The sequence below is a fragment of the Idiotropiscis lumnitzeri genome, chromosome 15 (genome assembly GCF_059441095.1).
Source record: "Idiotropiscis lumnitzeri isolate Australia: NSW breed Sydney's pygmy pipehorse chromosome 15, RoL_Ilum_1.0, whole genome shotgun sequence".
NCBI classification, from domain to species: Eukaryota; Metazoa; Chordata; class Actinopteri; order Syngnathiformes; family Syngnathidae; genus Idiotropiscis; species Idiotropiscis lumnitzeri.
This window is the reverse complement of record NC_142405.1, coordinates 11,648,814-11,937,171: the sequence shown is the minus strand read 5'-3', so window position 1 is coordinate 11,937,171 and position 288,358 is coordinate 11,648,814. Positions and strand designations below refer to the sequence as shown.

Here is a 288,358-nt window from a genome sequence, read left to right as displayed (position 1 = left end):
CTAAAATAAACACAAAATACATTAAAATACATTTCAAACATGAAATGCAATCAATCATATACAAATATACCTAAAAAGATTTGTTCAGTTTTTTTAAAAAGTTTGCGTGGCTATTCAAAACTGTTGGACACAATAGAGGAAGCAGTCTATACATAGATCAATTGTATTTTACTTGAAAGTAAATTTGCATTTAATACTGAACAATTATTTTTTTTAAATCATTTATTCATTTAGTTTTTACGTACAACTGTGTTATTATTTTCCTATATTTAATGTATATAACATTGACACCGTCACTGAGTGGGGACCAGACCCACTGTTACAACAACGGGTGTTTTTTGTTTGTTTCCCAATATTTATTTTAAATTTCATACAAAACAGTCATTCATTAGCCTGGTGAGCATTGCTGTTGTGCTTTGAGAAAAAAAAACAAGATTATGCTCCACATAGACTGTTCAACCATTGACTTGGCAAACATGTGGGCACATTTTCGTGTTGGGGCAGGTCAAGTTTAGCGTCTTTGGGTATTTGGAAGACCGCATCGCACCCTGATAGGTGTTCCGGCAGACCGAGGGTGTTTTCTACTACACACACCGATGCACCTGATAATTTGGTGACAGAAAGTTGACTAAATTTTAGACCAACTAGAAGCAGGTCTAAGTCGTGGTGGAAGCACATTTAAAACATCAAATAATATATATCAATATATAAATATATACAGTCCCAGCACAATATATATATAAATATAGGGCAAGTTTATGTTGAAAAAAAAAAAACGGAAAAAAAATTGTTTTCTTATGCGATCTTTTTTAGTGCTTTGCAACTTTTTCCATTTATAAAAACACCACATTATATAATCTATCATAAGACAAGCAACGCAATTAACAACGGCGCTCAAACATTTGATAGTTTAACATCCTAAGGTCGTTTCAGGTCATTGGTCTAATAACTTATTTTAGTCAGGGTTGGTCGCTTTAAACTTTTATGAGACGCGTTATCTCCCTCGGAAGCAATTAAAAAGTCCAACATATCCTAGTAAACGTTTCTGTTTCTCTCCAGTATTTCTAATTAGAGTGTGTAATTTCGACTGGAGTTGAACCCAACACAAACAAACTGTTTTAAGCTCCCTCTCAGGATGCTGAAAATCCCTTCGAAGATGATAGTCATCAAATGCACCCCCCAAAAAAAAAAATAAATAAACGTTGAAAATCTGACCTTGCTGTTGGCAGCGTCAAACCTGAGAGCTCTACCGGACCAAATACTGTGATCACATCTTCACTGGAAAAATAAAGTAGGATAGTGGCCTTGCTCCACAGCAATGTGAAGCACTGACGCATACATACATACATAGGTGTTTTCTCCACCTTGGAGTTAAAAATCGTAATGTAACAAATTAAAAAAAAAATAGTGTAGTTAGTGTACAGAGAGAAGAAATCGACAGGTAACATGGCAGCCACAGACATGAAGGAGACAGTGTGAGTTAATATAGTGTCAAGTGCAATTTTGCCTCCTCGAGCTGGAGGCCTTTGTCAAAATCACATTTCTGAAAGTGCGGCAATTGAGGTCTTCCCGGCAATTACTTGACATCCATCAGCGGTGTGAATCACTCTTCGTCTGAGCATGAGAGCTTTCATGAACATGTGTCACTATCACGTAAGGGAGAGTGCTTACAGATTCCATTTGCCATGTTTCTCTTCCTCTGACTCATTGTTGACTATCACCACAATATTATGATGAAAGTTCTCCATTAAAAGTCCGGATAGAACTGACTTCATTTCAAATTCACACTGACGCTCCCACACAGGTGGATGACAAAAAGTGTGTGGAAGGACACACATTCAGACAGCACAATGCTTATAATAATGCTAAAAAAAACATTATTCACAACGGTGAATGGTTGGAAAATCTTGTTGAGATGGATTTGAAGTCAGAAATATCATCCGTGGACCTTAGGGCCGCTGCGCATCAAGCGATGTGACCGAATGCGATTGAAATGAGCAATTGCGATCCAATTACAGTCGGCGACTGCCGGCCTGCACGTCCCCTGAATAATGGAAAAACTGCAATCTCTGCTGTTCTTATTGGTTAACAATGTTTTGAAGCTCCACATAAAGCGGACTGTATTATTTTTTTATTAAAGCACAAATAACATGGCACGGTTGTCAGGAAAGAAGTTGATTGCTTTTGCCGCTGAAGCTATAAACAAAGCGAGAAAATGGGCGAGAATAAAGGAGAGGGTGGAGATATTTCGGAGGATGTTGACAATGATGACACCATTCATAAACTGCACTGGTGGACTTCAGTGACACAGACTCTCCACGCTTTGCTTTTTTTTGCTAGTTTTTTTATGCACTCCATTTAGAGCATTTGGATGATGGAGATTTCAGATTTTCAAGTTTTCTGGATTGCGGCATTATAGGTAGTAAAGTAGTATATATATTTTTTTGAATCCTACATATTTTTTTTTTTATTACTGTCCTGTTCAGAATGGGTTACGGTAAAGACATACTGGTATGAGTTTTACATGTGAAGGGAGCATACAATTCAGGGCAGATTATTAATTTTTAAATTTAAACCTTGTTCATCATTTTAATAAGGCACCTTGACTAACGTCTTCAATTTGTTCTATAACCAAGCTAGTAATAAAGCCAAAAGTCAGACCCAAACTATTTACTTAAAAGCAGTGTTAATGTTGAAAATGTGCATAATTTTACATTGGCTTCAACTTTTTTTTGTGTCTACTACTGCACATTTATTATCCACAGTACAGTGCATTTTTAAGTACCCTTCAGTTGTACTTAATTTTTATTGTGTCGTGCAACTTTTTGAACTTTTTGTTTTCAAGGAAAGAGGAAACAGTGTCACACTTGTACTACACAAATTTGCTGTATAACAAAGATCTTCGTGCACTTCGTACAACACACAATAAGTGGTCCAAACAAATATTGCGATACTCAATCTGACTGGGGCATTTTTAATAATAAAAAAAATAAAATAAATGAATACAAAAACGAGACATGGGTGCAATTATCCAGTAAATTGAAAAAGAAAAAAAGGCAGTGTTTGGAACAGCCACAAGAGTAGACGTGGAATGGTATCGGAACACTTGATTTTTTATTTTTTTTTTATCCCCTTCTCACGATGAGTCCCATTCTGCTCTTTAATTTGCCTCAGGGGGTCAATAAAGTCTGTCTGCGGTATATATCCATTTTATGGTGTTTGCAGTAGCAGTGGAACTGCATTGGAACATAGAGGAATTTCCATTTTTTGTCATCTTATTTAGCAAAATAATACAAACAGCTGACTCATATGGTCAAAATAATCCCTCAGATGATTGATACTTTTCTTATTGGATGTTTTTAAATGGAAATTTGTGCAGTTTGACTTACTGAGGTTGACTCGACTAGAATGAAAAAGATCAACGCCAACTCTTCTGAATGCATTCAGTTTGTGATTAAAAGAACAGTATGTGTGACGTGTTGTGATAATTGACTTTTTGTTGGAACATTGCCCTCTATTTACCCAAAATGATTAAGAAGCAATACAAGTTTTCCAAACTAAGCCCCAAAGTAAGTTAGTCTCATTTCCGGAATGAAATGTGTCAATAACTTCATGAAAGTTTCGAGATGACTGTCAACTTCTCAAGGATTGAATAAAATATTGATGATTACGCCATCAATATTTATTGATCATTAAGTGGCTTCCATTTCAAGGTTGATGAAAGTTTAATCCTCCAATCAAAGACTCCTGTCCCATTTCCTAACAGCACCGCACACAGTTACCGTGAACATTTAAAGAGGGATTTTGCAATTTCCCCCTCAAAAAAACAACAAAACGCTTTGTCATATTTGCTAAAACTGTCAGTATGACCCGACTGTAGAACAATAGTAAAATGATCTGAGTGAAAAAAACAAAACAAGTCAGCCCTCTTTGGCCCCATCTCCCTCATTAAATTTTTAAGAAATCAAACAAATATCAACTAGTCAGAGGCAGACGATATGACCAATAAAGTGTTACTCATTTGCCGTGCACTTGTGGGAGCTCTCAGTGGACACACAGCCTCAGTGAACCAGTTAGTCTGGGTTCCAGGGGCTTTGCTGAAACTAGAGTGGAATAACCACAACTGGAAAAAAAATTCCCACCGCTCATAAACCAATAATTTGACATTAGCCTTGCAAACAGAACTAAAGCCAAGGGACCTAAGCCACTTGCGAGGATTCAGAGGGGTTGTTAGTGAAGCGAAGCTACATTCAAGTCTTGCGAGCGGTTTTGAGCACACACCTCATAAATCAAATAGATGTGCTGTATGGTCAGGGGGGTACTATTCAAATATTTTTCAGACGATAATGGTAATTTGTTCAATTAATAGATTTCTGCAATGATCCAGAGGATTTGTTCCATGCTGTTTACCGTATTTAGTATAAACACACACATCCGCGGAGTGCCAAATCTGTCTGCCTGTCTTGATCACATCCACCAAAATCGAATCACACCACCTGCTCCTCAGTTTAAAATCTATATCACTTTTGAAACCAAAGCTCCAGCAGCTCCGCCCACCAGAACGTCCAGCAAGGCAGCTACCAAATTTACAAATAAGCTAAATTAGACTTGCCCTGGCAGGAAAAAGAAAATGCGCGTATTTTTACACCCAACGCCTGTCTTTTAAAATAGCCCCCCCGCCCCCGATGTCCTCGCGATGACTCATTCCCCTTTGTGCATGAAGATGTGCAAATGAAGAATCCAACTGAAGAACTGAAGAAACGACAAATCTCTGGTGCACGGTTTAAAATACACAGACACACGCACACACGGTGGGGACGTTTCACCACCTACAGGCTGAATTTTGGATGAAATTTGCATTCACCCTTGAGGATGCCTCCACACCCTTTTAATATTCTCCCTGCCATTAAGATGTGATTGCATTCCCAAAATCTCCCCCTCTCCCCCTCTCGACATCCCCGTGTTCCCCTCCTCCTTATTTAAATAAGTGTTTCAGGTAATAACTCTCTGTTTTGCATAGACTGGCTCTTTTTGTCATCAGAGAGTAATTACTGGGGCTCAGATGAGTGCCTATTTTGTGCGTTGTGCACAGTGTGTGTATGCAAGGCTTTATTGCTCCCAACTCTAATTACATGCTCCTGCTCCACTGGTGGCCTTGTTGGGGATACTTTCCATCCTGATTAGCTTGGACATTGGTCAGCTATAGCTCAACCTCCGCCTGACATGGTCTCCCACGCTTATTTACAGTCCCAGAACAAAGCATCTGACAGCTGCAGTCCCAGACAGCGGCAGCAATAATCAGGGTCGGAGGAAAAGGTGGTTATAATTGACCTAACCTGTGCCTCACTGGGTGTGGAATGAAATTATTCACTGTCTTCGCACTGCTCCCTCTGCCCCATCCCGCACTCATTTCCTGCCACAGAACTGCCAATCCAGCACTTTGAGACTGTTAGCCTAAGTTTGCCACATGCTCGGTCCGTACCTGCTCAGTTTGACATCACCTCAGGGACCGCAGCGAGAGTAAACTGAAAATTGCATTTGAGCACTTCTTTCATGCCCGACATAAAAGTTGCAAATCACACTGGAATTGACTGTAAGAACCAGCGCATTATTGCTTAGGAAGCCTAAAAATAAAAATACTCAATTAAATTTAGACAAATTAAAATTCTTAATTTGCATAATCAAATTAATTGATAGCCACTGTTTTACATTTATTACTTCAATTTATATGACGACAGAGTAAAAAAAACATCCTCTTATCTATCTGTCTATCAACCTATCAGGTTTTGGTTTTGGCATGGTGGAGGAGTGGATTTGCCAAAACGTGTTTAATTACCAAAAGAAAACTAAAAGGCGAACCAGAGACGTAGAAATATAAAAAATATCAAAGCATAAAACAAAGATCAAAGTAAGCAAGCAAACGAGAAAGGAGCCACAGACAACTGACATGGACAGCAGACATTGACGAGAACGGAAAGGAACCAAGGAACTAAACGAGCCAACAAGGAACACCTGGACAAGACACAGGGGTCAACAAATACAGGTGAACACAATAAGCATGACGAGACAGAAGACGCAAAGGAACACAAGGCCAAACAACCTAAATCAACAAATCTATCTAGCTAGCTAGCTTTATTAGCTTCAATTTTAGTATCACTTTGGTGTTACAGTTTCATAGTTCCATTAAAGATTATGCAAAAATCTACATTTTTGGAACGATATACCGCATTGTAAGAAAGCAAGTATTGTATAATACAACATAGCCTGAAGTCTTTGTGTCATTGTGTATAGGAAAGACACATTTATTTGTCAATATAACAGTGTACTTTGGAGAGTTTGTCCTGCTTTTTGTTGACAGACCATCTCATTATAACACACACACACAAAAAAAAAAAAACAGAAGTAGAAATGTGAACATCATACAGCTGACTTGGGGAGACTAAATACATTCTATGTTCCTGACCTTTAGGCCAAAAATTCTCATCCACATCACAACATATATCCTCTCTTGTGAGCAACTTTTTTCAGAAAACTAGTTGATCGTTGGTTGATCAAATGTGAATCTTGATTTTCTCAAACAAAGGATATTTTTTTAACAAATTTTCTTTCGTTAGGGAAAGTCAACATTCAACTGGGGGGGAAACATATTTGACAAAATGTTGTGAGCTGTGAGACAATTAAACAGATCCCCATTGTAGAAATTCATCTGCTTGAGACTCACTCTTGCCAGCCCCATTCAGACTTTAGTCGAAGGACATTTGTACTGCTCATCTGACATTGAGTTGTGATTCATTTTCTGAATATCTTCAGTAAAACGCATGAGAGTGGACACGTCCCGTTGAGACTGTTGGATGTTCCTCTGTAAATCAGCTAAGTTCACTCCTCCTCACGTACCTCTTGGAACTCAGTAGCTTTTATTTTATTTATTTATTAATTTATTTTTTTTTCTTACAAGCTCTTCATTGTCTGTGATTAAATCCTAAGCTTTTAAGAGTTTGTTGGAACTTCTCCGCCTCACTGTTTCACCATCAACTGTCTCCATGTGAGGTCTTCCATTTCCCTGCATTGGAAATCAGCCTCCCATTTCTCTCACCTTGCCTCACACATAGTTATGTTTTGTTTGATTCTTTTATTGATGTGCCAGTTTTGTTTAGCACCCTTGTCAATAACAATAATAATTGCCGTTTTTTTTACTATATCCGGGATTGGATCATCATTCATGGCAGTGATGACAATCCAAAGTGGCTTGCTCAATTGGGAAGCCTTGTCCACATATATAAACAGCGACTGAATCCTGTTCTTTCGTGGTTGACACGCACACGCACACATGCACAGACACAAAAAACAAAGAAATTCTGTTAAGCATTGTTGTTGTTTTTATTATGGGTTTATTATCCAAGCATTAATTCAAAGATGAATAAAAACAACAGGGACTCTCCTCAGCGACAATCTGACAATGTCATATCGATCATATTTATCTTTCTTAGTGGAAATAAAAATGACATATAGATAAATGAAGAAGGGTAGGAGGCAGTCACAGTTTCAAACTTTTGTGTGAAAGAGGTTTTCATAAAATCAATAATAAAGTACGGCAGGGTGATATAGCTCATAGCGGCGAGACAAATTATTTTTACATTTCAAAAAGCCAACATGAGAGCTAGTTCTCATTGTTGTCAGACAGAATGAGTCACATTGTTATCACAATGACTTGTCGTTCCTTTCCTTATTATAACCACCCAATCAACATATTTTTCTACTCTACAGAATCAGTCACTTTGTGGAGCATGAAGCATATACTCTGATACGGCAGCAGTCCAAATGGAAAAATGTGCAAACGAATATACCGTAGTTCAAATACTGATACTCTATAGAGTTTAATAAAAGACTAAACAGATTCAGAACTAAAAGAATGTGGCTTATGATATCTTCCATTTGCATCTGAGATCTTGCGCATTTGCGAGCAGCTCTCTCCGTTGACACCAGATGGCTCGAGAAAGACTGAGGTGCGAAGAGAAGAAAGTCAGACGTGATGAAAGCTGATTGAGCTTATTCACTCAAGTGGTGCAGAAAATAAACGAGTGGATGCTTCGGAACACTTATTGCCTCCATCAAGGACGTTTTCATCGATGGTTTGCTTTTGTTACTTTGTGATTACAGTGGACGTAAAAAGTCTATATACAATAGACATACGTTTTCAAGGAGCAATTCTTTACAGGATAAAGAAAAATTTAATTTGTAATTTCCTTTGTGTTGCGTGTTTTAATAAAGATAAAGATGTCCTTTATTAGTCCCACAATGGGGAAATTTGAGGTGTTACAGCAGCAAAGATATAGATCACACAGAGTCGGCGGCGTAATGTTGCCGTTATTGTATAACATTAGCAGCAGACATTCATAAAAAGCATGCAAATATACACAGTATAAACGTATCTAAGTGTAAGGAAACAATGACTGTCCATTATACAGAGGGAGAAACGCTGTAATGATAAAAACTACTGAATGATTGAAAATACTGCAATCATAAAAATATTACAATGATAAAAGTACTGTAATGGTAAGAGTACTGAAATGATAGAAAAGTACTGCAATGACAAAAGTACTGTAATAGTGAACGTCCTGCAATGGTAGAAATACTGCAGTGATAGAAGTACTGTAATAAGAATACTGTAATGGTAAACAAAATACATCATTGGTCAATATTTAAGTACACCATTGGCTGAAAGTACAGTAGTAGCGTATATTGCATCCTAGGACTGCACAATTGCACTAATGCCCTCCCGTTTGTAGGCCTGACCCAATGTTCTTGTTAAAAAGTCTGACAGCAGTCGGCAGGAAGGAGCGGCAAAATCTCTTTGGTACCGTGAGGGTGTAACAGTCTATCACTGAAGGAGCTGTGGAGTGTTCTCAGAATGTCATTGAGTGGGTGGGCTGGGTTGTCCAGCATTGATGACAGTTTTGCCGTCATTCTCCTGCCCCCCACTGAGTCCACAGAGTCCAGGGAGACGCCCAGGACAGAGCTGGCCCTCCTCACTAGTTTGGCCAGTCTCTTTTTGTCCCGGCCCGAGATGCCTCCTGCCCAGGAGACCACTCCATAGAAGATGACTGATGAAACCACCGAGTCATAGAAGTTCCTGAGGAGTGTTCCCCGAACGCCAAAGGACCTGATTATTAATGATTATTACCTCGTCCAATAATTTTTGGATTCTTTTTGTATTTATCTTGCCTGCCTCCTGCACACTTGCCTTAACTTCCTGTTTCCTTGTGCTTGTGATCCCCGTCTTTTGCCACAACTCCAACATATCATCCTTCGCACCGGATCGGGATAAAAATTTCACTTCCTTAAACTATTAACCCTTAATAGAGTCGGGGGTGGAACATAGTCAACTCATTGACAAATCGATACATCCCCAAATGTTTACAAACCTTTTATTAGCATAAGGTAAATAATATATACGACAGTTTTAGTATTCAAGTGTACTAAAAGTCGTCTGAAGAAGAGAAAGTTTCATTAAAAACGTTTTGCTGGGAACTGTAGGGAACTGCTTCCTGACTTGTGATATATTACATTTGCAGCAATAAAGTCTGATATCCTTTCTGGAGTAGTTATTCAATTTTTGCAGTTGACTGAGTTTTAGTGTTGAGACATCCGTTTTCTTGTTGTGCGTGAACATTTTTCAAAATAAAGCGAGGTGAGGCTGAGATGTAGCCACACGCTGCATCAACTGTACCGTGATTCTCTCAAACAGTGCAAACACATCCTATATACAGAAAAAATCCTTACTGATGCCGACTTATTTTGCTCCTTGAAAAAAAAATGCAACGTATTAAGCACATACTTTTTAAAAGAAGAGCTTTTGAGAGGGTACTGTTTGGTTTGCTTGATGCACAGCCGTGTCTCTCTCCAGAGAGTGACGAGGACTGCCGAGGAAATAATTGGGACTTCTCTTCACCCAGTTAAGGACATTGCTGACAAACGTTGTGTGGCCAAGACCACTGATGATCACCAGGGATCCAACACACCCACACCATGTACCGTTCAGCCTGTCTCTGTCAAGAGGCGCTGAAGTATTTGATGCAGACCCACAAGGTTCTGGAATAGCTTTAATTCCACATGCCACCAAACTTTACCCCTGGTTCACCCCAACACATGCACCCAATTTTCACTGACTGACAGAAATCTGGATATTTCATGTACTTTTTTAATTTGGATGTGACTGCAACATTGTATACCTTCTTCGTATCCATGAATACATTTGCTGTTGTTTTTCTAACTTACTTATAAACTGCTAGTTTCAGCAAATATTTTGTTTGTAACAAAAAAAAAGTCAGTAAAAAAATTGGTCAGATTTACATTAAGGCATATATATATATATATATATATTTTTTTTTTGCAGTTTTGCTTTCTCTTCATCAGTCATCTGGAATTTAATAACGCACTCGGGTTGACATCTGACTGTTGTGATCGGGAAATAAATTAGTAAAAGTATCCCCGTACCCGCAGCAAGGCCCGCTGGTTGGGATACACTGCAGTGGACTAAACTACACAAACATGCACGACGCTACACACACGCTGACACACACAGTATGGTAAGCGTAAAAAAAAACTTCTGCATCAGTGAGCAGGGAGGACATGATGTGTGTGATGTCTACGTTTGTTGTGTACCGCAGGAATGCATTTGGGACATTGTGTTAATCTGTGGCATGTATGTGTTTTTCCAGCGGGTATTCTTGTTACGTCATGCTGAAAAAAAGTACGGTAACACTTTTTCTGTTCTGATGTCCAGACCTTTATGTCACTCTGTTCTTGCGTGTGCATATGTTCCTGTATGTGTGTGTTTGTGTTTACTACGCATCTCTGGGCTGAGGAGATGCTGCAGAGATACGCTAATGACTTCTATGGACAATCCAGAGGCAACTTGGCAATGTCTGTACCCACAGGCCTTGTGCCTGAAGAAAGCAGAAACTGTCAAGTAAATTATTAATTCTCTAAAGTTTGTCAATATTTAATATCAGATCTAATTGTGTTTATCATCTAAAAGCAGCTCTTTCTCGTCTGCTGGGCTGTCTCAAGACAATTTTTATCTTGATTTTTAGTTCGGTGCAAACAAAATAGAGGCAAGCAAAACGGTTCTTTTCAGTTCTGTTTTTCTCCTTTTGCATGGCTGACAGAAGCACTCCATCTCTTTTCTGTCATACATTATTATTTTAAGGGCTCAAGGTATACAAACAAATGAGAAAAGCATGTATTTGCTTTGCTATTTCTTGTCTTGTAATGTCAGTGATGTACACACATAAGCTTTTACTTGACTTGCGTTTGGAAACCTCCCCGGAGAGTTTGTGTTAAATAAGTCAACTAAAAATGGAGAATAATAAAAAGATGTGAGGAGGGTCGCTGATGCGTGAGTAACTGTCAGAGTCTTCCATTTCACTTCCCAAATTTGACTCATTTGGATATTTTCCACCGCTTAAGTGTGTTTAGAGGCGTCCGCTGAAACTGCCTGCTGAGGTAATGCGTCTTTTATCAGTTATGCTCCATGCACAGCGAAGGTTAGCAGCGTAGCTTCACAAAAGACAAAGGGAGAAAATATACACTGACAATCAGTGTTGTAGCCACCTATGTCGCCTCAGTATTGTTACGTTATACAAGACATGCAATTGATGCAGAATGGAAAACTGGTCAAAGGTCTACTATGTATCTATATTGATCTATCTATCTATCTCTCTCTCTCTCTCTCTGTCTCTCTCTCTCTCTCTCTCTCTCTATCTCTCTCTCTCTCTCTCTATATATATATATATAAATATATATATATATATATATATATATATATATATATATATATATATATATATATATATATATATATATATATATACATATATGTATATATATATTAGGGCTGGCAAAATCAAAGGGTTAACTCAGGTGATTAATCAAAATTTTTTTAAGTCAGTAAAATATTTTAACTCAGTTAACTCAGTTTGGTTTATTTAAAAATAATTTGCATACTTTGCAAATATTGTGCCATATTAGCTGTCTTTAGCACGTCTCAGAACAAAACACCACGTTCTAGTTCCCACTGGGCCTTGCAAACCAGCACCGCTGGAGTGTGGCACTTGTGGGCAGTTTTGAGAAATGTTTCGAAAATAAATGTCGGCAAAGATGTCTCCATTTAAATCGTATTCAAGAATCACAGAACGCTATTAGAACAGTCTTTGAATTAAATCTGCTTCATCTTTGGTGATTTTGCATCAATTCCAAGATATTATTCAAGTAAATATCTGTGACAAGCTTCACAAAAAATAGTAGTTGAAAAATGTGATTAATTCCAATTAATCATGGAATTTTTTTGTGACTAATTAGTTAAAAAAATAAAAAATTAATCACTTGACAGCACTAATATATAAATATATATATATATATATATATATATATATATATATATATATATATATATATATATATATATATATATATATATATATATATGTATTTAGGTGCAAAGTTACATTTACGGGTGAATTAAAATTCAAATAAACTAATTCCGTGAATTTGAACAAAATGATTTCATGATTAATTCAGAGTCGTGCTTTCACCGCATCTTTTTAATTACCTTGAGCGAGAGGTGCTTTATACTATAAAATAGTCACCAGTTAATCACAAGGCACCTTTAGACCGTCGCTTTTATTATTGGCCTTAAAATTAAATGGAATATTCAAACATTTCAACAGGTGATTCAAGGTCACAAAAGTCAACTTCCTCATTGATGAATACAACATTTTGATTAATTATGAGTCATAGAGAAAATAGTTTGAAATACTTTCTCTGTAACAAATCTTTGAACCTGAATGGAAACGTGGTTTGTCATTACTCTCTTAAAACAATTACTATGACACTGTTAGAAATAACAAACATAATGCCTCAGAACTGTCTGAGTTTGTTTGGATTTTTCCAAGATTGATCCGGCACGTGTTTTGCTGCACTAACTCATCCGAAGCTACTTGCTTTGCAATGCATTTGACTGTTTTGTACAAGCCTTATTACTCCAGCAATAAAAACAGATTGGTGTTATACGATTACAAAATAATCAGCGCTTAATATCCATGCAAAACACATTACTCTGACCCCCTTCCAATAATATTGTGCTGCTCAGACAGCCCTAATGGCAACACTTTCAATTGCATTAACTCATTACAAGGCTCATGAATTAGAAAAAAAAGTGTGTAATAGCAGAGTGACTTTGGCAGATGTTTACCAACTTGAACCAGTTAAGCTAGCTCAACGTCAAAGTGAACAGCCGTTTCTCTCCTTTGCTGGAGGCAACGATCCATTCGTCTTCATCGGGCGCTATGATAATGTGTTTCGGTTTCAAGTTCTAAAGTGCTGTTTGAGCACGATGTTGAACCTGGAGCGGGTCCATCGATGATGTTATCCAGGAGAGCCCTGCTGACCTTCTGTGAGGCGAGATCAATACTGTTTCATAGTCAAGCCTATCAATTGTGGGTCATAGCTGTACTGTGACCTATGGTCTGTCAACAACAACAAGCTCACCCTACCAAGTGTGCAGCGGCCAAAAGGTTTAATTTGATGCAAATGTGTTCCAGACAAACTTTTTCAATTCACTGTTGATGCTTGTGTGATTATGATTGGGACTGTAGTCTGAAATTATGTCCAATTCCTCTACAACATAGCATGAGGTGTTTGTCATATTTTGCCTTTTTCAATGCAAAATAGAAATATTATGCAGGATCTTGTACATCTATAATAATAAATATACACCTAAATTAATAGCTGGTGATGTCATCTTCATTTGAGATAACTTAACACTATAATACTCTCGTTTGTGCAAGTTAACTCAGTGACGTTACTGTGCGGCGTATTTCCATGTGAACTTAGACAAAGTAAGCTCTTCTGATTAAAGCTCTTTTTTTGTGTGGTGCATCTTCCCTCAGACTGCAGCTTTCAAATTTACAGATGGAGGGGGGTGGGCTGAAATAGCTGGGGTGAAATAACAGATTTTGAGCAGTAGAGGGCCCTTGGTGTCACTGGCCGTGTGAGGAGGAGGAGGAAAACACTTGGATGGGTCGTTCATGGGCTTCATCAGAGGCAGGGGCGTCACTAGGTTTCATGGATTGGAAGTGGGGGGTGGCGACAGTTGGGTGTGAGTCCTCATGAGTGGCACAGATGGATTGATTTAAAAACAAATCAATACTGTGTAAAAATTTAAAGTAGTCATTGATTTGAAGTGCCTTTTTTTTTATACGGTAAACAAACACAGGAAGTAAGTTTATAACCCCCCCCCCCACATACACACACACAAACTAACTATGCACACATTTTATTCAGTGGACTATATGTCTATAATGCACAGCAAATGAAGGAAACTTACAGATTTATGATTAGATAATGAATAATCGATAATGATAGCGCAGTTGAATATTTTATTTAATTTTCTGATTGAGTTAAATGTTTTAATTGTATCTATTTTTTTGCTTTTATCATTAATATATGTACTTTAAATGCAACCAAATAATTTAGGGTGGCAAAAAAACATTCAAAGGCGGCTTTTGTCCTCTAAAATAGGTCTAATGATACGAGGTGTAAGCCTTCTTCAAAATGACATATTCATCAAGATTAAATAGACTAAAAATGTAAAAAAAAATATCTGTGCATATGTTTTCATGTGTTGGTAAAAGAGAAAGACTGAAAGACTGTAACAGAAATCTAAACTTGATGCTTGACAGATAGGCTCAGTCACTTCGCTCATTATGCAAAACCTGCATTGAGGTGGTTGTTTTAAAATGAGTAGGCCTTCAAAGTGAAGCTTGTGGCCTGATCCAAGTGGGCCGCTTCGCTCCAGTATGGAGTTTTAGCATTTCTCAATTTTAGCCACAAGTAGACCAAGACTTTTTACTGCGTACCGAGACTTCACATGAGCCCACAGAACTCTCTCGATCCAGTTTTGTCTTGCACTTAGTGATCCTCAAATTCCGATGGCTATCCGACATTACCCATTGTGTACTGGTACGCGCCACATGCCTGTCCCTCCAACTAATTTAGGACAAGTGACAGCATTTACATTTGTCCTCCAATGATTGCCCATTTTTGAAATGCAGTTGTGGTTGATGAAACACTAAATCAAAACTGCAGCGAAGGTCTTGTGTGCATAGACTATTAAATGGGGAAAACGATGGCAGTGGGCCATCGTGGAGTGATGCAGAGGTTAGTAACTGTCCTGTAAATATGAGCATGGGGGATATCAGATATGAGAATAGAAAGTGCAAAAAGTCCAATGAAATATGATAAAGCCAATTCGAGAGCTGCAGAGCAAATCTAAATTTGAAGTTCGAAGACTTGCGTTTGAATCGGGGCTTATTTTCCTACACAGCAAACACCTCTTTAATTTTAAATAATGAGAAAATCACATTATGGAATTGTACTTAGTAAGTACATTTTACATACAAAGACATATTCTTTCTATAGATTTATACATACTGTTCTGTTTTTTGAAAAAGTAAACGAGAGAGTATCATACCTCAAATGTGAGTTCATTCCATTCCATTTCTCGTCCCTTTAGCTTTTAATCCTGTGTGAGGGAAAGTAAGAAAAAGGCAGACCACAGTGACCTCACAGGACATTAAAATGACACCAAATCCGCCAAGTATGGAGCAGCCTGACCGTTAAAGGTTTTGTGTCTGTTAAAATTTTATACTGAATCCTAAAATTAACTGGGAAAAATTTAAATGCCAGGGAGAGCCACCATTTTCTTTCATCAGAGCTACATAGGATGCATATACACTGACAAAGCAGATGACAAAAATGCTATTTAATTTTTTTTACCTTAATATGGTCACTATGGTAATGTAACAGACACCACAGGATGACTAGAAGACAAAACAAAATCTGTCCTTTTGTAGATGACAAAAAAAGTGAAGCCACATTTTTAGGAAATTATTTTAGCTGCGCCTTATTGAAATGTGCTAACATAAGGCACCACAGAACAAATTGATGAACATAACTCACTAAAACGCTTTATCAAGAGCCGCTTGTCGAATATTGTCCAGAGCGCGCATCGTACGTGGTCTGTTTTTGCATTCATTTTGCTAGCTTGTGGGTTTAAGATTAGCATAATGGGCCCGAGACAATTAGCATTGTGACATGCGTCAAGAGTCCATCATAGACGGATGATGAAAAAGAATTTTTTTTCAGCCGTGAATAATAAATAAAATGAAAGTACTGCAATTTCTTTTTTCTATCATCTGAGCGGCCGCGGTGGTCCCCAACCACAGGGCCGCGGCCTGATACGGGTCCGCAGCCCGGTGGTTGGGGACCACTGGCATTGGCCATATGGACCAGATTGCTTGTTTCACAAAAACATCAAAGGAAGACCCAGGAGAAAAATATTTGGAATCAAAGTCAATTTTAGAATCAAAAGATGAATCTAAAAACTCAGTCAAGAACTGACCTAAATTGGATCATAAATTTAACATGGGAAATTTGCATACAGACATTTTTATGCATATTTAGTACCTGTATCCAGATACATCAGGAATTTTAACCACTCAAGGAATAAGGACTTGTACTCTTTTTCCATCACTCTACTATTATCTCACACGTCATCTTTCTCCCGCAGCCTCTCCCTGTGTTCATCATGATTTCAGGCTCAGCGATTGGAAAATATCCCAATCATTATGGCTGTAAGAATTGATGACAATTCCCATTCAATCTACCTCCCTTGCTCTTTCTTATAACCACAGAGCAAATATATTCATTCCTCCATTACATTTGTATGTCAAATGTATCTCAAAGGCAAATAGAGGAAAATGATAGTTCCAATTTATTATACAATACAATACAACTTTATTTATATAGCACATTTTACAACAGCTGGCGCTGTAACAAAGCACTTTCCATACGGTGTAATACAAATTAACGGGAAATTAAAAAAAGCATAAAAAGAATATAAATGGATCTTCAAACGAGTTTTAAAAGTGGACAGAGAGGGGGCTCATTCTGTAGGGAAGGCCGGGCAACAGAAAAGGCGCAATCCCCCGAGGCTCTGTTTCATCCTCCGCACCTGCAGCAGCATTTGGTCCGCAGACCTTGAGGGAGCGGGCAGGTGCGTAGGGGTGGAGGAGCTCGTAGAGGTACGCTGGGGCGAGGCCATTTAAAGAATTGAAGACCAAAGTGCACTGGGAGCCATTGAAGAGAGTTCAAGATCGGGATTATGTGATCGAGCAGCAGCATTTTGGACCAGTTAGAAGCGCTTTGAGGGAGGACTGGCTGACTCCAAAGTAAAGTGCATTACAGTAACCTAGCCGAGATGTAACAAAGGCATGGATTACAATTCCAGCTCCTGTCTCATTTTTTTGTGACTTGAGAGTTTTGTGTGTACGCCCAACCCTCACCCTGCTCTCTCCAACTATTATTCAAGCTATCCTTTGATCAGGCAATACAAAGAAACTGATTGCTTGACTTTGTTTCCACTTATTGAGTTGCAAAATGTGTCCTGTTTTAAATGTTTTATAAAAACTGATATTGTCCATAAAAAGAAAACAAAAAACAATAAGTCTCAATGTGCATGAACTGATGTGAGTTGTCTTAAGCGGTTGCAATGAGCTCTTGACAGCAGTCTAACAATCCACAATGTGTCACAGTCTGACCCATTGGGATTGGAGCAGTTAAATTTGTAGTGCTTTTATTTTTAGCATAGAAATTGCTGCCACTGCCCATATTTGAGCAAGCCTGCTGCTTTCAAGAACACTTTTTGTTTACCTACTTAGTTTTTCCCCAATGGCTGCAACTCACATAGTGAATATTGAATTACACTTCAGGGATGATAATTACTCAAATAAATAAAAGAAAATAGTAAAATGGTTGTTTTTATATGGAAGACCCAAGAGTTACAATTCAGTTAAACTTGCCAAAAAAACAACTCGGTGCCTGATCTGGCTTGTGGGGTAAGCGGGATAGCGACAGGCAAGTTGCATCAACTCTGCCATTAGTGTGACATCACACGACACAACTTTGAGGCACATTCAAGGGATTTTACAGCATTGGTGCTTCATGCTCCCTGGCCCAGCTGCTCCGCTCATCTGCTCTGACGGCCCTCAGGTTTTAACTCTCATCATGTGGGAGTGGGCAAGGGCTGGCCTGGGGAAAGGCGAGACCAGGTGTGGCCTGCTCATGCAATCTTACACTGTTATTACACACACACACACATGATTGAGGTGCTGGGTGCTATTTGTTAGGGTGACGGGTTATGGTTCTCAGGTGTCCGCTAGGAGTGCTGGAGTATCCCAAATAGAGTACCAAAAAGTGGTAAAGATCAGTTGTTTTGGTACCTTCGGGACAAAGCAAACTGTCCTGATCTAATTAATGCTTTTTCTAGCCGTTGGCACTTGACTCTGTTTTTGTGCTCACTCATCTTCACTCCACTGCTGCATCCTCTGATTGTATTTACCACTCCATAAACCAGGGGGTCACTTTTCCAGTTGGTTTGTGCGTGTCAGTTTTCCATCAGGTGGCTGATGTATGAGCCACCTGCATGTGCGCGTGTATGTGTGAGTGGGAGATGGACAGGTTCATTTGTCAGTTTTAGTCCTCTCTTGTCCTTTTGTGCCATGCTGTTGTGACCCAAGACGACACTGACTGGCAGAAGAATGATATTTAAGACGTTCTTTCTCACGCACAGCTGAAGGAACGAAAGCAATGAAAATATGTTTTATGACATTGCGATTTTGAGTTGATGACTGAATTAATGCAGTTCAAATTGGGGAGTTATTTTATTGCAGCTTGAAAAATGGAATATGATGATCTTAATGTAATGATGACAATATGAGCTCGTTGGAAACATGCCTTTCTAGCTGCAGTGACCATTTCCGGTTAAAAAACGGCCACTATGGTTGGTGGTGGCTTGGTTTGACGCGTAATTAAATTACTAAATTGTCCACTCCACTGGTTTCAGTTTAAAAATAAAGATTTATTTACTTCAAATTAGTAGAATTTTCTTTACTGTTTCAATATGACTATGAAATGAAACAGTACCAAACGGCCACTTTTGTCTTTTCTCTACTTTCCAATATAAACAAAGACCAACTCAATGCCAATCTGGTCCACGTTCACGGCCACGGCCACACCACGTCACGATCTAAAAAACTTTTGCCTTTCCCACTAACAACAATCGGGTCACATCATCTTATTGATTATGTAGACCTGTGGCTAATTAACACCACGCTGCCCCAAGTGGTGTTGAGGTTTAAATACAAAACATAAAAATCAACATAGAAATGGCTCAAACGCTACCGTTTATGACAAGCTAAGAAGAATGAGAAAAATTGGAACTCTGTAAAAACATATTAAAGACAGAATAGAACAACCACAAGTAGATTATATTTTACCTGGCTATGGTCTATTGGTCTATGCAAGGCATTTGTCATGCTGTAAAACTGCCAATGCACATTTCTCATGTTAATATATGTAAAATTATGCTTGTTTGGAGGTATAAAATCCAAAACTAAAAAAAAATAAAAAATTCTCCCTTCTATAAAAAAATAAACAAACTACGCGCTATGCATATGAAACAACTTTTTTTCTACACCATCTTTGAGTGATATATAAAGTGTATGTAAATATGCAATTTACCAAGCTGTCAGCTGCTGAAATAGGCATGATATTACTTGTCCCTTCTGTGTCCTTTTGTATAAATCATCATGGGCGAGCGCGGATGGTCCACCCAATTTAGACTACACCAATATGTGTTCAGTGCAGCTTTAATAAGAAAGTTATCAGGAGTTATTATCTGGCTGTGGAAGAGCAGGAGGTGCAGCAGGAGCTGAGAGGCTCTGTAAAGAAAGTAATCCAGTGTCCATAATGTTATCTCCTCACCACTGAGGAACTGTGGGTGGTGGAGGTGAATGTGTGCTTGTAAAAAGAATAGCAGCTGTCATTTTCCTTGCATGGAGGGTTGTGAAAATGATGAACGGTGCATATGGAGGTGAGAAAAGTAAAAAAAATAAATAAAAAAAAAGTACCTAATTAAATGTCAGAACGCTAGATAAGTAATACTTTCATGATAAGATGGGATTCCTGATTTAAAAAAAAAAAAAAAAAGTAACTTGACATTAAAACAAATATAGCCGTTCCGTTGACTGGATATTTTGGTCTAACAAAAATAATAAATAAAACATTTTCTCCATCTCTCAGAAAACTGTAGTCACAAACAAGTGATTCATTCAAGTTACTTTATCCTGAAAAGAAGAAAGGGAAAAATAAACTGGACCCAACAAATAATGTTGCAGGAGAGAAGTCATCTGACATTTAGGAATCAGCCAGCCATACCCAGTGCGGCGAGTATGCGAGTATTTGTGTACGTGTGTGTGTGTGCGTGCGTGTATGTGTTTGTAAGGGGGCAGGAGAGCCCAGAAGGCATGCGGCTCAGACAGAGTCATTATTTAGTGCCACACAAACACAACTGTGGCCTGAGCAGGGAGGGACACACATACAAATGCAAACACACTTATGCAGACATGCAAATTGTGTACGGAATTAAATGTTATGTTCCGATGTATATGTTACATAAGATCCACAGATCACCTCTATAATGCAAAGAAACTAAGAAAGACTTTTTTATTTTTTAATATCTCAACATAGTCCAAAAGCAGCATCCCCTTAAAAGAGCAAAAGGCTTTTACCGGATTTTATTTGACTGTGCTTAATCAATGACTTCTACAAAATATTTTACAAACCAAGCTGTAAAAAAACAAAAAATCCGCTTTCGAAACTGGAGGTTAAATTAGATATTGCTTATAGTGAAGATGGGCCCCACTTTAGATTATACTCAAGTGTCTCACTTTGGGAAAACCTTTTTATCTGAAAAACAATTTCATCTCATCAGAACAATTTTTATGAATTCAGATAAAAGAGGAGAGTATTAAATTAGTCCTGCAAATGCCCAAGATGTGCATTGTGAATGAAGCCATTAAAAAGTCATTAAATATGTCAATTTCTATTCATTTGTGACATTCTTTCCAGCGCCTTTTTCTAATTTGCAAAGGTCACACAAAATCTATAATAAGTGAAAAGATTATTTCCCATTAAGAAATAAATGATGTTCCACTGCAATTGTTTTGCGTTTAGTGGAATTAAACCAACATGGAAACAGTTTAAAAACCTACTTACCTCCAATATTATTTGTGGAGTGCAGTGTTCAATAAATTTTCCATAATACATTATTTTATGCGCTTAAATGTTTATTTTATTTTTTGACACTCTTATATAAATTGTGCATTGTGTGTGTGTGTGTGTGCAAGGGGTAAAATAATAATTTTCCATATAACTAAATAATGCTACTGTGGCTCATAACTTTAATTTAATCATAAATCAAATCCATTTTTCCTGCGTGAAATTGATTGAAAAGCCATTCTCCATTCCAGCCCTCCAAAGCACGATTATTATGTTTTTAAAAACAAAACCACACACAGAAATAACCTAGTTTTGTGAAGTGTAATTATTTTATGTACTCCAGTATATATATGATGTGAGGGGCTGGAGTTGAGTTGTTGTGACCTGCAGCAGCACCCTGTGAGTATTCTTATTTTCCATTTGTTCTTTTAACTGTTTGCATCAGAACATTAGAAACCTGAGAGTGTATCAGCAAATGTGACTCTCCTTGCCCAGATGTCTGCAAGAGCATTACAATAGTTTCATTGTTCATTTTTTTTTTTGACTATGTGAATTTGAGGTCTGTTTTGTAGAGGTGCAGCTGAGTTCGACCTGTCAAAACAATGTCAGTTAGTTGGCGTGGAGGTTGAGGAAGAGGAAGACCCAAAAAAGCAGGGAAGCGAGGCAGAGGACACTTAAAGAGTATTTAATTGATGACATCAAAAAAGGGAAACAAGGAACTGGGAGAAAAACTACAATATTTATAAAAAAACAACAGGGACCAACGAAAAACGATGACTTGACTTAACTTAACTTGACTTGGCGAGACAGGCAGGAAGAAAACAGACGTGGACACTGACAGGGACATCTGACACGGACAATGCACCGACAAATTGACGAGACAACGAGGAGCACCTGGAGAACACACAAAGGATTGGAAGGACCAACACAGGTGGACACAATGAACATAATGAGACACTCCAAAACACAAGGAAAAAACATGAAAACAAATACAGATCATGACAAACAATATGTATTATAACAATACAAATGATTTTACTCGTTCCAAAATCAGATGTCACTTCAGAATAATTTTTCTAGAGAACCCAAGGTTTTCTTAGTCTGGCATGGAATCGTGTAAATTCACTCAGAACCTTTCTCTCCGACTCCTTACTAACCTTCTTCCTCCCCCTGCAGCAAGGAATGCTCTCTCCCTGTCAGCAGTCATCAGAGTGTACTTTTGTTTTGTTTTTTCAGTGCTAAAATTTTCAGGTCAATGTTCCAATGTTTTTTGCTGCTTTTTTTCTGCGTAATTTTCGCTCCAGGATGCTCCTTAAATTCTACTTTTAAAGGGTAAAAAAGGAGGTGCCTATTTGAGGTGTGGTGTTTATTCAATGTTCAATGATACAATACACTCAGTGACTATTTGAGTCAGGTTGTCTGTGTGTGGGGTTCCCTATTTTATTTTCTGGCACGGTAAATGTACAATGCTGTATGTGTAAACAATTTTTTTTGGAAGTTACAATAAGTGTAATCCTAATATCAACTGTCACCATATCTGCCATGATGATCTCTAATAGCTGAATACTTAAAAAAAAAAAGTTGAATTCACAGCTCAAAAGTGCCCTTGTAGTGATTATAATGCACCACGAGATATTGAATTGGATTCAATTTGATCAAACATGTTGACACGAACACACACACACAAAAACAAGTTCTCATGTGACGAAAAGACAGCCAAGTGACGCCTGAATAACAATGACGCGTTTGGAAATCGAGTTTTGAATAAATTAAGCACTCACACCCCAAGCATGATGTGAAGACCTTCTGACCCGACCCAGGGAGAAGCGACATGGGAAACACACAAACAAACAGACTTTGCTGAGGGCAGAGGTTGACGTAGACCACCCTGTGATCATAAACCAGAGGGGTACGGGGGAGAAGGAGAGATCCCCATCGAGTCAGCAGAGCTAAAATTACAGCCTTGTCACTTTCATTCACTGTTGATGACCGCGTGAGCATGTGAACACTTGTGTGCAAGTGCGAGCAAACATGTTGAGTTTGGCTTTGCCCACGAGACATTGGGAGAAACGTAAACAAACAATAATACACATTCACCTTGCCTAATGGTGCAGTTTAGTCAACGGAGATTTGGTGATAGACAGTTGGTAGTGGAGACAGTTGTTATGTAAGTAATCAAAAGCCGGGATATGTAAAAGTCATTTCCCAACAGTTTACTGGCAATTCTTTCATATTCAACACAACCGAAATGTGGTCGGGTTGAGCAGTGGTTGTCAACCTATTCTGACATTCCTGATCCTTGGAGTATTTTGACCAGCGAGATTGTTTTAATTTGTGAAAAAAATGGCATAATATTTCTTCTTTAATTGGGAATCCTCCAAGGATCTGGTTTAGGTACTTAATTGTTTCTTATAAGCTCGCTGCAGTATAGCGACCTTCACCAAAACAACCGTTGGATGAACTCTCAGAAGTTACCAATTGTCAACTATGAGACAAGTTGGCACATTAGATCATCAGTGCTTGCCTAGACGACATTTTCATTATTACTCATTAAGGCGAAACTAATACACCAAAGTTAAAATTTTAATTTTATTAGTCTCTGATCCGCTATTAGTTATACGATTAATTTTGGGGTATATATATGCCAATATAAGAAATGCCATTATGAAAACCAAAATATCTGTGAAATATCATTTTATAAATAAACTGTTAGAATGTAATTCTAAATATGATATTTGAATTAGCTTAAAAAAAATGTTAAATACTATCACAAGCCCCCAACTCTAATAGTAATTAAACAGATAAGTATATTTTGTGACTCAATTAATTAAAAAAAAGTGAGAAAATGTTCCCTACCTACCCACTGAGAGCTGGTGTATACTCAGCATTAGAACGTAATGAGTATCGTCAAAATAATCGAGTAACATGCTCATCTCATGGTGCATAATACAAGCCAACATGCACATTACTCAACCAAGCAGCAACTTCTCTAACGACTTCACTCTGATTGTCTTCTAAAAAAGCAATTTATAAAACTACAAAATCCCAGCAGATTTAAAACAAATCCGCTGCGCGTACAAAGTTACACAAATAGCTTTTAACAACTACAAAAAAGTAATATTTTATGAATACGCAGTGATGTAAACATTCATTCCCACTTTCACAGCTGGATTGTCCGACTGTGTCATTTTAAAGATAGCATCTGCCAAAAAGATGGTACAACTTTCCACTTTGCTGCGTGCACAACTTCATTTCTAACATCTGTCTGATGTTCCCTTCCACGCTGGCCTCTGCCTCGGCTTCCACTTCTACGCATTGCCATTTGACAAATACGCACGCACCGCAGAAGCAATTTTGGGGATAATGTGAAACCATTCAAGCAGAATTTTCAAAGGCTTGACGTACTGTGCTGCAAAAAGGCCGCATTTCATCCACATAATCCCGAAAAGCCATTTTGGAAACAGATCATTACTGCAAGTGCGAACACATTACATTGTATTAAAACCCCTGATAAAGGAACTTAAATGAACTACATAAGGACTGGGAATTAATTGAATTGGAATTGCACGCCGGAGATGCTACAGTATGCAATGAGGCAACCAAGATGTGTAACATTGGTAACAATCGGTATCATTGAAGTTAAGGCTGTTTTTGTTCGAAGGTAGTGTGTCTCTTAGCATCTATTTATCGTTTGGCAAAAACATCCACCAACCATTAACGATGCAGATGAAGAGGGCCGATGCAGGTCTAAAAGTAGAATGAAGCGTGCAATTGACATTTCCTCTTTATGACCTCACAAATCACCACCTTTGTGTATGCCTGCCGCTCATTCGCGGTTCATTTATGAAGTCTTATATAATCAATTTCAATGAAAAAGGACCTGCAAATCCTTTTCAGCCTGAGGGCCCCGTAGACGCTTTTCCCAAGACAACGTATTTCCTTTTCCTCTTGTATTTGACCTACACACTTCCCGATCATATAAAATGAAGAGTGCTGACAGTAATGAATTGAAGAGAACATAAAGCTCCCTCTTCCATGGGAGGTTATGTCATTGGTTGCGGAACAGAACGTTATGGTTATTTGAGTTGAAATTTGACAAAGATTAATCTCCGTTGAGCGAGTTGAAAGAGGGCCATCCAGATTATATAGAAATGCTTGGAATTCTTAAAACTGAAAAAAAGGGAAAATGCTACCATTGAGAAAAGTAATATAAATGAAACAGTAAAAAAATGGTAATTAAAAAACAAAAAGAGGGAAATTAGCATATATGATCAAGTTGAAATTCTAAAATAAAAGTGAGTTGGTGAAGTCAAGAAATAACATTTTGAAATAATTAAAGCAGTTGTGTTTTGAATGTCAGGAACCATCGAATGATACAAACTAAAACAACCCAGAAAAAACTTTCCGTGTAATTTATTAAATGTATTATTTTTAGTGGATACAACTTAAAATCAACGGGATCCAGATCCACATTTTTTGACTAGGTCTAATTTTTTTTCTGCGCAACCACTTGATGAAATAAAATTGCTCAAATTCAACTAAACGCAGACATTCCAAAAATTTTTTGCCTTTTGCCATTAATTTTATAAACATCAGACTGGCAGTGACTTTTGCCAATTTTTTCCAATTTTGCAAATCACTGCTGAGACAATTTACATAACTTCTATTGATCAGTATTTCACACTACTAGACAATGTAAGGTACTTGAGTAGTGTGTCATTTGCATAATCGTCATTGTGTCAGCATTACCGACCCATTGGTACTCTTACATCGGTCAAGGACTCTGCTCCTATGCGTTTATGTCCTAAAAGTATATTTTTAGTCCTGGTGCTTTGCCGACTGGAAACTACCAGAGACAAATTCCTTGTACGTTCCTCAACATACTCTGCTGATAAAGATGATTCTGATTCTGATTAAAGTGGCTACTGTGTTTCCAGATCTATAGGCGTGTGAGTGATTCTGACAGTTCTAGTTTCCTATCGCATCACAATTGACAATCATTCTGAAAGAGGATCTTAATGTGCGTGAGTCTGTGCCACTATTTGTGTGTCTGAGCGTGTGCGCGTTATGCAATAAGTCACTGACAATGAGAATGGATAGTGTAATTTGCTTTGCAGTTCAAGCTCTGCTGTTAGCTGCTTATGATTATTACACTGCCGCTGAGCTCTTGAGTGACAATTTGATTCCGCGTAATTTATATATTTTAGATATTCACATTGACACTCATCGGTTCACCGAGCGTGCGTACTGGTCCTTAATGAGAAAGAATATGAAGCGAAGCTCTTTTTATTGTATCTTTTTAGGTAATTTCTGGAATTCCAAAACAAATTGTGACATGAATAAATCAAAGGTGAACATGGTGGTGATTAGGCATTCTATATCATTTGCATTCAGCTCTCGTGAACCGCAAGTGAAAGTGCGTGACCTTGCAGGGGAGAGTCAAGAGAACAAAGGCGCGATGATGAAGACGATGTCAGTGACGGAGACATTCGCTCTGCCCACTTTGGAGTGAACTCACTCTCTCGCATTTGCTGCGTTGGTATTTTTTTTTTTTATTCCAAGTGAACACACAATCATTGATTTGCCTCTTCAAACAGTTAACTCTCGGTTAAGAGATCGTAGACATTTCGATGCTCGTCACATCACTTCCAAGCGTCCAAGCACTGCATAGGAAAGAGGGATAGAGGGCAAGTAGAAAAGAGCGCATTGGTAAGAAGGGAAAAAAAAACTGAGCCATGGTAGAGAGATTATCTTTTCATCCACAAGCCTCCTCCTTCCAGAGATGCTTGCGAATAAAAGAGGGCTGGCATGATGGGATGCTCAATGGGAGGACAAGAGGCTGATGAGGAGAAATGTGCTTGTGCATGCTGTAATAAATGAACAAATGTAATGTGATTCAGAATCAGAATCAGAATCAGAATCAGAAATCCCTTTATTGTCATTGTACTCAAGTGTGCAACGAGATTAGAGAGCTCCCCTCTCCAGTGCAATACAACAATAATTCAGCTTGTTCTAGGCAAATTTTGCATACGTATATTTACATCTCATTTTATACTGTGAGTCTCATACTCGTGTACTTAACCAACTGTCAAAGTTTTACACACTATTGCATGTAGCATTGTTTTTATTATTTTTATATATTTGTGTATATTTTGATATTTTTTAATATATTTTCATATATTTTTCTATATTTTTATATATATTTTTATATATATTTTTTTTATATATATTTCTATATATATTTTCTATTATTTATTATTTATTATTTATTATTTATTATTTATTATTTATTATTTATTATTTATTATTTATTATTTATTATTTATTATTTATTATTTATTATTATTAATATACCATTAAGCGTTTAGAAGTGGGGATCCATATTTTAATGACTAGAATAAGGACTAGAATAAGAATAGAGCAGCCCTACTTACACCGCCATATTTTATTTATAATTTGTATTTGTAATAGGCAAATTTTCTTCAATAAAATGCACTGCTAGGTTCAATTAAACAAATCATGGAAGTAAATACATTTTCCATATTGGGCCATTGTTGTGTTTTTTTTTCTTCAAATCTTTTTTGTCGGGTTTGTATATAGGTTAGAATTGAACTCGCTCAGTATATTGATGAACTTGATTGATTATTCATTTTTTTCAAAATGTGTGGGAATGGCACAACATAGAAAAAGAGCAACAAAATAGATACATTAAAAAAAAATAAAGTTGAATAGTTCACGTTAGGAAGAAAAGTAGGAAATGGCCTACCATCTTTATTCCCTCACAATTCTACAACAATTACTTTATATGAACATCGATGCTGTGTTATAGTAATTAATAATAATAACTATTAAACGAACCTCACTTTCGGCCAAAGTGTGAATGAATGAATATGTTTTCCATTTGGAATGTGCTTCACAATTTTTTTTTTTTATGTCAGTGGTGTCATCAGCGCTTATTTGAGCACGTGGACCATGTCGAAAAAAACAAACACCTGCGTATGTGTAAACATATACTGGTGATGAACTCCTAATGCTTTCTTTTTTTAAGATTTCACTTGACAGCTGTTTGTGATCTGTTTGTGTTTGTGCAGTTCTGCCAGCAGTAATCCCAAAAGAAATCTCTCTTTTCTGTGTCTGTCAACAGTGATTCTGCTGTCGAGCAATGGTTAAAAACAACACCAGATTTTGCTCTCTGCCTTCGTAAGGTTGAGAGACACACGCACACATACACATGCAACACATGTACAAAATTATTCCAAATGTACACTTTCACCCAAAATTTTGCGGACATATAGGTTTGTGATGAATTTATAAATGACGTCAACCTCAATCTGGTTGTTATGTGACAATATAAAAAAACTGAGATGGTCTCTTTACTCTATTTTGTCGGTCCATCCTCAAGGACGGCCAGTGCTTTGATGCCCTTTTTGACAATTGCAAGCAAGAAAGATCACAAACATTTACAATAAATGTACAAAGCCACCTTCTCGAGCACATCGGCCGTATTGGATGTAGCAAAGTGAAGCAAATTGTGACGAGGCCTCATTCGCTTGCTCCTCCGAGCCACTTCATCAAGGAACAATTCAGAGAATTAAAACCAGATTATTTCTTTCGATTGCATTATGTTATTCTAACTCAATTGTTAGAATTGAATTTGACGATTTTAGTGTCTGATGAAACATTTATTAAAAGACAAAAAAAAAAAAAAAAAGGCAAATGACCTTCATTGTAGAAGTCCAAATAGTTGGTTACTCCCGTGGAATCCTTTGTGAAACGTTTCAAATGGCTCTTTGGTTGACGACATTAATGTAATATGTGCCTCCTCACTTTGCCATACAGGGACGCACCATGTAGTCGAAACTTTTAATGGAGGAAACAAAAAGTCCCCTAATGGGCAAAAAAAAAACCCCAACAAGAATTATCTTGACATCTCTAGTTATTTTTAGTTTTTGCTCATCGCCATCGTCATTTATTTGATTTTTTTTTTGACTCACTGTTGAAGGCCATCCTCTGCTCTGAGGAAATTGTATTATAGTAGCAATAACATTTGATATAATTTAGAATTATTTTTTTTTTTCCTGACTTACCTAATATCACCTTTGCTTGCTTTGCGCTCCTTTGGCCGGCGTTATTCTTAAATGGCTCCCCGATTGTCATCCCTCGATGTCACGTTGACCTATCATGCGTTTGTCATCCCTCATCTGCTCTCCCTTTCTCGAACCTCTCAGCATTGTTCCCACCGCTTGCTCTCGCCCGCCTCGCCATACTCTTGTCTCATCCTCTCATCTCTGTTGATCTTCCACCTCATCCATTGCCTCATTTCCTTCTTCCCCTTTGGCCAACTACTGCTCAAACAAAGTTCCTCCAGAAAGTTGAACAGAGTCCGATGCATCTAAACATCAAATATCCGGAGAGACAAAAAATAAATAATTGTATCCAGAGGCCAGAAGATGCGTCCGTTGTAATTATAAGACAATAAGCATTTACAATTTAAACTATTTCCTTCAAGTGAGCAAATGAACTCAAAATACAGACCAAATGTGCCATATGAGCACTGGAAACTGCTTTTTCTAGTGAGGCACGCAAACAGGTAAGGAGATTCGGGTGATCTTTTGAGGTGTGACAAAAAGCAACCGTGTAGAGGTGTGAGACAAAAATGGTGTCTGCAAACCAACCTCAAACACTTCCTTTTTTCCCCAGCCACTCTGTTTGCTCCTCTTCCCTTCCTTCTCCTTCACCCCATTCCTGATGTGATCTTTTGTGACACTGCCACTGGCGGCTGGTTCTGAAAGCCATGTACAACACATACACAGGATCCACGCACACACACACTCAGGAACGCTCCTGAACAACACAAATTCCAACACACATCTCGTGTTACGCGGAAACAAGTCAGCCACATTACCAAATTACCATTATTTCGCTAGTAAGGGCTAAAGCAGGTGTGGGCAAACTACGGCCCGGGGGCCGCAAGCGGCCCGTCAAACGTTTTAATCCGGCCCGCTGAACTTGAAAAAAACGAAATGAATAAACCTTGTTAATGTTTTATTTTCTAAATGCTGTGGTTTTGCAAAGACATATATATTGTTGTGATGCTTTTCTTCACTTTTATTTAAAATTCAATGTATTTTTTTTCTCCGATGAGGTGAGGTTCCCAAAACAGAACCCATTGTGGCCCGCCATTCAAAACGTTTGCCCACCCACTGGGCTAAAGACACTTTACTTGGCCATCACTGTGGATGATTGGCTTGCAGGTCGGGCTCACAGTTCTCACTTGGGGCGTTTGAATCCGGTGTCCACACTTTAAAAGACACAATTTGCATTTTCCATGTGGGCGGGGGCTGTGGGGGTGTTAAAGGCATTTCTGACAACAATGTTAATTAGCGCAACAAATGTACAAACCAAAACTTTCAATTTTGACTTCACCCACTTTTTTTCTTTACAGTGTAACCTGCATGTGCTTTGCATGTTGGGTTGGGTACGGTATAATGAGGGATCGATATCAGCTTTCTATCACTGCAGCAAAGTTGAACTTCTGAAGTCAAAGCTCTGACAGTCTCGCAGTTTGCAATCAGACACTCCAATCTATATGTCCCCATAGCTCACTTTTTGCCCCTGTTGTTACTTATTCCACAGACCATGCAAAATATGTCGATGACCATAGAACTGCAAATGGAATTTACAGTCAATTTCTAAAGTGGTTGATGTGCACACGTCACAGGTGCGTCTTCCTGAGATGAATAGAGCGTGCGTATTAGAGAATTGCTCCCATGAGGGATGTGAGGAATTCAACACTCGGTGATGGGGTGCGCACTCTTATTTTTCCTTACGATTATTACCATTTTACAACTGACTGAAAGACTCTCGGCGCCACTGTGTTTGCGCTACAGCAGTCTCCTTTCCTCCGGCTCCATAAAACCTTACACGGGCTTTGATTATTCTCTTTTCGGTGGTCCAACAAGTGATATGCTTGACCATCAATGTCATGAATAAAATTTTAAAAATTAAATCCCACAAAATATGATTATTGTCTTTGATGAGGTTATTACTCTACTGTACTTTTCTTTGATATCCTATTAAATTTCCTTGTTTTTATTCTCCAAAACTGAATTTTTTTTAATATTACCTAAATTTCATTATGCAATTTGGAGGTAAGGCTGCAGAAATGTGCCCCTCCTAATTAATTCCTGATTTTCTCCATTGTAGCCAGATACGCATTCAACACATACATTGTTTTCACAAACAGGCACGATTCAACTTTCTTGGTTTTTCGACCCGACTGTGGATGTGCAGGTTGAAGCATATCGCTCCAAATGCATGTCTTACCAACGCCAGATGGAAGACAGCTCAAATCATCCTGGCGGCATCTGCTTGTGGGAAATATAGTCATCCTGCCGACCCAAAAGCAGATGTTCCATTTATCTGCTTCCATCTTGTGATTGGTATTGTGCAATGTGATGACCCTTATTTAGTAAAAAAAAAAATGCTGTCACCTGTACATTAATTTTATATAAACCTTGACTGCCCAACGTTCAAGCTGTCATCAGCCTTGAAAGAAAATTCATTATGGCATCAAAACAACCCCACTGTTTGTATACAATTAATTGCCACACCTATGCAAATATATTTAATTTCAGGATTTGGCATATGGCCGAATGAAAATGATGCACTGAGCCACCAGCACATACTCTCAATCGCACACAAGCATGCGGAAAAAAAAATGGATGTCCGCATAAAAAAAGTGTTGATGGCGTCCTGTAATACAATGACGTTTAATTTATAAGGTTGCACGTTCCTCCGCGTAATATCACGGGTGTCAACCCCATCACGATTATGTGCACATTTCAAGTGAGCGTTGATATGTGACTCACCCATCTTGTATCCGGTGAGCGATTTTGCTGACTCTTGTGTTGTGTCGAGAAGCATTGTGCGTTTGTGGTCACATCATTTCCAGCATATTGTTTTGATGTCTTGAACCGTTTTAGTTTGGGAAGATTTACTAACACTGTCCACTGTTTACGCTTTATAGTGAAGATGAGCATCAGGTTTTCTACCCTTAATGCATTGTGGTGCCATGTAAAGACAAAATCATAAAAACTGTGTTGTTGTCTGCATACTTCTTGATGTCTGCATAGTCGGGCCTGTATATATCCATCCATCCATTTTCAATGCCGCTTCTCCTCACTAGGGTCGCGGGGGGCGCTGGAGCCTATCCCAGCTTTCTTCGGGCAGTAGGCGGGGGACACCCTGAACTGGTCGCCAGCCAATCGCAGGGCACACAGAGACGAACAACCATCCGCGCTCACACTCATACCTAGGGGCAATTTTAGAGTGTTCAATCGACATGCCGTGCATGTTTTTGGAATGTGGGAGGAAACCGGAGTACTCGGAGGAAACCCACGCAGGCACGGGGAGAACATGCAAACTCCACACAGGAAGACCGGAGCCGGGATTGAACCCACGACCGATGCTGTCTCTCACTGTGAGGCCATCGTGCTAACGAGTCGCCCACCGTGCCGCCCTTTCACTATCCAGTTGTTGTTAATAAAATAAAACTAGTTGACTGTTACAGAAAAAAACAATCCAACATCTTCAGGCATTATTTGGATTTATTTATTTATTTTATTTTAGGTTGCAGCACAGTATTTTTTTGAATTACTCGGTGTGATAGAAAGAACTGTTTTGAGGTTCAAACAATTAAAAGAGCAGAATTGAACTATGAGAAAACCTTTTTTCAAGAGGATCCAAAATAAGAGCAGAATTTAGCAAAACTTTCATCACATTGCACATAAGGAAACTACATTAATCCATTTGAAAAAAAGTACGGATAAGAATACAGTCACTTGGGAGCACAATATGTTCAATTGAATGAGAGTTCATGAATCTTCCGCTCTGTGGGAGTGATTTTTCTTCCATGAATTAAATGCAGCGGTGCCCTGGTCAAACCAGACGGGGCTGGCACCACTATTGTCCCAAGATGCAAAGGGCCTTCTGGGAAAGTTTGGATATGACACAGTTGACAGCACAAGCATCAACACAGCTGCACGGTTACTGACCGTCTGTTGTTTACGATCCATCAGCCCACTTAGTTCTTTTTTTTCTTCTTTATCCTAAATTGTGGCAATTTTAGTTTTTAACTTTGCACAGAATCATCACTTCAATGAGACCCACTTTCTTTTTTTATCGTTTACTTTAAGCGATACACATTGTTAATATTTATTCCTATGCAGCTCACAAATACATGAATTATCAACAACATACCAAACCATGATGGAAAAATACTGTGGGAACAATTAGAAGTGACTTACAAAATATAAGGTCCCAAACATTTGCAACACGTTGGTGTCTTGGTGACTCAGAGGGCCCGATTTTTGTGCAGAGAGCAAGTCTAGTGCAAAGCGCAATCTCAATGTGCATTTGGGTGGAGTTTTTCGTTCTTTTGGTTATTTCCTGGATTTTGCACTGGTAAAAATGAGTCTAAACACGCAGACAAAGAAATAAGCTCGCTGAGGTCCATGCGTGACATTGGCACACGTAAAGTACAGATAAACTGAGGGATCTCGCCTTGCGGAATATGTAGTCTGTCGTGACTTTGACGTGGGCAATTGAAAGAGCATCTTACTCCCACGACCGAGCCCACTTGGCATCTATTGCAACCTAGTTTTCTTGGGGAGTAGATCCCTCTATCTCTGGCGCTTTTTAACGTTTTTCTCAAGATTTCAAGAACAGGTGATGTCACTGATCTTAGTCAGCTGTGGATGTTTGAAGCCCTTTGGGACTTGCCTTGATAAAAGGATCCCTGCCAAAACAGCTGAGTCATCACCTTGAAAAAATAATTTGTCACAATAGGCATACTATCTTCACAACATTGTGAAAAAAAGGCTTTTGTACTCTCAAACAAGGCTCTAAAGAAGTCCACAAGAGCAGATATGCGAGCGACAACGATGTGAGAAATTCACTCCGCTTTGACAGGGATGCAAGACAGACCACTGGAATTGCAAAGCGCCACTTACGGCGAACATCCTCACTTTCTACAAAGACCTGTTTAGTGCATTCAGTGCTCTGAAAAAAGAAAAAAAAAGCTAGCTGCTCATCCATGCTTACTTTGCAAACTCATATGCATCAATAATTGTTCACACACATGCGCTGGAGGACGGGGGGGGGGGGCGATTTAATTTTGCTTCACTAAATCGAATTTTGCACTGAGAATAATTAACAATGCAAAATGTTAAAAAAAGAGACGTTACTGACGAACGGTTTTCCGATGCAGCTCCCACGCCACCCGCTTGACTTAAACCATGCTCATTGGATTAATTCAAGACACGTCAAGTAAAGTCCCAGGTGTGACCTCATAGAATACAATTGTACACTGCTAGAAATGAACAGTTCTTCTCATCACCTTTTACTCATCTTAAGTAGCTTTGTTTTCTTTTCTGCCTCTCCTCAAGAAAAACATTTGAACAATGTCCTTTTTTAATGTGCTTGATTTGTGTCAGGTGGAGTAACTTCTGCTCGGTGAGCATCCTGCCGTTTCTTCCACTACCCTGCACTGATACTAGTGAAGAACACCTGACACTAGATAAGATCATGTGCACGGGCATTAATGCACACAAGCTGTCATGCACGAAGGTATGTAATGTACACAAACTGCAGTCAAGTGTGTGTACACAACACGTGGTAATTTACAGTAGACGGCCTTTGATGCAAGGCTCGAGGAGCTATTTTAAGTGGCCCACTTAGGCACTGAGGCAGCTTAAATCCATACATTCTTCTGCGGCACTGAGACACACACAAACACCAATATCATTGGCTCGCCAATCAGAAGCACACACTTAGTTGCTCAGAAAGCGGTTTTCGCAGTGGTGGGCGGTCAAAGCCTTCAAGGCCTTCTCTGCTGGCCTAACATAATCAAGAAATCCTGATTATATTCTTCACATTGATGTCGTATTATATCCTTGCGTTGAATTTAAAGGGTTTTTATCCAATCAGAATTCAGCTTGCTCGTGTTGCCAGGCAATCTTCATAATACCAACACGTACTATTAATCCAAGGCCTTCAGATACAATCATGCGGGCCTCTGTTCTGTAGGAGTTAGGGGGCTTTTACCGTTGATAGGCAGTTGTGATAGCCAATCAGATCACGAGTTGATGACAGTAAGGCCTTCTCGCTGGACTCACGTTGAAGGTGATGAACGTGGCTTGTGATTGGATACTGACTTGTGAGGGGGCAGCGCTATGCGGAAATAGCAAAATGTAAAATATATTCTTTCTTTTTAAACCGCAATGGCCGAAGAAGGGAATAGTGTGGATTTAATTGCAGATACACTTGCAAGGCCATTTTTGCTGTTTATCATACACATTGCAAGCAAATTAATTATTTTAATAGATAGTGATGATGATTGGTTATTTTTTTTTCAATTCGACATACTGGCTAACAATAGGTCTATCTTAAACACCCACTAAAGGTAAGACTTGTGTATGTATGTCCTTTTCACTGGAGAGTCTGCTAAACTTGGAAAACATCACATACATACAGTACTTCCTCCTCTGGGGCTTGAACTTAATGTGAACTTAAAACACTGTGCTGCCCTTTTATCTAAGCAAAATTACAAAGGGGTTGGGGAGGCCGACTAGGAGAGGAGGCACGAAAACAAACAGAGGGAGGGGGAAATTCACAAAAAGTAGGCTGTTAACCGTGATAAGAAACGAGTAAGCAAAGGCGGAAGGAGGAGGGGAAGGATGGGGCAGTATGTGTAAAAGCGGTGACAAAGGTTTTTGGAAAGAGGAGGTGAAAGTGTTGATGGCAATCGGGAGGGTGAAGAGGATGAATGTTGCTCCCGGATGGAAACAAAGGGATGACGAGTATGGAGGAGGCAGCCAATGCAGGGAGTGTAAGAGTGAATGTGTGCCTGGGATGGGCTGAACGGAGCAGATAAAAGGTACAGGACAAAGGCAAAGTGAAACAGAACAGAATGCGCTCGTGTGTGCTCGTGAAAAAGCACCTGCATGCCCTAATAAGCTTTTTCATCACTGTAAATCTCTGTCGGCACACATATACTTTTATTTGTGCCTCATTGAGTGTGTGTGTGTGTGTGCACGTGTACGTGTGAGAGAGTGTGCATGATGGCCTAGAATAGTAATGTATGCCTTCTCCTCAGCTGGGTTGATCTCATTGTGTCAAACTCAGTGCTTTGACTAATCACTCTGAAACAAGAGGACTCAGCAAACAGACACGCTCGGCCCCTCAATCGCAAATCTATCTTGGTATTTTCCCGACCAGTCTTTTCTTTGTGTTTTGCTGCGTGTGAGACAAATCTTTATTCTTTCCTATGACTCAGCAAATGTTTGCCTGCTGTCTCGCATCCCAACAATTTCCTTTGGCCTGTTGTTGCCTCTTGGCATTCTCCATCTGTTATTAGTTTTAAAATGAAAGGTGCAAGGTAACGGTTAGCACATCAGCGTCACAGTTTTGAGATTCGGTTTGAATGTTGGCTTCGGTCTTCCTGTGTTAAGTTTACATTTAGCCACTTCCACTTTTCATTAAGGACTTCCTCCCACATTCCAAAAACACGCATGTTCGGTGGTGTTAAAGCATTAACGGCCAACCAAAAGAACAATTTGAACACATGGCTTATCTTGCTCTATTAGAGGATTTGGAGGACCAATGTGCCCGACTGGGAGTGCGTTTTCAAAGAGCGTGTTGATCTATTCATTGAGAGCGGCTTCTCGGCAGGTACCGCTTTCCCCAAAAATATATTGATCAATTTATGCCGTGAATTGGAACCAGCGTTGGAGTAGGCGACAAAAAGCACTAAAGTCAACCTAGTGTTCATCCAGATGTTGTCTACCTTCAGATAAAACTGAAACAGTGTTTTTCTACCCCCGATTTTCATCCATTTGGCTGATGTCACAAACAAGTAAAAAATTCTTAAACGTGCATTGAAATATCTTAATCATAGCTATGGCAAACGAACAAAGTTTCTCATTTGGATTTGATAGCATTTATGCTTCACTACTTTTGGCAACTTATTCAATTTGAGTGCAGCATAACAGCCAACTAATGATGCACCATGTTTGCTCTGCTAATTGACCCGAGTCTGCAGACACCCGAGCCCCACCGGGTTTATATAACATTAGAATTTCTTTAATGTAATCCGAACCCACCATAAAACATTCATTGATTTATACTCCGGTAGTAGAATTTTAAAATCTATCCTACAGCTGACAGCATTTTAATGTTTCACTACGTAAACAGCCGTGATAAATGGTTCTTTAATCACTGAAAATTTTATTTGTGGCACTTTAGGACATATATTTGAGTACGACGTCTCTGGATATGTGAACATGAGCACAAAATGACTCGCTGTCCATACGTGCCCTGCAATTGTTTTGCGACCAGTTGAGGGCGTAATTCGTCGAGTCCAAAAGCTGCTCGGATAGGCTTGACCCTACCCGTGAACCCAATGAGGACAAGCGCCAAAGAAAATGGGATGAAGAATGCATTTAAATGAATGTGTCAGAATTCATCCAGAGGAACATTAGTGATGTCAGAGGTCACGCCGCCGACAAGGCCTGGCTCACAGTCTCTGTTGCACTTCATATCGCTAATATGTTTGATGAGCCTGAAATCAAAGCGGTCAAGTTCCTCCAAACCAAACTATAGCCGATCTTCCAGGCTTTTACGGACCTTGGTTTGTGCCTCAATTTAGTTTTTTTTCCCCTCTCAGAGAGAAAAATAAATAAACATTGTCCAATTAAGAGTTATTGATATTTGCCATGACCACTGATCAGTACCATTAAATTCTGATTCTATGTATGATAATATCTTTACAATGTATTGACGGTTTTTAAAGTAAATAAAAAATAAAATAATTAAAAACTACTCTTTGACGCTCAATTTAAGATGTGCCTCCTGAAATTAGATTAAAGTTGGAGTTTCCCACTCTCTTTCTTATTCATTGTTGCAAACTACAGGCTATTTATTTAGCTCTGCCCCTAGAAATTTCAGATTATAACTCAAAAGTATCATAATTCAAAATGTTCTCACAAGGTGGAAGTAAAGAATTGTCCAATATGTCTTATAAAACAAATAATTAAGATTAAGAGGGGACCAGCCCCCAATTCATTAGCTAAGTAATGAAGGTAAAGTAAAGTAATGAGGGGTAAATTATTGCATACTGCCAATGGGAATTTAATAAACTCGCTTACTTTGGTCATCAAGCTCTGCAGATATATTTTAATAACATGTGGGGAAACAGATGCATGACAGTTGTGCATACAAGTCCAAATATGTACGTTTGTGTGCGTGCGTGTGCGTGCGTGAGGGTGGGGGGGGGGGAGTCTACAGGGGGCGGCTAATGAATGATTGCAGTTCGACCTTTGCTGTTGGCAGCCTCTGCTGGATTGTGTTCAGATCAAGATGGCGAGTGTGCGAGTGTGCGTGTGTGTGTGTGTGTGTGTTTTGATGGATCATGGCTGTTTGCTTTATGGTAAGCCAGGCCAGCCAAGTCATATCACATTAACACGTACGTCCTCTCTCTCTCTCTCTATCTCTCTCTCTCTCGCTCTCTCTCCCTCTCTGCCACATACACACACATATCCCTCCAATAGGTGAATGAATGAAAGCTGTGTTGATGATGATGATGATGATGATGAATGATCGGAAAGAATTCTAGTGAGGGTAATTTCATTTCACCGTGCAAGTTTGCGGGAGCTTTGCAATGAAATGAGTAAGTGACTGCCTAAGCTCTACGCTCATATACAATCTAAAATAATGTAATAGACTAAACCGTTTATCTGGTGTCTGTCTGTCAGAGTTAGCTAAATCACTCAGTCTGTCCTCACAGTACTGGAGTGGCAGTACAGGTACTCATACTGTAAAAGATTGGTAAAAGTGCTGATTCAATTAAGTAAAAGTAAAAGAGATAGGATCTATCTATCTATCTATCTATCTATTGATGATGCATAGAATAATAAATAACATTCCCTTCAGAAGAGAGAGCTCCCTCTATGGCTTAATGAAATCATATAGAAACAGTATTCACCATCATTACGTCTTTATCCATCTATGATCACCTATGGGGCTATTTGGACCGACTTCTGAGATGAATCCAAAAGCTATCATTAAAACATCAGATGATCTGTTGGAAGAATGCTGTTCAATCCCGCCACTGGAGCTTTGCGTCATCCCACAGTGGGGAAGTCACGAGTGTTGCTGATGCTGCTGCAGCTGGCACAAGCAGGCTGAGTTGCAATACATCCTGGAACCTATTGGGGGCAGTGTGAGCCACATATCAGTGCTGCTCAAGTGGAGCAATCAGCAGCTTTGGCAGAGGCAATGCAAAGTTGTTGTTGTTTTTTTTTAAGAGGGGGCTGCGTGTCTGAGGCTGATGAGTGAGGTGTCGTTGTCAATCAGAATGTCAATATAAATTACGAGAATAAGATGTCAAGGTGCAAATTGCTGGCACGATATGTTAGAAAGTATTAGTTGAGGCAGTCACGGTTATCTGACTTCAAGCAATCTAACAAAAGGCTCCTTTGAACTATATAGTTTAATATTTGAGCAATGGGTGGTGAAGACTTTTGTGAATAATGAAATATAAGAATTCATAGTGTGGATGTTGCTTTGATGATTATGCACTAAAGCGTCTCTTCTTGGGTGCACAAAACACAGCAATATGCCAGTTGTTGGCTGTTCGCAAATATGGGTCAATATGTGTCTGAATTGTCATCCTTTTACCTCCATTTGCATCAAGTTTGCCAGTGTGTGTGCATGCCGGGGTGTGTGTGTGTGTGTGTGTACTTGAGTGGCGTGCTTGTGGAACACAGAGCGCTTGGATTCCGCATCAAAGGGTCAATTCACAGTCAAGTGGCCAATACAGTCTTTTTCTGTGATGCCACAAGCAATAATTAGTCATTCAAACCAACTATTGGCCATCAGCACCCTCCTTGGCAACAACTAATAATGGGGATGTGGCATTTTTATTCATTTGAACACGATTTAATTAAGGCAACAGATCTGTAATCAGTTAGAAAATGAAGAATTTTGTTTGACACTGACAGGGAGGAAATTTATTTTTGTGGTTTGTAGTGTTACAATAACACACTACATTGATCCATTTTATTTATTTCATCAGTGGTGTCCAAACTACAGCCCGGGGGCCATTTGCGGCCCGTTTTTTCAGCCCACATGGGTGCGTGGCACTTGATAACGACTACTACTAATACATTTGATTTTGAGCCTTTCTCGATATACAAAGAAATTATTTACAACTAAAACAGTGACAAAATTTGGCTTTTTTAATGCCTCATGAATTAAGATATTTCAGTTTGAGAAGCAACAATGTTCTCCTCCATTATCTGCTGTCCTCGTAAAGGCCTGAGTGGTGACACATTCAGATCGTCATTTAAGCATTACAATTTAATCTTATTTTATTTTCTTTGGTTCAGAATATGGATATCTGCACAGGGCAGAGGCGGATCTATTCTAGCCGGATACAGTAATGGGCTATGTCCAAATCTTGAAAAACCCTAAACTGTTTGTCTTATCCCTGTTAACTGGTGACAAAAAAACAAACAAATGAAAACAACAAAAAAAATAAAAATAAAGACACATTTTTTTTTTCGATTGATTTTTGCTTGTTTTATAAAGTCAAACAATGTCAAAGCATTCTTCAATTTCTCTATTCGGATCTTGAAGGAAAACGTTTGGACACAACCTCATTTATAAATATCCTAATATTCTACATAAGAGGGCCTAACTATTCGAAACACTCCTCGTCAACAAAGCCTAAAGGAACGAGTGTAAATTGTGTACGAAAACTTAATTTGCATGTGAGTTTGTGGAAAGGCAAGTCAAAGGCTTTTCTTCAATTCCAGGGGGAAATTAGAATTCACAAAGAAAGTGAGACAAAAACCTATTTGGAAATGAATCCTTACTCAGGAAGAGACTGAGAAAAAGAGGCTAATAAAAGAGAACACACACACGCACACACACGCGCGCACACGCACAACAACGCGCTCATTTGGGAGTTGGAGCCTGGTCATCTCTTTCCAGGTCAGTGTCTCCACTAGCAATCACTGAATGCCATCAGCAGTGAGCATGTGCACTTGCATCCATGATGGGAAATAGCCATGCATGGATCAGAGGAGAGAGACATAAAACTACGATGGTGGAGGAAACATCCATCTCTTCTTCCCTTCCAGCTTTAGTGGTGTCATTTTCTTTCGTTCTTTTTGCCTTTCCCGCACTCACACAAATACATTCAACGTCATCAGGCATCAAGAGCAGTTTGTCACATTAGCTAGTTGCTCTGCTCTGAAGTGAGAGGGAAAACAAGCGGTGACCTTGCTGAAGACGAAGCTTTCTGCATCTTAAGCAGCGAGAGTTCGGGGTAAGCCGAGCTTGCAGATGGTTGCTCTCTGCTTAGGCGGCCAGGCAATGATCATGTTCGGAGCCACTGTCACTGCGGTCACTGCTCATCTCAGGTGTACACACATATGCATACCTTCATTAATATTGAAATTTCCAAGGAGGGGCGCATTTTCATACCAACTGTAATTTGCATGCATAATTACAAAAAAGACAAGGTGCTGAAAATAGAAGTGGGAAAAAAAAAACGGAAAATGCTGATCATTACCACTTGTGTGTGCACTGTAGGTGCAGTTCTATCTACCTAGTTATGGTTGAGCACTTCCCGACTGGGAGTCAATACAAGTGGATGATGTCATCAAATAGTGAAAAGAAATTGGTTTCACATTTAAACAAAGTCGGAAGCAGATGCTGTAGACCAGTGGTCACCAACCACCGGCCCGTTGATCGGTACCGTGCTGCAGGCCACATTGGACCGGTCCGTGGCAGGTCTCACCGATTTAAAAATAAAAATAAAAATTGCAGTTGATGCAAGTCAAGATGCTAATTATCTCAGTCACATGACATGCAAGCGAAATGAGTTAAGAATCCATGTGCGAATCCTGCTCATCACATATGCAAAAATCATGGAGTCGTATGAACGGGTCCAGTTCACTGCCTGTAGACCAGGCGTGGGCAAACTACGGCCCAGGGGCCACAAGCGGCCCGTTAAACGTTTTGATCCGGCCTGCTGAGCTTGAAAATAATTAAATGAATAAACCTTGTTCATGTTTTATTCTCTAAATACTGTGGTGTGTCAAAGACACATATTTAGTTGTAATGCTTTTGTTCACTTTCATTTAAAATGAAATGTTTTTTGGGTTTTTTTCTCAGATGAGGTGGGGTTACCAAAACACTCAATCCATCTGCTTCTGGTCCGTGGCCCCTCTGTCAAATTTTAGGACCCATTGTGGCCCGCCAATCAAAAAGGTTGCCCACCCCTGCTGTAAACCAACAACTATGAGTCCAATTCTGGAGGCATCTGGAAAATGCTTATTCATGTAAATATTATGTTATATACTAACAAGGCCTCTATATTTATATATGGAAATACCTGCGGCTCAACTCACCATAGCGAGACTGATGATTCAGATGTGAATTATTTCATGAAGGCTTGCATTTCTTCCATCAATCAGAGGAATGCGCAGCTGTGTTTCCTCTCAGTTTTCGCGATAAACATTGAAGTCCATTTGAAGTTCAACGAAACTAAAGCGCCACTCAGCCAGGTGTTCTTGTCTAATAGAGGCAGGTAAAATAAGTCCATGAATTAAAAATGCTAACATCTGTTAGGAAGTATGAACATCAATCGAGGAATAAAATTACCTGACGACATGCAACGGTGCAGAGCGTATGTGATGTTTTTGATGCAAGACACACACGCACACACACGCGCGCCCGCACGCACGCACACAGGCGCGTGCTTGGCATTCTGATTTCGGAAGTATCAGTTTGTGTGGAGTTGTTTTGTTTCTAGAGAGGGTATGACAATGCTGATTGAACCGCAACTGGACAATGAATACCAATCTCTGGTCTCCAAATTAGTTTCTCCTTTTTGTCCTTTTTGTGATGAGACTTTGCAGAGCAGCAGATCAACAGCGACTCCAAGTATGCTTTCGGTGTCCTTCAGGGACATACAAAGTCTGCATCTAAAGTAAGCATTTTGTAAAATCCCCTGCACCAAAACTTTGCAACTGCATTATGCATAACACAACATTTAGCTTATTCTTTAGTGATGGCCATATACATGTTAAAGAAAAACACAAAATGACATATTGTAAAGAAATGACGGCAATACTAAAAGAAATGTAAAGAGTGCCCATGCTGCATTGATCGCAATATCCTGGATAGGTTATGGTGTGTTTGCTCTTAACTGGTTTCGGTTTTGATTCACAAGAGTTTCCTCATGTTCCTTTGTGTGTCTCGTTAGTTTATAGTGTCCAGCTGTGCTTGTCATCCCAGTCCATGGAGTTTTCCAATCAGCTCCCTCGGCCACTTGTGTTTCGTCCAGGTGTTCGTCATTGTCTCGTCATTTTGGTCGTGTTTTGTGCCTTGCGTTCGTTCAGTCCTTGTCCTTCACTGCAAAAAGTGAAATCTTAAGTAGCATATAATTTCTTAAATTTAAACAAATTTTGCTTGTGTTATTTTTGCTTCAAATAAAAATTGTAAGACAAGATCATTCTGCTTGTTTAATACTGAACAGCTAGTTTAAAGTACGGTAAAAAAAAAAACACTTTCAACATTTTAAGATGGCTGACTAATAATCAAAGGACCTGAATTGAGTTTTCACGTATCAAATTTTCTTGCTTTAAGATTTTGTATAATCTAGTAATAGGATAAATGAAAAACACAAGCATGAAAACAATTTGTCAAAATTGCAGTTTAGCTGTTCGTTTAGATTAAACACGTGTTATAAAAGTTTAACAAATTATTTCCCGATACGTATGTACACTTAGTTTTAATTGCATTACAATGTTCTCGAATGATGAAGATCATAAATTGATCCAATTTGAAACAGATAGCCTGAGTCAAAATTTGGTTCTTGCATACCCGGACTGTTACAGAAGACTGTGCCTTTCTGCAATAAAAATGTTGCGAGATATGTTTAATTTATATATTTATTTATTTTTTTAAATTTTATTTTACGAGAATTTGTCTAATGAGTTCAAACGCTTTGGCTGCTCCAGTTTTGTTGACTGGTTAGCAAAAACAGTGTACAGGTGCAAGGTTTGACCCTGGGCTCCGCCTTTCCTGTGTGGAGTTTATTCGAAGAAAATAGTTCTAAATAATTCAGTTTGAAAAATGACAAGATTGCTTGTATTTAGTTAAAACTACAAATTTCAAGACCGCCCTGGTTTAAATGGGCCGCGTATTATTTTCTTATTTTTCAAAATCTTGAAAAATCTTGTTCTGTTGGCCGATAATTTTGCTTATTTTAAGTATTATTTCTCTCAGTTTAATATATTTTTTGCTTAAAATTTCTAGTGGCGTTTTTGCAGTGTTGTCCTTGTCCTTGTCTCAAGTCTTAGCTGTTCTGGTCAGTGTTTTGGTTTTCCAGTGTTTATTTGTTACTTTGAATTTTGATTTTGAGGACTTAACTTGGTTTTTGTGTACCTCTGCTAGTTTTTGTGTTAATAAATTATTTTTTTCAGTCCATCGTGCACTCCTGCTTCCCTGCGATTAGTCCTTCTCCATGACAAAACCTGACAGGATATTTGCTAATGTTCTTGTCACGGTCGTATTTTGGCAGAGCTACAGTGGATTTAAAAAAGTATGTACACCTCCGATAAAATGCCAGCAAAATGAATCATTTCAAAACTATTTTCCCCAATTAATGTGACCTGAAAACATTACAATTCAATCCCCCAAAAAATAGGCGAAGCAAAAATACAACTGACAACAACTGAGATGTAGTTGCATAAATGTGCACATCCTGTGCGTTTTGAATTAATCATTCACAAACCCACGGTAAATGGGAGTCACCATGCAGCTACCATTCTTGTCTTATGGGCTTTTTTTGTTGTTCCATCTTTCAAGCCACAGTCTGCAAAGAGCTTCCACAGCTCCTGAAGAATGTCATTACTCTAAAGCAGAGGTATTCAATTAAAAGTCACAGAGGTCCACGACTAAAATTTCTTCCAATTAAAAGGTCCGAACCAAAGTCCAACTCCCCGAAATGTCGAGCCTATGTTTACATTTTTAGTTTCAATATTTCGTCATTTTCAACAGAGCGCACTTATATACTAAATATTTAGCAATGTTCACATTAAACACCTTTGCCAGTCAAACAAATATAAGGCGTTTATTTCACATTCAAGAAAATGTGGCTCCAGGAACTTAAGTTTGCCACTTCCAGAAAAAAAACAGTCAAATATCTCCTGCAGAAATATATCAAGTCCTAAGCATTGAGTTAACATCTTTTACCTTTTTTTTCTCAAATCAAAGAGTTATCAGCCTAAAAAAAACGAAAAACAGGTCAACATGTTCAGTACACAATCAATAAAAATGGCTGTCCTCATGAATTCAAAATGAGCTTTGACACCACTTTTACTTTTGAATATTTTTTTAACATCTCTTAATGAGAAAAATGAGTTTGTGACTGCCCTGCCAGTAACTTAAATCTGGATTGGAACGGAGTGAGGGCCATTGGGATTTGGTAGATTATTTCACACATCTGGGTTTTGTCTTTTCCTTTAAATAATGTTTGTGCAACCGTATTTAAGCACTCCTTCACAACTTCCCCATCACTGAATGTTTTTTTATGTTTCCCCAAAATCCATGATACTTTTAGTGAACATTCGTTTGCATGCCGCTGGGCTGTAAACGAAAATGTAAAAAACCGTTATACTGCACTCGTAGTTCGATGTTTTTGCGTACGCTCACCTCAAACTTCAGCGGATAACTTTGCACAAAAGGGCGGTGCTTTGTTTCGTAGTGGCGTTTCACAATGTTGCGACGGTTTCTGAGTATATGATGCACACTGGTTTTGAATCGGCTGCAGCCAGAACGAAACTAAATTTCTCCGTCCATTCATTTAAAACAAGATGCATCGACCTCGCTAACTTTTTAGCAAGGCATACTGTCAGCAGCACTCTCTTCCGGTCTGCTGCACAATTGGCAGTGGATCGTGAACAAAAGATTTGATTGGCTCAAATCAGTGACGCCTTTTCCGTATTTACTAGAATTGCAGCGCCAACGTTTGCGAATGCGCCCTGAAAAAAATTCATCGTAGAGCGGTCATCGGTCCGGTCCGAACCATCGCGCGGTCCGGATCCGGGACCGCGGTCCGCCATTTGGTGATGCCTGCTCAAAATTATCAATCAAGGGAATTGTGCAAAGTGCAAACGAAGGCGTTAAATCTACCACGGAAGGCTTTATAAATGCAACGTAAGCAATTAAAGACAGTCAGCGTCAAAAGTGACATTGCCAAGAAGTGGCTTTCCCTCCAAAATTGATTTAAAAACAAGAAAAAAAGAGGCTTCCTAGAGACAGTCAGCAACATTCAATGAGCTGCGGGTAATTTCTGGCAAGTACTGGTCTAATTCTTTCTTTTTTTTTAAAACGCATATCACTGCGACACGGTGGCCTGACTGGTTAGCACGATGGCCTCACAATGCAGAGGTCATGGGTTCGATTCCGGCTCCGGCTTTCCTGTGTGGAGTTTGCATGTTCTCCCCGTGCTTGCGTGGGTTTCCTCCGGGTACTCCGGTTTCCTCCCACATTCCAAAAACTTGCATGACAGGTCGATTGGACACCCTAAATTGCCCTTAGGTATAAGTGTGAGCGCGGATGGTTGTTCGTCTTTGTGTGCCCTGCGATTGGTTGGCAACCAGTTCAGGGTGGACCTCGCCTACTGCCCGAAGATAGCTGGGATAGGCTCCAGCACCCCCGCGATCCTCATGAGGAGAAGTGGTTGACAATAGATGGATTGATATGTGTCACAATAACCAGGAATTTGAAAAGGTGTGTGTAAACTTTATGTATTCACAGGATATAATCACCAGATAATTTCACCGATAAAAACTTACAATGCAATACAATGAATTCTAACAAATTAATCTGAATGACTCTCAACATTATACAACATCCAAATGATGTCATTAGCGGATTAAAAGCAGAATATGGTGTTTGATTGCCCTAACCTGAGTTGACCTTTATAATGTAAATATTAGTCCAACATCCCAAATCTTCCACGTATATAAAGGATGCTTCTTGCTTTAAAGTTTATAACAATTTATTCCAACACGAACTTCTATGACATTACATTTACAGTACATTAGGTCACAGTCTCAAGACGGATGCTAGTTAATTTTTGCCCGTTTGAGTTTATGATCGCACTTTTACAAGAATATTACATGCAGTTGTAAAATGTACTCATGGATCTCGCCATTTTTTGGCTGTTTGTTTTGAATCTTTAATGGGCATCGTGTTAAAGCTCTCTCTCCTTTCAGTCCGCTCTTCGTCTCCATCCATTTCCCGTCATACCTTTTAGCATGTCAGCCTTCTTGTGTGCTTATTTTTGCTCCTTTCGATGTCAGAGCCACGAAGGACAATGTGACATACAGTACGCAAATCCAATGTGAATAGATATTTGGGGGTAAAAATAGAACAACTATAAATATATCATCCCCCTTTTTCATTTTCCTTATAATTTTTTTTTAAAACAGCAAGATTAGTACTTTCATGCGGTTTAGTTCGGAAAGACGAGCTCATGGTTTTGCCCTACGGGGGAGAAATGCAGACGGCAAGATGCTCCACTCCTGTTTCATCCCTCACTTGTCCCAACTAGCTGCCTTTCTTCTCCATTCCAAATTAATAAAGAGAATTAATTAGGGAAAAAATAGGTTAGATGATTGAGAAAGAGAGGGAGGAAATTAAGTCGGGAGCAGAAAGTGACATCAGAAGGGCTGCATGTGCTTTGTCTAAAAATTGGGGAATTTGGAAGAGCCTATACTGTTGGTTCTGTGAATAATGAAGATTTTTGAAAAATCACATCCTTTATCTATTCATCCAGAAGCAAAATTAAAAGTCACATTGATTTAACCAACTTAATCTTTACATACTCAATCTGGGTGTAAATTGTGCAAAATTGAACAGTAAATAGAAAAAGTGTGTGGGAGCTTTGATGTGAAAATTAAGGTTGATGGAGAGTGTTATTTTTTCGTAAATAATTCCCCTTTATATTTAAATACCCATGAACAAATTGTTAAGGCCACACTAAAAAGAGTAAGAGGAATAAAGTTACATCTTCATTCTTATGATATTACTTGTTTTTGTCATAAGTGTTTTTAAATACGAATTAAATAAAGTCATATTATTACAAAAAGTAAGTCAGCTCATATAACAACCAAGCATGACTCAGTTTCAGAAAACAGGTGAGCTGTGATTGGTCGTAACCTGAGCCCTGGGCAACTTGTGATGTCATTTTCAGTGAACAGAAGAGACAAAATGGCCGCCCACTGAGTTGGCTAAAAATGGGTGGATTTTACTGCTTAACTCATATTTTGCAAACGCAATATATAATATATGTAATACAATAAATAATATATCATAAATAATAGTGGGGCTGCATATTATTATTATCATAGATAATCATATCATTAGAATAATTCCAATAAAAAAATTATATATATATATATATATATATATATATATATATATATATATATATATATATATATATATATATAGGCTCTCACTCCATTTCCCTCTCTCTCTGTCTCTCGCTGTCTCGCTCCCCTTTTCAGTTGCTGTCAGTCTGCTGCTGTCTGTCGTGCTCCCTGAGGGGATACAGTACAAGTGTTTTTGATTTGGAGCCAGGCTAAAGATGCATCCGACAGCAGCCGCTGTGTGTCTGTCACTCTCTCTTTTTCCCCTTAACACACACAAAAAGTCCTGCACACTCACAAACGTGAAGGTGTAGTGAGGCGTCTGCTGCTGTTTCACAGCAGGTAAGAAGGAAAGTGTACTGCCACGAGTTGAAAAGCAGTGACAGAATCATTCCGCCACCTCTTTTATCGCAACACACGTTAATATATTTATTTGTTTTGAGTATGTGGGTCGTTCCAGAAGTGGAGCGCAGTTTTTGCCCCCCACTCATTATGCAATTCAAAAGTCAGAAAATGCGATTTTAGTTATCTGACCAAAATGTAACTGTTGGCTGTAGTAAATTAGATTCCTAAATATTATATACATGATCAAATAGCACTTGAGCAGCCATTAAAAAATAAATAAATAGGATGCGCCTGTTTTTGTGTTGATCGATTATATGACGTCCCAATAAAAACAGTTTGTAAGGCGAAATGTGTTATATAAGGCTTATTAATCATTTACTTGTGCCGGTAAAATGACATCTAAGAACAAATATATCTGAAGAAAGCAAAAATAAAAAAAAGAAACAGCTCAGTTTAAAGAAAATGGGAAAAGAGGAGGGTAACATAACGTCTCCTATTACCAGACTTTAAAGTCGGCGATTAGAAGATAATTTCTCTAAACATGCATTTCAATTCTGGCAGAAGAACAAAATTGATTATTCTTAATTAAATAAGGGGATGAAAATGAGGAAGCAATTTGAGCAAATTAAAGGAAGATGGAACAGAAAAGGAAGTGCACATTAATGGGCATGTCAGAGAAGTAAAATCTTGTTTTATAAGACTATATTATGGAAATGCAGGCTAATAAACTGGCGTGATTGGCAATTATATTCTAAAGCGTAATAGCTAACATTATCAGGATTGCGTATCTCTTAAGGATAATGTCTTAAAAGAATATTAAACTATAATAAAGATGAACAGGCCAAGATGCCTACTCATTCAATTTATTGGTTGTTATATTAGCTTTGCAACCACAAAAGTTCCTACCTCATTTCATGATTTATTTTAGTTTAAAAAATAATTGATTCAGGCTTCAAAATGACCATTTTTCTTTACTTTGAGTTTCTCATTACTTAACCAGCGATTTTTAATTTACATAGTATTGACAGTTCCCACCTTGTACCATTGTCATCCATATGCAAATATGATCCTATTAAAAGGGGAAATAGTTTTTACAAGAAACTGTTTTATGCACCTTCACGAGTCTAAACAGCATTCTGATTAATATTACGTTTGTGAAATATGAGTTCAGCAGCAAAATCCACCCATCTCAGGGGGCGGCCATTTTGCCACTTTGTGTCAACTGAAAATGACATCACAGTTGCTCAGGGCTCTGACATCAACCAATCGGGGCTCACCTGTTTTCTGAAGCTGTCCCGTGATTGGCCGTTACCTCAGCCCTGAGCAAATGTGATGTCATGTTCAGTTGACAGAAAGTGACAATATGGCCGCCACTTGAGATGTATAAAAAAGGTGGAAGCACAATATTAATCAGTAGGGTTAGTCAAGCAGGGCTGCATAGAACGTTTTTCTTGTAAAGAAAATGTTGATCTTGACTTCCCCTTTAAGATTTAATTTGAGACGCTTTAATTCATAGTTGACACTTTTCTGCGTGACTCTCGTCATAACTGAAGAAAAACATTTGACAGAAAACATTTAACGTTGATTATTTGCATCTTCTAAGACAGTCATCTCGATTGTATGCCCGTGTGCTGCAAGTTTACATGCGTGTCCGCGATCATGCTGTTTACAACGCATGGATGTACAACATGGGTGCGCCAGCGTGTACTTTTATGCCTTGAAAACCGTCACATCATCTCCATACCATATAAGGTCACATATCACGACTCGGCCCGCTCCCCACAGCTGAATGTGTCGTCGGTAATTACATCACACAAACACAGATACACAAAGGGACAGCGTAACACACACGCGCATGCACTTACATATTACACGCACACACGCCAAACTATGTGTCATAATGTTATCATCCTGCTTGAATGTGCAACTCATGCGCTGTTGAGTGCAGTTCTATATTTAGATTATGTTGATTCTATTTGACTATACATTGAACTCTGAAATGCTGGCTTTTAATTATTGAAATCCTAATTTTTAAACAGATTTAATACAGAGTATTTATGGAGATTCTTCCTGTTATGTTTACAATGTTCTTTGCAATAGTCATGTTCTTTATGGCCTTCATCCAATGAAATTGACTTTTTATTTTTAATGACAATGTTTTTTTTTTTTTTTTGTTTTTTTTTACCCTTTGATACATACCAATTAGTCTTATCAAAAACCGCATAGATGCAAGTTTTTGAAAAGTTGAGTTAGTCAGGGAATAGCTTCTCAGTCCCACCCGGTCTTGTGAATTCTCACTTATGTTGCGCAGCGTATTAGTCAGCAGTCGACTAACATGCCATGACATCCCACGCGAGTAGCTTTAGTTAACACATACTAAAAAGTGCACAGCTATTAAGGGAAGCCAATTTAAAATAAAATTATTTCATTTGACTCACCCTGATTCTGAGGCTTTGACTCCTGGAACTGTGACCTGAACAAGCCCTGCACTACATCACGTAAACTAAAAAGGAGGATATGACATTTGGGTTTTAATCGTGTCATTATTTGTTTGTTGCTTTGTTATTGCGCGTGGGAATAAGTGATAAGCTTCTGTATGTTTGCGTGTGTGTTTGTGTGTGCGAGAGACCGCTGGCGAAGCGCTATAGAAGCATGAGCATCATAACGCGTGACATTGCTGTTTTGTCTCACAGTGATAAAAGCCAACACTTCCCCCGCACCCGTATCTCCTTAAAGCGATTCGCCTCAGTGCTTTTACATTCTCCTCAATTGTTTCCAATTATCTTTCTTCTTGGCTCGCACACATTACCGACTTTTAAAAGGGAACAGCAGACTGCAAACAGATACGCCGCATTGTTGAGGCTAAGCATTAACACAAGTCTGGCGGGAAAGTCTAAAAGCAATAATGCAGCTTTGTAGCAACTGGGAACTTAGGTCAAACCCCGAAACGGTTAAGACGATATGTTGATATGAATATTTGGTCAAATCTAAGGAGTGATCATCCTCTAAAATTATTCGCTGGAAAGAAAACCCCTAATAATGTATGCGCATATTAATTCATGATGTGAACTTTTTAACATGGTCACTGCATCACACTAAAACAATAGCGAGGCTGACTACACGACTCAACATTACACAGATAAAAGCCTGTTAAAACAATAAACTAATCACAAAACACATTAAAACATACACCAAAAAATGCCAAAGAATAAAAATGCGTTTTAACATTTCTCAACTTTACAGATACTTGTGGTTACTCAATTCATCTAACTGATTTTATTTATGTATTTATTTATTTATTTATTTATTTTTTTTTTTCTGAATTCTGCATTAGTTTTTTGCTTTGCGCATTGTCAATTATTGATATATGTATTTCCTAACCATCACTTACACATGCACACATAGCATACAATCTACTGAATAACAAACGTAAGAAGGATGCAGCTATGTCCAGCCCCTTCAGAAAGTGGCAGCCTGTCTTACGAGTCATCGGGCTAACAAGTATTATTTTTTATTTTTTAATTAATTTATTTTTTGGTGTGTGAGCAAAAAAAAAATGTTTTTATAAAGTACAATTGGATTAAGTGCTGTTTTTTTTTAATTTTTTTTTTTTATTAAAAAACACATTACAAACAGTTTTACCTGTCATTTCGGGGGAGCTGGAATGGATTAAATCCATTTGCATAAATTTCAATGGGACAAGATGATTCGGGAAATGTTTAGATATTACATATTCTTAGCCTTGGCAAAACAAACTTCTGAACCAACAAAGCTTGTCGCCAGCTTCTCAAAAGTGGTGATACAATATTCGGTGTCACCACTGTATTCAGTCCTTCACAGGGTAGGGTCAACTTGTTAGTCAGACCTGGTGCAAGAAACGTCTTTAAACCAACTTACCCAAAAGAATGTAGCCAGTGGGGTTTATTCTTTACTGGAGGGCATGTGATATCCAACAGTGTTGAGGCGGCAACATCCTATTCTGCTGCTGTTGTTTCGCATTCTTTGGAAACTTCACACACCTCAGATATACTCTGGTACACACTTGAAGATTTTAACATTAATTTATTAAAACATGAGAGACTCCACACATAATACAATAAAATTAAGCTACCATGTTTTTTTTAATTATTCTAATTATTTTTTTTGTAAAAATATAAAGTATTTGTTGTTGTTGTTAGTCATTTGCAATCTGTTTAAATGATAATAAAAAGTAAAAAATAATCACTTGCATGTGTTAATGTGTGCACTTATAAAAAAAAAAGCAAAAGTGTACAATGCACAAATAAAAGCAATGGTCAAAAGCTTTGACCCGATCATGTAGGAGTCAGACCCAGGTGTTGAAAAGTGTTCACTGACAATGGGCAGCAGGTGTAGCTGCTTCCTCCTCCTCCACCTTCCTGTGCACCTGCCTCCACTCAGGCACTCGGTGGCATGAGATACGTGTACCATTTGGAAGCCTGACTTGATGCCATCTGCTGCTGTTGTGCGACAGCCATTAATTGCAAAATAACTGGGACAAAGTAGACGCAGCAAATGTGCTGCTGACATCTTGATAAAATGCAGATTTTCATTGATTACCACTGTTTACATCCCTTAATTTTTAAATCTCTTGAAAGGGCTACAGAAATACACTCCATCAGTTGATAAAGTGTTGTGCTTTCGTGTAAGGCAAGTGTTTGTTTGAGTGTGACTGACTAATCGCTTTGCTCTTGAAAATGCAATTAAGCATCCAGCTTGACGAACAGTGAATTGTGCAAAACACAAAATGCAACGAAAATCCGTAATAAATCATCATTAGAGCAAAACAGATAAAGAGGAGAAATGTGGCTTTCCAGGTTGATCCTCAAACAGCAATTGACTGGGCTGCTCACTTCCAAAATGCTATATAGTTATAGACATTCAACTTTTGAAATGGATGCCCTTTATCAAGATAACAATGCAGAAACAAACTTCTTTAGTCAATTCCCTAAAATTGTCTGTCATAGTTCATCAGACTGTCAAGGTGTGTTTGTTGTTGGTTGATTTTAATTCAGAATTCATGTCTTCTTATTCGTGTTCCTTTGTCCGGTTGTCTTCGTTAGGTTATTGAGTCCACCTGTGCTTGTCATCCCAGGCCCAGGTGGGAGTCAATCAGCTCCTTCCAACCCATCATGTCTTGTCCTGGTTTTCCTCGTCAACTTGTCTGTATTTAGTTCCCTGATTTCTTTCAGTTCATCGTCAAATGTTCTCTTTCATTTTTCCATGCCAAGTTGCTGCTTTTGCTTGTATGCAGAAATGATCAAGTCTGAGTTCTTTTTCTGTTTTTTTTTTATTTTGTTTTTATTCTGTGTTATTTTGGTTTTTAGTATTTTGTATGCATTATCCCACTACCTTGTTTGCCTTTTTATTTTATTTTTTTTAATCATTCCCCCCTGCACTCCTGCTTCGACCCATTTGGATCCCCAACTCTGTGCTCAACCTTTTAAACAATCATCATAAAAAAGGTGTTTAAAAAAAACCCAAAAAAAACCACCCAATGTCAAATACTATGATTGCTGTGGATATATTTTTCTGGAAGTCGGTGTGGAGGTTGAGGAAGAGGAGGACCCAAAAAAAGCAGGGAAGCGAGGCGGGGGCAACTAAAAGTAGAAAACAAATGGGAGCAAAAAGACGCAAAGACTAAATTGGGCGAGACAGGCAGGAATAAAATGGACACAGACAGCTGACAAGGGCAATGCACTGACAAGAACTGAAAGAAAACAGGGAACTGAATACAAACAAATTGACGAGACAATGAGGAGCACCTGCACAAGACGCAAAGAGTTGGAAGGACCTGATTGGTCAACACTGGGGCTTGGATAGACGAACACAGGTGGACATAATGACCATGACGAGACACACCAAACACAAGGAAAAAAACATGACACTAAATACTAAACCAAAAACGACAAATACAGATCATGACAATATGAATTAATATACTAATATTATAACTAATATTTCATCAGCGGCATTTTCCATTCCAGTATTAGCCACATAGTCATTATCCTGCCATTGCAATGCATCCATCAGTCCATTTTCTGTTCTGCTTGACATCATGAGGGTTGTGAAGTGAGCTGGAGCCTATTCCATCTAACCTTGTGCAAGATGTGGGGTACACCTCGGTCTGGCCTCTCAAGTCATATCAACACACAACAATAATGTTGACAAATTGCGTGATAGATCGTGCGAAAGGTATTGGACATCAGTCCAGGTTAAGTGGGCCTTGTCTATGTAATAATAAAACATGTGTAAACGTCCCGATGATAATAAAAAAATATTGAATAAAACCACAATCCTGAAAGCATTCAATCTGTTTGTGCTTAGTGAAGGGAACGAAGCGGTAGACGCAGAAAGATGAAAAGGGTGCACCAAAAAAAAAAAAAAAAATCTATGAGGCGTTGAAGGAGGGGAGGGTGTGTTTGCTGCGAAGAATGAGCGACAGTGTAATTAGTCACAAATAATAAAGCTTTAGTTATCTGCTCCCCCTCTGGCTTGTGTCGTCGCACACACCGATACAATTTTGTTCCAGCAAACCCACAGAGAGCCATGATGATGATGAGAGTATTGACTGCACACAGACCGAGAGGTGTGATGATCAAGACATAATGTGAGACTGTGTTAAAAACAAGTGACGCAAAAATTGATTTACAAGTGAAGATTTGGTCATTTATCCCGCAATTTTCTTTTCAGCTGTGGAAAGATAGCGGAAAGACTGATAAGATAGGGGGGTGGGTGGGTGGTTGGGCTGGTGGAGGGGGGTGGGGGTCACTTGTTCCACAGGCAGACTTGGCTAATTGAATCCAGAATCAACACTTCTCCGCACTGCTTACACGCTGCACATGCTAAGTAGCTCCATTAGAGAGAAAGCCAGCATTGAAGAAATGGATGCAGCAAAATGTGGGAAAGAGATGTAAAGGTTTTTTTCATTATTTCCATTTATTCCCATTAAGCCTTTATTATGCACATCCATTTAAAACGTCCACATCATGCGCCAGGGCACTGGAGATTGAGCTGATATTTTATAAGTTCTTGGACACTTTTGAGGACTTATCGTTTCATAGCAGGAGTGTAACATTTCGCAAGGTGACATAGATTTTGAGGGTTAAGGGTCAAAGTTCAAGGTCAATGTGAGTCCACAAGGAGAGTGGTCCCCAACCAACAGGCTGCGGGCCACTTTCGACTCCAAAAATTTGCAATTGACGCATGTCAAGATGCTAATTGTCTCGGTCGCATTACGCTGATATTGAGTAACTTTCTTTACTTTGCCTTTAAATATCTTTAATTTTTGGGGGGTTTGTAAATTGTTTTAAATGCTGTCCATTTAATCTTGTCAATGAACAACAATGAAATGCACTAAACTGTATAAATAATGCAGGCTAAACACATCATTGTCCCAATTGTAATCCTTGAGAATTTCCTCAGTGGAATTCAAATCAATATGTTACAAAAACCTTCTTATAATCAGCGAAACTCAAACGTTTTAATCCGGCACATTACAAGTGAATCTGCAAACATTCTCAAGTGCAACTGCAGAGGTGACGATGTAATTACAAAATGCTTGGCGCGTACCACATGGGGTGCTGTTTGGGTTCTCAGATGAGAAAAGCATTTGATGGATGGTCTCATCGTGACTGCTTGATGTTACTTTCATATCGCGGCAAGCCAGAGTAACATGGGCATGTTTGAATGCGATACCGTTAGATGCGAGTCCAACAATGCTCAGGCCTACTTTGGTCTGCCAAGTACTTAGAAAAATATCTGTGTCTATTTAGTTGGCAAAGCGTCTGTCTTTTCTTCCCAGCCACTTGCTCACTTTGGCTCTCTGCCTTGTCGCTGGCCAGGTATCGCACAACGGATTTGAATGAGCGTGCGAGCAGGGTCACATGTATGCGGAAAGCTGCAGAGGCGCAGAGTGGGAAGTGAATTCTCCACGGCTTTTCAGGACTAACGCTTTCATATTGACGATACACACGATCGTAGCGCAGTAAACAAATTCCTTGGATGTTGTCGGCTTTGCTAAAAACAACACGTATAAGAATTGTGGAAGGTAAAACGTGTTTTAATCTCGATTCAGGGGATCCAACATTGGACACACTTCCTACACGTGTGTGTGTGTGTTTTGTTTGCTTAATGTATGTGGGCAAATATTGTTGTCTTTGTTGTCCCATACTAGGTCATATGCCAGACATTATTGAGCATTTTATTGAGTGAATAATCATTAAACAGCTCATTATTGATCTCCCCCAGCTAACTGAAATGCTGAATAACAAACGTCCATCAATATTAGTCTTTGCTTTAATAATCTCACACAATTTCCCAGTGTGTTTTTTTATCATTCATCCGCCATATTGGCTAGCCTTGATTTTGTTCTTGTTACAAACTACTGTTGCTAATTAGTCTTTATCCTCATCTTTTCAAATACAAAAAACTCTAATTGTAAAACTCAAGCGCAGGTTGTTTATTGTTTTGTAATTACCAAAACAATGAATTCATTCTTGCAGTGACTTTAAACAAACGTGCAAATGGAATTTATTTTACACTCGCTATAACAAACTCAAAATCCTGCAGAGGGCAGTTTAAATTATTGTACCTTGATACTTTAACTACACTTTTAACTTGTGTGACGCACATTGAGTTATCTTGTGTATGAAATGAGTCTTTTGTGTTCGAAGTGCTGCCTTGTCAACTCCTGGCACTTCGAACTTGTGCAGCTCAATGAAATTTCATGACTTTTAAAACAAGTCTAATGCCAATGCATCCAACCATAACCTCCGGCAATACTTCAAGGTTACAAACATGCAGGTGACAAAGAAGACAGCCAGAGGACACAGATCAGGAGCAGGAGCTGAGCGACAGAGGCACTGAACAGGCAACACGTCAACACGGGCAAGGTGACTTTTCGTCGGGTTGTCGTTAGCACTCAACAACACGATTTGAGCAGGAAAGCTGCAGAAAAAAAAATAGTAAAGTATTACTAGTGAAAAAAACAAAACACATTTTGTCATTAATGACTGAGAAGACAAACACAAGCACTCTCCTTTGACGATCACAGAGAGTTTTTTTTTTTGTAATTTTGAATATCGACTTTAATTCTTAATTAAAAAACTTTTTCTGTTTTTGCGGATGGGCGTAGTGCGCCGTTGTTAAAGCAAACACACATTGAAAGCGGCTCTACTCATTTCCTTTAAATTCAACGCAGCAGAGGTGCACACAGACTTTGACATTGCAGAAGAAGAAAAAGACGCACTGATTCGTCACAGAAAGTCCATACTTGCAAAATCTGTTTTTAAGAAACTAAGCAGACCTCCATGGGTGGATTCGGTAAAGTTGGCCACGGTGAACAAAGATCACCACTGTGAAGTGGGTACTTGGACCTCACTCCAGCCCATAAATAAGCGATAAGACTGGTTTTTATATATATATATTAGTGCTGTCAAGTGATACCATTTTTTAACTAATTAATCACAAAAAGTTCCATGATTAATCACATTTTTTAACTACTATTTTTTGCGAAGCTCATAACAGATATTTACTTGAATAATATCTTGGAATTGATGTAAAATCACCAAATATGAAGTATATTTAATTCATAGACTGTTCTAATAGCTTTCTGGGATTCTTGTGACGATCTAAATTGAGACATCTTTGCAGGCATTTATTTTCGAAACATTTCTCAAAACTGCCCACAAGCGCCACACTCCAGCAGTGTTGGTTTGCAAGGCCCAGTGGTTACTTAAACACAGTGTTTTGTTCTGAGACGTGCTAAAGACAGCTAATATGGCACAATATTTGCAAAGTATGCAAATTATTTTTGAAGTAAATGAAAATGAGTTAAAAAATTTAACTGAGTTAATATTTTTGGGATTAATCACCTGAGATAATGCTTTAATTTTGACAGCCCTAATAATGAGTTAAATGATTAATTTTTACAATGATTCAGAGGGCCCAATGGCCGCCGTTGTCATATTTATGCAAGAAATACGATGACATCCATCACATATCTGAGTCTCTGCATGCGTCTCCATCAAAACACAATCTGCGCCACAACTTAGACGTTTTACCTGGTCTAAGGTCGAGTCTACTTTCTGTCATTCGGTTCACCGTAATGCCCAGCAGAGTAAACTAGTCTTGCCCTTTCACAAAAATGAAGCGACGCCAGTTCTTATGGTGAGTGTACAAAAATAGTGTCCTTAGCCCTAAAACATTGATGATCTTTCACAAGAAAATGCCAAAACAACAAATTACAAAAGATCTTAAAAGCTATACCTTCCAATAATTTTTCTTGTACACTGTCATAAAATTGAACATGTTTTTTTACAGCCACAAATAAAATTAAAAAGGCAGTTGCTAAAATCACATTTCACTTCCTGTGCTTTGCATTTCCAGAATATGCCTTTTAGTTCCAACTCAGCCTTTGACCTTATTCAATTCATTTGACTAGCATTTTTATTCAACGTAAACAACCGATGATAATTTCTTTGTCTAATGACTTCCAAACACATTGCGTGTCATCATGACCAATCAATAGCTTCGCTGTAATGATTGACGTACAGTAAAGCCGTGTCTAATGATGCTTTGGCACTTGCAGTGACTGAAAAGGCAGCCACTCTTGAAACATTCACAAGTGGCAGATAATTACAAAATCACAACGAGGTGGAACATCATACGTCAATTGAGTTAATGGAATCCTGGATGATATTTAAATCAGATTTGAATGTTTTTATTGTGACATCTGGTCAACAACTCATTAGAACATGCATTATTTACCACACTTAGATTAGATAGAGAATATTAGATTAGACCAGATTACCGTATTTTATGGACTATAAACCGTTACTTTTTTCCTAGATTTTGAACCATGCGGCTAATACAATGGTGCGGCTTTTCTGTGGATTTTTCTTTCACCTGTAGGGGCTCTCTATAGTTCAGAAAATACGTGAAATAAATCTCCATTTTTTTTTTTCTCTTGAGTCTGTTCAGTTTTAATTCGCAAAGTTGTTGCCGTGTTAAAAGGTACTGTTTTAACAATCTGTTGATGTACTTTTATGTGCATTCACAGTACAAAATATTTGTGTACAAGCAATCAACAATACATTTGTTTCTACATAGCCTGGTGTGGCTTGTATATGTTTTTTTCTTTTTTTTTTTTTTTTTTCTTATAGCCCGGAAAATACCGTAGATTAGTTTAGGTTAGATTATGTAAATAATTACAGTAGGTTGGCAGGTACGTACTGTAGGTAGGTAGAAACACTAAAAATGACATTCTTGTTTTGGGCTACAGTCGTGAAACATTCCACGACCAAGTCAAGTCAAGATAACTGAGGTCGGAGGTCCACAGCACCTCCTTGCCACATCTAACCTAAGAAGTTAAAAGTGAGGAAAAACAGAATGATGAAGGTTAAAAACGAGGCGAAGCTAGAGGTTAGTAAACTCAGGGGGATTGTAGGCACATCAGAGGTAAAGGGGATGAGAAGTAAGTAAACCCCCTGCTTGCAACTTACATGGGACGGCACATTGGAGAGCTTAAAGAAAGGGACACACACAAACACACGTGTATTGGCTGCATCCACGTTCACACTTTAATAAAGGGGGAGTTTGCAACTTTCATCCCGCCGTCCGTTATCCAAGCCGCTTATCCTCACGAGGTTAAAAAAAAAAATCAACAAAACAGAACAAAAGCCACTGAAAACCACCACACGCATTCTGATGAGTCCAGAATGAAAGCATTCAATCGGACTCAGTGAACAACACTGAACGGCTGCTTCTTGACCGTGCATCATGGTCTGAATATCCGTTTGTGAGTGTGTGTGTCTCCTCCTGTCAGGGTTTATCCAATCACTTGTCATCTTGTTTCAGTCAGACTGCCAAGAAAAGCCCTCACTAGGACCATTGTCTCTATGACAGGAGCACACAAGAATGCGCAAACACACACTCATAGCTAGCTACCTGTATTACGTGACTGAGCAGGAAGCTACAATGCCGCATATGCATGTATCGCTAAGTATATTCATGTATGAACAGCAACAGACGGAACAACAAGGCCAAACATGACTGGCCTGTCACGCATGACGCGTGGGGATCTGCATTTTCATAAATCGCCAACCATTTTGCAGGTGAACGATGGAGCAATTTGAATGAAATTCTCATTTTATTCTCAGTTATCATGCCAAGCGTTCTAACGCAAAGTGTGGTCTAACTGTGCGCATAGGTAATGTTTTTTTTCTTTTGGTATTTGCGCCGTTGTGGGCGTGAGCACAGTCGACTTCCAATAGAAGCGCCACCTCTCACTCCCTTTGAATCCAGTGCAGGAGAGGCGTTCAGCGGGAATAGAAATATGCAGGAGATCGAGTATGTTAATAAGAAACTGCAAGAAAATCTCCACTTGTGGATGATGCTAATTTGATCAGCCCAATCACAGATCACCACTGTCAAGTGGGCACTTGGAGACTGCGTGCGTATTATAAAATAAAACGTAATTTTAAAAAAGTGCATAGGGAGGTTTCTTATTAGTGTCATTGTTGGGAAAAGCCGAAAATATCATGACAACTCAACACGACTTTATTTTCATAACGCTTTTAAACAACCAATTTCCGCATGCAAAGTGCTCTACATGGAGTCACAACAACAACAAATGTGTGCTCTTGGTTGGTGTCGTCGTGCAGTGCCGATGTGACTGAATGCTCACTGCATTAGCATGTGTAACATATGAGCATGTGTATGCTGATTCCGATATTATGTAAAACTGCGTGAGTGTTTATAAGTATAAATCGAATCATCTCTGAAGTCAATTGAAACGGCAGCGAGGATGAAGTGTTTGGATGCTCGCAGCTGCACTGAATCAAGCCTGAGGGAGCATTTAGACAGGCGCACTCCTGCAGTAATCTGTCAGCGGAATGGGATGTTTGAAGATGTCTGAATCGGCGGGAGCCTTTGTCTCTTTTTCTACGAGAAATTGAATTTGTGCGTGTCGGCAGACAACAGTGACATTTTAATTTCACATGACATCGATGATGCGTCACTTGTGACCTCCACGAGCGACGCGGCAAGCTTCATCATGTCCTCCGCTCTGAAGAGTCCATTTAGGAAACACAGACAAAATAATGACGGGGCACTTATTCACGTTAGGCAACTATTTTTCTTCATGGTCTCTGGGGTTATCGTTGTTTTTCTAAAGGAGGAATCTTGGTCATTCCATAGTTGTATCGGACGGTTCACATATCATACACAATGTGTGCACTTTTTCCAATGCTGTAAGAAAAATAACAAATACATTTTATCTTGTATTTAATCCGCATTAATTCCCTGTCAAGTGGACTGTGCAGAGTACACGGAATATTGATTTCTATTCAAAGTTTGACAAGAACTGACATTCAAAGTTGGGCACCCTGAAACTTTCGTTCTCAGCTCAGACTTTTTGATATTTCATTTTTATTTGGAAGAAGTGCGGCATTGATTCTAATTAGCGCTTCTTCGCATTTGTTGTTGCAGGAAAATGGCAAGTATCATAATTTGTACGTCAAATATCGACGTTTTTTTATTCATCTATTAATTGCTGTTTTTTAGTTAACAATACCGTAGTGTAAATTCTCAACAACAAAAGAACAAAATATGCGAGTTGTTCAACATGTTTCAGTTATTACTTTTTTTCCAGACCGAACGTTTTACTGAATTGCTGCAGAAATTTTTGAATAGATGACAAAAACAATGTGGCGCCTTTAACGACATCCAATTTAAGTGCAATGACAACACTGTTTTCAAAAACTTCCAAATTAAATGTTTGGTTGAATTTTCGAAAACAGTTAATGAATGAGACTGACTTTTTTTCCTGTTTAAAAAAACAGTGGCAGGGTATGTTTTTCAGACATGCGCCTTCATCTCTCAACATCACTTTTATTTTTCATACTTGTAACACTCAATGTAACTATGTATCATGTATTATAACTATGTAAGGATTGTCTTATCTTATCTTGTCTTATCAAATATTGTGTTTGGTCGAATTGGAACCGCCACACAATTCTCAAATAAAAAAAAAAAATCTGTTTTGATGCCGTTTTGAAAGACATAACCTCAACCACAGAAGATAGGAAATAGTAAGTAAGGACGCATGTAAGCAGTCTCTCAAAAAACAAAAAAAAAATAACATAACTCTAATGTGGCATTATTTTTGCCATTATGTTTTATGGAGCTTCTCACTGTTAATAGTTATGTAATAGCACCATAACATCACCAATTTCCCCAGCTTTGTCGCATTTGCCTAGAGAGCGCATTTCCTCTTCAACCGAAAAGAACTTTGTTCTTTTCCAGTCATCCCCTGGCCTCCGCTTTGCCTTAATCTTCCTTTGTAGTCTTCCACTCTCACCCTCGACTTTCCCTTTTTAAAATGCTTTTGTTCCCTTATTGCACTCACTTGTCTGATACTCTCTTACTCTTCTTCTCTCCAACTTTCTTCCATCTTGTGCTTTTCAGGCGCTCAAGCCTTTTTTCATTTTCGGTTTACCTCTTGTCCCATCTCGTTTCCCTTCTGGTCTCTCCTGACGTGACCTACTTTCCATCTAGCGGCAATGAACATTTCGACATCTCCTCACGTCCTACAGAAGCTGCGACACTGCTGCTTGGTGGAATGCGGCGGGGGGGGGGGGGCGTGTTAAAAGAAGAACAGAGGAAAAAGGTGAAGTGGGGGGGACGTGACGTGGCATGGAAAGCAGTGACGATGGTAAAAGTAGGACAGGGGAACATCAAGGTAATAAAAAAAAAATATCCGCATTGAGCAAAGTTTACTTCAAGGAGTAAAAAAAAAAAATAATGCATTGAGGGGAGAGAAGGGCAAACACACAAAGGTACAAAATCAACCATGCACATGTTAAGTCAGGCAGACAGCAGCTGTAATTGTCAGTAGCATTTAGTGTTTACATGGTTTAGCAGTCCACAGTGGCAAAAAGGTTGCGGAATAATTTGTGTACTAACCAGAGGTTCTGTTATTTACAAGGGATATAATAAGTCACGCACATGAAATATAATCAACAACAAAAATCGTCATATCAAATGCAAAACAACGTTGAGATAACGCAAACATGTGACCAAACCCCTTTTTTTCTGGAACTTGAGCAATCGATATTCCCTGACTTGTGATTTCAAAACTGGCAAGTCGTAACGACCCGCTAATGGAAACGGTACCAACAGTGTGGTCTGTGACAAAAAAGAAGATTTTGATTCTGGTGTTTCGTTTTTTTTTTTTTTTTTTTTTTTTTCACAGATCGCTACAGACGTACAATTTATTTTGTCATTGCCTTGTTTTAGATTAATGAACTCTCAATCAATTTGTGAACTATATCATAATCGCATAATTTGATAAATTAAAATTAAAATAATGAATAAAAAGAAATTAAATTACTGAAAAAATGTAAAAAAAAAAAAAAAAGTCGAGACATAAAAAGGATACGTACGAAAATGAATACATTCTGAATACAGAAACATATTTTGCAGTGTTCCGAATGGAATACATTTGCTTCTATCCGTGCATACTTTATTCAAAAATGTCCTATTTGCAGGCATCCATTTTCTGCTCTAGGTTATGTAAGCGGTTACATTTTCCTTTTTAAAAAAAGTGTATCTGCAAAGCTGTCTGAAAGCAGTTTCGTTTTTATATTACAATCCTACAATGTTGTCTTCACCCAGATTAGCACCGCTCGCACAAAAAAAAAAAAAAGATTGAATGTTTAACATTTTACTTTCTCTTAGCTTGTGTGAGATCTTTTTTTTTCTTCCTTTCCATCTCTGTCCTACTCCTTCACCTCTGTGGTACGATCACGCTGCCCTTTTTATTTCTGTTCATCGCCTGCCATATATTCATCAAATAGCCATCTCTTGCAGTTTTATCCCTCAAGATGATTTGACGGTTTATAGCTTTGTTCCCAATAGCAGTATATGAATAATTTGTACACACATTAAATAAGACCAAATGATTCAAACTTTGTTCCACACGGGCAGAAATCAGTGTCGAGTAGAAATTCATGTCTGTTCCTTGCAGGGAATTCCTGTGTAGAGAGGAGCTGGAAAGGTCACATTGTTGTGGTCTTTGTTGGCAACGTTGCTGTCTTAACAATCCCTGTCAGCGCGTCTGATTTTACGAAGGTCAGTTGTCCAAATTGAACAGAGGAACTGATAACGAGGATGCGTTGTAAACGTCCTCCGAACAATTTCACCTGTTAGCAAAAATACATGTCTTATTATTACCTGTTTTTTTCATCCTTATTTGCTGTTTGGATTTATTGGATTTTGCCTGTTGCAATAAGTGTTCCCTTGTTGTTGGACTATATCTAACTCCATGGATTTGAAAACGGATATACGTTACTTTGTACCCCTTACATTTGTCAAAATAGGCTTCTTACTTCTTGATGAATGATAATGTAAACGAGTTGTTTTCATGTAGCTAACTGAATGTAGCTAATGATTTTGTGTTAAAAATTTTTTTTCATTGGACCTTTTTATACAATCTGGTCGTGCTTTTAATTGGCGGTAAATTTCATAAATACTTTTGACTTTTGTAGTTAAGTTCATGTCAAAATTTTTATTTTTTTAATAGGTCATAACTAAAGGAGATGAATCAGCAAATTTTCTTTGAACTTTTAAGTGTTACTACAGAGTGTGAGTACTTGTCACGTTAATTAGTAACGAGACAAATTATTAATGACTTGTGATCACATTAACGATAATGGATAAAAGTATAAATTGCTTAACCTTGGGATAAATTAAAGTCTGTTGGAAGCATATTACTCCAGTGGTCTCCGGATTCACCTATTCACTGAAATTTTTTTTTAACATTTTTTACTAACTTTTTAAAAATTTTTGTTTGTTTTTGGTGGTTTGTTTTTCATAATTTTATCTGCAGTTTGGAAGAATTTAGGGGCTTCAATTTTTTTTTTTTAATCAATGCATTTCATTTCTCTGTGGATTTTCGCTACTCGCGAGCCAAGCCGTGCCTATCACCCACCAATGCCATTTTCTGATATTAGGTTGGATTTTGACAATTCGTATGTTTTAATGTTATTTCTAATGGTTTAGTTTACTCCGAGCCATATTGTCCTTGTAAGGGTATCATTTTTTTTAATTTTTATTTTAGGATATTATAGGGAGTGCAAACATGGTAAACACCCTGAGACAAGGCTAATGAGCCACGTAGTCTTGATGCGTGGTAAGCTTGCTGTCATGATTCTGTTTTTGTTTACATTGCATTCATTTTTGTTTCCTTATGTGCTTTTTTTTGTCTACCTTTTTAGGTTTTGAATCCACCTGTTCTCGGCTTCCTGTTTTTTTGTGTTAACTAATCAGCCCCTTCCACCCTTTGTGTCCTTTCCTTGTTGTCTCATCAGTCTGTTTATATTTAGTTCTCTGGTTTCGTTGTTGGATCGTTGTTGCTGTCACATTGTTTTGGTTCTCTTAGTGTTTTGTTGACACTTACATTTTGGACTTTTCAAGGCTTTGTTCATGCTTAGGATTTCGTTTTTCCACAGTACATCTACTAGTGTTTTTGTTAATCCATTTTGTTTTGTCCGCTTTCTCCTGCTTCCCTGCTTTTGGGTCCACAACTTTGTAATTACCACGACACTTACAAATTCAGTCAGTAGCGGGTTAATGATTTAGGGCACTGTTGTTTTGCGGTCGACAACTTCTACGATCATGGTATTCAGTTGGAATTTGTTTTCGTTTTAAATGGAAGGACATTAAGAATGAGACAAAACAAATAAGATTTTCCCGACAAGTTTCAACAGCAGAAGGACTGCAAGTTTAGTTGTGTAAGAGGAAATAGTCTGATTGGCAGTTTGACTGACTCGGCAATGTCTATTTTGGTTGTTCCTTGTGAGTGTGTGCGCACAGTATGTGTCTGAACATATTGCCAAACAAGGTGCCCTTGATACTTTGTGATGGTGGTGGTTGCATCTGTTCCCTGATGTTCATGTCAGACCATTAATTGCCACTCAATGGAGAACATAAAATAACGTCTTACTTCTTGAATAATCCAAATTATGGCCATTCTGTGTTGAAAGTAAGATTTTGGTAAACAAGGTGCATTTTTGTTTTTCCGAAAATTAATTGAGTTCCCTGGCGTCTTAATAAAATGTTGTTCAACACACTTCTGTAAAACTACACCCAGAATGAAGTACTAAAATGTATTGATAAGTTTCTCTGACAGCCTTGTTTAAGTTGGACAGTTTTGGGAATGGCAGCCTTGTTTCCTACAAATGAGCCATTAATCATTCCGCAAACTGTCGATCACCATTGGGTGATATACTGAAAACATGACAAGTAGGGATGGAAATGAATACATATTTTATACTTCTCATTCATTAATCAATACTGCTTATTGATTGGATTCCTCATCAATTTTCTACCCGATTCTCATTGGGTCAGAGAATGAAATAATAAATGTGATATAATGGATGTCATCGTCATCATAATATGCCATTATGTGATATGATAATATAAAATACATTACTACATATTGATCAAATGTTATATGCCTTTGTGGTCATTTTCTACTACTACTACTTTAGACTCTGATGTTGTAACTTTCCTTAAAATTGCTTCAAATTAACCCCTATACCAGTCACATAGCTCTATATCGCATATTGGAAGCTTTGCATCTATTTACGAGGAATATAGCTGCACTTTATTCTTTATTGTGCTTCTACCTTAAAAGTTGTGTTGGCAAATTTCAGGACCAAAATACACTTTTTGTGTGATGTCAATGTAGGAGGAATCAATAAACTGAATCGTCTCACAAAAAATAAAATCCAAATAAAGACAGCATTGATTCTTTTCACATTTGTGGATGCAACAATTTACAGGTTACCAAATTAAACTTCAAGCAGTGCACACAATTTTGTCAACTCCTCTACCAAATGTTTGGTAGCGTACTTTTGGAATTGAAGGTTTGCAGATTTTAAAGAGATGCACCCATTTGTATACAAACATTAAAACAAAAAAAGGGTTTTTCGTGATATGTATGTACCCTTCCAGTTAAATATGAACAACATGAAATACTGTACCACATTGAAAATACGTAATTGCCAGTGTCAATATTCTTACTCTTTTTTTTTTCCAGCTGTTTTTTTTTTTATTATTTGTTGTATTTTTATTTGACATTTACGGAAAAAAATCTACCTGTTGCTGAACCTAATATTAATTCCTCAATATTGCTAAATACATTATTACATTATTACATATTATATTAAATATTATATTAAAATTATATTCCATGTATTATTATTATTATTATTATTTTTATTATTTTATTATTATGTGCTTGGGAAAAAAACAACGGTATATTCGGAATCAGTGTAAAAAAATTATATAAAAAAGATAACTTGCATTTATTATTAAAACAATTGTAAAAAACAAAAATAATAATAAATATCTGACCGGTGTAATCAACATATAGTCTGCGCTTTTTTTTTCTGTTTCCAACTTCTTGACCAGAGCTAGACATAATATTAGGTTGCCAAAAACAATACAAATTCAAGTTCAACGGCGCCAGTGAAGCATCTTGAGAAGGACGATAAAAATCCATCCACCCCCTTCACACATTTTTAATCTAATTTCTTTTCCTCTCTCATTCCTCCCTTTTAACTAACATCTTACCACCCAATCCCCCACCACACACGCACGCACGTGCACGCACACTCACTTGCACACGCATCCACACACACACACACACACTTTCTTTTCTGCTGAAAATTTATATTTGGTTCTTTTAAAATATTCATGTCACAGTCATAGTGGTGGAACCATGAATCATACATCTGAAAAAAAGACTGGGGGAACAAGAAAAAGGGATGGGGAGACTAGGGAAGGAATGAAATAGATGTGAAAGTAATGAGGGGAGGAATTCAGGCGGGGTGTGGAGGTGGGCTTTGGGGGCCCATCATATAGCGACAAGTGTGAAGGGCTGAAGTACAGACATCGCTAGATGGAACGGAAGCAAGATTACCGGAATGAAGAGAGAGAGAAAGAGTTCAAGTGGAAAAGGTAGGGAGAAAAGTGGGGAAAAAAATCAGAGAGATGGTGGAGGAGGAGCCAAAAACAACAAAATGTCCAAAGAGATGGAAGAAAAAAGGACAAGCCTGTCGAGTTAGGAAACAACAGATATAAATAGTGCATGAACCTGAATATGCACAGCGCGGTGAAGTAGAACGTGAAATCACACATTGAAGTTTAGAGGAGACCGACAATAAAGTTCAAGTGTAGCCATGTCACACTCTGCAGATTTTCACTTTGAGACGTACAATAAGACGAAGGCTTTGAAGGAAGTAAACAGTACAATGCATCCAATTAAACATGAAAGTATGTCGCGTAACAACGCATCTCATAACAGGCCTCCTTAAAAAAAGGAAAAGGAGTGGGTTGGGGTGGAATTTGGGGGGCGTGGTGCAGCAAAAGTAAAAAACGGACCATTTATCTACGTATTTTTAAGATTTTGATAAAACAGCCATCATACAGTTTGTCCAGCTCAACCATGAATGTTGTACTTTGAATTAAAAGTATTCTTTATTGTGTTCTGTGTTTAGCACAACGCTGTTACAGATAAAACATACAGTACAATTTTAAAATTGTGGTTGGATAAATATTTTGAAAATTAAAGAAATGCAAATAATCCTTGCATTTAAATTGCGTTTTAGTATACCTCTGTTTACAATGGAAGTGGGAGGTTTGCAAATGAATGCCTGATGTCAGACCCAAACCCCCCCCCCCCCCCCCCCCCCCAAAAAAAACATGAAAAACAGGGAGGAAATGGGCAATGAAATACTCCAAAACAAAAAAACAAATAGGCAAATCCGTGGGTGGCGGACTATGAGTTTTGGGGGTCCATTGTAATATGATATTCTTTTATGTAAAAGCACTGATTATTTAGTTTTTCACCAGAATTAATAAACAAATTTCTAAAAAAATGTGATGTCATTAATAAGCTGATTTTAAGAAAAGACTATTCGTGTGGTCTTCAAAAGAATATCCTGGCTTTATTTGAACTTTCATTGGGGGGGGGAGGGCGTCCTCCAATTCTGTACTGACTCCTATATGTCAACATTTCAGTTGCAACTCACGGGGTGCGTAATGGTTGATTTGACTATCCTCCAGCAACCCACGGCAAAACTCCTAAACTGAACCCACTTTGTGGAAAATTGTGAGCCAATGGCATTGCGTTGAAAATTTGCTGCTGATCACTTATTCAGGGTGGGTGCAAAGTGTTGGCTATGTGACAGTAAAACCTAAAGTGGTAATGAGAATTCCTCAAGTGTTACAAAAGATCTGAGTAAGCTCTTCTGAGGCAGAGGCAGCAGAAAGGGAGAGAAAGGCCAGGTGAAACCGGGTCAGCACTTATCTTATACTGATTCTTATGAGGCTTGATTATCTCTGAGCTGCACACACACACACACACACACACACGGTGTAAATCTGAGCATATAGGTATGTTTCTCTCTCTCTCTTCCACTGCAGTCTCATTAATGCTGACATACAGTAGCTGGCGGCTATATGCTTACCCTGCCCTCTTTCTGACTCTTAAGTTAAGGTGGATCACAGACATGGCAGGCAAACGCACACACGCATGCACACAAAAGCAACATTAAACATATCTGTCCCGTGAGCGCGGTTAAAGGCAAACATTGTCTGATAAGCAGTTCTCACACACCCCGACAATGTTTACTGTGTACATCCGTAACAGTACGTCTGCTTTAGTGAAGTGTTTGGCTGAGGGCTGTGTGCTGTATGCAGACATGGGGTTTGCCTCTTGTATACAATAAACAGTTTATGGAACTAATACCAAGTAGAAGGAATGATGGGTGTATATTATTGTTGCCAAGCGACGTAATTCTAAAAAAATATGAAGACATCTGAACTTGGTAGTTTTGGACATGAAACCAAGTGGCGGATCTTCGAGAGGGAGGGCGGTTCTACTGTGGGAGTGGTCATACTTGATAATGTGACTCCTTTCTTCCACTTTAGATAAATATTATATAATCACATCCCAGAGACACACCTTCATCCGTGCCATCCCGCTCAGTCTGACAAATTGGCAAAAACACAAAAATCAGGATCCGCCGTCTTTTGCACAACAGATAGATAGAGGATCTGTTTCCAGAAATAGAGAACATAGTCTTAACTTTATTCCAGACGATGTCATGGAAAGGTGATTCATTTATGGAAATGACTCACGCTTCACTTTTTAACAGATAACTTTTTGATGTTGGAGCTGGCATCTTGCAGCTCTGAGTCCCCTTACGTAACGTCACATTCATTGTACTGTATATCCGTTTTCTCTTTGTAATGAAAATCTCCGGTCAATTTGTGAATTAGGGCAATAAGGAGCATTCAACTTGAGAGATTCGGCAGTAATCCCACATTACCATATGAATATGGCCTCTGGGCAACATTGGCATGACATCAGAGGAATCTGTGATTAAATAAGTGCTGTGATCTTCATGCATGTCTTGACATAATTGCCACAGCATTTCTATTCTGAATATGATTATGCTTTAGATCTTTTCAAATCCTCAAGTTTAGACCGTTAAGTGATGTGAAAAAAAAAATGCTCACCTGCACAATTTGTTATTTGCTAGTGTTGAGTTTGAAAGCATTAAGAGAAGGCAATGCTGTAACTGTTAACTGCAGTGAAGACATTTATTATTGAGTACGGCATGCCGGAGAAACATGGTGAGAGTGTGAATGCCCGCACGGCTCGGTCCGAAAAACAGAAACAAAAAATGATGTATTTATTCCAGTCACGTCATGCAGTTTGATTGCCCAGAGTCCAGCTGCTGCAACTTATATTTATAAGCTACAGAAATAATCAAGAGGTGAGGGCCATATAGGGAACGGTAAAAAAACTAGCCCATGATGTGATTTTGTTCACGCAGCAAAAACATATCCCTGGAATTTTTTTAATTCACATCATGGCTGACAGTGCTATCACATGATACGTACCTTTTTTTGTTCCTTTTCAACAATAAACGCCCCATTTTGGTTGACCAGTGGCATTTAGAAATCAAAGTTAAACAGTACGTTTTATGTATTTCTACCCACTATTTTTACATTTGATAATATTCCCATGCATCTTAATAAAAGGTCTCTGACATTCTTCCATAAGAAAACACAAAGGGGAAATAATTAGAGCACGTTAATATCCACTTGGTTTTGGATGAGCGCAGTTCTGTCTCACTCAAATGCAGAATATTGTTTTGCATTGCAGCTACATACAGCATAAAGTGGACAAAGGGACGCAACGTGAAAAATCCGCAAATAGAAATCATTTCACTCATGACGGCCGTGTTGGTACTCGAGAGAACTTTTTTACTCTTTATATTTTCCCAACAATTAAAAGTTAGTTTCTTTTCATAGTATATCCCTTTTGTATAGCAGACAACTACCTTGATCAGCACCACGGACAGCGGTGGGATCACCAGCACTAACCAAAACAATTAAGGTACATACATGTAATAACTGTGTATGATGAACATGTACTACACGCAACGCTAGGCAAGACTGCACACTACTCAAGACAAAATTAGGAGCTGGCAGGGGTGTCCCACCTAGGAGAAGCAATTCACATCTAATTACTCCGCTCTCTCCATTGAACGAATCGCTCGCGCCCAGAGGAGCAGAGGGGCGTCTTCACCTCCGAAAACTCTTCACCGGAGAGCTCACTTATGTGAAGTGAGGAATGGAAGGAATGATGTGCTAAAATGGAACAGAGCCCAGCTGAGAGAGCCGAGGCTTCATGAAAAAGTTGTCCCACGTGGCTGCAACTTGTGCAGTCAGTTGAAAAATCTTCCAGCAGACTCAGGAAAATCAGACATTTTATGACTAAAATGAAACGCGCTGCACCAAACCGAGGTTTTCAGCCCACCTTCCATTGGAACTCCTCGCACTTTATGAAAGAAACACATTTCACGCAGCAATCTATGAGCCACTCAAAAACAAAACGTTAAAGGGAAATCTTGATCAAATGGATGACAATGAATTGGACTAAATTTTATGCCGTTTTTTTTTTTTTTTTTTTTCCATCACAACAATGACAACAAATGCAACCTTTGTCATGTTAGTTTCAACTAATCATACTCACATGGGTATTTTCAAAAACTACATATTTGTCTTTGATAAAGTTTTTTTAGGAGTTCCTGCTGCACTATGGCCTTCAAATGCTCTCAAACATACACGCATCACATGGGATGAAATTCAATTACGCTTTGAATCTTCGTCCAAAACAGTTGAAAAATGTGATTGACCATATTAATGTTTTTTTTTTGATTAATTAGTTAAAAATTGTCAGCACTATATATATATATAAATATATATATATATATTTGGGTGAACACAATATATATTTTAAAACAATAGCCTACATCTCAGGTCATGACATAATACTTGGAGGAGTTTGGGCATGACCGCTGTGGAGAAGGTTGATGCTCAGAGGGAATTTTAATGTTTTCTTTTTTTATTTTTCATGTAATCTCTCATCCTCTTCACAAGAAGGTCAGTGGCCCCTTGAGGTGATTTCATGTTTTTTAAGGACATATAAAAGGCGTCTTGCTGCAAGCACTTCATCTGATTGAATTGACTTTCACGTGATAATTACTAACTTTGCATTGCATCAATTTATTTGTGGACACATGAAACCCTTTGAGACGTTTCTGTAAAGGGCTGTATAAAAAAAAAAATTGGCTTGACTTGACAGTAAGGGCGTAACCTAAGGGGAGTGAAAGAGATGTTCCCTGATAATAATGTGAATTAAACAATTTTTTTGTGTTTGAATTGAACTGTTCTTTGCCAAGAATCATAAGCAATGTAGATGACTAAAATCTTTCCAAAGTCAGAAGTAAGGCACTTCTGAGTGCTTTCCTCGTAATCTATATACACATCAGAAGTGGGCCTTCAAGGCCTTCTCTGCTGGCCTAACATAATCAAGAAACCATGATCATATATTTCACAGTGATGTCATATTATATCCTAGCGTTGTATTTTTAGGTGAGAGGTTTTGTGAGAGTTCTTGTGTTGGCTGGCAGATTTCACCAAACCAGTAGCACGCACTATTCGTCCGACGCCTTCAGATACTATCGTGCGGGCGTCTGCTCTGTCAAAGTCAATGGGCTTTCAGAGTTGATAGACTGTTGCCATAGCCAATCAGATCACGAGTTGATGACAGTCAGGCCTTCTCGCAGGCCTCACGTCTTGGGATTGGATACTTACTCGTGAGGAGGCAGCGCTATGCGGAATCAACACACTCGAAAGTGGTAACTGGCGTCCGTTTGAAAATCTCAAATGTATTCTTGCTTTTTAAAAACCACAATGGCCGAAGGAGGGAAAAGTGTGGATTTAATTGCAGATACGCTTGAGAGGCCATTTTCAAGACGGACCTTTCAAAAGAAGCTAGGTCGTCCAACACTCACTCAGTACTGTGTAAGTCTTTCTGTATATGATGTCTCCAGCCCTGGTGTCATAAGTGATGGTGTTATGAGGCGGATTTATTCAAGTCGGACTAAGTAGGTCTGCACCAAAGGCCTTTGCATCCACTGATAAGCATAACCACTGATAGATAGACTCTCTGGGATCGAGCCTGAACAACAACCACATGGAGCCCAGGGCCGAATACAATGATACATCGGGTCATCGTGTAGCTGTGGCTTGGAATCCAAAAGGATAAAATGAAGTCAAATTTTGCTTCAATACACAAGACAGATGAGGTCAAAGAACGAACACCCCCGCTCCATCCAAAAATAAGCCCCCCCTGAAAACAGCTGCAGCTTATTTCACTCAAATCTGCATTGACAGTATACACGCAGATGCTCAACTACATTGGGCTTTTGGTGCGTGTTTTTGTTGCCTTGTGGCCGTGGGCTTTTTTTTTTTTTGTCCGTCTGTTCTCTTCATTGCCGGTGGTGAGAGCGAGAGAGAGAGAAACGGAGACAGAGGAAGAGAGAGAATGTGTTTAGCTTGAATAGAACCTCACTGTGTCCATTATGTCTGCAAGAGAGATTTCACAGACCAAAAAAAACCGCTTTTGTTATTTCAAAACGAGTATAGTTTTTACAAGTTGACTGCTTCATCGGCGTCCCCCTCTTTCTCTCGGTGAAAGTGGAGCAGGTAGCGTTGCTGCAGCATGTTGCTCAAGGAAGTGTTAAGCAGGACACATGACTGCAGGTGGTGGAAACAACGTCCATGTCCCCAGGCAACTTCATGCTGCTATTTATGGGCTCGACATGAGGACTAGTCCATTGCAGGTAAAATCTTATATTCAGCAACTTTTCAAGACATCGCTTTGTTAAGCAAGCAGTTAGAATCCTCTCTATTCCAATCTCTATTCCAGGACTTATGTAAGCAACTTATATAATCACACAGTCTTGAATTATGTGTGTAATAACACTAAATTCTCTTTTAATGGCGCTAGTGCTAGTATCCTTAATTAAATTATTAGAAAAAAAATCAAAGGTCTTCATTTAACTTTCCAAAGAGAAAAAAAAATACATTTTGAAGTGCGATATGAGATCAATAATGGTTAGCTCAATAATGGTAAGATCAAGAAAAAAACGAATTGAACTGTTATTTCCTAATGAAATTTCAAATGCCAAAGGTGTATGACTGGTTCAGACGTTCAATGCTAAGAGGCTTAACTTCATCTTGTGGAGCTTGAACTTGCCGCAGGGTTGCACACACACGAGCAAAGCAGATCAATACCATCACATCACGTTTGGGAAACTGTATGCTCAGTTACGATATGCACACACGCGCATGCGCGCACACTTTTTCCCATATTTACAAAAAATAATCGCAAGGCTAAAACGCATTCAATATACAACTGTCGACGTTAATTATAGTATGCGTTCGTTCCAGTCAAACACGGCAAAATACATTTGCAAATAATAAAAAATAATAAATAATTTATATAGTAATAATAAAATAATAATATAATAATAATAATACTGGTCGCAAAAAAGGAGAACCAGGTCAAAGGTGATACTTAACTGGGAAATCATTGTTTCTCTCTTGAGCTGCGAAATATTTAGCCGAAAGAGTCTCAAATTTGACCTGCGACAGCAATTCATGCCACCTTTGAAATGTCGCTGCACCCAGTCACATCCACACTCACTTTTTAACTGGCATTTGAGGTATGATGCAGAGCAAGGAATTACATGAGAGGAAAAGTTTTTTTCTCCTTCAACAGAAGTGTCATGATGGGACAATTTAACTCAGGGAAAGGCTATTTTGAATATTTCTTGATCTGAGAAATTACATTTAAATCGCAAAAAATGGTCCCATTTGATTGTAAACAACATTTCGACTGTTGCCTTGTCTACAACAGTCCCAGTGACCTGATTATACTGATATCAAAGTTTTGCTTCGGCGTCCCACTTGCAAACTGCCCCAGGAGACATTGAAGGTTACAAAGTTGATGAAGCGATCAAAATAAAATTATTCAGAAACATCAGAGAGAGCTTCTCCTCACCAAACAAGAGACTGTGTAATTAGAAATTCTGTCCGCAAAGATGAGAGCAGCAATTGTTCACTGAGAACAAAGCTTACTGTTAGTAATGCAAACCAAGAAAAAAAAAAAAAAACTTCCTCTCTTCCTCCCAATTTTGATTGTTTTTAATTGATATAATAATTTTATATATAATTGACATGAATTGATGATGCAATGTTCAATATGCAGGCAGATGTGTGTGTACCACCTGACATTCCTACTTTCAGTGTTTATATAATGGGCATGAAAGACAGGCAAGGCTGGCAAATAACGGGTTTAGTAGAGGTAATGAAACAAGATGCTGAAGGCATCCAGAGCGCGATGGAAAGGTCAAAACGTGCCCCTAGATTTGTTATGTTTTTACAAAACCTGCACTCTCCTCCAAGTTCCATATATAGCAGCATACTTTTTTACATAATCACTCTGACACTTTGGCAAAAAAACAAGATGTCAAATGTTTTTTTTTTCCCTGTCATAGAATGAATGTGGATATGAAAATGTTTTACTTAATATACAGTATAATAGAAACCAAGAATTTGAAATATAATAATACATTAATTACACCTATTCACAATCTAATGATATCCGATACATTGTAAACGCTGTTAAAATTTGTAACTCTGGCATGTGGATCTTCTGAGCCACTGTCCCACTGTTTCCTAATGTAAGTGGACTACAAAATACTTTTTTTTTGCCTAGTCCTGTTACATAACAAACAAAAAAAGTATAACATAAACCTAAATTATGCTTCAATTTCAAAATAAAACAACAAAAAGAACAATATCATAACAATATGTTTACCTGTGTCTCATATCCTTGTGTTGTCTGATCTGAGCATTCTGTAGACTAATCAGATACTAAACCACTTGTCTCCTCCAGGTGTGCCTCGTTGTCTCATTAATTTGTTTGTAGGTATTTACTGCACTGACTTTGTTCAGTCTTTGTTGGTTTTGCAACATAAATTTACTGCCAAAGGTTTAGGAAGAATAATCCAAACCTCCAAATAACAAACACCATGTGAGAATAAACATTTTTTAAAACTTGACACTATCTTATTTTCTATCACACTCCATTGAGAAAAAACATCACATTCCATTTGTTCTTTCATTTGCACATTGGGTACCATTTAATAAGGTGTTTGAAAGTGAAATTGATATCATTCTGGCTTTCATTGTGTTCTTTTAAGCCAAGAGTCTGTTAAAAGCTTAATAATTACACAAGAATTCCTGGGCCCAAAATAACTTTGCCTTGGCAGGTGAGGCAAAATGAACCATGAGCCTAACACAGATATCCATTAACATACGTAGAAATTACTCAGCCTGTGCGGGGTCTATTGGCTCATTTAACTCCTTTAAAATCCGATATATTTCGATTACATTCATAAGCTGGAATTTTTTTTTTTTTTTTTTTTTTTAGAATTTTGAATCAAATATAGTCATGTGAATTCAATGTCTTTTTCCGACCGCTTGAAAAAAAAACCAAAAAAAAAAACATTGCTTTCGAACAACATTTGGGGCCGCGTTGGTAGTCGAGAAATTGGGGTAATGTGAGATGAGAACGTTATCGCTATTTGGTTATTTTTCAGAGAAAGGCAGTTGGAGTGAGGCTTGTCGAGGAGGGAGTCGGTGATTGGAAAGTCAATAAGGGCTCTACAGATTGTTACAGTGGAATTGTGTTTGTTAAAGAGCAAAATGCTTCATGGGAGAAGAAGAACAGATGGATTTAAAGATTTATGGAAAGGGAGATAGGCATCTAAGTCCCATGGAAAAGAAGGAACAAATGAGGCAGATGGCAAATGTAGCTTGAGCCCAAGTGGCAACATGATGCTCAGTTAAACTGACACGCATAAAAAAAATAACACAAACTAATAAATACACACAAAAAGTTGATGTGAAGTAACAGCACAAACACCCCGATGGAACGAAACACCTCTTCGGCCTCCTTTTCAACCTTGTATTCGTGTTTTTGTTTTGTTTGGGTTATATGTTTGCATTTTTCATCCAACAGCAGAAAGTAGTTTCTTATCTGGGTCCAGGTCAGCAGTTACCTTCGCCATCCAATTCCCACAAGGGCACATGGAGGCGTTTCCAAGCTCGCAGCTCCCCTGCAGAATATCCTACTTGTGCCTCAAGGTCTCCTCACACTTTTCCCTGGAGGCAAGTAAAGTAAGGAGATAAGTAGATGCTCAAGGCGCATAAGATGGCTCCACTCAATGCGGAGGAAGAGCAACTCAACTCTGAGTCGCTCCCGGATGACTGAACTCCTCACCTTATCTCTTAGGGGGAGCCCAGACACCCCGAAGAGAAATCTCATTTCAGCCTCTACGATCAGCGATCTTGCACTTTCGGTTATTACCCAAACTTTGTCGGGGTGGAAACGTAAACGCAACCGGGAAATTGAAAGTTTTGCTTTCTGACTCTGCTCAACAGCCCGGTACACCGACTGCATCTACATGTCAATCTAAGAGTCTGTCCTTTCCGAAATGAGAGAACAGGACTGTGTCCATGTAGTAATAAGTACATGAGTATTCATTTTTATCATTGGATCAAAAGGCTGCACAGTGAAAAAAGAAACTGGGCAGCATTTATGACATTTTCTGTCATAAAATGCACATTTTCCAGACAAAAATATTCCTGCTGTGGTAGATATGTTCATCTCTTTTTTTTTTTTTGCTATTTCCCTCAATGCTTTTATATGTCACTTCTTGCTGGTCATTTTTTTGCAGCATTCACATTTGAATTAGAGATGAAAATGAAAGAAGGGAGATGGACATGACGGACCAAGTTTTTAACAAGTCTAAAGCTCACCATTTAAAAATTTGATTTATTTGAACATCACGAACTGTCCAGGTACTGAATGACCCAAAGTTCCTGGAGTACTCCTGGAGCAACCCAAGCAGAATATCGGCTGGTTGCCGTTGAATTATTCTTTTACAAAATACATGTGGGATTTCCCAGAGAAGCAGGGAATAAGATTGCACATATATCTGCCATACAGACGCCCCCCGCCCCCTCCTCTTCATAAATAGTTTGCCAATACAGAGGTCTTGTCTTGGAATCAAATGCGACTCCATTCCAGTAAGAGCACTGTGCAAAGAACACAATCTAAATTCATGTGGACTACTTCGTAAAGGCTGTTAAAAATCTAGACCAAACCAAAAAACTGATAAGAATAGAAATAAAAATAATAATAATAAAGTTCAAACATTTCTTTAGTGAACAAAACTTGTAACTGCTTAGTGGCTACACGACTGATCGGTAGGATATTTTCAGCGCATTTTCCAAAGAGTTCCTCAACTAACCCCTCTTGATTAAGGAAAATGTTCCGTGCCCTTGAGTGTTCTGAAAGGCGCTTCAAAATCTAATTTATTCTTCTTATTATTATTATTATAGGCAAAGCTAAATATTTATTTGGTTTATTTTTTTAACAGTGCACTGTGGTTTGCTCATATTTGGAAGTAGTGAGAATATTTTCACTTCTAGGTGTTTCCAAAAATATTTTCTTAATTTAGAGTCTAATATTTTTCCAACATTAATTTGTCTCATTTCAATCCATTTTGGAAGAAGTTGTATACTTTTTAAATTATGTGAAACAAACATTATTACAGTAACAGCATTTCTCAAATAAAACAGAAAAAAAGTAGAAGCTTCCATTGCAAGAAAAACTGAGGAAAAAAAGCAATCTGAATAAATTTTCTCCCATACTTGTTTCCTGTGAAATAATTTGTCAGTGTCAAGTAAAAATCACAGATTTTGCCTATGGACGCCGCTTGCCTATAGTCATGCTGCTGGGCTATCTGCTGGTTGGCATGTGTGTTTGCAATTGTGACAGGACAGCGAATCTTGTGAATGGTGAAGTTTTATTCTAGTCGCTCTACATTAAGAGAGATAGCAAGAGAGAAAGAGAGAGAGAGAGCGAGAGAGAGAGATAAAGAGAGACAGTGCACAGAAGAGCTCCTGTGAAATTCACACAAAAAATATTGTTTTTACTCTTTATCATTTATAATTCTCCATGATGATGTATTCCAGTATGAATTTACAAGTGATGTTTACAGGTGTCATTTTTTTAAGTATATTCAAAATAGTTCCTTAAAAGTCTTTGAGTTTACCCAAATTAACAATTTAAAAAAAGCTTTTCTTACAGCAAACCATAACGAAAGAGGTCTCATATCTTTGGAGGGGTGAGCAGACTCAAATGTTGAGTTTTATTTTTTTTTTTTGTCTTCTCAGTTGAAGTCCTGACTATACATGAAGGAGTGGTAAGAGAGAAGGAGAGCTGGTGATACATTTTCAAATTCTCACCTGCCATGGAGGAAGAGCAAGGATGTCCCACCATGCCAAATTAAGCCCTGACCTCTGACCTGCAATCCCATTGGGCAAAACAGGGCCTGATAATGACCCTTCGCAACAATGAGTGAGTCGAAATACACCTCCTCTCCCAAAAATGCAGCAGCGTCTTCATTATGTTAAACACAGATAATATTTTCCCCCCTTCAATCTCTCTCAAATATGTATATACTCACACCTGGTTACAAAGCATTAGTGATCATAACAATCATGACAAAATGAAACAAAAACAGAAACATAAAACATTGTTACATCTGGGGTTGCATGCCATCACCTCATTATTTATCATTAAATGTAATTAAAATACGTTTTTTTTTCCCATTAAAAAGAGCAGGGTTGTCATCACAAGGGTGCGTTTGGGTGCTTGTGTGTTCCAACATAAAACAGCATCAGTTTATATGACAGTTCTGCCAAAGTAGCAAAGAATCAAACAAAGTGCCATGAGTCCATAAGAAAATGAAAGGGTGCTGTTTGATATATATATATATATATATATATATATATATATATATATACATATATACATATATATCACTTGTTTTTTTTTTTTTTTTTTTTACATGTGAACATTGTTCACTCATCAGCTCACACAAGCGGCGTGTGGAGATATATATGTTAATAAATATGCAGATAAGATGCAAAAAAATTAAGGACAACATACTGCTCATCAGTCAGTGGGTTAAGCTGAAACAATGGAAGGAAGTATTCCAAGAGTAAGAAAGGGTGATATGATGTGGTCGTTGAGCTTCAACTGAAATGCAGTCAAATGCCATCATTTAAAAAATAAAAAAATCAGCAACAACAACAACAAAAAAAGCATTTTCATCAAAGGGTGGCTCAATTTTTGGACATTTAAGTATCATCCTTCATTCTGTTCTAGTGCACATTTTGGTGCAGGGTGAAAGTGCACAGTCAAGCCCTCCTCCATGAGCACGACCCCCTTTCCCTCCTAAACTGGAAGACCTTGACATGTCAAAACGAAGCAAAGGTTTGGTTCTGTTTGCTGCCAGTACGAACATATATATATTTTTTTAATATTTTTGGTTCGTTTTCTACAAAATAGTCTGTGTCTTATTGTGTTGCTAAGGTTTACGCTCCCTCAAAATGCTGATCATCATCCTGAGGTATTTCATTTGATACAATTTATCTCTATGAATCCAATCAAGCAAATCGAGAAATCAAATAAGATGCCTATTTTTTTTTCTTGTATTTTCTCTTTTTCAACTGTACATGTTGCACAATAAAAATGCTAGAAAAATGTGCAGTCATTTGTACATTGTGTGCATGTGTCAAAAATAACAGAAAAAAAAGCACAATGATTGTTTTTGTCTTCAAGCTTACCCAAGGGCTGCCAATCACACACAAGACTTCCCATACCATACCACCTTGCCCGACTCACATCATACATACAGTACATCTTAATGTATGGCGGTAAAAATCAAAATCAAATGACGACCAAGTAACTACTGCACACTCCACTATCAATTGGAGGAAAAAAAAATCCACTGAATTAAGGGAAATAATTTTACATCCGAGTGATGTGATCAAGCAAGGGAGGGGAGGAGGGGGGTCACCTGTTTTTCAAAAAATAACGAGTACCCTGTATGTCATCTGCAAGGAGGTCAAAGAACAATAAAACATCTTTATCCGGTCCACCATTCCTGTAGATTTGATCTTTTTTTCTCCTGTTATCCACCGATTTGCTGTGTTCTCGTTTAGCATTCTTGCTCCTCTTGCTCTATTCCCGCAGTAGCCTCTAAACATGACACTGATTTATTAAGGTCAAAGCTTCGATTGTATAAACGTCCATCCACCACATCTGGCGGGAAAGGGGCCCCTTTTTATAGAAACATTGACAAGAAACTACTTTAGACTATGTGGTATTCTCATCTACAATGGGAAAAAAAAACAGCCCATGCAAAAATCTACTGCTTGTATCGGTGTTTTTCATCAAGCGTTGCTTTTTTAAAAAATATTGTCGGAAATACGTTCAAAATTAATAGTTACTGTGCTAACAATGAAGCAAACACTCAAAGCCTACAGGTGGGTTCCAGTGCCAGAATCTCTAAATCTTATAGTTTAATAGAATCAAAAAAGCAGTACTTGGCTTCAGTCTTTCCTGCTTGTCTACCATGTTGTCACTTTCGTCTTTTTATCAGGCTGTAAACATTATTCATAGGTAGCACCTACACTACTTCCATCACAGGTCCCAAGCTTGGTCTAAACAACCGATTAGAAATGGGTTATTATCCTCTCTGTGCCAATTAGCACATCCTTGTCCATTTTATCTCGTTGTGTTCTGCAAGGCATCACAATAACCACAATTGTCAGTGTAATAAGCAGCAGACTGTTGGACTGGCTTATTGTGGGACCCTGCCCTCCAGAAATGGCCCTATTTCAGATCGACACATTGAATGTGCTCAATATAGTCTCCCCGTAAAGAATTCGACACCAGTACGTTGGAGAACTATGGATCAGGAGGATAGTTTTAAAGACAAATCCTAACCTGTTTTGTAACTCGCTCCTCCGGGATAATGTTTCTCCATTTGTTCGATCACAACAAAACTCTTTACCAAAAGCATGTCTTCTCTGAAATCACGCTTCCCACCAAAACTGACGGAGCCAATAACTATTTCTCCCAGGTATGGCACGACACCTAATGGCAAAGTAATCTCGGAAGCAGCCAAGTGATTAGTACATGGTAGAGAATGGACAGAAATGATGATATCACCTGCAAAGACAGAAGCTGTACATTTACACCCAAATGGGTGAAGGTTTTTTTTTTGTTTTGTTTTTTGAGGATACAATGTCAAGCGAAGAAATGTGTGGCTATGACATCCCTTAGTGTATAACAAATTCTAATACAAACTCAGGGAGGAGAACATATATGATTTCTGGCTAAACATCTGACTCCAGACTAGGGATTTTTTTATACACCCGTCTATTGCTGAACTGAGCTGAGTTAAGGACGCCACGTGAGGCTGGGTACGCACAAGTCTTATTGGCAGAGTAAGGCATTACATGCTCCTTCTTGTACATGTCGTTAGCTATCCGCCCATCCCGCGAGCAGTATGAGGTGGTGGATTTAACGGAAGAACGGAGATTGTTCGCATCGTTGCGTGTTTTGATGGGGGCTGCTCCAAGAATCGCTGCTGGCGAAGCCACTGCCAGCTGTTTGTAAATATCAGAGGAGCTACGCCCATGGATCAGTCTGCTGCTGGTGTCGTCCCTCAGTGAGTGGCTGAGGAAAGGGTTTTCCGAGCCATGGGCCGGGTACAGGGACTTGCTCCTTTTGCTCTCCTCTAGGTTGTGATTAAACATCATTGATTTGGATCCGGTGCCAAACAGTCTGCCGGAGTAGGGACGCATGCTGAAGAGGTTTGCGTAGTGGGAGTCAGATGTGGAGTCCAGAAAGCGATCTTTCTCCTTGAGGCTGACGCTGCGTGCTGGTCGGCCTAGGTCGGAATCCTTGGGCTTTTCTAGCAATATGTTGTCAAAGGAGTGCTGACGATTAAGCCTCAAGCGGTTTCTCTTCTGGACATGCGGTCCATCTGTTTGCGGCCAGTACAGACCAAACATTTCATCAGGTTGTTGCTGCTGCTGTTGGTGGTGCAAGGTGGGGCTAACCAAGGGGTCTGCAAGAAGCTGGTCCTCACTAATGTCATACAGGTTGGCTGTGTGGAGACATGCTTCACATCGGTTATATGGTGAGCGGGTAGAAGAAGCCGAGGCTGATACCGTTGGGGTGTAAGTCCCTCCTGCAGGGTAGCCAGCAGGAACCTTTGACAAACAAGAACGGCAGTGAGTCTGTTTGTAGCGATCGATTGATTCATGTGGGGAAAGGTTTTTCTCTTTCATGCCATAGTGTTTTGCGTAGGTTTGGTCTGGCAGGAGGTCTGAATCGGTGTGATGCAGTGGTGATGAGTTCAGATGGATGATGGGCTGCTCACATTTTCTAAAATTATCACTATGGTCAGAGTATATTTCTGGGTATTCCAAATCATCGGCGGCAAGGCCACGACTCTCTCTGTAGTGTATGGGGTCTGAGTGCAAGCTCATCTCTCGGTCAGAGTCAATCGTGTAGATTTTCTCCCCACCTCCTCGCCCAAGTTGGTTGGTTCCACCACTGACCTGTTTAGTTTTCAAATAAGAGAGCTCCAGCTCACTACAGTCCCTTGGGTATTTGGAAGTCACGGGTCTTTTTTTCAAGTTGTCCTTGGATTTCAGGTGCTTGTTGTTTTCTGGGTCCTTGTAGGAAGCCGCTCTGCTTGAGCAGTCAGAGATGTCAGAGTGGGCCGTATCCTCGGGGAGGTAGCGCTGTGTCTTCATTGACATTCGAGGGTCCGGCATTAGCATGTCAGGCATGGGCGAGGTTCCCGGTGGCACCGAGCGGAGCGTGTCAACTGACTTCTTCCACAGGGTCCGAGGTGGCTTGGCATTTGTCTGGACTGTGTCAGCACTAACTGCCACTTCTACTGAGTTGGGATTGGCATCATCCAAAGTGAGAGGATGCTGGCCTCCCTGGAAGATGTAGTTGTTCAGGTGGTCTTTGTGGCGGGTAGCAAGATACGACTGCAAGTCACCCGTGTCCCCATACATCATGTCTTTGGGAGCGTAGCTTCGGTTGTCAGCATAAATGAAGTTGCCCTTTTCTGCCATCATGTCCATGATCATGGGACCAGCTGAGTGCATGAACTCACGTTTGGGTGAGTTCATGTGAGAGCCGCCCAGGTTCGACATGTTGGTCATGTGCTTGGCCGACTTAATAAGCTTAAGCATCTTGTCTTGCGGACTAAAGTCCAGATCCGTCTTTTTCTTCATGTCGATGTGAACTCCATGGATGCAACTCCAGATACCCTGCATGGCAACAGATTGATGAATATGGGATATAGTTCAAAGGGTGAGTCATAAAAACACAACAAAAGAAGACAGAGAGGAGATAGGTGAAGAGATCAAGAGTTAACATGAAATGAAGCAAGCATGAATCGAACAAAAAGGATTCAGAAAAAATGAGGAGAGAGGAAAAGAAATATTATTACATCATCTCAAGCCAAACAAGTTGTGTACAGTTCATTCAATTGGTGGTGACTCAGCAAGTCACTTTCTATTGGACCAGTGCAGACTTTTATACAAAGCACGTTGCTCTTCCCTCAAAGATTTGTTTTCAGCATTTAGAGAAAATCTATCTTAAACACCGAAAATTGAAGGTTGTTTCATTGGGGTTATGACTTAAATGTCATTCGAGTTTCCGCACCACTGGAGCAAAAAAAACATCTTTTATGACAAAAAGCCAGCCAATATTTATCTCCTCGCAAATATTTATCCATTTTTTTTAATACGTCAGAGCCTTGGCACATAAGACATTTTATATTGGCAGTCCACAGAGGAAATGTTGAGCAACAAAAAGACTCAAGTAAACACTAGTAATTGTGTGAAGACTTCGCACAGCTAGAATTGGGCATAACATTTGCGCTTCTGTGCGCCGTTGCGGAATGGAAGTACCAATAGTACCAATTTCAAATTTCCCCATTGTGGGACTAATAAAGGACATCTTTAGTCTTTTCCGAGCTAATCTTTGCAGCATCCTTCATTTGCATTAAAATCAGTCGGCGCTAAACAGAAATAGACTCTGCATGACATTGTCAGGAAAACTGCAAGATCTCCCCTTGCTGATGATGGGTGCAATTGGCGACCTCTGCACCACTACGATCATATTGATTAATATTTCTTGAATGAATTGATTTCTACAATGATTCAACTGGTCCAGCAAACCCACAACTCCCACACTTCAGAATGTTCTTACCCGACTAATGGAGAAGAGAAGACCCGGCCTGCCAGAGCAGACCCCGGTGAAGCAGTATCTGAGCCTCCAGTAGAAGAGATGCTCAGAGACAAAGGTGATGAGGGACAGCCCCATGGCAGTGGCAAGCATGTAGAAGACCCCGGCCATGTTGTCCACATCCAGCTGGCTGGACATCACCTCGTTCTTCTCATTGTGACAAATGCCCGTCAACCACTGAGCCTCTAATTCCTCCATTTCACCTGAGAGGCAATGAAAGAACGCACAACTTGGTCACGATTTGAAATGCTTTGGCTGAGAGGTGCTCCAAGTCAGGGGTCCTTGACTGTCTTGCATGGAGTCCTCACACTTAAACTCAAAGGTCCAACAAAAGAAGAAATTGAATAATACCAAAGGGTTAACAGTATTTAATAATTTGTAATGGTTGCACTCCCTCCACAACTCATAATATCAGACAGGAGAATAGACCAATGTTATATGTTTTAGTATTAGTTTAAATTACAGTATTTTGTTCACACTTTTTCCGACTTTCTACTTCTCAAGCTTGTTACAAAAATACCTTAATTCTCTCTCTGCTTTCCTTTCCTTTGAATCCTTTGTGATATTAGGAGTGCAGCTGTAATTAAATGCAAGCTGGGAAACAAACGCGGCAACTGGGTGCTCAGAGGAAGACCACTTAAAATGTTTGATAAAGTTTCAAGTATTTAAGCCGTGCAGGAAAAACAGAGAACAAAAACAGGATATCGTTTAATCAAAGAAAGTGCTTTCATGCTCACATTATGATAAAAGGTTTGGGACATTCACTTAATGCTTGCCTGGGAGCTTTTTTGTAGGGGGGCAGCAGCAGTTGCTCATAATTTATAGCCATTTGCTTTTCCAATCTGTAGCATTTGATGAATTGTTCACGGTCAAGTTAAACGTAAGCACATACAGTACAAGATGTAACCATTGTTTGCCAGGAAATAAGTAAACAATTATTTAGATGAGCAAATAATTAAGAGGTGGTAACACGCTGAGCTTATGGACAGAACGTCTGCCTGACATTTTTGAGGTTCAGGGCTTGAATATGCCCTACCGTTGTGTGGAACTGGAAACCTCACATATGTAAATGTAGAAAACTATATAAAGGCGAATCATACCTTTGGATAAAACTCTTTTCTGTAAATAACAATTAAAACAATGTTGCTTTTTTGTGTATTACAGTATCTAAATATGATGCATAGCTGAGCAATGAATCCTTCTTAAAAAGCGCACTGTGATTGGCTGACGCTACCCTGAAAATGTCGCCAAAGACAGCTTGCATAGGGTCCAGCACGCTCGTGATCCTAATTCGGATACGAGGTTCGGAGAATGAATATGATATCATTGATTTCATTATTATACTATTGATCATTATATGACAGTGCACAAAATGTTCCTGCAAATTGGAATTATTGCACCCTTTTGATGAAATGTGAGCTGTAGTTCTGCTTTGCAATTGTTACAAGTAGCCCTAGAATCATCTTTTTGTCTGAACTATACCCAAACTTTAACATGCTTCTGTCTTGACGCCACATTAGAAAAGTTTAGAACGAAAATAGACTTGATGTTTGTGACGGAGATGCTGTACGAGCCAGACAAAATATTATATCCCAATATTGGTAATTTTATTGCCCAATAATGAGATATAACTTTTAATTCTATGACATTGTCTATTTTCTCATGTTTTCTCCATTTTTAATTTTATACAGAAAAATAATAAGACTGATCAAAATATATTCAAACTCAAATATACAATGGACGAATTTTTTTTTTACGTCACTATTAACGTAAGTTAAGTGAGCCCCGTCACTGACTAATGCCTGTTTTGCTGACATCTGACAAAAACACTCCTCGCCTGTCTCATGTGCTTGTTTGCAGGGCTGAATGCAAGCAGGGATGCTTCCATTGACTACATATGGAAACACTTTGCTCTTCCTGTACAGTAGGTGGCGGTATGCACCAATGAGCTGTAGCCGCCAATGAACCAAGCAGATGAAGAAGAAGCAGAAGACGAAGTAGACAAGGACGAGGACTTATTGACATGAATAGGAGTGCGAACATTGTACTACTTAATAGTAGTAATAGGCAAATAAATTTAAGTGAATTGTATGTGAGTGCATGCTGTGAAGTCCCTGGTTGGCCTGATAAGATAAGGTAGGTCGATAAGAGGTGAACAAGAAAAGAAAAAGATGAAGAAAAAAGTAGTTTTGTTTGGCTAATGGCTATACAAGGAATTTTATGAATGTCATGTTACCTCTGTGTGCTGAGCTAGAAATAAAGTGAATAAAAAAATTATTATTAAAAAAAAAAAACACTTTTCTTTTCGTAAGCCTACCTAACTGACCTCACCTCTCACCTGGCTGTCCCCAACAGGGAAATCAGCCAGTGACGGCCAGCCCAGCCCAGCTGGATCAGTTGATGTCACGTCCTTTTTTTGCCGTATATGCATATTACTAAACGGCGGGAAAATTGTCTACCGAAATCCCTCAGTAGCGAGGAGGGAAATCTAAAATAACTATCAACCATTAGATCGTATGGTAGACATTTCTACAGTATATCGTAGCACCATATATGTCATTATAATGCACCGATGTCATTTGCGAAGTAAGATTAATTGATGAACAGCAAGCAAACAAATGATTCCAAGGAATTAAATTACTGGCAACCAAATTGCGATACCACGTAGCCAGTTGATTACTAACCCCAACATTTACCGTACGGTATTTATTTAATGTCAATGTGCTATTAGCCGAATATAAATGAAATGCTTCATTTTTTTCTGATTTGAAGGGAAACATTGTTGATGTTAAGTTCTTAAGGCCAAGGTTATTAAAAAACGAATACGAGATTCAGCTGATATAAACCTACACACACCGAGATTTATTACTGCAGAAGGGAATATTAGAAACGTTGCACACTATGCTCTTTCTTTAAAGCAGCCTTTTGTGTCCGGAATAACATCAAACGACTATTTATACTCCACGGCTTCTTCTTTGTGTTGTCAGCAGACAAGGCTATATATGTGTGTGCGTGAGCGAGCGTGTGTGTCAAAGAATTACAATGCTGGCAAGAAACGGTACAATGAATCCCTGAAGCTTTAACGCCATACTCATTGCTCATGAAAATGTTGCTTGTGAATGTTTCTCACCATCTCCAATGATGGCCAGGATAGCCAGATCCACCTGTCGTTTCCAGTAGGAGCCTTTTTGGAGAGCAATTCCATATCCAGTGGTTGCAAAGATGTACCTGAATGCATCAAGGTCCAAACGTACGCACACAAACACAGACACACTTTTTTAATAGTCATCTTTGATTTGATTGGACCAGATTGAAAGTATGAACGAGTGAATTGTGATTACATAAACATGCACAGGAGATCAAATTACATACTGTACTGTTTTGCTCCACGGCTCCCCCTACAGTTGTACAAATCAACAACAGTGAATGTACATTTGTTAAAAGAGTTGAGAGGTTTGCGGACTGGTCCTCCAGTATTATAGCCCACTAATGCAAGTCATCAGTGGTTGCTATCGCCATTGCTAATGCTAATCTTTGTTAGAATCATCGAAAAAGATCTTGAAAGTTATGATTTTGTCAGGTTACTCCATATTGTTCCTTCAGAGTGAACATTCACCACGCTGTGTACTTCTTGTCAGAGCCAGTGATAATTGTAGTCCATCGAAGCGTTAAATCCCTCCGTGTCAGATATGTTGACAATGAAGCAGCTGCTTAGCTAACCTGCAGTTCTTCTGACACCAGTGGCACCATGTCATTGCATTGAAAAAGAAGTAAAGGCAGGTCACATAATACCTCTGGACTACCACGTGGAAGAAAAATAATTTTTCTCCAGTATTTCCAGCAATCATTATGGCAATACACAATACATTTCGTAAAGTACATTTTATTCTGAAAAAGATTAGATTTGGTCCCGGTAAACAGTAAAATTCGAGAGTAAAATATTCAGCATCAAATATTCAGAGTAAATTTTAATCCCATGCAGAATATTTTACCCTCAAGTTTTACTCTGTTGACTGAAACCAAATATCATCTTTTTAGAGTAAAGAAGAATTACTCTTCAAAATTGACTGTGTAGTATCTATACAATATCTGTTGTGTGAGCGAGTTGTGCTATACTAGTGAGGAGAAGAAGAATACTGAATAACAGCACAAAGTATGAATAAGATGAAATTTAATTAAAAAAATGGATTGGTCTTTCCTGGTTTATTGTTGTTAAGTGCCCTTAAAATATTCATAATATGAACAAAAATACAAAGCCATGTGCTATATGAGAGAAAATTAATGATTTTAGAGGCCAATGAATTTGCATCCTGGTGCATGTCGGTGAAGCGTAAGAGCCGTTAATCAACCTGCGAATGTGAATTGACTGTTTAAACTACAACAAAACAGGCTGGATTTACTGTACACTTTAACGATGGCCCCGCTAATTGTTAAACCAGAAAAATAAAATAAAATATAGTTGATGTTAATTTTTGTTTTGCCTCTGAACATATCTATCTTTATGAGGATGATAAAAACTTGAAAATCCCCAAAAATCTAGAATTATCCTATCATGCAAATTTTTTTCAAATTCAAATTTTTGTGCCAATACAGCTAACCTGAGTAAAACAAAACATATATAAAGTTTCAGTTACCCGCTGCCAATGGTCACCAGTTTACATCCCTCATCTCTGCCAGCCATGTAGTTCAACACTGCGGCATCATAGATGAAGGCATCCAGTTTACTGCAAGGAAGGAGCATCAGACAAAAAAAGGGAGGGAATAAAGACAACATGTGGGACAGTCAAATTGTTTTTAGAGTGCGAATGACACGAGAGACACCCTCCAGAATGTTCTGTTTGTGGGGATCAATTCAGTAGTAAATCATCTCCAATAGGAGTTCAACCCAAGCGTTACCCAACCCATAGAGGACAAGGAGAGGAGGGGCGGTTCAATACGCACACACTTCACTGATAATAAGGCCTCGGAGGCACTGGACAACAAACTTTAGACAAACACAAACATTCACACCATGCTTTATTCTGTGCCTCTGCAATTTGACCTCTCCCTCACATCCAAATCCACACACACATCCTCGGTCGGCTCTGACATTTTCAGTGAAACAGATACCATCACGAACAGAGACACATGCACGCACACACTCAGACCTACTAATAGTGTAGCGACCGCGTGGCATTTACGGATTGTCAGATCAGCCCTTTAACAAAGGCTCACAGGCAATAGTTAAGCTTTGTAATTAGCTTAAGCCAGCAATGGCTCCATCCACATGAAGACTGTGAGTCTACAGTCTAAAGTGGGGAAGTAAACGTGCGATTGTTTGAGTATAAAATAAGGTTAAATCAAAAATAAAGCTGAAATACACATTATGCCATACAAGTAAGAAGACATGGTGGTTTTCATCAATAATAATAATAATAATAATAAAATGTTATCTAAACAAGCCTTTTAGAACCTCTAAGGACACCTTATATTTAAAAAAAATAAATAAATTGAAGAGTACAACTTAAACAATTACAGGTGAAGTTCAGTGTCATCATTGCAGAGGACCTGGATGACAAAGGAGGCGGGTGGTAAGTTAGAGGACAGAGCCTTGGGGTACGCTCCATGTGGAGGAGGTGGCAGCGGGCTGTAAATAATTTCACTTGAAAGAAATGAGCGCATTCAGGCAAGCAAATGTCATGGAATGAATAGGATGCGGAGTTGGCACTAGAATGACGTAAAATTAATTGGAATTGATTTTTTTTTCAAAAGGTCTTTGAGCTTTCAGAGTAAGGGTAAGCCAAAACGTTGTGAATGATTGAAATAGCTAACAGCAAAATTGACTCATCAGCCATTATATGTTTAAAATTACATGTCGTCGTTTTTTGTCGTGTTCAACTGCCCAGCTCCGTAGTAGTAGCCTAGTACCTAAAAATATGGCTTGGGAGGGAGTACAAACAGCTAATCAAAAAATCCAAAATAAAAATAATCAATGAAGCTCAAGGAATTTCAGAGTGGGGAGTCAAATATGAAGATCCTGTGGTGATCCACAGCCATGGAACATTCTTCGATGATTTAAACACTTCGGGAGGAGTACTGTAAAAAGAGAAGCCTTGTAAACATTTGGACACAGGGCCATGTGGGATGAATCTTCTTCACACTGTGGAATTGTGGTCATTGCTTCAGGTCAGGAGCACAGAGAAAATACACCTTGCAGGTCGTTATTATGATGTCCGCAAGTCAGGTTGGGTCTCTGGGGAAAGGGAACTGGCACGCCTGTGATTTCCACAGGAAATTTTCGCGCAATGTATCAAGATGATGTGTCCCCCCAAGAGCATCCGATCATAGTAAATGAAAAGATGCACACACACTCACATGCACGTCTTGAAGTCCCTTGAATGGTCTGCCTATGTTTATACATAATGCGGATGGTAAATTGGGTCAGGCCCAACCACATCGTAACCGTCTCAATTTTCCTAACTTTCCTTCATCTTAAGCGACTTAGGTTTCAAAGTATGATCAAATGATTTAAAACTCCCCTCGCGCATAGTTTTGGTTCTCGCGGCTGTAGCAGATTGCGCATGTAAAGCCTGTCAGCATTATGTGTGATCAGCGCTAATCCAGCCATCGAGCCTTAAACAGCTGAATGCTGCAGCATTGCTCATCTGCTAATGCCGCCAAATAGAATTATCAATGAGGGAATTACTGCGTACGCAGACCCGCCAGTTCGCTGTTCCGGTGCAGATACACGCGAGCATACATGTTTACTTTGTCACGGCTTTTGCTTGGAGCTTTGCCTATGTATACTCGCTGTATATGTGACACAGATTCAATAGAGGTTTTGTGTTTCGATGGCTTACTCACCACTAATTGATGATAAAAACATATTTATTTTCAAATCAAATGTTTTATAATCAAGATGCCACCATTCTTCTTCTCAATCTACTCTAATCTTTAATTTTCCCTTTTCCTTCTTTTGCTGGCAACCTTCACTTCATTGGCCTTAACCCACAGCCCTCCTCAAATCCTTCAATTCTTCCAATCAGACAATCTTGACTTCTCGCACCGCACCTCCAATAACCCCATGCGCCCCCTTCACACCTCCATTTTTCCCTCTTTTTGCCCTCGCCATCTTTCCCTCTAATCATCCAACCATTCAACTACTCCTCTCTTCCAATATGTCCTTGGTTCACTGTTTTAACCCTTGAACACCACTCAACCCTAACACACACACGCGCACACACCAACTACATCCAGTCCCATTATAGAGACCAGGCACTAAAAATAGATCCTGCTGTTCCCAGTGAGGAGTCTCATTCATCCCCAGTCTCACAGGAGCTGTCACATACGTAACAGCAAGCGCACTCTCAGACATGCAATTACACACACGTGTGCAAACACACACACACACACACATAGCCTGTTCCTCCTGATGTTTTTGATCATGTTTTATACAAAAAAAAGAAATGGAAAATAAAAAAAAAAACATGTTTTTGTTAATGAACGTGACTTTTTGTGTTCATCATCAAAGGTACACAGTTATGAATGACTATGTCTCCAAAACATCAGTCGTAAAACTTGTCGACTCTCGCCTAGGACAAATCATTCGAGATCACCTTGCAGACACACAATCACTCACATACAGTGTCTGCATACCCAGATTTTAAGCTGACAAGAGCATCCTGAACTCCTGTTTGGTGATACTTGACCATGTACTGGTGCATGGAAGGGTAGTTCTTCCTGATGTTCCTCTCAGTTGATCCGTTTGGAACCGTGCCAAAGCGGAATGGGGGTGAGTACGCATACGGGTTCTGAAACTGTAGAAGAGAACAACATATAGTTCAAAGGAGAGTGTATGAAGGAAAGATTTGGGTGTGTTGAGTCTAATTGGTTTTAGTTCACTAAATTAATGTCTCCATGTTTTAGGGCTAACCGGAGCCCGCGGGCCACATGTTGGTGACCACTGAGCAAGAGTTTAGCTTCATGGGTGAAATGTGGAGGAGCAGATAAGAGTATAATCCACTGCTAGTAAAAGTTGTATGAGGACATGATGAGAAAGAGCTGAAGCCGAAATAGGGTTCATCTTTTGGGCAAGAAGTGTAAGAGGCAACCTCATATTTGAACCTTTTTGTTTGTCAAAGGATTCCGCGACTAATTCTGCCCTCATCATTAAGGAATTCAGACATGACCACTTTGCTTTTGTAATGAATATTGCTTCTCAGTGCTGCTTTTGCTCTCATTTTACACAACATTTCTTTAATGGATTTTTCATTTCGCCTTGGTCTACTTTCTTCCTTCTTAGCTTATTATGCAAGTTTTGCTGTTATGCAAGCAAATGACTCCCCGTGAACGTTAGTCTATCTGTGCCTTTGTCTATGTTGAGCCTGTCGGTTGCCTCCTGTTCCAATTTAAAATGTTTTAAACAGATTGCTGTGAAATTATACATTTCCGTGGCTGCAAAATGGTACATCTAAAGAGTCACAACACGTGAGTCAGCAAACACTATTAGAGTGGTATCAATTTTGTAGTTTGCAGACCGTTTTTGTTTTGATGCAGCGCCATTATAAACAACGCGTCAACTATAACCGACCTTGTCTATCTTTGTAAAGGTGCTTAAAAAATCTTTTGCTTGTGAGATGATTAAAGATAATAAAGTTTGTGAGTGTACCTAATATGGGTATAAACAATAACCAAACGGCGATAACAGAGCTCTAAAACCTTTCTGTTGTTTTATAACATGAGTTTCACATTAGCTATACACCCAAATTGGTAGTGTTTACAGGAAGCACGCTCCTCAAAGTTTGAAAAATCTATAATAAACAGAATACAGCGCTGTCTTTACGTTTCACGATCCCCGGGTGCGGACAACAGGGAGACAAGCTGGAGGGCATTCGTGAGACAGCCTGCAGAGGATACTTGCAGCCTAGTAAACATGAATTATTTCCTTTATAAAAAAAAAACAAAAACAAAAAATAAACTTACTGTCATTTTTGGCTCAAATGAATAAACAAATATCATCGGTTGCACTTTTTTATAATAAACAAATGCGGTTGCATTTAAAAGCTGTTGTTTGAGATTGCTGACCACTGCGCATTTGATTCAACCAGTCAAGCAAATTTTTGGAAATGTGCACCACACTCCATTTTAATTTAAAATTCCTTTTGTGACTAATAAAGTCGCAAACTGAAACGTCCATGAGGAAGACACTAAAATGTTAATTGGTGCGTAGTATGGAAAAGAAAAAAGACAGTTTGGGTGTGAGTTTTGTGGTGATGTTTTGCACTAAAAACTATTTTGCTCGGGATTTGGCTGTGCAAATGATGTAAAAAAAAAACAAAAAAAAAACACTTGTGGCGTTAAGAGTCATGAATCCATACAGGTGTAACCTTTGTAAGTCTAAAAAGTCTGCTGAGTAGATTTGTGACCTTTCATCCCCCAGTGGTAAACACTAAAAGCATTTTTAAGGGGAATTTCTGGAGCTTGGAGGTCAATTTTGCTTGTCGTATTGCAGGTCAAACACAGTTTGTTCTCCAGTTCTGCTCAACGAATGCATCTTAAATCGCCTTTTACCCTTTATTTTACAGCCTCTTTGGCTGACCCTCTCTCTTGTCTACATCTTGTTTGCTCTCGGCTCCCATATGCTTTTGCTTTCTCCTTACCTCAGCCATCAAAACATGGCCCATATATGTCCGCCCGTTGTCTTGCATCCTCTTGTGTGTCTTGGCCTTTGACAATTCCTCAGTCGCCCCCCCCCCCCTGCCATTTGCCGCTGCCATCCCTGCATCTCTTCCTCGAATGTCGTCCGAAGCTTCGGCATCAGTCAAAAACACTCTAACGGTCTTGAATCTCATGTGCTTTTCCCTTTTCACTCAACCCTAATTTGTTTGGTTCAAATATTGTATGCCTAGCGTGACCTTCTGTTTTCTTCATGAAAATTGTACTCCTTTCTAATACTCTAAGTGGAAAAGTGGAGTAATAAAAACAATTACAAAGATAAAAACTCATATAAGACAGAAGATGCCGTATTTTCCGGACTATTAACCGCTACTTTTTTCCTAGATTTTGAACCATGCGGCTAATACAACGGTATGGCTTTTTTGTTGATTTTTCTTTCACCGGTAGCGGCACTTTATTGTTAGAAAATACATTAAATAAATCTCGATTTTTGTCTTGGGTCTGTTCTGTTTTAATGAGCAAAGTTGTTGCCGTGATAACAGGCGCTGTTTTAACAATCTGTTTATGTACCTTTATGTGCATTCACAGAATAAAATCGTTCTGTACATGCAGTAAACAACTCATTTTTTTCAACATACAAAACTATGCCTTATAGTCTGGTGCGGCTTGCATATAACTTTTTTTATTTTATTTTAATTTTGTTTTTTTTTTCAAAAAAAGAGTTGCTGCAACTTATATAAAAGTGCACCTTATAGTCCGGAAAATACGATATATTCGAAACAGTTGAAAAACATTGTTCAAATCCAGACAAATGTAAATATTTCCAAAGAGGAGCCAGAACAACTGCTGCCCCAAAAAAAAGAATTTGAATTTGAAAAAAAATGTTCGTATCGGAAGTGCTAATCAACTGATGCTGTCTACACAGTGACCATTGAATTTGCGCAGAGTTGAAATTTTTTATGCATCTATTACGCCGTTCCCGCCCTTCTAGACACTTGTTACACTTAATAAATGTAACTTTTACAAAATAAAATCAAGAATAAAGGCACTGTAAATCCTCGTAAAAACCGTAAACTAGTTGCAGTTACCATGACTACCGTTCTTTTTCTTCTGTACTTGCGGCAGAAGTACTTCTTTGTCTGCCATCAAGAAGGAGAAGAAGAACGGTAGTCATGGCAACTAACTTTCGGTTTCCACCAATGATTTAGAGCGCTAAAAGGCAAATTTATGCACCAGGATTGTTCCTTTGGCTACAGTGTAATGCAGGATCCTGGTTAAGGTAAGCTATTTTAAACTAAAAAGAAAAACTTTCAACTAGTTATTAAGCGGGCGTTTTGTAGTTCTCGTGTGCTGTCGGAAGCAATGTTCTGAGTTTACAAATGGTCTGAGCAAAGCAGTGAGCTCGACAAGCTCTAATGTTGATTCTCTCGGTTTTGGTACAACCCAATTTCCCTTTAAAAAAAAATTAAATAATATAAATAAATGAATTAATAAACATTTTTGGACTGGTCCTACTTGGAAGGAAGAAAAATTGTCAGAAAACCTGTGAAATAGCAAGAAAAACTCCCAATAGATAAAGTTATGGTCACAAATTAAAACTTTGTGAGAGCCTGAGACCACAATCACGTAACCGCGAAATAGCATCTAGGATGGATGGCGATTATAACACAGCTCACTGTCTTTTACCTTGTTGTCAGAAAGCCCAGTGACTTGATCGACAAACTCCTCCTGGATCATGAAAGCGGCCAAGTTGGCAGTGTAGGAAGCCAGGAAGATGACAGCGAAGAAGGCCCACACGGACACGATGAACTTGCTGGTCGTTCCCTTTGGATTTTGCACCGGGACAGAGTTGTTGAAGACGAGACCCCAGAGCAGCCACACAGCTTTTCCCATGGTGAAGGAGGGTCCATGGGGGTCTGATGGGGAACGCAGTGGGATGATAAGAGTGACAGAATGATGCATTGTCTTCTTGTATGACAACAGTAGTCAAAGTGTGAATTGAATTTATTCATTATTGTGCATCGAACTATCAGCCTATACAGTATTGTTATGAGTCGAGTGCTTGTTTCAAGGTTCTTATGTGGCATAGGAAGGCTCGTCTGAAAGCAACAGAGGCATAATTTCGGCAGTGATTTTACTACTTGGCAGCCTCCAGCAAAAAGCATTAATTTAGCCTAGACTACTTTGATGTTAACATGGTTGCTGTAAAAAAGAAAAAAAACGAAACAGTAGCAGATCTAAAGTCATTGTAATTTTTTAACCTCGTATCCATAATTGATGGTTAATTTTCTAATTGTTTCCTCTAAAGTAATCTCAAGATGGCTTTTACGTGTCAGGTTTGCGATCATCAATGTTTTAGCTCACATGATGTATTCAAGCCTTTGTGTACACACAATCGTGTGTATTAAGTGTGCGCTTGCTTACCTTTTCCCTGCGCCAGGTTTCTGTTGAAGCCGAGAGGACTGATGTATTCAAACATGAAAACAGCCATTGCAGTCACCAGTAGGAGCATCACAAACATCATCACCCACACTGATGCACTGAATGGCTCTAAAAGAGGGCGAGAGTGACATAAGATGACAGGGATTTAGTATTAATAAGCATACTGAGTCACAATTTCAAATATTACACATCACTTCTTGTGACTCATCCTGCGTCTGATTCTTCCATTCCAAGATCTGAATGTGGAAATCAATTACACACATGAGCTGCTGAGTAAAGTGGACCATTGAACAAGTTCACGGGCACCCCTTTTAAACTCCAAAGCCCTTTATATGCATGTGTACAGTTGCACACCCGCATGTATGCACGCAGATCTCTGGTTTGACAGTGTGAGGAGGTGTAGGAAGCCCTGGTGTCAGCAGTTCTGTCCTCCCTCTGAGCCAACAACACCACTGCAGAGATTAAAGCAAGCCTATAACGTATGGCAGAGGGGCTGCATCGCTTGTGAGCAAGAACGCGTTGGCGAGCAGCCATCATGGGGCGTTCCAGCTAAGCCCTTTTAATTGCCACTTTCACGGCAGTGTGTTACATACATGTTAAGTGTGTGTGCGTGTGTGTGACTTCATGCTGGCATGAGCAGCCATAAGCCTGAGCCATGAGCTTTTGCACTATGCCTATCAACTGGCTGAGTGTCTTCATACCAGACTTAGAGGCTATGGCCTCATGCGTATGCCTGAAGCTGGTAATGTTTTTTTTTTTCTTCTTCAAACTTGGTTACAAATATCTCAGTCCATACTAATGATGGTAATAATACTATATATATATATATATATATATATATATATATATATATAAAATTTTGTGTATAATTTTCATGCAATTTGCCAATTTGAAGTGGTAAAACTAGTCTGGAAACAAATAAAATCACAAATACACTGCCATAGCTTATGTCTGAGAAGTTTTTTCAGAGGTGTGGCAGACTACTTAAGTTACCTTGTTCTCCAGAAGTTGTGTGGCGCAGTTGTTGCTTCTTTTTTCCTTTTTTTTTTTTTTTAGCCAATAATGAGTGAAAATAGTAAGGGTCGCTGGATTAAGTTGGCTTGTTTGTTTAAGATCGAGCCCTGCGGTTTTTCTTTGCAGGAGGACCCTTGATCGTGTGTCACTGAGGTAATTACAACCTCGGTTTCATATTAATATCCACTTCATAGAGAGGGTGAGTTCGCTAATTATTTTATTGATCGCATCACTCATGGCTTTATACTTTTTAGAAGGCGTTTGAGAAGATGTTGTCGGGCAGATGTTTGCTTTTGTGACGGCTTTTTGTTTTTTAGATAGTATCATGATATTATACATTATCACACTAGCTCTAATTTTATAAAACATCCGTTTTTCGTGACCTAAAATGCTATTTTTGGTGACGAGAAAAGGCATTGGTAATACAATATATCTGTTGCTGCTAAAACACAGCTTAATCCCTCTCGGGAGCCACAGTGGACACAAGCAGGTGTTGAGGTCAATCCCGCGGATAGAACAGCAAGTATCGACTGCTGGGAAACAGAACCGAGCTGTGTTGTCAGTTTTGTGTCACAGGGAATGCGTACCTCCTAAACGATGATACTTCCACATTCCCACAAACTGAAACTAAACACCGCTTGTAAGCCATTCTCCGAGGGATTAAACAACATGAAATGATGCTTACCAAGAAAGGCTGAAGGGGATACGGTTCCATTACTACGGGACACCATGACGCTGATCCCAGTTTCCACGAATGGGACGGAGAAATCGATGACCTCAGAACGCTCCTCATTGATCGTCAGAGATCCGACGGCCATGACGGCTTTCTTATAGACCACCTTGGGGTTGGAGGGGCAGGGCAGGGTGGTGGACAAATTATGGAAGCAGAGAGGCGAGCAGGGTTATAGTGATGATGGAAAATCAAATATTTTCAGTGGCAAAACAAATGTTAAGAATCTAAATGGGGTAGTATATGAATAAAAACATAAAACTCAACGTCAATACAACCTAAATAAAAGTAAACGCGGACAATTTTGGTTGAACATTGATATTTACTCTGCACAAAATCAATATACAAGTTGGAGTCAATTCACTGTAAAGGGAATGTCGACTAATCTTCAAGTCAGCAATGCCTACCATTAAGTTTCTACTCAAACATAATTAGCTGTCTTAAATTGACCTCTGGGACTTCACCTTCAGACTAAAGCAATTATTTACAGATAATGATCTCGCAGTAACTATGATTTGCTCATCTGAGAACATGATTATCCATTGTTCGGTGTTGTTATACCAGTCAAATGTGCCTCTTACCTCTCCCACCATCCCATTCCAGACGTTGTTAATCTTCTTTCCGTGTTTGCCATTGGTTACTAGGTACAGGTCATAGGTGAACTTGACATATTTGGCTATCTTCTTCAAAATGTCAATGCAGAAGCCTTTACAGCACTTCTTGATGTATGTCCCTCCAGCCTCAGTTGTGTTGCTGCAGAAACACAAGCATACGTCACATGAACAGATTCTTGTGAACATCGGCTGCATTTGCCAACTAGCAAACTGACACACCGCACTGTGGGGTCTCTTGATTGAAACTAACAGAGATAATTGGTCATCTTGGATTGATATTGTTAGTAGGAAACTTGTTCTGATGCAAGGGAATAATCGTTTGAAGAAGAATATTCGACGACATGGTTGAAGTGTGTCATTATAATGTAAATTAAACTTGAATTCCCAGAGGCAGAATGCAGAACCTGATATCAGTATCATTTAATGAGCTTCTGTAACAATTTGTTCAACACACATGACCGCTCTGGAAAATGCATATCGATCTACTGAATGTATTTTCACAGAAATGGGTATCCGTTCTTTGAATTGTTAAATATGGACTTTATGATGGTGCTGTAACCTCAAAGTGTGCACCATCTGTGAGTGCACATACACACAAAAACTCTGTATGTCAACTTTATGCCACCTGGGACTCTCATTTAACTTTTAGATGTGTGCTAATTAGCACGATACAACCTTGTCTTTCAGTTTGGCCACATGAACAAAAACTTATAGAAGGATGAGAGGGGAACAAAACAACTTTTACAATAAACCATGACTCAGCAGTTACCTTCAGAATTGGAACACTGTCACATTGGAGGATTTATGTTGTGTTGGAAAGAAATGAAGGGGAAAAACACTAGACAACTCTTGCTTCCGCTGCAAACTCAGTTGTTACAATCACTAGCTGTCAATGTGTCAAAAATAATCTCAACCAAAACAGGATTCTTGCCTGTTCTTATTTTTGTCATGATGCAATAGTTTAGAAAGCAGTAGGAGGAAGAGAGGTGCTATTTAGGAGGACACGACAATCTCTCTAACTTGCACAAGTTGTCTTGATATGTACATTAAATGGATTTTTTCTTCTTTCATTTCGGAAAGGAAAGAAAAATAACGAATGTCTAAAAATAATATTTTTAACAGATTAAGACTAGATGTTGATTTTGAATCTGTTCATTTCTTTTAGTATGTACTGTATCCAGATAAATAATTTGATTAACTATTGTTCAATGATAGGCAGCGACTGAATGACCAGGGCAGTCTGGCATAACAGAAATGAGGCCAACAAGGTTGGCAGGTGCAGGTAAAGAGCGAACATACAGTCCAGAACCGCGATAACTGCACTCATGATCGCAGTGGGCACATTTAAGACAGCCGGTGGAGAGCATGTGACGTTATGGAGGCTCTTTGTGAAGTTGCCAGGCCAACTTGATATAGAACCACTAAAGGCCTCAGGGGTCTCCGGGGAGGGCAGAGTAGTGATGTGTATGTAGGTTGTTCTTAGGCCCAGCCTGGACGAGTGAATTTGTGATTCTGCATGCATGAATGGGCCTCTACCCCCCTGATCCCATCCCAACAACACCCCTCTTTACTGTCTACTTCCCTGCATCCATCCCCTCTTCCTCCAAATGGGCACTGCGGATGCCTCAGTGGGAATTGCGCTATGGGAGGCAGAAATCCACTGCACTGTGTGAGGGGACATGTGGCAAAAGTGAGTTTATATCAGATTGACTGTGTGTGTGTGTGTGTGTGTGTGTGGCTCCTCGGAGATGCATTATCCTCCGCCCTACTTCACAGTGATTCTGGATGAAAATCTCTCTCTCGGCCTCTTCCTTGGGACTCCATTACAACTTAATCAGCTGTGATTGTGTGAGTGTGTGTGTAGGTGCGCATTCATGTGTGTAGCTCTAGTCGCTAATGTTGTATACACATGGATAGGTTTAAATGTGTAGCGTGCACAGCAATCTTCAGAGAGCCCGTGTGTGCGTGTGTGTGTGTGTGTGTGTGCTCCGGTGGCAAGAACTAATAGTGTAGTGCCATCAAATAAAAGCTTTGATTACGTCTCATCCAAGCCACTGTGTGCGGTACACACTCACTGTCACACTCACAATGCGTAGTCTTCAAGAATGGAGCAAAGGCAATATAGTGTTGGTAGATAGAAAATTGTAAAAGAGGAAGTGAATTGCTGAGTTCAGCATTGTGTGGCTTTGTGTGTGCGTGAGTAGGTGGAGGGTGTTTGGGTGACAAGTTTGCTGCATAGATCATTCTCCTCTCATCCTGAGTAAATAACACGAGAAAGCATTCAGACCCAAGATAATGACAGTGCCAAAGGCAAAGTAGGATGGATTGTACTGCTTATCAAATTATTGGCTGTGAATATTAAAAACATAGACAAGGACACAGGATTGCTAAGAGTTGAGGGCGAAAAAAGTCACACGTACTCTTTGATATGTTTCCTGCAGGGCACAGAGTTCCTCATGCAGGTACCGGTCAGTCTCTCGACATCTTCCACGATGACAAATGGCTTCTCCTCTAAGGTGACGATGGACAAGTGGTTGTCGTCAAGCTCAGCGTCGCCAAAGGAGTTGAAGCGTGGCCACACTGGGTACTTGAGTGTCAGGCTGCCATTGTCCAGCTTCCCCATCTGAGGGGATGAAGGAGTGCAGGATACAAGAAGCATTAGCGTCATGGATGATCTGCGTTGAGATTTGCGTTTTGGGGTTTTGAAAGATGTCGTGATGGCGCCCCAATTGACTGAAGTTTAAGGTTCGGTTATAAATGGAATTCGGACAACTCATTTGATTAAACTTGATTAGACTACATGGAAAAGAAATGCGACCCCACCGTAGGATAGGCAGCATAAAAACACAACTTTTTTATTGGTCACAATTCCAATACAGTATTAAGAATGTCATATCGAGGAAAATGTCAAGAAAATGCTCGCAATCCCGCCACTGAAACAAAAGTGTGTGACACATTTCGCATTTTCTGTAACCTAGATTTTATGTAGGACCTCAACAAAATTCGCAAACTTTAAAAGGATATTTTTGACGTAATCCTGTTGACCAAGTGTATCGAATTGACGCAGAGGCTCTAAATTTGAAAACATGGAAGATTGGCGTTTGACAAGCGTCCTTGACTATGGTGTGCTTAAATATAAACTTGATTGAAATTTACTTCGTAATATGTGTTGAATAAAAAGGATCTCAATCTAAAACTTTTTTTTTTTTATACTTCCCTCTTTATCGGCAGTCAGTCATCTATTGTTTAGATGATTTTATATTCTAATAACAAAATTATCGGACGCTATTCTTTCAGCTGACAATGATGCAATGTCATTTATATAAATACATGAATGAATATGAACATTAAAAAAAAAAAAAAAACATTTGGGCCCAACGAACATGATCTACAATCGTCAATAACTTGTGTCAGACCAGAAAATAAAACAAAGTCCCACATTTTAAAGCAGCGTTGACACACACTTGGATTTCCAGTCATATTTCAAGTTTCGGTTCTCTGAGTAAAAACTTATTCTCACCAGCCGCCACCTCCAACTACTTGTGCTACATGTACAACATATGACACAATGTCTGGATAGAGTGGGTCTGACGACATGAAAGCTCAATAATTTAGAACGTTTTCCGAGCTGCTATGTCATAGATTCCCTTATGGATACTCTCCTCCTTCCCGCAACTGTCTTTACATGGAACATGTGTGTGCGCATATGATGTTTATTTATGTTTTTGTCAACCAGGCGAGAAAAGAATCGGCACAAAGCAAAAAAAAAAAAAAAAAAAAAAAAAGAAGTGGCTTTGCTCCACTCTCAATTATTAATAATACAGGAGGCAGAAAAAGGCAATCCTTGCTTTCACTCACTCCTTCTATTTAAAACATTTCTTATACATGCTTTTTTTTTTCTCAATGCATTTGTAGTCAGCATTGGCTGATTTGTCATTTTGTTTAGGCCGACACATTTAAGCGGTTGCATGAACGTGTTTTTTGCCTTCTCTGGATGAATTGAACACAAAAAAAGACATTTGATAAAAGTCTCTCTTTTTTTGGGGGGGGGGGTTGACAAAGGAGCAGGAAATTGTGATTTCACCACTCTGACCACGCACTCATATGTTGGTTATTGGACAGAGAGTAAACACGTTAACATTTCTTTTTAGCCTATCTGGCAAGTCATGTGTAGGAAGTGAAATTAGCATTTTAATTGTTTTGCTTTGAGTGGTTTTCTATCCTCTGACAGGGATTAGAGACGCCTCAGTCACCTGCCTTAGACACGTCTCAGTGTGTGTGTGTGTTTGTGCTCGCATGTGTGTGAGCGTTCGCATGTGTGTAGGGGTTAGGGATGGCTTGTTTTGGACAGTTCACCGAGGTGGAATGCGTCCTGTTTCTTGTGTCACCTTCTCTCTCCAGGGAAAGGCTGCATTTGTTTCCTCACAGTTGTTTTGCATTTTGCAAATTAGGGTGCACTTGGAGCATACGTGCACATCTTTTTGAATGCATGCGTGTTTCTTTAATGTGAAAATTTGTGCGTTCAATATCATAGGGCTGTGGTACAACAAAGATGAATCTAGGACTAACCGGACTGAAATAACAAAAACAACAACAATAAATAAGCAAAAAAAAAAAAAAAGTTTCAAATTGCCATGTTCAACATTCATTACCATCCGAGTAAATAAAATGGATCTTTGACATCTTTAGCCGTCAATGGCACTAAATGAGTTAAGTCATTTGTATTGTGAGCAGGTACTGTAAAACAAACAAATCAATTTTCTGTAAAAAGTAATGTACTGTATTCCACAATATATTTAATGTACTCATGCTGTGCTATTTGTTAACATAATGAAGGTGAAGCAGCAATGCAATGTAAAACATTTGGTACCTCCGGGCAATCGAATGAACGCTTTTCACATAAAATAATGCAAGAGATAATTGGCTACTATTACATGCTTATAGTAATCATGTCATATAATTATTAATTCATCCATCTGATTTCTCACAAGGGTTGATGGGGGTGCTGGAGCCGATCCCAGCCGTCGTCGGGCAGTAGGCGGGGTACACCCTGAACTGGTTGCCAGCCAATCGCAGGGCACACATAAATGAACACACTCACACCGAGAGGAAATTTAGATCTGCCATGCATGTTTTTGGAATGTGGGAGGAAACCAGAGTACCCGGTGAAAACCCGTCGTCGGCAGGGGGAGAACATGTACACAGGAAAGTCGGAGCCGGAATCGAACCCTGCACATCTGTACTGAGAAGCCGTCGTGCTAACCAGTCGTCCATCGAGCCACCAATTATGTTGTCACTGCAGTAACCGCTACAGTGTCGTAGTTTGCAGTGATGTTAAACTGAGACTGCATCACACTGCAATGTGATTTCAATACAGTACGTTGCTTGCATACGCTCATAAAATAACCAAATAAATATTTCTCTGACAGCATCAAGTGAGAATGATTATTCTAATACAGCCCTAATTGTGACTAAATGGAGTTTCCCCCGCAGGGTCTCAGGGCTCGCCCTTCGAGATAAAGTGAGAAGCTCGGTCATCCGGGAGGGAATCCGAGTCAAGCCGCTGCTCCTCCGCATTGAGAGGAGCCAGATGAGGTGGCTCGGGCATTTGATTAGGATGCCTCCTGGACGCCTCTCTGGTGAAGGGTTCCGGGCATGTCCCATTGGGGGGAGGCCCCGAGGAAGACCCAGGACACGCTGGAGAGACTATGTATCCCAACTGGCTTGGGAATGCTTCGGGATCCCCCAGGAAGAATTGGATGAAGTGGTTTGGGAGAAAGAAATCTGGGCTTCCCTTCTAAAGCTGATGCACCCGCGACCCGACCTCGCATAAGTGGAAGAGAATGAATGAATGAATGAGCCCTTTTGCTTAAATGGACCAAATGTTGTAGTTGTCTAAGTAGTTCACTTTAAAAAAAACAAACCGCACAAAGTGAATCTCAAATCTCAATGGGAATTAAACTTGGAAAGGTGAATTTTTTTATTTGGATGCAGTTGCTGTTTTCAGCGAATCATCTGGTTTCCTGCCCCCCCCCCACCCCCAGCTCCCTTTTTTCCTCTACTTCCTTCTAATTAGAAAAAGATGCTTTCAGCGTGCAGCAGAACAAAATGCTGAATCTCCAGACCCAATTGGACGCACACACAGTGCTTGGAGAGCAGAAAGGTGCAACACAGAAACCACACGAAGGCAATGATGACAGGACCCTGATGGATTCTTGCAATCTGATATCTAAGTGGACCATTCCATCCAGGATCCTGTTGACATGTTGATGATGTGCATTACGACAACTTGTTTTTGCAATGCTGAAAAGCCGTTGATGCATCTCATCTTCTGCACCTGTGCCAGCATTTCTTCTTTTCTTTCCTGTTGCTCTCTTTCCTCCGCCCCTTTGCGCTCGTGTTTAGCTTGACCTATGCAAACACATTCCCAATCAAGCGCATTCCTACTGAACATGAGAGCGAGAGCACTAAAGACAACAAGGGATCAGGGCCCTTTTTCACGGCGCACCTTCTGTGCGCACGTCTCACTGGGAGAGTTATCGCTATGGCAATTTGCATTATGGGAGAAAGAGTCCCTAATAGCGTGGGGAAACGCATTCAGTCATAAAATAATATCTGTCACTTCTGTCAGACAAAATTATGTCGAGAAAATAGAGCTTGCGCTTCCTCTCCTACACTTCCTCTGTGTATGCGTGCGCATGCATGTGTGCATACATGTGTGTGGTAGAGAGGGAGAGAGCGAAAGAGAGAGAGAAAGCTGCATGAGGGAAGCACTTGTCTGTGTGCGAAGTGAAAACGAGGGCAACAGGAAAGCAGATGACAACGTGGAGCACTGAGAGGAATTTGAACCCATGATAATCAGTTTTTTTTTTTTTTATAATTCGGATTTTGTTTCATGAAGATGCATAAACCCTTGCTTTCTTCAACGCCTTAAAACGGTGTATCCGCGTGTGTATGCATATGCACAGAGGCTTTTGCGCATTTGTCTCCACTGTGATTTTTCAAGCACAAATCCCATGCTGTCTGAAATAATTATTTTGCAAACTGGCTGCTAACACTGCAGCAGTTCCTTAAGCAATTTACACACTCCATCGACTCAGCAGGAATGAAACATAAAAATCTGGTTTTAACCAGTGAATACAGTTTGGTTAATGAAGTAATATCAACTGAAATAATAATAATTATTATTATTATTATTATTATTATTTTTATTAAAAATAATAATACATTTACTTTTAAATATAATGGAAAAAAAAAATATATATATATATATATATATTAGAGCACTTTTATTTACTGTTTTTCTAAACTTTTCTGAAGTCAGACATTATTCAAGACAAATATAATTCGCCATTTTCATTAAGAATAATTACAGTGCTTTACCAGTTGACATTCGTTGAATTTGAGACCTCACACCTTACCCCATTTAAACGTGTACTTACATTTATACCCAATCCATGCTTATGTACCTCCATCATTCCCCATCCCTCCTGATTACTCAACTCCTCCCTGCTTTCTGCCTGCGCTCCAAGGGGGACTGTTCCAAAAAATTTTAGCGCATAACCATATTTTTGTGCCCTTCCTGAATTTCCGTCTCTTGATCATGATAAAAATTCCTTCTTCTCTGCGTGCCACTGACTCCTGGTGCATTGGATGGGATGGCTGCACCCGGCAGAGAGCAAGAAAGAAAGTGACATCAGCTCCCAATTATGCTTCCCCTTTGAGCCTCCTTGTTTCACTTGCCTCTTTTCTGCAACACAGTGGAGTGGTGCTGATCAATTTCACAGGCCAGCAACACGCTATCTCCTCACAGCACATCAACATAGAATGCTGTGTGTGTGTGTGTGTGGGAGCATGTCAGTAAGAAATATGGAAAAGGTTGTCGCAATGACTGGGTGGAGACTTTGCGGCAAATTAAAGTAAAGATTTGCTGCACATGACGGACAGGTGAGACCTGTTTAAAACTCCAAAACGGATGCACATGTATGAACTGTTGACTCTTGCACACCCCATTAAAGAGGCATAGCAGCAGCTTTAAGCTGCTGAGGGTACGTACTAGTTGGCCAATTAGAAGGTTGAAGGAGTAACTGAACTAAGGTGGGAAAGGAGGGGAAGGTGGAACTATATAATAATGGAAAGAGAGGAAAGGAAGAGTAAGAAAGGAAGTAAGCACGTAAAGGCAGGTGGAAATCGGGGTATGCATGAAGGTGGGTCGTAAAAAACAAAGAAGTAATGCGTGAAAGAAAGAAGATGGGAAAAATGGATGTGGGGAGATTGAAGAAGTTAGGATTCGATCAGCGAAGAATTCAGAAAAGAATGATAGAATAAAGAAGAGGAGACAGAATGGAAGGAAAGGGAAGAATGGTGGCGGTATGACAAGATTTTTGCCTTTAAGTCAGCAAAATCAGAATCAGGCCTCTTTCATATTAATATACAAAAAATTGATATATGTCAGATATCTGCTAAGCAAGCAAACCTATGCATAAACGTCTTGACGTTGATGGAATATGTTAACGGGTGACATCCAAACAGACATGCATGCATGCAAGTCTGTGTATTACAAATAATGAACAGGAAATGCTTCATCATAATATTTTGTTTAATGCAACATTCCGCCTATGCCAGACACTTCAAAAAGGTGTATTGTATGATTTCTTTCCTTTCCCACAAATGAGTTGAACTAATGTTAACTCATAATGTGCAGTAAACTTTTGTGGCATTAGTGGGACTGCGAGAAACTGAATGAAACAGATTAGAATACTCTTTTTTGTTTTTTGCTTTTTGCATGCATCGATTGATAAATCTGCTTCATTTTGTTGCACTGCGGTCGTATTTCCAACAAGCCTGCTAGGAGGGGGCCTCATTAGAGAACTCTCTGACTCGCAATGTGTCACTCTCTGTGGGAGTCGGGGGCCCACCACCAGCCTGCCACGGCTAGTTCAGGACCGGCCTGTGTAGGAGTTGCAGACACTGCAGTGTTAAAAGAATGTTTTGTTATTGATATGGGCTAATATCAGAAATCCCCTGGGGACCCCTTCAGTATGGGGACTTAGGCAACTGCCTGCTCTGCATGCCCTGGTGCACCACCTAAATGTTGTCGCTGCTTGGCTTCATAACCTGCGTTATTATTTGGGCGTCTTTGCATGTGGTTTGTGATGTTCAGTCATTTATATAGTAATAAACTAAAAACAAGAGAAAGGAAAAGAATGCATTCACTCGTAATTGGGCACTTGGACCTGCGGTGTAAATCCACCCTGAGTAACACTGGGAGGGAGAATAAGGCAGGATGATGAATGGAGTGAAGAAAGGAAAAGAAAAGGGAAGAACCTGAATAGAAAACAGCAGGGAGACTAAAGTCGGAATTAGGCTAAGAAGGAAGTCAGTAAGGAACGAGGACAGCGAGTTTTTCTGGGGTTGAAGGAACAAAAAGGATGGGTGGAGTACTGCTCGGGAAGGAAGGCTGGATGATTTATGGAAGGAGAAGAAAGACAAGCAAGTAAGAAAAAAAAAACAGCTTGCAAGAACATGAGGAAAGGGAGTTAACAAGAAATGACTGAAGTAAGGAATAAACGAAGGCAAGAAAAAGTGCAATGAGGAGCGTATGTGGGAAGAAGTGAAAAATAGGTTTGAGCCATATCTTGTTGCAAAAATAGAAGCAATAGAGCAAGAAACTAAGACAGCATTTAAATCCAATCAAGCTCAGAGAGTCAAAACCACCATTTGCGCTCATCACATCTTCGTCGTCATTGTGACCATCGTCACATCTTGCGATTTATCTACTTGACTCTCAATTGTATCCTTTCAACCTCGGCCAGCCTGAAGTATGACCAAATGAGCTATTAAATATGAGGCATTTTAAGGCAGGCAAGAAGCAGCCGGGCATTGGTATTCAGACGCATGACGGCCATTTAAAGTCCATTCCAATGGCGGGAATACTTAGCGATTTACAGTGGCCATTCATTTAGGGAAGCATGAACTCGTTAAGGCAATCCATTGGCTTGATGGCAAACGAGCTCATTGCCCAGCTAGGGGTCACTAAATAACACAGACACAAATGTGATGTTTGGCGTTTGTTACGTTTCTTTTCTCCTGCAAAGGGGATTCTCTGAGATAACTTGTCAATCAAAGAGGGATGCTGTGATGCCTTTTTCCTTGTAGTTTCTGAAGGTGGCGATAGTTGATGGCATCTGCTTATACAAGAAACAAACAGTAATGATGAAGAGAAACAATGAAAAGTGAAACATGACGCCCAACACATGCAGAGAACAAAGAATTACTGCTGCGGAACGACTAAAGTTGGCTACAACATTAAAATCATTTCGAATAACAGGTACAGTCGTGAAAATGTAAAATGTTGTACATCTGTAATTGAAGAATCACCCCCACCCAAAAACAAACAAAAAAAAAGAAACAATATTTAAATGACAACACCAAAACACAGAGGTCCTACCTTTTCCCACTCTCTCTCTTTGTTGAGAACAATGACCACCAACTTTGGATGTTCTTGATAGCCATCGTCCGTGAAAGACAAATCTCGGCCTTCCCATGTCACATTCATCATGTACCTGAGACAGGAAGAGGCAAAGTACCGTTTGTTAGTACATACGTATTATTCCATATTCCAATATCTATTCCATTGATGATTTCTATTTTTCTATTTGTTAAAAAAAACAAACAAATTTTGTAAAATGATTTCCATTGAGATAGAAACAAATGACATTAAATGAGACAATTGAGCTTGAAGCACAGTAAACCAACAATTCGTGAATCTGTTCATTGTTGTTGTATTACTGTATGCTGATTACGAGTGGACTCATACAAATCGTTGTTTGTGCAGTCACAATTGAGACAGTGTGGTGAGAGGTGTGTGTAGCTCCCAATAGGTCAGTATTGTCAATATCTGCAAGTAGGATTAGTCCTGGCTTTTCTCTTAACCTTGTAAAAATGGGCATACCATACATTCAATTTCATTGTACGCTTTCTTTTAATTGAATTTAAAAAAAAAAATTCTTAAATAAAAAAAACGATATCCTATTGCTCAAAAACATAAGGTGATGGGGAACAACTGAAATCAGTTTTGGATTCTGCACCCACTACTCAAAAATGTTTACTTTTTAAATGATCTTGTGATGTCCTGTGCCCCATTATATTTAATTTCCGTGTATTTGCGTGCAAGCATTCGCAAACTATAGAGACTTCCACTCAACTGTTGTGAAGACTCGAACGCTGATACTAAATCAACAAACTCCCCTGCTGCCTGAAGTAAGTACCGCACTCAATATGGTCTCACATTTTCAAAGAGGCCCTGAATCATTTCCACACAACCAAATCAACAATCTTAGAACCAAGAAGATCGGTTGAGTGCCAATAAGAACCCTCAAAGAACTGTCACCTTGCACAGACTAAAATTCCTGCTATTCTCGGAATGTGTGGGTAGCAAAATGTATAAGTACTGAACTTTTTACACAAAACGGACTGCAGCACGAGTAATGGTCTAATACTACATCACAGACTCGCAGAGGCTGTAATGAGTGACCTACATGGCAGGTTACATTAGCTAAGATGGAGGGCAATGGGAAGATATTCTTGGATGAACATAGCCTCCACATTAATCATGACTTTCCTTCCTCACTCGCGCTTCCTTATTTCGTATGTCAGTGGTCATGTACCACGGCAATGAGAAAGCCAAAAGCCATCTTACTTAAAATATGGGTTCATCCCCACAGGTGATTGTCACACACTAAGAGCACTTTGTGTGATACAGCATGTGATGAAAGGCTCGCGATGAAGACTTCAACAATAAAAAAAACACTGGATGCCTTACAAAACCATATTTTTTTATTTTAAATCGAATTATTTTTTTTACATTTGTGTGTTTTAAACTTGTGTATATTATCCTTTACACATTTTTATTCTATATTTCTTATTTTGGTTGTAAAGTGTCTTTGAGTACTTAGAAAATAAGCTTTTAAAAACAATGTATTATTATTATTATTATTACTATATTATTATTTAAAATGGTGGAGAACGCTTGTCTAAATCAATTAAAGACATGCGAGTCATGGTTTTGTTCTATCAGTATGTTAGAACCTAAGTACCGTCTACACGAAATGCGTACAGACATTGAATGGTCATTTGAAAAGGAGATTTAAGGGGAGGGGAAGTGTTTTTGCAATTAAAACATAATAATGTAAGCAATCAGGTGAGTGTCATTAAGATGTCAAATTTTACATGGGACACCTCGAATCAAATGAAGTGTGACAGTAGCAGAAAACGTTGCCAAAATCAATGCCAGTATGCTGGCCACTCTTTTAGACGACAGCCTATTTTGCATTTATCAGCAGCGTTACCATCAATCACACGCACGCACACTCAATCCCATTCTCCTCACTTTGTTCCTCTCCTTTACATTTTTTCGTTTCATAATTACGATATAAATCTAACGGAATAACAGCACTTTTCCTAGGATTGCAAATCAAAAATGTGACTTGCACCCTGTTTTCTAATTAAAATGTGTCGGTTAGAATTTTGGCTCCCATCTTTCTTGGTGGAGTTTGTCATCCCATGCTTGTTTGGGCATTTCAGGGCACTTCGGTTTGCTGACACATATTCGGCTAATTGGAATCTCTACATTGGGGTGGATGTGAGTGCGTGAATAGTTTGTTAATTTGTGTCATGTGACCCACCGTGTAGCGACGGTTGAAAATATGAAGTTTTACTGGTGGTCCGAAGTTTCTCCTTTTAATTCCTTTTATCTCCTACACAAAACCTCTGACACCGTAAAAGCTTATTGCCACTTTCAACCGGGCTAAGTATCTTTAAAGTATCAATCTTGTCGTCTGAGAATCCTTTTTTCTTTCTTCCGAATCGTCTTGATACGCACTGTAAAACCCCATCCCTTCGGTCGTAATCCACTTCCGTCTTCCTTCAAAGTAAAACTTCCACCCAACAGGAAGTCAAAAGAAAAGTCTAGTATTGCAAAACAAATTCGCTAATAGGCCCATAGTCCTTTACACACCGGTTAACCACTCTAGAGTATGCCCTTTTTCGCTCAAAGTCAGCTGGGATAGTCCATGGCTGACTCAGAACGGGAAAAGTGTGAGAAAGTGGATGAATGAATGGATCTATCTATTGTCTACGCCACGTATCTTAAACTGGATCACTTTTGGGGATGGAGCTTAATCGAGTTAAAATAGTGTAAATGGTAGATTTATGGAAATGGATTGATCTCGCAACAGCCACATATAGTCAGACTAGTAAAACACTACACAAGCAATGGCCCTCTATGATCTTAAAGAAGAAAAACTAATTCAAAAGCGATTTTATATGTAACAATGATATAACGCAGGTGAATACAATAAATACATTAAAATGGCATTCGAACTTTTGTGCCCACCTATAAAGCAAGATGCTGACAAAATAAATCGTGTTTCATGTGCTTTGTGTAAGTCAGGGCTATTTCAGTTGAATGGTTGGACCAGTTCATGATTGTTGCTAGGATACAGACATTAGGAGGGTGATGTACGTGCTGCAAGATGACCCTAAAGTGAACTGAATGAACACCCCAGCACACACAAACATAAATTACTTGTCCCACCTCATCAATTTGCAATGCAATTGCTTTTTCTCTCCCGTTCAAACCACTTTCCACCGTGCTGTAGCAACCATTAGAACACTTATCTCTGTATTCATTAGATGGTAATGAAAACGGGGGGCAGAGGTGAGCAAACAGTGAAGAAGGGTCACCCCGAAATACTGAGAGGGCAATCGGTGTGAGCGAGACAAAATGTGAAGAAGGGAAAGCATGACGAGCGAAGCCTCAACTGAGTTGGGATAAAAATATCCTCAGTGGTATTGTGTCCTCCTTTTCTTCACTTTTGGAGTAAAAAGGGGTTGGGTATGGGAGGGCAGCACTGCACCAGAGTTAACCGGCATTATGTGTGCACTGCAGAGAGGAGCAAATACATGCACTGCAATCAATAAGTGAAAACCGCCTTATTTTTTATAGAATATTTGATGCTCACATTTCCAGCTAAAATAAAATGACACACCTGGAATCATTGCAAAAAAAGGATCCTAAGGGAGGAGAGTCATTTGACACAAGCGGCACCGCAGGTGGTGTGCGCTGAGTGTGACAGGAAGTGACTAGACAAGGTGAAGACGACGGCAGTGTAGCGGGGTCTCGCACCTCACGCTGTCCCTGGTGTGCGTGTGTCATTGCAGCCCAGATTTAGTGTCATTCTCCAACATGTAAATACTTTGAAGGACACCAGAGAACATTTCTGAAATACTTCTAATGAGGAATTATTTAATATGGTGTGTGTTGGGAATTGCAGTTTTTATCATTGCCTTTCCTTTGGAGCCGCTCTCTAATCGTGTCGGATCTTATTTTGTCTTCAGGCTTTGAGCTTTTCAAACGCAGGTAAACGTAACATGATTGATCCCTTATCTGTCGGAGAGCTTTGTTGCTGTCACTCATGCACTATGAGCTTTTCAGTATCATTTACTTGAAATTCACCAGTCAGAAACAGTTTACATGAAATTCGTAATCCTATAAGATGATGTTGGGGAATGCTTGGCAGGCGTGGATATAGCCTTTCCATAAATAAGCTTAGCCTATAGCTCTACAGCAACTCGGTGTCGCATGGGATGCACAGCCATAACCCGCAAGGAAAATTTCAGTTTACACATAAGACAAATAACTTAAAGGGGAAGTCAACCCCAAAATGTTCTTTACTGGAATACCTTCTATGCACACCCACTAGTTGTAAAATGGCATTCTGATTGATATTGCGTTTGTATGATATGAGTTAAGCAGTAAAATCCACACGTTTTTTTAGCCATCTCAGGCGGCGACCATTTTGTCACTGCTGTGGACTGAACATGACATAACCGTCGCTCAGTGCTCACGTAACGATCATGGCACAACAATTTGGGGTTGACTTCCTCTTTAAATGAGGAGTTTGCAATTATTTTTTTTGTTGTTGTTCCGACGAACCCCAGTGCATTAGGGAAAAACAAACTATCAGAGACACAAAGTGTGACTGGCGACATGTCAATCATTCACCTCATGATAGCAAAAATTATTACCACTCATAGCCAGTCAACGGCACACCCTGTTGGGCTTCAGGACCATTGCTGAAATTATTTTGGAGTATCAACTTCTGGCTTCCCAACCACTGGGCATAATTCGAGCAAACGGCAGATGACGCAAAGTGACGTGAGGCAGCTGGAGGATCCCGCTTAACAGATTTTTTATTAATATAGGTATTTTAATCACCTTTTTTTATTTTAATTGATTGTAAATAAAAAAAATAAAAATAAAGATGATAACATATAGTGCTGTAGTAACACTAATTGCTCATGAGGTTACCAATGTAGCAGCCGAGGCTAACGTTAGCTTGTTTGCAGTGCTAATGTTGCCTTAATATTGCTAGCGCAGTTTTTTTTTTTTTAAAGCTGGACAGCATTATCTCTTTTCATTTACCACAGTTTCACACTTTCATAAATGCGATGCCATTATGGCTATGTTTGAGAATCATGCTTGTGCATATCATTGAGGGACACAGCTTTGGTAAGACTCAAAGTCAGGGTGGTGGTTAGGTGAACTGAGATGAAATTCAAATCTTACGACCATTTAAAATAAAACACAATATTATGATATTCATTAAAAAAACAAAATACATCATTAAATTTAACTTAGATTACCAATATTCCAAAGTCGCACTTTTAGGAAGAGAAAAAAGCCTCTTGCCTACAAAATTCTCATGAGATCAAATCGTCATTATTTTTAGTTGAAAGTGTCTGCTTTTTCTTTGTAATGAGCTATTGCATACTCTCACACATTGAGTACTCTCACACAGGCACATGCGTGCTGTTCATGATTTATTGACTTAAGAGGAATTCAGTGCCTCCCGCTCATCGCTCATTGTCTCAGACTGTGTTACCTGCAGGGTAAGTGACAATAAAATCACTACCACACATACTGAGATGGAAAAAAAAAAACTTTTGAGGAAGCCATCACTCACTCGTCACTGTAGAAGACATTTATCTCGAATTACTTGATCTATTATTACACATACTGTCACCGTGTCTTCTTTATGAATATTCATTATTTATTAAAAGTGCAAGATGAAACCATGCTCCTATTAATTTAGCAACATTTTTATTACAGTTCGACTTTATAGAACTGAACAGCATTGTACTAAGAAATTACTTGTAGCAAAATAGATTACTACTGCACACATATCTCTTAACTTCTCCACCGCTCTGAATTACAACCGCAAACTTTTTTGTAATATTTAATCCATCTCAAGACATTGTTATATTTGTAGTGGCACAACGCTTGAATTAGATTTACTGACAAACAAACTTCAGACAGCACTTCGGAGATGGCAGTATTTATGGCACTCGTTCCCTATGCTCATTAAACTCAACTCAAGATTCTTCTTTTCGCCCTCAATTGCTCCTTAAACAGCCTCGCATCACTACGTCTCATACTTCCGCATTCCTCTCTTCAGGCATTCTGCTCCGCCCTCACGCGGACGCATTCCAACCGCAAATGGTTGATGAACATTCCGTGCACTCTGTCCGCTGTGACATGTTCAGAAATGTCATTGGTCAGGTGTGACGAGACTATGGATAAATCTATCGGTGGCTTGAAGCTCGCCTGAATTATTTTTTTTTTGATGAACCACATCACATTAACCAGAAGTGTTCTAAGTTTGAGAAAAAAGCAGCGACTTAAAGTATGGAAATTATTTAAATCGACTTAAGTGCATATATTATATAAGCGCATATCTGTATATGTTGCAATAAGTAATACCTACGCTAGCTATTAAATTTAAATCCAAAGTCTGTGTACCATTAATGCCGCTATAACTTTATCTGACACCGGACAGATCTGAATGCAAAGCAGCCTTAATTGTTTGCTTTTATCTGATCAAATTGGTTGGGTTGTTAGGAGCTGGACCTGCCCCTTTTCGCACCAAATCTCCTTTTTTTCTGTGTGCGCATGTGTTAAAGGCATTTTGTGACCACTTTACTATGAAATATAACAACTTTATAATAATTTAAATGGATGAAATAGTTGGACACATGATGCATGAAGCGCCCAAAAATGACCTTTAGCACCACTAAATAATTTGATGTTTAAGAATAGACTATATATATATATAAATAAATAAATAAATAAATAAATAAATGGAGCGACCAGTAAAGGGATTGAAACTCAAGACCACCATCCCAGTGGTTGAGAGATGAGCATAATATCATGATGGCAGTGTTATTCTTAATTAGCTACTTTAATGATCACATTGCATCCACAGATGTTACATTAAGCCAGGCAGTTCTAAAAGGTATATGCATCTCTTCCGTTTGACATCATGGGACGTATCCTTCTATTAATCGTTCACCCTGAATTGTTCCCTGACTGATGCGCTGTGATTAAAGCACAGCAGAGATGCAACATTGCACAAAAGCCTGGCATATAGCATTGATTGTTGCAGAAAGTCATGTGAAACTCGTATTGTAATTTGATCATATCATAGCCATATGATCACAAATTTGTGATATTCCAAGCTACCTTGAATTGAAACGTAGTAAAATGAGTTACAAATGTCCTTTGGTTCTTTTATTCATGCTCTCGATATTCCAAGCTACCTTGAATTGAAACGTAGTAAAATGAGTTACAAATGTCCTTTGGTTCTTTTATTCATGCTCTCGAAAAAGAGGCTGTCCGTCTTCTAAAATCAATATTTTCTCAATTGTGCCTCATTTGACATGTATGTGTTTATGTGGGAACTGTTTATGAGACTGATTCTTCTTCGTTCATTATGCTCATAGGCAGGTGTAATTTCGATTAGAATTACAGAATTGGACTCGTTTATCGTTAAACTTAATGCACCTCACCGTTCCCACAGTGGTGGTTGTGCACTTCCCATTAATGCATTTTCCCTTTATGATAATGTTTCAGTAAATTCAGTCGAGATTTTAAGTGTTATGAATGTAATGTTTGAGATATTTTATATCCTTTATTGTGCTTAATTGTTTTGTGTCTGGCTTTACACCAACAAATATATAAGATCACAAATTAATTGAGGTCAGAGAAGCAATTAATGTGCCTGGAATGGAGAAAGTACGATGGACCACCTTCTAACATCAAGATTTTACCAATTCAGTGAAAAGAAAAGAAACAATGCATCTAACCCCAGGCCTGACATGGTATTTTAAATTGTAAATATAACGTGGACAATATTCTAATTTGTAGCCTCGTGAACGCATAATATACAAATCTGTGGCTTTAATAAGATTCCCATGAACTACTTTAACATCCATGGAAGCAAATGGCGCTCACCTTCATTAGAAACTGCAACAGTCAAAGTCCTTCAGGCAAGCACGTTTACTGATTGTGTTCTGGTTGATAGTCTGCAATGCCAGGTTTCTCACAATGCTTTTCTAAAATTCAAACTTGGTACTCTACATTGAATTTAGCCTTGGCCTCTAACTCCACTTTTAAGGCAAACACAAATAAATATTTCAAGGCCAGAAAAGAGTATTTCACTTTCACGTTTTATATATAGATATTGTGGCCTTAATTAAAAAAGAAAGATGTCATCGTCACTTCAGGAAAATATAAGAACAATAGAGAGTCCAGTAAGTTATATATTAAAGTATGTTTCTGAATTGTTTCATTTCCCCCCCATGTGCTCCTTGTTAACTTTGAGCCACGATATTTAACAGAACAGCCTGACTGTGTGTGTGTCTAAGTGAGTGTGTGTGTTCTGTGAGGCCTGCCCCTAATAGATCAGGGCTCCAGACTGAAATTACCTGTCAAAACACACAACGAGCGACACGCCACTTTCCCCCCACACACATCGCGTGCACACACTGACAAGGAAATGTTGAAGTATTTGAAAGCACATTGTTCGCCACAACAAGGTGAGTAGTCCACTGTAAATCTGTCGTGACAGCACCTTCTCTTCAGGGGTTAGGGGACATTTCTTTTGCTTTTAATGTGTACGTGTACAAGTCCAGACACTACGCTTACCCGCTCATGCGCGCAGAATATTCAATTCAGAGGAAAAAAAATAACGGTTGTTCAGTTGGCACCAGTGGCCATTGCTCTTGTCTGTATATTTTTACGCGGGAATATTGTGATTGCAATTTTGATTACAAACACAACAATAAAAATATGTATTATTTCTATTATTTCTTTCTTTCTACATGGATTAAATGTTCATTATATTCATTGACATTCCTGTCTGAATTTCTCTTTTTTTTTATTTTTATTTTTTTATATAATGGCACTTGTTTTACTTTTTTGAGGGGCAGTGAGGGGGTGGGTCAATTTTAAGGACACATGACGTGTGTTGAGATGTGCAATCTCTGTGTTGCTTGAGTCCTTCTGATGCCTTCCAGAGAGAAGCTGTCCTTCTGTCAGTTCTCAGTACTTTTTTTGTGTGAGATGATTGAGCAGCTCCTAATGTTAGTGGAAACATTTGTGTTTTTCTCACCAATTCGGCAGGTGTACCTGCGTGAAAACGCCCTGGATCTTCCAAAACACCAAGCGATGCGCCGTGCAATATTCACAAACACACTTAACTAGACTTTCCCCTAAGCATGAGAAGGATTGCACCTGTTTTTATGAAGAGCACATTGTACCTTCTGTGACGACTTTTTCAGATGCATCGGGGGTGCTCATTTTTCCGCCGAGCATACTGGCGCCTGTCTACCAAAATAAAAATGATTGGATCTAAGACATCATATTTTACAGAAGTTCGATCTAACAATCTCATTTTTAACATAGGTGATATTTCATTAATAAAAGAAAAATGAGCAAGAAGATTTGTATTAAAGTGTTGTTGGTTGTGTTAATCCCTTTGTCAGCTTTTGTGTTTGTGCTGTATACTATTTCCCTGCTTATTGACTCAAATTAAATACAGTCGTAAACATATTTTGAAAACGTACAGAAGAATATTAATTGACTTGCCTGCTCTGACTACTTGACTTTTGAGCCACAACAACAAAGAATAGGACTGAACTGCTGCAAATGACTACATTTTCTCTACTTAACCATTTAATATATGTAGCTGCATGTCTTTTTCAAGGGTGTTAACCTTATCCCCTAATCTCTGCCACTGGCCATTGACATTCTGACAACTTTTAATGGGCCACAGGGCTGACCTCGGCTTGACCAATCATGATTCTCAAGTCCAGGCCACGGGGCCTCATTGGCTGAGTTCTCTCAACCAGACAAAGCCATCTGTAGCCCCTCATCACCTGGGAAACAACCTGAGGCAGCTGAGCATGATGGGAATAGTCATCTGGCACGGATTGACCTCTCGTGGATGTCCTGATTGAGCAGAATTTGCTCCCATTTCCCTCTTTGATACAATAAACAATGCCTAACTGAAATAATTTCACAGACTCTTTAAAATACTGCACAATTTTGCAAGGTGGCTCGGAGTGTGTTTGGAATGTGCACGTGTGCGTCTTCTGTCATAATGTAAGCCTGACAGAGCTGGCACCACCTACAACATTTCTCACTGGCTGCCTCACAGCTCTAAAAAGGTTAGAAGGAGAGCAGGCACGTGTGGATGTGAGACAAGGAGAAAAAGAAGAGGGGGGGACAGAAGGATTCATCAAGAGGTTCTTCAGTTTTAGAGCACAGCATCCCTCTGCTACCCCTGTATCCATTTCTTCACCCTCCCCCCACTGTCTTCAATGTCTAAAACAAAAACTTCCACCTAAACTCTCATTCACCTCTTTATCAGCCTCTTTTCACTTTCCCACTCCCACTCTTCCTCCTTCTTTTAAGCTCCGGCGTTCTGTTATTGCATCTTGCTATGCTCCACTTAAACTGGGTTGAACATTATATAATTAGCAGGGCGGACAAAGGAGAATATAATGATGTGAGAGTAAGATGGACCCAAATAAATTCCTGTGTACCTGATTGACATTTCCACTAAGGTGCACCATCAAGGTCGATACCTGAAATCCTGATGCGGCTAGCATTTTCATTATAGGTTACGAAGACAGGCCTGAATGCCAAATAAAGAGCGCCACCTGTTAGTGATGGGCAAATGAAGCTTCATGAAGCACTCAGGATATTTTTGGACTTCTCTTGATGGCACTCTTGGTTTAAAGTTGCAGTGGAACTGTAAGACAGTTCAATTGTGCTCACCTTCATCTTTAAACCAAGAACACCATCTAGAGGTGTAAAAAATATCAGTAGTGCTTTATGAAGCTTCATTTCCCGTAATTACTTACTGTACAACTGTGACACGTACGCCAAAGAACGGGTGATGTATAAGTACAATACAAACCCATGACAAACTTCCAATCCAAACTGTCTGGTTTAAATGAGATGAATTTCTTGAAAAGAAAATGTAGAGCGACAATTGCCGATGTATTTTCAGAATTACTTTCAGAAATCAGTTTACATACTTGCTGAAAATTATGCTAGACTTTTAACGCTCAAATAACACATTTTAAAAAATATATGCACGTATTAATCGATGCTGTCTCAACGAGCGCCACACCAATATACGTCAATATAAATATGCTTGTTCATGCTTCACTTACTTGTGTAGTGCACTAGGTGGCAGCTTGCTGGTCTTCTCTATCTGGCCGTAGCAAGACGTCCGAGCTTCAGGGATGTCGCCGTACTCATCCAGCATGGCTGCTGCGGCTGACGTTATGATCCCCAAACCATCTCGCACGCGTGCCTCCAACGGATAATCCCAGTCATCATAGGAGACCGAAATCATTCCCGATGGGAACTCTTCAGGTGTTATTTCCGGGTTGCCGGTGGTCAGAGACGGTACGATCCAGATGTAACCGAAGCCTGTGAGGCCCAGAGAGCGAGCTTCCTCCAGGATGTAGACAGCCTCGTCCTTGGAGCAGTAGAGAACAACTACCGGCGACTGGACCTTCTTCAGCATGATCTGAGACCGGCTATCTTCCTCCACTGCATCCAGAGTGATGATATTTTGCAGGTCCCAGCCAACAAAACTGCAAATAACGGAAGCATTGAAAGATTAATTCTGTGAAATCTTTGAAGGAAAGTACGTAACCCTTTATAATTTGCGTTGTTTTGGTGTGATTTGTCTTAAATGGAATGCAAATAATAAAAGTTTCCCAAGTAAGGTCAGAAGCTTCCAGGAAATTCTAGGAAAATACCAGCATTTCTGGTCCATCATTTGGATCAAACTGATTCGGTTGAGATTACTTGTCGCTTCAAACCCATCTTGCTCAAAATAGGGTACAGCATCAGTCTACATAGATCAGATAAAATCCCTTTTATTATCCATCTCTCTAGAAAGTTATCTGAAGTGAGATGTAAAAAGCGCTCATTTAAAGTCCCACGAGATAAGAGCGATAAGATCATTTATCTTTCTTATCGAATGGCTGATCTTTTTTAAAAATGTCCAAAGTGATAATATTCCGCAGATCCCATTAGACAAAGCGGAATTGCATCAGTGATGGACGTAATTAAAAACACAATGTGGAACAAATTGGTAGAAAGCTGTGGATTTAGATGAATTTTCCCCGCGAGCTACAAAATAGCAGTCAATGAGAGGATAGCCACATACTTTAATGTATTATATGTCCATATAAATGCGCTAAGGATACTACCAAACATGTCAACATTAAATGACCAATATATTGCCAGGGAAAATACTTTGCTGTATTTTTTTTTTTTTCATGACGTCAACTCATGTATCATGTAACTTTAGCGCTAGCATCCTCCACCCTCACGTTCTACATTATCTAGGCTGCATTTCATGTAGGCTCCTGAGAGTACCATAACATCTGCCAGCTCAGCCTTGACTCACTGAGCTGACTGGCCCATTTTATTTTCACTTGAGATGACAGAAGTCCTTTGCTATTAAAGCTGTCTGCCCATGACCAAGGCTCAGTGAGCAGGTCGAACAGCGACACGGGAAATCGACAATTAATTACCGCAACTCATGCAAATTATCCCATCTTTAATTCATGGTTTGTTATTATTCCAACATTAGGTCAATAATCAGAGGGAATAAATATTTCCATTTCCATGCTAAATTACATTGCATTGCTGTGTACTCTCAGCCGACAATAGTTCAACTTTTGACCTCTGTTAGTTCCCTCTTACCAACCAATTACATTTGAAAACAACAGAATTCAGTATTATTTGTGCTTTCTAAAATTGTGTCATAGCTGGACAATTATGAACATAAACTCATACGTTGAAATAATTTTAAATGTATATGATGGAGATGGTAGTCATTGTAGTTGTTAGTGTTCTGTATTATTTTCATCATCATCAATCATCACCATCATCATAAAAGCGCACAAGTAACACAAATACAGGCAAAAACAAACCACACAGTTTGGGTCAACGCAGGTTTTAGAAATTCACAGACTACTAACCATCATGTCAGAATTGCTGAACCATTTTTTGACTTCCAGCTAAATATTATGGGCCGCTGCACTGTTAAGCATTTGACTACGGCATCAGTCAAAATGACCTAGAGGTGTGGGAGACAGCAAAGCTGCAGGAGTACTAAACCAAACTGTCATCCACATTAATTTCAAAAGTGCTGCTTAAATCCTCGTGGGCTGCTGTGTTTGAAACCAATATGAGGAGCGCAGATGAAACATCCAAGGCCAAACACGGAGTGCAGTAAGTCGCCAAGACAGTAAACAACCTCATTCACCGCAGGGACATCTTCTGCGATGATGGATGACATTATAATACAAAATATGGCGAAATTATTAAGGAAACAAGACGCTCGGACCAACTTCCCTTAACTTTTTGGAAGAGGTCATTTAAGAGGAAACCCTTATTTAATTATTATTTTTTAAAGCTTTTAATAGATATTTAATTTTTATTTCAGAGCAGTATATCTTGCTTTATGAAAATGATCTCCTGGTTATGACAGACGTCAATGCAGCATTCTGACATTTTTTGTCCGTAAAGCTCCATAGTTCTGTAGGGACAAAGTCAACATCAAAGATGTGATGCTGCACTCCTCCGGCAGTTGTCTAATTTGCTGAACCTCCGTGCGGTTATTTGCTGTCTTGCATATGCATTAAGCAAATGCAATGTAGATGAGACAATGCTTATGCTGATTAGGTGGAGCAGTTACATTTTGGTATGAAATGACATCTGTGTAAAAACCTGCTGGGGCTCACTCTTTGGTTCTGTGCCTATAATACCAAATACAAATGTTATTTTTGTGATAAAATGTGTTACATAGCTAAATGGAGAAAATATGACATTCATTTCATTGAATTTTATGTAAAAATACCATAGTTGGAGCTTTATGTTAAGGTATCGAATTATTTAACTGTTTATATCGGGACATACAATTTCGGCGATATTGTACAACTCTAAATTGTTGTTAAATGTCCCCAACTAAAGGGACTTTTTTTTCACTCATTCACTGCCATGGACAAATATATTCGTCGTATCCAATGGTTTATTACTTCGTGTACAACAATATATAAAGTGACTTTTTCAACACGAAGGGGTTGGGGTGGCTCTGACGCTGCTCGACAGTGAAGTTCAAGCTTGTAATAAACTGACGAGCAGACACCAGTAAAATGGTAGCTATGAGACACTTTGGATTTTAAAAGAGGCATAATTCTGAGTTCAAGTGACATGAGATTAAAGAGGGGTTGAAGGTATGGTTACATGTATCCCTTTTGCATATTGAAGTGACTACTATACACTCACATGCACATTATGTACAAATGATCTGTCTAACATTTGTAATTAAAAGGAAAATTTTAAAAAAATGCACCTGTTGTCTACAGTCGTTTTCAGAATGTTGATGAACTCCTGGTAGCCGGGGAACTTTGACGTCACTATAGAAAAGATGTGCCAGTCGTACTCCTCCATGATGTTCAGCATCAGCAGAGCCTCCTGCTGGATGGACGCACCAAACTGGAAGAATGTTGACTTCACGTCCTGAAAACAGGCAGAAAAAAAAACAACAATTTTGTTTGATGATCAATATTCCATTCCTTAAATAAAATTCAAAAAGAAATTTAGCGGAACATAATAATATTTCTCAGAACAGATGAACTTGTACACGCACACAGATGAACACCGACAAAGGCAATATAGTGTATGGGTGAGGGGCTCTGAATAATTCAATTAAGCTGAAATTGGATGAACGCCGTGCGGGAAGGATACAGAACTCTCCTAGGCCCAGTTCATGAGGAATGAAGGTCCCATTCACGCTAACTCGCTCAAACACACGCCATTAAACTAGACTCTGGATTATTTTCCCATTAAATGTATTCAAACATTTGATTGGACAGCACTGACAAGCACAAGTGCAGGTGAACAAATTAACTCCACGCGTGTTGGCAGATTCACACCAAATGACTCATTTGTGCAAGGACTATTACACAAGGTGAAATGAGACCAAAAATAATGAGACATGAGAATGTGGGAGCAATCAGTATCTTCAGCTGTCACATGCATGTATTAATCTGCGTTTTGCATTTCTTGGAATTGTGTCCATACACAACTCATATCACAGATATCCTTAAGAATATCCAACAGCTGTGATATTTTTGAAATGGCCGATGAACAAATCATAGAGATCAGGGGGTTCGAGAGCCTTTTGGGGTGTCTGTTTATCTCCACTGGACTTTTGCATCATCCCATGATTACCTTTGATTTTACACTTAGACATGCGGTAGCATTGAATGTAGCGGAATGCACTTGTAACCATGTGAAATTTTTTCGCTTCACTACATGCATGACCAATCATTTGCCTCCCTAGTGCGATTACGCCATCTCAACTGTGTAGTCAGTGTTAGCGTTAATCACACATTTTTTTTTTTTGCCTCCCCTACGTCAAGACTCGGATTTTACTATAGTCTTGTGTGTGTGTGTACGCGTGCTTGTATGCTCTCATGGCATAGAAACACAAGTAATGCTGGAGCATGGTGGCATAGCAAGGAGGTCATGCTGTAAGACGTGTCACTTCCCGTCTTCATCACAGCGGTATTCAACACTCTCACACTTTGCAGCAATGTAGGGCTGACTGTGACTAGCAAGGAGATTCAGTAATATTGGCTGGAAAGTCGATATTTACATTGCAACATTTTGATCTTCTCAAGTGGTTACCGTTATAAATACCTCTTTGAGTGATGCAATAAACGAAACTGAGTCTTATTTGCTAAGTATTGTTTTCAAAATTACTTTTGAATCTGCACGTGGTGTCTTGCAGCTCATGTACGTATTACGAAATGTCTTTGTTTTTTCTGTCTGCCCATCATAATGCTAAATGCTACACAACAGTTAGTGATCAACATGTTAATCATATTTCTTATGCACAAGTTGGTATTCATATTTACACGATTAAAAGCAACACTTCTCGGCTAAGCAAATATTGTTTGTCCAAGAGGCGTCACAGTTCTCATGTCCTCTGTTGCCTAAAGCATCAAGCATTGACAAGTATAATGCCACACATGCTCAAATATACACACACAAGCAGAAATGTTTGCGGGGTTATATGCCACACACTCACTCCACTAAAGACAGAGAACCCCGTACTTGTCATCTAAAGTAAAGGGATGTCTGAAATTGTACAGCTGCACTAGTGGCACAAACAGAATGTTACATGCTGAGCTCTAAAGCCCGGGAGTGTCCACTGGAGGAGATGCTCAGTGATATGACCAAAAAAAAATAAAAATAAATAAAAAATCCTCTGTGGCACGTTGCTAAATATAACCAGACAGGGATAGAAATAGCAACAGCAAAACAATAGAGATGGAAATTTCTGTGTGGGGGGCAAGGGAGCTAAAATACCAAACGGACGAAGCACAGAGTCACGGCAGACAAGGAATACAAAACATCATAAACTGGAAATCAATATCGTCCATATGGCTGATTTATATAACGGTTTGTATTTTCGGGTAAAATGACCATATAATATGTATCAACAATATTCCAAAACACAACAGTCGGGTTAAATAAATTTCATATAAGGTGTGAATGTAAATCTCCGTCTTTCAGCACGAGTCATGTTTGACTGCCGACGTGGGACCCTGGACAAGCTTTGTGGTGTCGAAGAACCACGCACACACGATAAATTCCATACACACTGTGAATGTAAAATATTGAGCTTTTGCATCTCGACCACATGGTGAAAAGAATATTTGCAGTCACCTGTAGACATATTACAGCTAATTATAAACGCATGATCATAAAACCCCTCAATGTGTCCCACCTGGAATCATCCACTTGTTTCTAATCCTGTTTATGTTTACCATATGTGCCATCAAGGTTGTTTAACAAAACAAATCAGGATACAATAACGAGGCCAGCACAAATTAAATAGTTATGCTCATTTACATATCATTGATGCTCGGTGAGAAAAAGGTTATAAAATCATCCAATTTTTTTTTCCTACTGTTATAAGCACACTATATTTGAACTCAATTTGTGCCCAATTATGAAACCAGTGCATCCTCAGCTTACTCTGTGTGTGTGTTTGAATTCTCTCAGATACAATGCAAAAGACACACAGAAATAGAAATGTACAAAACGTGTAATCTTGTTCACGTGAATTCAGTGTACATAGAAGCAAATTAGCAAAGCCGGAATATTAAATCAAATGATGCTCAGTGGGTATAGCTCCATGGAAACCAATTATATTTTTATACATGGGGAGTCAAAATATTATAATATTTACAAAAAATATTATAATATTTGTTGTTGCAATAAGCAGAGTACGTTAATGTAAAGCATTTTGGAGTAGCTTCCGAAATTGTGAATATGTGATGAAGAACAAACAACTGGCTTTCTGACTGCTCCACTAATTTTCACCTCATGCATATGTTGATGAAACCCTCCTTGTGATGTCACAGTCGAGTATTTTTGGCAGTAAATTTCCATGGCTAAAACTCAGTTGGAGAGGAAGAAACTAAAGTCGAGTGTAGAGCATAGGGGTAGCATCGTATATTGCTTTGTGTGTGTGTGTGTGTGTTTGTATTATTGCTGTGGTTTCTCTGTCAAGACTTTTTAACAAGCAGCCAAGCCCCCCACGGGGAAACACTGACAAAATAACATCATCCCTCTCTCTCTCTCTCTCTCTCCTCGATCTTTGTCTCGGCATTTGCCTCGCTCTCCCACTCTAATAAGTCCAATATCTTGCTCCCAGAGTCTTCCTTTAGTTTTGTTAACTCACTGTCCAGGAGGTCTGTTTTTTTTTCACCTTTCCGATGATCCACAACGTGCACTCCCACCCACTCCCAATCTATTCAATAAGGCCAGTACTTTGCTGCACTCCTCTGGGAAACAACCTTCCGCCTGTTTACAAGTTACAATCATGAGCATTCAGAAGAGGATTTTTCAGTTCATTCAAAAAAAAATTTTTTTTCCAATACATCCAATCACCCTATGTATTTTTGTTACTTACATTATGTATTGATTAACATTTCTTCAGTATTCGGGTTGTTAATGAAAATCATCTACTACACATTATCGGCCAAATTCGCCCGTTTCTTTTCGGGAAATAGAATTAGGATTGTCTTTGCACCTGTCACAAGTACAGAGCAACAAAAGTCATTTTAAAACAGTTTCAACCCATCCAAGAGACATAAAAATAATGACCAACAGAGGGAGACAGTACAGGAGGTCTGATGGCTTCATGAGACGAAAGAGAAAAACAAAAGGAAGGTCCCAAACGATGCTACTAAGGGAGGAGGTACGTTGTGAGGTCTGAGAAATTCCTCAACAAAAATCCAAATTAATAGAAAACTTTCCAACAACAAATTGAATCCCTGCACATGTGAAAGGGGGGTACGGGAGTATCAGTCGTCAGCATCAAGCGTGTAGCGGAACGTGCACAAAGCGATGCAAATGACCGTTTCCACACAAAGTATGAGATTTATCAACTTGGACTTGTGCATGAGGATGTGCTGAAATTCCAGAACCGCTCTGATCATGCGTACACACAAAACCTAGGAGTGTGTTTGTTTCTAATTCTCAGGCAAGCGACTCCATGTCAATCTTGGGGATTCGCTCTGTTTTTTTTTTTGCATGATTTTGGATTACATCAAGGGATTGCTACTATTTTGAGATATAAATTTTAACTCTATAATGCCTGACCCCAGAATTAATGGCCAGAAAATTCAGATTTTTGGAATCAGAAAATTTTATTTGGCTCTGTAACAAAATCCCCCCCCCCAAAAAAAACTTAAAAAAATATTTGTAAATATAATTTCATATTTGTATCACAAATGATACCATGGGCATTTTGTGCCATTCTGACCTTCAAATTATATAACAAAAGCATCAATATTTTAGTTTGGAAAACTAACTTTAAACAGTAACTCTTGTCGATGCAATAAGGCTCAGAAATTATTGTTATCAAATTTGATGCGTTTGGCAATATAGGGTTAATCATGCGTTCAAATTTAGAACCTGTTCTATGCACTCTTTGAAGGAGAGCCCAGGAGGCCATAGTAACGTTCCGTCAGGACAAGTGGGGACACCCTTATTCCGATTCCATTGAGAAAATCTGCGTTGGGAGACCATCTGATCAAGCTGATATTTGCTTTTTTGAGTAAAACGTAGGGGGAGGATCGGGGGAGGCTGGTTTGAAATCCTGTAGAATTGTGAATGTAATTGAAATTTGTGAAAAAGATGAAGTAGTCAATTTTGGATGGATAACATGATCCAATTGACTGACCTCATTATTATGACGAATTAAATGTGCACGTGCATGTTCTTTTTAACGAGCCTCTCCTGCCTTGAATTAATCTTTTTTTATTTTTTTCAGTCAGTTGTGTGTGCACCTTTTCCCCTCTGACACACATGGGCGATTATGGCCCGATATTCCCAAGGGTGGATGACATTTTCGTTTCATTAGTCACCAGATTATATGACTTTAGTGCTTTCTAAGTAGATCTGTATACATAATGTACTTTGGTTTCTTTTTTTTCTTTGAGTCCCGAAGGCAGGGTTCTTCAATTCTGTTCCTCGAGGTCTTCTGTCCTGTCTGTTTTCTATCTTTCCCTGCTGCAACACACCTGATTTAAATGATCAGGATTGTTATCCGGCTTCTGCAGACCTTGCTGGTTATCTGTGTGTTGCAGCAGAGAGAGATGGAAAACAAGCAGGACAGCGGCACTCCAGGAACAGGACTGAAGACATCTGCCCGGAGGTATGAACTGAACACGCTCCAACCTAGAATGGTAATGTTTGCCGATTCAAAAGGCAATTTTCCTTGATCTAGAAACTATTCAGATGGCGAACAAACATAAATATGGCATTGCAGTGGTTCAACATTAGTGGAGATTCAAAAGGAGAACAGGACAGTTCAGGTTATAAAGTGATTCACGCAATCACATGTATCAGTTTAGCTACAAAGTTGCCGCCATGACTGCCTCTTCTTTCTGAGATTCAAAGTTCAACAATTACTTCTGATCCTCCGAAGTGGAATTTTAACCCTTCCACCACATTCCAAAAGCTTGTTAAGTTCATTGATGAATCCCAATTAACCATCAACATGCGCTACTCTCGCAAACACTCGTAAATCTCCTCTATGACCCTTAACAGGATACGCCGTCGAAAAAAAATGGATGGATAGATGACTAGTTATCATCATTCCCCGGTCATCATTATGAAAGTTGTCAAGTTGCCAGCAGCAGCACCAACCATCATAATTATTCTCTTCATCTTAGCTGTCTTAGCGCTCTTGCGCTCCTAATCTCATCCTCCAGCATCGCCTCCTTTTGCTTGCTGCTTCTTTCTTTGGTGCCTTTACTTGAAGGTTTCTTGTCCTACTTTCCTTTTTGCTTTGTACCCAATTATCAATTCCGAGCTCCTGACGATCATTCTCGGTGGAAGTATTTCTCCTACTTAAGCCTCCGGTACGCATTTAAAAGAATACATGAATATATTACGTGAATTCGTAAATCTATAATCAAAATAAAATAGAAGATACACATAATATGAATGAGTAGTGAACATACAGCAGCATTGTGTCATCGATGGAAATATATATATATATATATATATATATATGTATATATACATATATATTAATTGCAATAAATTTCCCATTTTCCTTCTCAAAACCTACACAGTACATTTCGTTCTGCCCACAAGCACCACACTCCAGCATTTTGCAAGGCCCAGGTGTAACTTGAGGTATTTTGTTGTGAGACGATGTGCTGAAGATGCACAGCTAATATTGTACAGAATTTTGAATTTGGCTTTGCAAAGTATGCAGATTATTTTTGAAATAAACTCAGTTAACTGAGTTATAATGTGTAAAAAAAAAATGGCCGTACGAAGTTGACTAGCAGCCCCAAATGTCAATTTGGTGGTTTATTGAATTCTTCGTGCACACATTGTCACTCATCCATTACAAGTCACAAAGTTTAAAGCACAAACAAAAGCATGTTTATGTGGTCACCATGCAATGCTTGTTCACAAAGACCCACGGTCGCCACGTGTGCTACAAAGCATTCATGTATTTTGATGTGTGAGCCAGGAGGTTAGGTTTCACGCTGAGTTCTTTTCATAGCAACAAACAACCAAATCTAATGGACTTCCACTGGCAAAAAGACAGAAAAGGCCAAATTTACACAATGACAAAACCGACACAAACAATGGTTATGTTTGCAAATGCAATTTCACAATTTGAATAATGTTGAAATGACACGTGATGTAACACGAATATAGGTTCCCTTATATATGTCAAGAAATATACATGATGAAAGACATTCCATCTCCCATCCTTATTACCCTGCTGCCTCCACTTTGACATACAACTATGTGGGGTTCGATCATTAACGCATGATTTGCTGATCGCAAAGATGCATCCGTCAGCTGTTATGGCCGTCACTAACTATGCTGACAGTATCAGTGATTCATCAGTGCAGCCTCTGACAGACACAGACTGACACAGAGAGACCTACTTTCAAGGGGACGCAAACATAGCTGGGTGGTGGTGGGTGCAATCGGGATGGATGAAACAAGTGGCAGCAAGATAGATGTGGAGAAGAGCAAAGAGTGAAGTCAGCGAGCGATAGGATGGGGGACATTGAAGAGGAAAAAGAGACCAAGGGGAAGGATGTATTGGTTGTGCTACGAACTATATAAGAGCAGGCAGAGTTCAGCATGGCTGGAACTTGCATCATTTGTTTTATTTTTACAGGTCAGAGGAATCAATTCAGGTATTGGACCACATCATTTGCTACAGCCGTACATTTTTTTTAAAACTTCAGAGCGTTAAGTTTACGCACTTAACAATGCTCAGTTTTGATTGCCGCTTTAGAGATGATCAATTGAATAATTGTTTATGTTATGTGGTTATGGTAGTGTATGGAATTGGTGATTGCTTCTTTTGAATCAGTTGACGCTAAACTGCTGTAATACCGGGCTGCAACCACTAGAGGTGCTGTTGATCCAGTTTCAAATAGCCTTTACATTTACTGTATACATATCCCACCCCTACCAAAAAAAAATAAAAAATCATGTTCTCCTGTGTTAATTACACTTAGCAAAACCTTTACATTTGCAAAACTGGAAGATAATGCATGACAAATTGGAAAGTATTATTCAATTCAAATTTTTAATACGAGAAAAAAAGCTTACAACTTCGATAAGCAACTTATCATTGTTCACCATCAGCAAAGGTGAAAAAGTATGAAAGTGAGCTGTTTATCCGTTTAGCTCCCTTGCCGGAATGCAAGCACACTGATTTTCCCTTACATTGACAAAGTGCACTGTAAGTGCTCTTCACCGAACTCCATCATCATCTCTAAACTTTCCCATTTTCTGTTTGATTGGATGCCAGCGGGGCCTGCAGAGTAATTGGCTGCTTTCATTGGCCAAAGAGAAGGACAGCACTCCTGGGAGGAGTCCATCAGGCCAGATCTGTGTGCACCGTTTCACACGCAAACAGACTACGCCAGCAGAGTACAATCGTAAATCGTCATTTACAGACAATAAGCTCTTTAGGAGAAAATAGCAATTATTATATCAGTGTGACATCCACATTCCCTAAATATAATTATTCATCATTTGTGACTTCCACTCCACTTTGACAGAGAGTGTTCCAGTTTTCGTTCCATCCAATAAAACCATTGAGAGCACTTCACATTCTGTTCTCAATCAAGAAAATATTAAAATGTATTTTTCTTGGTCAGGAAGTGAAGAAAAATAGTATACTGTTAGTTATATCTGCCCCATAAGTGCATTATTCTGTAATTGTTTAATAATGTTCAACAGAAATATTTGCGAGTGGGTGAGTCGCGATTTGCGAATCCGTAGTCCAAACAGCCTGAACTGCAATATGAGTACAGAAGTTCTAGACTTTGCTCAACTCATTGTAACTTTAGTTCATGCAGTAAATATTTGAGCATGTCAAGTAAAAAAGAAAAAGGCACTCAGCGTGTGGGTAAGAAGAAGGGAAGCCTCATGAAACGAGCCCACAGAACGAATGCCGCCGCAACAAGGACATACGTAATTGTAGGGAACATAGTGAAAGTGCAAACGGTCACAGAGTCGACAAGCAACTGTGACGGCAAACAAAAATGAGTCACCGATGACGCTGGTTGGAGGCAAACAAACATCTTGGAGTATCGGGGTCGTCCTCACGCAGCCTTGCTGGAGGACTGAAGACAGTAATATTATCTGACTTGAGTCGTGAGTGGACACAAGCATCTGTGGCTCTTTGCTCTTTCAACAGAGAGGGAGAGACTCAACTGGGTCAAAAACACATTTGTACAGCCAGGTTTGATTAACACAGCCTCTTTGGTGGGCCACCGACCATAACATTTGAGCAATGGAGCTGATAAACCAAAACAAGTCTCCTCAATTTTTGTTTTGACAGTGAAGGAGAGCCTCGAACATACAGACTGGAAGAGAGGACTAAGAGGAAATATTTACCATATTTTACACACCATAAGTCAGACTTATTTTTTGTCGCCTGGCTGGTCATGTGAACCAAAGCCTGCCATTTTATTGGAGACTATTTTAAAACGCTATTTGGCAATTATATAAAACACAGGGAACACGTAAACTACCTTTATAGTTAAAAATCTAAAAATAGCACATGACACAAAAGCTCTGACCTCTGCCAAGATCGAACTTCTAACAAAAGAAAAAGGGAATTTAGGTTTGTCCGTTGTGAGTTAAATAGTTAAAAAAAAAAAACCAGTGTCCATTTGTATGTTAGGTAGCAAGATCTAGATCAGGTGTGGGCAAACTATGGCCCGGGGGCCACATGCGGCCCGTTAAATGTTTTAATCTGGCCCGCCGAACTTGAAAAAAAAAAAATGAATAAGCCTTGTTCAGTTTTTATTTTCTAAATACTGTGGTTTTTCAAAGACATCCATATTGTTGTAATGCTTTTGTTCATTTTCATTTAAAATTAAATGTATTTTTTTTCTCCAATGAGGTGAGGTTACCAAAACACTCCATCCATCGGTTCCTGATCCGGCCCCTCTGTCAAATTTTAGAACCCATTTTGGCCCGCCAATCAAAAAGTTTGCTCACCCCTGATCTAGATGATGGGAAACGACCCAAAATTTTTGGATTAGCGAGCAAGATTACTACGTACCATTTGTAATACCAAACTGATAAAAAGTCAGAGTTGCAATGTAAAAATAAAACATTTGTAACATTATTAATTCAATATATAAAAAATGTGTATGTTCGTTATCTGTGATATGCACGCATTCTACTGTAAATGATGCAGCGAAATTATGATAGCCTTCACTCTAGGTTACGATCAGGACTTTGATCATAAATTATGTATCACGATTTCTTGAAACTTGATTGTCGTCTATCTTAAATTATGGATATTTTGGACACATGGACTCTCCCTGCTGGTTAGTTTCTATAGATTAAAACCTATGGTCATCTTTAGCTCATATTCCTAAAAAGCCATGTTACATTACTAGAAGCACCACAGCTACAAGTTAAATACATTTAATATTTTGCCAGAATTGCTTTGACAAACTATGGACTTAAATATTTTTTCACTTGTGCATCGCTTTTATCAGCAAGGGAAGAGAGGTTGACCCACTTTAAAGCTCCTCTGTAGTTTCAAATCATCTTTACAGAGAAAGAAAGGATGGAGGCCTACATATACGAATAAAGAAACAATTTGCATCACCTACTGATGACAGCACTGACCCATCCTAATGCACAAAAAAAAAACACTTGCGGTCGCGCTTCACAGGGTTTGTCAATTTTCACATTTGATTCGGTATATTTCAGCCCAGCAAAACCCAATCCCTCCCTCGTATCCTCCTATTGTCTCTCTCGTCGCCGTTCCCTCCGCTGCTTCTCTTTTATTCCTATCTGAACCCTCCTCGCTTGGTCTCAATTCGGAGACTTTGTTGATAGGATCAGCTCAATCGGCTGGAGCAGATATGAGATACGAGTGATTTGTTTGGGATCTTTCTCCTCAGACCCCTGTGGACTGCTGCAATATTAATGAAGATGCACACAGATGCATCCACGCGCGTATACTGTAGATACATGCGCCTCGCATCTGGGAAAACCAAAGGGGGGCGAGAAACAGTGAAAGTGAACAGTGCTGTGAAAAAAAAACCTTAATTTGCAAATCAAAGACATTATGAGTCACATATTTATAGGCGCCTCAGCCAAGGGGAAATCTCTCACTCTCGACGCCACTTTTAATTTTCCTGCTTGTTTGTGTGTGTGTGTCTGCATCATGTATCTTGTTGTGAAAGAGAATAATTGTCCTGCTTTTAGTGTGAAAGACTTTGATTACATCCCTGATGAAAGGCTCAGTTGGGAACATCTGAAAAGGTTTTGCATCCCCAAAATGAAATGAAGAACATGTGAGCTGTATGTTTAGATAAATGATTACACAAATGTTGGTTCTTCATTTATTTCATGTAGGAGGGAGATAACAATTGTCTCTTGTTCATTAAAACACAATTGAATCATCAGATGCTCGGTGGCATTTTGTTGGTTAATTTTAATTTTCCAAGCGGGCAAAGCTGTATTGAGAAAAACGTTTTAAAATGTTCTTATTGTTGTTTATGACTATGAAGCAATCTGGATTGTGGAAAAAAAACAAAAAACAGGACTGTCAAATAGATATTAATGTCATAAAATCTAAAAATGCAAAAACAAGCAAAAGAAAAATCACTGATAAAAAAAAATACTGAAAAAAAGTGTTATTTATACTTTGGGAAAAAATAAATAGTAATAAAGTTTTTTTCACTTTATGAGTAAATTTAACTGCATAGAATTAGTTAATATTAAAAAAAAAAAAAGTCAGTCGAGGCTGGAGAAAGGTCGCCACAAACTTCAGCAATGTTGGGAAAGTTAATTTTCAATGCAAACTATTTTAAAGTTCATTTCACAAATTTGAGTATGAACTGGTTTAGTTCATAGTTCACAACTGCAATTTTTTGGGACGATATTAATTGTTCCAAAAAATGAACTTCTTAGAACCAAGCTGAGTAAGAAACTATCTGTATTGCCACAGACACAGTGACGGACTGACAGACCTTCCGTCAGACTGATGGAATGCCCACTGCTATAAATACGGACGTATATAAGTCCGTTCTCCGAGCAAGTATCGCCTTTTGATTTTTGGTAGCCAGGTTTGCCAAATAATGTCTAAAATGAGAAAACTTGGAACTTTTGGATAAATATGAACTGCTATTTGATAATCATTCATCAGCTTGTGCACAGAAACCTTCACGAAGTCAAATCCATTATGTTCAGTTCGGGTTTGTTTAAAATATGAACAAGTTAGTTAAGTCGTGTCCAGTACAACACTGAGGTTAAGAAACAGCCATTCTATATTTTTCTATGTGTTAGTTCTTTGACGGGTTTCCCAAAAGGTGACCCCAAAAACGGTCGGAGGCACGAGTATTCCGCCTGACACCAGCAAAAAACTAACACGTTGATTTTTTTTTCTTTTTTTACTATGCAAGGAAAATTTACTCAAAAACACTCTTTGTAAAATGTACTTAAAATTTCTGAGTGAAAAACTTGACTAAGATTTTTAAATAAATATCACTCCAATTATTTTTCTGTGTATGCATTGGAGCTATACATTTGAAGGAGAGGATTTCAGTCATGTTTATAGTGATCACAAAACACAAAACATTGTGATTATTACTAAAATATTTGAGAGTGGGATAGACGAGGTAAACAGGTGGAATAGCGACCAGCTTGCTTTCCCCTCATGGGGTATTGTCAATAAAGAACAGACACAACCCCACACATTAAACATCGCACATTTTTGCAAATTAGGAAATGCTTCAATTTGACCAGAACTGCACACGGGCCCACAGAGTGCAGCATTTATTCTCCCCCCCAATGTCCGCGGGCTGAAAACACCACACACGCAATCATGTCTCAGCATGCAATGAGAAATGATTCTCACACGCCAGAGAGGAGCCGCCTGAAATAAAATATTATGCAGTTTTCACTTCATGAATTATATTCAACAAATTATTCACCAAGTAAGATATACAATAAATGCAGAGCGAAACAAGACTTTTTGTCCGGGAGAAGGAATCCATGTCTGAACTCTGCGGAACCGCACTGCAAAGTGTTGTTATGATGGATTCTAGAAAGTCAGTCAGTGGGAGTCCTTGATCAGAATCTCTCAAGAAGTGCTTTGGGCATTCAGATAAAACTGCAAGATACATTTTGTTATCTGTACTTTCAAGATTTTAAGTTCATCTGGATTCAGTGTCTTACAGTGTCTAACTTTTTTTTTCTATTATTGCCTACATTGATTCTGCTGGACCTTCACACATATGCAGGAAGCAGTTTTCAATGGGTAATGTTAAAAACCGCAGTTACTTTTTTAGGACTTGGATTAGAATAGATTGATTGCACTTTATTTGCAGTGTTATATGAGACATCAGAACAAATTTTGTATTGTGGACAGTGTGGAAGTCGCCGGTAAGTGCCGGATGTGCAGTAGCTTCTAAAATTTCCATATTTCTTTATACAAGCAAAGTTGAATCAATGAAGAGCTTTAAGACAGGACACTTTGTATGCCTTCCACACAGAGGATATTGAATCGTTCCAAAGTTTATGAGAAAAAGTTCTTAGAGCGCGAATGTGGCATCTCTATTTTAAGTGACTAAAAATAATAGTTATATGACCTCATGTCAATGCAAAAATAAAAAGTTAATATCATTAGAGAGACACTGGAGCAGTTTAAGGCCTTCTATGAAAATGGAAGCTAGTCAGTCGGCCGGCCACCTTTAACTTTAACAATTGCTTTGTCATCTCTATCTTGAGCTTATTTCTAAAAGAAAAAACCTTTCAAATTCTTACACGTAGGATGGGAAGTCCAGCATTTTGTTTTTATAATGCATTATTCATCATTACCAGACATTTCGAAATCTTATAATGTTGTATACACATGAATTAAGATTTGCATTTTTGCATTTAGAACGGTGGGAACAACCTGTTTTCTGCCTCGGACCGGTTCATACAAGTCCATAACTTTTGCGGTACATGGTCGTATTCATTTTGCATGCTAGTGGGTTTAATGCCATCCATTCGCGTCATCATAATGCGACCGAGACAATTAGCATCACTACATAGGGTCCAATGTAATGGTCAGAAGCCGATCACTTTTCAAAATAAAGCCATGAATAATAAATAAACTGTAAGTACTCTTTCCTTTCACCTGTGTGCGGCCCGGTCCTAACTGGCCCGGGGACCGGTATCGGGCCGCAGTCCAGTGGTTGGTAACCACTGATTTAGAATACTACATGCACCATTGATGCAGTTTATTAGACTTCCCATCATACGTCTGCAGCGTGGTGATAGCTTTTAAAGTGGCGATTTCAGAAAACGAACCCAGGAGTATGCTTTTCAATGAAAATAACAGTGCACAGCTTGCAGCGGAACATGGTGGATAAGTGGTGGAAAGCTAAACTGGCAAACCTGACATGAGTGATCAATGGAGTGTAAAACACTGATTGTGCAGCCCAAATTGTTCAAGTTCATGTGTGTCCGCCCCAGTTTGTCCTATTGCTTGTTTTATTGCTTCTTCTCGCTCTTTCCCTATCGCTTCTCCTACATTTGCCTCCTCCACCACCTCCCCCTCCCCCCTCCGTTTCGCACGCTCCCACTGCAGTACAGTCTTTATCCTATTACAGCCTCCTTGCTTCTGTGGAGCACTTTCGCTTGTCGACACAATGAAAACTGGCAGGATACATTACTTGGCACACTCCTCCCTGGTTCTACCTCCCACCCTTCCTTCCCCTCTCTCTTCACTCCTGAGTCTTTTTCCTTTTGCCTTTCTCCAGCTTTCCGCTCCATGGCAAGTTTACTTGTACTTTCACTTGTTTTTTTGTTTTTTTTTCTTTGCTTTGTTAAATGCATCAGTCTGTTACTCACTGATCCAACATCTGCTTGCCCAAACCACTTGTAAGAACAATGTTTGGCCAAGCTACTGTTCTATGGTTGCACACAAGGAGCTAGGAACTCAAAAGCTTTCTCAAGCATCTCGAAAAAAACGCCCTCCGGACAGATTAGCTATTCAAACCATTTCAGTCCATTCTTGGTTCATCCCAGGATCTCCAACCAGGGCAAATGCATGTAAAATTAATTGGAGTGTACCACACAGACATTCTCATCAGATGCCCCAAGTCCCTCAAGTGACTCCCCTTGATGAGCAACATCTCGATTAGACCGCCTTCTCCAGGGCTTAATTAACTCCTCAGCCTATAATCACATGTAACATTGCTAGGTTCCTAAACACTAGGATCTTCAGTGACACTGTCGTTTTGCTCAAGTGCTCAAAAATAGAAGATTAGTAAGAGCTGCACACTGACTTGCAATCAAAATGACTGGCGCCAAGACACAATGACATTACAACTAATCAGTTTGCTGTTTTTAGTGATTGAAAGTAGTCTGTCGAATAGTTGCAAGAAGAGTGACCCAAAAAGCCGCATTTTAAAGGACTGGTGGGCACTAATGTGAGTCACAAAAAGTGTGTCTCTTGGCAAAACAGGATGTCTGATCAAATGGAAAGAACTTTGGGGAAGCTACCAAGTCCAAAACACTTTTGTAAGACAAAATTTAGCCACTGTTGGAATCCACAGACTCATTCTTTGTGGTTGTTACAAAAAATATCAGACTCAACTGACTTGATTTTAATTAATGTTTTAGTAAATGATGACTTCTCACTAGATAGATTTACTTATTGCCATGAAAGCCAAACATATGTCGAGGACTCTGATCGGCATTTATGCATTGGGAGCATCCTTACTAAATAACTTCAAGGCTGTATCCTTTTAAAAATGAAATTGTTTTCAGTATGAAGACAAACAGCCGAGTTGCATTTGCTCTGCGCCTCTCACAGGTGCTCCCGTGAGCTTGGCAAGGTATCAGAGAAACTCCTGCTGACTCGAAGCACTCTGAATAACGCAGAGGTTTGATTTGACGAGCCCCTTCATAGGGACATGATGGCCTGCTGGAATGTACCCAGAGAGTGAGCTGATCTCTTTATCGGTCCAGTCTGGATCCTATTAGAGTATCACCTTCCATCTCAAGCGCCATTCAAAGGTTTAGAGCAGCTTTTATTCTAAGCTGCACATTTCCTTTTGTCCTTTCTCTGCCCTGTCATCTCTCTGTGCTCATTTCTCCTCATATCATCAACCATCACTACACATTTATCATACAAGACAAAACTCCTTTCACATATTTATGCTCGGAAAATTTAACTTGAAGTCCATTTAAGGCTTTCAGTGTGGAAAACCAAAAATCCAATTTTTGACACTTTGATCGCAACCTTCCGCCATTTGTATCCGACACATTGCAAAAGAAAAAAACAAAAAAAGTTCTGGCATTCCTTGACCAATGTCCAGTCATCTATAATGTAAGTATTGCAGACAAATGGAGACAACTTGCTGTGTTACAGTAGCTCTGGGCCTGAATTCAGAAGCTACCATGCGTCAAGCCAAAAAAACAGCATAACACGAGTTGAGCAGAGCAGAGCGTGACAAGAGTTGCTGCCGATACCCCGACTGCAAGCCAACAATCAATGTGGGATTATCCGATCACTGGTGCAACCAGGTGCAAATAAACAAACAAACATAGCTGACGTCTCAATTTTTGTTGAATAGAAATCACGAGTGATTCTTGACATACTCGTTGACTGCTTCCCAATATAATCAACTATTTAATCGCCTCCTCGGATAAATTGTGTGTTTTCAACACCAAATGAGCAAGAGAGAGAAAGAGACAGCTGCATCTGAATCAGTGTTTGTGTTGAGTGTGTGCATGTGCATGATAGAGCCAGATTGACACCATTATGTCTTCTCTTCCTCCCGCCTCTCCATAAGCCAATTCATCCTAATTACTCTGCTATTAAGCAGCTTTGGATCGGTACAGCTATGACTGTAATTGTGGGGATGTGAGTATTCGAGTGTGCAGTGGGTGGGATTCTATGGAGCGAGAGAAAGAGCAAAGGAGAGAATTTGATCAACTTTCACCAATATCCCGCCCCCCCCGTTTCACCTTTTTTTTTGCTCCATTCCCAACCCTTTAATCTAGCCATCTTTGCTCTTTATCACAAGTTATCGTGGATGCAACCAGGTTTTGAACTTTAAGAAAGAAGAGAAGACAAAAAGACAAGGAAGTCACTACTTTATTCTGAATGGTTGGCTCAGTGTATTTATGAAAGTGGTTTGGATGACGTTAAGAAAAATACTAATGCAGATGGTTTATAGTTATTCTATTGATTTATTAAAGAGGAAGTCGACATGAACTAAACTGAAAATGACATCACAGTTGCTCAGGGCTCTGCTAACGACCACGGCTCAGTTTCAGAAAACGTGTTTACCATGATCGGTCATTAACTGAGCCTTGTGCAACTCTGATGTCATTTTCAGTCGACATAAGTGACAAAATGGCAGCCGCCTGAGATGGCGAAATGGGTTTTTGCTGAGTAACTCACATTCCACAAACTCAATATTAATCAGAATGCCATGCTTAGACAAGTGAAGGCGCACCGAACATTTTATTGCACCTCCATTTTTTAGGTTGACTTCCCTTTTAATGTTATAACTGATATAACTTTTTTATAAGTGCAATGTATTGTTTGCGTCACACTACTGCTTTTTTTCTTGTATTGTAATATTATTTTGAGACACCTGGTGCAGTATATCCAGCACTAAATTATTCATAAATGAAAAGACGTTATTTTGGGTTCATTACAGGTAAGCAGCCCCCTGATTATGAACTAAAACCAGGTCAATGCTTTATAAAGTAGCTCCAGTGTGTTCTAGACTCCACTACATCAAATCATTTCTCACCAGGTCCTTCATAGCATTCATTTGGTTCAGTTTTTTTACGTTGCCGTAAATGTCCACCATAGGACTTCTTTGTCTCGCCATTGCTTTCTTGTCAGTATTACTGTTTCTGTGTACGCGCATGTGTGTGTGATGCATCGAAACCAGCGGCTCAGAACTGTTATTACTTCACTAAGTGTTTTGTTTGAGTCAACAAATGGAGGCGATAACAGCAGTTGTCTCCCTCCCAAGCAATACACAGACAACCTGTAGCAAAGGCCCCAAAGTCATTTGTTGTCAGGAAAAATGCGAAATGTTAGTGCCCTTAAGCATTTATTATTTTTGTGCTCATTTCTTTACTTGTTATCCCAGTCAACCATTTCATGTGGCTTGTGCCGTCAGAGGGCTGTTCGGAGCAGTCACGGTGCTTCTCAGTGGGTGGATTAAAGTATTCCAACTAAATTAGGAGGTTTGCTTGGCTCTGTGTGTCAATGACAGAATGAGTAATGACACACAAGTACATTGTAAGTGCCTTGTTCAAATTGGCCAATTACTTGTTGACCAGAATGCATTATTTGAGTGTTTTACGTGATGTTAATTAGTGAAAGTTACCGTATAGAGATCACTGAATCAATTACTTCCGCTAAGCTAACAGAAGTGGTGCCCTTTACCATTCAGAATTGGAGCAAAATACAAGAAGTGCTCGGTTATATGTGCGAATGTGGATAACTAAACAACATTATTGTTAAAATTCCTTATGTGTTTACATTTACAAGTCTGTACTTGGTTTTTTTTCTTTCATATATATATATATATATATATATATATATATATATATATATATATACATATATACATGGCACATTTTGTGTCATTTAACTATTTGTATTAATTTGCATTAGAATAAAAATGACTTTTAACTTTCGCTTGTATTTTTATTGCTTTTTTTTTAATTGAGCGACCTAAATAAATGGACCAATGACCCATTTCAAGGCGCCCTTAAAATGTATTTTTGAGTACCTTTGATCAAGCCCATCCAGTCTGAGCGTGGAAAAGCAAAAAAAAGTAGAAGTGCCTCAGTAAATCATGTAGTCTTTCTTGTTTTCAAAGCCTAGAAAGTTCCATGAATTGGAAAGTGAACGATCAAAAGCAAGTTTGACTCTTGCGTCTCAAATAAGAATTCAAAGTTGAAATGTTATGAGGAAACTTGACGGAGCAATGTTTCATAACCGTTGCTCCGGGGGTGGTAGAAAAAGAAAACATTTTATGCAAATGTATTGTTTTGTGTTTATATTTGATATGAAGTAGAAAGACACAAACAGCTGGCTTGGCAATTGTGGTACTAGTGAAATTAACTTCTGTTCCTTAACCATGAGTAATAAACAGCGTGCAAATAGCTAGCATCAGAATTTACACATTATGCCATATATAATACAATACAATACAATAAAATTCTCGGTGATCTTGGTTTTTTAACACGCAGATATGAACCAGACTGCACCTTTTTGAGCTGTTGAAAAACAACAAACAACTCTGTGGTCTCTCAATTACTGTAGTTACCCAATCAGGAAGTAAATAAATTCCTCTGCATGTCAAAGCATAGTAAGTCCGAGCACTGAGGAAAATGGGGTTGTGATTACATTGCTACTTGATAAACACGGCCCTTTGGCGTAGCCTTGCTAGGCTTTGACTGCTGTAAATCTCAAACAAATGTTTTCTGATGCTGTGCGAGCGTTTTGGATGAAAAATACACACCAGTTGTCTAGCTTGCGCCTGAAGGGTAAAGAAGCGCTGCTTAAGATATGTGCATGTGCAAATATCTGCACTTAGATAGCTACACAGGTGAGCTTGAGAGATATATTTAACAATTTTGCACACATTGCATGTGGCACAATTATGTAACACAATTCATGTGTGGTTGTAATCCTTGATGAGAGAGCCTAAAGCCCAAAGTCTCAGGCAAGAGGAGCCGCTCCCACATAAAGACACTGGTCAGAAAGAGAAATGATGAAGACAATTTCATCCCATTTATCCATACCTGCATGTGTGTGTGGGTGCGCATGAGTGTGTGTGTGATTGAGGGAGAGAGCAACTGTAAAATAGCTGGTGAATGGAGCGGACAGCAAACTGCGGAAATACCATCACTTTACTTGTAAAGCCTCTTGGGACCGCGATCAAAAGGCATTTCAGGATGCCTGTGAAAAGCAAACTCACCGGATCATGTTTGTGTGTGTTTTTAGGTTTATGTGTTTGTGGTATAAAGTAGGGACATCTTTCACTACCTGTATTTGTTTTAATGTCCCAGTATGGGTAATTAATAATAATAATGATAGTAATAATAAACACAAACAGCCAAATAGCTCCCTTCACCCAAGTGTGCACAGATGACAGAGTCTCTTTTGACCAGTTGGAAAATGTTTTCTAAATGTGGCAGGCCACAGAGAAGAGTGTTGTTAACAACCCTGCCAAAATGGAATAATTACAAAAATCGCTCAGTATATAAAATTATAGAGGCGAGGCAAATCGTGTTTGGAACTTATCCCAACGGGTCGAGATGGGAGGCGCTAGTCTCTAGCTAGCTTGGCGCTAGCAAGCTTCCTAGCTTCCTCACGGCAGGCGCAGAGGTGCTTCGCTTGTCTATATTGATATTTTACAGCCTTTCCGGTGAGCTGGAGACAATCTCAGATGACTTTAGGTGAGAGGTGGTTTAAACTCTAAACCAGGGGTCTTCAAGCCTGTTTCGCAAGGGCCGGTTGTCTGCCTCTTTTCCATCTCTCAGTGCTGCAACACACCTGATTCAAATGATCAGATAATCAGCAAGACCTGCAGAAGCCAGATAACGATCCTCATTATTTGAATCAGGTGTGTTGCACCAGGGAGAGATGGAAAACAGGCAGGACACCGGCCCTCGAGGAACAGGATTGAAGACACCTGTTTTAAACATTTCATTCACTCAAATTAATCGACCATGTGGATCGAATTTAATTGGCGACGCGTTCCTAATCTTCTGACTAGTGAGTGTAGACTGGATGGCATAATTTTCATTTTGTAAAGAGGAAAATAACCATTGATATTTAAAAGGAATATTATTTCAGTCACACAACTTACAATAGTATCATTTCCCATTTCTATTCATAACCTGGATTCCGTTTGGAAGATATTGTTATCGCACAGAAAGAAAATTTAAATATAGTTTACATACATCTACTATCTTTAAAATCCCTCCATCTGTGGAGCTCCCTCTCTTACACATCCCAAATCCTGTCTTATCACATCCTGTCCTCCCCCCCTGCTTCTTCTCATCATCCCACTTAAACTCTTTCACTAATGAGTTCCGCCTACTTGCAACTATTTCGCCTCCCTCCACCCTGCACATGACACCGTTTGTTTCAGTTCTGCCCTGTTCTGTGAAAGAAAGATGAAACGGAGGGAGGTGGAAATAGGGGACACTGACTGCAGCAGACAAGGATGTGACTAATTATGTTGAAATGGTCGACATGTATTTCGCTTAGTGTTTGCGGCCTCATGACTGTTGGGGTATTTGGCATTCTGCTGGGGGTCAACCACGGAGCAGAGAAGCCTTGAAAAAAAAAAAACACCACCAAAATAATCACTGTTATAAGGGATGTTATTTGCAGTGGCATTGAAGCTTTCAGCTTAGTGATGCGACTTCATAAGTGAACTTTCAGAGCATACAGATTTTACAAGGTCCTTTTTTTTTTAAACGCTTTTCATTGGAGTGATACTGCATTTAACTTTTTATTTTATCGTCATTCAACACATGTCCCCCGGCCTGGATTCAGTTTCTTCATTGATTGTGACTTCTAGCTTTTCCCTTTCATTTAACCACCACAACAAATTCCAAAAATCCAAAATGTCATACATGTTTTTTTGGGGGTTTTTTTTGGAGGTCGCTTCTTTTTTGAAGAAGCTGAAAGGATTTTGGCTTTATTGAAATCTGTCAAAGTCATCTTGTGACATTCAACTTTCAAACAAAAGCAAATGATTTAGAGCTCTTGTTGCGTGGGGAACATAATTAAATACAACAACAGCAAACAAAGATAATGCGATTTTTTAACAAAAATTAAATTAGGGCATTGTTTATTGCTATCTTTTAATTGAGATTTAAATGCATCCCATCATACTGAGCAGTCTGTAATCTTGGACCTTCCTGTGAATATCAACCGAATAAGCTAACCGTCATATTACAGTACAAACAATCAGGAGTGCAACAATGATGAGCTTGTGACCCATGCAAAAAAAAAAAAAACCCAGAGAGTACAATAATTATCGCGAAAGCTCTAGTTGCATAAAAGAATACAACAAAAAGAATATATTAGCATCATTTTGAAGATCTGTTTTTCAATAATCACGTCATACATTTGGAAAGAAAGCACACATGCATATATAGTGTTTTCGGTTCTTTCAATGTGCAGCTTAAACCGTTCCCATCTATCTCACTAAACATTGAACGCTTTGCTCTCAATTGCTACGTTATTTCTTCATCTCAACCCCCTTACAGACATACAATCCAATACAATCCAATCCCTATTGATCAAGCTTGCTGCTTTTGTTCCAGTTAAATGAAGTACATAGACTTGAACAATGCCAACCAGACCTGATGGCAAAGTCTAATTCCCTTGCTCATCACACAGAGATTCAAACTCTGTCTTTGCTAAGATGCAGCATCCTAATTGGGTTTACACAGGGTGGGGGCAGGGCGTGAGAGGGCTAGATGTGAGGAGGCCAGAAGAATGAAAAAGGCTGTCGTGATGAACACTGAGGATAGATTAGATAAAAGGTCAGCATTATGAAGTCCTGGTGGCCTGTCATGTCCTTCCCTGGCTGATGAAAGAGGCAGAAATGGTTCAGAAACAACGAGCCATGGCGTTAAGGCTAGCGGAGACATGGCTCAAGAAAGGAGTTTGAGAGAGATGAGGTTGGACAATTTCTGCATATATGACTTGGAGTGTGTGATGTGGGTTAAGTGTATGTGTGTTGGGTCCCTTGTATCTATAGGTCAAGTTGCCTGTGGGCAGTTCATCACAGTCGGCCTCGACCAAGTAGAACAAAGAAACCGTTCATGGTCTAACCCGTCCGTTCTTACGTAGTATCCCTGGCGTCCAAATAATTGCCTAACTTCCTCCAACTTTTTCATAATAGCCGCTCCCGTTCATCATTGGAATAACCAGGACAACTCACAATATGCCCAAAAAAACCCTAATAACTAAATAAATAAATTAATTAATTAATTAATATATATATAAATATATATATATATATAGTATTACAATATTATTAATTAACCAGTATGAGAATCTTGGTGTATGAATAGAAGAAGACGTGATTGTCATTTGCCCAGCATGTGATGCGGTAATGCCCTCAAATGGGCTAATTTCAAAAGATCATAATTGTGGAAAGTGCGGTATAATTTTGGATTTGGCTGTATTTTAATGAAAGTAGGTCATAGACGTCATTAAGACATCTACGTGACTGTACCCATGGACATTTTTATTTTTTTCAAAACAATCCAAGCTGATGACGTTGTAGGCGCTGATGTGAATTTGAATTGTTGGGTCATAGGTGCCTTTCTTTTCTTTCCCTTTGCCCATTTTACTGTTGCACTCTATTTCTGCTACATAAAACAAAAACCAATTTAAAAGGTGAGATGAAACTTTCCTGTTTCTTAGATCCATTTACCTCCCCTCTCCTATCTTTCCAGGACCTTGCTATTGCGGGTCTCATTTTTACACTATCAGTCCACATCATCTGTGTTTCATCCACCTCCATCAGCCAGGGCCATGGAAGAGAGACTGTGTTATCATGCAAATTCAAACAGAGGCAGCCAAAGGAGGTAAGTCACCTCATCAGCCCACTGCCGTCACGTCGGGAATCATTTTGTGGATGTATAGTCTGTCGAGTGCAACATAATTAACAGTGCATCTGCCTTTGGTCATAAATGTCAGATTCCAGTTGAGCCACGATTTAAAGTGTGAAGTATTTTCACTTCGACACATTCATCTTTGAAACCCGATGCTCGTGCAGATGATGTTCAGATGAAGCCGGTCTGAGATTTTATAAAGTGCACCCTAAAATCTAATCTTGTATAATGTATAATGTGGTAGATAAAAGAATAGTGGTAAAAATGGATCTGGAATTCTCTCTCTCTCTCTCTCTCTCTCTCTCTCTATATATATATATATATATATATATATATATATATATATATATATAGTCATTTCTTCATCAGTTCACAGTCATAAAGCTTTTTCCACTCAGAAAAAAATATATAAGCCATGTTCTTACATTCCTACACTCACCCCATGTTCCAGGTACAACACGCACACACAAACACACACACTCTGCCATGTAATATCTAGGCGTATCTAACACACTTACCGCAAGCACTAAGATTCAATGGTAATGCATCCTGGCGGCATGCAGGTGACGCTTTGGCTCTTGATGGAATCCTATTGGCATGCCTCTTGAAATAAAAGGTATTTTGCATACCAGACATTACACCAAGAGGAATCAGTTGGGTGTGACTGTTTTTAAAATGTACACGTATTTGATATCAACCTACGTGCATGTCTTGAACAAGTAGTTTTTCCCCTTTGATATGAAAATACTTTTTTTTTTTTTTTTTTGGGGAAACTTTATTGAACAGAACCCACAGTAATGTAACGTGCATGTCTTTGGGGTAGAATGTCGAGTGACCTCATATTTGATTTCAACTACCATAATCATGCAATATAGGAAACAAGTCAACAGCAGGTTGGTTGCGTTGAGAGGCAAATAATGCATCAAAATAGGTTTATAATATCACATCTGTCCATCCATCCATCCATCTTATACTGTTTACAATGAAAAAGTGTCTGGTGCAGTGATCGGTAGAGGACAGTAATTATCTTTGATTTTAGATAATGGGGCCATTACTATTGAATACGTCAAGATGATTGTTTTGCTTTTATTGTTGACAGTGGACACAAGCCAGAGAAACTGAAGTTGGGGTGATGTTCAGGAGTGCTGAGCTCCTGGCCAAGCAAGATAAAATGATCCTTTTTGCATATTTTAATGCAATTTCATTCCCACATTTATGAAAAAGAAGCATGCAACTTTTGGGGAAAATCTGTGACTAAACCATTAAATCTGAGCTAGGTTGTTTAATTGTCAAGCCACCGCAGAAGAGGAATGGATTTTAGTCACAAAATATATCCTTACCCTAATTGCTGAGGGAAGTAAACTCATTTCAATACAGCAGAGCCTCTAGCATATTCATTTTTGGCATGCCTGGTTTAAATTTAGGGGCGTGTCAGACCCAGCAAATAGGGGCTGATAATTTGACCATGCTAGTAAAATATCACAAATTTACTATAGAAAAAAATTTATTCTAAATTTATATAAGCTTCACATTGAGAAAAAAAATTACAGAGATGAGAGAGTAGAAGAGGGCTCACCGCACCCCTCAACTAGAATATTGACCCAACAACTTTTTGCAATTCGCATTTTTGAGCTTCCTCTGGTTGAGATGAAGCCATGGCGAGGACTTAATAACACCCTGTGGCGGAACCATACTGTAGTCACACTTGGATTTGGGACATTACATGGTCTATCTGTTACAGAAATTTGCCCAACACAGATAAGAATCCTCCAGCAAGTAGAAAGAAAAAATCAAGTGCTCCCAAATCATATTTCACACGTTTTTTTTTTTGCTGACTGTCACACACTGATATTGACATCCAATGTGAAGAAACGCTGGATTTTAGCAACTGATTGCAGATGACTTGCAAAATTAAGTAAATCCCTTTCAAAGTATATTTTGGACAAAATGCACATTTTTAAATGGTTGAAATGATGACGCCCTATCATTTATTGATCCGTGAAGCAAGACATCAATAACATCACTTCCTGATATCAAATGGTCCATCGACAGTGCATTTGTCCTGCATGCTCAATCGTCTTACTTTCTTGTTTGATCCTTTTATATTCTAATTAGCCAAGCCGGCTGAGGAGCTCACATCGGATCTGCTCCGATCAGTATCTTTCGAACAAATCCATCAGAACACACCCATGTTAGTGTGTGACCACCGGCAGCTGTTTGCTGAAAATATCTCGCCACCAATCTGTTATTGTGGGGCAAACGCTCGATCAATGTGTTATTTTCTGGATTTACATCATGAGATACAGTGGTCAGATTGCATTATCCGGGACCTGCTTCTGCTCAGTAGAGGGACAGCTGCTGCCAACACAGAGACAGATTTGCAGTGCTAGCCTCCACTTTCTGGCATGGACATATGTGGGTTGCCGGGGGCTGCGGCTGTCACAGGCTGTAGCTCTTCACCGAGCTAGCTGATGCGAGCGGATGGGGTCAATGTGATTGGTTGATAAGAACACAACGGTTTGGTGAGTGCGTGTGTGTGCGCGTGTGTGCCTGTGTATTAGTCGTCTGTCTTTCCGCCCGCTTTTCTGGTTTCCCCCTGTCTGAAAGTCTGTCTGCTTGATTACCTTCCCTTTTGTCCATCTGTCTGTCTCTCTGTCTGCGTGCATGTGCGCAAGGTCCGCTTGACCGCCTGACTCTTTATCTGTGTTTCTTCTAAATAGTCTGTCTACAGTATTTGCCTGTATGCCTACATGCCTGTTGGTCTACCTATCTGACTGTCTCAGATCATCTCAAGGAGAATAAGCTGAATGCTTAACATTTGTTGCTTCAGTAAACGACGGTAAACAAACAAACACGTAGATCATGTATTTTGTCCAACATTGGATTAAACACACCTCCCATGAAGGTCTTTGACACGCAACATGAAATGAAATGTTTCAAAAAGGAATAGAGAAAAGGAAAACGATCAAGGGAGGACAGAGTATATCAGGAGCAGAGCATCAATGCAGGTTGGATGATGAATGATAGCAGAAGAGCAGATGAACGTAGGAAGGAGAAAAAGGAACAAAAGGAAGACACATGAGGGATTTGGAGAAAGCAAGAAAGAGAGACAGAGGGAGCAAGAGAGGTGGATAAGTGGAGCAGTGCTGCAGTGTGACACATCAGCATTCTGAGCACAACTGCAGAAAGTGGCGCAACTAACGCAACAACCGCAATCTCACTCGTTCTCTCTCACTCAGACTCACGGTCACACATACACACCCGTACACACACGCACACACCTTCATGCTATGTACTTATCTTGTAAAACACACACACGCACGCGCACAACTTAAACCTCATTCAAATGTCCAGCCATAAAGTCCGGTGTGCATTATCTCCACTCGTGCACTCAGTCAGACAAAGACTACAGGAGTGCCGCTTTCGGCTGCAACGCTCCTCCCCAGCATAATGTGCTGCTCAGGATTCATTAACTTGATGCTTGATTGATATTGATTGTCTGACTGACCGAACAGATCTTTGATTGACTAGGCGGAAAGCTGCCACCGAGTTTTCTGTAGGTTCAATAAATAGATTCATGTTAGGGACTGTGGTTAGCAAAACACGTCAGAGTTTGTCTCCACCCATTATTTATGCGATCTTTAAGAGCAAATCATTGTTACAACTAGTGTGTGTCCTTACGGGTTAGTAAAACGCTTCTGCTGCTTTTAACAGTTTACAAACAGCCCTAACCACTTTAAAATCAAAGCAAAATACTGTGGTGTTAAAAAATTGATTGAAAAACAAAAAATAAAATAAAATAAATAAGACCAGTGCTAGTGCACTCATTAAAATCAATGGAAACCATCTTCCCACAAAAAGACACACACATGCGCGCAAAGCCATATGCGTACACGTTATCATGCACACACAAAGTGGCATACTGTAATACACTTCCGAGATGGTATAGAACAGAGGTATTCAATTAAAAGTCACAGACGTCCACGACTAAAATTTCTTCCAATTAAAAGGTCCGAACCAAAGTCCAACTTCCCTTAATGTCTAGCCTATGTTCACATTTTTATATAGTTTCCATATTTAGTCATTTTCAACAGAGCGCACTTATATACTAAATATTTAGCAATGTTCACATTAAACACCTTCGCCAGTCAAACAAATATAAGGCGTTTATTTCACATTCAAGAAAATGTGGCTCCAGGAACTTAAGTTTGCCACTTCCAGAAAAAAACAGTCAAATGTCTACTGCAGAAATATATCAAGTGCTAAGCATTGAGTTAACATCTTTTACCTTTTTTCTTCTCAAATCAAAGAGTTATCAGCCTAAGAAAACGGAAAGCCTAATTATCCGAGTAAAACAGGTCAACATGTTCAGTACACAATCAATAAAAATGGCTGTCCTCATGAAAAACTAATTCAAAATGAGCTTTGACACCACTTTTTCTTTTGAATATTTTTTTAGCTTCTCTTAATGAGAAAAATGAATTTGTGACTGCCCTGCCAGTAACTTAAATCTGGGTTGGAACGGAGTGAGGGCCAATGGGATTTGGTAGATTATTTCATACATCTGGGCTTAGTGTTTTCCTTTAAATAATGTTTGTGCAACCACATTTAAGCACTCCTTCACAACTTCCCCATCACTGAATGTTTTTTTATGTTTCCCCAAAATCCATGATACTTTTAGTGAACATTCGTTTGCATGCTGCTGGGCTGTAAACGAAAATGTAAAAATCTGTTATACTGCACTCGAAGTTCAATGTTTTTGCGTGCGCTCACCTCAAACTTCAGCTGATAACTTTGCAAAAAAGGGCGGTGCTTTGTCTCGTAGTGGCGCTTCGCAATGTTGCGACGGTTTCGGAGCATATGATGCACACTGGTTTTGAATCGGCTGCAGCCAGAACGAAACTAAATTTCTCCGTCCATTCATTTAAAACAAGACGCATCGACCTCGCTAACTTTTTAGCAAGGCATACTGTCAGCAGCACTTCCGGTCTGCTGCGCAATTGGCAGTGGATCGTAAACAAAAGATTTGATTGGCTCAAATCAGTGACGCCTTTTCCGTATTAACTAGAATTGCAGCGCCAACGTTTGCGAATGCGCCCTGAAATAAATTCATCACAGATTGGTCATGGGTCCGGTCCGAACCATCCCGCAGTCCGGTGAAGTTTCTTTCTTTATGCATTTCCCTAGATGGGCGTTGGTGCCGTTGTGGGAGTGAACACTGCCGACTTGATTCCCAGCTCATCAAAGGCTCCTCCCATTCCCATGAAATCCAGCCCAGAAGAGACACACGTTCTTCATGAAGCATAATTGACTCGCTGGAGTCCATGAAGGAGATTAGCATGTGGAAAGTGTGTTTATAGGAAATTGTAAAAATCTCTCCACACAAGGAGGATGTAAAGTTAGCTGCTGGAAAGAGTGCAAAATGGGCACTTGGAGACTGTCTTCCACGCTACTGATTATGTGTCTGTGTGTGAAAAACAAAAAAACAGACCAAGCAACGTTAATGGGGGTGCTTTGAAAATTATATTTAAGATGCTAATAATAATGCATTCAATTAATTAATTTATACAATTATTCAAAGAATGAAATACGATGATATTCACCACACATATGATCGGAGTGCAGAATCTGTCAGCCTGCGCCTGAATATGTATTACACCACCTACGCCACAACTTAGACCTGCTTACACCTGGTCTGAAGTCGAGTATTCTGTCTGTCACTAATTTGACAGGTGTGCCAGGGACGTGTAGCAAAAAAAGCCCTTGATCTGCCAGAATCCTAAGTGAGCCATACTGTGCTCAGTCGAATTCACAAACAAAGTAAACAAGACCTGCTCCGGCATAAAAAATACGTTTTTACACCAAGCGCACATGCGCCTGTCTAAGAAAATATACAAGCGTTTAATATTGACTTAAGCTTCATATCGTCAGTATAATTATTTTTAAAAATTACATTTAGTATTTTTATTTGCTTCAGGAAATAAACCAACACCACACATGTTATTCACGGATATCCTTAAAACCAAATTTCCATCGTCTCCCCGTGGAAGTGTAGTTCCTTTTAAAAATACACTGTCCACCAAAACCTGCCGCAGGACTCAAGCAAATCATTGTCTTCTTCCACCATTACCTCACTACCGTCTTACACAGAGCATTTCAGGGGATCCGCTTTGATTGGCCACAAAAAAAAAAATGTCGGCAGTGTTCATGCCCACAACTGCGCAAAAAGCCCTTTTTAAAATGAGTTGTGCTGCAACGGCTTACACATTTCTTTTCTTTTTTTTTTTAAACCAAAGGTGCAGAAAACTGTAAATATGTAACCACCAGTAGCAACCACATCCAATGACTTAGAAAATCTCTGCGAAAAATCGACAGAAAAAAAACTGAATGAAAAATATATAATTGCCACCAAGCGTTCAGTGGCAGGTGTGCTTAAAAACTGGGACTGTGATGCAAAGAAAATGCAGAAACCTAAGAAAGTTACTCAATTGATTCATTTGCACATGTAATACTAAAAAAATAGACATAAGTATCACATGGCTTGTTCCAAATATAACATAGTTCTCTCAAGTCCATACAAAAGAAATCAATGGCTCAAGTTCCAGGCTGAAATCCTCTGATTCAGTTAATCATCTGTTATTTTCAACACAAATGTTCCACTTCAGGTTGAGTTCCACACGTTCACAGTGAGCCGACTCCCAGCTACACTCTCTCCAGACAATGACAGACACCAACGTTCCCCACAGACATTTCCCCAATCACTCCATTCTGTCCAACTTGTAGCCTCCCCGGCACAAGGCCATTTTTCACACTGATGGCCGTGCCACCCAAAGTGGGCTCTATCAAAAACAATAAGCTCTGAGGCGACGCACGGGGTTCAATCTAGTTACGTTTCTGTATACACAAAAAAATAAATTAAAAAAAAACGGAAAAGGCTCACCTGGAATCTGCTCAAACAATATCTAGGTATCCACTTTATCAAATGTATACATTGTGCGTGTGTTTGTGTGTATGCATTAATGTGCGTCTGCTTGTGCATGCAAAAATTATCAAGTCTAAATTGAAGCAGAAGAGTTGTGGGTGGGTGTTACTTTTCTAGAGCGGACAAAAAACTAAATGGGTCATCTCTTTCTTAAACACACACACAGAAACACACACGCACTTGCCCAAATGTGCATGTTTGATTGCATCACACTTAAAACATATAGTTGGGAGCTAAAAATTATCAGGCCAGAGCGCAAGGTAGTCTATTTTACTCGTTTTTTTTTTTTGTTTTTTTTTTTAATGGAGTAGCTCAATGTAATTTTCTTCACTTGAATGACAATTAAAAATGCTACGATGTTATCCGTTGCCTCTACTCTGAACACAAGCTTTTCTATTTTTCTTTATTGAGGGGTGAATTCATCCTTAATCCAAAATGGAGGACGATCTAAAAAGATCAAGGTGGACTTCTGAGAGTCTACTATATCTCATACACGAACAGTAAATATTTTTAACCTACCGTATTTTTACGACCAAAAGACGCGCTGGTATCAAAAGGTGCAGCACTAGTTGAGGGTGCTATTTCTGTATTCAATATTTACACTGGGTGCACCGCACTATGAGGCACATGCTAGCTCGCGCATGCTAGCTCGCGCATGCTAGCTCGCGCATGCTAGCTCGCGCATGCTAGCTCGCGCATGCTAGCTCGCGCATGCTAGCTCGCGCATGCTAGCTCGCGCATGCTAGCTCGCGCATGCTAGCTCGCGCATGCTAGCTCGCGCATGCTAGCTCGCGCATGCTAGCTCGCGCATGCTAGCTCGCGCATGCTAGCTCGCGCATGCTAGCTCGCGCATGCTAGCTCGCGCATGCTAGCTCGCGCATGCTAGCTCGCGCATGCTAGCTCGCGCATGCTAGCTCGCGCATGCTAGTATATCCAAGCCATAGTTCATTAAATGCATCAGTTTGAAGTTAATCTCAATATCGGTGTAACGAGGATTTTATCATTGTAGCAACTTCAAAGAGAACTAAAGTTCCGACTTCATCACAGGAAAACGCATCATGTTAAAAATGTGCTTCCGTTGGCAGAACGTTTCCAGCATTTGCTGAATGGCGAATTGAGCATTTTCAAATGACTACGATCCCATGTGCAATTGCAATTGTACTGAGTGTCTCATGAGTTATGTGGACTTTGCAGTCATTTAACAATGGATGTCGTTTAACTGAAGTTAATAGATTTTGGGGGTCTACCTGGAACTGAATTGTGCTGAAGCTTAAAATCTTATTCTTTGAGAAACAGCTTAACAGAAGGGCCTCTACTCAGAAAATTCGACCCTATTCTGTCAGGCACTCAAATTTTTTTCCCCTTTTAAACATCAACAATATAAATGAATAGTGCTGTAAAGTCGACCATTTTTGTGGGAAGAGGAACACAATAAGAAACAAACCTCTAACCATCAGCAAAAATTATTCTGGTTCACTCCCCTGACATGTTGTATGATGAGAGCATAATTAATGAGGACATATGCTGAGACCAACATTTTCTTCTATCCTTCCTTCCATACCCTCTACCGCAGCTACGGTACGTCTCCATATTCTTCCCTACCTGCTCCATCCCCCCTTCGCTATAGCCTGGCCCCAGGAGCGAGAAGCAGATGGCAGGTCAGGTCCATTAAGGTGAGACCGGGAGAGTTAACGAATGGAGATGAGCATAGAAACGGGGTCACCAAAGATTGGGAAGAGCAATGATGTTCACTTGTGTAGGTCAGTCGTATGCGTTATGCTCACATCATCTACACAAAAATATTTTCAGAGGAGATGCTACAAATATATGAAGTGCACAATACGGATGGACACACCCCGGATTTTCCATTGAGCAATCTACACTTGCAGACTGATGTCGGCACTGGCTCAACCTACTCATGCATGTGAACATGACTGTCATTCTACTAAGACATTCATGAACTTGTGAACTTCATGCCTTCCGTGCAAATGCTCAAGCACAAGCCCAACCTTTAAATCATTGCAAATGATTGTCAACTAAACCTTGGCATGAGGATTGCATCAATGCATACCATTTACATCGTCTGCTTTCACACTGCCATCTCTATCATGCGTCTTATTTATGAGTGATTTATTATTTCCTGGGCCACACCTTGAAAGTATTTGTTTCCCGTAATTGTTTCCCGAATACTTTAGAACACTCAATAAATAGAAATTAAGGATGCAATCATTTTTTCCACTTTGCATATCTGACACGTGGTAAAAACATGGAAGTTTGTTGGCCGTAAAATAAATTCCATGGTGCACCACCAAAGAAAAACATTTTCTTTCACCTGCTCAAAGACCATTCATTGTCACTATATGTCACTGCCATAGATAGATGAACCACAATACCGTACATTACACACATGATCTCTCATAGCACACTTACTACATGATGCTGAAATGGTGTTTTAAATAGTTTTTGACCAAAATTTTCTTCCTCACACACAAAATATTTTTCACATAGTGATGATCCATATAAGTATATTGGAAAGTATTTGTAATGTTATTGAATGCAAAGACAACCCTACCAACCTTTTTTTCCCTTGTATTTCTGTGGAGCTATAAAGTACGCCACAATTAGCCAAAGTCTGTTCCTACCGATGCAAATGTGGTGGATGAGACGGATGAAGAGTCATCAATCTGGCGCGCCAGAGAATTACGTTAAAGAAGACAGGTAATTTGTATTTGACTCTCGTAAAAATTGTTTTTCTGGAACTGTTATTTTAATCTCAAAATTGAACACATTTTTATATAAAAAAAAATTGTCTCACCCCTTATGTTATCCAAGAACTGCTTCAATTGAACAGCAAGTGGTAGCCACGTGCATTGAGGCAGCTGAGCTACTTTGGTTAATCTAATTAATAGGGTCAAATTATGAAAAAGCTAAGCATAAGCACTTTTTTCTTCTCCGCTACTAAGAAACGTGATAAATTGCACATGTGGCACGTGGTCATGATGTTGCATCCAGTCAGTGCATATATGACAAGAAATTAAATTAATTTTGTTGAACATTTTTTTCTGGAGCATGGTCCAGTATTATCTAATATCAAAATACAATGGTGTCATCTACAACAGGTGCTTGTGAGGACAGGAACAAATGGCCAGTGTGAAAGTTTAACACTCAGCTCATGCCACATTGTTCTTTCATTTTTCTGCTGCAAGCCGCAAAATGCATTGTGAAATGTGCACCACGGCTCAACCCTATCAGTTTTAGCATTGAAATAAAATTATGAGGCATTTTATTCAAAAATGAAATAATTGCTGAATTTATTGAGTACTGTTCATGATCTCTAATATTTTTCTTGGATTATTTTTAGTAACTAATTCCAGTCTTTCCTCAACCAATTCCATTGGTTCAAAGGTTCTTTATCTGAGAGCTATTGGTCCGGCTGGTTTGTCAATAAAGAGCACCTATCGATTACACTCCCATTGATTTCTAAATCATTGGGAGTGGCGCAGACAGGTTGCTCAGTGATGCACTTAACAATACAACAAGAATTGTACATTGCGTTCCTAAATCCGACGGGAAGTCCTGGCAGTAATTATATTATATATTATTATTATTATATTATATATACAGTTACCAACATTACAGCATCGATAACGCACTCAACTAACACTTCGCTATTACAGCATGTGTATGTGTGACATTGTTGCTATTGAGTGTTTTCATAACCAGGCTTTTATTTGATGGACTCACATATGACCATAAAAAAAAAATCTCTCTAGACCAGGGGTGTCAAACTCATTTCTGTGGCTGGGCCACATCGTGGTTAAGGTTTACCTCAGAGGGCTGTTATGAACCAATATAAATGTATGATCACCTTCGGTTATCATATACACACAACAAATTGATGGAAAGCCAGTCAGAAATTGTTCGTTCAAAAATTCTCTAATTTATTTCAAAAGAGGAAGATTGGTAACAAATAAATGTCAATATCTCATATGTCAATGTTGTTAAAAAGTGAAGAAAATGTGCAGAAAAAGGACATTGACGCACATGATTTGCCCTTTACGGGCCACATAAAATGAGGTCGCGGGCCATATGTGGCCCCCGGGCCTTGAGTTTGACTCCTGTACTCGAGACTATCAGAGCTTGTTGATGAAAATAACTAAAATAAATAAATGGAGATTAAACACTTATGTTGTTGCTGTGCTGATCTTTTGCTGGTCTTCGTTCGTATTTTAGAGCAGAGCGCCATTACCGTAGCCTACGTATGGCTATAGCAGTACTTTAAGCAATGCAGTGGCGAGCCAGGATTTAAAAGCTCATTTGGTGAAGGAGACAAAACGTCTAGTGAGCCAACATTGCAATCGATGGATCTAATGTGATTTAATAAGAAGCCCTCTTTACCACAGTGGTGTCTGTGAACCTTGATAGATATTTTATGCGGCTGCTGTAGCAATTTCATTTGGAACACGTTCAGCTCCTTGCAGTTACTTTAACAACATTTTTCGAGCGTGGGAGATACACAATGACAAGGAGGTAGGTGCAGAAAGGACAGGTAAGCTGGAATGTGTTTAAAAGAATCAAGGTTGGTGGTTGTGCTTGAGGTGCACTGTATTCTGCAGTGTTGGGATGTTCCAACATTGGTGAAAAGATGGAGGCTGGTTTTTAATGTATTTAAGCATGCGGTTTTAATGTATTTAAGTTCCGACATTTCTAAACGTATAACGTGTGAATCCTTCCATCCAAATGTTTAAATACTGTAGTTACTTCTTCAATATGATTTCCCTTAAGCGTATGAATTCAACATTCTGATCGAAATCAATTTGATCCAACAGTTCAGCTTTCGTCCTCCCTGACAGATACGAGCTGCTTATACAGGCGACTCCTCGGGGGTAATTAAGTCACCAGAAAGATAAACGAGGAGTGCAGGATCATGTTGGGAGTGTTGGGGCATGCGGGTAGCAAGGATTGATGCACTGTGAGATTGTTAAACTGGCGTGTGTTTCACACAGTGTCAGGAACACTCCATCGTCCCATTCTGCAAAAGGGAACAGAAAATTCTGCAATGTTGTTCATGCATGCATGTGTACAGTAGACATTTTAAATTATGTGCTTGTCTGAGTGTGTTTGGGATGTGTAACATGTCAATAAATGAGCTGTGTAGGTTCCGTTCATAGCAGTTTAGGTGAATTATTCAACAGGAATGGGATTACAAATCATGGTAGAATCAGCAAAAAAGAAAATGAATAGCTAAGGAAAAATTGTGTGTTCATTTTCCGTGAGTAGCATGATGGAAGTCGACCGTTAAGATCAGGGGTCCTCAACCCTGTTCCTCGAGGGCCGGTGTCCTGCAGGTTTTCCATCTCTCCCTGCTGCAACACAGCTGATTCAAATGATCAGATAATCAGCAAGGTCTGCAGAAGCTCGATAACGATCGTTCAGGTGTGTTGCACCAGGGAGAGGTGGAAAACGGCCAGGACGTCGGCCCTCGAGGAACAGGATTGAAGACCCCTGGTTAAGATGGATGACACGTTTCGGGAATAGAATAATGGGAACTGTAGGGAAATTATTTTAAACTTACACTATCACATCTTTCTATTTCTATGAACACAATCATGAAGTTTTGATTTTTTTTTTTTTTTACTTCTGTGTCACTAGAATGGTTTGATTATATTCAGATAAAGATGTTAAAGATTTCCTTGAAATTTCTTTGCGGTTGAATATTTTGTGGTTAGAAGTAAAATACATTATATTATATTATATTATATTATATTATATTATATTATATTATATTATATTATATTATATTATATTATATTATATTATATTATATTATATTATATTGACATAATAATTACGTAAATGAGGCATTAATCTACACTAGGGCTAAGGCCAGGCTATCCAGAAAATCGGAGAAGAAAAGAAAAAACGTAGAATGAGTCATCATAGATTACCACAGGACTGGATTGGACAGGAAGTTCCAATAAGCATGCAGGTGGTTGTAGTTGCTCCGTCTCAGAAAGAGAGAGCCCAATTAATGTAATAAACATTGAAATTGTGAAATTTCTGTTTGTGTGACCTGCTTTTGCATGCATAAATATCTTCTCAACCGCACTTCATAAATTTAAAGTACATGAAGTGAATGTGCAAAGACTGATAACAAGGCATACTTAGAATTCAAAAGTTTTTTTTTGCTATTTATGTTATAGTACTGATTTTACTACTGACGCTAGTTATATCTACAACTTGAAAATGCAGTCCACTGGCATGGAGACTTTTGAGCGCCTTGTTATCCCGCTGTGAGTGCGCGCGCGTCAATTAGAGAAAGGCAGAATAGCGGGAATGGGAGAAAACGTCAAACTGGACAGCCAGGGGGCGGACCGTGGCTTTTTGTGTGTGTGGCCGCTTTGTGACAACGTGGAAAAGTCCTGAGATGACCCTAAACAGATACATTGGTAAAAAATGTCGTTAAGATGTGTGATTTAGTGGCTTTCACTTGACAGTTGAGCAGGGTGAGGTTTCAGCTAATGAGCGCCCACAGTTTTTGAGAGAGGATAGCAAGGCTTCATTTTTCACAATGGTGAAGCCTCATTTTATATACTTAGGAATTTCATTTTATGACAAATAAATGAAAAATTGACTAGAGCAGTAAAGAAGATTTTCATTTCTTGGGCTGTCTTAAAATCAGCTTGGTTTGCAATTTGCAACAAAATTAAGTGAACACTTATTATTTGCAAGAGCACAAAGAGAAACATAACCGCACAGACATGCAGAGGTGCGGCTCCAGCTGTGGTTTTAATGAGTGTGTGAGTGTAGCAGATGGAGTCGTTAGTTTCCTGGGCCACCAGCCCAGTCTCTCACTCAACCATACATCACCAATGACGTACACCCAAACTCACCACCGCATTACCTCTTCAATGACCTTGCCTCACATCAACTTCAACGAAGCGTGACTGAGATATTGGACCAGATGAAACTGCAGTACTTTGTCTTTTTACGTTTCCCCCGATGTATTTTCCATGCATATGTATGTTAAATTTCTCGGAGGTGCATAATCGTTGTCTTATCAAATTCAGTCTTCGTTAATGGGATTTTTTTTGCCCACTTTAGAGATTAGGAAAACAGAGTTTAAAGAAGCTGTTCTGTAAGGAATGCATTGAAAACTCAGTTTTTGACTCAGAATTTATTAAATATTATTTCATTTGTAATAATAGTTTAAGCGCAGAAAAATCTTCCAAAAAATGCTGATGAACATTAAATATAACGCAATATGTGTATATGTAAAATATTAATTTACTTACTTACTATTTTTCATTTGAGTTAAAAGGTTAATTAATTCAATTTTTTTCAAGTTTGGCGGGCCGGATTAAAACATTTAATGGGCCGCATGGGGCCCCCGGGCCATAGGTTTCCTGTACTATCCCATCCCTAATGTTTTTTTTGTTTGTCTTTTTTTAAATCCTCTACTCTTCCTAATATTGCTTCCTTCAACTCTTGCCACTACCCATTAGCATATCAGTCGTACTTACTCACGAAACAAATCAAGTGAAAAACGTTTGTCAATGTAGCATCAAATTCCCAAAGATCGTGACTGAGTGTGAATACGAATAAAAAAAAACCAGCAAGCAGGCAGAAGAAAGGTAGCAGAGGAGAAAGAAAATCATAGATTATGAAGGGAAAAGAAAACTGCCTCTAAAAAAATAGGAGTTGGTAAACTGCAAGGCTAGTCATAAAGGTGAGTAACGTTCCCTTATTTCGCTCAGGAACCCATAAGTGAGGTCGAATATTTGGATAAAAACAGAAAGAGAGACACAAGAGAGTGAATTCACTTTACACTGCACTGCACCATGCTCCTTGCGCACACCCCCAACCTTACACGAGCTTCCTTCTCAAATACGTAAACACAACCAGACGTCGGCACATGCTCAGTTGTGAGCAATCGAGATCGAGAACCCGCTAACCGGTTCTACAGTGGGACTGGCACAATCAATAATGGATAGATTTCAAAAGGGAAGAGTGCATATGTCTATGAATAATAGACTCATAATTGTATGCTGCTCACATAACGCCGCAGCAGCGGAGCCAAGCACAACACATGTTTAAAAAAAAAAAAAAAGAAAGAAAGAAAATTAGGTCTTCATGGCCTTGCATTAAACACAGCATGGAGTCGCTTCTGGGTAAAATGATGTCAGTGAAGTGACGGAACATGCATTCAGAATATACAGGAGATAATGCAAAATTCAAAAATTTGACTTGAATTCTGTTTTTTTTCTTCTTTTGTGTTGCAATTGCGTGGAGGATATGTGAGCTGTCATTCATTGTGCATCAGCGTGCAACCAACTTTTTTTCCGTATTATTAAAACTCTTGGGTGGTTGTAATAGCTGTAGTCGACATTTAAAGCGGGGTAAAACCATCATTGTGGGTCTCCGCTTCCAACTAGCCGAAGTTTAGACGCAGGACTGCATCTGATTCCGTCTCTCGTTGACCAGACACTCCACGAGTCAAAGATACCGTGTGATAATGAATTATAGAGCAGGTAGTTTGAGGCAAGGGATCTGATTGGTCAATGAGCCGTTCCTAGTTCATGTCTAGTCCCACGTTACTGACTGTATTTACTGGTTGCTATGACAACTCTTGAGCGTTGCTAGTATGCAACTTTTTTTTTTTCTTCATTTTCTCGTTTTCAATTTTTATAGTTACAAATGATTAAAAAATGTATATTTTTACATATGTGCTGCAAAATGACCATTACTATAATTAGAATGAGCTGCTTCCTTAAAGATTTATTCATTTCTGGCACATTCCATTGTGATTGGCTATATTTTATCCCTCCGCTGTAAAATGTCCCAGTTGAGCTCCGGTGCCTTTTTCATTCAATGCATAAATAACATGCCGACTTTATTGGTGTGGGAGTTCAGACACATAACAATATACAGTATAGTAGTAAAATACTCAGCCGTCAGTGAAACCCTACACCCTGTTGCTGTCTTTCGAACAAAATAAAAACAATGCAAAGAAAGTATTTGTAGCCTTTTAACAGAATCATAAAAGTGACAAAGAGACAAAGAGGGGATGTGGTGTTTGACATTGTACCAAATTTAATTGATAGCAACGACTGCTGGCATGTCAATGTCGTAAACATGATGAATGGAGGGCGGGGAGAGTAGGTTTTACTTCCGATGAATCGCTTCAAATATGCCTTCAAATTTATTTCCCGCAGATATTTAGCGCTGTGGAAGCTCCTATCTATAAGTCACATTACAATAAAAGTAAAACGCCATTTTAAATGGCCAATTGTTGAGAAAACTTCTATTTAATCCCTCATCATTTCAAACCTTATTTCAGACCCGCTTTTCATTGTGAAATTACATCTCTCCTTCACCCTCGGGCGTTCTTGAAAAGCACAAAGGAAGCCGTAAATGCAGTATGAATATTATTTGATCATGATTCTCAAACCTTCATTGCACTGACACATGATCTCATTCTTCAGTTGGCCTCAAATAATCTCTTTCTGTCATCACTCCGCCGCCACGGCTTTTGAGCGTATCACGCTGTGGCCGTATACACCAGCATCAATCATGCTGTCTACCTCCGTGTCCCTCTTCTACCTATAACGTTAATCTATTTTACTTTGATCTCCTCTCAGAAAACTCATCGTAACTTCTGCTTCATGGAACTGCAATCTGTCCTTTAATTGTTCCTGTGTATCTTTCCCGCTCCTCATTTGAGAAGACAAAAGAGTTCGCATTGTTATTCCCTCTACTCAATGGTGTTCACGCATGCACGCTCGTATACACAGCCACATCATTTGTCCTACGACTGCCTTCACACCCCTGCTGACTTCCTTGCCGGCAGTGTTTCTCTCAGTGACGCCATTAGCACCAGCAAGGCATGCACAAACTTGCACAGCAAAAAGGACCACAACACCTGCACGCAGACAGCATCCAAATTGCACCTTTTAACGCTAGCCCGCAGCTACTGGTGTCCTGGATCCAACAAACTAACTGTAGCATACAATCGCATGCAATATGCAGTGTTAGCTGGTTATATGCAAGCAACCTTGAAATGAGAAAGAAAAAATAAATAAAAGATTGGATTTGCTTACATTCATTAAATTAACCAATGATATTCATGCATAATTGTATATGAAAGTTCATCAAATTAATTAAAAACTGACATGATTTATAACACATATTGAGCACAGCTTAATGTCAAGGGAGAATATGTGAACTCCACAGGGGGAGGCTTGAACTCAGATTTTAACCCAAGACGCAGCTGTGCTAACCAATCAACCACCATTCCACTGGATATTACATTTTAATTTAAAAATCCTCCGACGCCATTAATAGTCAACATACATGTTCTTGTGTTTCTGTTTCCTCAAAGGGGAAGTCAACCCAAAAATATATGTTTTCACTAGTCTAAACAACTCTTTTAGTCATCTCAGGAGGCAGCCATTTTGTCACTTTCTGTCTACTGAAAATTACATCAGCGTTGCTCAGGGCTCTGGTAACAACCAATCACGGCTCACAAGTTTTCTGAAGCTGAGCCATGATTGGCTGAGTCCTGAGCAACGGTGATTTCATTTTCAGGCTACAGAAGTGAGAAAATGGCAACCCCTGCGATGGCTAAAAACGGGTGCATTTCGGAATGTGCAATCAGAATGCCGTGTTTTGACGAGTGGGGCTGCATAGAACTTATTCTTGCTCCGATTTTTTGGGGGACGTCTTCCCCTTTAAACAAACTGTCACAGACCTTATGTTGTCGACGACTAGCAAACCGCCATTGTAGAGCAAATCGCTATATCCTGGATTATAGGGCTCTTTCATATGTAATAAAGTTCGAGGTTGAGTTGCAAAAAAATGTTTAAATTGAAAGTTTTATGATGCAAACATGAATGACCCAAAGTGCTGTAAAACCCCACCACCGAAAACGCAGCGTTATAAAAGCAAATCTAACCACTGCCTTAATAAAAGCGTCACTTTAGTTCCTGTTTCTTAGTCAAAAGTAGTAGATTCACTCGCCTGGAGAGATTCTGGCAGAGAGCTAAGTCGGGTCCCGAGACAGTCTTTGGCCATCATTGTTTTATTCTGTGATGATTAGCCATTAGGCTCCTACGCCGTGACATGCCTCTGAGGCCTCACTTCCCCTGCTCTAATTTTAAGGAGGGATGAAAGTGAGCGACGAAAGGGGGAAAAAAGGGATTAGTGAGAAGAAGAAGCACTTACCCATCCTTTCCCAGGAATGTCCCAAACTAACATTTGTCCAAAAATAAAAAAAATATTCTCTTGCCGCGAGCACTTGCTTAATATATCATATTTTGCCTTCACAAGTCCTTCTTTCTTTTATTGTCTCTGTGGGGTTAAGGGACGTAGCCCCCGTCTAGACTGAGAGTGCCACATCAGCAACTCACTCACGAGGTTTAAGAGTCTCTATACGAGTGCCATCTTCGGTGCAATTTGTCAAGTGTCAAGTATCAAATGAAAAGTGCTTTGATGTCGGTATTTGATAATGATTCAATAATGCATATGGATGAAAATTCTGACAGTTCATTTTGAAATGAGAGAAAATAGATCTATTTCAAATTTTCATGAAGCATTATCATAAGATACTATGCAATGAAATCAATAAACATATTCTTTGTATTCAATGCAAATGGATGGCGATGGTTAAAAAACCTTTTGTGGTTGTGAAATTAACAAAAAGAACTCGCACACAAAGTCAAGACCGCACAAGAGATACGCTCTGTCATTAAATGAGACAACCCAACAAGCACCAAGCTCGAGTAAAAACTCTCCAACATGGTCAAGAGTGGCGAACTGTTCAATTCTGTTGATTTAGCATTATGCATGTTAATGAGGAAATCCAAAGGTGCTGACTCCAATATAGATCAAATCTACAAAACGCCAATAGAATGGATGACACCCAGAACCTCTAATTGGACTCCACCAATGAATAAATTATGCAGCCTTCATCTCATTATCAATAATGTGTGTGTAGTGTTGCATGCAGATGATTCATGATTATTTTTTATTTTTACATCCGTTGATTGTCAGGAAAGAAATATTCAATAAAGGGCTTCAATTTGTGTGCGATGGCATTTTAAAAGCAAGTAGCCCTGTCCACATGGGGACAAACACGCCCACATAAGGTCCATCCCTCATTCCATCCTGATATCCGTTCGTATACATTGACTGAACGAATGGACCTTCTCACACTACTTAATCAATAGCGTGCAAATTATAATTCAAAACGAAAAAGGCAAAATCCAACAGTTATGTAAATGAAGCAATTTTCAGACAGAATTTGCTTTTCATCAATGGAATGCAGTTGTGAATCATTCGTCATGTCGTCGTTTGAATCGACAGTTTTTTACCCACTCGACCTCGTCGTTATAATGAAAAAAAAAATTATATAAATCATCAACTGATTCAAAAGTCAGACCTGGTCAAAAGACAGTAAATGCTCTTGAAAATACTTTTTTTTTCAGCGCTTGGAAGGTGCAACCTTTAAAGCCACCAACTCTGAAGTGAAAGGGAAAGCCAAGCCGTTGGAGACAACACGTTTGAAAGTGTCATCCATCACCTTCGATCCCTCCCGCCGGGCTTGCTGACAGATTGGTTGTTTATTGGTCCCGAGACGCAATGGCCCAAACCTACAAATGGGCAGCTCCTGTAACTGTGTCACATCTTGCCCAACGGAGATTTGAGATGTGAGAATCCTCCTTTTCACTGGGTTTAGCTCACTTTTCATCCGGGCACAATGAGCCTTTAAAAACAAGTCCTAAAAATAGAAACCACCTACGAGATTCCGATGGAACTGTCTGAGTTTCACTTTCATTGTCTGAGTACAGGAGGATATAGAAAAGGGATACAGATTAGTTTGAGAATATGAGGAAATGGCATGGATTGACTGAGGATCTACGAATAGGAGTCACGAGAAAAAAAAAATAATTATACAAGATGTACGGAAATTGTATCGGTTAACCATTTTGTTCTCTACCTTTCTGATAATCCCCTGCTTTCTAAATCTCCCTCATCTGACATTGAGTTTGTACAATAATGTCATCACTAATACAAGTTCATAATTGCTTGATGTTTAAACACCGGTGAGAAGAATTTGCATCGATTGAACGTACTCATCGATGTGTGCGTGTCTGGTGTGTCTGTGTTAGATGACAAAGATAATTTGTCATCATCAATCTGAGGAGTAAACTGGTGAAACTCGAACTCGGTCTCCAATGTGATGATGTAACAGAACCTACATTTGCATCCTAGCGCTGACTGTATTCTAATACTCTATGGCCTGTGATGTATACTGATGATGAATGTGCCACCATGATGACTCAAACCAACGGCCCCTGTAGACGGGGTGTGTGCGTGTGTGTGTGTGTGTGTGATTAAAATATGAGATATTGCATCATATCGCTATATCATTTCGCATTCTGAGGTGAGTCCACTGGATGACATTGCCCCACTCATTTGTGTATGTGTATGAAATCTTTGAAAGAAATACCTATTAGTCTTGTACACTTACACTGTAAAGCAATTTTAATCTAATCAACATTTAATATGGTAAACATTTAAAGGGGAAGTCAACCCCCCAAAAATCTTTGGAATAAAATGTTCTATGCACCTTCACTAGTCTAAACATGGAATTATGATTAATATTGCATTTGTGGAATGAGTTAAACAGTAAAATCCACTCATTTTTAGCCAGCTCGGAGGCGGCCATTTTGTCACTTTCTGTAACTGAAAATAACATTATAGTTTCTCATGGCTCAGCTAACGACCAATCACAGCTCAGGTGTTTTCTGAAGCGGAGCCATAATTGTTCATTAGCCGAGCCCTGAGCAACTGTGATGTCATTTTCAGTCGACAGCAAGTGGCAAAATGGCCGCCTCATGAGAAAAAGACGGTGGATTTTACTGCTTATCTCATATTCTGCAAAGACAATTTTAATCAGAATGCCGTGTTTCGACTAGTGGGTTTGCGTAGAACATTTTATTGAAAATAAATTTTTAGGGTTGACTACCCCTTTAATGTTATAACTGTTATAACTGATATATCTGTTTATACAATGCAATACAATACACTAATGACATAATATTGATGCTTCTCCGTAAGAGTCATCATCTTCATCAGTCACACCAACCATATTTTAACATGACATATTTTAGCCACATTCAAGCCAAATGTGCAGAAATACAAACACACACACAATAGCATCATTTAGTTCGATCTATATACAAATTATGGAATAGTTTGGAGTCATGTTGCGCCACTTTAATTTGCACATCACTTGTGTGGGGTAGTTTCTGACACCGACTGCAGCCACAATGTCAGCGGGGCACTCATTTGCACTGGTGGGGTTGTGACTGTCTGCTACAAAATAATGTCCTTATTCAGATCGCTGCAGGCACTGATTACAATAAAGAAAAACATCCTCCGTCTGACTGCTGGACTCAAAAGACAGAAACAGCATCCAAAAAGCATTATTTGTCAAACTGCTATCAGACCATCATCAGTTTTCCTCTCTATTACAGATTGACAAAATTGGACAAACAAATAACCAGGGGAGCAATAGTCAAAGAATGCCGCAATAAGCTAAATCCTCACGCAGATATGTAAACCCTCAAGCACATGCATATATGCGCATTGGAAGGGAGTAGAAAAGATTAGGAATCCCACATATTCATAAAAAGTTTCATCAATTCTTACTGGCACGGACACAAAAACGCACACTTTGAGCCCCTTCAAGTGATTGCGTTTACAATGTCGACTCAGCAGAATTGTCTAAGCTGGCATATGACGTTATGCGCCATCAGACACATTTGCATTCCGCTTCACTTCTTCACAGACCAGAAACTTTCAACAGTTAATTTTTGAGTGGGGGGTTGTTTTGACATACCTCCATGAAAGAACACAAGCAATTTTTTAATCTTAAAAAAAAAAAAAAAGCAGTCGGAAGGAATATTAACATTTTTTAAGAGACTTCAAGTGCAACCTGGAACACCCACAGTCTCCAGACGTCTCCTTGATTTGTGCATTTTTCTTGCAGATTTCTTGACAATAAAAACAAATGTATTTTTTTCACATACGTCCATATTTCACAAAGTGTAATTGGATATATTCCTACTCAACATATTGTTCAGGAGGGAGATGCGGATTGGAATGGTGTATCCCTTACGATTCAGGAAAACCGGTGTGCTCAGAGGCGAAATTCTTGTTGCTACTCAATGGTTTTGTTTGTTTTAACATGGGAGCAACATTTCACTCTGCCAACATGGAACGTGCAACAAAACTAGGCCAAATCTAACAACAAAGAAAATCTCCCCACAACATGGCAATAGTCCATCCTTTTATTTGGCTTCCTTTTTTTTTTTTGTTTGTTTGTTTTTTTTCCCACTCAAACCACTTTTGTGGGGTCACAGAAGGGGCAATAACTAATCCCAGCTGACAAATAAAGGCGAGCTAAACCCAAGGCTGGTCGCCACTCATTGTGAATGGCCTATTATATGGGAATAGATTCGACATTAGCTTTAGAATAGTCAACTACGTGGATCACCACAGACATCGCGTGTGCCATGACCATTACAAAAGAAATCCAGAGGCCTTTTGCATTTTACATACATCTGACTATATAAAATAACTTCTAAGGGTTCCATAAACAATGGGATATAAAACGATTGTCAAGTCAGGATTGAGTAACAGTATGACAAGAAAACAAAGTGAGAATCTGTGGGTGCCGAACTGCGAATATGCGCCGGTCAATTGTATATTTAAGTTGTACAATCATCAATCACCACTAGATGGCAGTCATATCTTAGTTGCACTTACACTGGGTCTTATTCTGCCCTATACTATAACATGAGAAGGTTTAGTATTTTTTTTCACAGATTTGGAATAATATACACAGCAAACATTGCACCTGAATAAAATTAAAATTTGAGCGAGTTGATGTTTGGGGAAAAAATGCATAAGAGGAGTTCTTGGACATAATGTAGGTTTCTTGTACAGCAATTTTGTGCCATCCTTGAAGGGTAAATCTTACTCTAGACGAGTCCTTAACAAAGGGGAAAAAAATAACAACATCAAATGATGGTCCCTCCATCATTTAAGTTGGCCATCCCTGGTCCAATCCATTTGCTAAGCTCTCTCTTTATATCATGCAAGCTTGTGAGTTTATGAACACAGCACAAGTTGGTTATTTAATTGAGAGTGTTGTCTCTTAGTGAACAGGAGAGCTGCAATCTGGCGCCAGTGTGTTGATGGTCACTTCAGGCGATAAGAGAGTCTCATCAAAAACATGAGGCAATAAAATCAAATTTATTTAGCGCTTTAGACACTATGTTGACAGTTCATACATGCGGCCTTGAATTTCAGTGACGACATTCAGCAAATGAAATCCAAACTCATTTTAATCAAACACACTGTGGGCCAAACAATTTTTCGTGGTCTTTCATAACCACATTTTGTTATTTTAACCCCTTTCACAGCAGTGCAAAGTGGCACCCTCGCTGTTGAAGGTCTAGGCTGATTTCCATTCGAGGCAGCAATAAGTCTCAAACCAATCTCTTTAAAATTGACTTAGAGTGTTGATTTATGAAGATAAATGCTCATCACAAATGGACGCACATGCACACACGCATACACCCACAGTGTGACTCTTCACTTGGAGAGGAAACTCGGGGCGGAAGAGATAACGAGAAGAGGCGAAGAGGGTTAATGACTCCAATACAGAAAGAATGCTTGACTTGGACTTGAGTGGCACACATGCACAGGCCAGTTTGATGCAAATGAGTATTATAAATTAATGAGGCTGCCGACACTTCACCTCTTTTAATCTTCCTCCATCTCCTCATGTCATACAACTGCTCATTACTTGGTACTTTAGGGCTGGAGTGTTTTGGCAAAGGAGGTAGAACAGGTTGTCAAAGTGATGGCAATGGCTTGCAGGGTTTTGATGTTACTGAATGGGAAACCCTGATGACTCAATGTTTGGATGTGTTTGTGTTTTTGAACGTCGCCTCTGACATCAGCACGCTGTGTCTATATATAGATGAGCATAAAAATGCAGTGGTTGTCAGCAGGATTGTATAAATACATCACTATTAATCTTGAACAGAGATGAGGGTCTGTAAACTGGCACACCAGATGCTCTGTGTTAAAGAAGCAGTGTTTTACAGATCTATATGGGAAAGTGTAGAAAAAAAAAGAAATAAAAAAATTGGGAAAAATGGTGTGACCAGAAAGGTGACACACTTTCAAGACAGGACAAAGAAATCGTGAAAAATATGCTTGTGGGAGTCAGTATGAATTTCTTTTAATAAAGAAATTTAGCTAAGTTCTGATAAAACTGCTATGATGGCAGCAGTGATGCTAATCGCTTCAGGGGTTGCAACTGTTTGATCCTGCGGCCGATGATTAATCTCGTCCAATTTTGAGTGATGATAATCAAACCATTGAAGTTTGGGGAATTTGGATTTGTCGGATTACACGTTACACGCTGTAGTCTCACGGAACTTTGGGCATCGCAAATGGAGAGGAAATAAGAAAAATAAAAGCAAGCACACTGCAACACATCCTCTCTCCTGGCTGCCCACCTTCTCTCGTCATTGCTTCTTCAGTTGTCCTTTACCTAATTTAAAGTGAAAGTGACCTTTTGTGAACATGCGACGGCAAACACGCATGCACAGCAATGACACCCTGTGTGTGCGCACGTGTTCGTGTGAGTGCAGGAGCGCGTGTGCACGTCTTTGTGTGTGTCCACCACTACGGGACATGAAATGCAATTACATCTGTCCTTGGGAACATTTCAATCGCTCTTTGTCGACTTCAGGCAAATTACCTGTCAACACTATCACACACACTTTACATATAAAGCAAGTATGTGTTATGAAGTGCAACGGATTGGTAGAGCAAGCATTTCTAAGTGGAATGACAACTCATCTGCAATGATTTCCGCGCACGGGATGATTGAAGGTGGTAAGAATGGTGAGGTCACACTGGTTCAACAATTTCTGCCTAAATATTAAGATTCTAGGGTCAGAATGTTCGATAAACATCATAGCCGTGTCTTATATCAGCAGTTTAGAATACAGTAGTGGTTGTCTAATTGGGCAGAGGACATAGGGTCAACTGAATGTCATTCATGTCATGGCTGATTTGCGAATATGAGCCGTGTGATTGAATGGCGTTCATGTGCATGAGCAACTGAATAATCTAAGTGCGTAGTCACGATCCTCAAAATAAAACACTGGTGAATAATCTCTAATGTCCACATGACAGCAATACCAGAGAGGACTTGAGAGGTAACTGGCGGACACTACGAACAAGCAAATACGAGACATTCTGCGAGGAGGTGTTGCTGTTGTGGAACAGGCGAGTACGAGGCTCACAGTGCAGAGTGACTTCAATTGTGTTTCCGCCATCCCTCAGCCCATCACTGCCTCTCAATTAAATTCTAATCAATGGGAAAGCCTCATTATCCTCTCTGACTGCAATGCTGCGGAATTGATCTCAGTCCCGGTGGTACTGTTATACAATACTAAATTATAACTCGCTGGTCAGGAGGCCCGCCGTTGGTGCATATAAGATAGCTAGCACAGAAGGATGTGATGCCAGTCGGTACGTGATTTTCACAGCCAGTGATTGGAAACTGACGATAGAATTTTTTTAAGTCAGTAATCATAAGCTAAAATTTTTCAGGTTAAAATGCACTACTCCAAATAATAAATGTTACACTTCCTTTGCTGCAACGGATTCCTTACATCTTTAAATAACAATGTCTCAGTGTCTACATTGCTCTCTTTGATTCAGCAGGTAAAAAAACAAAAAACATTTCCTCGTTTCCTTTGGGGAGCGCTGAACCGTCGAAAAACTCCACGGACCCATTTGTCAACGTTGACCTGAAACACCCCAACTTTCCATGGACCCATCTAGCCGTCTTCCCTCTTGTCCTCAGGTACTTTTGTCTTTTTTCAAATCTTTCCTGTGTGAGCTCCTTGACTTCAAACGCTACCCACACCAGCCCAAAACCCCCACCATAAAACCACCAAAAGTTTGATAACATTGCCGGAAGAGGAAGATAAGTGGAAAAGGACAGAGAAGACGGAGAGGGTGCAGCGGAATAGATAAATTAAGGTGATGACATGGCGGGCTGTGCATATCACATCTAGGCCTTCAGTTAAGGGCTACTTCGTAAATAGCCCTCATAATGCCCTCATATATGACATCACGACTGGACACACATTTACGTACTACTGGGTGTTGGATGTCGGCTCATGAGTGCGAGCTTGTCCTGACAGGTCCGTCTTGAAAATGACCTTGCAAGTATATCTGCAATCAAATCCAACAATTTCCCCTCCTGCCACCATTATGGGTTAAAAAAAAGCAAGAATATATTTTAGATTTTGGAACGGTAAGACTGATGTGGATTTGTTGATTCCGCGTAGCCTCGCCCTCTCACAAAAGATTACTCAATCACAAGACACGTGAGCACCTTCAACGTGAGGCCTGCGAGAAGTCTTACAGTCATCAACTCGTGATCTGATTGTCTGTCGCAACTTTCTATAGACTCTAAGAGCCCGTTCACGCACACGGCAAGGGCACGATTCATTCAACAGCTACACAAGCTAGCTGAATTATAATTAGATGAAAAATATAACACTATAATACAACATGAATGATATGTATATATATATATATATATATATATATATGAAATCAGAATCATTATCTTGCTTGTGCTAACCTTGCTGATGAGCTGATCATTTGAAGCAGGTGTGTTGCAGCAGGGAGAGATGGAAAACAGGCAGGAACAGGATTGAGGAGCCCTGTCCTACATCATCCAATCTCTCTTTCAGAACAGACAGAAGGCTATGGTTCTCTCATTAAATCCTCTGTTTGTGATACATGAAGTCAACCACAACATTGTAATCCAAAAGCTCAGGAGATCAGTGTAGGTGATGCGACGCTTTAAGGACTACATATTAAGGACTCCGCAGTTGAAAAACGAGATTGCCAAGACATGTCGCAAATGACCTAATAACTAAAAATAGTTGCATTGGAAAAGCGGTTCTCTGCAGCATTTGCGTAACGGGGAAGACATAACTGTAGAAACCTATTTGTAACCACCGAAGCCTGACGTGTGAGCGGGTGCATCATAAACATGTCTCGGTCAGACAGAATATAACAGGCTATCTAACATCGGACATAGCTTAGCTTAACACTTAAAATGTCAATGTAAATGTATCAAACACCAGCCCAGAAAAAGAAAGGAGAAGCACTATTCATATTTGTACACTTGAGGTTCTGGGAGAATCTTTGAACACACACACACACACACCCACGAATGCTCAAGTTTCTTGTTCAGCCTGACAGGAGCTCTTAAGTTGTCTTTCATGTTAATGGATGTAGCGAAGCTTCCTTTTTTTAGAGTCAGCAGAGCCAAGTGCTGTATGTTGCCTGGGTAGAGAAAGAGAGGCAGGGGCAGTCAAATAAATTGTGTATCCAATAAAACATGAATAATAACATTTTCTTGAGAGCCCCCTGGCACGCCCGCCATGTGCTCAGAGCTTGTTCACAGATTGTCACAAGGGGACATTCTCACAAAGTATTTTCCCGTCCATCCCAGCCAGCCCAGCTCACTCGTTTGCCTCAATTAAGACTGACTTCACGCCCCACGGAGCTTTTCATCATAACATCGAGGCGAGTGAAACAAGGAAAAGGCTCATTTTAGCAATATTTAATTCATGTCACTCTCACTGCGCGTGTCTCTCCATCCGCTGTCTTTTAGCATAGCTCACTGCCCTCACACATGGGGCTCTGGCTCGGGGCTAGGATAATGCACAGCCGAAGTCAATGGACGATTCTTCGGACACAACACTAGTTCACTAGAGGAACATGACTAAAATAATATAAGCAACAGTTTCAGACAACGGATTCATGTCACACACGAAGCCCCCTTCCTTATCAAAGACAGTCACCTCAATTTCATTAACACCCTCCTTCGGTTCTGGTTGTGTCCTCATGACACTGAAAATGACCGCAGTTGCCGCATTCTCAAAAAACAAGGACACAGCCCTGACATTCTGAGCAACCTCTAGCCCATTTCCATTAAATACTCAAAAGTGCAGTCGACCATCAATTGAAAAAAAAAAACTGTAATCTCAATGCAACATAGAAACTACCTTATCCTAAAACCACTGCACTGAAGTCTAAGATACCATAAACCACACCATAATTTCCTCACACGTCAAATTCTCTGCATATGACATATGTCCCAAGGAGTATCCCAGGGCTTGGTACTTGGTCCTCTTCTGTTCATCTTTTACATCATGGTGTCCCATTTTCGATGCTGCACCAATGACATCCTGATCTCCACCAAATTCAATCTTCTCCACACCAACCAACTGGTTCACAGACATCATATGTTGCAAACTCTCTTCAACTACGCAATTATTCCATCCAAACTCGACTAACTAACATTATTCTCACTGGTGCTTTCACCAAACTTCTCAATAATCTTTTGACTCAACTCAGCTGCTCGCTTGTTCACCCAAATCTACTCCTGTAACCTAACAAGACCTCTCCCAGTAACTTTGTAAGCTCAGTTCAAAGTCTTTCTCCTCATTCACAAAGCCAACCAAAATCAGTCCCACTCCTCTGGAACTCGATCCGCAAATCCCTACGAGACTAAATGAGAGAAGAAGACGAGGACTTACCAAAAGATACTAAAACTAACAAAACAATGTACATTTCACCAAATTGTTTTTTTTTTTTTTGTGTGTGTCTCTCACAACTTTTGCATTCCTGTTATTACCATACAAAATGTCTCTGTGTCCTTTCATCAGCCAATCCTCCTTCGTCTTCGTGTACAGTCCGAGGAGCAGGAGGTCCATTTTCTTCTTTGCAGCTTGTCTAATGAGATCAAACTCAGAGCAAGCGAGTGTTGCCTGACCCCTGAGCACAGTGGATTTGTATTTAAATCCCAAAGCGGCTGAAAGGGAAGATGTTGCATCATTATAAAAGTAACTAACAAGCCTGAAGAATTTACTGCATCAATAGTTGTAGGAGAAAGAATCTATAAACCCCGCGCAGAAGCAGCAAGACGCATGAAGAGCGGAGGAAATACAAACTAATATGAGAAAATAAGATGATGAAAATGCCTGCGTCTGCATTTTAGATGTTTAAAGCAGTGTTCAAAAATTCCTGTTCAATATTATCATTAAGTCTTGCTGATGTCATCTCTGGTAATTAATGACTGAAAGTCAGAACGCTCGTTCAGCCTCCATAGATTTGCTTACAGGCTATCCAATTCCCATGATCCCTTCTCATTTTTAAAATTGTATTGGTTTCTTGGTTGATCTGCCTGAGAGATGGACAAATTCATGGAGAAAACATCCCCGAGTGTAGTGTTGCTCTAATTATGTTCCCGTAAGATTAGATAAGATAATGATTTTATTGCATTTTTTTAGAAAAAAAAAATCGAGAGTGAGCAATTTTATTTGATATGACAAAATATGTAATTTGGACTTATGAGGCATTTTGTATTGTTCTTTTTTGACAATCGGAACGATGAGCCTTACAAGCTTTCATTCTGAGATGATTACTGCCTCGACTTGACACGTCTGTCACATGACTTGGGGAGCATTGTAATCAATTAATCATGTGAGTGATTGTTGATTACCTGTGTCAGAAGCATTAGATCTAAGTTATAGAACAGTGAATTTCTGCGGTATAGAGATGGATGGAAGGATGGATGGAAGGATTAAAATGAGACAAAATTGAACACAATATCAATTGGCTACAACTGGAAGTGGTGGAATTGATTCCGTAGTCTGCCGCGTGAAGAAAAAAATCATGGCATAAGATGTTCCATTTTGTTCTAAATAGAACATTTCTAACCATGAATTTTACTTAACATTTCTCTTTTCTCATTTGCAAACTTGCAGTTACTTTTTACTTTTAGCGCATGCACTTGCAAGTGCTGAAATTCTCATGCATAAACCACCACAGCTGCTGACTCACTTGGCTTAATGAGCACCAATAGGCCCGTTGTTTTGTCGCGAGCATATCCATTTTTCAAGCTTGGAAAAATGGATTTTAATCTTTCATGTAAGGCATTACACTACAGTGTGTTAAGTTCCAAAGAGGGGTGACTTTTAGATGTTTCCCCTCCTCCGAGACACCTGAGAGACACTTGATAATGTTCATGATCGAAAGAGGCTCTCGAGGACTGGCTTGGGCAACCCCGTTCAGTTAGTCGCAAAAGTCGATTGAGACTGGTGTGGAGTGACAGTGGTCGGTAAAGGTCACGTGCGATACCAGTCAGTCACTCACTCAACTCTGCTCGCTTCTACTTTAACAGTGACTGACGAGCCGTGCTAAAAGACGCATGGCGTTAATCAGCTGATGTCGCTCATAAATAAATAATATTAAAAAAAAAAAAAAAAACTTGTAGCGAGTACAAGGATTAAGACACAGGATTCTGTTTGCGGTGAAAGAGGATAATATCATCTTAAATGCCTATGCTCAAAAAAAAAAAGGAGTGAGGCACGCTTCTTCATTTATCCTCAAACTGAAGTATTTTTTTTGGACTACAAACACGAGAAATGAAGAGACCTTTCGCAGCTCCCAACTGCGCGCATCTTATCAATATATTAGCCAGGCTTAAACTGAGATGACAAAATTCTTTCCCAGAAATGCTCCGTTTCTCCCCCCGCGGGTGTCTCTTTAGACTCGCTGTGACTGAGCTGACTTTATATTTATTGGAAGCTTTGCGAGCGACTGACATGAGGCCGGTCAAGCAGATCAGGAATTCAATTTACCTCAGAAGAAACCTTGGGATAATCAACAAGAACTGCATAAGAGACAGATAGACGGGCAAACACACGTACGCACATACAAAGGTTTGTCAGACATTCAAACACACGACAAACAAACGAGGATTAGTGCGATGATTGCCAGTTTGCTTATTCTTGTCACGCATGGAAGCTGATACACCCGTTTGCACTCGGGCCAGGCAAACAGTTTGGATGGATGTTAATGCTAAATTATTTCATCTGCAATGAAGGATTGGGTGCAAAGTGGCATACAAACTGTGAGGTTTCAAATTTAAGACCAACCAAGCTAATGGTTGACGAGAGTCCAGTTTGCTTTTGAGCAAAGCATTGAAACTTTAATTGACATTTTTGAACAAATTCAGAGAGCATGTCAAGGCTTTCCATTGGTGTCAGCCATGTCATGCAAAGTGATTATATTTAATGAAAACTAACGTAAAAAATAAAACTTAAAGAGAAAAAACAATTTTCATTAACTACATAATTTAAAAAAAATAAGTCAAAATTGCATTTTAGTCTATGTTCAGACTGCAGGTGAACGTGAACCTAATCAGATTTTTTTTTTGTTTTTTACCTGGATTAGACTTTTTTTAAATATTCTTTCATTTTCACTTTTAAATGTGGCCATTGATCAAATACAAAGTGGATACATGGTTGTAATGCAGGTGTGTCAAATTAATTTTGGTAGTTGTGGTTACCCTCAGAGGGCCGTTATGAACTCATATAAATGTATGATCACCTTACGTTATCACATATTGATGAAAAGAAAGCCAGTATGCTTCTTTGTTTAAAAAAAGTTCACTTTTTTTCAAAAGGGGAGGATTGGTTACAAATAAATGGCAATATCTTATATCTCAATGATGTGAAATGTGAAGAAAATGTGCTAGCAAAAGGAAGTTGACGCACATGATTTGCCCTTTGCGGGCCACATAAAGTGAAGTTACCGGCCAGATCTGGCCCCCGGGCTTTGAGTTTGACACCTGTCTTGTAATGGGACTGTGCTTGTATTGGACAGATTCGAAATGTGAAAGTATTCTCCAATGACAAAAAGCACAACAACATGAAAACCAATATCCCCTTTCTCCCTATCTCGGCTAACACGGTTAGCACTTCCATCTTGAGCTCTTGCCAATTATTAGAAAACGACCCTGGATAAGATCGATTTGATTGAAACGGGTCATAACTTTTCATTTTTACCATGTCAGGTCAAGCCATTCACTTGATTTCATTACAAGAGAACGGGCTTTTACGGCTACTGACCCGCCTGTGCTACAGCATCAAATGCAGCAAAAGAGAGATGAAAGGGACGGAGCAACTGAGTGATGGGACACTCACTGAGATGTAAACGTGAACTATCGCTATTAGAGAGAAGTCTCCAGAAATACAAGATGAGGGACAATTGGAAAGGGCAGCTTTGTGTACGAGGATGGGCGGCGGGAAGCAAACCTGCTAAAAGAGGCAGCCTGCGGTTTTATTTCCTGTTCCTGTCTGTATAGAATTCCTGGAGCAGTGAGATGCAAATTCTCATCTGTCCGTTCAATGCACACACATGTTCACATTTGTTTATCAGTGACACAGACTCATGTCAAATTCACAACAAGGTGAGGTAAGTGTTCAGTGAGAGAAGTCTAATCGTCAATGTGAGAGCACGACAAGGATGTCATTAGCGTAGAAACAAACGTGCCAATTATAAACACACTCAAACTCGCATTGGGCGAATATTGATGAGTATGTCTCAACAAACTCAGCACACACACTCTTGATTATCATCGGCCAAGGTATGTGTGAGGAAGCAACGGGAGCTCTGGTTCAGCACGGGGAAGATGTTCAAGTAGCATGACAGTGGGAGTCGGGCCAAATGAAAACAAACGTCCCCAAAAGAGTAATTGGACATAAATCATGCTGCATTCGGTCTCCCCTCAGTCTATTTGCGATTTATTCGACACACAACAAAACAGCCAAGCATCAGTGTGCATCTGTTTTTGTGCACGTGTGTGTAATTGTACCGCCCGAGGGGAGACAGCAACAGAAATGGATAAATAATGTTCTTTGATCAGAGTACAATCGCACGTGGACGCACAAGCACACACGCACATTTAATACAGTCGGCATCAACGCTGCCGGAAAAACTTTTGATTTTTTTTCTCAGCCTCAAGCATCTCATCGCAGTGACAGCAAGGTACACGCATGCATGTTTGCGTCGACAAATAGGATGTATGGCAACACTCCGTTCTTGTTGTTTGAAATAAAATGTACGACGTTATTCGCATATTCGGCCTGTCCTTGGCTTACATTGTATGCTTGATTTATTTCTAAGGTGATGCTTTTGGTGAAGGAAAAATGAAATGAAATAAACTCACTGTACGATATGAGTGGTTCTTAAAATCCAGTTCAACTTCAACTACAAAAACTATAATGTCATGTGTGGAAAAAGAAAGTCACATTTCAAGTAGTTTAAAGCATTCACGCTTCACAACACAAAATAAAACACACAAATATGTTCACCACAGCTCATCATTTTTATTCAAATGTGTCCTAATTAAGATATTTTAAAATTGTTGCGTGATTTGCTTCACGTTATTGAATCTATAAAGTTGATATTTTACCAGTGTTGGGATGACTAGTTTTATTTTACGGTGGAAATATATTCAGTGAAAAGTATCGCCTTACTGTGCATTTTATGTCTGGTCTAATTGAGTCTTTTTTTTGGGGTGGCTACTATAAAACACTTGTCTATCTATGTGCCTGGAATCCTGCAAATCAACAACCAACTGGCTCCGCCCTAGATTGAGCTTGAGCTCGATGTGATAAAACAAGATTCTGGCATTCTGTGTCCACAGGGAAAAGTAACGAAGCAAGCGGACTCAAACACATGAAACTTGGGATTTAGCCAACATGATTGTAAAATGTAGCCGTCAAGGAAACATTTCACGACTAATTGAATATTTTTGTTTCATTCTCCAACATCTGTTTTAGGCATCCCCCTTAAAATAGAGGGAAAATCAGCTGCAGCAGCAAAAGACAACAAATAAATGGAGTGGGGGGCTGGTGCATGTCACATATGTGTTGCGCCACATTAAGTCACATACTAAAAATGCCGAATGAAGAGCGTTCGTGACTAACGTGATCCAGTTGGCATTACAGGCTTCGGAGCGAGTCGATAACCATTTAAGTGTGAGAATTGCATGAAGCCCATGAACAAGTCGGGCTAGACATCTACCCACACAATTAAAGCGCTGAAGGAATGAGGGCGTGCAATAATTAAAGCGTTGATGCAAGGAAGCAAGAAAAGAATGAACATGCACCCAGAGAGTGCGAGTAAAGAGCATGAAGAATTGAAATTGGAAAAAAAAAATTCCCTCCAACAATCAAGATCATTGACTACAGAAAAGAACAATATTAATCAATCATGTATTATTTTCAACACAGGAAAATGATACATTATTCAACAAATAGTTTGCGCGATGTTTGGAAGGGACTAACACAAGGATGTGGCAACATTGATCTAATTAACATAAACAAGGATGAACAATGCGCAAAGAAGACGAAAACAGCAGTAGAGACGTAAACGACATGTTTTCTTCAAAGGGATCGCTCTCAAATCAGATTCTCAAGAGTTTCCTGTGTTTTTGACCGGGAGCCATCAGTATGAGATTTCGCCTCCATGTGACGGGATGAGGAAACACTCGCTCACATATGCGCAAACAGGGAGTGCACGCAAAGCCAATAAAGCATATACATGGGGAAATTTCACACACAGCATGAAGGCGTAATCACAAAGAGACAAACATACTGAGGGTCTTACAAGGCACAATCAGCGGTGGCAAGCGTCTCCTCATATTTCACATGAGGATTTAAAGAAAATCTGGATGCAACAAGGCGGGGAGAGAAAACGCATAACCCCCACCACCAGAAAGTTTAAGGAAGAGTGGAGACGTGGGGAAACCAGCAAAGGTAAGGATTCATCCAAGTGTACACTGGAATGATTGTATGACAGGTTCTTGTTGGAGATAACGGCACCGCACATTATTATCATAACAAACTACTTACCAATTAATCGGTCGATAAAAGATCATTTCAATTTAAGAATGAAAACTCTTTGTTATATACACAATAGTAATCAGTCATTTTGAAATTATTTTGAATATAATAAGTCCAAGGGGAATACCGTTTGATTGCAATGTTATAGAACCACTGAAGAAGTGGTCTCAAACTTGCAGTTTGGGGGCCATTTGCTGCCCTCAGGACAATATTTTGCGGGCCCCGACTTGACATCAAAGCTCAATATAATATATCTAACTTTTTTTGCCGTGAAACTACCCTGGGGAAAAAAAATTAAAATTACTTCTAGGCTACCATAGCTCAGGATGGCTTTCGGCGAAATGTAACTCTGAAGTGACACCAAAATATCCTGTGACCCAGTCCCAGGCTTGTCTTTGTCAAAATCTGGATGCAATAAAGCCTCCAGTTTAATGAGCGTGGCAGTGTTCTGTCTTTTTTGTTTATGCTCCCACACCTTTGAATACACCGGACTCAGAGAAGCAAGTTACCATCTGAACAAGCCAAATTCAGCGGCCAGTTGGCACCGTATTACAATCCTGAGTTTGAAGGTTCTGACAGAGAAGGGAAGTGAGCAAATCGGGGAGTGTGACTACATGGAAAAAAAACAGCGACTGAAGGGTGATTTTGGGGTGCAGTAATATTCACAGGTGCGGGTTATTCTCAAGAAATTATGGGGGTTGGGAGTGACTCTTCATATTGTGTAACAAATTATACGCATAAGACATAGAAAATTCTAATTGCTCAATAATGGATTTGGTCATAAGTATTGTATTTGTTCATGAATGCAAATGAGAAATTTCATCACGATTGCCAAATAGTATGAATGCTTCGAATTTAGCCTGTTTTACTCAAAGTCTCTGGGGTCATTTTCCCAAAATCAAGAATCCATCACGACACGTTTCACATTGTTTCTCAGGAGGTCCCTGATAAGTTGATGTAATCATCAGAAACACATTTCTGACTCACGGGAGTTTCACATGACTACACAGGGAAAATAAATAGGAACTTAACCTAAAGGCAAGATGGTATGAACGTGTGCGTGGGTGTGCGATACACCGGCCGAACATTTTGATCTGAAGCTCATCGATGAGCCACGAGGAACGAAGCAAATTGCACAGGGGAGAAGAAAAAAAACAGACAAAGGTGTGGGCTGAACACATGAAAGTGGAATAATCCCTCTCTTGTCGGCGCCTGCAGAGAACACACTCATAGTGTCAAGGAGCTGAATCGCTTCACTCAGAGGATATGAGTCTTTAGTGCGCTCGAGAGAATCTCTGTTTACTCTTGAAATAGGCATTGTGTTTGGTATGTGCTGATCAGAAGAGTCTGTAATTCCTTTCCATTCAGCCTCACCTCTGGTCAAAGGGATTATTATCCTTCAGTCCTTTATTCCACTGATTGGTCGCACAACCTCATTTGCTCCCCGTCGCACTTCCTCCGACCCCGCCCTCACTACCTTAAATGGCATTCTTAAATGTTGGCACGAGACTGCAGAATCAATAAAGTATAACCACAGTCATTTTAAGACATTTGTATATTTACTGTCAATTAAGGAGATCATTGACAAGAGGTTCGACAGGCCTGATAGCGCTTTATGATGCTTGTTTTATGGCGGGTCCGATTTTTGCGGGAAATAGGCTGAGGCGGTTGTTTTATGGCACGAAAGATCAGGGAGGGTGTGATCAGTGATCCAGTGGCTCCACAGTGCTGCAACTTGAAGGGAATTCCCCTCTCTTAAAACATGATGAGAAAAGAAATGATAACCTTTTTCCAAAGAAAAACGCATGATCATCTCTAATAATAAATAATGGGTTAACACAGCCGTGGGAAAACTACGGCCCGGGGGCCGCATGGGGCCCGTTAAACTTTTTAATCCGGCCCGTCGAACTTGAAAAAAAATTAAATGAATAAACCTTGTTAATGTTTTATTTTCTAAATAGTGTGTTTATTTCAAAGACATATATATATATATATATATATACATATATATATATATATATATCGTTGTAATGCGTTTGTTCACTTTCATTTAAAATTAAATATATATATTTTTTCTCTGAAGATGTGAGGTTCCCAAAACACTCCAGCCAAAATTTGAGAACACATTGTGGCCCGCTAATCAAAAAGATTGCCCACGTCTGGGTTAACATATATTGCATGACAGAGTGAATGAAGTAGTCATCCTCCTGTGTTTGGATGGGGGGTCAAATTGGTCAGATAATTTGGCTACTTTATATTTACGAGGTGGGTGACAAAAAAAAACAAAAAAAAAAAACCTTCGCATTACGGTCCATGAAAATGGAATGGTCCAACAAACATCTGAATTTGCAGCAGAGGCAGGTGTTTGTGTGCCCTTGCATAACATTTTCAACCGTGTTTTGTCGACCTTTAACTACTGCTTTTGAATGCCTGAATCTGTCTAAACCTGTGTGCATTCATTCAGAGGAAGTTATAATAACATTTTCTTTCATTTCTCAACTGAAATGCATGCCTATTGAACCGGAGCTTTTTTGGTGTGCACTCCATGCACTTTAAAAAAGCACATTTTTTTCGGTTACTTACCTTTCCTGCTTGCCTTCTGCCACATTACTCTCTTTATCTACATTCTAATCTTGGTGACGCACAGATACGAGCTCAACTGATACTTGCAAGATGCAAGTGACAGTTCTTTCCCTCTGAAAAACAACTCTTAATTTATACAGTACACGTCACTCCGATTCTAGCTGCAGCTAAGGTGGAGAAAACGAACAAAAATATTTTGGTGCACCGGAACTCTGTTTGGTCCAGAGGTCAGTCTTCTCTATTGCGTAAATGTACCCTTAAAAACAAATCAAGCACACTTCCATCAATCATATCCAATTTTCCAGCATTCATCCGTACCTTATCCGCCATGATCATGGATGAGCCTCCATGAATACCCAGGATGGGTATGAGGGTCTGCGAGGAAATAAAATCCAATATCTGGGCGATGGCCTCCTGGTCCGTGCCATCCCCAAACACCACACCATGAATCTTTGTCCCGGACATCAGGTCACACATGTGGGTGATGATGCTTTTCGGGTCAGTCTCGTTAACGAGCAGACTGACCACATTGACGTCGATAGGCTCCTCCTTGCTCCACAGTGCCCGGATGTCTCGGTCGGAGATGTAACGCGTGCGGCCCAGGATCACCGCGATATTTAGGACCGGCACTTTCTCAGAGGCTCCTCCACTTCGCTGCTTTTGAGCAACCACAGGGTTGGTGATAAAAGTCACCACCTGTAATAGTGTTAAAGAAAGCAGCACAGCATGACTGCCGCTGCCACAGCCCCAACCGCTGCTCCTTCTGCTCCTCCTCTTGCTTCTGGTGCTGCTGAGGGACATACTTCCGAACCACTTCAGCCCCTGCAGAAGAGAAAAGATGCTTTGTCAGAATACAATTCTTTGAGGGCTCGCGTGCGACATATGAATGCGGAACGACCTGGATGTTGCCGACGGCTGAGAGACACACAGGATGACTAAGAGTAAATTTTTCCAGTCACGACGACTCGGATTTTATAATGACGGCAACCGGGCCCGGACCACTGGTTTTCAATTAGTCACTGTTGTCCAAGGATGGCGGCAAGGCACTGACTGTGACAATGTTAACTCATTCACTGCCATTGACGTGTATAGAAGCCAAAACGAACATTCATTTTACGCGGGCTGGCAGTGAATGATCTAAAGACGCATATTCGAGAGGAGACTTCTTTGAGTAATTATTAGCCATGTATCCTTCCTTTATGTCCTCCTCTATTTCAATGTTACAATGGCGTGGTGATTATGAATCCACTTGCTGCATTAGCAATTGACAGAGTTTAGGTCACAAATATGATTGGCACAAATCACAGCTGACCAACTACTAGGAATGGTACTTTATGGAATTGTTGTGAATGACAACACAGGAGGCGAAGAAGTGTTGAGTCAATATTTTACTCTCCATTTCACAAAAACTACACCTATTACTGTTTTGATTGCCGTTTGTTTTTACGCTACACAACCGGGCAACAAGTAGCAATTCCTCCTATTCTAGAACCGGAAGTCTTTAGTCTCAACCCACAACCGCCCCTTGGCACAGCGCATTGAATGAATGCAGCATCTGGCTAACTGCTGCGTTACTGGATTTGCCATTGGAAAAGCGTCAACAGCGTAGTGCGGAAAAGTCGAGCGGAGTAGTTACTATGCGGCAGAAATGAGGCTTCAGTTCCAAAATGTTTACAAAATAAAAGACAAGCTTGTAATTCAAATGCATAGACCGGTAATAACATTGTCATAATTGACTGAAGGGTTAACATTTTCATCACATTTTTCATATCTCTTTTACTGTTTCTAATAAACACAATCTGAATGTTTTGGCTTTTTTGTACAATTAAAGCGTCACTACTAATTAATTTTTCCAACTGAATCCAATTAAACGCTCATGAAAAACGGTTCCGTCATCTTCCTGAGGTGGTGCAGATGGCTGTGTGTGGAGTGAGCTCGCCTGAGAAGTATGATAATGTGATGAGACAGTGCGTGAATCAGTGTGACAGAGCAGGTAAGACATGTAAGGATGACATCAGCTATTCTGTACCAACCGGGGCAGAAAAGTACATCAACATCATCGTCTCGCATGCTCTCCAATTTACGCCCTCATCTCCCTTGAGAGACGCGCTGGACACCCGGTGCTCAGAGAGCATGAAAGAGAGAGAGAGAGAGAGAGAGAGAGAGAGGGAGGGAGAGAGAGAGGTGTCAGAATGATATGAAACGTATGGCAATTTAGGGATTCAGTGACAGATGACAAGCTGACATATTTTGGTGTCATTGCACAGCCATCTTGCATGAGAAGTTAGTCATCTTTTATCACATCTCTGTTCAAATCGGAGCGGATTAAAGATGGGATCGTGAGATCATAAGAAACATAATCTTGGTGGTTTATATGATGTTCATTCGAGTTTACATGCAAGCTTTCCGCTATGAATTTCAGAGAAATTCAAGGATGAGTCCATTTCTAAAAATATTTCTTTTAAAATGGAATGTATGGCTCAGTCCAATAACCTTTAAAGCGGGGGTGTCAATCACTTTTTTTTCTCGCGGGCCGTCTCGTGGTTTTGGTTTCGCTCGGTGGGCCATTATGACAGTGAACCCATCTAAATCATCAGCATATTATTATCATTATTATATATACACAACAAACGAATGGATAACTAAAATTAAAATCAGAAACCGGGAAATTGTTGTTTAACTACAATTCAATTAATTTTAAAAACGTGATAGATAACAAAGAAAAAATTTGCAATATTTTAACGTTTTTAAAATTAATAACAATTTGCAATTTATGGTGTTTTTGCAAGAAACATGAATTTGGGCATGATTTGCCTTCACGGGCCACATAAAATGATGTGGCAGGCCGGATCTGGCCCCCTGGCCTTGAGTTTGACACCAACATGTAATTACATTATGGTTGTTTTCGTCACATCACATTTGGTTATTTTCTTTTCGCAAAGGCAAAACCTTCTGATTTACCTTGCTGAATTATGAGCCGAATCTTACAGGGAAGCTTTTGTGTCATTATCTATTTCCTAAAACAAGCAGCTGAACCCACGTCTCCTGTGCCTCACTGAGCATTAAGTACAGTTAGCCAGACCAGAGGATGAATCATCCAAATCTTGGTCCGTTCACAGGAGACATAGCCGCAATTCCTAATGGCTTCCTAATGTTGATCTCCTTCTACCGAAATGTCGTGGCAGCTACCGTGTAGTTTTGCTCTCATCAATAAATCAGTTTGACCCCTGTAAAGTATAATTTTGTTTACAACTTTGCCCACAGTCTAGCTCTAATGACGCTGTGATTATTTTCAGGACCACCATAAGTCCAGTGACAGGTGAATCAATCATTGACGCAATTACTTTCCACATGCAGCGTTGTCGTGAGGTGCAACATTTCAAACCAAGTGTGCAGGTCTATGTATCTGCAGGCATTTATTTCACTCGCATAATCGATTTTGGTTTCTCATCGATACTTGCGTCATGTTACAGTTTCACCAATCCAATGTGCGTACTAGTGACTCCATTTCACCAATTGTGCAAAGCCAGGTACCGTCGTCACATGACCACCACATGACCATCTCCATGGCCCCACAAAAGGTTTTTCAAAGTGACCTATTTATATGAAACAAATCTATATTTTCATTCCACATTGGCTCCGGCTCACCCACGACTCATGAATATAAGCCGTAAAATAAATGGATGGATGGACTATGAAAATGAACTGCGACGTCATGCACGTGAATATGGATTGTAGTCCGTTTTGAACTTTCTGTCCCTTGCCGCTTGAATGCATTCAAAAGAAGTGAGAAAAGCAATTTGCAACGTGTGCACAGTCACAACGATATAAAGGAAACACGAAAGACAGCAGAAATCAGGTGATTCTTTTATCATTAAAGAAATGTAAATATTTTGAATAAATGTGATGAATTATTGTGGCGAAATTTGTCTTAGTTTACGACCTCTGAATACGATTCCAGTTTCATCAGTTTGTGTGGTGCCCCCCCTTCCCATTCCTGGCAAATCTATCATTCCCTGTCGCTCACCGCCAAACTGCACTAACGAGCAAAACTCAATCATTTAAGACAGGGGTCTTCAATCCTGTTCCTCGAGGGCCGCGGTTCTGCCTGATTTCCATCTCTCCATGCTGCAACACGTCTGATTCAAATGATCAGGATTGTTATCAGGCTTCTGTAGAACTTGCTGATTATCTGATCATTTGAATCAGGTGTGTTGTAAGAAATGGAAAACCAGGATTGAGGACACCAGTTTTAAGATGAGGTTCAAATGATTCTTGCCCCAACCATGTCTGATTTATTTATTTTATTTTTTTTTGCTATATCAGATTGTAGCATACACATTTATTATCACCTTGAGCTTCTGACCATGTCTTCATTATTGAAAAAAATAAAGACCTTAAGACTTCTTCTAATAATAGTCAAATGTTGCACACCAAGTGGCCGTAAAGGTGCTGCAATGCCTGCATGCTGAGGTGGGCGAAACACTGTACAGTAAAGATCCATTAAAATATGGGCGGATCAAATTCCAATAGAGTGTCAGCATTTGGCTCAGGTCTGCGGCATCACTTCGGAACGTCAGACATTTATAGGAGGGGAGGGGCGGCGGGTGAACAGAGAAAGTTGGAAAAAGGCTGTGCCCAAGTAAAAATGCAGAAAATGCAATAAAAAAAAAAAGGTGGGAATCGCTCACATGCAAGGAACGAGGAAGAAAGCCGTAGAGTGAGCATGCAAGCCGAATGGGATTGAAGCAGTATGGCGTCACACAAAGGCTACCCCGCTTTTGGCACCACAACAGTGAACAATGTTTGGCAGGCACAGCCGTAATCATGGATACCAGTCACGCAAACACAATACACACACTCTCCTGCTACCAAAAAGCAGACGCAGTCTGATTGCACTTCTACACAACTGGACCAAAAAAAATCCAAATCAAGCATCTCCTCCTATGTGGCTGCCATTATCACGATATGGCTTCACCTCCACAAAGCCTGTTTTCTGGTTCACACATAACCAGCTTAGATTTGCATCAATAATTCATCTTGCATTATCGTTACATGATGATTGATGACTGCATTTACCACTGCAGTCATGATAGTTCTCTCTTGTAGCTTCCTAACTGGCATTAAAATGACATTAACGTACTCTATACATCTTATTTACAAAGTCTGGGACAGGATGGTTGAAACAGATGATGTTCAGTGTATGTTTTACTGTGCCAGGACCCAGAAGACGTAGGTGTGTGCATTTATGAACATGTTTTCTTTTTTTTGTCTTCTGACAAATTCCTTCTCTTCATTTATATTCATCCTTCAGTGTTTTTTTTCCCTACTGTCTACCCCCAATTTTATTATATTTTAGAGTGTCCTTGTTTTGTCAATATGACAACTCCATGGATGATTGTTAATGAATTCATCAAAATGTTTGATACCTTTTAATTACACTCTATTTACCAGAGATGTGGCCTTTACCCTATTTTTACGGACTGTCCTCTGTCCGCGACCTGCGCACCCTTCCGTCCTTACGCTCGTCCTCGTCCTTTCAAAGCGCGTCCATCCTTGCATTTCATCCCTCCCTCCCATTAAAAAAAAAAAAAAAAAAGTGTCCGTGCATGACAACAGGCTAAATCCAGAGGTTTCATAATTCATAAACATTATTTAGAGCTCGTTAGCCGGCTAATTAGCTATTCACATCCACTTACCGTAATTAACGGACTACAAAACACACCTGATTAAAAGCCACAATAGCTAAATTTAGCCATAAGAACGGATTTGTGCATAAATTAGACCCTTTGGACAAATAGCCTTGGTATGTGGTTAATATTATTTATATCTATACATAGATATTAATTTATATTAGATTAGATATTAGATTTCAGATTTTTGTTGTCACGAGGCCAATTCACAGATGAGCTCGGACCACGGTTGCTCTGTAGAAATGGCGGGAATTATTGCACTTCATCCTTTTGCTCAATTTAAACACACCTTAAGATGCTTATTTTGGCTCGCAATTGCTCCTTCCCGCAGCTGCATGTATCGCTTCCGTATTTTTGTCCACTATCTCTCGCTCACTAGTTAAAAGGCCTTCTATTTACTCTCTCAATGACTATTTTTAGTTAAATAAGGAATTTTATTATGTCATCTCTCTCAATTGTGTACCACTTATCCACGTGAGGCCAGAGATGACTCAAATTTCACACCCTTTGTCCCTCCCAGGGTGAGACTCAATAAGCTCCCGGGTCAGATCAGCTGCAATTTGTCCATCTTTCTCCGGGTCGGGGCCAGCTCGATGCACCTGGAACACCTCCAACGAGAGGTGCCCGAGGGCTTCACCTGAATCAGATGCCTTTGCCACTTGAGCTGACACCTCGTAGCATGACGGAGCAGCATCTGTACTCCAAGCAAGCTTGAATTTGCGTTGCTTTTCTATGTTTTGTGTGTAGTCGAATTTTACCCGCATATTTAAACACAGTCTTAACATCCTGAAGAAGCAATTTATTGCTTTGAAGCAGAGGAACGTAGCTTTTGACTCAGCGGTGTGGATCCTTTTACCAGCTACTAGTAGTAAATCACCAGATTGCCTGTTCCGGTTCACTGATGAGGCGCGAAAAGCCCTCCACATCAATACAAATGTATCTTAGCTACGCCTTGAGGTCCTAAACATCCATCTCTGACGTGGTCCATTTTTTGCACTGTTGACTCTACCGCCATGTTTGCAATTATGCTTAAACAAACACCCAATCAAACACCTCACATGAAGCGACTCGAAAAGATCATCGCAAATTTTCCTTCCCAAATGTCCAATACTTGCATTCCAGAAAGACAAACTGCCCTGACACCTCAAAGATTCACCCTGACTCACTTTGATAACCTGTTAGCTCTTCTTTTCAAGCTGTGATAAGATTCCCCTGTGAGTCTGAATAATGTCATCTCCATGTAGTTGGAGAATCCGGCCCAGTTGGTAAAAAGACACATTCCAAGACTCATAAGGCTCATTTACAATTACACATTTTGCAGGATGATTGGACCGAGAGAGTTGTGGCATACACTTTACATGTAGGTGTTGCTCTAATGAAGATGTGAAGTACAGTACATAGCGAAAGAAGCATGTGCAATGGCCAGACATGTTAAGGCCTGAGCCAAAACTGCCGATGACTTCCGCTGGGCTTCCCATTGGTGCTAATGCACATTGCACAGAGCAGATGGCCGAGAAGCGAGTGGTGGGCAGCAGAAGAAAAAAGTTCAATTACAACACATACACAAGTAGATGCTAAGGTCTGTGGTCACTAAAATGAGCATCTTTTCACACTATCAATTCATGACTTTAATGTAATCCAGTGTGGTGAAGGCACTACCACGAAAAACTGGTAGCTGCTCTAGCAGCATCGCACAAAGTACACTAACTGAGTTTTTTTTAAGTGTTTATTCATTGTCTATTTGGGACTGTTCGCAGTGCCTAGATTTGACGGGAGAATCTGCGCTAGTAGAGCCTTAATATAATGACGCAAGTATAAATCCTTTTTCACCAAAATAAAACAGTCTAATAAGTCTCGGAAGAGAGTTTAATCTAACTGACTGTAATCAAATTCGAAATGGCTGCAAGGAAGCCAATTTATTGCCTTTTTTTTTTTTAAATGAGTTTTCAGTTGGGAAAAAGGATTTCAAATGATTAATTAGCTACTAAAAACTTATTAGTTGACCACAATTTAAGACAAAAGGCAGTTTGGACCATTGGCGTGATGTTTCTGTTGTATACAGTTTCTAGTTGCCACCTCCAAGTATTATTTTTAGTGAACTCTAACAATTCAGAAGTTCTGTGCGTGGTTAAGGGGCTTAGCGCAATTTTGCAGGTTTCACACTGGATACATCTCAGGGTGACGCAGAAAGACAACAATTCAAACCCAACCGTAGAGTAGTCATCAATTAAGTTTACCTATTGTGCTTGTTGTTACTCAGTGAGAGGAGGAGTGTGGACAACCCAAACAAGCACAGGAACAATATGTAAATTTGACATCAAAGGTGCGCATTGAGTGTATTATATGACTAAAGAAAAAGCATGCACCTCTCGCCAGTCTAATTGTTCTTTTTAGTGCATCAATCCGTTGCTTGTCAGCTGGCAAGAAAAGCCTTCCAAATTTAGGGCCGTTCCATTTCTTTGTGACTTTCAACAGTTTGTCTCTTCACAGATTAGGCACATTAATAGAATGTTGTTAGTTTTTTTTTTTTTTTTTGAATGAATAAAAAGTCTATTTTGCGTTTGCTTCATGCTCAGGTGAACTCATGTCAGATAGCAGCTTTGGTAATTAAGCATTTACCATTTAATGGACATCACGTTACAATTACCAACATTTCTTTTTTTTTAAATCTATACGCCTTGCTTTGTGGTAGTGGGCAATAAATGATGCCGCAGTGTTCCTTTGCCAAAAAGCAAAGCAATTGTTTCCTTCCAAAATGCTTTCTGAGGACCAAGCTCTGAGGTTACTCCACAATGTATTCATGCATGAACATTAACAAAGATAATATATGCAATCCAGTAAAACTACATCATCCCGTCTGCAGCCTTGACAGCACTTGATTGATGGAATTAGTCATCTTCAACCAAACTATTTGCCACTTAGCATTATATAAATTCAGATTTGATGAAATTCCATCACATATAAGCTTCTAAAACTCTCCACTTTTTCCTCAGGTAAGCAGCAAAACCAGAAGGCAAAAGGCTTTGGCGGTGGCCTCAATCTACATGGGGGGAGGTGGGTTAATACTTTATTTCCTTTTTCTGTCAAAGAAATATGGATTGGCCCTCCATGGGCTGCAGCTGACGCCTTTACAGAGAGGGAGGAGGAGAGAACTGCGCTTCAACAACGTGACTAGAGCCCGAGAGCAGGAGGGAGGTTCAATTCGGTTCAATGAAGCCAACACAATACAAGAACGACCCCTACTGGTTAATAGCGGGACTACCTCCTGTATCCGCGGCAAAGACTCTTCTGTAGTCTTAAAATATAATTTTGCAAACCGCATAAACGAATTCGTCACGTTTCAATTGAGCTAGTCAAAATAAAATAACTAATAATGTGATTAGATAATAGAAAATAAGGAGTTCACAATGACAAAACGGACAATGAATCCTGGGATGGGACGTGCACGAACCAAAAGTTGTCCCAGTGAGGTGAAATAAACTAATTTAGATGGGAATCGGAGAATTATATCCTTCCTTTAATTTTCCTCAGTTATTCAGTAATATTTCTTCGAGTGTAACACGTTTTTGTCAAATTAGGCTCCTCACGTGTAATAAATGAATGAGGATGAATTTGCGCAACCGTACGTGAGATTCGTGCTTTTGATATCACATTTCACAGTCAAGTAAAGGGCGCTAATGAATTTAGGAGACGATAGGTGTACAAATAGCCTACAAAGGGAGTGCTGTTATAGTGATGCGCCTCACAGCAGCCTGCGCTCTCCTCACTGCGCAACTGGATGAAATATGAGCCAATTAGAGCGTGTGCCAGCGTCATGCAAAGATGATATTTTTCATTTATTTCATAATGTTTTCGTCGTTTTGCTTTCGGTTGAATACAAATTAGGCTTATGTTGTGTGGTGTCGATGCCGCACTTTGGCTTGGGTACGCCTGTGGGAAACCCGCAGAGCGCATCAGCAACGGGTGGAGAAGGTGTTGGATCCCCACCATGCAACATTCAAATAAAAAAAGACAACTACTTACAACATCTCCCTTCCACAAAGGTCCAAAATAGTAGCGTGAGATGACATTGCAACAGTCCCCTCTTGCCTCTGAGAAAGCGTGCAGCCTCGGATGGTGCTCACTCTCAAACACTGCACAGCAGGGGGGAAAACCAACCACCCGATATCTGGAGAGCAATAATTTCCACCGTGTCTCCCAAAAATGAGAAAAAATGAGTGAAATTCCACGGTGTTCTCACTTTGTGACGGCGCTACTGCAAAGAACATCAATGTTGTAGTAATCCAATCTTCATTGTGCGTGCGCCTGCGGCTGATTCTCCACTGCAATCTCTGCCGGCCCCGCGCATGGTGGGGGCTCAAGCAGCCTCTATGAGATCACAGCTCTCGGTATCCTGTCATTGCCGTCCCGGGGCTGAGGAGAAGGAAGAGGCAGGCTGGACGCGCACATTCATGGACCAGCAAAGAGCTCCCGCAGCCCGCAAAGCGTGCAGGCATGGGACCCGCTTTCTCTCGCTATCTCGCGCTCTCGCTCCCTCCCTCGCTTCCTCTCTCACTACCTCGTCGTGCACGTTTGTGTTTATGTGATGTGTGCACTGAATGTGCTCTGGTGCGTGAGTCTATTCCTCCGTGCGCTCTCACTGCAGATACGAGGGCAGCTGGACTCTTGGTGGTTCTTTCCTCTTTTCTCCTAAAGGTCCTTCAGGACGTAGAGAGTTGGGAAAATCGCACAACCTTCATCCTCGATTCCACACACATGCACGTTAAGCATTCAGCCTTTTTATGTTGAGGGGGGAAAAGACGCCGCTGCGTCTTTGGGGAATTTTTCTGGAGTCAATTCAGGTGGAAAGTGGAGCACATGCAGCAGAGCTGATAAATGGTGCAAAGAAGCAATGATGCATAGAAAAAGGATCAATGCTGATGAAAGTCATCTACTCCATCTTGAGTCATGAGTACTGGGCATGCATGGAAGGGAATTAACTACAATGGGTGTTGAGTGGGGGGGGGACTGCAAGATGTGAATATTGTTTTGTGTTTGCATTTGAAGTCTCTTGATTCATTCCACCACATCCCACATTATTGTTGCAGTGTTTGCTCAGCCATGGGCGCCAATGTCAAGTAATAATAATAATAATGCATCAGTTTATATACAGGTATAGCTCTTTTATTGGACACTCAAATGCTTCACAGTAAATGCATTCACGCGCTCAAGGTGGTGGAGAACTACATCTGCCATCGGGCAGGCTGACAGAAGTGTGGCTGCCAATATGCGCCTCCGACCAGCACCAAAACATTCATGCCCCATGTGCGACACTAGAGGCGAGGTGAGTGAAGTGTCTTCCTAAAAGACATGACGACATAAGACTCAGACATGGGAATCGAACGGCCAACCCTTAGTTTACTGGACGACCCGCTGTACCTCCTGAACCAGCAGCTGCTTAAAAACTCAATTAGACCGCTGCCACCATTTTTCTCAGACCTTCCAGCATTTCATTTTCAGTGAGTTCTCAGTGTTTCACCGCATTATGAACAGGAATGATGAATTTCAAACAGATTACCCCTTTGTTAAACTAAATTTGATCCGGCTTCCGTGATGTCAGAATTTAATAAAGCATGACATTTAACTATGGTTTTAGACCCCCGGTGGGAATAAGATGTCGAAATGGAATGATCAAGAGGTCCGGTACAGTTGCAACATATTGCCACACACAAACATGCGCAGACAATTTGTATGAAGCAAAGTTGTGCTAAAAGTACCATTGTGAGGATAAAAGTGCCACATGGTTTCGACAGATCACTGGGACCTCATTACAGAGGATCACAAGCCATATTATGGGGTGGCAAACGCAATCGCAGTTGATGTGCTGTAAAGGTCATGTAGCCTACCTAATCTTAATATAAGTGGTCCCCCACGCACCGTGACTCAAATGGACTTTTAAAATGGCCTTTAAAATATTGCAAAACAGATGTGTTCAGTGATTTGTCTGTTAAATACAGCACATGCACAGCTGCACACTAACTGATGAGAGTAAATATCTGGAAAGGGTAGTAATGAGTTGCAGTCACTTTTGGGACACAGAAAGGCAGCAGCCTGTTACAGGACATCTGACGGACTTTCTTCTTTATTTTTTTTTTTTAGTTTCTTCCTCCTTTGTTGCATTTATCCCCCTGATTTATTATGTATTTTACTGCATGTCATACTGTCGGAAGACGTTGTGATGGTTCACTTGGAACTAAGACCACTGCCTAACATGAAGCCAACCGACTACCTCTTGGCCAGGAATGTATCCTGGTGAGGTATGGAGAGGAACAAAAACCAGCAAAAGTGTGAGAGAGAGAGAACAGAATGAGATTGGAGATTTGAACTATACTCACCAATTGGATGAACTCACAGACATTAAAAAACTGCAGTTGTTTGTTTACATTCAACCATCCTCATTCGCAGCCAACACGGATGATGTGATCATGAGAATACAATTCCAGCTAAACCGCGGCTTCATATTGATCAGGAGACTTCAGTCATGTTCAACTAAATACCGTATTTTCCGCTACTTCTTCCCTAGATTTCAAACCATGCGGCGAATACAACGGTGCGGCTTTTCAGTGGATTTTTCTTTCACCACTAGGGGGCGCTCTATAGTTCAGAAAATACGCTCAATAAATCTCGATTTTTTTTTTTCTTTTGGGTCTGTTCTGTTTTAATTAGCAAAGTAGTTGCCGTGCTAAAAGGTACTGTTTTAACAATCCGTTTATGTACCTTTATGTGCATTCCCAGTACAAAATCGGTCTGTACATGCAATAAACAACTCATTTTTTTCAACATAGAAAACTTTTTTTTTTTTTTTTAGTTGCTGCGGCTCATTTGCAGGTGTGCAGGTGGGCCATTAATTAAATTGAATCGCTTTGTTTGACATGCTATCTGATCAGCCACAAGACGATGACGAAAAATGCAATTAAATAAGATACAATATTTCAAACAAAGTTCCATCAAAGATTGGATAACACCAGATCTGCCACTAGAGGAATGCCCACGACTGGACAACTATTGTGTGCATGTGTGTGACTGCGTACGTATTTGCATTTGACAATGCTTAGGGGTGTCTATTTGTGAAATGCGCAAATGTGTTTGCATGTGCGTGTGCGTGTGCATCACATACGCTGACAGTATGTTCCCAGGTCACCAAACAGCTGTCTTGGAGACAGAACGGCCGTAAGGGCTTTGCAATGCGCGCATGCACACTCCCACGCAGCGTTCCATGCACTTTTTCACCAAAGCAGTAATGACATGAATCAATTACTGAAGTTTATTTATTTCGATAAAGGGACAGACTGTAATGTTATAAAAATGTAAATATGCGATACAAGATGGTCGCCCGATGCTAATTTCCATCTTTAGACCCCTCAGGTACTTCCCTCAATCCAAAAGGAATAAATTCAATAAATCACAACAAGTCACAACAAATTGACATAATTAAGGTGCAATGTGAGATGACATCAGATTGGGCAGAGACGGCAATTTACACAGGATTTTGGAAGCAGCTTTGTTATGTACTAACCTTTTTTTCTGTAGCAAATAAAAGACATTTGGTTCCCTTCCCCGCCAAAAAATTACAAATCAAACATTTGCAAATGCTGAACTATGAATATGTGAAGACTCACTGTAAAAAGGTGGAACTACTTCCTCTTGTGGTATATGTGGTAACTCATCGAGTACGTCAGGATGGCGCGAGGCTTGGGTTCAAACACGCTCCCGCTGATTTCATATCAAGGCAGGTGGCATTAGGCCAGCTGTGAACAAGTAGAGGATGTCCTCCATATGCATGTGTTCATGACAAAAAAGATGATTCTTATTGTACGTATCGTACTGTATACTGGTTGGAAGCACGGAATGAGGTCTTTTAAGTCTCTGAAATACTCAAGTCACAGGTCAAACAAAAAGGGCAGAAACGTTCATATTTACGCAAGCCTAATGAACCAGAAAAAAACCATTCCAGCCTTTCTCAATATCCGGAATGGAAGTTTCACAGGAGAGCGACACCTTCCATGCACCTGAGGACGGCACAGATAAATGCGTGTCATTGCAGACAGCATCCCCAAGCAATATAGCATCACTCGTTGAGGGTACCTATAAGACAGACTTGGTACTTACAACACCAGAGGCTGTGCCACCAGAAAAAGAAATAGATGAAAGTCGTGACTTTTGACTGTGTACATAGAAGCAACTGCCAATATGGAATTTCTTGCAAGGTCCATATTAATCTGAACTGAATATTTCTCATAGATTGATGACTAATATAAAAGATATTATCGAAAAATGCTTTACAAATACAGTTGTGCTTTGATTTACAAGTTGATTTGTTTCTGTGACCACACCTACAACTCTGAGCACTCATCTCAAATCATCATAATAAAAATCATCCTAATTAATTAAATTAATCCAAACGGAAAATTGTTTTTAGCAGAAAGAAAAAATCACTATGGTATTTTACTATATTATATAAAGCATACGCTAATACCATAATCTGTAAAAAAAAAAAAAAAGAAAAAAAAAATCACTAAACATTGGTGTGTGCATGCTTGGCCATCAAGGCGCGGTAAAATACAAACCTTCAAGTTAGAAGACATTCCCAACTAAGTGAATCAGTAAACTACAGAAATGTTAGATGTTTTTCAGGTTAAATAATACATGGCTGAGTAATATTGTATTGTCAACGTACATGTGGTCCTGCAGCACTTGTGTTCAATTATCCGTTGCTCAAGGGGTATAAACAACCACGACTTGAGTTTAATTTAGTCCTGAAAAGGGATGTATGGTTGAAAATTTCAAAACCATCATTGTAAAAGCACAATTTACTTGAATTGGATGGATTTCAATAAACTGCCTGTGCCTATAATGTTGCGGCTTGTGGTGAGTGTCTGAGATGATGGTATGCAGAGCATCATGCAGATGGCAAAAGGAGCTAGGTGAAAGGCTTGTGTGAAGAAGAGATAAGCATGCAGACGCATACACTATGGAGATGGCTTTGAGCCAATCTTTTAAAGTCACACTTCAAAGAAAGTTGAAGCCCCAAAGAGAGATTCTTCTTTAATGGACACTGCTGGACTCGGCCTCATCAGTTGAGCACTGACTCCTGTCAGGTATGGAGGGAGTCGAGCTGCATTTCAAATCAGCACTGTGCCTGTTAGCAAGTGCTTGGTTTTGATTTTAATTAACGTTATTAGATGACATCTGCAGTAGTAAAGTTGTGAAATAAATACAGGCTGTTAAAAATAAAAGTCAAACAACAACTTTTATGAGGAGAAGCTGGAGCAGACATGACAGTCGGATCTATGACTCGCTAAGCAAAAAAGACGCTTTCTCCTTGAGACCACTTTTGGCCTGTCTAAAGGAAATCAAAATCTGGATGTCACTTAATTTCCTGAATTTCAATGAAAAGAAGGCAGAAGTTATGGTGGCCGTTTTACTTTCAAGCCTGTTGACTTTGACCCTCTTGCATCTTATCTAAAGCCAATAGTCTCAAACTTGGGTTTTAAATTGGACAGTGATTATAAATTCGATCAGCAAATCAGGACTGTGTTTTGATACGACTTCTTTCATCTTAGTCAGCTGGCTAAAAGGAAGCCTTTTCTTTCTGAGCAGCACTTAGAAACAGTAATCCATGCCTTTGTTACATCTCGGCTAGATTACTGTAATGCACGTTACTTTGGAGTCAGCCAGTCCTCCCTCTAGCGCCCCCAAGTGGTCCAAAATGCTGCTGCTTGTCTTTTAACTGGAGCTTGGAAGGCGGATCACATATCCCCAATCTTGGTTTCTCTTCCCTGACTCCCAGTGCACTTTAGAGTTCGCTTGAAGAAACTTCTGTTCGTCTTCAAATCTTTAAATGGCCTCGTCCCAGTGCACCTCTCCAAGCTCCTCCTCCACCTCTCCGCGCCTGTTCGCTGCCTCAGGTCTGTGGACCAAATGCTGCTGGAGGTACCGAAGACTAGGCGGAGCCTCAGTGGGAATCGCGCCTTTTCTCTTGCTGGTCCTTCCCTAAGGAATGAGCTTCCTTTCAATGTTAGGCAAGACCCCTCTCTGTCCATATTTAAAACCCGTTTGAAGACACATTTTTGTTCTTTCAGTTTCGACTCAACATGAGACTGTCGCTGCTCTACTGTTCTTCAGGTATCTATTGCAGATGTGTTTATGTGTTTCAATTTGTGTTCTAATTTCACCATGTGGAAAGTGCTTTGTTACAGCGCCACCTGTTGTGAAATTCGCTTTATAAATAAAGTTGTATTGGATTTTATTGTATTGACGTAATGAACAAGACAGTGTTGCCACATTTACAGATTAATTGCTTTGAAAAGTATTTTCTCTACAATACTGATTACTTGATTTTAAAAGTAACTAGTAGATTACAAATTACTTAAGAAAGATAATCCCCCATTGCCACAAAAGCAAAACAGCCTTGAGTTTCTCACCTGTCACACTCTACATTAACCCAGCTTTGGAATGAGACCGATCAAGAAAAATATCTATTGGCATAAAAATGTAATCAATTAAGTTGAAAATGTCTAACATGAGCATTTTCAAAGCCAAGATGATGCCCTCTTTGGATGATTTCAATAAATTTGATGGCCATCCATAGCCCCCCCAAAAAAACAAAATGGCGTTGATTGTTGAACATCCACAAAAGTACGAGGAGATCATCCAAACAAAAACTGGTGCTGAGATTTTAACCCCCATCTTCATACATTAAGGCTGATATTCTAACCCTGATAATGTGCTGCCCAATGCTAAATTGCTAAATTTGAAATATTGTGCTTCCTCATCATGTTAATTTCCCCAGGTGATTTAATATCGCCATCTAGCGTTCAATAACTTACCTGCAGGAGAAAAAAATAAACAATTTCACAAATATAACTTGTGAATTGTATTTCAAATATTTTGAAGATTTTGTTTCTTTCCAATTCTTCCCATAAAGTTTCTTAATCCTATAATCTTTGTCTGCCACATTCTAACTTCTCATTGTCATGATTTCTTTAACGTAAACAGCGTCATGATGAGAAGTGATTTTATTCTTAACTAGATTTAATTTTTACATTGATTGAAAAGTCTCTTTTGCACTCCATTAAAATACCAATTTTTTTAGTTGTTTCTGTTCAAGTAACGGTAATCGCTAATTAGCTGCGATTGTGTGATATCATCATTTGTCAGGTGACAGGTTTTTTATTTTGCCACTGCATTGAGCTGTTGCTGTAATATTTAACATCGGCATTTCACATCATTATCAGTGGAATTGCGTGTTGCTGCACATTCTACAATGAATAATGATGTGTTTGGCACACACACAAGCTAAAGTAAATCTCTCAATAAATTCAGATGGAAAAAAAAAGCGGACGAAGTATTTCATTTAAATGAAAAAGCTCATATTTTTTTCTTTAATTGACAGGGAACATCCTCCAGGACAATGAGGCCGTCACACAATAATCATCAAAGATACAACGTGGAGAGTGCCTCCCCTTTCCCTTCCCCTCTCGCTCGCTCAGGGGCAGAAATAACTTTATTGCAGATTTTCTCGAGACACCAACTCCCCTCATTATAAGGCCTGGGGGTTTTGGGGGTGCCTGGGTCAGCCACTCAAAAAGTTCAACCGGGGAGAGGAGAGACAAGCAAGACGTCTGGTTTGTCCCATTCCGATTTGCAGAATTTCAGAGCGTCTCAAACATTGTTGCATTGAGGATCGTCAACTTCACTTTGTCAAGCCAGAATAATGTACCGGAACGTATTACAGAGCATAAGGGCTGAGGCTATTCCTACGTCAAATATATATTGTATCAAGTCATCAGTTTGCAAAGTTCTAATATGTTGAGAGTATCATGAGGAAAATGCTAAAGTGAAAAAAAAGGTTCACTTTAACAATTAAAGAATGTTGGTTCGGAACAACAAGTTAGCACGTCTGCTATAAAACTGTATAATGACGAGGAGGTGTCCTCATACAGCAACCACCCAGTATTGCATTAGACAATAAAGAACGGGGTCTTTTTTTTTTTTTTTTTTTTTAATTAGTACTATATCAGATACCAATTAATTAGATCCCGGTGCTTAGGTAGTCAGTCTACAAATGGGAACAGTTGAAAATGCAAATATTAAAAGCTCGAAAACATCCAGGTAATTCTTTCCCAAAGGTTATTCTTTTCTAAATTAGAACATGCAATAGTCCTAAACTGCTTCCTCAAAAACAGGAGTTAAATACCGAGATCCAAAGATCTGTAAATTGTAAAAAAGTAAAATAATAATATAAAAAAAATGATGCAGTCACTCTACCAAACTAAGAAGTTGCTTATCGTCGCTGTCCTGTGAAAAATGTCCAATTTTGTAATTTTTTTCCCACATTATTGGGACGTCTGTAACGCGAAAATCCCATTAATGTAAAAAAATAAAAATAAAAAAATGGACATACGTGTTTTTCCACAGGACAGCGACATTATGCAAAATGTAGATAAGACTGGACTGCATTAGGTCCAACAAAAGACTTCCGACCTCGCCAGAGCCACAACCTGTGCAAGAAGACATGAAACAAAACAGAACGTTTGGCAGGAAGTGTTTGAGCAACAAGTCAGACTCCATCATTTAGCAACAACATCTTCTTGATATCATATTCCAATCGTCCATGAGCCATTTTTTTTTTCCTTATGCTTACATACAAACTCAACAAATGAAGGTTACTTCGAGAACAAATAAGCCATGGTCACGAAGACTGACCTTTGAGACTAACAAATATGACTTATTCTGATTTGAACCCACATCATCATTTACGTTAAGAACATGACAGGAAGAGTGGAAGGTATATGACGATTGAAGAATAATCCACCACACTTAAAAACCTTCCCAATTGAATTTCAAATTTTAAGGCATTATTTGAAATTGTTCTTGTTTTCTAAATGAACAATGCATGGGTCCAAATGACAAAATCCAGACATACTGTATGATGGTCGTATTTATCATAATTAACGCAATTATCAATATATATCTAACAATTAATTATTTGTAAAAGCTTGTCTTCAGCTGTGTTCATTGTTGTTTTCTTACTCAAATTAACTTTATAAATATTCTATTCTTAAGTGACTATGGACAAAATGAAATATTATACAGTATATACATATTGTGCTTTGCCATGTGCTGTATGGCTTCGGATTGGGTTTGTCTTACGTTGTCATCCACACTTTTTAACTGCCAGTTTAGTTTTTTTTTTTTTTGGCCATTACATCCAAAATGTTAACTACGAAGACTGTGATGTTCAAGTAGCATGATTTCGTAGCAACCCCAGCATCGTTGCGGCTGTGTGAGTCCTGCTCTAACATTCTCCACAAACTTTGAAAATGTTGTATTTTGCCACATAAAAAAAAAGGTTAACACCTCAAAGCCAATTTAAGTTCCATCAATAAATAAAAACATTTTCAAGTAAAACAATATGTGATTCTGACTAATTCAAGTTCCATTCCTCCTCATTCCCATCAAATAATTTTTTACGCTGAGCCAAAGGATACATTTCTCAGTCGCTCTTTCTGCTTACAATAAAACAATTGGTAGTCAAGCCTGAGCGTTCGGAGAAACATACAGTATGTTGCGCAGCTGCCAGCCGCTCTCTGCATGCACAAGGCCCGAATTATCATAATAAATCTGACGGTATGTAAAAACATAAAAGCGTGGTTGATCAATGTTGCGTGGATTACCATATTTTCCATATATATATGTATATATAGTAATGTTATTGCACTCTGGCTACAGATTTCTAGTAAGTTTGTTTGGTTGTCTTTAGATGTACAGAAACACTTCATGGGATTCAGCAGGAAGGCTCAGTGATGCAATCGACGACTTGAAACTTGCTATTGGCCAGCCAAGGGTGAAGGACAAACTTTTAGTTCATTGGATTATTATTATTTTTTTTTAAATAATGTTTCTTTAATTTGGTTGTGGAGTGTAAATTCTCACCTAACGTGTAAAATTTAAGGCAAATTACTTATTACTAGATGACATCATGCAGAGGATCGGGGAAAATCCTTGCCTAATAGGTCCTTGAAACATCTTGCAAGATTTTGCATATCGTCGCTGTTTTTTCCTTTTTTTCAGCATTTTTTTATATTTACATGAATGGAGTTTCTGTTTTACAGACTTGCCATTAACATGAAAATAAAAAGAAAATGCAAATTTGGATAAACTTGTTTTTCACAAGACAGCGGCGATTTCTGACATGACTTCAGCTCAGTGAGCATATAAAGCAGGGGTCCTCGATCCTGTTCGTCGTGGGCCGTGCACCACACCTGATTCAAATGATCAGATAATTAGCAAGGTCTGCAAGCAAGATAACCATCCTGATCATTTGAGTGAAGCGTGTTGCAGCAGGAACAGGATGGAAGACCCCTGATGTAAAGGTGTATTTCGTTTTTTTCTTTGGTGTTTTGTTTTTTTTGTGGTTATATGACACCGCAGTTAGTGACGTTGCCTTCGAGTCTCATTAAAAAAAAATTTTTTTTGGATGGAAGCTATTTTTTGCCATTACTGGTAAATTTGGCAGAAAACATGTAAATTCTCAATGAACAAGACGAGAGCTCAGGCAACATTCCGGATCTGTAGAGATAATAAAACTCCAACAGGTTCATCCAAACCTCTTTTTTTTATTCTAACGCACAATTTAAATAGAAGATGGTTTCACCCAAAGTGTGTAGAATTTCAAATCCGTTTGACTTATATCACTGAGCCCACTCCCGAAGGCTGTAATGAAGACACCAAATACATACGAGTTTGAGACAAAACTACAGAAACAGATCACACACATGATTCTGTTATTCTCCAAAATAGAATAATAAAATCCACTCCTCGACGTCATCCTGTTGAGGACAATTTGCCTCCTTCATTCCTCTCCCTCTCTGGGTTTTGAAAGGAAACATACATTCACAAGAGGATAACCGAAGAAAAATAAGCAACTTGAAATTCAAACTTGTGTGCAAAAACACTTTAGATCTCTATAAAAATATGTGCATATGGATAGAGCTATTTTAATCTCACCAAATAAAGTATTTTCTTTATTTACACTGCACAGATACACAGATAAACGAACACTACAGCTCGGTCCTGCTCCCCCTCTCTGTCAAGAAAGAAGTCCAAGAAAAACACGGTGACACAACAACATTTGACGTACGAAAACATACAAAGACTCATCCGAACAACACACACGCACACACACACATCTGCTCGGATCAATGTGATCAAGGAGCAGAGGAGGGGCAAGCAGAACTTCTGTAGAAAACCTGAAGTTGCATATCCCACAATCCCGCCCCACGCTTGCACTTCAAAAACCACTTCCTGTAAAGGTCAGAGGTTGTCAGCCAGACGCTGCTTCCTGATTGGCTCACGTGGGTGTAGACAGTGCGTCAGAAAAAAACAAAACAAAAAAACTTTGGCTACAGAGTTAGGTGGCTTTAGTCCTTAATTGTTCGGTGCCGCCGAAGTGGAGCTGGATAAGATGCATTGTCTGTGATTCTTGACTGGGTCGGTGCCGGTGTCGGTCTGTTTGCCCGTTTAGGGTCAGTGATCTTCCAAATTCATAAAAACAAAAGAATCCATCTCTCAAAAAACTCTATCCAATACTCCTGAGGTCAACTTGTTCTCCAGCTCGGGAGTTTTTGGACCAGCGAATTAGCTTCCTCTTCCCGATGTTCATTGGGCGGTCCTCCGGTTCTTTGTGGTGAATCCTGCACCGGTTCCCAGTTTGTTGTCAAAAGGTGAAGCGCACGGTGCCGGATCTGCATCCGACAAGCATCTGGACTGCGGTTGGTCGAACGTGAATTGGGGTAAGGGGATGCAGTCCCTTGGGAGAGCGCTGTGCCTCGCCGCGGGCGAGATGGGGCGTGTCTGTGCGAAAGGCCTCGGGACGAGAGGTGCGTGAGGCTGGATGAAAATGTTGGGGCTGATCGGGATGGGAGGGTGCGGCGGGGTCGGCGGGGGTGGTGGAGTGTATGCAGGTGTGGGTGTCAAGATCGGCGAGGGTGTGAGCGTGCGTGTCGGCGAGTGTGTTTGCGGTGGAACGTGGACGGGCGTGAGCGGCCGGTGCATTGGCGAGTGCGCTTGCGTGTCCACAAAGACGTCTGGTTTGTTTGACTGCGCGTGTGCAGTCAAATCATAAGACGGCGTCCTTCGTCTTAGCATCATGCTGCAGTCGGCCAGTTTTGGAGGTGAGGGCGGGTGCTCCCTCTCTGAAGGCGGGTGGATGGATATGCAGGGGGGGCTCGTCTTCTTCTTCCTGTGTCCGCCGCCCACTGACTGCACCCTCATTGGAAAATTGCCCTTCCCTTTGTGGAGCTCCGCCTTCAAATGTTGGTCATCACTGGCGTTGCCATCTTGTGGGAGGCACACCTCAATGGAGTGGCGGCGATGGTCATCAAGGTAACCGGCAGACAATAACGACGTCTTGTGCGGGAACCCCTGGGGATCGACGCTGAAGCCTTTCCTAAAGTCCCGGTCCTTCGATTCTGCTCCAAGCAGACTCCTGGAGGACGTCCGCGGCAACGAAGAGGGAGGAGGCGACGAGGTCGAGTCAGTGTACGGAGACAGGGAGTGGCTTCGACCTGCTTTCACTCTGCTCTCCTGTCCGCCTACCAGTTCAGTAATCTGCCTGTGGCGGGCCAAGCTGGTGATGTGACACACCTCCTCGTCAGCCGGGTCAAAGAGGGAGGCGGCAGAGGGCGGTCTGGGGCGGTGGAGGCTGGCGCTGCGCAACGGGAAACGTGGAGAGTGAGGCGGAGGGAGAAGAAGCGAGGGGGAGGACGGTGGAGGAGGGAGAGGAGATGGAGACAGGGAAGGGAGTGGAAATGGAGAAGGGGAGCAAGGTGGGAGAGAAAGAGCTGAGGGGGAGGAGGGAGGGGGAGGAGGCAAGGGAGACGGGGCGGGGTTAGGAGGAGAATGATGAGATGAAGGGGACGGCAGAGGAAGATGGACAGAGTTTGGCCTCTCTTGTTGCTCGCAAGTTTGGACTTCCACAGAATCCACTTTAACCGCCCCCTGCAAAATGAAATCCAGGTGAATTTACTTTCAATGATAACACAAGATACAGTTGCCTCTAAAATTGTGTATGACATAATTCTTTCACTTATTAATTCATTCATTATGCGCCGTCTGTAACGTCAGCACCAGCAGCTTTGTAAAACCAAAAAAGCAAAATTTCACAATTGTATGACTGCTTGGCTCACCTGTCTGCGCAGGGCTCGAGGCGAAGGGTGAGGCATGGGCGGGGCGATGCGCGGCAGGTTGACGGAAGGTAGCAGCCGCGGGTGAATGGGGGAAACATCAGGAACCTGCAGCAGGGTGCGACTCTCACACGGCTGCGAACGGACGGACGTCAGCGAGCCTGAAGTTGCAGACGAAGCAGGTTTGGTAAAGTTAAGTATTTGCCGTGTGGAATCAAAACACACTCTAGGAACACCTGCACATTTGTTTTGCTTCGATAGGTGATGGCTTTTTTGTGGAAGTATATTGATGTGGTCGCCTGTGAAGGAATTTTCTTGACTGCACTGCATACACCACTCTATGTGGATGTTAAACTTTTTTTTCAGGTTTCAGACTGTATGTGTTGCTATGTAAATTTTGTCCTCCCAAGGCCATGCTGTCGGCATATTTCCGTCCTCTGATTGGTTGATTAGAGCAAGCCAAGTCTGCCTGGCAAAACACGCCTAGAGCAAACTGCACGTATTAACACATTTCAAGAGCCGAACAGCATCAACGTAAATAACATCTTCCTATTGAAAATGGTCACGCAAAAGTGATACAAATTGTGTTTTGCCCTTCAATATTTGTATACATTTTCAGTCATTCAAGTGAAGGTAATCCGCAAAAGTTGAATCCATGCAACTGGACTCTTCCTGTTTGTTGATTTTTTTTTTTTTTTTTTTTTGCAGAAAAAGTTAAAAAAAAAAGACTTGGGCAATTATGTTAATAATTCAAGAATCAGCATCTCCAGTGAGTATGATTTTTTTTATTATATAAATGTAAATGCCATATATTTTTGGATGTACAATGTATGTCATATTCTGTTATATTTTATTGTGTTTTTGTATCGTATTAATGGTTTCTATAATTGTGAGTCCCCGCTGAAGTCCCAGGTACCAAATGGTGGTCCAGCCATGATTTTCTCACCTGAATGTTGGTCCTGAGCACTAACATCCACCTCCTCTAGAGGGTAAGGAGCGCTAGCAGGTCTCACAGGTCGGAACATGTAGCTGTCGTTGGGCAGAGAGTGCATCCTGGATACTGACATCTTCTCAGATACTTGTTTTGCATCCTCATCGCACTTCACCTCTTCGTCCTGTAGGGGGAGACAGAGACCACTCACTGAATAGACGACTGGGGAATGGCAACCTTCTTCTCATAAATACAGTGGAGCCACTTTCATCGTACTTGAGTCCCGATCCACTTTATCTAACCCATTCCTGTTTTGTACACTTTTTCCCCCGCAATTTTTGACTAGTTAACATAAATTAACTACATTTGAAAGTCACGATTTGTCAATTCCTTGACAGAGTTTGAGGAGGTGGCTCCTACCTGGCCAGGCGATTGTGGACATGGCCCAACAAAGGTCCCTGCTCCTGAGCTGTTGCTGGAAGTCGTGCTCAATCTGCGCTGCTGCTCCATAGCCATTTCCATGGCAATTTCTGCATCCATTTCTGCATCCTCTTTCGCCTCCTATAAAAAAAAATGAACATACCATGGCGTATTTGGGAAGTTTCGAGGTCTATCAAAAAAAATGTTGAATGACTGTTAAACAGCACCAATCAGGATGCAAGATGAATTGAAAGGCGTGTTCAAAAGTGTACCTTGTTGCTTTCTTCTAGATGCTTCATCAGCACAGCCACCACCACATTGACCAGCACAAACTGGGCCATGAGCACGAAGGTGACAAAGTATATGGGAGAAACCCACGGCAGGTAGGAGAGACAGTGACGCTCCTCTGGGTGACATTCTCGCAATGTGTCCTGCGGAAAGTAATTTTGCAAAAAAAGAAGGACTTTCACAAACAATTTTATACATACTATTTAGCACCTTGAAGCAAGATGGCTGGTCGATTTTTATTTATTTGGAAGATTTTTGCTTTGTGTTTCTTCTTCTTAGCCGCCGTGCGTATTTGCTCGCTCTTGATGGCCGAAAAAAACAAAACTGGTCTGGTCCTGTGCGTGTTTTATCGAATTTAAACATCTCAGCAACTATACACAGTACATGAAAGAGAATTTAGGGATCTTTTAACTCGTTTGACTAAGTCTTGGTTTGCTCAGTTGAGGACATCCTGGCCTCTGCAATGATATCTCATGAGTTTGGGTGGGATCAAAGGAACTTGGCTTTCTTACTGAAACGAAATGAAGACTGCAGAAAACCATAAATGTCAGGAATATAAACACATTTTAAAAATATTGCTTATTTTGCCATGCTAGTGACTGCAGTAGACATACTGTAAATTCTTAAGTAAACTTATTTTTATAAAATTAAAAAAATGGAGTTGTTGATTTAGCTCCAAGTAGGCAGAGAATTGTATTAAAAAAATAAATAGAAATTTCCTCCAGTCTCATAATGACATTAGTATAAACACCATTTGGATTTATCGGTATAGTCTCTATTACAACTTGTCGAACGTTCGTTACCACAGTCCTACTTGATTTCAGTGGTGAGCGGTCAAGGCCAGGAAATTCTTTGCTGCTGGTCTAAAAACTATTAGAAGCACTGACCAATGAATACATTTACAACCGAAATACAAATACTTGTTTGTCTTATTCATTTATTTTATTGCTTTTAATTTTTTGTCATCTTTTTAGATAAATATCGATTTTGGTCTACTCCATCTGATGATGGGGGCACCGTTGCATGTTGTAACAGAGTATCGTGTTTTTGTACGAACTATTGATGTTTGTGATGACATCGCGGCTGTATTAAGAGGTGAATTAAATAAAGTCAATCCCCATTAATGCACGGCCGACTACTAACTTGATTTAACACGGACAAAAAACATCTGCTCCTGTCTCCAACAAACTATGACTGAGTGCAGCTTCATGACCTTCCTTCAATTGAAGCATCATCTCAGTATATTCCTTCCTAATCTACCACCGCTTGGATTATATTGCATTTGAGCACCATCTTGAAGTCTCAGTGAGTTCGCCAGATTGTCCTTGTCTTTAATAACATTGTCTCCCTAATATGATTCACATCGTCCGGGATAACATCATGAATTAAATTTTTTTGTCAAGTAAAAGTCAAGATGTGAAAGTGCTTAGACTGCTCACTTCTTTATTATTCCATAATTGCTTTTGGAGGTCATTTCTATCATGTGAGTGTGCAAGTGTGTTCCTACTTTCATAATGCCGTTCCAGTTGTCTCCAGTGGACACTCGAAACAGTGTCAGGAAGGCCATGCCAAAATTTTCAAAAGTGGCGTGACGGCTCAGACCCTCACAAGGATTGCTGTCAGTGCACTCTAATAAACACACAAGCATAATTTCATTTATTAAAAGGGCCATGGAGAAGAGCAGAGTTGCAAAAAAAAGTGGTCATATCGTCGTTAAACCAAAAGTATGTCTCAAAAGTTAAAAAGTAAAAAAAAAAAACTGCATTTAAAAATATTGATCCTTATATGGTTTAACGTAAAATTTCTGACTCACACTTAATATTTTCAAGCTAAAAATAAATCCATAAACGTATAGAATTTGAAAAGGCTTTGAAAAACACACAACACATCTTGCGTAAATGTCTCAATTTGTATGCCGACAAAAAGAGACTTGATATTTCTTTTTTTCAAGACATGAAAATCAATCCGCAGTTTGGTGTTTTTGTCTTAGAACAAATGTGTTCGGTGGAGATGGCCTATTGAGGAAGCAATTTGTAAATAAATGTGATGATGCAAATGACATTTTGTTCCAGCACGGAGTAGCTCCCTTATATTATTTTGGCGCAGAAGCAGATGGGAGTAGAGTGATTTGTTTTGACGTACCAAGCTTGCCAAAGAGCTCCACTCCCAGGGCAGCATAGATGAAGAAAAGCAGCATGAAGAGGAGACCGAGATTCCCCACCTGGAGTTAAAATAGTTATTAGTTGCCGTTCCAACAGTGTGATCGGTAAGTGCAGACGACTTTTGCTGAGAAAGAAGCGTTTTAGTCGATCTTTCTTAATTTTGCTCATCATCCAAGTTACAAAAAGAATCTTGTATTGACCCTGCTGCACATAAAATGAACAAATATTTATTTCAAGACATGATAATTGAAAAAAAAAAATTTGAAGTAGAATAAACGTATTCCATGTTTGAGCTGGAGCTACAGCAAAACGGTCTTTATTACTAAACATCAGGAAAATTGATAATCAACATTCTGCATCTATTTCATTTTATGTTCTTTCGAGATGGTGCCTTTTTCTTCACTCAGTATCCTCATCTGCACATGACATTTAAAAAATAGTTGAGCAATTGAGTGCATCATACACTTTGAGTTGCTGCCTGAAGCAAGCATGAAGTCCTCCCGGATGACCATAAATAGAATAAAAAAACAAAAGAAATGGCCTACCTGTGGCAGCGCTTGCATGACAGTGTCCAGCAGTGATCTCATGCCTGTAGCCATCTTCAGGAGTTTAAGTACTGCAGAAAAGACATTGGAGATGCCTTCAACAGTGCACTTTACACACGATGAGGTCACTGATGTCTTTTAGCCAATTTGCTTCTCAGTGGCTGTCAAACTGTGAGCACTACATCATCCCTGAAAAGGCAAGTCTGACTTGTGACCATTTATAGTCATATACAAAGAAAAAAAATAATGATTATTTTCGTTCCATTATTTCCCAAAGGGAACTGCGACAAAATTCAAACTGGATCTTGCTTGTATTTGTATGTGTGCATGTGCATGCATGCCGGCACGCGTGTGTCTACCTCGTTAAATGGCGCAACCAGGGGGTGGCCTTTTTGTGCTATTTTGTTAATTCATTAATAAGTAATTTTGTGTTGGGAAATATAAATAATTTCCCCAGTAATTGTTTTGTTATCTGTACACCTTATAGCTAAGATATACATGCATCCATTCCTTAGCGGCTGAGCCGATCCGCTTCTCCTCAGGAGGGTCGCGGGCATGCTGGAGCCTATCCCAGGCATCTTCGCGCAGTAGGCGCGGTACACCCTAAACTGGTTGCCAGCCAATCACAGGGCACACAATAGCACAATTTAGAGCAGGTGTGGGCAAACTACGGCCCGGGGGCCACATGCGGCCCATTAAACGTTTTAATCCGGCCCGTCGAACTTGAAAAAAAATGAAATGAATAAACCTTGTTAATGTTTTATTTTCTAAATACTGTGTTTTTTCAAATACATATGCATTGTTGTAATACTTTTGTTCACTTTCATTTAAAATTAAATGTATTTTTTTTCTCCCAAGAGGTGAGGTTACCAAAACACTCCATCCATCTGCTCCTGGTCGGACCCCTCTGTCAAATTTTAGAACCCATTGAGCCTGCCAATCAAAAAGTTTGCCCACCCCTGATTCAGAGTGTTCAATCAGACGACCATGCATGTCTTTGGAATGTGGGAGGAAACCGGCGTATACAGAGAAAACCCACCAAGACACGGGGAGAACATGCAAACTCCACACAGGAAGGCCAGAGGCGGAATCAAACCCTGGACTTCTATACTGTGAGGCGGACGTGCTAACCATTTTCCACCGTGCCACCTTCATATATATGTAACGCAATAAAACTGAATAGTCGCGGAACTCAAAATGCTGACTGGACTCTGATAGACTCCGCATATGAAATAACTTTTAACATTAAACATAGCACAATAAATCAAATGATATCAGTAAGCATGTACTGAAGTCTTTCTGATTGTTTTCTACTGGCCTGTTTCCTACAACAGCATAATACAATCCTGAAATGATGGCTTTTAGTTTTGGTGTGCCACCCAAGACTTGAAGTGACCCCATCTGGATGCCCCTACGAAAGATTCCTGGAGCCACCACTGACCTCGTGCTATCCTGAGCACTCTCATAATTCGGATGATGGTGGGATTTATAGGAAGCGCGGCACTCATTTTCAGCTCCTCCAAGATGATGCCCATGATGGACAAAGCCACAATCGCGATATCCAGCTGGTTCCACCTAAGCAAACAAACAACAGAGCAAAACAGACGTTTATATTCCGAAATCAATTTTTATTTTTATTTTTTTCATCATATATTTTTAGCACCGTTGACTGCCTGTGGCGCAGCTCGTCAAATTCAAAAGTGCTGCTATACATTTAAATATCGTTACCTGTCTCTGAAAAATCGGTGTATCCCAAACGCCACAAGCTTAAGCAGGGCCTCGATGACGAAGATGAAGGTAAACACGTAGTTACAGTACTTCAAAACCTCCTCCAAATACTGCACACACACACACACAGGCAGACAATCTCAGACAACGACACAGGAAACTATGAATTTAAATTGGACATTTGAAGACATTCAGATATTGACTGTAATGTTGATGTGCACGTGCGCGGGGCTTACCTGCGGTTGATTGTAGTGCTCGATGCTCATGGTGAACACATTGATGCATATGATGAAGGTGATAAAGAGGTCCAGGTAGTGACTGGTGCACAGTGTATGGATGGTTAAACGCGGTGCGGAGTAATCGGCATAATAGGGCCTCTGTTTGGCCTCTGTAGCACAGACAGGTGAAAGAAAGAAGACAAAAAAAGTGCCACACAAAAAAACAAGAGTGTGAGAGAGAATCGAATTTATGTGTCAATAGTTAGAATCCCAAACACGATGAGCCCGGTGGTGTGCACTGAGAGCTGCGGGGAAAAGGACTGCAAGCATCGCACTTATGTGCTTCTGAAGTTGTACTCCTCTGCAACACAGGAGTCCACTTCAGTCCTTCAAGTTACATTCTACACTAATGGGACCCACTGGGCTCATTTTTACTCTTCAGACATCTTCAAAAGTGAGAAAGAGAGCGATACTGTTTGTTGCAAAGCGGTACAAAATAAAGGAAAAAGGATGCCCCAGTGACAAGCTATTGTACACCGAAAGGTACAATGAAGTCATTTCTTTTTTTTTAAAAATAATTTTCACCCCTACCCTGAAGACGGTCAGTGCACACCACTGCTTTTGCAAGCGACCCAAGTAAAGCAAGACATAAAGATGGCTTGCATTATTTTTTAGCAAACGTGATTAAATAACATACAGTGGATTACAACATTATGAAACAATCTTCTAATTTGATTTTCGTTGATTAAACAAACTAACATTGTATGTGTAAGTGAGGGTGTTAGACTCACTAGCCTCTTTATGGCGATACGTTATGTTAGTGCATCATCTCTGACTGAATCTGCAGAAAATTGTGATTGGAAACAACTACAGCCACAATAATAAATTGTTCAACCAATAAATGTCTATTATTGCCAATTGCAAATTATTATCTTTGTGAAGGCACATATTTTTTTTTCTAAATCAACAATCTATTAATGCCGTTAAACGACATCATTCAATGAAACATTTAATGCGATCCAAATTGAGTAACATGGATTTTGTTTCACAAGTCCATATGAATGATATGTGATGCATGTTGTGAGCGCAGGTCTCCAACGTGCTTACATGCCTTTTTGTGACTGAACAAATAGAACCGAGAGGCCTCACTAAGGATTCTTCAACGACACACTTTTTCTTCCTCAATCATATTTACACTCCTTTATACTTTTGTGGAGCCTAACACAATCAATTCCAAATGGTTCATTCGTAACTTTCAGAAAGTTTTGCATCAGGACTGTGAAGTTGAAGATCCAGCGGCCATATTTGTTTTTAATACAAATCCGATGGCCAAACACGGCATTAAAACATCATGACAATGTACAAACATGACACTCGTTTTGGAGGTTGAACAGTTTTAGACAAGCGCGAAAAGCATTTACATGACCTCATCACACCATATAGAACACAAGTGACGATCCACCAAATTCTTTCATTTTGACTTGAAGTATCATTAACATTATAAGTAGGGCTGTCAAAATTAAAGCGGTACCTCAAGATTTCTTTTTTTAAAATTTGATTTAACATTTTCACTCAGTTTTATTTACTTAAAAAATAATTTGCATATCTTGCAAAGCCAAACACTGCACCATATTAGCTGTACATTTTTAGCATATCATCTCAGAACAAAGTTACCACTGGGCCTTGCAAACCAACACCGCTGCAGTGTGGTGCTTACAACAAAATGTTCTGTATAAGTTTTGAGAATTGTTTCTAAGAAAAAGTCCTGTAAAGATGACTCCATTTAGATTGTATTCAAGGATTAAAGAAAGCAATTAGAACAGTGTTGGATTTAAAATACAATTCATATTTGGTGAGTTTGCATTAATTACAAGATATTATTCAAGTAAATACTTGTTAAAAGCTTCACAAAAATAGTAGTAGAAAAAATGAGATTCATTGCAATTAATTGCTGATTTTTTAATGAGTGGTTAGATTTTTTTATTTTTTTTATGGCTTGACAGCACTAATTATAAGTATTCCAAAGCTGCTTTTTTTGCAGTAGGTGGTATGTTACTGCGATTTCTGCCAGCAAGGAGCATATTCTTAATTTGCACATTCATGTATGTTCTCCTTCACTCAACAAACAGTCTAAGCTACGATACAGCAGCAACAAGCATTGTGCTATGTTTCTGAGTCTGCCAGTCAAAGCATGTTACCAGGAAACGACCTACCCTTATGACGAGATGCGTCTGGCTTGTACAAAGAAGGACGAGGGGCTTTTGACCCAACACAATTTCATTGACACTCTAATGAGCAAAGTAGGTGTCCAAATTATCATCACATGCAGGGAAAACCGCATTTTTCTGTTGCAAGAAAGTAAAAACACGACAACTCAGCGTTGGTAGTTTGCTATGTAACGTTTCCAAGAAAGACGGTGTACTATTTTGTTTTATTTAGTCAAAAAAAAAAAAAAGAAAAGTTGAGCATGCACATGTGTTATCATCATGAATGATTGAAATGCAAGATTAGACTTCCTGTGAATTTGCATGCAGTGTTAAGGGAAGGTTGGGCAGCAGTCGTGCAATTCCATGCGACAGAGTGGTGTAGCCCACGCCTTGTCAGTAATCACTGTGAGTGTGAGCTCGCCAGTCTGTAAAACTCTCCCTACTTTATTCAATGGACGTCTGAAATTTCCCTTCATGTACTTTTTTGTCAGGCTCTGAAAGCAGGCAGTGCTCAGAAAAATAGACTACCGACCAGCCCCTCCATTCTCCTTACTCCTGCGCTTTTTTTCTATGATTTTGAGCCTCTTCTCCTCCCGTAAGCGGGCTTCCTCCTCTTCCTGGTCCTGCCGGCACTTGTGGAAATTCTCCACCACAACGCCGACGAACATGTTGAGGACAAAAAAGCTGACGATGAGCAGAAAGGAGATGAAGTAGAGAAGCATCCACGGGTTGTGGTTCCTCACAGGCTGAAATGACAAGACAATTTGCGTTATCTGACGCCTGTCAGCGCACTTTAAAGCCACAATGTAATCTTTTCATTCCAAGCGTCATCAGGTGTCGCTGCATTTGTCACGGTAGGGGAAGCCTGACTTCTAAAACGTGCATCATATATCGCTTGGTATTGGAACAGTAATTCCCAACCAAGGTGCTGTGACCCAATTCCATTTAAATTGAAAATGTTCATTTTGTAATTACAAATTTATCATTGATCACTTATGCCAGCGACATGCAGAACAATAAACCCCGCAAGAATATCCGCTTTGCGTTCAGTTACACGGTCCCACATTTCACATTAAGTCAGTAAATGTATTCGAAAATCGAGACAAAGTAAAACACTATTTGAAAATGTGAATTTTTGGTACCATTTTTGTTTGCTGATGAGCCATGAGATTGTTCTGATGTAAAATATGCACCCTGGCTGTCTACTAGAGAAGCTAATATCTTCATTTTCCATAAGATTATGTTATCCTGAACTCTACTTTATTTCTAGAGCAATTTAAAAAAGAATCGCATCTTAAACAAAGACCCCCTTATAAACATAAAAGCAGTCAGAGACATTGTAGATAGCGCGCAATAGAGTATGTGGATTATGATTAATCATGGATTTAGTCCAATTTACCTGCTGGTCCACTCCCACTGCGTCTAGGCCGTCGTACATAATATTGACCCAGCCGTCCTTGCATGACAGGACAAACAAAGACATGAGAGCCTGCATTGGAAAAAGACAAATGAAACGTCAAGACACATGAGCATACGATTCTGTGTTTAATAAATATTTATTTGACAACATTAAAGGTTTGTCACTCTGAAATCACGAGCAGCTTTTTTTTTTATAGCTGGACATTAATGGTTGTACTTTATCCCTGTAATTTGTTTCCCCTCATACCTGAATCAGGTTGTCAAAGTTGTACTTCCTTCGTATCCAGCCGTAATTGGCTTGCAGGCAGTCTGACTTGTTGGTGATGTTTTTGGTGTTTGGACCTTCACAGTGGTAGAATTTCCCTTTGAATAGCTGCCGAGCAGAAAGAACCAACAAGTATATATATATATATTTTTTTTAACACTGGGTTACCTACACATTCACAAGGATTCATTTACACGCACATTGTGTTGCTAATTATATTGAAAGTGTTTAGAGAGAACTCTACCTGCACTCCCAAGATGCCAAACACAATGAAGAACGCGCAGCAGATCAGGACAATGTTGCCGATGGGCCGAAGAGAAGTGATGAGGGTCTCCACGACTAATTTTAATCCTGGTGCCCGACTGATCACCCTGGAATACGCAAACAAAACATCACGTTCATGCCGATGAGCATCAATGAGCGAAAGTATTTTGCTAAGTACATATGACACAGATTTTTACAAGCCTTTTCTCATTAATTTAATAGAAAGAAAACACATTGTTGGTGTAACTTGAAAAAAAAATATTTCACATCATACGAAATACATAAATCACCACAGTTTCTCAACACATTTTTCCCCCAGCGATTGTATTGCATACTACATTATTTATTCACAACTGATATATGTTTTATCATTATTATTTAATTCAAAGAGTTTACGGCCTGTCATATAATCACATTGCCCATGCAAAGTAATGGCACCTTCCCGAGGTCAGTAAAGGCATTAAATATTTAGGATTTACATTCAGTAATAACAATAGTTCAAAATGTACCAACAGTAATAATACATCCAGCTTGGGATGCAATGGATATTACAAATGCACAAAGTCACTATGTACCTGAGTGGGCGCAATGTGCGTAGCAAGCGTAGAACTCGGAGGATCCCCAGGATCCGGTTCCCACCAGAATATGCCAGAGAGACCAGAATGTCGACCAGAGACACAAACACCAACACGCCGTCCAGAACGTTCCAGCTGGACTGAAGGTAGGTCTGCTTCCCAAAGCAGAACCCGAGCGCTATCACCTGAAATGGAAGCACACAACATGGGCATATACTCACGTAATAATCAATGAATGCATTTAACCATATCCTTAAACAATAATGCCGGTGATTTTCTTAACAGTAATCAAACTACCGCAACCCTGCAAAAACATTTGGTTATTGTTGAGCATTTAACACAGGCGGTGCTGGAACCTATCCCAGCAATCTTCAGGCAGAAGGCGGGGGACACCCTGAACTGGTTGCCAGCCAATCGCAGGGCACACAGAGACGAACATCCATCCGCGCTCACACTCATACCTAGGGGCAATTTAGAGTGTCCAATCAACCTGTCGTGCATGTTTTTGGAATGTGGGGAGAAACCGGAGGACCTGGAGGAAATCCACGTAGGCACGGGGAGAACATGCAAACTCCACACAGAAAGGCCGGACCCGGAATCGAACCCTCTACCTCTGCACTGTGATGACATCGTTCTAACCAGTCGAGCAGCTTGCCGCATAAAACTAATAATTAAGAAATAATAAAATACAGGAGGAGACCCTATTCATGGATGAAGAAAGACTCCATGACGGAATTCATTAGAAAGGGTGTTGTGTTTACAGGTTGAAGTGAAGCATTCTGGGAGTTTTTAGGAATAATGTCACTTATGCGCCATGTCAAGTTTTGATCATGTGAAAAATGACAATGGTGGAATTAGAGAGATTTGCATTTTCGAGCTGGAAATCCAGTCACTATTTTTCAGTTTGTGTCAGCGAGAATTAATCTCAAAGCATGTCGCACACTCTGTGCTGGTGACAAAGTGTTATCTAGCTTCAACACAATACCAGGACTTCAACTTAACGACAAACAAAGATCGCAGATCGTAGCACATCCAAGCTTAAAGAGAAAGACCCACAAGAGTGTGTGACTGTATGAGCTCCAAAAATTGAATAATCGTCCATTCATCCAATATCTGAACCACTTAATTCCAACAAGGGTCACGGGTGCACAGGAGGCTATGCCAGCTGTTTTCGTCGGTGCCCTGGGTACAACCCGAGCTGCTTGCCAGCCAATTGCGTTTTTTACAAACAATTTACGTTATGAAAGTTTTGCCACACCAATAAGAAAAGTTAAATATGTCAGGCCAAAACTGAGGGCCTTAAAAAAAAAAATTATGTAGATTGAAGTTTAGATAGACGCATTTTTTGGAAATCAAAAATAATTATTTGTTTTTATTTCATTTTTAATTAAAAAGAAAATTTATCCTTAACTGGCACGGTTACAAATGGACTTTGAATGTTTTGGCAAAACCGGTTGTCGGCATCTGTTGAATGGAACTATTAAAGTATCTAATCTAGCTTTGTTACTTCTATAATCAAGTAATCTGTAAAGTAACAAAGTTACTTTTAAAGTAACTGGATTATCAAAGTTCTTCAATGGCGTGGCTAAAAAAAAAAAAAAAAAAAAAAAAAAAACATTATTTACCTTGATGGCCATCTCTGCTAGGAAGATCACAGTGAAAACATAGTTGGATACTCCGAGAAATATTCGTTCCTAAATATGAAGAAAGAAATGATTACTACACATTCAGCATGCTGATTGCAATATTGTAATGCAATCATATTACGGGCAAATATTTGCAAAAAAAAAAGCATTAGAGAGTAGATTTAACAATGAATAGAATATCACGTTTTACAGCAACAAGATAAAATAAAAATTGCATATTTTTTTAAATAGTCAATAAAAATATTGATAATACACTGACATAATGCATATTTAAGGATGACTGTTTTACAATAAACAGACTTACCGTGCTATGAGGCTGTATATTCGGCCTCTCCAGTGCAATCGTGATGCAGTTGAGGAAGATGAAAACCAGAACCACATGGTCAAACAGTTTGTGAGAGCTCACACTTTGGCACCACACACGAAATCTAAATAGACACGCAAATAAAGCGATCCATAAATTTTCATCTTTGGGTTCAAGCAAGTAAATAGGAGAGCAAGCGTCGCAGAGAAAGGAAACGGAGGCTCACGGGTTTTCTGGTGAAAACAAGTACAACGTCCATTCTTCGTGTTCTTTGCACCAGCGAGGTTTCATGTTGTGGAGCTCTTTCTTGATCACGTAGCAAAGAGAACTCTGCATGAGTCGGACATTACATTTCAACATCAGCCATGTCGTTTTTCAACACACATACTGTAAATACATTCACATTAATGTTGGTGCTTTAAAAATAAACTGCAATAACCTTCGTACATGATCTAATCAGTCACTGACAGATAGTGACAGGCAGAATGATATATTTGTGTTAAATTAAAGCGATCCAGATTTCACATAGATTTCACACTAAGCAAATTTTTGAAAACGTTTTTTTATTGCGAGTTAATAATTAAATTATTAGCATCGCCCATATTTTACTTGTTTGATTATTGGAAAAAATATATAACTAATCCATTTTATTATTATTTTTTAAATCTAATTTCAAAGGGTATGGAGAATACATGTGTTTTATTTATTTTATTTCAGATTTATTTATTATTTAACTATTGAATCTTTAATTGATTTAATCAACATATTTAATTAAATTCTGGTTATATTGCAATGGAGACGGGAACTCTCCAATCCCGTTGTACACTGAGGACAATGACAATAAATGATTCGGACTCTGAATGAATGAATGAATACAAAGCATTTATATCAGAATCAAAATCCATAAGTGATCTGATATGATATGTGACATATATTGATGATAAAAGAGATGGATTCAAAAAGATTCTTAAGATGCCAAAGGATTCATTTTTTTGGTTGTTGTTAGCAAAAGTAGAGCTGGAGATTATTGGACCACAACAAGCACTCAATTTAGCAGCCCTGCAAGCAATCACAAGTGCTGAGAGACTAATGAACGTTGAATATAAAACAATGTGCTCTGCAGCGTAGGCACTTCGTCATTTATATGTGCGCTACCAAATGGGCGAGTGAAAGGAACCTGCTGCTCAGGTAACCACAGACACATTTAAAGCCGGGACATCATATACGCACTGATGCATACGCTTTCAAGTGCACACTCATACACACTCCCGCCTGCATGTGGCCAGTGACAGAAGGGTCAGTATGCCCAGGAGGAGGCCTGAGTTTCAGCAGATTTTACAGCTTACTAAATTCAATTTGCAGGCAATAAAACCACCCACTTGTCAAGACAGGTCATCCACAACCACGGTGGGGTACATTCTTTTGCCGCCTGAATACACACTAAATTTACACATACAGTAGAAGCTTTGCACCCAATTAACGAATGAAAAAAGTACAGAGGCTCAGTCGCAAAGGGAACGTGTCAAAAAGAGAGAAAAAAAGCATTGCTGTGACCCGGAAAAAAAGTTCCGGGTTTGATAATGTGGCATCTTGGTTTCAAGGAACTACGTTAAAATGAATTGAGGAGCTTCATTTGGACAAAAGTAGTACTTTGCGTCTAGCTTGTTGCATTGTGATACCAATAAACCGCAGTGAAGAGTGTTGAAGTGTTGCATTTAGATAAAAGTAGTGCTTTATAGTCATCTTGCATCACCTAAAGGCAATTCAAAAACCTTATAAGGAGGCCTCATTTTCTCGCAGCTTTTCACTAACTGAAACAAGGCTCGGTCCCACAGTACAATTCCATCCGAAGATGCTTCCCCAAAACATACATTTATTTTAATAGTTAAGACAACTTACATCATCATCAATGTCATCTTCAGGCAAGGAGTCGTCTTTGGAGTCAGTGTTCACATTGGAATTGTAAGTCATGCTGCCCCCATTACAGTCGCCATACTGGGCCGCGATGGCAGGGCAGAGCGTGGACGCCTGTAGCAGCTCCAAGGGGTCCGGCTGGATTCTATTGTCATACCCGCCAACATCGGCGTTGTCATCCAAACCATCTTCCTCCTCTCCTCTCTCTCCGGACAACAGACTCTCTCTTTCGCCGCTGGTGTCTCGCCTTTTGAGGCTAGGCGCTCTACCGAGGCTATTCCAGCTGGAACGACGGCTTCCCCATGAGCTGGATCCGTGGGGAAGGAGAGGGGAGCGGCGTGCCGGACTGGAGTGGCTCTGGAGTAACAGGAATTATGAAGAGTCAGCGCAAAGATAGATTTTTTTTTTTTAAACCAAAATAACTTGTGGAATGTCCTGGCAAAGACAGCGACATTGTAATTCGCACATTATTAATGTTTCTATTGTTATTTAAGACTAATGAGTTGCACGGAATTGATTTTGAGTGCAGTCATGCACAGTTTAGTAAATGTCTTAAGAGCATAATAAATGAGTTCACCGAGTGTCTTTTAAAGACATTGTTAATGACATAAACAGAGATTCTTTACTTACATAACACTGACGCGAACATAATTAAGGACAGTGTCCTTCACGGTGGTTTGATTTGTTTGCTTCGTTCTCGATGTATTGAAAAATTTAACCGCGTGAAGTTGTAATTTGCAATGTAGTCCTAAACATCTATTCCATGACGTGTGGCGGAAGCCATTTTATTGGTTAGCGTGAAAAAGAAGCTTTTGTGTATTTTCTGCATTATTTTATTTTATTTTTGATTGTGTGTGAATCATTCACTGGTTCCAAGCTCACCAAAGATCTCAGATCGCATGTTAAGGCATCCATGGAGGTGGAGCTTCCACGACGAGACTCTTGATGGACGGTCTCTGCTTCAGGAGGTCCGATCTCTCCATATTGCAGAACTCCCTCTCTGGCCATGACCTCGTCCTCCAGGTAGGACTCTGGACCTAAAGAGCTCTTCGGAGTGGGCATGGGAGTGGCTGCTGTTCGCATGATTATGGGGGGAGCCATCGAACTACGAGGATCGACATGACCATTGGCTGTCATCATCAGCGTATACATCTTTAGCTCTGTAGAGGGGATAGATGACATTTTTTTTTCCCCAGACGCAATAGTGAGGCTGTTTGGCATGAGGCATTAGCTGAGATGAACATGAATACATTAACCAGCATTTCACCTACCCGTGTCTCTGAGCTGCTCTACTTTCTCATCCTCCTCAAAGTTGTCTGACTTTTTGTCATCATCTGACTCGGAGCGATTTGCATCACCCTAAAACACACAGTGTATTTACATTCAAACTAATTGAAGTTCGGAACAATAAAGTGATTGTTTTATTAAACACAAGTTAACACAATAAACGGCTGTATTTTAGGTGTGGAGAACTTTACCCATGGGCCACCCGCTTTTTAAACCACCAAACTGTTGTTTAGTGTCAAGAGGCCAAATTAATTGTGTCAACCTGGTGTAGTTAACAGATTCAAAATGTCTGCAACCAGGAAATAAATCACTGTTGCCAGTTCCATGCCTGGAGGTGAGCTGCGCTCCACGGGTGCGCACAGTAACCATGTTGGAAGACGAAAGATTGACCATCAAATTGATTAGAGTTTGAGCTATTGGTCGACATTAATCGGCATCCTTTTGCCCCCTTTTAAAAACAGTGATGCTTCACTGTTCGCGACATTTCTGTAATTGAAAGGCTGCACCTGTGGCCCCGGAATGGCTCAACTGGGAGTTTATTAACGACAAGACAAGGCCATTACGCTGCACACCGCGGTGAATGAGAGTTGTTGTTCAGAAGTAAATATAAATCTATTCTCTCTTGTCCGGGCAATGTTGTCAAAATAAGCCCATCTTTGCTGAACAATTGTCTGTTCTGTCAGAAAGAATGTAGCACGATTCCAATATAGAGGCTAAATAAGGAAGACAAAATACAAAAAAATTCCTCACCCTTTGATGGAGCACAGCTTACCACTAAAAATTACAGGCACGATATTAAACATATAAATACATCAATATTTTTGTAAAAGTGTCAACAAAAGCCATCAATGCTATTAAAAATGTCATTCTTCTTGTAACAGTGCCTGCGCTGGATCTCATTTCGAGCGCGAGTCATTTCAAAATAAACACAAATAAAACAGAAAATAAGAGCTAATGAAAATATCTTAACTCCAAATGGTGTGACTCACCTCAGCCTGAAAGCCTTCAACCAAGATGGCCACCAGTAAGTTGAAAAGCACGTAGTTTCCGAATGTCATCAGGGCAACAAAGTAGAGGGCCGCCCATGGGGACGTGGACGCCATACCGTTATACAACACCACGTTCCAGTCCTCCTGGGTCAAAATCTGCACGTTCAGTAAAGCACAAATTCACACTTATTACGGCACGAACACAGGAACTGAGAATGTGAATTGTGGGGACATTTTTGCGATTGTGGGGACATTTTTGCGATTATAAAAAAAAAAAAAAACCGACACATAACTTTTACACTTTCTGTACTTAAGAGTTATTCATGTTGAGAAGAGCTACTTTTTCTGCCATCATGCAGGAGTACTTCAACTTCTTCCACAAGGGATTACTATAAGATGACAAGCAAGGTCTATGTGAGTGAGTGTGCTTGTGGAGCTTGCGTGTGTGTACGTGTGTGTGTGTGTTTACGTGCAGTAGCTTTTAAACCAATGCCAGAGATGAAAGCATTTCAAACTAGGACAGTGTTCATGATGCAGCATGAAAGCTCTCTGCCCACTCAAACCCCGTGGCAGGGAGGTTTTCACTGCGCTGTTAGCTTGGCTGCATCCGTCGTGCCTGTGCCTGTGTTTGTGTAACTTATGTGTGTGCATGTCAGTGTATCGTCCGCAAAACTACAGCGAGTATACAGTACTCCAGCACGGGACAGGCAAGCCTGCATAAATGCTTCTTCAGCATCTCTCACCTACACGCAGCACAGAGAGACATCCTTGTTTAGCCTGGGAGGTATAGAACAGTATCTCCGAACAGGGTTGAGCATAAAATATGAGCGGCTCGACAAGTGGTGGGTGCGTGTGAGAACAATTTACTTGTCAACCTTTGACTAATGAACAGAGCTCGGCTCATGAGGATGCATCTTAAATGAGTGTGATTGAAAGGAGTTGTGTATTTTTTTCTCCCCTCAGATTTGGAAATGGCATGACAAGTTAAGTGCTTTAAATGGTTCCACATACAGAACACACAAGAAGGATGTTTGGATTTCAAGCCATGAAAATGTTTCTAAAATCATTGGCTTAAATCAACAGGTACACTAAGTTCAAGTAGATGGCAGACAATATATATTTCCATGCCACATTTTAGCATGTGCAGCATACGGAGATGTTTCTAGTGTTTTGGATAGCTTATTTGAACTACCTTAGAAGGGCGACATATGGGGAACAATTTAGAAACACATAATTAAAGTATAAGTACATTACTATCATTGCAAAGGCAGAATGTTTGATACAGTTCTTGGATATCGACACACAGGTGGACGTATAAAAGTACATTTTGCGTCAGTTTAATGTGCTTATAAGACAGTTTCAATACTTATTGTGTAATACAAAACCAAATTTTGATCAAGCTGGAACATGTGCAAAAAAAGAATGCAATGATTTACAAAGAATTGAATACACTACAAAGACAAGATATGTAATATTCAAACTGATAAACTGTTTTTTGTTTGTTTGTCGGTTTGTTTTAATTATTCATTCATTTTGATTTTGATACCTGCAACTTGTTCCAAAAACAATGGGATAGGAATAGGAAAACTGAGGAGACTAATTGTTGAAGCTTTGTTGATGGAATTCTTCTGGGGTCTCCGTTGTTGTATTTTGCGCTCCATAATTTGGCAAACATTTTCAGAGGGAGATGGATGTGGACTGCCTCATTTTATTATTATTCATTATTATTATTTATATTTGTATTTATTAATACATATCATTTTTATTTTTATTATTATTATTATTATTATTATTTATCAATTAATTAATTAATTAATTAATTAATTAATTTATTTATCATTTATATTTTTTCATGCTTAAGTGCAACGTACCTGAAATACAGTGACAATCGCCCACAACAGAGTGTCAAAGTTCTTGCGGTCAGGAATGGTGTCTCCATCATCTGTCTGAAGGCTGAATTTGCAACCAAACAGATGCATACCCAGTATGCTGCAGAGATAGCATAAAAAAATATTTAAAAAAAAAAACAATCAATCATTACAATCAGCACGGATATGTTAGGAATATTTGTATTGATTGCAAATGAATACAAACCTAAAGGTGAAAATGAAGAGCATCAGAAGCATGCAGAAGGTAGCCACATTGTCCATCGTCTTCATCAGGACGACCAGTTGTCTTCTCAGTGCAGGAAGGAAGCGTACCAACTTGAGGACTCGAAGCAGGCGGAAAGTACGCAGGACCGACAACCCGCCATCAGCTTGACCAATTATCTCCCACACACTGAGAAAGGCATGACATTTAAATCGCAACGACTAATAACCGGTTTGGATTTTAAATTCAGTAATGACAGCCAACACTCTCGGGACAAAAGCATAGAGGGCAAAATATTTTAGCATTCGTCAATCGGGGCGAGAGCTGGAGTAGATTTAAAGTTGTTCTTCATGTAGTCAAGAGATTTTGGACAATCGTGAGCTCCAAAAATGCTTTTCCAAAAGCACTGTGCCTCAGTGCACAAACCAAATTCTATAATTGGATGAATTCAGCGTAAAAGAACCAGACCAGAACTCAACCACATCAAACAATTTTGGGATGAACTACAGCAAAATGTGAGGCAATTTCACCTCAAATATAGCCCGATGCTTTGGCCCAAAAAAGCGCCTGATCACGAAAGTCCCATTCAATTCCAGTATAAATGAAATAAAGTCATAAACTTGATCACCAGTTCACTTATGTAGAGTACATATCCATATTTGTTGCTGTACCACGATATGTTCGTGTCAAGATATGACATTATTATGAGGGTCATTTTATGCATTATGAAACAGTACGGGACTGATTCATGACTTCATTACGAGGCGGTCAGCACATTATAAAGATGGATAGAGCCCCTCTTGACAGCTAATGGTTGACAGGAGAAGAAAATGCTTTCAAGCAGTGGCTGAGGGTGAAATATATGTGGCGAGGATAAGAACCAGGCTAATTACCTGATGATAACAATGATGCTGTCAAATATGTTGTATGGATTTCGGATGTATCCAAACAGGCCGAAAGCCAGCAGCATGAATCCCATCTCCAAAACAAACATGCTAGTGAAGACGATGTTGCTGATCTCAAGCACATCCGTCAACTCCTCTGGCTGCAGGAATGAGAAAAATAAAAGTAGGTTAGGGATAAAGGTGAGACAAAAAAGTTAGTTTATCTTCCGACTCTATTACGCTAAAGCTGGGAAGCCCTTTGGAGTGTGTGGCCTAAATCAAGCTAATATCAATCAAGGTCCCGAGCGGCAGTCAGGCCCGATCCATCAAACGGAGCAGAAAAGCTCAAATGTATCAGCGCTGATCCGTTCCACTTAACCCACCGAAGAGTTGGTGATCCAGTAGCTTCAACTAAAGGGCCTGTAGTCAGGGAACATGTTACAATTATACACTCATTGTATTTAGTACAGAACCGTCGTTAGCTTAATAGCATAGTCGCGCAAAGTTATCGTGGGATTTTTTCAGAAATCAAGAAAAAATACTAAAAAATTCAACAAAGTAGAAAAGTACAATTTCCTTAATTCAACCTTTGCGGATTAACATGATCTCGAGGACTTGGAATCTACAGAAGGACAAAAAATAATTTGATTCCGCTTCGGATTTGATTGAGCTTGTTAGACAGGATTTCCATCGTTCAATCCATCCATTATCCAAACTATTAAAAAAAAATGTTCCTTGTCATATTGTGTTAGTTGTTTCCAGTGGTGAGGTCATATCATTATCGTCATTATTCTAAACATGGTCAAGAATTAGACAGCAAAAGACACCTTTTTTTAACATCTCAGGGGGCGGCCATTTTGTCACTTTCTGTCGACTGAAAATGACATAACAGTTGCTCAGTGCTCAGCGAACGACAAATCATGGCACAGCTTCAGAAAACAGGTGAACTGTGATTGGTCGTTATCTGAGCCTTGAGCAACTCTGATGTCATTTTCCGAATACAGAAGTGGAAAAAATGGCCGCCCCTGAAATGGTGACTGAAAATGACATAACAGTTGCACAGGGTTCAGTGAACGACCAATCATGGCACAGCTTCAGAAAACAGGTGAGCTGTGATTGGTCGTTATCTGGACCCTGTGTCGTTTTCTGTCAACAGATGAGAAAAAATGGCCGTCCCTTGAAATGGTTAAAAACGGGTGGATTTTCTGCTTAACTCTTATTCTGCAAGTACAATATTAATCAGATTGAGATATTCTTGTCAAAAATCTTTTGGGGTTGACTTCCCCTTTAAGAACTCTCACTACCAGTTGTTTGAAGTGTCATTTTTCATTACCCATGTTCCAAACCAACAATATGAAAGAAAAATTTTTAAAGGTTTCAATGCAATCAGTTCCATTTAATTCATTTGTGCTCTTTAATTAATTGACACACCAGGAAACAGCAACTACTTGGATTTGATATCTTGTTTTACTTGGCAGCACTGCGATTAGAGATTAACACGGACGTTAGAAATTGCCCAAGTATGTAATGAAGCAATCAATCGAACCAACTAATAGAAGAATGCTTCAGTGAAGAAGATTTTATTTGAAATAAATTTTGAAAAGTAAATTGTGGATTCAACGCATACACGTCCTACATACCTTTAATGCCATTATTAACAAATCACGAGAATAAACATCCTGTCCATCCTCATCCCTCTTTTTCAACGAAACGAACGCATGCTCTCGCTTCCAACATTCCTACACCCCTGCACACAAGTATGCGCTCATAAAAGGAATGCCGAACGAGGAGGACACTTATGCAACATCTTAGTCTATGTGTGTGTAATAAGTCCTTGGTTTCCTTGTCATTCCTAATGTCTCTAACAGGACCATAGACACAGAGACACAATCATGCGCAAACACAGACTCGGGAGACTGAGTTAGTTGTGAGCAGGGAGAGATTAAGCACGGAGCGGGCAAAAGACACTGTGGACGCAAATATCTGGACGTTACACAAGACAAAATTTAGTTAGTGAGGTTTGAAACTCATCCAACCATGCCTTTTTGATTTGTGCACTGGGGAACAGTCTGAAAGCGTGAAGGCCTTTTTGCCTAATCTTTCCTCACAAGGTTGGAAGCGTAGCACCCAAAATGTCTGGGTAAAAATAATAGAAAACCAACCATAAATAAAATACTATGAACAAGTGTTTCTAAATACACGTGTCCATGCAGTTTACTTGCATGATGCTGACATTGTATGCCAATTCCAATGTAGCACAAGACCAAGCAATTTTTCAATATCTCTTCATCCAATTTTTTTTTTTTGTCAAAATGTATTATTGCTCCAAAATATTATAGCAATCAATAATGAAACTCGCTTGCTTGAGTGCGCATGAAAATTAGGCTTAGGTTTTTTTTTACTTATAACACGTACATTTACACAGGTTGTGAAAAGTCTCCCGGCCAGACCTTGTCCAAATTATACATGACTAGGATGTAACATCCGAAGAATGTTGCTGGCAATGTCACCTTGTGAGAAATATTATGTGGATGTTCACCAGCTGCTTGGCAGCTTGGCTCTATTATTAGCTACATTATGGGCCGTGTGTGTGTGTGCCTTGCTGTGTTAACTGATCTACTGTACACACGAGTCTGGCGGCCTCCTCCTGTTTTAAACAAAGCAGCTCGCGTTGTATCTTTTCCCTCCCAAATTCCAAGTTTGTCACTTGTCATGTAAACAAATGGCCAAGAGGTATCGTGCCGCCTTGTTAGTCACGCTTCCAAGTGTGCACATAATGACCCAGATGACCTATTACCTGCTCATGGTACTCAATGCCCATGCTGAGCGTGTTGACGAGGATGGCAATCATGATCCCTCGGTTAAAGTATTTGCTCTCCACTATTCTCTTCAGTTTCTCCCTGAATTTCATCCACGCTCGAAGTGCTCCGTTCTTGTACTCCAGAGTCCCATTTCGTCTGGCCCGACCTCTCCCACCTCTCAGATCTCCTCCCTAAAAGTGGACATTTTTAAACATAGGGACCATCACCAATGAATCGTGACAATACATATGTAATGAATGAATATGATTACTTAATGCCAAATGAATTTTCAACTCATTTTAATATTATTCATGTCAAATAAACTGTCATCCCCTCAGTTAGGCACTACTAGTGTTTGCCATCCACAGTGACCTGAGGGAAGTCATGCAGTCCATCAACTTCTCCCTTGCAACCCTCCGAGTCACCCAACTCCAGCTCCAAGGTCTCCAGGCTGCGGGCACAGAGAGGGCAGCTCAGTAGTTCCAGGAGCAGTGGACTGGGTACCACGCCTGCCAGCTGGTACAGCACACTCTGGTGACCTGCCAGAGGCATGATGGGAAAGGGTCACACGTTGCAGGAGGATTGCTCCCGTTGGTTCTCATGTGTAGGAGAGACAAATCAGTTGGCATGGCGTAATTATTGTAAAAAAAAAAAATAAAAAATTGAAAATAATTTAACTTTAAAGACTATATTTTCAGAGCCGTTACAAAGTGAGGGCTGTCTTTCACTGCTTAAGTGTAATGGCCAGAGCCAGTGTTTTAGACTTCCAAGCACATACCCTGTGATTAATATATGAGCAGCAGCCAAAAGCGTCAAAGTGTAAAGATTAAGGTGAGTTTGTGCGTATGAATCAATGCACTTGGAGCCACAGCGTTAGCATGACAACGATCAGACGACCCCATTGGAAAGGAAATTGCTGTCTGGGGCTGCAGACCAGTGTCACGGCAGTAGCAGATAAGGACAGCATTTAGTCGTTTATAAACTGTCTCCATCAAGGAGTAGTTGATGTGATGCTAAGGTGCTTCCACTTTGTTCCTTTATTCTAAAATGTAGTTTAGAAATCGTTTACTGTGTCTACCCCAAAATGATCTTAATCACTGCGTGTAGACGTGCGCGATCAGAAGTCTGGGGGGTTAATCAAAGTACACATCTGTTTTACGAGGAGATTTTGCCAAATAGCTTCATCAGAGCAATAACAGGAGAGCCTGCAATAAGCCCTTGATGCTATTTAAACAGAAGCTAAATGCAGCGACACATCAAGCGACTGACCTGAACAACTGCAAACCAATTACAGTCTGAGACTACCTGCCTGCCACACATTGACCGATGTACTGCAATTAAAAACAGAGTTCCAAAATTTCCTTATCGGGAAATTGAGTTTTCATATGAAATGCATTATTTTTTTACTTAAACAAAAATGACGTGACACAATGACAGATTGCCCTGCCTGCTGCAACTATATGATACAATATAATAACTATAATATGATACGAAGAGAGGAAACTGGAGAGTTTGTGGTCACTTGAATGACTTTTGGCTCAGATAGCCCCATTCAGAGTCTCTCCACACTTTGCTTCTGAGTCAGAGGTACAAAATATTGGATTTTTAATTCTTTAATTCCAGAATTTTAAATACAATTATGTATTATACATATATATATAAAACGTGATTTGATTGATTGGCTGCTAAATCTCACCTGGTTTCAGATCTTAACTTGTTGCCGACATTCAGCCACTAATGAAAGCCAGTTGTGCAACCAAGCTAACTGTGCACCAATTTAGTCACATTCAATCGTGTCGCTTGGTGTGCAGCAGTTTAAGTGAGGCAAATTCAGACCTTTGGCCATGTTAGTCTTTAATTAGTCCTAGAAAAAAAAAAATAAGCCTGCATGTTTTGGAAAGGTAGGAGGACAGAGGAGTAGGCAGAAAAGTGAGATGTATCATTTTTAGGTTTCCTCTCACTGCCCACTTGGCTGCCTAGTAACACCCCCCTTTTCCACACAATGTCGATTGCACCAATTCTCCTGTTTATCCGCCGCTCTGCAAGGATGAATACAAAGCTTGAAACATGGATTTTCTGTCACGCCTTTTTAAGTTCTGCTCTCGACACTTGCAGCAGACCTTTACAGATACTACTTATATAGAATCTGGTGACAGGACTTGGCGTAAAGGAATGAATGTAATGATAAGACTCCTCTACTTCTCATATTGTTGACTCTCATCCAGTGTATGCGTGTGTTTTAGTAACCGTGCTAAATGCAACATCTCACAATTCATCACCAAGTGTTTTTGGCAGCCTGGAACGCAGGTACAGCACAAATCATGAATCATAAATAAGTACTCACGACACACAGAAATGTATGGACAACTAAATGAGAATTCTACCAGAGTTTAAATGCACAAGCTTTGAGAGGAGGAGGATAAAATGTTCTTTATCAAACCAAAACGAATTTAGCTGTTGAACTCGAGGAATGGTAAGAGAATGAAGTTGCATAAGTGACAGGAAACGCAAGAATATTTAACACCATCTGCTATGACTATCATACCAAAGAAGCTTGCTCTGTGGCGTTGAGGTCAGCTGAATTTTATTTAGGGTCAATCATGCGCAATTTAAATGTTGGCAGGGCTGTGGAAGTAAGAGTTACACCCAACAACCGTCTTAAAGTTCTGTTCTGCTCCAAGGGATAGTCAGTAAGACAATGAACTGTTTATAGGACTGAAGCAGAACTAGGTCTACTTGCACACTTGTCCTATTAGCCAAAAGTTGATTTATGTTTTATGTTCCGAGTTGCACTTATTCCCTGCCAAGAAGTTGCAACAAAAGGAAGCCATCTATTTTTTTATTTTTTTTTTTAGAGAATGAAAAATGGAAGATGGAGAACTGCATTCTTCATGAATTGTGTTTGTCTGCATTTCTACTTGTACTGCATGATTTCTATGCCGGTTGTTTGTGTGTGTATTCTCTTACTGTGCTGTCCCACAAGCTGGTAGAGCTTGTTCAGTTTTTCCGTGTGTTCGGATGTGGTGTGGTTCGACGGATGCTGATCTGGACTACATCCACCTTGCTGGGAGTGAGGTGGTGGTGTCTTGCTGCTGTAGCTGCACACAAATGATGGCAGAATGGTTGGGTAGTTCATCCCTCCGTTTAGTCTCCTGAGCAAGGCCCCCATGCCTTGGGTGACAACCGACTGATTGCCGCCACCGCTATTTCCATTTCGACTTCCTTTACTAACAGGAAGTGACTTCATTTCCAGTTCCACAGCACCTCCAACACCTTCTTCTCCGGCCAAATATTCAGTGGTCGCCACGCTGCTCATGTGCTCCCCCCCGTTGGGGAGCCGACAGTGCTGGTGCTGATGGTGCTGCAGGAGGCTGTGTATCGGCCTCAACCACAAAGCGCTACCCGGGCCAGCGCTCCTGCTTGAGCCATGGCCATGTCCATTACCTCCGCCATTACTGCCTCCACCACTGCCGTTAGGATTCACCTTTTTACGCCGTTTACTGGAGAAGAAAATAAAAAATATTTCATAGACAGATAATTCTATGCCAAGTACTGTAAAGCTGGATGGCAACTGAGCATCTGTCATTATTTATTCTAATTAGAATAAATAAATAAATTAATTAATTCTAATTATAAGATTAGCTACATGTCTTTCTTTTCTTTTAAAAATTTTTTTTGTAATTAATTTTCTTTTTTTTTTTTTGGAGAACATTTCAAAATATCCCACAACACGCAGTTCATATCTAACCTGTGCCATCCAGAGTATATCCTCTGCAGCCTGCGCGTGAACTTGCGGTAAAGGTGACTGATGTAGCGCAGCATCTCCTCATAACATGAACCTGGTTCACTGTAACTGGCAAGCGTGGAATCATTGGACATGTAGCGAGCACGCTGTTCCCGCATTAGAGCGTTCTCCCGTTGCTTTGTCTCTGAGAACTGGGTGGCGATGACCACGAGGCACAAGTTGATCATGAAGAAAGATCCCACCTAGTTGGGGAGGCAAGGAAAAGGAAACACCTTCATAACAAAGTAAAGACATCAGTCACCACGTCTGGATAATTAAATTAACTTATCAACATTTTACAAGGACAGAACTGATACCAGTGTGTTATTATGGCTTTGATTTAATTAAGATTCAGTGAGCTTCGCTACACAATGATGAAAATAAAACAAAACTTATCATTCAAAGGTGATAAAGCCTCATAAATATGAAGATCCGTCTTGAACAGGAAGATCATCAGAACATCAATCAAAATGCTTATTTGGCATGTCATGACCACGGGTTATTAATTAACTAGGACAAAAAATGTGATATGCATGTTCTGAGATTTAATTATGTTTTTTTTATGATGTTCTCTTTTTTCTATTATTTATAATCTTGTTTTTTTTTTCGCATCCCCCAAACAGCCAATTTTCTTGCCCTCAATTTCCCCAACTGTTCTCCAAATGCATAATAAGCACTTTTACATCAAACGACAGTCAGACAGCAAGCCCATAGCAAAATATCGCTTAAGCTGGGATCTTTGAAAACCAACACAAAAGCATGATAAGGGAAATTATACATGATCGAAAACGACACAGTAATGCAGAAGGGAGCTGTGCTCAAAGCAGAGCTGAGAAAGGTTATTCCGGGTTTCAGGACGAAGAACTGAACTGCAAGCACACAAGCACATCTTCCAGGAGCAACATGTTAAACATATGCAAATGATCTCAGAGCTCAAACCCCAATAGTGCAGAGTGTACAGAGCCAAATAAAATGAATAGTATAGAAGAATTGAAAGTGTACTTCTGTAAGTGCTGAGTTTAGTGTTTGAGTTTGTTTTATTCCCGCTCCATGTTCAGTTAAGAATTTGTTTTGACATCTCTAAGTCTAAATATGACATATTGGTGTTGGTCTCGCTCGCCTGTCAGTCTAAGAGTAAAAAAAGAAGAAATGGATTTGGAATTGGGTTTGACATATTGCTAAAAGTGAGATTTTAATACACAAACGCAAACAATCGAGTGGAAGGAGGTCTCACATCTGTGGTCTCCCTATCCAATTTTAGATCATCTGCCCGTCGTTGCTTATCAACGCCGCACCTCAACATGACGCAGGACTCATGCAAATCAAGTCTACTTTTGCTACGTCAAGGACTGTAAATGCACCTCTTGGTTGCGTCATTTAAAGCGAATGCGAGGAGCCACTTCCAATGGCATCAACTCAAGTCAGCTCTGCACATATCTACAACGGCGAACAACACCTTTGTTTTGATTTATTTATTTATTTAATTTAATTTTTTTTGTAGCATGTTGCGCCCGCACGCACAGGTCTTCAAAAATACCAGAACTAAGTCTAACCCGCCCCTGCACAAATTTAGACTGCACCTCACTCCCAACTTGTGCGGGATACGAACATGGAGCCCACTTTGTGAATTTCAATATGCTCGCTGCATATTGCGTAGAGCGAGCTTCTACGTGGTCTGTTTTTTGACTCAATTTACTCGGTTGTGGTTTTATTAGCATAATGCGGCGAGCAATGAGCATTTTGACATGCGTAAAGAGTCCGATGTAAGGGAGAGAAGCCAGTCACTTTTCAAAAAATATTTTTCTGCCTCAAATAATAATTAGGCAGCTTTTTTCTTTCATCTGTATATCTCAGTCCAAAGTGGCTGTACGCTCTAATGCTGTCAAGTGTTGATGACTAGAACTGGAAAAATGGGGGCTTGAATCACTTTTAGTGCAATTATATAATAATAACAACAAAAAAAAAAGTGGTTACTTACAATAATTAGAAGTATAAAATATATAAAATTGTAGAATGAATGAGCATCCATGACATAGTACATGATATCCACCCATCCTTCCAGTGTGATGACCTGGTTGAGAAAGAAAGAGGTGAGAGAGGAGCCGTCATTAGAGTGAATATACAGAACTGCACGCTTATACCCTTAAATGTGTATTGGATGCATTCATTTGGCCAGCTTTGTAACAAATAAACTGTATACTGTTTGTGTGTGTGTGTGCGTGTGTATTTGTGTGCATGCATCAAAAGGACTGACACAGCTCCTTGGTGGAGTCCGTGTACTAATGAGTACTTGGGATGCTGACACCTGAAATCAGCGGCTGAGCTCAGCCGAGCTGATAATAAAATCACACCTCACCATTTACACCTCAGCTTGCATAGCACATTACAGCCAAAACTACGCTGGCCATGCAACAATGTCATGAGAAAAAAAAATAAAAAATCAATACTGCAAGACGTACTGGTACAGGATTTTCACCGATAGAAAAACACACCTGCTGTATAAAGTACAGACTACAGATATTCTTTATTGTGTTATATCTAATTAAAATATTAATTGATATCGTCTGTTGTTTTAAATGGGATATTGCAGTAGGAAATGTATATTGTATTATAAAGGTGAAATTTTTTAATTTGAGTGCTTGTACATTTTTAATGAATATGTGTCGTCTGACAGTCTCATGAATCATATAAAAAAGATATCATTCATATCACCGTTCATTCACAGATTGCCCTCAGGGATTCAAATTTGTATAATAAGCAAAACATTTGAATGAATTTGGAGCATATCATTTTAAGTTAAACAACCCATAATTGTACATTTTCTAATAATAGTGAACACGTAAAAAATGTCATATTTTTGGTACGCAAGCTGCAAAATGACATGCTATGGAAAACAACATTTTATCCTGCACTTGCACGTACGTGAGTGTAAATGTTCTTGTCAGGTCATGTGAGTTAGCTAAATGGTATATCGTGAAACTGTACATGCATGAGGAAAAGACAAAGATGCCATTGGTGATTTAAGAAGAGACAGAGGCACTCATCAACGCAGTACCTACTTTTGAACTTTAAAGGTAAGAATCACTGAAGCCATTAGTCCATTAGATCCTTTCACAAATGTGCATGTGGTGCACAGAGCAGACTATTGAGACATTCACAAATGGCTACTGAGCCCAGCATGGGAACAATTGATCCATCACAGACTATGTGCTGTATTTTGAAGAACAGGTAAACTGTGATGCCTAGCCATTGTTTCTTAACTTGATTGAAAACGAGTCTTAGAAATACTGATTTTAAAGCAGCAAAGGTACTGGACTAAACAGTATATGCTCGAGGACGTGCACATTAAAAATCCATTTTATTGATTGTGACTGGTGTCACTGATGGTGTCGTAGGACATTTGCGTTGCAATCCTGCAAGCCTCATGGGTGCAGTTCCTACTCTGTAAATGTGAGTGGTTGTCCGACTGTCTTTATTGCTGCCCTGTGATTGACTGATGGCCAATGCAGGGTGCTTTGTGCATTTTGCCTAATGTCGGCTGGGATATCACTCCAACTCCCCGCGACCCTGCACTGGATAAGCAGCAAAGAAAATGAATGGATGGATTATTCTGACTGAATAAACCAGGTGGGAGGGATAACAAGCATCATTTATCATGCATCTGACTGCAGATCTCTGCTGTCTCATTTTCTGTGTGCCAGTTACACTTCACATATTGAAAAAAATAAATAAAACGATACGTATACATGACACAACACACGTCTTACCTGGAAAATAGCAATCCAAGCATAGCCGATGTTGTCAAAGTTGACAGCTCCCTTATGAGGGTTATGATCCCCAGGGCGACATACATTGTAGTACTGGTTCCAATTAACACATCCATTTACACTGGCCCCTCCCACTGTAGGGGCTGCTCCAATCAGATCTGAACTTTGGTGAGGCGCCGGTAAGTGGCACTCAGTCTTGGCCTCAGTGTAGGCCGGAACATCGTGGCAGCGAAGCATACCGTTCTCACGAGGTGCCGAGCAAATAAACGGGCTGTCTTCACCATCCTCCGACATGTAGTAAGGACTGATGGACAAATTGTATTTTCTAGGAAAGAATATAAAAATAAAATGTGATAAACATTCAGGATTAGAAAAACGAAATAAGATGAAGGTCATTGTGACAAAGTAATGTGTATAAATTCAAATAATATGGCTAAATATTTTCTGGTTGCTAAAATCATTGCTGATATGTAACGGTAAATTGCAGGTGTTCATAATTTAATTTATATTCTAACCATTCAATATTCCCCAACCTTTACTGAGGAAATAATGCAAACATATGTTTGTGCCAAGTGAGATTTTTCTAATAAAAAAATGCCTTGACCTAAAAAAGGGCCCTTTAGCTAATGTATCGTTCTGTGATTTTGCAACATGAAGACTGAGAGAGAATAAACAGAGACTAAGAAAGAAAGGAAGCGTATGATCATGTTTGCAGAACATGACATGTAATGGTTGTATTCCCGAGGAACAATTTGTCTGCACGAGTCAAGAGGTGCGTAGAGTGCGCAGACGATTTGTTCTCTTTTCAGAACAAAAAGACTTGTTCTAAAATGTCCATTATCAGTGTTCCACTCAGCAAGAGGTTTGACAATGACACATCGCAAGAGTGCAAAACTTACGTTCTGATCCCCGCTTCCAGAAAGCAGCGGTTTCGCAGAAGCCCCGCCCACAGCTGGACCCCGACAATCCCAAAGATGAAAAAGACAAAGAAGCAGAGGAGGAGGACATTTCCCAACATCGGAAGGGTGTCCAACAGTAGCGTCACCAAGATCCTCATACCTATGTGGTGTGAAAAAAAAAATGTCAATTATATGATCTAATATGCGTAACTGGCATTTAAACACTCACACAAACAGTCACACATAATTTATGTGGACCAAATGGCGGTCTTATTTTAGACAGAGCATTCTTCCTTGACAAGAGCCATCGATCGTGTGATCTTAACCCACAACCTCATTACTTCGGCCAAAATAATTACAAGCAAATGACAACAGGGAATGTGGCATTTTGACATAATCCTGTCCTCCGGGATCTGAATTCACATTCCCTGTGGCTGGTGTTACCTAAGTGCATCTCTACATGTCACATAAACTTAGCATCACGTCCATACACATTATCCACATGCTTTCATTTCTGATCTCCTCTTTGGGATTAATAAATTAATCTATCCAGCTACAAGTGTCTGACCATCTATTTTGCAGACCAAAAATGGAAATTAGTGTTGAGTGTTGGAAACTATCCCGAATTGAGATTTTATAATTAGTCGACTGTTTGCATGTATGTTTTGTTACTTTCGGTGAGTATTTAATAATGAAATTACACTGGCCCGAGTTTACTACACAATGCAAAGATTTAACTGGGATGTGATTTTGCAAATTCTGTTCGCCCAATAAACAATAAAAAAAAAAGGTTTTACAGGCTTTGAACTCTTTTTTTTCCATTCACACGCATTACGTAAGAAGCATGTCATCTGTGCATATATCATATTTACAGTCGCTTCAAATATGTGCAGCGAGCAAAGAATGTGGGGGTGGATGGTGAGGAGCCGGAGAAGCCCACTCATGCTCAATTCTGCAGATTCAGAGTTATGAACAATAACAGTGTTTATCATTTTTTTATCGTTTACTGTAGTTCCAAACATAAAAAATGGACATGTGTTGCGATTGAAAAAAAATAAAGTATACGGAGATGATTGTTTTTTAGCAAATGTCTACAATGTGACGTGGCGTCATCTTTAATTGATGCATCCATGTAATGACAAAGCCAAGGAGCGAGCATCCCTCCTCGCATGCTCGTCTGCCGTTTGCCTTCGACTCCTCTTTAGAATCTGAGGTGAGAGGAGCTAACATCCACAAAGGAAGTAGTGATGATGACAATTGCGAATAAAGAAATGAGAGTTAGCCAGAAAATCTGCAGAAGCCTGGCAAACACGACAAACACAATCTGCACCGCTCACTCTAACTCAGCTAAAGAGGGAACACACATTAAAATCTGTCTAACAATGCAAAGTCGTCATCCTCTTAGGCAGAAATGCAAACAGAGACAGAGTGGAAGCAAAATGGTTCGTGCCAAACAGACGCTAAGTGAGTGTGAGGGCAGCGGTGGTGGCTAGGGGGGTGGAAATACTTGATCGCTTGATGACAATTGAAGGGGGAAAAGAATGAAAAATGGGAGGCGCTGTGAAACACAGAGAGGAAGCAGGCCGGCGTTGAACATCTGAAGGTTTCTCTTTGAGGAAACAAGCATTTGGGTCCTTAGGGTGGAAGTGTTCCTGCCTGTGTCTGCCGTGACCTTGAGTATGCTGCTAGCAAAGCGCTCGCCAACCTATATGTCACCCTCACCCACCAAACACAATCCCACTGCCTTTCGGAAGCCACAGGAGCCACGCTTTAACAATTTCATTTTTACTTCACATTATCCATGGCTGCAGTAAAGATCGTCCCTAAGGCAACTACTGGCTTCCATGATAAGGTTGCAGGTAGAGCAAACGTTTTCATGCACATGAGCGTGATAGACGTTAAAGATAGCTGCAAAGGAAGACACAACCCGACATGCTTTATGATGGGATTTTGCATATCTGAAGTCTCAAAGTGGCCCGCACCTTCACACAAATACAGAAAAACAAATCTAGAGAACAGTAAAATGAGATCAACGTTACCAATGGAAAATATACTTTAATACATTTCACTGAGCCCTTTTTTTTTTTCTTCATATAAATAGTAAAAAAGAAAACTCTCAGGTCTACACATAAATTGTTTTGTGATATGCGTGGGCAAATGTTCAAACACGGACTTACTTGGTACTCTGTTGATGGCCCGTAGAGGTCTCAGTACTCGGACAGTACGAATGGCTGAGAAGCTGGCATTCTGGCCATCCAGAGAGTACTCCAACACACTAAGGGCACAGATGCAGGAATAATTCTTCACTTCATGAAAGAAGCCTTCATTGCGAATATAATAATGCTGTTACCTATTAGTAATTAAAATAAATGATTGGTTCATCCTTGGGTTTACGTGTGCTTATCTGTCGTTTTGATATTGCTCTGATAAGTTTATCCAGAAGCCTTGGGACTGTGAAGCAGGTATTAAAAAATAAATAAATGTCAATCAACGTTTACTGAGTTTGAGCGTTGGTTGGACAATGACGCCAGGTGGACATAGTAAAAAATTTGCGTCCAGAAGAGAAAGCACTGTGGGACACCCACCCCGCCATGACGATGACAAAGTCCAGCTGGTTCCACTTGTCGCCAAGGTAACAGTTGCTGCCAAAAATCCCCAGGGCCACCATCTTGATGATCATTTCCACCGCGAAGAAAGCAAATATACAGTCATCCAAAACCTGAGGGGGAAACACACAGAGAGCAGAAGCCATTTTTAATGCAACAAAATAAGAATCATTTACTTACAGCCACGGCGATAAAAAGTGAGAAAAACGATTTTGAGTCATTTTATCAGTGTTTTGATTAAATGAAAATTTACTGCAGCAAAAAAATAAAATAAATAAAGTGGGTATCAGCTCAAAGGACATAGAGCATATCGAAAGTAATATGAAAAGAACGTCTGACTACGATTGCATATAAATTATTTACAGTCACTCCTCATGGTGCCTTGGTACTTGGTCATGTGACTTTGAACATTCAAACATGCTCAGGAATGATTTATATTCAACCACATGGGAGAAAAAAAAATATTTAGAATTAAATCTCTTAATCAATTGAGACTCGACCAAATTGTAATTCTTGATCTTACCAGGACATTTTAATCCAATTTCAGCTTCCAGCTTTGGGCGAATTATGATTTTCTCTGGATTGTATACGTGTGAAAGGCAACATATAAATTTGACAGAGGTGATCTAAGGGTAGATATGAGAGTGTTCAACTAACCTGGAGTATGCGACACCACTCTGACAGGCAGGTGACATCTTCACACGGCTGGAACATCCCCAGGGTGACACAGTTGAGGAGGATCACCAACATGGACACATGCTCGAACCATGTACAGGAGCAGGTTAAGGTTCAAACTTAGGTGAGCTATTTAAAAATCTCTCTCTCTCTCTCTCTCTCTCTCTTCATTGAATCAGGGTCATCATGGCAATGACATATACACTATAGTGTATATGTCTATAGTCTCCTTATCACAAGCTGGTGTAAAATCACTCTAAACTACTTTAAAGCTGTCATTTTAAAGGTAATGCGCAGAAGAATGTGCAACACTGCCTGGGAAGGTGGTAGGTCTAAGTCTTGGTACGACTTAATCTTGTCAGAACCTCCCAGCTTGGAGTGATTGTTATCCCACAGGACCAACAAATGATGGAATTGAGCCGCTGTGTCAAGGTGAGATGCGGTTTAGGTTAGAGAGTATAGATACAATCTTGATGGTGTTGTGTTAATTAACAATGTTGCTGTAAAGATTGAGGCATAAACTGGGAGAAAAAAAATCATTAAAATGGAATCCACACAAGCGATGTAAGGTCAACCGCTCCTTCACAAATGAAGGACTGAGCTGAATAAAAATGAGAGATTTGTATATTTAAAGAATGTGTTAAGTCATTTGCTGCTCTCCTTGTTTTCTGTTTCCGCTAATTTGTCTTTAATCTCTGCAGTCAACACCTCCTGTCATCGGCTCTCCGACTCACACACGCAAACATACACACACAACCACGTAATATATCCTGCAAGACAAGATGAGCTGACACAACCCTTTAAATGAGGGTGAAACTAAGTGTGAGTTAGTGTTTAGAAACATTGAGGCCAATTACTTTTATTTCTGCTGTAGCGAGAAAACATTTTAGACGGCATCAAAATTTTAGTCTATTTTTGCAGGTGTTTATATCTGCTTCTAATAAATGACTTTGCATGGTTTCAAATTTTTTACCGCTTCATACAAATTTTGCTAGCCACATATTGTGCAGATCATGATTTAATGGTTTTTAATGGTTTAATATTAGCGTAACGCGACCGAGACAATTTGCATCTTGACATGCGTCCCGATATAACGAAGAGAAGCCGGTCATTTTTCAAAGTAAAATATTTTTTAGCCACGAATAATAAATAAATCGTATGTACTGCAAGTTTTATTTTCTTTCATCTCTGCGGCCCTGTTCAAAGTCGGACCGAAGGCTGGTGGTTGGGGACCACTGACTTAGAAAATAGAACAGAATTATATCACTTGTAGCGTTAACTCAGAAGGCAGAGTGGAAGCTCGAAGGGAAGCCTTACATATACAGTAAGCGCTCCTTTTCTCGCTTGTTAAAGTCGATTTATGTCTCAGAGAATCTGAACAAATTAGTTCTGTGCCAAAGAGCACAGAGTAGTTCACCAGTACTTTTTCTCCCTGTCTAGTCCAACTAATATTTCCAAAGACGTACAAATACGTACTTTTAACATTTAATCCAAAGTTTTTTTGCACATTCCTCGAAAGTGTAGCAATATATATTTCACTGCACTACAGTATACACTTTTATTACTAAATGTACACATTAAGATTTATGGTTAGGGTGGACATTAAAAAGGACAGCAGCAGCCAAAAAGCCCACATCGATAATGAGATCCACACAGTAAAGGTGGAATGTCACAGGGTTGTGCCAAACAAAGACACACGCGCACACACTCGCACACGTGCACACACAAATGGCTGCTGATGAGAGCAAACTGCTACGGAACCTTTCCAAACCACTTTTTACGCATACATGGATGCATGCACACAAAACATGAAGAACACACTGGAAAGGTCTCAAAGAGTACACACGAGCACGCACACCCAATCAAATGCTGAGGCCGCTCCAGCTGAGCTGTCAGGTCAGTGCTGGTGCACATTAGAGAGCAGAGCGGAGTCGGTAGTCAACAGTGAAGGGCCAGTGAGAGACGACAACAAAGAAGCACACTCAGGAAAGCAATGTTAGACCCACAATGTTGCATTTTATAACGCAGCAACAGAAGTACAAACAGAACTAAAGTGCTTGTTTAGAGCTGGCAAAGTAAAGTTGAAAGCACAGAATGTCTTCATCTTGTTGGCTGGGATAAATGAGTACAAAACACCAGCAAGATACTGTGTGAGGGAACATGCTCCTGCTCGTTTTACTGTGTTCGATTGTCGAATAGCATTGATCAACTGATTAGAATTCAAACGTAACTTCGAGCAGGTGATTCAGTCACAAATCGTTGTGGTGATATATCAAATTCAAAGGCTTTAAATGTTCCACTGTATGCGGCTTGCTTAGGGAGGCTAAGACTTTGAGAGATGAGATCAGAGATACAAAGGTAATCATGTGGCAGATATGCCAAATAATATATCCGACGTGTTTGCTCTGATGGCAATCGCACAATATTCTGCTCACAGCTAATCATATTGCCGTGGTATTTAAGGACAGCTACTGTGACTATTAACCATGCAGCAGTATTTCTCAGTTAATTTAGTTGACTTGGTATTTAGCTTCTCGCAAAATTCACAGACAATTTCTGAGGGAATATTTTTTTTTACCATCATTATTGTATAAAAAAATATATCTAAAATAATATCAAATAATAATATAAAAAAATATCTGCCAACCTTTCCTTTTTGAATCAGGACTGGAATACTAATTGTGTTCTGTTGGCAGCAACAAGGTTAACTAGATATTGTGCTCATCTCAGCTTTGCTTGACTTTAACCTTTAACTCTTTTCTTCTCACACCCCGCCGACCACACTCTTTTCCTCCACCATCTACAACCTCGACTTATGATCTCACTCTTTTAGAGCTCTCTCAGTTTTTGTCCCTCACAACTCCTCGGCAATCCATTTATCTGCACCCCCAACACTGTCTCTTGCTTTTTTCAATGCTCTAGTCCATCCCCTTTTCATTAGAAAAGAACAAACATGAAATGTAATGACAGGGTCACACTCTTTACTCAGGTCAATCTGCAGGGTGCTTGTGCAGTTCACTAAACTGCACGGCATCAAACTGAAAAGTTTTGGTTACCCTCTATCACCTGTTTAGTATGACTCACTGCAAACTCCGAGCACAATAACAGACAGACAGTCTTTTTGTAATTACCATCATCCACAGATGACCATATTTGGACAATGTGCTTTTTAGCAGCTGAAAACATGAGTGGTGTGGCGAAAACACATTTATCATATTATAAATGGGATTCAAATGAAATTGTAAATCATTAAATAGATTTTTCTCATCCCGTCGTCAGTCATTTTTTCCCCTGGCAAAAAAAGGGAATATTTCACAAATTTGTTCCCAGTTTGAAAAATGTATGAGTTAAACGTTAAAACAATTCAAACTCAGAGATGCCAATGGAGTTGCTATACCATCAAATAAAAAATACTGCAACTAAAATATTTGAAATATGAAATCTCAGAAAAAGATTTTACAATCATTCGTGTCCTTTCTAACAGATGACAAACAGAAATATTACAACAGAAATATTTCTATTACAATTTCAAACGATGATAATGGGCAGAAAAATATTGCTGTTTACACTTTTTCTTCTTTCTATCACAGCAAAAACCCAAATAATTTTGCTTTGAGCGGTCAACACAATTTTTTATTTATTTATTTATTAAAAACAGTTGCGCAATGTGTTGCGGTATGTTCATTTAAACACAGCACATCACTAATTTGTTGATGAGATCAATCTCAGAGGAATGCATGGATGATTCATCCGACAAGCAGCAGCTGGCATCGGACCGTGTGAGGCTGCGTGTCCTCCTTCTCTCGCTAATGAGCTGCGTTCCCTTTTTTGCTGTCCTTACTTCCCTTCTATGCTCTCCTGCTCTTTTGGGAATCATCTCCCTCCCCCTCCATTGTTTCCTTTCCCCTCTTTATTATCTAACATCAACAAGGTCCTCCGCTCTCCTCCTGTGCTTCTCCTGGTGATGTTTCACTCAGTCCATGATTAACGGGAGTGTTTCCATTCCAGACTCTGAGCTGTGTGCGTAAGTGGATGGATCATTGTTCATTTACATCAACCATCTGACTTTGCCGCAAAAACAGACAGACCCTCCGATTTGTAGGATTTCACCAACAGTATTGTCAGGATGCAGCGCTTCATGCGGCTCGTGTGTTCCGCGCATGTCTGCATGTGCAGGAATATGCGCGCCTCATATCGGCTCATCTCAGAGCAGAAGTCCCCAAAGATGGCAAGGAACAGAAGCTCATAAATCAGCCTGTCCCTGAACTCGCTCCTCTCTCCCTCATCACCTCCCTCGCTCTTTTCATCTCTCTATGCCCACACTTCCCCGCCTCGCCTCCGACACCCCGGAGAGGAGGCCGAGGCAGGCGTGACGCACTTACACTAGGATTCCCTTTCTGACTCTCTTCGCGCTCTGCTGCGAGCTTCTTCCTCTCGCGCTCTCATGCAATCATTTTTAAACTAAATGACACCTATCATGCAGTGTGAATTCGGTGCACGATGGCACAAGTAAGATCACATGCAAAATGAGTATTTGCAGGTGTGTGTGCGTGTGTGTTGCAGGTGGCAAAGAGGATAAAAGGGAGGACAGAAAGAGCGAGGGGGGTACAAGGAGCCCAAAATAGAGCAGTTGCATCTGGTGGGGCCTGGCCTTCGACTGTGGCACACACACCTACTCCAACATAGAACACACCTGAAACCGACGTTCTGTGTGACCTTGAGCTGTTGGCTACATGTTATATCGGTAACAATGGTTCAATGGTAAATCTGTGGTTAAGAGGTTTATGTTAATATTAAACTAAGGGAACTATTTTCATGTCGAGCGCAAGTCTAGTGCAAAGCGCAGTCTAACTGTGTGCATGGATCGAGTTTTCCTTCTTTTAGTATTTTCATATACATGTACAGTGACAAACATGCATTTGCGCCGTTGTGGGTGTGAACACAGTAGGTTTAAAATTAACTATAAAAAAAATGTCCACTTGCAGATGATATAAAGTTAACCGCGGTGAGGTGGATACTTGCAGACCGCAGTAAACCCGGATCATGCGTCGAGGCACAGCAGAAGGGTAGCAGTGATGGCAAAAAGCAGAGAAATGTGACAAAATGGGACTTTTAATTCAATTGATTTCCATTTGGTAGTAGAGTAGGAAAGCAGTATACACATCTTTGTACTGTGTGCTCAGTAAAATCTAAACTAAGTTCGAATTAACAATACCAGAAGCACAAAATATACACTGCTGAGTCAGGCGTGTTTATTCATAATGCAAGAGTCACCTTAGCGGGTCAAAAAGAATCTCTCTGCCATACGCCATACGCCAATAAAGTGTGAGTTAGCAAGTTAATTTTTGATGACTTACTACTACAGTAAATCCCCACATATTCATCTTCCAGCATTCACAAATGTGCCTATTTGCGGATTTTATGAGGAACCTATCATCCGTTATTGGCTGAAAAACTCAGCTATTTGTTGCCACGACAAATGTGAAAGTATTGCTTCAGTGCCATATCGTGGAATTAGGGTGCCAAATAACTATGTTGAAATGAGAGGTGTAGCTTCCTCGAATTAGATCATACACTTATCTAAGCCTTCATAGGCAATTATAAAGATTAATTTTCTTTATAGAGCTTGGTCTGTAAACCCCTTTTTACTCTTTTATGGAAGTTAAAAATAGAAAAATCAAGTTTTATTATTTCCAATACGATTACCTACATGATACAGTTCAATCATTATCGGGTGCACGTGCACTTGGTTGCATGGTTATATGTGTGAAGATGATGATGATGATGATGTTGAGGATGATGATGATGACGTATTGTCATGGTGAGAACACGACTGGCAAAGGAGACTGTCAGACATAAACATGCTGACTGATTAGAGCGATTAGGAAGGCCACTTTGATTGTGTTATGTAGTCTCTATGTCTGACACAGTTTCGACAGGATTCCGGTTGCTAAGTAACCAGCCGCAGTCCAAACTGTCCATACTTGGAGAGAGAGAGAGAGAGAGAGAGAGAAAGAAAGAGAGACGAGAGAAAGAGAGAGAAGGACCGAGAGATAGAGAGTGGGAACGAGCGAGAGAGAGAGAGAGAGAGAGAGAGAGAGAGAGAGAGAGAGGGAGAGTGTTGAGGACAGGAACGCGGGGAGTTTTTTGCGGCTTTGTTCAAGGTTTTTGTATGTTTTTTTTGCGGCTGTATATTCTGTTATACAGTTTGTATCCTTTATTTTCTTCTTCTGCCGTCCTCTAATATTGGTCTCCTTCCCCTTATTCTTATTCCTCCATTATCTAAACAAATTTCTCACCCACGATTATCAAGGGAGAGTTGAAAAAAATATCACTTCCCTCCCATTTCCCATCTATTTGTCTCCTGCCCATCCTTTTCTCCGCCCCTCTGTGTATCAGCGATAATACCGCCGTGCACTTTGCAGTGTGATACATTGCATTTTCAAAATAATCACCTCTTGGCATTTACATGTGAATACAAAGATGACTTCTTTATTTCTTTTAAAACCTTTTAAATTGTAATATTTCATTTGACTTGTGGGTTGTTTGAGTCAAATTTGGAAAATGTGCTCCTGCTGTTACAGTGCAGGGTTGCAGTGAATTTCCATCATTGCTCAGGAGCCACAGTGCTCTCCAGGGGACTGCGCACAATATAGTGCTGACCACCAAATATTTTTACCACTTAAACGCGTTTCATATCAACGCTTTGATGCCACTGAAAGCCTTATTGTTGGCTAGGTTGCACTAGCAACTAGGTCACGTGGCTGATTGAACATATAAGGACAATGAGAGAAATATTCAGAACTATTAGCACCATATTGTCACAATAGACCTGCAGAAAGAAATCCTATTCTTATTCACTGTCACGAGAAGGAAACAATTTCTATATTATGAAGCAACGTGCCGGTTTTGTGCCAGTGCAATGTGTTCTTAAGGCGTTTAGTAGGGATGGGTTAAACAGTTGAATTTGCAAGTGCTGTACAGTATGTTCTAGAAACATGAGCAGCATGATGAAGGTGCAGTTGTACTTAAAAAAAAAAAAAGGAAAAAATCCAGCTGTGCCAAACAATAAAACATGTGGTGGACGCACAGTAAGTACTAAAATATTATTCTCTGCCTTGATCCAAAAGTATTTTTAGTTTTGGGGCACATAATTTTCAAAGAAATTATTTATAACGTAGCAAGAAATGAAAATATGGCTCCCGTTCACTACAATCACACACACGCGCTTCATGACATGAGACATTAATCAGCACATAACAATATAAGATACCAAACATGAGAAATGAGTGATGAGGTTTGAGGGTCAAGAAAGAAAACAGAAAGGACCAAATGTGCATAAATATGCATTTCTAATGTTGCCTTTTCTATGATAAGCACATTTCCTTTCCTTTCCGAATGACCTAAAAACTAAACCAGGTATTAAAAACTTAGTCTTTCATGCATAAACACAATGAAAAAAGGGTACCTAACGTAGCTTCGGCAACCACTAATTAACGGAATTGATCCCAATGAATTACCACAGCGGAAGGATTTTTTTAAGATCTGTGGATGTTTCCTATTCCGTAAGCAAAAAATAAAAAAAATAAAAACTTGACACCAGCGATTAATCTGAGACTCTTCCCGGCTTTTATTATATTTTCCGTCTAGACATTGCGCAATCATACTGTACATAATTTAATCACACGTCTCCCGTCGTACGCCGACCCTAATACAAGCGCTTTTAACCACTTCTTTTCAGCTCATTTGAATGCAAACCTTTGCTTTAAAATGCAACTCTTTCAAAAGATAAATATTTCAGACGTAGGAATTGTAAAAGAACAAATCCAAATGTTGACTTCAACCACGTCTAAAGAGCATGTAAAACATATTCCATTACAAGAACCACAATACTGCATGCCCTCCCATGCCTGGCACCAGATGGACATTAGCATGTAGACCCAGCTACATTTAAAGAAAAAAAAATAGATCCACATTTGCACTTCACTGTGACTTCATATCCAAGTTGCATAATAAATACAGTGAGTTATTTTTCAACTCTTCTGGTTCAAAGCTGAACTTTATTGAAGATTTTATTACTTGGGATGAAGTTAGACTAAATTTCTTGGCTTCTGACCACAATAAAGAGGTCTGAGCATATTACTCCAGTCCTAAAGGCTTAACACTGGCTCCAAATTAGCTGCAGAAGTGATTTTAAAATTCTGCTACTGGTCTATAAATCACTGAATGGTTTGTGTTCTGAATACTTTAACGAAATGCTGATTGAAAACAAACACTGTAGGGCTCTGTGATCGGCAAAATTTGCTCAATTAATGTGCTCAGAGTGCAAAGTAAACATGGTGAAGCTGCATTTAGTTGGTATCCTGCAAACAAATGGAATAAACTGCCAACAGCAGTGACATCAGTCCCGTGTGTAAATGCTTTTAAATCCAGGATGAAAACTTAAAAGTGCATTCCAGCAATTTTTGCCAGCTACTTTTGTTTTCTCTGCTTTGCTTTTGAATGTCAATACCCTAATCCTTATAACACCAATTGTGCGTACTTACTTGAAATGTGCTCGTTCATGGAGAAGAAGAAAGAAGAAGAAGGAGACAAATAAGACCAAAATAAGACCATAATAATTTAAGATGATTTGAATAGTAAATTAGCTATCTAATGATGTTTAAATAAACCTCTCCCGGTAGCATCTCTCCCGCGATGGCGGGAACCGTACCGAGACCGTGGCCGGGCTGGAGGACAGGGGACTGACCGGGCAAAAAAGGGTCAAGTGCCCAGCTCTGTGTCTTTGCACATTGAGTTGATAAAACTGCTTTGCCTGAATTTAATTACCAGTAAATTAAATGATTGAAACAAGCATCTGCTCCCCCCAATTTATTTAAAACGTTTTCATCTGATCAAGTGGGAGGCTGTAAAAAGCACATTACTGACATGTTGTAGTTGTATTGACTTCGAAGGCGACGAGTACAACAGAAACAACTCTAAATCATTTGTCAATTCCATGGTTTTTTTTTTAAGTGTGTTGCCATCAAAGGTAATACAACACTTTGCACAACACGCCGGCGTGTCAGACTATATTATTAAACAGGATGTAAACATTGACCCCATTACAGTATGTGGAATGGGAGTGTGCATTTCCACTTGGACATGTGCTTTTTAATATGTGTAAGTAGTCCTCAGGTTTAATGAGCCAATGGAGGGAAAGAATATAAAAACAGCAAGACTGAAAAAGCTTTATTAACGAACCACGGCGCTTGATGCTTGCAGGCGATTGCAATGCTGCACCATACAATCACAACTCTCCAAAATATTCATCTTGCTGTAAAACACCTCTTCATCGCACTCATCCCCTCCGCACACAACCATGTACAAACACGCACGCACAGACGGCAAAAAAAATCTGACATCTGACAGATTAGTGAAAATTTGGTCTCAGCGCTTGCTTTCGTTGAAAGCTTCAAAGCGTGTGACAAAGACAACACTTCCTGTTCCGAATCACCTCTATACAACTGAGCTCGACATGGGAAAACGTGAGGAAGAGCAGTAGCCTGCCATAAAAAAAAAAACAAAAAAAAACAACCATTTCAAATCTGGGACAGTGAAGGGCAAATAGTGGATCCGCAAAAGGGGATAAATGAATTTGTACATATTTTCAGGTTGTGTTACCATAGAAACCACACACTTGCAGAACATTACTCTGAAAACAAACACTGCATTCTCTCTCTCTTTCTTTTTTTCTTCTACAGAGTCTTTGGTTTCCTTCTCAAACCAGCAGGTGTTGATTACAATCGACATCCCAAGAGGAAATTACAACGAGGGTCGTAATTGTTATTAATTATGGGACATGGAAATATCTCAATTAAAGGAACGCATTTAACTCACCGCCCAGGGTTCAACTGTCTGTTCAATTTGAACTTAAAGCGCCACAGGAGGGAAGAAGAAACTTCAGCCTGTTTTATGATACATTTTTGGGGGGAATTATGTAAATGAGTATAACATTTTTAAAATAAGAAAGCTTAATGATGATCAAGACTTTCATCTATGATGACGTCTAAATCAAATCAGTGTTCAATCGATTGGAACTGTGATCATGCATTTGCCTCGCCTCCTGAAATTTTTGCATTTGAAAGTGCATTCAATTATTTCTAATGCCGTTTATTATTGCAGAAATTGTTATAATAAATTCCGATAAATTTAAGCAAATGACGATTATAATGATTATGTTCACTTCCCTTACAATTCCAGTAGTTACATCACACTAAAAAGCTCAGCATCACATAGACATGCACAATTTAAAAACAAAATATATGCATGATGCAATTATTATGGTATGTTTATGAATAGGCTTGCGGAATTCTTTTACGTCATTCTGAGAGGTGTGTCTAACTTTTGCCTCTCTTGACAAAGCTAACCAAAATAACTCAAAACTTACACAACGTAATGATCCTATATCTCGTCATATCTCTCATTGCTTGGTTATCCATCGTGGTCAGTAAACAACGTGTTTGCGTTGCGACGACAGAAGCTGCCCAGGAAGCTGGGTAAACATGGCAATCTGATTAGATTATTGCCTTGACTACCTGATGAAATCACAACCAGAAGCTTGTGCATCCTTTCTTGACTATATTTTCTTACATCTCAATATTGATTTCGACAACCTCACTCCTCCTTCCACTATTCGAGTTAAACAAGGCTCAGTAGTTTGACTTCAGGAGTACTGCGGCACATTCAGGACGGCAAATGGGAAGTGACAATAAATTCATTACTTATGGGTGTCCTCTTTTCTGCTCCAACTTGTGATCGGGGAACATTCTCTATATCTCAAGCCTTTTGTATGCATCATATTCAATAAGTGCATCGTTTAAAAGTGGATCCAAATCACTTAAGCATGAAATTCAATTATGTATGAAGTAGCTATGCAAATAAGAGTCTGAGAGACACACACACATAAATATCACTCAACAAATCAGCACTGCAGAATGGGCCCTGGATTCAACCATTCAGTTTTTTTCTACCCTACAGTCAACACCGAAACTGCTGCTATCAACTTCTACTCTTAAAGGGGAAGTCAACCGAAAATGTTTCTCTACAAGAATATCCTCTATGCAGGCCCGCTGGTCGATACATTGCATTCTGATTATTATTTCATTTATGGAATATGAGTTAGGTATCTCTGGGGGGCGGCCATCTTGTCACTTCTGGTGACTGAAATTGACATCAGAGTTGCTCAGGACTCAGCTAACGGACCAATCATTGCTCAGCTTCAGAAAACTAGTGACCTTTGATTGGTCATCACCTAAGCCCTGATCAACTGTAATTTCATTTTCAGTTGACAGAATGTGACAAAATGGCCACTGCCTGAGATGCCTAAAAAAGTGTGGATTTTAGTGCTTAACTCATATTCCGCAAACGCAATATTCATCCGAATGCCATGTTTAAACAGAGACGGCCCCCAGAACATGTTATTGCAAAGAATTTCAGCGGGTTGACTTCCCCTTTAGCTTTCATTTCCCAGCTGTTTCACTCCTTGATTAAATATGTTCTATAGTAAAAGTCTTTGCTGTTGAAAAAAGTGATAACGTGTGATGATAAAGGTAGGGACCAGACTTCACTGCCGCGCACAATCTGTCTATATTTTACATGCATGTGTCCTTTATCAACTTGTGCATTGAAAGCCTGAGAATCAAAGAATTTTATACGCAAGTGTGTCTGAAGTCAGGTTTCCATAGAAACAGCGACAGAAGTCACTCTGTTGCTGTTAGTAGCAGACAGCCTCAGATCCAGTTCTACATGCTGCAAGCTGACGCACCAGGCTGGCAGTCGAATCCGTCATCTGTAGTGACACCATGTCATCACACAAGCACAGGAGATTGTGTTCACAGAAGCTTACAGATTTCTGTGCAAGAAGACCTTAAGAAGACCAGGACCACATTCTTTGAAGGCTTATTCATAGGAAGACAAAAAATATATCAACATAACATGCTGGTGTAACTCACTTACAGTAAAAAGAAAACGAAAAAAGAAAGAAAGAACAATCTCGCCACTATCATCAAACAAGCAGTAAAATCCCCGGCAGCTCTCAAACTACCTCACTCTGACCTGTACACTCGCACAGTACAAAGGAAAATGGTTAGCATCAACGAGGACTTGTCACATCCCCTTCATCACTCTCTTGAGTTATTCCCCTCGGGCAGTCGTTCACCCGTACCCCTGGCCAATAAGAAAACTTATAAAAAGTCTTTTACTCGGAACAGTGTGCCTTTTGAATAATACAAACATGAAATAACCTCAAGTGTGTTTACCTTTTCAGATGGATTTGTTGTAAGAATGTAATGTGCTCTCTGTTTTATAACACTTTGAGACAGACAGTTATTTTTCCCCTTAAAATTGCATTTGAATTCAATTGTTTTATTATACGATATGTGCCCAGAGTTCAAAAACAACCTTTCTGGAAATAAGCACAACTTTGGACTTTGATGATAGCTAAACTGAGCTTGTCAAAGGATGAACTCTGGCCGTGTGTTTTTTTCTTTCCTTTGGCTTTTTTTTAGTCACATATTCCAAAATGACCAACCCTGAACAAATTCTATTAAAAGAAGAGGGACGTGAAGACAGCCACATTGCAGTTCCTTCTAAACGTACTTTGCGTTCTTCGATCTGCAAGGACTCCAGAAAATCAGATTTTGCATTTGCCACGTCAAAGACTGTGTGCTTCTCCCATGTCAATTTTCAAGAGAATGAGAAGACCCACTACAATCGGCTGCAAATTAAGTCGGTTGTGTTCACTCCCCCAACGGCGCAAACCGCCCGTTTCTAACTAATGTAAAAAATTAAATAAATTTTTTAAAAAAGCAATATTTGGTTTAGCCCGCACAATTAGATCACATTCTGCACCAAACTCAGGCTTGAGTGGAATTTACAGCATACATATAATGTCATGATCTCTAAATATGATCAAGCAGTAACTGAAAACTGAAAAGTGGGATGTTACGAGAAAGGGGAGAAAAATGAGGGCCTGATCAATCAAAAATTCAATAATAAGGCTTGCTGTAACTTTCACACTATAACTTGATCTTATTTGCTGTCTTGGTCTGACCCTGTGACAAAAGACAGACAACATTCTTGATGCCTAATTCGCTGTGACTGAATCAAAGTGCCAATATAATGCACAATTTCGACACCACCATTAGCTCGCTGTCGTAAAAAGTTAGCCATATAATGCACCAGACGATGACAAAGATAATCCATAATAGAATATAAACCTTGTTGTCTTCAATAAATGCAGCTTTAAAGAAAAAAAAAGCACTTCTTTGTCTCTGTTGCCGAAGAAGAAGAAGACACTGCAAAAACAATTGTTTAAGACTTGTGTCACAGTCAAGATTTATGCAGAACAAGATACAATTCAGCCTTGAGGAAGTTAACCATCATTTAAAAAATAGTCCTAGATGGAGTCGCTTTTTACTTCACTTCAACAATGGTGACATCACAAGTATGTTAAATTTCATAGTCTGATTTTCTTAATTTTGACTGTACTGTATGTTGAGTGAATGGTACTCATTTATGGCTGTACTATATCATACAGACCCCCAAAAAAAAATCTTGTTATGATTTTCTTTTATTATTATTATTTGTATTTTACATTAGCGGAAACGGTAACATCGCCACATTGACTGCATTGCCAGTGACAGGTACAAACACACATATGTTAAATTCATTTGGAAATGTGCACAACAAAGAGTCAAGCTACAGTAACCACTGATGATGACTTTTAGTCCACTGTTGGGCATTTGATGACAGAAAAGTGGTAAAACTATTGGTACGAATCGTTGTGCTTTAATAAACCATCTGAAAAATGTTCCGTGAAATGAATGCTGAAAAAGTCTGTTACGATTGAGAAATGTTCATAGATAGTAGATATATTTTCCAAACTGTAAAAAAAAAAAAAAAAAAAAAAAAGAAAACTCCAGTGACTGTGGTTGAACTGAATACAAAAGAGTTCCACAATTGTCATCATCCCTATGAACACTCAGGTTTTGTTGTCGTGCAGAGCCAGGAAAAAAAAAAGAAAAAAAAGCATTTGATGCCTTCTTAAAACTTGCATTCTGCTCATCTCCTGAGTCTTTTCAGCTATTTTTCCAGGCTCTCGCCTCTTTCATTTTGCTCCTAAGCAAGCCCCCGCTCCCCCTACAACCCCGCTTGTCTCCATCCCTATCGCCTTTCTCTTGGCATTCCTTTCGCCTCTTCATCCTTATCTCTTTTCTCTTGTCTAGGGGCTGCCACATGCTTGAGGAAACCCAACAGAAGACTACAACCCAACTTGACAGCCTCCTGCTGCATGTGCACTTATGTCCCAAAGTGGAACAAAAAACGGGAGATTTGTCTTTTGTACCGTCCTTAATGGTATTACTATGCCATTGTGGGTGCGAGCGGACATTAACAGCCACGGACATACACATCATAGTAAGTGCCTCCGTGTGCATGGCTGTGTGTCATTGGCTTATCATACTAACTGCATACAAAGCTTAAAACCAAATACTGGAATGGGTCACCAAAATATGCACACACATATTTGCACGATCTTCTCACATTCAAATGTCAACTGGTTTTTGCATATTTTTTTTTTTAATGCTGATAGAAATATAAAAATTTAACTGCATGTTGTTTATATCCAGACGTCCATACAAATATGCACAAAATATAAATTAGTTAAAACGTAACAATTAGTCGACTTTAACTTAAACTCGAATGATTAACCATATTTGATTATTTTATCACGAACAACAGAGCCAGATTAAAAAAATGCATGCGCCAAACACAGTGGAATATTTGCCATTGAGTTATCAGCATGACATTAAAAACAAGTACAAATGTTTTCAGATCTAATAATTGAAGCGGCTCCTTAAACTGTGGTGTTGGTCTTGCTTGATTAATTAGAATGAGATATTTGAGATATTAAAATATTTAGCACTTTGACTGTGAAATCAAGGACATTAGTGGATTAAAAAAAAAACTCATAATAATGCTCATACCAGAGAACTCAAATTTAACAATTTAATTTAATTGTGATTGGTTTGTTTGCTTTTTACTCCTCATGAAGCAAGTGAGGCTGTGCCTCCCCTGCCTCACCTGACTGCACATCCCAGCCTGGTAAGAGTGTGTGTTGGACAGATGTGTAGTTCTTTGTACATTCGCATTGATCTTATACATACGTTGACACTAATATTGCAGTCATCCATTAGAGTCCAAAATCTCTTAAGACTTCACTCGCGCACGCTGCAGGCCAGCAGGGCAAAATACGGCTATACTGCAAAGTACAGTCCACTTTTCTCTCTAGTTATGTTTCTAAATTACAGTTCTGCACTAATTTTGTGATGATATATTAAATTATGCATGCAGCTGTAGATAAGGAGGAAGAATGGCAGTGATTTAAAGAATCATATTAAGGTGGCAAAAGCACATTGTCAGTATACAGCCTGCATATTGAGTGGTGCTTATTGCTTGATCAAGTTTACCAGAAGCACTCTGGCATCCTGCCTAATAACAGGCCAGCTGTTCCATACGCTTTTAAATGCACTTAGCATGAGTAGTTCCCTTTTCCACATATTTCCACTTAAAATGCACTTCACATACAATCTATTCTTCTTCATGTTCAATTCCGATCGTTTACATTAGTTTGTTTCTAGAGCAGATATAATTACATTCTGTTCTTCCCACAAACTAGATCTCCAACCCCGTCCCCGTACTCTCCTTCAGCTAGCCCTCCAGTGAAATTAAAGGTCAAATCCTTCCCGACCTTGGAGATAAATCAGCTTCCATCAGAGTACATTATGATGCAAACGGTCCAATACACACTGCTGTGTAACACACTTTGCTGGATGTGGCTCAACAACGTTCAGTACATCCCCCATAGGGTGTATATGTATTGGGAAGGTCAACGAAAATGAGGACAGCTTGCATGAGAAAATTTGCGCGCTTTTGGTATTTTTATAGGATTTCCAACTAAACGTAAATCATCAAAATTAGCAGATTGCATTATACGATGCATGACACATTTATTAGACCATCTGTCATTAAAAACCCAAAGAGACCAATCAACATCATGTGCTTTCATACAGACTCTTTTTTTCAGTCAGCTCATGATGACATTTTATCATTTGGAACAGAAATGAGGAATTTCAAATCACATTTCCCAGTTCAAACCAAGTTTGAGCCTTCTTAAGTTGTCAGAAAGAAATTATGCAAAAGATTCAACCACCAAGACATTGTTTTCTGAGCAGTAATTGAATATAATAATTAGCATTTAAAATCAAAACTTAAAACAATGATAAAGTTTGATGACTATATTGTACATACTGTGTACCGACTAATTCCATGTTTAAAATGAATAACGGGTAACTGCTTTGAGCACATTATCTGTGTTTTCAGCTGAGAGTGTATTTGGACACGTGTAACCTCAGCATGTATTTTATGGTTGAATTGTGAAGGTCATTCAACCTTGCAGACCCATTACTCTGCTCTATGCACTCTGTGGCTTGCCCTCGTCACTCCTCCAGTAATTAACCTGACTTCACTCCCATTGCTCAGGAGAGGAGCTTTTTACTGAACATCAGTTGCTTGTTATTTGCGTTCTAAATGTTCTGAAAATAAAAAAAAAAAAATTCCTTGCAAAACTCATAAAAAGCACACGAGGACTTTTTTTACTTAAATGTACGCAATACATAGCAGCAATCTATTTTCCTCTCGAGAAATATTCATGACATTTTAGACCTATCTCTCCCCGCGCTCTGAGACGTCAGAAGCACAGTAGAGATTTTGCCGCTAAAACAACCCGTTCGAATAAGCCTGGTTTGTTAAAAAGTGATCAGTAAGAACGGCAACTGTGTCACGCTGTCAGCATCAAAGACTCATTTGCATCTATTAAACATCCTTTGAAAAGTAATCAGCAAGCTCTCACCAGTCTATGTGGGGCACTTGAGCGCTGATAAGCGGCTAGCCGCTAATGCTGACAATAGGCGCAGAATAATGCAGGGTACACGTAACCCAGGCGTTTTTTGTTTTTTTTTAAGCATCCTTTTTAATTAGCAATTGAGTCATTTCAGGACGTGTTATTAATGTCGCTAGCAACAGTTTGTGACAGCTTTATAAAACCCCCCAAAAACAATCTACAAGGTGAGTCAATTCAGTCGTTATGTTGCAACACGATGCCGTGAACAACTTAAAAATAAAAGTGTACAAAGACATTGATGTCCGTATATTATTTAGTCAGTTTATTTTGAAGTTGACCCTGTTCCTGCGTTGGCATGAACAATTATTGCTGCAGTTGGATTAGCTTCTTCTTTAGCGTACACGTAAATAAGTGGGTAAAGATAATGCCTCGAGCATTTTTTCTGAGCCGAGGTACTCAAATTACTCGAGGATTCGTTTCACCCCTACACAGTTGCTTTGGCACAACATTTCCTCTAAAGCAAAGCCAACAATTGAGTCTGTCTATTTCTAGAAATTATACAGAAAGCAAATGAACAGCTTTGCATCTTATAGATATTTCTATACCTGGGAATATTTTCAGGAGAAGATGAATAAAACTCAGAAAGAAGACATGTCACTCCAAATCTTATCAGCAGAAAAACTTCTCACCGCTATTGGTTATCCATCGCTGTCCAATGCATAGACTGAAAACTCAAAAGTTGCATGAAGAAGTTGAGTGCAATACATTGGTTTTTGGCAACTATTAAGGGATGTCACACTAGCTGAGATTTATCAACAAAAAAAATTCCAGGGTTTTAATTTAAACAAATACATAATATAAATAATAATAAGCTTTTATCTCTCCCAGCATGCATTATACCGGACGGCCCCTTTATAGTGAGGCTTTATTGCAAAGCAAAATTCATGCATGGTTACTTGCATGCCTCATAAACTGTTCTGTGTATTGGCTTATACCAGTTGTGGGCAAACTACGGCCTGGGGGCCACATGCGGCCCATTAAACGTTTTGATCCGGCCCGCCAAACTTGAAAAAAAATTAAATGAATAAACCTTGTTAATGTTTTATTTTCTAAATACTGCGGTGTGTCAAAGACAGATATTTTGTTAAAATGCTTTTGTTAATTTTTATTTCAAATTAAATGTATTTTTTTTCTCCGATGAGGTGAGGTTACCAAAACACTCCATCCATCTGCTCCTGGTCCGGCACCTCTGTGAAATTTTAGAACCCATTGTGGCCCACCAATCAAACCCTGGCTTATACACTTATACTTCTATATTTATCTGCTGTAAAGCAGGAAGACTCGAAGCAACTTAACATAATTTTAACAGACACACACAAACACGCATTCCACCTGATATGAATCGTTCCGAAAAATACAATATACGATCAAGCAAACACACACATTCTTTTTCACACATGAGCAGGGAAACAGACACACACACACGTACACATACACCAAATGGCTCACCATAAAAGTTACCAAATTAGGAAATAATATGCAAGGTCTCCCAAACATCAAGATGTGCTCAGTCAGGAAAACCTCACACACACATCCACACATATACAGTAGAGAGGGTGATGTGATGCATTGTCGCATTCCTAAAAAGAATAAATAAAAAAGATTAAAATACCTACGCTGCACAGGAAAGTTGGCAAGAACACAAATATTGAACATCTGGTCTGCTAGTCTGCTCAAACCAGAAACGAATGAGCGGGAAGGCCCAGGCATCGCAAGAATGATGCATTAAAGTGAAATCAATTTAATTTTATTGGTAACAGTAAACTCATAACTGTCAAAATGAGATGAATTTGTAATAATACAAGTATGCCATTTCTCAAATCCATTTTGTCAACTAATATTGTAATGAGCCATGCTGCAATAGTGGCACTGGTTTAGAGGTGATTAATGTCAAGTCAAGTTTATTTGTATAGCTCTTCATTAATAGTCCCAAAGGGCAAAACAAACTCACATGAGACAAGTATTAGCAGCATTCCCTGATCGTAACGGCCCTAAAAGGGCAATAAATTAAAAAATAAATGCATAAAAAATGAGATGGTACATATGGATAAAACCAGTCTTATCACAACTCAACAGAAACTCTGACGCTAAAAAATGTAATTAATTATTTGCTTTAATTTGTGGCTATTTTGCACGAAAATTCATCTTGCTGTCGTGAAGCTGAAATACAGAGAGAGATCACATGTTTAGAGAATCAGAGCACCTGCATGCAGAAAGTTAGGATCTCAAATTTAAATCCCAAGCCTCAGATATGTCTGGCAGATGTGCTCGTCACTCATCCACCTTGCTTGCCAAATAATTAATGTGACTGATAAAATTAATAAATTTCTAATTAAAGTTGTGTATTATCTTTATGGGGTACTTTCTGAAGCATATGTGACCGTGAGTGGGACTGATGTGGGCCAGTTTTTTCTTTTCTTTTTTTTTTTAATTGCGGTTTTGGGCACTCTGCCTAGCAACAAGTGGCCGAATGTGAGGATTCACAAAAAATATCATTTTAAAAGCGTACTGAAGTTTCCATTGAAGAAAGCTTTTCTGTATTTGTATAGAAAACTTAATAATGGTGATTATTGAAGACGAGGAAAATTGGCCAAGTGTGCCAATTTACCATGAGACTCAAGACCTGAATTTGCTCCTCTAGCTGCAGGGTGATGCGCGGCTCCCTTTGAACTATCAGTGTGAAAATCTTATCTTTTGACAACTTTGACATGTTTTTTTTTTTTTTTGCATTATATTTGAGGCTGGAGGCACAGATTTTCCCCATTCAATTATGGTAACAAGTAGACGTCATCGCTAAGTTGCGTAGGAACAAATAAAAGACACTGACGATGACAACTGCTCTCCCTGATTCATGACTGTACTTACAGTAAGGTTCATGTCCCATGTGGACTCACGTTTGCTGTCCTGCACTTACATAACACAACACTGGTAAAAAAAACAAAAAAAACAAATGTGAGCACATTTTGACTCGAGTGCACACACAAACTAGCCCGGTGTGTTCTGATGTGCTTCGAAGGGAGCATCCCAACAGTGTGCACCTCGTCCAAAAGGAGTGCCCGTCCAATTTCTGACTCAAGTCCTTGAACCAGATCAGAGCTTAATGCGGGGGAGGTCTGTCTCTCACACTCATGTTAGCGCTCCTATGCTTGCAGAGAAGCTATGTCACATACGTTCACACAACTCAAGGTATTCACAGAGAAAAGTCTGGGATATGTCGACAACATATATCTAAGTTTCAAATGGACTTGTTTTGAGGAGACCAAGTCCGCTCCAGTGTCATGACAATATATGTATGCTCGCCTCCACAACACACAATCAATCAAGCCATAAAATATTCCAAAAACATCGAAGACATGCAACACTTGCTCTAAAATAAGTGCATTTGGTCATGATTTCAACATGGTTAGTGGTTTATTATTCAGTCTATCACTAAAGACTCCATTGTGACACTTCCATTCATGACATTGGTACGAAGGCTGCACGAACACCCACGAACACGGTGTGAACCTTGTCGTATTCACACCTACGTGTGCTACACACACGATGGAACGCCGGTTATCTGTGTTTGATCATGCTGGGTGATAAAACGTTTTACATATGTATATATAATAGGGCTGCACAATTTCTTGGAAAATATCAATATCGTGATATCGGCTCATGCAATATGCATATCTCAAAGACATGGAATAAGTTTCTTCTGGAATTGCATGCCTTTATCTGAATTTGAAAAGTCAGACACAAACTTAAATGTGCATTGCCATCCAATAGTTGAACTTTATCTAGGATAATTCATTACAATTAATTAGCTGACAATACGAAGAGTTGCCTATTTTGCTGCATAGAAAATAAGTAATTATTTTATTATATCATAAAAAAATCATTTCTTTAGATTTTAAATATCGCAATAATAGATGTTTGGCTATATTCATCAACCATTGCAAATTCCCCTTTAAATTCCACTGGCGGATAGTTGAAACTGTAATCACACATATACCAATCTTGATTGCGTTTTAACAGCAACATTTTGAAGATGGAAATCTGCCCATCAGAGGAGAACATCGTATGTACGGTAATTTGAACCAAGAATTTAAAACAATGCCCAACATGCTGTTCTGCAGTTTTTGGACATCTTAATTGCCCGCAGGCTCCCAGCGGTGCTTTACTGCTGATGCTGATGTACATTTTCATGCCGCTTTTGACCATGCTCATTCATCACAAAACAGTGAATAAAAAAGTCATTACACCGCTACTGTTGTTATGGCTCCGTAATCCGTACATAAACTCTTCAAATCGGCAATAAATCCGAGTAGTTTAAGTGTCGGCATGAATCGAGACCATATTTAGCTCAGCTCGTAATTGAGATTGTGATACAAATAATAATGGCACTCACTCGAGCACAAAAATCATTAAGGCATTGCATTCCTGAATTATTATCATCATATAGTGGCTGCGGGGTTTATCAACTCATCTGAAGAGGGAACCAACCAAGCATCTTTTGTACGTCATATGTTTATTAGGGCCTTCATTTATTTAGCAAAACTATTTTTGGACAAAAATGAGTAAAGAATTTCGACATTATTCTCAAAGTATCAAGATAAACATTGACAAAAGTCCCAATCACCCTCCCGACAAGTTGAATCAGTTAAATCACTTTGGACGAGCTAGCTATAAATGGGCAGAGGTGTGTAAACGTGACAAAAGTCACATCTTTACGGACATTAGCAGTGATTTGTGTTGATGATGATTGACATTTAATATCGCCATCACTTTCATAACATCAGTATAAAAACGGCGCATTGCACGGTGCAATTTTCAGTACTGTTCTTGTGCTGCTGGCTCTTTTGTTGTTTAAACAGTGTTTTTGTTCCGTGAAGCAGACCCTCAACTCAAACAAATTAGAAATGGCAATACACAGCCACTTCAGCTAAAGTCAGGCTTTTTAAACACATCCAGCGCCCCACATACTCGAGCTGGGTCAGCTGCTTTGTGACACTCTTTAATGTCACTCAAGTGCATGTGTGTGTATTGCGTGTGTGTGTGTGTGCGCGCTAAGCAAAAAGCAGTGTGTCTCAATATGTGTGTGTTTGAACTGTGATAATAGAAGGCCATTAGAGAACAGACAGGGGGCCACTGAGAGCACCGTTTCTTCATTAAAGCCTAACTGACATTTAACAGGGGTTGAACAAACACACGCACACACACGTGTATATATAATACAACTAATAAGAAATAATTGTCATGGCCGAAACTAAATGCAAGTCTATCTGAAGAGGAATCAATCCAAATTGACTCACTTGTTTGTGTGTATGATTGTGTTGACGCAAACAATGCCAGGTTCGATTCAGACTACAATGGATCACATGCAAGAGGAACACTTTATTGGTTTTCATTTTATTCACACTTATACACAAGGTGGTAGATGCACACACTCTGGAATAAAGTGTTCCAAAATCACATTGGAAGAAACTCAATCAGATCCAGATCAGTCAGCGGCTGAATTGAGGTTAATTGTGACACACTGTACTTTTAATGCAGGTGTGGGCAAACTACGGCTCAGGGGCCACATACGGCTCGTTAAACGTTTTAATCCGGCCCGCCGAACTTGAAATAAATTAAATGAATACATCTTTTAATGTTTTATTTTCTAAATACTCTGGTGTGTCAAAGACATATATATTATATAGCATTATATTTCACTTTCATTTCAAATTAAATGTATTTTTTATTTCCTCCAATGAGGTGAGGTTACCAAAACACTTCATCCATCTGCTTCTGGTCCGGACCCTCTGTCAAATTTTAGAACCCATTGTGGCCCGCCAATCAAAAAGTTTGCCCACCCCTGATTGAATGAGACAAAACATCACATACTCTTGTGACCTCAGAGGACTCAAGTCGTGCAGCAAAACAGATGCAGTACGTGTCTGCTGTTTTATTACGCACTTGTCTCCGTGGGTTCATTTTCAGTTCAATTTAGTGCGGGTTACACCCTCCAATGGGTGCGAAGTCAGCCAAACTAAACGGGATAATGTGTGAGCAGTCATATAGGGTGACTAACTATTTATTTATTTATTTTTTTACTTTTGTTTGTATTATGCAGTCAACTGAGTGTAAAAAAAAGTATTAATAAATGCACTTTTTTATTTGCTAAAACTTACTACAATTCTCTCTCTCTCTCTCTCTTGAATTTTTGAGCGGTTGGTTGAGAATCTCATAAAAAATAAATATGTTTACTCAGTGAAACGTTGTAACACACATTCTCGATAAGCTACTGCCAGCCCTTTGCAAAAATGTGCAGGCAGCAGTGCTATTCTGTTGCCTAGTAACCAGGTAGAGTTTCTAGTCCAGCATCCTTGCCAAGATGAACCAACTGTCCTAGACTTCTCCCTCTACCTCTCTCGCCCACACTCGCTCTCACGTTCCTCCCTCTCACGCACACACACTCACACACAAACGCTGTTTGAAGTTATTTGAATGAATGGGCTTTCAAATTCACCTGACGGGCTTCTTGAGCATCAATAGCCACTCTGCCGTCATGCGCTACGTCATACTTTGTTGCTCCATTTTTGCACAAAACTGCAAACCAAAATTTGCATCTCTTGCTGCACACACTCACTCAGTCCGGCGCAGGTCGGCCCATTTTGTAGACAAAGAAGGGACACGTGCTGCAGAGAGCAAGTGAAGCAGAGAAGCTGCAGTTTTCAGAACTCTCTGGAGATACAGTTAAGTATTCAGCTATATGCATTATTGGTGCACGGTAAAAGCCTCTCTTAGACGCTCATGCATGAGCTTTTATACAGCCACCCATTGTAAGGGACAGGGAAGACACATATTTAATATATCGTAAATAAAACAGATTTAAGGAGGATTTGGAAAGGGGAAAAGTCAACCTTGTAAGTCTCCACCGAATACCTTTGAAAAGATTGCCTTTGATGTTTACTTTTATCGTTATGAAGTATGAAGAAAGAAATGTATACTATTTAATTTAAAGGGTTTAGGTTGAATTAGGGTATAAGATGAAACATTGCAGTGATATGATCTCAAGCTCACACGCACACACAGACTGGTGCGCTGTCGGCATTGCCATGACAACATAGTGCTGGATGCTGATGGGTTTCCCAGATCTTTTATTTATTCATCCATCTCCGCATTACTTACTTTCAACCCGACAAACACGCACACACACACACACGCACGCACGCACACACCCCCACAAACATGGACATATGGATGTGGATCTTCACACACGTGTTCATCCTTGCATCCACTCCCACACATTTCCCCATTTAAATGTCGGTTTGAACATCAGACCTGACGCCACTGAAAAAAAATCTGCAAAGTGTTCCTTTGCAAATGCAAACGCGTGCCAGCGTTTGCGCACGTGAGTGAGCAGTTCTGACATCTTGCTTCCCGAAACATTGTTACGCCAACTAAAAAAGCAGTTGTTGCAAAATGGGCCATAACGAACAGACTGCCTCTCGCTGTACGTGTTTCTATCATTACAGCCATCCTTCAGACAGTAATGTGATCAGCAACAAGGCGAGGCCTGCTCTGTTATTCATGGTTGTGGGGAAACGAGTGAAAACATCCGGAAAACACACGCTCGCAAACATACACACGCGGATCACAAAAAAAGCTCATTAAGAACAGCGGTTCAGCTATTCACCAGCAAAGGCAACAAGAAAATGTGACCTAAAAACATAACTGAATATTAAACGCTCTCTTGATGGAGCGAAGACAATAAAAAGCTTCTGGCACGATCCCCTGACCCTGCCAGTGTCCCTGGGCAGAACTGTGCTGTCATTTCCTCATCAACACACTACATGAACATCATTTTGGGTTAATTGGCATTATTTAAAGATCCCAACTGGGTGAGTGTGAGTGTTTAAGTGTAACCGTGTACTGTCTGGAGACGCACCTCACCTAATTACACTTGGCCACTGTCTGTCCGACAGTTGACCTAATCCTACGGCATCATTGCCTCTGCCTGTTCATGCCAAGTTAATTTAAAAAAAAAAAAAAAAAAAAAAAAAAAAAAAGCAGCACCACGACAAGTGAGTTCAGTTTTCCAGCTCGTGTTTGTATTTCGTCGTTTGGAGTCGAGACAAGAGGAGAAAAAGCATTCCGACTATGCTTGGTTTTGCAAGTGTGTGTGTAGGTTGTACATTTTGAGGGGGTGTGTAAACATCCATAACTGATCCACTCCCTTATGAGAAACCACTAAAATAGATCCACAAGTGATCTGAAGCAATTGCAGTCAACACTATCACAGGCAGCAAACAACAAAGACATGAGAGGGGTGAAAAAAGACAAATAAAGCGAGAACCCGGCATCAGCTGCAGCTTTTTGGGAGGGAGAGTGTTGTGAGAGGAAGGTGGGAATTGGGGGTGTAAGAAAGAGAAATTGTCTTGTGTCTTGAAGCGGGTAGCACAAAAGAGCAAAAGAGAGTATCATTGTTGTTACTTGTGGCTGTCATTTGTTGCAAGTATGTACTCATCGATCACAATATCATATAAAATTCAATAAGGTCATCAAAATAGAGTCCCGGTATGATGAAGTGTAGTTCTATACGTAATACTAAACTTACGGCGACACACGGCGCTAACACATAATTACTGTCCGGTCTGAAGCTAGCATAACAGTGCTAACGCGATCAAATAAACATATGGCGCAACTAGAATAAACAATTTGACTTACAGTGCTTCACAAAAATAATGCGCCTTATAACCTGGAGCAATTTATGCGTGAAAATATTTTAAAATACCCTTGTAATGGTGTGCCTCAAGTGGCAGGTGGAAGATGCGGGTTACGTGATGTCAGAAAAAGGAAATACAGGCACCGTTGAACGCACACTGCTGTCTCACGTCATACAGAAACAGTTGGTAGTGGCGCTTTTGTTGTGTTCAAAGGCAATTTTTTAGATTAATTTTGAGCCGCCTCGCGAACACATCACACGCACGAGGTACAATTCGTAGGCCGGACTAAAATCTGCCTCTGGTCTTTGTTAATCGAGCCCTTTTTTAAAAGTTGTCACGCCCCACCGCTACGCCCCGAAAATGGGTCGGACCATTTCACCACCGGCCCAGTTCTGCATTTGACAGAGTTCCAACTCTGAAAACTAACGAAATCTCTATGACTTCCCTTCGCTGAATCTCTTCAAATAACTTAGATAAAACCTTATACACAGAATTGTGATGTGTCACACACACTGTCTACATGAAAAATTGCTTTGCTAGTCTATTGTAGAGGCAAAAGTGGCCGGCTTTGCATGGTGGGTCAATCTGTTAACGCAAAGTATGCACCTCTCAATAATCATCTACAAGACATCCCGACATTACCCCACAGCAAGTACCAAATGGATTATGACAGACAACGCTAAAAGAATTACCAGGCAGACATGGGAGAGAAAGTCCACTGTGCTAAATTATGCATTAAATCAGTGCATTCTGTAACAGTCTGTTATTCAATCAGTATTACTGGCTGGGTTTGTGTTTTTTTTTTTTGTTCCTTTGGATGAATCCACCTTGAACATGGCCAACCTGGCTTGTCTGATGTTATCAGGCTGCAGGACAGTTTAGCTGGTGACAGACGATGCATGTCTCACAGGTGGCAGATGTCTGTCTAAAGCTGTTCTCGGAGCAGCCATGCATTTTATCGCGCTAGACGGATAGAGGGGTGGACAAAATGTGCGCGTTTGAGAGCATGAGTCCTGCAAATATGTAAATAGAAAAATAAATAAATAAATGATTTCTAAATCACCAATGGCCTTTTTGCTTTATATTTAATTTTTTTGTGGTTAAGTTTTACCAACAACAATTTCATTGAATAACTTATCTTTGCACTCGTCACCCCAATAAATTTTATCGTGACACCAAAAGTTGATGCATAACTTGTACAGCACGCAAAAATATTTCTTATGCGGATAACTGTAAATCTGAACAGTTTCTAGAGGGAATCCATTTTCTAAACGGCTTATCCATATCAGTGTTGCAGTTGAAGTGGAGCCCGTCCCATCTGACTTGAGGCAAAAGCCAATCACAGGGCACATATTGAGACAAACATCCATTCCACACTGTCACAGAAGCCATATTGCCTGCGTTCAAGACCTGTCTGAGGGTGAACTATATTTTAAATTCTGAACGCACTTAGGCATCAGAGTTCAGGACAGGGAAACTCAATATTGGACAAAGTCAGATTAACCCACTGACCCAAAACAGGAGCTCATGCCATGTTGACCTTTCACCTTTGATGCTCCTGACTCATGTATCCTGTGACGAACTACAACCTGGCTAAGCAGTCATGGGATAACCTGACAGCTTGCTTTCGTCAGCATCCAGATGATGGTGGATACACCTACAATGCTTTCACACAGATATGTGCTGTATGGGAAATGTTTAGATACTACACTACCCAGAAGGCTTAGGGTGGGAAGGGACGTGTGGTTTCTATTGTTGGTCGACAAGTGAAGACGTGAGTTTGGCTGAAGGACAATAAAGAGCCAAGACTTTGATATATGGTGCTGTTTATGGTTTGTTTGAAGGGGATGTCAACCCAAAAATTTTCTTCACAAGAATATTTTCAATGCAGGCCCACTCGTCTTAATATGCCAGTCTGATTAATATTCCAATTGTGGAATATGAATTAAGCAGTAAACTGTTTTCAGCCATCTAAGGGGGCGGCCATTTTGTCACTTTAGTCGACTGAAAATGACATCACAGTTGCTCAGTGTTCAGTTAGCGACCTATCATGTCTCTGCATCAGTCAAGAGGTTAACCGTGATTGGTCGTTAGCTGAGCCTTGATCAACTGTGATGTCATTTTCAGTCGCCAGAAGTGTCAAAATGGCCGCCCCCCAAGATAGATAAAAACAGGTGGCATTTGTTGGTTAACCCATGTTTCACTAACGCAATATGAATCCAAATGTCATGTTTAGACTAGTGAAGCTGCGTAAAACATTTTATTGCAAACATTTTTTGGGGGTTGACTTCCTTCCATAACGTGCCACCAAATATACACAGAGTTCGACAGGGGTCATTCAAGGTCGTAAATCCTCTCAACATGTTCTCCAGAAATTGAGTTTCAATGTTGTTTGTTGACGAGAATTCAACATATGCTATGTTCACACTTGCAAAGGTTCATAATTTCTCAAGCCAACATCTAACAAAAACCAACAATTTGAACACTGTGACATATTTTCCTCCACACATGTAGTTTGTGTGACGACACACATACAGGTGAGTGCCGGGGCTGCCTTTAGCTTCAGATCATTTCATGAAGCGCTGTGTAAACAGTGAGCCTGGGGATAAATAAAGATCCCCTGAACTGGAAGTAATACCACAACACATTATCAAATACAAACACACACACACTCTATCCCCATTTTACTCAAGCTTTGTACTGAACACACAGTTGAGAGCTTACAACTGATTGCTTAACAAGACGCATTTGCAAACACTGATTATTCACACAAGTGACTTTCATTTCAAATTAAATTGACTTTTCTAATTAGCACCGTGACTTTCGTTTACAGGATCGTTATGTACAATGGAACCTTTGAAGTTAAATGCTGTTGAGGAATATTACAATTATTTTGAAGTGTTTGTCGTCAAACTGTGAACATATTCCATAAAAGTATACAGTCTTTGTGAAGCATTACATTGATGCTTATATGAGAGTTAATATTAAAAAGTGTAACACGTGACATAAATGTTGAAAGCTTACTCAAAGCATTGCCTAAAAAAACACTTTATGATGGCTTCATTTCAAATGTGATTATTGATTATGGACAACAAATAAATGTTGACCAGTGTCCAATAAAAAGGATTGTGTTCAACTTCATGGCGTTCACTGAAATTGAGATATGTATTAAGATGGTTGAGCAAGCACAGTTAAGCTTTTTAATGTCATGTGATAATTCTGAGTTGATTCTTTCGTAATCATTTTCTCAGATAATTCTTATTATGCTGTGCTAGACACAGCACGATGCCCCAGTATCAACTCCGGCATTTGTTAAAACAACTCGACTTTTTCCATCCACTGATCACACAATGCTCAGATATTCATAGCTTCTACATGAAAGTATCATTCATTAAGAACATTACAAGGCTTAAGAGAAGCTTGGCAAGATAACCCAGCAGTTAATCAGCTTCTGAACAAAGACCAAAGACGGCAAAGGGAATGAGGGAGATAAAACTTCTATCTTCAGAAAGAGCCTACAAAATGACAGCGTATGCAGTTACACAACACTCACACACGTTATAAGAGGTGTGGAGTGTGCCAGCACTTAATACGTCAGAGAGGCAGGATCGCTTCGTCTCCGCAGCGATGAACACCTCATGACCTCCAATCTGCTGTTAGCACAAGTACTAGCCAAATATAATGAGTCATCAAATACAAACACAGATCAATATGCAGAGATAAATACACATGGAGTAAAGCAACACTAGCACTGATGCACAAACCTGTGCAAACACATCCCAAAATAGATTTGTCAGGATCAACCGGGTGACTTCAAGGTCAATGCTATTTGCCCTTCACACAAAACTTACCAAAAAATATATATATATACACCATCAAAAATAAAATGCATTAAAATGGGCAATACTTTGATCGAGAGCTCAATTTCCCAACATGAAATAGGTTTGAAAAAATCGCAGAAATATTCCTATGTGATCATGTAAATGATTCAGCACGTAATTTACGAGTGCGCCTCGCACAGCCTCCACTTGAGGAAATATGAGGCTCTCTCGGCATGCGTAGCGACTGTTTAGGGGGACAAATAGAGACATGAATACAGGAAGAATCTGCTCATTAAAATCGATAAACCTTGTCTGGCCCCTAGAATCTGATCGAATCAGCCTGACTGATCTTGAAATCCTATTACACGTTTTGTTTTCTTCTTTGCTGTAAGAGGCTTTAGTTTTTCAACCATTAAACAACACATGCATTTACCTTTTTAAAAAATGATGTCACAAAATGTCCCATACTTTCAAATAAAAGTCAACCAATTAATTAATGAATAAATTAATTAAAATACTACAATTTAAGAGACGAATTAAGCTTTATTTATTTATTTATTTATTTTATTGCATTTACTTTACTAAATTTGGCAATCACGTCAGCGTGTAGGATAGGCTCCAGCATGCCTGCAACTCTTGTGAGGAGAAGCAGCTTGGATAGTGGAAGGATTTATCAGAATTTTTTTTTTTTGTCTCTGCAAAAGGACAAAAAGGCTGACCTTTTATTGTGTTCAATGCAAACAAAAACAAACGATTGACTCTTGATAGCACGCACACGACTGCCAATTCTGAATGTGTATTATAAAGTGGGGACAAAACGTTACATTAAGTCAGCTTTTTTGCCAAAACAACACCATCTAACACTTAATAATGATACAGGTTGACTGAATGGTGCAATTTGATTTCGATTTGCGCCACAATCGGCCACAATCTCTTGCCTTGACGTATGAGTAGAATTTGTTCCCCGAACAAGCTTGTAATTCAATGTACATGTGTTGTATATGAAATTAATTTTCTGAATTGAAATGAACTGACGTGTCATTAATGCCTTCAGGCCCTACAAAAACACTACAATTTATGTTTACATGAAGCGGTGAAACTTCATAAATGATAAAAAAAGAGAGAAGAAATTACTTTACGTACTGTAGTATTTGTGTGTTGCGTGCCTGGCGAGTGACTGCAGGAGTTGGGGTTGGTTATCTGACTTTTGGATGACAACAGCTCCTTGTGACTTTCCTCATTTTGCATTTGTGTGTTTTGCTGTTTAATTAAAGTGAAAGAATTAAAAAAATAAATAAATAATTGTGCCACCTTGCTGAGCATACGTCGGGAGTCCATTACATGAATAACTTTAATCGCTCGCAGATGCGATTGCCGCTTGAACTAAGACCTGCCTCACCTCGGTTGTTGTATCGGGCAGCACGGCACTGGATCAATGATGCTCAGCATCATAAACACGATGAATGAGGGACGCTGTGTGGCTCGAGTGCCTCCATGTTAATTGTATACCCAACTGTTAACCAGTTTTTACTGTCACGCATGATCGATGGCCTTCAAAAAACAAATCAATCATTCGCAACACGTACACCTGAACGGTGTGCAATCTGGACTTTGCTTTGTAGCCCACCATCTCTGCTCACACACTCTGATACAAAGGTACAAGAAGCAGATATCTGATGAGTGATATAACCTTCCCGTTTAAAACAAATAATTATCATGCAAAGTCGAGCGTGCAACAGCATGTCTCATTAATTATTGGATGCTGGGACAGACAGTCCTTACTGCTGCTCAATAACAACATAAAATACATCAAAAGTCTAATATGTGGTCTGCACGCATGAAAATAACAGGAGCTACTAAAACATGTCTAGAAGTTTTTCCTTGATAATACTGGACCACTTCGGCCTGTTGGATAGTTGGCAAACACACAGCAGTATTGCGTTGAAACAGCTGACTTAAATATATAATACAATATTCAGGTAACTGCCAATAAGATGCCCCTAAGTATGCGCTCCAAATGTCCTCATGGGTCTGCCAAATCACCCCACTTAGTTTAAAACACACTCTTGATGATATATCAATTTCACCCTCAATGGCTTTTCAGGAAGTGAGCTTGTCGTCATTTGGCACTGACCGTCCATGTGAAATTGCATTATTAATCTCAAGAGGGTATTCCCTGCTGGCAACCCCCCAACTGATGCAACCTGGTTATTTGGTGTTGACCTCCTCATGTGGTTTGGAATAACAGGAAGGTGATTGACTTGTATTAAAAAAAATGTTTTTCCGCTGTATTCTGATATGTACAGTAAATACAGCCATGGTGCATTACAAATATGTTTACGTTACACAGCTGCCTTAGTTAATCCAAGGCAGCATAGTGACTCAGTGGTTCGCACGTCTGCCTCACAGCTGAGAGATTCTGGATTTGAATCAGCCTTTCCAGAGTGGAGTTAGCACGTACACCTGGCACTCCGGCTTCCTGCCACGTTCCAAAAATATGCATGTTAGGTTCACTGAAGACTCTAAATAGTCCGTAGCGTTCCAAATGGCCATAAGCCTGTGTTTTTTGGTAGAATAACATATTTCCCTAGAGATCAACTCCCAAGCCGAGCAATGGTGTCAACAATCCAACACGGACTGAAAAAGGGGCCAAGTTTGATTTTACTTTGTCAAACAAGTATTTTTTACTGATGAATCATTTTGACAAGTATATTTCAACGGACGGCAGAGAATGTAGGTTAACCAAAGAGACCTAACAAAATATTTTTTTAAAAACTGTCATTTATGCGGCGGATGGATACCAGCTGCTGAGTGTTGATTTACACGTCTTTGACTTCTGAACTTTTTTCTAAATACTGCTCCTTAGCCACGTTTAGCTTGTTCTGATCTCCTCCTGCAAAGTTCTCCTTTACTTTAGGTGGGTTTTTTTTATTTATTAATTTATTTTTCTTTTGACAGGCAGGTTATGAGTATTTGTTTACAATTCAAGAAATACGCCGTGTGATCTTTTATGAAACCCACAAAATTATAAAGTATTTTCAAAAGCAGATATTTGTCATCAATGCTATTGTTGGATGATTTGTTAATCATCATATATATATATATATATATATATATATATATATATTTCTTTTTTTATGTGTGTGTGTTTCTGTTCTTTCTCTTTATGTCAAAATACATCACATTTTATCGTGTTTGCTTCATGTTGTTTAAATGTCATTGAAATGTTAGGGCAGTTTCACTTCCCATAGAAGGCCAGACAGCCTCTAATCGGTGACTAAGCCCGGTCGAACACAGGCCGTAAAGGAACTGTCACACAGAGACCAAAACAATTACACAATACAGCAGAACCTCATGCAGTATTTTTACAGACGAGAACTGAGGACACACGGCTAGTAAGACCTCCGAAACAAGCAGCTACGGGCAATTGCTGCTGCTAAAGCCTTTCCACAACAAGTCAATAGGGAATTAATGTCAGTCACATCAGACATGGTCAGATGAAGTTCCAGGTGCACCAAAATGTAAGGGGGGAAAAAAATATCTGTTGCCTTGACACCACCCGATGAATCGTACTAAGAACAGATAGCTGCTGCGGATAGATTCTTTTCAACTTATTTTCCTGATGTTTTGATTTGAATGTACATCATGTTCTCTTCTGTCACTGCTCCAGTGCGGTAAAACAGCCCACAGATGAGAATTGAGCAGGCGGGGCAGTTATTTGAAGGCTGCTATAACATACCAAATCGGACAAAAGCTGAAGCTAAAAATTGATTTTGCATTGCATCATAATATAAAAATGAATGATTCTGAAGCACAAAATGGCTGCCTGACAGAGACGTTGCACAGAGGCACTATAAAACATATATGAGGGATGAGTGCATTTTAGCCTGCAGTTAAAAAGGATACATGCTGTAAAACATCCACCATCAACCTATTTTGGACTTAAAATGGCAAAAAAAAGAGCACCTAGATTACATATATCATAATAACGATATAAAATAAACAACAAATTCAACTACAAAACTATGCAAAAAAATGAATAAACTAGTAAATATGTGACAAGTAAAATGCACAATGGGACATTTCCTCCAAATAGTGTATGATGCAATAACGTGAAAGTCTGGCAGTGTTTGGGTTCCCTAGTGACTTAAGTCCCTAACTTTAGTTTTTGCTTACATTTTTACTTTAGCCCAGCCAGTTCTCGTGAGAATATAGCAGGATTTTGTATCAGAAAAACGCAGTCCAATTAGTGGGAAAAAATTCAGTGGGCTCACTTAGGGGGAAAAAAAAATAACTTTTTTTTTTTCATGAAAATAGTGTAACTGAACCACATGAAAATTATTGCAAAATGGTGTGTTAAACATGATTCGATGATGCAGATCGCTGCATCAGGATGCTTTACAGATAATTTATAGTCTTCAAAGAACCTAACATACATGTTTTTGGGATGTGGTAAGAATTAAGAGAAAATCTACAGTAAGCAAGCATGAGGAAAACTTGCAAACTCCACATAGGTATGCACACACCATCATGAGCAGCAGTAGTGGAATCCTCAAAAATCTACAGCTTATCCCATCTGTCTTCGGGCAGTAGGTGGGGGGACACCCTGAACAGGTTGCCAGCCAATCACAGGGCACACAGAGACGAACAATCCACCGCGCTCACACTCATACCTCGGCAATTTAGACTGCCCAATCGGCCTGCCATGCATGTTTTCGGAATGTGGGAGGAAACCGGAGTAGGCACAGGGAGAACTAATGTTAATATGAAGAATATAAATCATTATAAAACTTTTACACTATTAATCCGACCTTTAACCTGTGCATTTCAAGAGAACAAACGAGTTTGAATGTGACTGGTTCATTTGGAACCAAGCCCCATCCCCAGCTGAAAGAGTTATATGACTTCTCCTTGCTAAAAAAAAAAAATCAATTGAGATGTACAGGTTAAAGGTTACATTCATGGTGGAAAACGTTTTTAAATAATTTATCTCTGGCTCACTTTTTTTATACCCCCAAAACTTTTCTTCTTTTGAACATAGGTTTATAGATATCCACTGTAACTATAAACGTGTAATGCAAAGGTGGGCCTCACACACTTGTATTTTCTACTCACCAACATTTGACAGACATACAAATGAAATAAAGTTAAACCAACAAATGTAAAAAACATGTAATGCTCTGCTTAAGCTTTGATAAGAGGTATGGAGACAATAGATTTGCACCAAGTGTGTAAAAAGAATCAAAAAGCAAAAGCACAACAGACGCACAGTTTATCCTTCGATGCTTGCTAAATTGAGCACTGATATCTCACATGCAGCAACCCCCCCCCCCACACACACACACACCCTTCCCGAATATGACTCTCTCACTCTGACTTATATGACCCCAGGAGCCATTCAACCAGACCATCACAAAAATGATCTGCCAAATTTCTCAGGGAGCAGCTCACGATAGAGATACGTAGCAACATGGCTTAGGCACACTTAGAATTCATGACTCACAAACGCAGAAGTGACGACAAAGTTGGTCTTACCAGATGGCAGGCACACTTCATTTTCCAAGTCATGAAAGGATATGGGTTACACACAACACGAAGACACCAGTTGCGGGGCCGTGTGGTTTGCTTTAGGCAGAAGAAGGCCATGGGGGCCAGAGCCGGGTACGGCTGCTGCTCCTCCTCCTCAGAGACGCAGTCCGGATCCCGGATGGGAGCCACGATGCGAACTTCCAGTGTTGGTCCAACATCCACTTCCAGCTCCGCTTCCTGCACTTCCTGCTCCTGTTGACCTTCAGCTCCCCCTCTTTTATCATTCCTTCTCCTCCTCCTACTGCTACCAGTGCGCTCCATGTGCTCCTCATCACAGAGGCCTCCAGGTTCTACATCATTCTGGTAGGATTTCAGTATAGCGAGCCTCACCTCCTCCAAGACCTCTTCCTGCTCCTGCTCCTGCTCCTGCCCCTCCGGGCTATCTGCATACTGAAAGTGCACTCTCCCGTCGCCATCAGTCATGATAGAGCATCAGGCCGAGCCACTCTGAAGGGAGGTCAGAGGAGAGAGAGGTTAGAGAGAGGTGGAAAGTGGGAGGGGTCGCAGTGATGGAGAGACAAAAACAAGAAGACACCCATCATCAGAAAAAAATAAAACTAAGCCATTCAAAGCAGGATTTATGCTTTCTTTGAACCATTTATCATAAAGAGCTTCACTACTTGCTGACGCTTCCTTCCCTCGGGAGCAATATTCAAATTTATGAAGAAAAGAGGCATTTGCATAGGCTATAGAGTAGAATGCGCAAACATAATTATGCACAATTGGGTGGCTTCATTTGGGAGCCGTTGTAATTGAAGGTAAGTGGAACCACAGAATGCCAGTGTGACACTGTGGGACTAGTGTGATTTCTCTCTCTCCCTTCCTGTTGCTATGTGATGAACAGATGGACTGTTCTGTCTCTGGTCGAGTGGAGCTTTTGGAGCCCACTCCGCGCAATGGTGGCCAAGAAATGCGCAAAAAAAAAAAGGGAGCGAGAGAAAGAGAGAGAGGATAAATGAACGTGACTCCAATCCTGATCGCAGAATAAAGTAAAATGCCATTTTACAAATTAATTTTGCAAAAAAAAAAAAGGGGGGGGCATTGTCATATGAAGTACGGTGCATTTGACTATTTGTCGCTTTTAGTGGCCTTTGTTTAGAGACGTGTGGGGGGGAAAGCGCATCTGACAAGTCACAAGCGTTCCAGATGAGCTTAATATAAGAAATATGCATTAATCATCTCGTATTCACACTCTGGTAGCTATTCAAAAGTGATCAAATATAAATGTCAATCGGTATCAAATAATAAGCCCTCATGGGGAGGAGCGAGCGTCCATCATCGTTTGCCATTAAAAGTGCACACATTGACTCAACACGTATAAAACCATTTTTAGATTGCAAACAGACAGCTATAAAATAAAAGTGTGTTTGAAAATAATACCTTAAGGAGACGGAATAGGAAGTTCCCATAAGCATGATCCGCTACTTTCCTTGTTTCCAGCGCGCCCAGCCTCTCGCCCAGCAACCGGGAGCTGTGGTTGTCCTCCTCTAAAATCCGACTTCTGCTTGCGCTCGTAGATGGAAGCTCATCCCACGGTAGTTAAAAATCACAAGGCGCGAATGTCTTGCTGTTCAATGGAAACATCTATACGGATCCTTCCATCCGCGCGTCCATCCTCTCTGGTGTCTTGGCGCAGCGTGGAGCGGAGACGCACGCAGACTGCGTGGGCTGCTCGGCTCAGGCTCCGTGGAGGATATGAGAAGGGAGGTGGGGGGGGGAAACCTTGCCTGACTCGGGAACCCTGACATGTGACGTGTATGTCCGGCTTTGGAGATGTAGTGCAGAGTAAGAGACACGCACGCATGCACAATAGGAGAAAGACGGGAGGGGGGGGGGGACAAACCAGCATGGAGGAACAGCGTGGGTGCGCAAGCCACGCGGGGTTTCGTTCATCTCTGTGGAGTTGGCAGATAATTGCAATGAAATAAAAAATATATTAGGCTGCAGTACCAATAGATCTACAGTCAAGCAAATTGTAATTACTGCCATGGTCAATTCACAAGGCAAAAATTGTGCCTAGCCACTTCTAAATGTTCAGTAGACACTGTCAAAGAATTTTGGTTATTAAGTTAAAGGGACTGTTTGGCTAGGATGCCCCAACTCCCTATTTTTGATCAGGAGAAATGAAGCTAGCTTGTATTTTCAATGTGATCAATTTCAATGGGCGAAATTAATAACTAATTTTAAATGGCCCTGTTTCCTCTGCAATAAGGATAGCTCTTGGTATGATGTCAGCGAAGGAACCGGTCACAATTTCTACAATACAATACAATACAACTTTTGTCAAATAGCGCATCTTGCAACAACTTTAGCTGAAACACATCGCTTTTCCACATGTCAAATTGTAACATAAACACATATAGAGTAGATACCAAAGGAACAGCAGAACAGCGGCAGTCTCATATTGAGTCAAAAACTACAGAATAAAAATGTGTTTTCAAACAAGTTTTAAAAGTGGACAGATAGGGGGCTTGCCTAACATTTAATGGAGGGAAGGCCCGGCAACAGAAAAGGTGTGATCCCAGAGGCTTACGCTTAGTCCTCGGTGCCTGTGTAGCGGGGTGCAGAATGACTTGTCCTTATCAATCTGTCGCTACACATTTAATTTTTGAAGGGTTTTATTTTGGGTTGCTGAAACACAAAATATTAACATTTATTCACAACGTTCGCTCTGTACTGCTGTTTCCAGCTTCCGTGTGGCTCTTCTTCGCTCTAGAATGCGCGACTAATATAAATTATTTAACCAATATTTCAATCAATAAACCTCAATAAACTTACACGTGCACACAATGCAAAAATACTTCACATCTGTATCATATACACAATGCCTCAAACTTACACATGTACTCAATACAAACATATTTCACAGCATTGTACACGACGCTCTCTCGCTATTTCAACGGCAACCTGTTCGTCTACTTCAATTACAAAGTTACATCTCGAACAACAAAACGTCAGTAAAACACTTAATTTCAATCTATCACACTTACTCTCAATAAACACATTGACACATCAATAGATGGTAATTGATCTCGATTGTCTTACCTGAAACACAAAATATTAACATTTATTCACAATGTTCGCTCTGTACTGCTGTTTTCAGCTTACGTGTGGCTCTTCTTCGCTCTAGAATGCGCTGGTCCCCTTTTGCCACACACACAAGCAGCGAACGCTGTCCTCTAGTGGTCAGAGCTAGCCATTGCCACTAATGTACAAATAAGCAATAACATGAAACTATTACCATCTTAACATGGCTTGCACTAGGAATCAAAACAAAATATCTGTGAAAACAATACAATTCCAAATACAATAATATTGAATATGAATGTATGCCACACCTGCAGCAGCATTTGGTCCGCAGACCTTGAGGGAGCGGGCAGGTGTATAGGGCTGGAGGAGCTCAGAGAGGTACGCTGGGACGAGGCCATTTAAAGATTTGAAGACAAACAAAAGTATCTTTAAGCGAACTCTAAAGTGCACTGGGAGCCAGAGAAGAGGAACCAAGATTGGGGTTATGTGATCCGTCTTCTGAGTTCCAATTAAAAGATGAGCAGCAGCATTTTGCACCAGTTGGAAGCGCTTGAGGGAGGACTTACTGACTCCAAAGTAAAGTGTATTATAGTAACCTAGCCAAGATGTAACATAGGCATGGATTACAGTTTCTAAGTGCTGTTGGGAAAGAAAAGGCTTCACTTTAGCAAGCTGCCTAAGGTGAAAAAAGATGGATCAAACAACAGCACCGATTTGCTCATCTAGTTTAAAATCACTGTTCAATTTAAAAGCCAAGTTTGAGACTGTTGGCTTTCGATAAGATGCCAGGGGGCCAAGGTCAACGAGGCCACTGGGACTGAACACCACAACTTTGATCCTCTTTTTGTTGAAATTCAAGAAAGTAAGTGACATCCAGATGTTGATTTCCTCTAGACAGGACAAAAGTGGTCTCAGCGGGATGTCGATATGACAATCATCCGCTTAGGAATGGAAGGAAATTCACCATTTTCTTAGGATGGAACCTAGGCGCAGCAAGTACAATAGAAACAGCAAGGGCCCCAAAACAGAACCTTGTGGAACACCATACGACAAAGTCGGGATCATTGAAAGTACATTGCTTATGGTGTCCAAAAACTGCGCTAAATCAGCACCAAAATTGATGAAGACATCGACTTATGCCCACTTCAACCTCGGAAAATATAACAACAATATATCCATAACAATATATCCATAAGCGCTTCCAATAAGAGCGCTCGGCAGAGTTGAGGCTTGTGTCCGTGCTTTACTGCCACAGAACATGACGGTGTCCATAGCCCCCGGTACCGAGCTGATGATATCTGCATAAGGAGGTTACCAACAATAGCTGAGTCCAAGGAGCTGCACAACTGCACCACAACTTCGGAGCGAGGCGGCCATGGCTTGTTGTTCAAATAACTCCAAACAGAACACTTTGTCTACTAAGTCAGAATTATTGTAATGAGCACTGCAAATTATACAGTTTTTTTGCTTAATTGTTCAATTTTCATAAGAAAATCACACCCATCAATAATAATAGCAATAGGCTCACTTGGATCCTGCGTCGACATCATTGGTGGGTGTTTGGAGAACTGCTGAAAACAAGTGTCAAATCACTCCTGAGTCTTTTTTATGTTACATTTTTTATGCCAACTTCAATGTATTACATAAGTGCCAGTTTTCAAGTAACTGCAGTGTCCCCCTTTAAGTTTTTCTTTGAAAAGCCGAATTTTGATATAGCTCTTGTTGTAACAGGATGGCTTGGTTTTTACGACAAATGATCTTCCTGACACTGCCCGTCCATTTCTTATCTGGACTTAGCAGCAGTAGTTGCCGGGTATTGGAGCGTAGACTCATGGGAATGAAACCGTCCTTGACTGCACAAAAGACAGCCACACGTCACACAACCAGCTCGTATACGATTGTGCATGTGTCCCTTACATTTTTCACTCAGTCTAATGTGACAATTTACTTCTGCACTGCACTACGAGATTGTTGTCATTTACTGTACATTCATAATAGAACGCGGGTGTGCAACTTGGGATCTGAGTCTATTTTAGGAGATTCAATATTGCATAGATGCAAAAGACAACATAGAAAAACTGAAAAAAAAAATATTTTGTTGAATATATTTTCTCCATACAATCAAATTTTACACAAAAGATTCATATATAACATATATGAAAATAGAAAAAATATATCTATTTAATGGCTGTTTAATCATCATAAAGGAATTAGATACGGGATGGTTACCGAAGCATTTGAGGTATTTTGACGCTTGACATTTGTGCACTTAACAGACCTGCTGTCAGGAGCTTGTCTGGCAGCCCCTCCTGAATCAACACTATATAAAGAAGCTGCCAGACACCACATAATCACAACTTCAGCTGCCCACTACATTAAAATCTGAGCTGCAATCATATAGCAGAAGTTTGAGAGCGAGACAGAGAGAGAGTTGGCGCAACATCTTGACGATTTGCCAAACTGCAGTGGAATGCAAGATTGACAAAAGGAAAATGGTCAATTTTAAATCATTATAAGTTTCATAAGACGGAATAAAATACAAAAGAAAATTATGTGCCTCGGGAAAACATTTCAAACGACTTCAAATTGCTGCTCAAATTCACCCTCCGTTGTGAAGAATGTGTTCAACAGGTTTTCATATCGCTCATTAACAAAGCGAGTACGATTCAATTAACATTAATAAGCAATCGTTGGACATCCTTGCCAACACATTTGGGGCAATTATATACTTCTAACTGCGGGAGCAAGACAAGGTCCATAAAGGCACGCTTGGGGGAGTTTAGTGTGGAAGAACTAAAGAGCGCAAAACTCAAGCACATCAAACACCACTAAAAAGAGCTACAGAAGAGATTGTGAGCCGTCATCCGTGACCTCACAATATGTGCATCTGCTCGAAAGGACTAAAAAAAAACAATCCCACTGGTACGCTCACATCACCACAAAATAGCCGAATAGAAACGCTTACACATGCAAAAGGGGAGGGGGGGGGTGATAACTTTATATTTCTTATGGAGATGTCATGGCCAGGTGTCGAAATACATGACACACATGCTTTCGGCGACACTGACCTTAACCTTCTTTCTATTTGTGATCATTGAGATGAGCGCAAGCAATATAAATCAGCTGTGAAAAACAAGAATAGCTTATATTTGCAGCCAGTGTGTGTGTGTGTGTGTGTGAGTGTAATAGGAGGATTACAAGAAACCTCATGACCTAACTGGTGAAAACGTCGACCATACAGACAATGAGATTCTGGAACATACGTCAACTAATCCAGAGTGGCATAAAATGAACGTGAATCCATTCAAGCCAATTAAACAAACTAATTACTTGACGAGAAACCGCAAGCATGTCGATTAAACCGTCTATAGACATTTTTTTTGTGGGTTTCCCCAATCTGCTTTTAGTATTAGATTGAGTCCATGCGTCACACTGTGATTAAACGAAATTTCAAGGCCAGCTTTTGGCCTCAGTGAGTCACCCTGTGCTGAAGTGGATGTTACGTCTTATAAAGTAATTGCAATCAAAAGCATTTTTTTCCCCCCCATGGAGGAAAACGCTTTGCACAGGGGTGCCAGCGCTCATTCTCAGCTGTGTGCACACGCAAGCAGGGCAACTGACAGTTGATACCTCATCATGCACACGCCCCTCCTAACACCTGTCTTCCTTACCCACCTGTTGACCTCCCATCGCCCGGGATTAAACGCACAGAATAGTCATCCAGCGACAGCAATTTTATTTTGCATAAAAAGTACAGTGGATTCCCCCGAGGTGTCGAAGATTCCTGAATTCAACCAAATATTTGCCAAGTCACACCCACAAAGAATGGGGAGTTTGTCATGCATGAAATTGTGAAAAGGTGACTGCGTATCATGCAGGATTTACATTGTGCACGTCACAAGGATTAAAAGGGGTAAGAAACAATGATAAGAAACAATATATCATTGTTTGTACATTTTACAGCGGTTAACTTGGAGAAACAAAATCTGAGAGTTGCACTTAAATATATTGTGGTTAACTTATTTCTAGAAAACCTTGCATGACCATTAAGAATGTTACAATGTTATTTTAAAACCTTGCCAAGCAGTTAAACAATTTATGAGTTTAACCCTGGAAACTGTCTTGCCTATTTATGTTATTTCCGATGAGAATATTTTATTTATTTATTTTTTTTAAATAGCGACCATCCTGAAACTGCTTATTTTAAACTTCAGAGTTTCTGTTGTAGTTTTACATTGCATTATTAACTTAGATTACAGATAAAACAATATAATTCCATTGTGTGGCGATAAAAAAAAAAAAACATTCAACTGAAAATTAAGCTTGTAAGGAAAATGAAAAATCCAAAGAAAGAAATACACATAATACGGAAGCGAGACATGTAAAATAGCAAAACAAGTGCATTCAGTCATTCCACAAAGGAGGTAAAACATCGCTCTTCACGCAGTTATTTAATCCCCGCTACGTATTGCCACCCGTCCAAATGAAGTGGAATTGCCCTGTGCATCTTACACATAATCAATACTTCTCTGTCAGCCTTCTCTCTCTTACACGCTCTGTCCCAACCACTTCCCCATCCCCCAACATCCCATCATCCAGTATCCTCCCTTCCACTTTGACTCCCACGCTTTCATCAACCAGCCTCGCTGCCTGCTTTTCTCATCTCCGCGTCTCATCTGTGACCGACGAAATGTGATGATCGAAGGCAGTGGCGAACGAAGAACCCCCGCGAAAAGGTTGACAGTTCAGAGTGAAAACCGGACCATGGAGTGCACAATGTCAGAGACACGCAATGTGTGGCGCTTACGTTTTAACGATATCCGGCTGCAGCACCGTGCAATCAAGTGATGAACCGGCTAATAATCATGAAAGGGATTATGATGCGAAAAAAAGGCCTGAACTCACAGCAAAAAAATGGCAGAAAAAATACGACCCAAATGCTTTCTGACCCTTTCACACGTCAAAGATGCTGACGACAAACCGCACAGCTCTGCTATACTGTACGTCACTTTCATCTCTGATGCACATCGTTTTGATGGATCGCTATATTTTACCCAACACCCCCTCCCATCCTCCTACATCTCCCTCTCGGGGGTCCTGAGACTTCCCATTAGGCTTTTCTGACGTATTTGTGGATGGGGGAGTACTCAGCATGCATGAGTTTAGCGGGCTTCCCTCCAACAGCAGCTCAGGCATTTACAGTATATACAGTCCACGTGCAACGGGCGTGCGCTCCAAAGTGACGTTTGTATGCACAGAGCCGTTGAAATATGCATCCGTTGAATGCATTATTGAGCTGCAAAGAAAAGTACACTGAGATAGATGCCAGTGTGAAAGAATGCAATACGAGTGGTTTCCGTCCTTCTTTCGAGCAACATAGCGATGCAATTCTAATTAGGGAGAGCGGCGGAATATCTTTACAATCATAAACACAAAAAGGAACAGAGGAAGCAGTTACATAAGCACACAGCATATGCATCACGCGCAGCCTTTGAAGACGCTCTGTCAACGGGTAGTAGCTCGCTTGACATGTTAACATCTAAAACACACACGTATGTACAGTTCATTCTTTGAGGGAAGTAAAAATAAACGAATTAGAGAATGCGGTTGCGTGCATGCCCTCATAACTAGGGTGTGGTTGTGTTCAGAATCGAGCAATCACATTCAAACTCATGTCAAGTGGAAGTCAGGGCACAATTGCCACCATTTAAGAGCACGGGTGTCAAACTAAAGGCCCGGGGGCCATATCTGGCCCTCACCCTTATTTTATGTGGCCCGCGAAGGACAAATCATGTGCTTCAACTTCCTGTTTC

The 288,358-nt window shown here is 39.7% G+C and overlaps 2 protein-coding genes across 3 annotated transcripts; both read right to left on the bottom strand.

The window, feature by feature from the left end:
* Nucleotides 1-80,412: 80,412 nt before the first annotated feature.
* On the bottom strand, nt 80,413-197,082 carry grin2aa (glutamate receptor, ionotropic, N-methyl D-aspartate 2A, a). 2 transcript variants are annotated; one of them, XM_088316099.1, is made up of 15 exons: nt 196,537-197,082; nt 187,139-187,642; nt 126,003-126,169; nt 122,797-123,225; nt 111,662-111,776; nt 103,632-103,834; nt 101,179-101,350; nt 100,553-100,706; nt 98,836-98,961; nt 98,098-98,327; nt 94,393-94,553; nt 91,392-91,481; nt 89,888-89,985; nt 86,722-86,960; nt 80,413-85,775 (listed from the first exon to the last, which is right to left on the bottom strand). In XM_088316099.1, the coding sequence occupies exons 2-15, from the start codon at nt 187,619-187,621 to the stop codon at nt 83,817-83,819; spliced, it is 4,626 nt and encodes a 1,541-aa protein (XP_088172225.1). In that variant the 5' UTR covers nt 187,622-187,642; nt 196,537-197,082; the 3' UTR covers nt 80,413-83,816. The 2 variants fall into 2 exon arrangements, with proteins under 2 accessions (XP_088172225.1, XP_088172224.1); XM_088316098.1 differs by lacking the exon at nt 196,537-197,082 and adding an exon at nt 188,854-188,872.
* Nucleotides 197,083-203,902: 6,820 nt separating this feature from the next.
* On the bottom strand, nt 203,903-281,225 carry cacna1ha (calcium voltage-gated channel subunit alpha1 Ha). The gene is made up of 38 exons (XM_088316323.1): nt 280,896-281,225; nt 279,506-279,962; nt 244,393-244,505; nt 243,715-243,848; nt 243,307-243,404; nt 241,130-241,289; nt 240,231-240,555; nt 238,442-238,534; nt 236,428-236,666; nt 235,647-236,179; nt 233,052-233,218; nt 232,676-232,870; nt 229,888-230,039; nt 228,998-229,183; nt 228,775-228,892; nt 226,904-227,059; nt 225,899-225,986; nt 225,510-225,787; nt 224,613-224,984; nt 222,940-223,043; nt 222,714-222,837; nt 222,389-222,457; nt 220,764-220,948; nt 220,169-220,295; nt 219,907-220,032; nt 219,640-219,729; nt 218,794-218,986; nt 216,052-216,203; nt 215,816-215,925; nt 215,529-215,662; nt 214,088-214,158; nt 213,523-213,601; nt 212,888-213,009; nt 211,365-211,523; nt 211,093-211,233; nt 210,688-210,856; nt 209,745-209,902; nt 203,903-209,556 (listed from the first exon to the last, which is right to left on the bottom strand). The coding sequence occupies exons 2-38, from the start codon at nt 279,936-279,938 to the stop codon at nt 208,216-208,218; spliced, it is 7,494 nt and encodes a 2,497-aa protein (XP_088172449.1). The 5' UTR covers nt 279,939-279,962; nt 280,896-281,225; the 3' UTR covers nt 203,903-208,215.
* Between the last annotated feature and the right edge of the window lie 7,133 nt (nt 281,226-288,358).

Bases quoted from the DNA above. Each gene is read 5' to 3' on its own strand.
- grin2aa (XM_088316098.1), bottom strand. The intron at 126,170-187,138 runs GTACGGATGAAT...GCCTGTTTTCAG, and splicing joins CCATGATCATGGCGGATAAG to GACGTGAAGTCAACATTCTT. The intron at 86,961-89,887 runs GTGAGAAACATT...ATTGCCTCTCAG, and splicing joins CCTGGCCATCATTGGAGATG to GTGAAATGGAGGAATTAGAG.
- cacna1ha (XM_088316323.1), bottom strand. From the start codon at position 279,938: ATGACTGATGGCGACGGGAGAGTGCACTTTCAGTATGCAGATAGCCCG. The intron at 225,788-225,898 runs GTAGGTGAAATG...TCCCCTCTACAG, and splicing joins AGAGCAGCTCAGAGACACGG to AGCTAAAGATGTATACGCTG. The intron at 218,987-219,639 runs GTAAATTGGACT...TTGTCATTTCAG, and splicing joins CAGTGGGAGTGGACCAGCAG to CCTGTGAGGAACCACAACCC.